Below are 288,358 nucleotides of genomic sequence, written 5' to 3'. Positions count from 1 at the left end.
GGGTCCCATATCACTTTAGCTGCACACGCTCCACACCATTACAGAGCCTCCACCAGCTTGAACAGTTCCCTGCTGACATGCAGGGTCAATGGATTTATGAGGGTGTCTCCATACCCGTGCACGTCCGTCCGCTCGATACAATTTGAAACGAGTCTCTTCCGTGCAGGTAACATGTTTCTAGTCATCAACAGTCCAATGTCGGTGCTGAGGGGCCCAGGCGAGGCGTAAAGCTTTGTGTCGTGCAGTCATCAAGGGTACACGAGTGAGCCTTCGGCTCCGAAATCCCATATCGTGACGTGTCGTTGAATGGCTCGCACGCTGACGCTATCAACGAGATAGCCCAGCACTGAAATCTACTGCAGTTTGTGGAAAGGTTGACCTTCTGTCACGTTGAATGACTTTTTTCGGTCATCGTTGGTCCCGTTTTTGCACGACCATTTCCGGCCTCTGCGATGTCAGAGATTTGATGTTTTAGCGGATTGCTAATATTAACGGTACACTCGTGAAACGGTCGCACAGGAAATTCGCACTTCATCGCTATCTCGGCGATGCTGTGTCCCATCACTCGTGCGCCGACTGTTCAAACTCACTTAAATCTTGATAAGCAGTAACCGATCTAACAACTACCTCAGACGCCTGATGTCGTACGAATATATAGGCGTTGCCTACTGCAGCGCCGTATTCTGCCTGCTTACATATCTCTGTATTTAAATGCGCAAGCCTATACCAGTTCTTTGGCGCTTCAGAGTAGTATACCGCCATAACACGTAAGTTACAATACGGAAACAGCGATATCCGACGAATCATCTCAAAAGTAGTGAGAGAGGGACGTCACGTGACGGATTTCCGATTTCAGCCGAACGCCAGCCGAAAGCGGTTGTGGGTTCCTCATTTTAGTCACTCTTCATTCTGTAGTTGTTTAGAAAACAAGATAGATACGTGTGCGAACTTGTAAGATAAACAATTGCCGAATTTCTTTTTGAAATCATGCCTAACGTTTGTAGGACACGTAACTGCACTGGCAATAACAAAAAAGCTACGGATATATCTTATTTCAAGGGTGTACCTATTATTATTTATTAGTGCTTTTATACATTTGTGTTAGTCACAAGCCCAGAAACAACTTCCATGTAATTAACTTTTTGTGAATACCCTAAGTTTCGTGTTTTCCTTTCACACTATGCCCTATTGTCTTAACTTCCGAAAACATCGTGGAAGGTTGTTCACTTTGCTTCACTCTGGTCGCGGTGTTATCTCTCTATGGTATTCTAACTCTTAGCTCCACTCGCTTACTCGTACGTGTTAATAAAATGAAACGCAACACTATTCTAAACCCGTTTCGTCGATGATCTTGTAGTGAAGTAGATGGAATGGCAGTACGCCATGTATTAATTGCGATATAATAACAAACAGTAATTTACTGCAGTTGTCATCTTTAAGTATTTTACAGTAAAAGCCTTACCTCTAATATCATAAAAAATATAGCACGTCGATTAATGTGCAAATTTAGTTAAAGAGGTTCCAGCTCTGTTGAGAAAGTGATATCGTAGTACGTCGTGCTTCGTAATCTTCCTTGAGCCAAGTTTACTTTTATTGTCATAGAAATTCAGACTTTATAAATGCAATTATCACTCCGGATAGGACGGACATACATTCCGTTCGCATGATGTATGTAGCAAGCAGACTATACTATGACTACAATATCAGTAACAGTTTGAATCAACTGCAGAAATACCTGAGTGTGTCAATTTGTAGGGATGTGAAATGGAATGACCACATAGGCACAGACGCAGGTAAACCAGATGTGGGTCTCCATTTGCGTGGCTGATTGAATCGTGAATTATCCAGATTTGAGCGGCATTCGGATGTGACAGTGACCGGTGTTGAACTACAAGGGAATGTGATAACAGGCCAACTCGTCGTCTAGGTTCCAATGACCACGTCTGATCACCGCAAGGCAGAATCGCTTATTGTGAATCAAGTACATCTTAACCTCTTCACATCTACCCATGCCTTTCGAGAATAAGAAATGAGCTCCCTGTAACAATGTGTGGCGGGTCATCCCGCATCAGTGGTCAGAGACTACGTTCAGCCAGACTAGGAAATTATGCAGACTGACAAAAACAAAAACAAAAGGAGCAACCAAATGGAAAAGAGGAAACGAATCGAAACTTCACCGGTTGAGAGCGCATGTAATGTTATCTCAGCCACATTTACAAATTGAGCCACATTTACAAAGAACTTAGAAGTATGAGACCACTTTTCAGTATAACGTTGCGGCTCCTCTAACATAGAAGCATCCACTGGTTCGATTAGGTAGAGTGTCATCCCCTCCTAAAGCAAGCTAGCACTCCGAAATCTTGTGAACTCGTTTATGCCCCGCCGTGCACTGTTCAGATCTCTTAGCAGCTACTCCTTACCACCTGCTATGGTTTACATCAAATCTCTCACGCTTGCTATAGCCCTTGAACGTAACCATTATCTCTTTGCGTGAGGAAACTATCCCATCACGCTGTAATATCCCGAAATCCAGCCGATGAGCACGTTCCACCAAGTGGAGGCACCCTGTTTCAGAACTGCCGGGGCACTATTGTACCGGATCTTACAAGGGAAGTACCACAGCTTAACAACTGGAACCGAATAAAAATGCATTCAAAATACGAAGATGTGTCTGTTTTATTACCGTCCATCACGGCATTTATCGGTAAAACTTTGCATTTATGTCCAGTCGATGTGTGAAGGTGAAGGAATATAAACGCTACAGGAGCACAAGTCACTGAAGAAACAATACTACGTTCGCAGACCGTAATGGCCAGTAAAGGTATATACACTGAAGGGCCAAAGAAACTGGAATAGGCATGCATATGTAAACAGGCAGAATATGGCGCTGGGGTCGGCAACACCTATATGAGACAACCAGTGTCTGGCGCAGTTGTTAGATTGCTTAATGCTGCTACAATAGCAGCTTATCAAGATTTAAGTGAGTTTGATTTAATAAATTTGTTGTAAGATCTTATGGGACCAAACTGCTGAGGTCATCGGTCCATAAGGTTACACACTACTTAATCTATCTTAAACTAACTTACGCTAAGGACAACACACACACCCATGCCCGAGGGAGGACTCGAACCTCCGACGAAGGCAGCCGCGCGGACCGTGACAAGGCGCCTCAGACCGCTCGGCTAACGCGCGCGGCTAACTGAGTTTGAACGTGGTGATATAGTCGGCGTACGAGCGATGGCATACAGCATCTCCTAGGTAGCAATGAAGTGTGAATTTTCCCGTACGACCATTACACGAGTGTATCGTGAATATCAGGAATCCGGTAAAACATCAAATCTACATCGCCGCGGCCGGAAAAATATCCTGCAAGAACGGGACCAAACGCGACTGAAGAGAATCAATCGCTCAACGTGACAGAAGTACAATCCTTCCGCAAATTGCTGCAGATTTCAATGCTGGGCCATCAACAAGTGTCAGTGTGCGAACTATTCAACGAAACACCATCGACATGGACTTTCGGGGCCGAAAGCCCACTCGTGTACCCTGATCGCACGACACAAAGCTTTACGCCTCGCCTGGGCCTGTCAACACCCACATTGGACTGTTGATGACTGGAAACATGTTGCCTGGTCGGACGAATCTCGTTTCAAACTGTATCGCGTGGATGGACATGTACAGGTATGGAGACAACCTCAGAATCCATGGGCCCTGCATGTCAGCAGGGGACCGTTCAAGCTGGTGGAGGCTCTGTAATGGTGTGGGGCATGTGCAGCTGGAGTGATATAGCACCCCTGATAGACACGACTCTGACAGGCGACACGTACGTAAGCACCCTGTCTGATCACCTGCATCCATTCATGTCCATTGTGCATTCCGACGGACTTGGGCAATTCCAGCAGGGCAATGCGACACCCCACACGTCCAGAATTGTTACAAAGTGACTCAAGGAACGCCAGAGCTGAACATTATGGAGCTCATCTGTGATGCCTTGCAACATGCTGTTCAAAGGAGATCTCCACCCCCTCGTACTCTTATGGATTTATGGACAGTCCTGCAGGATTCATGGTGGCAGTTCCCTCCAGCAATACAGGGTTATTACAAATGACTGAAGCGGTTTCACAGCTCTACAATAACTTTATTACTTGAGATATTTTCACAATGCTTTGCACACACACACAAAAACTCAAAAAGTTTTTTTAGGCATTCACAAATGTTCGATATGTGCCCCTTTAGTGATTCGGCAGACATCAAGCCGATAATCAAGTTCCTCCCACACTCGGCGCAGCATGTCCCCATCAATGAGTTCGAAAGCATCGTTGATGCGAGCTCGCAGTTCTGGCACGTTTCTTGGTAGAGGAGGTTTAAACACTGAATCTTTCACATAACCCCACAGAAAGAAATCGCACGGGGTTAAGTCGGGAGAGCGTGGAGGCCATGACATGAATTGCTGATCATGATCTCCACCACGACCGATCCATCGGTTTTCCAATCTCCTGTTTAAGAAATGCCGAACATCATGATGGAAGTGCGGTGGAGCACCATCCTGTTGAAAGATGAAGTCGGCGCTGTCGGTCTCCAGTTGTGGCATGAGCCAATTTTCCAGCATGTCCAGATACACGTATCCTGTAACGTTTTTTTCGCAGAAGAAAATGGGACCTTAAACTTTAAACCGTGAGATTGCACAAAACACGTTAACTTTTGGTGAATTGCGAATTTGCTGCACGAATGCGCGCGGATTCTCTACCGCCCAGACTCGCACATTGTGTCTGTTCACTTCACCATTAAGAAAAAATGTTGCTTCATCACTGGAAACAAGTTTCGCACTGAACGCATCCTCTTTCATGAGCTGTTGCAACCGCGCCGAAATTTCAAAGCGTTTGACTTTGTCATCGGGTGTCAGGGCTTGTAGCAATTGTAAACGGTAAGGCTTCTGCATTAGCCTTTTCCGTAAGATTTTCCAAACCGTCGGCTGTGGTACGTTTAGCTCCCTGCTTGCTTTATTCGTCGACTTCCGCGGGCTACGCGTGAAACTTGCCCGCACGCGTTCAACCGTTTCTTCGCTCACTGCAGGCCGACCCGTTGATTTCCCCTTACAGAGGCATCCAGAAGCTTTAAACTGCGCATACCATCGCCGAATGGAGTTAGCAGTTGGTGGATCTTTGTTGAACTTCGTCCTGAAGTGTCGTTGCACTGTTATGACTGACTGATGTGAGTGCATTTCAAGCACGACATACGCTTTCTCGGCTCCTATCGCCACTTTGTCTCACGGCGCTCTCGAGCGCTCTGGCGGCAGAAACCTGAAGTGCGGCTTCAGCCGAACAAAACTTTATGAGTTTTTCTACGTATCTGTAGTGTGTCGTGGCCATATGTCAATGAATGGAGCTACAGTGAATTTATGAAATCGCTTCAATCATTTGTAATAGCCCTGTACTTCAGACACTAGTCGAGTCGATGCCACGTCTTGTGGCACTTCTGCGTGATCGCTCGGGCCCTACTCGATATTAGACGGGTGTACCAATTTTACCGGATCTTTAGTGCATATACGGCGCTGATATGGCAACAACAACGACAGTTGCACCAAGTGACTCTACCAACAGTCTAAAAAGCCACTGCTGCTTTTTAAATGGGCATGATCAGTAATTGTTGACAACAATGTGCTGCAGCGATATCCACATTGTAAAAGAAGTTGCAAATGTCATCACAACACAATTCCTAAGACAGCTCTGTTTTTGAGGTATGGCCACTTCATTAATTTGCCCTATGGAAAAGCTCTTTCGTGACAGCAAATACTGTTCTGTAACCGAGAGAAAAGTCAAGGGCGGACGAATATTGAAATCATGTACTACTAGATAGTAGTGGTAGGTGTAGTCTGCCACGTAGTTGTGCTCTGCGCTACGGAATGTCTAACATCCGTTAAATAGGAAGAACAGAGATGACACCCAAGAAATAACTACAAGAAACATGATTTCAATGCAGAAACGTATGTTTTGTAGAGACAGAAACTGTTAGACCTAGGCCCATCCCGCTGGAGGTTCGAGTCCTCCCTTGGGCATGGGTGTGTGTGTTGTTCTTAGCGTACGTTAGTGTAAGTTAATTTAAGTAGTGTGTATGTCTGGGGACCGATGACCTCAGCGGTTTGGTCCCTTAGGAATTCACACACATTTCATTTGGTAGACTTCACTGTTTCACTGTTGTTGTTGTGATCTTCAAAATGGCTCTGAGCACTATGGGACTTAACATCTATGGTCATCAGTCCCTTAGAACTTAGAACTACTTAAACCTAACTAACCTAAGGACAGCACACAACACCCAGTCATCACGAGGCAGAGAAAATCACTGACCCCGCCGGGAATCGAACCCGGGAACCCGGGCGTGGGAAGTGAGAACGCTAACGCACGACCACGAGATGCGGGCTGTTGTGATCTTCAGACTGAAGACTGGTCTGATGCAGATCTCCAAGTTAATCTATCCTGTGCAGGTCTTTTCATCTCTTCGTAACTGCTGCAATTGACACCCATTCGAACCTGCTTGCAGTAACTGGGCGAGTTCTTAGTGCCTCGGTATGTGACCTATCAACCGACCACTTCTTATAGTCAAGTTGTGCCATAAACTTTTCTTTTCTGCGTAATTCGATTCAGAAAATTCAAAGCCTCAAAGACTGAAGAAAGAATTAGAAACAACTCCGAAATCTAGTCAACATAGAAACAAAGAAGGCCAAGGAAGTATACATAATGAGACAATGAAAGGAAACTGAGGAAAATACGGAGAAAGAAAACAGAAAAACAGCTCACGAATTGATTACGAAGCGATTCAAGAGACACAACCGGAAACTGGTATTTGATGGCAAAGAAATGTGAGAAAAATGGAAATGATGTATAGAAATTATACGAAGATCCAGCAGAGACGAAGAGTCATGAAAATGAAAATAGGGTAGCAAATGATCAGCTGGGATCCTCTTTAAACGAGGAGGGGAATGGAGGAGAAGAAATGCTGCCAGCCAAACTTCGGATTGAGATTTTACCACTGGTCCATAGTACCACACATCAAAAGCTTCTGTCCTCCTCATTGACATTTACATGGATACTCCGCGAGCCACCGTACGATGCGTGGCGGAGGTTTCCTGCACCCTATTAGTTCAAAAATGGCTCTGAGCACTATGGGACTTAACATCTGTGGTCATCTGTCCCCTAGAACTTAGAACTACTTAAACCTAACTAACCTAAGGACATCACACACATCAATGCCCAAGGTAGGATTCGAACCTGCGACCGTAGCAGGCACCCTATTAGTCATTTCCTTTCCTGTACCGCTCGGAAATAGTGTGACGGAAAAACGACAGTCTATATGACTCCGTATGAGCCCTAATTTCTCGTGTCTTCGTGGTCCTTACGCGAAATGTATGTTGGCGGTAGAAGGACCATTTCGCAGTCAGCTTCAAATGCTGGTTCTCTTAATTTTCTCCATAGTGTTCCTCGAAAAGAACGTCACCTTCTCTCCAGGGTTCCCTGCTTGAATTCCTGAAGCATTTCCGTGATACCTGCGTGTTGTTCGGACCTACCGGTAATGAATCTTGCTTCGATGTCTTCCTTTAATCCGACCTGCTGCAGATCCCAAACACTTGAGCAGCATTCAAGAATGGGTCGCACTAGCGTCTTATATGTGGTCTCCTTTACAGGTGAACCACACTTCCCTAAAATTCTCCCAATAAATCGAAATCAACAGTTCGCCTTCCCTATCACAATCCTCACATGCATGTTCTATTTCACATCGCTTTGCAACGTTATGCCCAGATACACTCCTGGAAATTGAAATAAGAACACCGTGAATTCATTGTCCCAGGAAGGGGAAACTTTATTCACACATTCCTGGGGTCAGATATATCACATGATCACACTGACAGAACCACAGGCACATAGACACAGGCAACAGAGCATGCACAATGTCGGCACTAGTACAGTGTATATCCACCTTTCGCAGCAATGCAGGCTGCTATTCTCCCATGGAGACGATCGTAGAGATGCTGGATGTAGTCCTGTGGAACGGCTTACCATGCCATTTCCACCTGGCGCCTCAGTTGGACCAGCGTTCGTGCTGGACGTGCAGACCGCGTGAGACGACGCTTCATCCAGTCCCAAACATGCTCAATGGGGGACAGATCCGGAGATCTTGCTGGCCAGGGTAGTTGACTTACACCTTCTAGAGCACGTTGGGTGGCACGGGATACATGCGGACGTGCATTGTCCTGTTGGAACAGCAAGTTCCCTTGCCGGTCTAGGAATGGTAGAACGATGGGTTCGATGACGGTTTGGATGTACCGTGCACTATTCAGTGTCCCCTCGACGATCACCAGTGGTGTACGGCCAGTGTAGGAGATCGCTCCCCACACCACGATGCCGGGTGTTGGCCCTGTGTGCCTCGGTCGTATGCAGTCCTGATTGTGGCGCTCACCTGCACGGCGCCAAACACGCATACGACCATCATTGGCACCAAGGCAGAAGCGACTCTCATCGCTGAAGACGACACGTCTCCATTCGTCCCTCCATTCACGCCTGTCGCGACACCACTGGAGGCGGGCTGCACAATGTTGGGGCGTGAGCGGAAGACGGCCTAACGGTGTGCGGGACCGTAGCCCAGCTTCATGGAGACGGTTGCGAATGGTCCTCGCCGATACCCCAGGAGCAACAGTGTCCCTAATTTGCTGGGAAGTGGCGGTGCGGTCCCCTACGACACTGCGTAGGATCCTACGGTCTTGGCGTGCATCCGTGCGTCGCTGCGGTCCGGTCCCAGGTCGACGGGCACGTGCACCTTCCGCCGACCACTGGCGACAACATCGATGTACTGTGGAGACCTCACGCCCCACGTGTTGAGCAGTTCGGCGGTACGTCCACCCGGCCTCCCGCATGCCCACTATACGCCCTCGCTCAAAGTCCGTCAACTGCACATACGGTTCACGTCCACGCTGTCGCGGCATGCTACCAGTGTTAAAGACTGCGATGGAGCTCCGTATGCCACGGCAAACTGGCTGACACTGACGGCGGCGGTGCACAAATGCTGCGCAGCTAGCGCCATTCGACGGCCAACACCGCGGTTCCTGGTGTGTCCGCTGTGCCGTGCGTGTGATCATTGCTTGTACAGCCCTCTCGCAGTGTCCGGAGCAAGTATGGTGGGTCTGACACACCGGTGTCAATGTGTTCTTTTTTCCATTTCCAGGAGTGTATTTCACATCGCTTTGCAACGTTACGCCCAGATATTAAACAACGTGATTGTGTCAAGCAGGACATTACTAATGTTGTATCCGAACATTTTGGATTTGTTTTCCGACTCATCCGCATTAAATTACATTTTTCTATATTTAGAGTTAGCTACCGTTCATCACATCAATTAGAATTATGCGTAGGTCATCTCGTATCCCCCTGCAGCCACTCCACTTCGACAGCTTCCCGTGCGTCACAGCATCATCAGCGAACAATCTCAGATTGCTGCCCATCCTGTATGCCAGATCATTTACGTATACAGAAAATAACAGCGGTCTTATCACATTTCCCTGGTGCAATCCTGACGTTATCCTTGCCTCTGACGATCACTCGCCGTCGAGGACAACATACTGGGTTTTTTACTTAAGTCTTCGAGTCACATATCTGGGAAACTATTCCATATGTTCGTAGCTTCGTTAATAGTCTACAGCAGGGCACCGTGTCAAATGCTTTTCGGAAATCTATAAATATGGAATCTTCCTCTTGCACTTTATTATACGAGTATGGTAACTTGAACCTTCAATAAATATGTGCTATTTTCTGCCGGCCGGGTGGCCGAGCGGTTCTAGGCGCTACAGTCTGGAACCGCGCGACCGCAACGGTCGCAGGTTCGAATCCTGTCTCGGGCATCGATGTGTGTGTGATGTCCTTAGGTTAGTTAGGTTTAAGTAGTTCTAAGTTCTAGGGGACTGATGATAGTTCTAAGTTCTAGGGGACTGATGACCTCAGATGTTAAGTCCCGTAGTGCTCAGAGCCATTTGAAGCATTTTTTGATATTTTCTAATGACCACTTTAAATGTTCTACATTATAGAAGAAATATGTGAAAATACAAAATACATTTATGCCGCCATCTGAATGGGGGCGTAGAAAAGGAACTAATTATGGAAATGATTTCTACTTACCGGAGAATAACTTGAACAGGCATTATAACGAACTACAAATTCATAGAATGCACGATTTTCTTTCCTGCGACAAAATTCATGCTCGAATTCTTCTTCGGATGACGGAGCTTCCCTAGCTCTCGTTTCTTCTGCACCATATTACTGATCAGACTGATATCGCGGTATCTACAGGGTGTTTCAAAAATGACCGGTATATTTGAAACGGCAATAAAAACTAAACGAGCAGCGATAGAAATACACCGTTTGTTGCAATATGCTTGGGACAACAGTTCATTTTCAGGCGGACAAACTTTCGAAATTACAGTAGTTACAATTTTCAACAACAGATGGCGCTGCAAGTGATGTGAAAGATATAGAAGACAACGTAGTCTGTGGGTGCGCCATTCTGTACGTCGTCTTTCTGCTGTAAGCGTGTGCTGTTCACAACGTGCAAGTGTGCTGTAGACAACATGGTTTATTCCTTAGAACAGAGTATTTTTCTGGTGTTGGAATTCCACCGCCTAGAACACAGTGTTGTTGCAACAAGACGAAGTTTTCAACGGAGGTTTAATGTAACCAAAGGACCGAAAAGCGATACAATAAAGGATCTGTTTGAAAAATTTCAACGGACTGGGAACGTGACGGGTGAACGTGCTGGAAAGGTAGGGCGACCGCGTACGGCAACCACAGAGGGCAACGCGCAGCTAGTGCAGCAGGTGATTCAACAGCGGCCTCGGGTTTCCGTTCGCCGTGTTGCAGCTGCAGTCCAAATGACGCCAACGTCCACGTATTGTCTCATGCACCAGAGTTTACACCTCTATCCATACAAAATTCAAACGCGGCAACCCCTCAGCGCCGCTACCGTTGCTGCACGAGAGACATTCGCTAATGATATAGTGCACAGGATTGATGACGGCGATATGCATGTGGGCAGCATTTGGTTTACTGACGAAGCTTATTTTTACCTGGACGGCTTCGTCAATAAACAGACCTGGCGCATATGGGGAACCGAAAAGCTCCATGTTGCAGTCCCATCGTCCCTGCATCCTCAAAAAGTACTGGTCTGGGCCGCCATTTCTTCCAAAGGAATCATTGGCCCATTTTTCAGATCCGAAACGATTACTGCATCACGCTATCTGGACATTCTTCGCGAATTTGTGGCGGTACAAACTGCCTTAGACGACACTGCGAACACCTCGTGGTTTGTGCAAGATGGTGCCCGGCCACATCGCACGGCCGACGTCTTTAATTTCCTGAATGAATATTTCGATGATCGTGTGATTGCTTTGGGCTATTCGAAACATACAGGAGGCGGCGTGGATTGGCCTCCATATTCGCCAGACATGAACCCCTGTGACTACTTTCTGTGGGGACACTTGAAAGACCAGGTGTACCGCCAGAATCCAGAAACAATTGAACAGCTGAAGCAGTACATCTCATCTGCATGTGAAGCCATTCCGCCAGACACGTTGTCAAAGGTTTCGGGTAATTTCATTCAGAGACTACGCCATATTATTGCTACGCATGGTGGATATGTGGAAAATATCGTACTGTAGAGTTTCCCAGACCGCAGCGCCATCTGTTGTTGAAAATTGTAACTACTGTAATTTCGAAAGTTTGTCTGCCTGAAAATGTACTGTTGTCCCAAGCATATTGCAACAAACGGTGTATTTCTATCGCTGCTCGTTTAGTTTTTATTGCCGTTTCAAATATACCGGTCATTTTTGAAACACCCTGTATGTGGATAGTCACTGGGACCATTCGGCCAACTCCTGTCATTTTGGTTCTCATGCTTTCAAATATATGCCCAGCAATCCGCCGAAGTAAGGCAGGAAGGGTTAAGGCTCACGGTTAGTCGACGACGCGGTTATTGGGAACAGATCACAAACTCTAACTGAAGAGGTTTGGGAAGGAACCATTTCGTTATCGTCCATAAGTGACTTAGAATGACTGCTCGAGAATCTGAACTGCCGTCCTCCCGAACGCGAATTCTGTGACTCTATTACTTCATACAGGTTTGAGCAGAAGAAGGACTTGGCGAGAGAACTGCTAAACCTGAAGTTTCAAAACGCAACGACTGGGGACGCAAATGACCAGTTACAGAGAGAGTTGTGGGTTCAGTTGAACTGTTTCAGCAAAGGAACTAACCACGTCAAGCGTACGTAGAGATGCAGAGTCTGTAGCTCTGTGCAGGCATCAGGCCACATCAGTATGGCAGCCAGGAAAGAAGGCCAATGGGCAGATTGCAAACAGTCAACGCAGCTGAGGATCATGCATTTCACAGGATCAACTCCCACATCTCCCTCTAACAACGGAGGATGTTGACTGTGATGTATACAGTTTATCTGTGTGTAGGTTTGTCATTTCCTCAATTGACATTCGAATATTTTATGCGTAAAATAACAATAATAATAATAATCCTTCCATTTCTATAACATTAAATTTTTGTATCCAACACTGATTCAGCCAAAACATCAAGAAAAATTTACGAATTGCGTATAATCTATGCTGAAAGTCTCACAATGAAAATGTTCATCGGCAAGACAATACATTGCCAGCAGCCACACGTAACGGAGCAGATGTGTCCGTAAGTATGGCGCCCACACATTACAGGGAAGCCGGAAAGCCGGCCCGTACGGCGGGGAAGCCCCAACATGCGTCAACAGCGGCGGAAGCCCCATCGACCAATCGGAGGACGCCAATTTTCTGGTAGAGCAGCGGTGAGGCTTCTCGCGGCCAGCGGCGTAACAAACATGCCGCGCCTCTTCCCGGTCGTTGTGAGGCTTCGTCTGCGCCTTGTGTTGTGCAACGCAGACACTGTCCTATCCGCCTGCTGCTAGGTTGTCAAGACGTGGTGTTTAGTACGTATACACAGATCACTCAGTAATAAATTGCACCAACCTCATTACTTGCATAGCTCATGTGGGTTCCTCATCAGTCTTTTGACCTTAGGAGATATCTACTTACAGCCACCAATGCAATGGAGCTTAAAATAAATTTGCATTCTCATTGTCAGTTCAATAGTACTGTAGATAACCCTGTGTCTCCAGTTGTGAGGTCGTGAACAGGACAATGCAGCACGACGCTGTTCAGTCAATCGGCATGGCTATGGTAATTTCGAGCTTAGACCATACGTACATTTCTTATTTTTAACAATGTCTGAAGAAACAGACGTTGGCTGTGATCTTTCAGTTGCAGTAAATTTATGAAATTTATTCGCAGTTGCAAAATCTGATCCAAACTTCCATGTGTCAATTTCCACAACCCCATCATTCACAACTTTACTTGGAGTCCCACTACAGGGTTTCTAGGACACAAATGCATTCGATGCTACTACGGGGTGTTCAAAAAGTCTCTCCGTAGTATGATTGTTAGCCGCTCGTGCCGCATGCCGCAGTGAATACACCGAAATGGAACTCAGTGTAATACAAGTTATTAATTTATTGAATATTCATTTTTACTTACAAATTGTCACATTAAATGTTGAAAGTGTCCCCCTTTTGTTGAATACACAATTTAATTCGTCTAATCATGTTTCCAAGCACAAACTGTAACATTTCTCCTGTAACAGAAGCAGTGAAAGTGAATATTGCAGTTTTCAATTCAAGGATGGATTTTGGACGGTTTTTATAGACAATTGCTTTCGCTGCACCCCAGAAGAAAAAGTCAGGTGGTGTTAGGTCAGGCGATCGTGGAGGCCAAAGTCCCTGTGAAATTATGCGATCACCAAAAACATCAGCAAGCAGTGACACAAATGCGAGCTGCATGCGCGATTGCATCAACTTGTTGAAAACAACCGTTCAGTATTTCACTTAACACAAGTTCTCCTATGAATGGGTACAGAATATCACTGCAGTATCGTTGTGCGTTTATTGTTTCGTTGAAAAATATGGGATCCACAATCCGACGTCTAGAAATTGCACTCCAAACTCCTGCTTTCACAGAATGAAGTGGTTCCTCCTGAATACACAATGGATTTGCAGTACTCCACATACTAGAATTTTGCGAGTTCATGTACCTGGATAAATGAAACCACGCCTCATCAGTGAAAAATGGTTCATTAAGAATATCCCTTGAATTTTCTTGAACGAAATTTTTGAACCATTGACAATAATGCAGTCTCTTGCCATGATCAGCATTTTTCAGTTCTTGCACGACTGTCACTTTGTATGGGAAAAGTTCTAATTTTTTCCTTACAGCTGTGTGGGCGGTTCCGACACTAACATCGATTTCCTGGGCGAGTTTTCTTACTGACTTGTTCGGACTCACGGACATTTTATAGGAAATATGGAGTAGTTTATCCTCAGACGAAACGCTACGACGACCACTTCTTGGTGCATCTGTCACTGAACCCGTACTTCGAAATTTGTTAATCAAATCTCACAGAGTATCGCGATGTGGGAGTGTTGTCTCCGGGAAAACTGAATTATATGTTTGACGAACTGAAACTGTGTATTTGCCGCTATTTACCGCCAGCTTTGAACACTTGTTCGACTAAAAACACACGTTCTTCAATCGTTAACTTTTTAACAGTGACAAAAACGAAACCAACGAACAAAGGAACTAAACTTAAACGTCCACGCCAACACGTAACGACGCACACCAACGATACTATTGACGCTGGTTGAGATAAATGGCCGGCCGGAGTGGTCGAGCGGTTAAAGGCGCTACAGTCTGGAACCGCACGACCGCTACGTCGCAGGTTCGAATCCTGCCTCGGGCATGGATGTGTGTGATGTCCTTAGGTTAGTTAGGTTTAAGTAGTTCTATGTTCTAGGGGACTTATGACCACAGCAGTTGAGTCCCATAGTGCTCAGAGCCATTTGAACCATTTTTTTGAGATAAATGAAACAGTGGAATGTTGAGAGTCCACTTGAAGGGAAGTGACCCAGTCAGGCGAACAATCATACGGCACGCGCTGCTAACAATCATGCGGCAATGTGGAGAGACTTTTTGAACACCCCGTATTACGATCGTCATTTTGCCCGTCGATGGTTGTAATACTTATTTTTAACAATGAAGATTTTTGGGTTCGTCGTGGAAGCATGCTGAAAAAATGGCTCTGAGCACTATGGGACTTAACTTCTGAGGTCATCAGTCCCCTAGAACTTAGAACTACTTAAACCTAACTAACCTAAGGACAGCACACACATCCATGCCCGAGGCAGGCTTTGAACCTGCGACCGTAGGAGCATGCTGAGATAGCCAAAGTAGTTAAGGCGACCGCTCCCGACAAGCCCTCAATCTAGATTCAAGTCCCAGTCAAGCACAAATATTCATATGTCACCATTACGTATTATCTTCAGACTCAATGCTACTGATGCCAGAAATATTCCGCAATCTCAAATAAATTTCACAAAATTAGTACAGCTGCAAGATCGTCACCAATCTCTGCCTCTTCAGACGTTGTTAAAAATAAGTACTACAAGTATCGACAGGCAAAATGACTATCGTAACACTAGTGTTGAATACGTCTGTCTCCTTGAAGCGTTGTTGTGGGACTGCAAGCAAAGTTGCGAGCAGTGAAGTCGTAGGCAGTATAACATACGGAAGTTTGGTTCAGTCCTGAAAGTGTGCTCGGATAGGCGAAGTGGTTAAGCCGACTGCTTGTGACAAGCGGGAAACCCGGATTCGAGTCTCGCTCCGGAAAATTTTCATATGTCACCAATAGGTAGTATCTTCATACTCAATGCTGCTAATGTCAGAAGTGCTAATAAATTTCGTATGTGCCTTGCCACTTCACAGTAAGAAGGTTTGCCAGCAATGGTAGTTGCCAGCCGAATTTCTGAACAACACAGCGACGTCATTCGAACATTCTGCGTCTATCGTGAGATACATAAGACTACTTAAGAACTCTACAACATATCATTGGATGCAATTATGTTTTTCATTTCTTCAAAAATAAGAGAACACGGATTAGTTCCAGCTTCTGATAACTGTCTTGTATCAGCCTCAGTAGAGCTAGGACGCGAGCGCCACTGCTCTGCTATTATTCGGGTTATTTCTCTCGTACAGCAGTACATAGTAACAATTTGACTTGTATAACGCGCTCAGCGGCGTTGCGACTGATGTATTTTGACGTTACGAAGAAACTTTCATTTAATATATACACTCCTGGAAATTGAAATAAGAACACCGTGAATTCATTGTCCCAGGAAGGGGAAACTTTATTGACACATTCCTGGGGTCAGATACATCACATGATCACACTGACAGAACCACAGGCACATAGACACAGGCAACAGAGCATGCACAATGTCGCCACTAGTACAGTGTATATCCACCTTTCGCAGCAATGCAGGCTGCTATTCTCCCATGGAGACGATCGTACAGATGCTGGATGTAGTCCTGTGGAACGGCTTGCCATGCCATTTCCACCTGGCGCCTCAGGTGGACCAGCGTTCGTGCTGGACGTGCAGACCGCGTGAGACGACGCTTCATCCAGTCCCAAACATGCTCAATGGGAGACAGATCCGGAGATCTTGCTGGCCAGGGTAGTTGACTTACACCTTCTAGAGCACGTTGGGTGGCACGGGATACATGCGGACGTGCATTGTCCTGTTGGAACAGCAAGTTCCCTTGCCGGTCTAGGAATGGTAGAACGATGGGTTCGATGACGGTTTGGATGTACCGTGCACTATTCAGTGTCCCCTCGACGATCACCAGTGGTGTACGGCCAGTGTAGGAGATCGCTCCCCACACCATGATGCCGGGTGTTGGCCCTGTGTGCCTCGGTCGTATGCAGTCCTGATTGTGGCGCTCACCTGCACGGCGCCAAACACGCATACGACCATCATTGGCACCAAGGCAGAAGCGACTCTCATCGCTGAAGACGACACGTCTCCATTCGTCCCTCCATTCACGCCTGTCGCGACACCACTGGAGGCGGGCTGCACGATGTTGGGGCGTGAGCGGAAGACGGCCTAACGGTGTGCGGGACCGTAGCCCAGCTTCATGGAGACGGTTGCGAATGGTCCTCGCCGATACCCCAGGAGCAACAGTGTCCCTAATTTGCTGGGAAGTGGCGGTGCGGTCCCCTACGGCACTGCGTAGGATCCTACGGTCTTGGCGCGCATCCGTGCGTCGCTGCGGTCCGGTCCCAGGTCGACGGGCACGTGCACCTTCCGCCGACCACTGGCGACAACATCGATGTACTGTGGAGACCTCACGCCCCACGTGTTGAGCAATTCGGCGGTACGTCCACCCGGCCTCCCGCATGCCCACTATACGCCCTCGCTCAAAGTCCATCAACTGCACATACGGTTCACGTCCACGCTGTCGCGGCATGCTACCAGTGTTAAAGACTGCGATGGAGCTCCGTATGCCACGGCAAACTGGCTGACACTGACGGCGGCGGTGCACAAATGCTGCGCAGCTAGCGCCATTCGACGGCCAACACCGCGGTTCCTGGTGTGTCCGCTGTGCCGTGCGTGTGATCATTGCTTGTACAGCCCTCTCGCAGTGTCCGGAGCAAGTATGGTGGGTCTGACACACTGGTGTCAATGTGTTCTTTTTTCCATTTCCAGGAGTGTATTTGCAGTCACTTAAGCATCATTCTTAGGATTCCAGTGATTAAGAAAGACTTGTCGTATTACGATTATTATTGTCATTCTTAACTGTTAATTCTCTGTTGAATTTTATTCAACATACAGTGTGTATGATAAAGAATTATCCAATTTTTAAAAAAAATCATAACTATTATGTTATTTGAGATATGTGCTTGAACAGCGTACTACTAGAAAGAGCGAACTCCAGAGTTTTACATGGTTCCGGCTAGGTAGCAGCAGTGTGCGCTCACTTCAGTTCTAATAAAAATGGTGTCGCGAGAACAGAAAGCGTTTTGTGTTCTACGAGCCGCGCGGGATTTGCCGAGCGGTCTAGGACGCTGCAGTCATGGACTGTGAGGCTGGTCCCGGCGGAGGCTGGAGTCCTCCCTCGGGCATGAGTGTGTGTGTTTGTCCTTAGTAAAATTTAGGTTAAGTAGTGTGTAAGCTTAGGGACTGATGACCTTAGCAGTTAAGTCCCATAAGATTTCACACACATTTGAACATTTTTTGTGTTCTACGTTTTGCGCGGAGCGGGTCAGTAAAAGCTGCTCAGTATGATTTTCGTACTTGATAAGGTGTGGATCCTCCTGCAGCACGGAGCATTAGACGATGGCATCAACAACTCTGAGAAACAGGTTGTCTGCGTAAGGGCAAATCGCCGGGCCGTCCCCCGGTGTCTGATGTAGACGCCGAACGCATCCGCCATAGTTACTCAGGAGTCCGCATAAATCCGTTCCCCGTACAGTTCGGCAGCTCACCATGCCCTCGATGTCGTGTGTTGCGTCGACATTTAAACGTGAAACCACACGTAATTTTTAAATCAAAGGCTTACTGAACGATGTATCGGTCGCACTGGTTGGGTTGGGTTGGGTTGTTTGGGGGAAGAGACCAAACTGCGAAGTCATCGGTCTCATCGCATTGGGGGAGGGTGTCAGCCGTGCCCTTTCAAAGGAACCATCCCGGCATTTGCCTGGAGAGATTTAGGGAAATCACGGAAAATCTAAATCATGATGGCCGGACGCGGGATTGAACCGTCGTCCTCCCGAATGGGTCGCACTGTGAAACGTCCCCTTAGAAAAATTATACATGACTGTGCTTAAACTGACACACAATATTTTTTTAGCGCAACGCAATCTGACTTTCAGAAATCCCTACAAAGGATTGGCCCAGACTAACATTAACCTGTACCTTTCACAAATCACTTACCTCACAAAAATCCTCGTTACTCAAGCTACTGCAATACAGCGAGCGCCACTACTGCCAGCTAAATAAAAGATTCAAACTACGGAAGGCACTAACTACTAGTAGGCATAGTTAGCAAATGAAAGATTTTAATAGAGAACAAACAATGTATTTACCTTAATAATCATAATATATATATAGCAGTTCATGCCATACAGTCTTACAAATTTCAAATCTCCGCCATTTCTCTCCCCATATCCACCACTGCTGGTGGCTCACCTCCAACTGCGCAACGCTACGCGCTGTTCACGTCCAGCTGCCCAACACTACAATGGCAGACAACAATGCAAACTAGCCACAGACTGCACACAGCACAGCCAGTGATTTTCATACAGAGCGCTACGTGGCGTTACCAATAAGAAAACCTAAACAGCCTACTTACAACTGGACCAAATGATTCAGCCTTACATTAGTGGCCTCCAAGGTCACCGGAGATGACTGTATGTGATTATTTCTTGTGGCGGTTTATAAAAGACTCTGTTTATGTGCCTCCGTTACCAACAACAATGAATTAACTGAGACATCGCATAACAGAGCAGCTGCGGAAGCTGTAACTCAAGACGTGCTAGCTGCAGTGTGGGAAGAATCTGAATACCGCACTGACATATGGTATGCATCTCAAGGGGAGCTTATTGAACACCTATTAAAAGGTATGAAAAAGCTTTTTCAGTTTCCTATTCATCAAAAAACAAAATTCATTGTATATGTTTATTAGTTTCAGAAATATAGACGTGCCAAATCGGATGATTCTTATTGATACACCATGATTATTTACACTCATGCTCATAAATTAAGGATAATTCTGATACATGGTGAAACAATGCTGTGGTGGGCGGTTTGCGGGTTTAAATCACCTCGGGGTATGACCATGCGGTGCATTTCACCAGCGGTCGTCGCACGGTGGCGCTGGCAGCAGTCCACTTACGCAGAGGTGTGTTGGTTCATGTCAGAGTGAGGTGCAACGAGTAAATGTGCAGACGTTTTCAGACGTGCTAATGGTGACTTTGTGTTGAAAATGGCTCAAAGAACACATATTGATGACGTTACGAGCGGTAGAATGCTAGGGCGACTGGAGGCTGGTCAAACACAGCAGGTCGTAGCACGGGCCCTCCGTGTGCAACAAAGTGTGATCTCAAGATAGTGGCAACGATTCCAGCAGACAGGAAACTCGTCCAGGCTCTACAGTGTGGGACGTCCACAGTGTACAGCACCACAAGAAGACCATATCTCACCATCAGTGCCCGCAGATGGCCACGGAGTACTGCAGGTTGCATTGCTCGGGACCTTACCGCAGTTAAATCCAGCCACACAGACTCCAGACGACTCAACAGGCATGGTTTATCCACCCGGAGACCTGCAAGGTGCATTCCACTGACCGCTGGTCACAGGAGAGCCCGTAAAGCCTGGTGTCAAGAACACAGTACATGGTCACAGGAACAGTGGTCCCAGGTTATGTTCATGGACGAGACTAGGTATAGTCTGAACAGTGATTCTCGCCGGATTTTCAGTTGGCGTGAACAAAGAACCAGATACCGATCCCTTAATCTCCTATAAAGGTACCTGTATGGAGGTCGTGGTTTGATGGTGTGGGGTCGGATTAGGATTGCTGCACGTACACCTCTGCATGTCTTTGACAGAGGAACTGTAACAGGTCAGGTGTATCGGGACGTCATTTTGCACCAGTATGTCCGCATTTTCAGGGGTGCAGTGGGTCCCACCTTCCTCCTGATAGATAATAACGCACTCCCCACCGAGCTGCCATCGTGGAGCAGTACCTTGAAACAGAAGATATAGGCGAATGGAGTGGCCTGCCTGTTCTCCAGACCTAAACCCCATCGAGCACGTCTGGGATGCTCTCGGTCGACCTATCGCTGCACGTCTTCAAACCCCTAGGACACTACAGGAGCTCCGACAGGCACTGGAGCAAGAATGGGAGGCTATACCCCAGCAGCTGCTCGACCATCTGATCCAAAGTATGCCAATCCGTTGTGCGGCCTGTGTACGTGTGCATGGTGATCATTTCCCACATAGATGTCGGTGTACATGCGCAGGTAACAGTGGCGTTTTGTAGCACATATGTTTCGCGACGGTTTTCTCAACTTATCACCAATACCCTGGACTTACAGATCTGTGTCGTGTGTGTTCCCTATGTGCCTATGCTATTGGCGCCAGTTTTGTGTAGTGCTACATTGTGTGGCACCACATTCTGCAATTATCTTTAATTTATGAGCATGAGTGTATTTATTGCAAGCTACAACAACATCGAAGACGCAGGGTACTTGAAGAGGGAACTGCTCAACTGCGATCCGCTGTCAGAGACACTTGCTGTCACAATTAAATAATACCTGAAACATGGCACCACAAAATAAAACGAAAATAGAGAGAAGGGGTCATTTTTTCGACTTAATTTTAATTACTAGACGTACGCCTACAACCTAGAAAATCTGAATGCATGTTGTAAATTTTTGCATAACGGATACAATAGTTACATAGTAGTAGAGATTTTTGCGTTGATAACTATTTATTAATTCTAATATCTCGACTACTTAGCCTCGGTAGCTACCTGTTTCGGTGTATTTTCCACTACGAAACATTTAGTCTAAACTCTTCATTTATATACGTTATTACAGGAGAATTTTAACCAAAAACTAAAAAAGAAAGTAACATGTCATCCTAAGTAATTATGATAATAAATATTAGCACATGTGGTACATGACAGTCTCGAAATTACCTAGATTCTTTCCTATACCATAAATGCAACTTGTGTAACTGTCTATAATGATGCTACCATACGAGTCTTCGTTGTGTGATTTGTAAGTACAATTCCAGACGAAAATATTGTAATTAATCATGGAACTTCATAGTATATCAGTTACTGCAACGTAAGTAAGTAAACTATTTGAAAAATACATGGTTGATCTAAAATGATAATCATCTCCTCCTAGCTCTTCTAGGCACCAGTAGTAGATCGGTGGGTACATCACGTTAGGAACTCGGCAGATCTCTTACGTCGACTAGAGGAATTCTGTTTAAATGACTCTGATATTTTAGTAAGTTGTGATGTGGTCTCTTTCTTCACTCACATTCCTCTGATTTGTTACGATTAACCGACTATAAGTTTGATGAAGCTTCCTGGCAGATTAAAACTGTGTGCCCGACCGAGACTCGAACTCGGGACCTTTGCCTTTCACGGGCAAGTGCTCTACCGTCTCTCTCTCTCTCTCTCTCTCTCTCTCTCTCTCTCTCTCTCTCTCTTTTTTTTTTTTTTTTTTTTTTAAATCTAATGAACCGCTGCAGGAGCAGGACGACGGGTAGGGCAGGGGTCGACACCCGAAGCCTGGCCATCCCGCCGCCACGCCCAAGCAACGTGTTCGAGTTCGAGGATCGAAGGATCAGGAAGAGGATGTAGTGGGTTTGTCGATGTTGTTTTATTTATTTATTTATTTATTCTTTTTTTTTAATTTTTATAACATTTTTTTTATAGATTTAGTTTTGTTTCATTACAAAGAAAGATCCTACAACTGCCGTAGCCGTGCGTCCGAGTCGTCTTCTCGTCTGTTGGGAGGGGTTCCCCCTATTCCGTCCGTAGAGGATCAATATGCTCCAGGATTCTTCTTCATTTTCAGCGTCTCATACCCGGAACGCCCCAGTGAGCAGGAGGATCCGCAAATAATGAACCTAAATAATTTGCGAAACGAGTTCTGTACTTCGGGTGGCGGCTGAAAGCTGCATGTGTCGTCATCAATAGGGACCAAAAGTCGAGTGTGCCTTTGGGAGCATCGCAAAATATGTAGTAAACGGCCATGCCTTTTAGCCAGTTAACGGCGTTCGTTCTGGTTGATAGAAAGTATACGCCGTCGGGGCGCAATACTTCATCAGGGGAGATAGACTCCGGCAATCGCCGCAAGAGTAACGCCAGCATGCGCTGCGTCAGTAGCCAGCACTCGCTGGTCGCGGCACACGTCAGACGGTGTGCGTCCGAGTCAGCGACTGAGCATGTCGGACACAAGGGGTCGTCCGTCAGATGTATGGAATGTAGCCTCTGACGAGTAGCGAACTTCCCATTCACAACTACGTACCACAATGAACGCACCGTCGTAGGTAGAAAAGGCGTGTGTACCGCGCGCCACACCGTGTTCCAGGCAACTTCAGGATGTCTCTGGGTGACCGTATTTACAGGTTGCTGCTGTTGATAGATGCGATAATAGTCTTTTGTGCTTGGCTTCCGTGTCGTCGGAAGTTCTGACCGTAAGTAGCTGAAGTCAATCAAGAACTCTCTGATGTGGGTGAGTGCCGGTGAAATGTGTCCTACAGAAGCCGGGGGATGCAGAGAGTGTGGTGCCACTTCCGCTATCAGGGTGCCCGTCAGAGTGGCGTGGGCAGAGGTCCACCTGCGACGCATAGTGTTGAGATAAAGCGATCGCGCACGGTTATACACATGAATTAAACCGATACCGCCCGCCCGCTGCGGCAGCGTCAGGGTGGCGTATCGGACTTTAAAAACCAGACCGGTGCTTACGAAATGTCCATATGCTGCTTGAAATCTGTCGGCCATCGTAGCCGTCAAGGGAAGGATATGCACAAAATAGTTCAGTTGTGAGACAAGATAGTTGTTGACATAACGTGTTCTGAGAAGCATATCCAAGCGACGCAGTTTGTTGTCCTGCAGCAGAGCACGTGTCTGGTGTAGGAGCCGGCGGTACGTAGCCGCCGCCGTGCGGCGGACATTGCTATAGAATTGCACTCCTAAACACTTGAGTACGGGCACCTTGTCAAAGGGCACCGCCGTTGTGTGGGAAAGCCCCCCTCCGACATCCATGTATTTTGTCTTCTTCACGTTGATGACGCTCCCAGCGACCGCCCCGTACTGGCGTAGCCACTGTAGCGCCATATGCATTTCATCCTCTGATCTGGCCAGGAACACCACGTCATCGGCGAATGCACCACAACGAAAGGTCTCGTCCCGCAAGGAGATACCAGTTAATCGCTGTCGTAGACCATGTAAAGCTGGTTCAAGCGCTGCAGCAAATAATATACCCGACAGGGGGCATCCTTGTCGCACTGACCGTCCAACAACAATGTGACCAGACTGATAACCGTTGACCATCATGCGGGAGCGCGCTCCGTGGACCAGTCGAAGGACCACCTGTGCAGACTCCGGAGAGAGGCCCATGCGTTGCAAAACTGCGCGTAAGAAGCCGTGGTCGACGCGGTCGAATGCGTGGTCAAAATCTACGGCGACAAGGGCGCCTCGTATTTTGCAGGCCGCCGTCAAAGCAATTACGTCGCGGTATGCTCCTAACGCCGTATGAATGTTGCTGACACCACCTAAACATGTTTGATCGGTGTGGATGGCTTTCCCGATAGCGGTGTGGAGACGCGCGCGGAGGATACGGGCGAAGATCTTGTAGTCGTTGTTGAGGAGTGTGAGTGGGCGAAAGTCCTGCCACCTACAACCACCATTCGGTTTCGGTACTGGGATCAAGATGCCTTCTATGAATTCTGTGGGGACAGTGAAATCAGGACGGATCAGGTCTTGAAACATTTGGAGCCACTTGTCACCCATAAGGTGGTAAAAAGTGCGGTAGAATTCCAGGGGTAAACCGTCCGGTCCAGGCGACTTGTTCGGTGCTCCACGTGCCAAGGCCGATGTCAGCTCGTCGGGTGTAATGGGCAACAGCAGACTATCATCGGGTGCCACGTCCCGAGGGGCGGGAAAATCGTGCAACAGCTCGTCATAATCACGTACATTTCGCGGATCTTCCATGTACAAGGTCCCATAGTGTCTGGCGAACGTGTGCGCGATGTCCGTTTGTGTCACTGCGTGGCCGCCCTCCTCCGTGTTTACCGCCGTAATGAGCTGACGTTTGTGGTGGCGCCTCTCGCGCACAATGTGATACACTGACGCTGTTTCGTTGGGGATACAGTCTTGCACTCGCGCACGGATGCGGACACTTTCGAGCTGCTCGGTCCTGATGCGAAGTAGACGAGCTTTGATGCGTTGTACTGACATCTGACGTTCGGGAGACGGCGGTTGCGTCACCAGCTCACGTAACGCTGTATAGTAAAATTCCGATGTTGCCCTTTGCCAGTTCGATCTGTCACGCCCGTAGGCCATCAAGATCTTTCGGAGTGCTGGTTTGACACATCCCAGCCACCACAGCAACGTGGAAGCATACATGGGCAGGCGCCTGATACATCGACGCCACGTGTCAGTGACTGCTCGCCGACACGCTTCCTCGCGAAGGAGGGAGATGTTCAGCGTCCACGGGCCCCTGCTGCGTCTTGTGAGTTGTCGGGGTAAGGTGACAGTGCAGATGTACGCGAGATGGTCCGTGAAGGCCGTCGGCCAGAGTTCTGCATCACGGGTTGCTGTGCGGAGGGCACGCGAGACGTATATCCGGTCCAGACGACTGGCAGAATGGCTGGTAAAGTGCGTATATCCACTCTGGGTCCCGTGATGTAAGAGCCATGTGTCGTGGAGCGCGAGGTCACGTATCAATGCTTGTAGAGCCGGGCATGGGACGTAATGCGGTATCTGGTCCTCGGGCCGCAGAACACTGTTAAAATCGCCGCCCACTATGTAATGGTCCATATTTCCTTGCAAAAGTGGGGCTATCTCCTCCGAATAGAAGACATGCCTGTCACCACGGTGCGAATTACCGGAGGGAGCGTAGACGTTAATGAGGCGGACTGCGCCAAGTGTGAGTGCGAGGCCTCGCCCGTTCGGCAAGTACGTCGCGTCTGTCGCGTCTATGCCATCTCGGAGAAGGATGGCCGTTCCTCCTGCACCATCACCTAAGGGTAGGCTGTAGGTGGTGTAGCCATATAGGTCTAAACGCAGCTCGGGACGGACCTCCTGGAGAAGGGCAATGTCCAAGTCTGCCGCTCTGATCATGTCGTGTAACATGCGGGTCTTGACAGTGGAGTGGACACCATTTACATTGACTGTTCCCACACGGTATGACTGAGACATATCAAGTGGCGGAGGCAGTGTGCCGGTGCAAGCCCACAGTGATCTCACACACCACACAGCCATCCATCTGCATGCTGTGCATTACTGTGCCGTATGAGTCCCTGACTGGCAGAGCCCTCCGGGCTCAATGTCAGCCATGGGCTCTGGCGGAGATATCAATGTTTGCTGTGCATCATCTGCCTCCATATCGTCTGCCCAATCACCAAGAGACGATTGTGATGTCATTGGGGGCTGGTCGGTTTCACAGGAGTCGACGCAATGCGCCTCGTTTTCTGGGCCACCAGATTTAGGAGAGTGTTCCTTGTCTTCAGGCACCTTCTGGTGAATGATGCCACTGGAGGCCGTTGCAATTGTGGACGAGTCAACGAAGTCGATGTCTTCCGCCGGCTTCACATCCCTGTCCTGTTCTTCAGCTGACAATCGCCTCTTCTTGTGTCGCTTGGGTGATCTTTGCTTTCGGGTCCGAGATTCGACATCCACTAAAGGGCGGGGCTCGACACAGTCTCGGTCGCTAGGAACCCCTGTGTCAGATTCCGACAGTGACGGTGGCTGGGTGCCCACGACGCTGCGGTGGGCAGAGGCTGTAGGAACCTCTGCACCGTTGGGCTGCGGCGTCGTCGACGGCGCTGACTCTCCAACGGAGCTGGCAGCGGCTTGAGGAGGTAGCAGGTTTTGATCATCCATCACATCATGGCGTGCCGCCTCCACGTATGTTAGCGGGAGAGAGGTCATAGTGGATCGTTGGGGAAGTTCATTGCGGGGCACCTGAACGAGGCGGCGCTGCAGACACTCAGTTCTAACATGGCCTTCCTGGCCGCAGCCCGAGCAGGTCCTCGGTTGTCCATCATATATAACAATTGCGCAGCAGCCACCAACGAAAACATACGATGGAACGTGCTTCTTAAGTTCTATGCGCACTTGTCGTACCCCGTTAAGGACAGGGTACGTTTCGAATGTGTTCCATTTCTCCTCTGTGTGGCTCAGAACTGTGCCGTATGGCCGCAGCGCATCAACGACTAGGTTGGCAGGAACTTCGAACGGTAGTTCAAAGATGCGCACGGTACGCACCCCCAGACCAGCATGGTCAACTCCTACCACGCTCACGTTACCGTCTGCGTGACAGAAGCGAAAGCCGTTTGCAGATCGTTGGAGTAATCTGTCGCACGCCGCTTCGTCAATCAGTTTGAGGTACACTGTGCTGGTTACAATAGACAGATGAATTCCTATCAGTTCTTGTGGTTCTATGTGCATGATGTCTCGTAGAAACCGTTCAATTTCATGGGCCTTCGGTCTCGTGTACGATGCGTTGAACGTTAGTTTGATTGTAGCTTTTCGATATGAGAACGCCATGTCGGGTCGGTACAGGTACTATACGGCAATACAACGACGCGACCGCGCGCTAGCGGGTAAACAACACCTCCGGAGCACTGCCCGGCGCGCCGAGCCCGTCCGCACGGTATCACGGCTGAAAGGCGACTGCCGTCTGAGCTACCGAAGCACGACTCACGGCCGGTACTCACAGCTTTACTTCTGCCAGTACCTCGTCTCCTACCTTAGCCTCGGTAGCTACCTGTTTCGGTGTATTTTCCACTACGAAACATTTAGTCTAAACTCTTCATTTATATACGTTATTACAGGAGAATTTTAACCAAAAACTAAAAAAGAAAGTAACATATCATCCTAAGTAATTATGATAATAAATATTAGCACATGTGGTACATGACCGTCTCGGAATTACCTAGAGTCTTTCCTATACCATAAATGCAACTTGTGTAACTGTCTATAATGATGCTACCATACGAGTCTTCGTTGCGTGATTTGTAAGTACAATTCCAGACGAAAATATTGTAATTAATCATGGAACTTCGTAGTATATCAGTTACTGCAACGTAAGTAAGTAAACTCATTCCGGAAACATCCCCCAGGCTGTGGCTAAGCCATGTCTCCGCAATATCCTTTCTTTCAGGAGTGCTAGTTCTGCATGGTTCGCAGGAGAGCTTCTGTAAAGTTTGGAAGGTAGGAGACGAGGTACTGGCAGAAGTACAGCTGTGAGTAGCGGGCGTGAGTCGTGCTTCGGTAGCTCAGATGGTAGAGCACTTGCCCGCGAAAGGCAAAGGTCCCGAGTTCGAGTCTCGGTCGGGCATACAGTTTTAATCTGCCAGGAAGTTTCATATCAGCGCACACTCCGCTGCAGAGTGAAAATCTCATTCTATAAGTTTGATGCTGAATTACCTAACCTGTTTCGACATCTATTGACTTCCACTTATATTTCAGCCAGTGAACAGTTCTATGAGCAGATACATGAAATTGTGATGGGAACCCTCTTTCACCTGTTATTGTTTGTTTACGGATGAATTTGAGGAACGTGCCCTGGCGTCATCCAATAAAATGCTTTTTAGAAGTCTTGGTTTGTAAAGTTTTCTTCAGTTATCAGAAATTTTACCTAGTTTTCTTTTTTTCTGATAGGTCTCTGCAGGATGGTGTAGAAATAACACCAGGCACAGTGTTGTAATATGCTTTTGCATTGCAGCAGCACTATCCTTGAAACGAAAGTGACAAAGTCAGATGCGCTGTGGGATAACTCCGCCCGCGGATTGTTTGTACGATGAAGTAAAAAAAATTTATTATGTACGTGGCAGCCAACATTCTAGGGTAAGTAAACACGACCACAACATTTAGGGCACAGAGCGTAAACCCCACTAACACACCACAGCAGATGTAATGCGTATACTGACGTGGTCAGTGCGATACTGATGGACACCTTTTGTTGTAAAAATTTTAAAGTGTAAGATCCAATGATGACAGTACAGCTCTGTTGAAACCTATTATACGGCAAAATGCTTTCTTAGCGATCTTGGCTTGTGGAGTTTTCTTCAGTTATCATGCACGCAGATCGTCCCCGGACTGATCATGTCAGGAACATCCAAAAATTTTTTTGTTATTTTGACAACTTCCATAATTTTATATAACATTGCCGGAGAACAGCTACTGTGTAGCGGCACTACCGTCTGGGATAGGAAAAGTCAGTTTTGGTACAATATTTCAGAGTGCGCAAGTTACAGCCAGGCACGGGCCTGTTGACAGTAAGTTACGCTACCAGCAGTTGCGAAGTAGAATGGAGGCCACAGGGCCTAGACCTGCTGAAAAGAGTAAAATCAGCGGTTTGCAAGGCGCAAGCTACAGGCAGAAGGGGCCCACTGGCCTACCTAGGTGTAATGAGTATCCGCATATACACTCCTGGAAATGGAAAAAAGAACACATTGACACCGGTGTGTCAGACCCACCATACTTGCTCCGGACACTGCGAGAGGGCTGTACAAGCAATGATCACACGCACGGCACAGCGGACACACCAGGAACCGCGGTGTTGGCCGTCGAATGGCGCTAGCTGCGCAGCATTTGTGCACCGCCGCCGTCAGTGTCAGCCAGTTTGCCGTGGCATACGGAGCTCCATCGCAGTCTTTAACACTGGTAGCATGCCGCGACAGCGTGGACGTGAACCGCATGTGCAGTTGACGGACTTTGAGCGAGGGCGTGTAGTGGGCATGCGGGAGGCCGGGTGGACGTACCGCCGAATTGCTCAACACGTGGGGCGTGAGGTCTCCACAGTACATCGATGTTGTCGCCAGTGGTCGGCGGAAGGTGCACGTGCCCGTCGACCTGGGACCGGACCGCAGCGACGCACGGATGCACGCCAAGACCGTAGGATCCTACGCAGTGCCGTAGGGGACCGCATCGCCACTTCCCAGCAAATTAGGGACACTGTTGCTCCTGGGGTATCGGCGAGGACCATTCGCAACCGTCTCCATGAAGCTGGGCTACGGTCCCACACACCGTTAGGCCGTCTTCCGCTCACGCCCCAACATCGTGCAGCCCGCCTCCAGTGGTGTCGCGACAGGCGTGAATGGAGGGACGAATGGAGACGTGTCGTCTTCAGCGATGAGAGTCGCTTCTGCCTTGGTGCCAATGATGGTCGTATGCGTGTTTGGCGCCGTGCAGGTGAGCGCCACAAACAGGACTGCATACGACCGAGGCACACAGGGCCAACACCCGGCATCATGGTGTGGGGAGCGATCTCCTACACTGGCCGTACACCACTGGTGATCGTCGAGGGGACACTGAATAGTGCACGGTACATCCAAACCGTCATCGAACCCATCGTTCTACCATTCCTAGACCGGCAAGGGAGCTTGCTGTTCCAACAGGACAATGCAAGACCGCATGTATCCCGTGCCACCCAACGTGCTCTAGAAGGTGTAAGTCAACTACCCTGGCCAGCAAGATCTCCGGATCTGTCCCCCATTGAGCATGTTTGGGACTGGATGAAGCGTCGTCTCACGCGGTCTGCACGTCCAGCACGAACGCTGGTCCAACTGAGGCGCCAGGTGGAAATGGCATGGCAAGCCGTTCCACAGGACTACATCCAGCATCTCTACGATCGTCTCCATGGGAGAATAGCAGCCTGCATTGCTGCGAAAGGTGGATATACACTGTACTAGTGCCGACATTGTGCATGCTCTGTTGCCTGTGTCTATGTGCCTGTGGTTCTGTCAGTGTGATCATGTGATGTATCTGACCCCAGGAATGTGTCAATAAAGTTTCCCCTTCCTGGGACAATGAACTCACGGTGTTCTTATTTCAATTTCCAGGAGTGTAAATAGGTGCCAGTTTTCTCACAAGGCATTCAAGTGTGACAGCTCTCCTGCACAGCGGGGCGTGTCACACCACCGGCTACTCGCAGCAGCAGATGGGGCGCCAGTGTTCCAGTCCCTAGCCGGTCGCTGGTTCGACCCTCTGAGGCCGACACTGGGTCCGTAGCCAGCCAGCGACAGGCCACTCCACGGCTCGCTACCGCGGGGAGTCATCTCGGCTCCCAACACACACCAGAGACATCCAGGGCGAGGGGCGCAGATTCAGCTGCCGGATCGTGGGCGCTCGTTGTCGCCGCATTCTTAGCCATGCCGTTGAGGGAGCGTGTTGCGGGTCGCCTTGCAGCGGGCGACGCTGAGGCGATAGAGGTGAAGGCCGCTGAGTCGCCGGCTGGCGCATCCTGATGACGCCGCAACTCCGCTGCCGTACAAGGCTGACACACAGCAGTGCTCGCATGTGTCGCTGAGACAGCAATTCCGCACTAAGCCATTACGGAGACAGCGAAGTGGCGTCCTCAGCATTGCAGAACGGTGATGCAGACCGAGAGGAACGAGGGCACTGTAGTTGGAAACAATAAATCACTTGGAAAGTTCAGACGAGTCTTAATATGCTGCCTTCTACCTCTTGCCACAACATTTGGTGTTGCTGTTACATTCGGTGACGGGAGTTGCCACTGCATTTTGTCTCAGAATAGCGGACGTCATCTGCACAGTATCTACATCTACATCTACATCCATACTCCGCAAGCCACCTGACGGTGTGTGGCGGAGGGTACCTTCAGTAGCTCGCATGTGTCGCTGAGACAGCAATTCCGCACTAAGCCATTACGGAGACAGCGAAGTGGCGTCCTCAGCATTGCAGAACGGTGATGCAGACCGAGAGGAACGAGGGCACTGTAGTTGGAAACAATAAATCACTTGGAAAGTTCAGACGAGTCTTAATATGCTGCCTTCTACCTCTTGCCACAACATTTGGTGTTGCTGTTACATTCGGTGACGGGAGTTGCCACTGCATTTTGTCTCAGAATAGCGGACGTCATCTGCACAGTATCTACATCTACATCTACATCCATACTCCGCAAGCCACCTGACGGTGTGTGGCGGAGGGTACCTTCAGTACCTCTATCGGTTCTCCCTTCTATTCCAGTCTCGTATTGTTCGTGGAAAGAAGGATTGTCGGTATGCCTCTGTGTGGGCTCTAATCTCTCTGATTTTATCCTCATGGTCTCTTCGCGAGATATACGTAGGAGGGAGCAATATACTGCTTGACTCTTCGGTGAAGGTATGTTCTCGAAACTTTGACAAAAGCCCGTACCGAGCTACTGAGCGTCTCTCCTGCAGAGTCTTCCACTGGAGTTTATCTATCATCTCCGTAACGCTTTCGCGATTACTAAATGATCTTGTAACGAAGCGCGCTGCTCTCCGTTGGATCTTCTCTATATCTTCTATCAACCCTATCTGGTACGGATCCCACACTGCTGAGCAGTATTCAAGCAGTGGGCGAACAAGCGTACTGTAACCTACTTCCTTTGTTTTCGGATTGCATTTCCTTAGGATTCTTCCAATGAATCTCAGTCTGGCATCTGCTTTACCGACGATCAACATTATATGATCATTCCATTTTAAATCACTCCTAATGCGTACTCCCAGATAATTTATGGTATTAACTGCTTCCAGTTGCTGACCTGCTATTTTGTAGCTAAATGATAAAGGATCTATCTTTCTGTGTATTCGCAGCACGTTACACTTGTCTACATTGAGATTCAATTGCCATTCCCTGCACCATGCGTCAATTCGCTGCAGATCCTCCTGCATTTCAGTACAATTTTCCATTGTTACAACCTCTCGATACACCACAGCATCATCTGCAAAAAGCCTCAGTGAACTTCCGATGTCATCCACCAGGTCATTTATGTATATTGTGAATAGCAACGGTTCTATGACACTCCCCTGCGGCACACCTGAAATCACTCTTACTTTGGAGGACTTCTCTCCATTGAGAATGACATGCTGCGTCCTGTTATCTAGGAACTCCTCAATCCAATCACACAATTGGTCTGATAGTCCATATGCTCTTACTTTGTTCATTAAACGACTGTGGGGAACTGTATGGAACGCCTTGCGGAAGTCAAGAAACACTGCATCTACCTGTGTACCCGTGTCTATGGCCCTCTGAGTCTCGTGGACGAATAGCGCGAGCTGGGTTTCACATGACCGTCTTTTTCGAAACCCATGCTGATTCCTACAGAGTAGATTTCTAGTCTCCAGAAAAGTCATTATACTCGAAATGATGTTCGAGCCCACCACCTGCATTCCAGTCACAAAATATGGTGAGTGTTGATCAGTTTTTCTTGAGTGTTGGACGTTTTCATTCTTCTTTTGTGTTTTTGAGTATGGCTCATGGCAGGCCATTGTAGATGTTTTGCGTGGGCAATTTTTTTGTTTCGTCAGAATAAGTGTTAGTGTGTTTGAGGCAGTAAGATGTTGTTTTTCGTGGCATTTGATTTCTTTTGTATTGGTTTATGATGATAATGAGTGTGATGATACGGAGCTGTAGGAAGTCAGGTTGTTCTTGTACCTAAATGTTTTGTTTAGGGACTAACTGAGAACGAAAGCAACACAATGGCAGAGACACGAACGTGAGGTGTGTCAGAACCAGAAGCGGTACGGATTTTGTTGGAAAAGGTACCACAGTTGACAGCAGACAATATGCAGTTGAGGAAAGAATTAACATCTAGAAGTGAGTGGGAAACCGCATAGGATCAGTCGTTGTTGCCTAGGATGCCGCAGCAGGAGATTGATCCAGCTGCCGCTAGTTTGATTATTCTGTTTTCTGGAAAGGCATCTGAGAATGTGCGTTCGTTTGTGGAGGACTTGGAAATTTCAGCTGTGATGAACAGTTGTTCTGCTGAAGTTGTCACATGTAGCCAAGATTAGATTAACGGCTGAAGCGAAGACATATGCACGGTGTTCTGAGGCCTTAAGGAAGGCAGGACAGTTTAAGCAGTTGAAGGAAGGGCTTTTACAAAGGTACGAGAAACAGAATAGCGCTCGATATTTTAGGGAGAGGTTGAGTACAATGACGAAGACAGACACACACACCCATGCCCGAGGGAGGACTCGAACCTCTGCCGTGACCAGCCACACAGTCCATGACTGCAGCGCCTTAGACCGCTCAGCTAATCCCGTGCGGCTGAGATGGTAGAAAAATTTGCGGACAGTGTAAGAGAAATTAACGAGTACACTTACGAGTTGGGTCAGAGCCCGCATCTCGTGGTCGTGCGGTAGCGTTCTCGCTTCCCACGCCCGGGTTCCCGGGTTCGATTCCCGGCGGGGACAGGGATTTTCTCTGCCTCGTGATGGCTGGGTGTTGTGTGCTGTCCTTAGGTTAGTTAGGTTTAAGTAGTTCTAAGTTCTAGGGGACTGATGACCGTAGCTGTTAAGTCCCATAGTGCTCAGAGCCATTTGAACCATTTTTTGAGTTGGGTCAGAGTGATGAAGCGAATGGTGTTCTGTTACAGGAGGCCGAGCAAAGGGCACTTGATGTATTTTTTAGGAGATTACCGAGACATATATCGCAGAAAATGCGTGAAGGGACTCCGAAAGATTTGTATTCTGCCATTCAGCTGGCAATCCAATGTGAGGAAATAGACGTGGCAACGGGGTATGTGATAGACAAGCAGTGTTTTGCAGTGGGTACAAAACGTTATAAGTGTGGTCATATGGGACATGTGCAGAGGCAATGTGCCCAGTCACCGAGGAATAGAGGAAGGGGTGGAAATCAGCAGTGTGGAGGATGGAGAAGTGGAGTTAGTAGAGATGGACGATTGTTTAACAGCAGAGGAGGCCCAAGACCCACCTAAGGGACCTCCTGTTCAATTTCACTGCTACGAATACATATGCAGAGATGAATGTTCAATGGTAGGATCCATAGAAACTAAAACGTTTAAGATTTTCTTGGACACAGGGGTGCAAGTGTCAGTAGCTACTAAGAGGTTAATGGGATGAAGGAAGTTAGACCCCCCACGTTATAGGTTCCGTGGAATGGTGGATAAGGAGGTCACACCTTTGGGGTCAGTGACAGCTGACTTTCGCATAGGGAAAGTCTGATCTGATGCATGCATGGAGGTAATACCACGGGTATGCGAGGGCTACAACATGATCCTAGGAGTAGATTTCTTGCATCAACATCATGCCAAAACTGACCTTGCACAACAAACTGTGGAACTTGGTGGAATGTTATTTCAGCTAGGAGAAACTGTTGTCGACGCAGAGCTGTCACGAGGGGCGTTCAATGTAATGAACAAACCAATTGAAACGTACATTAGCATTAAGGCTTAATTCGCATAGTGTGTGTCTGGTGGCACCAGGAAGTCGCTTTCGGTAAGTGTGGAGCCGAATCTACCTATGGGTACAGTATGTGTTAATGAACCATTGCAGGATAATGAAGTTTAGGCTCCATTGGGTTATTCTGTGAAACGTAGTGTTGTACGCATACAGGAGGGGAACGACGGGCGAGCAGTTCCCGTGAATATGGATAATTTTAGCGGTGTAGACGCGAATTTGAGAAAAGGAGTTTTAGAAGCAAATTTGGATGTGCCAGATGATGAAGACTGGTGTTCAAGAGGTAGGCGAAGCGATCAACCACTAACTGCCAATAGACCTGCATTGTGCGACAAAATTAAGCATTTGAAAGGAGGAGAAAGAGAGCATATGGAAGAATTATTGTGGGAATTTAAGGATTTGTTTTTTCCGCAGGGGCCTTTGCCAGCAACTCCATTAGTTCAACATAGGATACCAACAATGAATGAAGCACCAGTTTACCGTAAACTATACAGAATACCAAGGTATTTGCAGCCGATTGTGGAGTATTTGATTGATCATCAGCTTGTGGACTGTATTATAGAGCATAGTAATTGTTGGTGGGGAGAGGGAATTGTCGTTGTGCCTAAAAAATCTATGGATGGAACTAAGAAATACAGGTTCTGTAGTGATTACCGATACCTCAATAATAAGACAATAATGGACGCTGGACAATAAATAGTTTAGACAAGAAGAGAATAGAAGCTTTCGAAATGTGGTGCTACAGAAGAATGTTGAAGATTAGGTGGGTAGATCACGTAACTAACGAGGAGGTATTGAATACGATTGGGGAGAAGAGAAGTGGCACAACTTGACTAGAAGAAGGGATCGGTTGGTAGGACATATTCTGAGGCATCAGGTTTTTACAAATTTAGCATTGGAGGGCAGCGCTGAGGGTAAAAATCGTAGAGGGAGACCAAGAGATGAATACACTAAGCAGATTCAGAAGGATGTGGGTTGCAGTAGTTACTGGGAGATGAAGGAGCTTGCACAGAATAGATTAGCATGGAGAGCTGCATCAAACCAGTCTCAGGACTGAAGACCACAACAACAATGGACGCATACCCTATTGCAAACATATCGGAGACCTTGGATCACTTAGGACTGTGCCAGTACTTTTCTACGATGGATTTGACAAGTGGTTATCATCAGTTAGAGGTGGCTGCAGAGTATCGTCCAAAAACTGCTTTCTCTACTCCTGGAGGCCATTACCAATACATCAGAATGCCATTCGGTTTGAGAAACGCTCCGGCAACGTTTCAGAGGTTGCTAGGCAGTGTCTTGAGAGGTTCGAAACCACGGCAGTGTCTTGTCTATTTGGATGATATAGTGTTTTCAAGTAGTATGGAGCAACATAGACAGCGGCTAAGGGAAGTCTTTATGAGGTTAAGAGCAGCTCTTTTGACGTTGAGCCTGGAGAAGCGTCGTTTTTCATTAGAAGAAGTAAAATATTTGGGTCATATTATCAGTAAGGACGGAGCGCGAACAGATCCGAGGTTAGTACAGGCTGTAAGGGATTTTCGGGAACCGAAAACAGTTAAGGAACTGCAGTCAGTCATCGGAATTTGCAATTCCTATTGACGCGGACAACAATTGTAAATTGTATCGGACACAGCCACAATTTAATATGTACGACGGTCTTCTGTGCAGGGAAACGAAGTTAGGACCAAGGGTAGTAGTGCCTGTGAAGCTGAGAGATGAGGTTTTAAAGGAAGCGCATGATCACATGTTATCTGGTCAAGGCAGGTGTAGAGCGATGAATAGGAGAGCGGCGAGAGGTATTGGTGGAGAGGTAGGAAAGGATATGTGGATCAGTATGTCAAAAATTGTATACCATGTGTGCAGAGAACAGATCTGAGTCGGATCAGATACAGCTACAACGATTACAGTAACGTGTCCATTTTCTTCGTTGGTTAGTGATGTCTTAGGACCTTTCAGGCGAATACCATCGGGGAACAGATTCGTTCTGACAATAATAGACCATTTTTCCAGGTATGTGGAGATGGTGGCTATGTCAAATCAACATACAGAAATGGTCGCGCAAGCGTTAATAAACAACAAGATTTTGAAGTATGGTGTACCGGAGACAATAATTACTGACCAAGGGACCAACTTCAAGTCGGATTTAATGAAGGAACTGTGTAGCCGGCTGGAGTGGCCGAGCGGTTAAAGGCGCTACAGCCTGGAACCGCACGACCGCTACGGTCGCAGGTTCGAATCCTGCCTCGGGCATGGATGTGTGTGATGTCCTTAGGTTAGTTAGGTTTAAGTAGTTCTAAGTTCTAGGGGACTTATGACCACAGCAGTTGAGTCCCATAGTGCTTAGAGCCATTTGAACCATTTTTTGAACTGTGTAAATTGTTGAACGTAAAGAAGATGAGGACGAGCGTGATGCATCCACAGGCCAACGGAAGGACAGAACGAGTACACAGAACAATCGGGAAGATGCTGAGTTTTTATGTGGATTCTCATCACCATCAGTGGCACGAGTATTTGAAGCATATTGTATGCACATATAATGAAAAAATACATACAAATACCGGTTTGACTCCATATGAGGTAGTGTACAAGCGAAAAATGCCGTCACCGTTTGATTTAGTGAAGCTACAGAAAGGAAGGACCGGTGAATCGGTACGTCAATTCGTGAGAACAATTCTGGATGTTTCGAAACGGTACAAAAGGTGACTATAAAGGCTTTGGAAAGGCAGGAAGACGCAGTGAAGCAGAAAGGAAGTTTACCGCAGTATAAAGTGGGGCAATGGGTAATGCTGTCCAGCCCCTATACGCAAAAAGGGAAAACGAAGAAGTTCCTCATGAGGTATCAAGGGCCATACCAAGTTGTTGAAACCACATTGCCCGTTAATGTTAAGCTTCAGGTGCCAACTATAACAACGATAGTACACAATGGGCGGTTGCGGACATTTAAGGCTTGTCCGGATGTGATTCCAGGTGTGTCACAGGAAGGAAAGAGGAAGAAAGAGAGAGTGAAGAGAGGTGTCCAGCGCAGAGAAAACCAGGAAAATAGAGTACAGCATGATGTACTGTATGCTTAGCGATCCAGAAGGTACTAGATGTTTGCAGATTTTTTTTTGTTTGTTTTCTTGTTATGTATCATTGGGTTTGAGTAGATTAATTAGGCATTGTATTTTCGTGTATGTGTTTTCGAGTATTGTGAGCCTGCTGGGGACAGCAGTCTTTTTGAAGAGGAAGGAAGAGTGATGGTGACCACTGTCCTCAGGTCACTGAAAAGGGGAGTGTTGAGCATGTGGTAGAACTAAAAAACTGAGGAGGTATTGCTGATCTCGGTAGTTAACAGCCGGTATGTTGAGATGACAAGAGATGCATTATAGAGCTGCCATAGAGGGAAGGAACGATATGTCCAGCCAGGATGGTAAGCACCAATCCGGATACATGCACGGTGCAGTTATTTTTAGCCAGGAGGAAAGAAATAGGCTGTCCAAGGGACATCGTGGCGCCAAAAATGAGCTTGCAACGGGTTGGGATGCATTGGATCTTCTCCACCTATGAGAATTTGATAGTAGTAGCGAGTTGTTTTGAGTGGGGAGTATTTGCAGAAGCGAAACCTATAGAGTTCGAGGGGAGCGTAATTTTAATCAATGGAATTAAGTGTAACACTTTTTGCCAAGGCAGAATCTGACCTTGTTAAATCAAATTCTGGAGCCAGATCTGTTGAGATCTGTAAACAAGTTCATTTTAGAGCAAAATGGGCGCATATCAGCTGAACAGCTTGTGCAACATGTCGCTCAGTATAGGGAAAGGCAACGGCAAATAACGATCATTTTGAGCACCTGTGCCAAGTGTCTTCGCAGCCTTAACTTTATTATGTGTTGTTTTCATTATGATCAGGCGGAGAGCCAATTCTAAGAGGGAACCAAGGGTAGTCCAAAACCCAGTGGATTGGATACCGAGAGCGTAAGGTGTTGATCAAGCAGTGGTCGTCCAGTAAGGAATTTTTACGTTTTGTTTCATGTCATGTGTTTTAAGGGGCACTAGACCACATTTAAGTTTTCTAGTAGTAAGGAAATGTGTCGCAGGTGCCGACCCAAACAAGTTAAGAGTTAGTTAAAGGTTGACAAGGGGACCGGGTCTTTCTGAAGGGGGGAATAGCGTAGTGGCAGTACTGTTTGGGATGGAAAAAGTCGGTTTTGGTGCAATATTTCAGAGCACACAAGCTACAGCCAGGCACGGGCCTGTTGACAGTAAGTTATGTTACCAGCGGTTGCAAAGTAGAATGGAGGCCATAGTGCTGTAGACCCACTGAAAAGAGTAAATGCAGCGATTTTCATGGTGAAAGTTACAGGCCGAAGGGGCCCACTGGCCTACCTACGTGTTATGAGTATGTGACTCGAAGTGGCTCATTAGCAAAACAGAGGCGCACAGCTGTGTATAAATAGGTGCCAGTTTTCTAACAGGGCATTCAAGTGTGACAGCTCTCCTGTATGGTGGGGCGCTACACATAGCAGCAGATGGGGCGCAAGTGTTCCAGTCCCCAACGGGTCGCTGGTTCGACCCTCTGAGGCCGACGCGGGGTCTGTAGCCAACCAGCGATGGACCACTCCACGGCTCACTTCCGCGGGGAGTCATCTTGGCTCGCAACACATCGGAGACATACAGGGCGAGAGCCACAGATTCAGCTGCCAGATCGTGGGCGCTCATTGTCGCTGCGTTATTAGCTATGCTGGCGAGGGAGCGCACTGCGGGTCGCCTTGAAGCAGGTGGTGTTGAAGTGGCAGAGGTGAAGGCCACTGAGTCGGCTGCTGGCGCATCTTGACGATGACGCAACTCCACTGTCATACAAGGCTGACACACAGCGGTGCGTGCACGGTTCGCTGAGGCAGCCATTCCATGCCAAGCCGGTTCGCAGACAGTGAAGTGGTGTCCTCAGCATTGCAGGACCCAGTAACACAGACTGAGAGCAACAGGGGCACTGTAGTTGGAAACAATAAATCACTCGGAAAGCTCAGATGAGTCTTAATACGGTGCCTTCTACCTCTTCCCTCTACATTTGGTGTTGCCCTTACAATCGGTGACGGATGTGCCACTACAGTTGTCATAAAATTATTTAAAAACACTCTTGATCGCAGTCGATGTTAACCTCTGACCGGTTTCGGCCTTTTAATTAGGAGCCATCAGCAGAGTTTGCACCATCTGGATGACAGCGATGACACTTTCACATCTGCTGCACAGTACATTTGCAGGGTATACACCCCAACTGCACCGACAAATGTTCGATGCCTGAATTCTTGTGTAGTCCCCGAAATGTTATGACCCATGCACCTTGCACCGATTACCATCCCCATCGGTTTATTCACCATGGGCTGCCATCTTCATTGGATATCCGACCGTAACAGATTGCTCGAGAATCGTATCTACAAATGCGCCTTACGTCGCATCTAGCCGTAAGATTCGGACGTCACACACAGCACATCTTCAAATGGGGAACAACCATTCCAGTGACTTGTGGCACTGTTTATTTCAATAGAGCTCCCGTGGATTGTGTGTGATTTTTTCACCGACTTTGGATCATCTGCAAGCATTCACATCGACGCATCTTTATCAGCGGTGCGAGCAATGCCCGATGGGCGCCTCGCAGACCTGCAGTTGTATTCAGCAGTACACCGCAGTTGCTAAAGGCGTGTTTGTACAACGCGGAACTTGTCGCACGAGACAGTTGCACAAGACTGTTTCGGGAAACAGCTGTCTCACCCTTTCATTTACACAGAGCGAAACGTTGTGGCGGAACAGGCACAAAAAGTGTGAGGCTTGGATTTGAATGTGACAACCATGTCGGCGCGCTCTGTAATACATGTGGCTGCCGCAATCGCGTTCTTCCTCATGACGATGATGTTTTTGGAAAAGGAAACGAAGCGAGGTCGCTGCTGGTAGAATAAGCAGTCATTCCATCGGCAATGCCAATATGAGAACCAGCTAATAAGATAAACTGCATTAGACCCCCTAGAAGATACAATCAGGAACTTCATCCATATGACAACAGAAGGTTGCGTTTGCGTTGTCTTTGCCTTTTAAAAGGTCGAAACATTTGTATGTGAACCGCTTCAGTTCATACAAATTCTCGCCACATATAAACAAAGTTTTTTATTAGTAGAACTGTAATAAAAACTAATAAATACTTTTGACAGAAAAGACGTCCAGATCACAACACATTATTTATTTTTATACTGTTAACTGGTTTCGGTCTGTACAGTGCTGTGGAACCATGTTCCAAAACGCATAGTACTGAGCATCGCACATCCCCTCACTGACACCTCCAAGAGAATCTACTATTAAATGGCCTGGACAAAAGTATGAAAACAACAAAAAAAATTCGCTGCCATGGCTAGTACGACGTGGGAAACCCATTGGCATACAAAACAGCTTCCAGTTGTCTCCGAATGGGTAAATACAGGTCCTGTATGTTTTTCAAACGCATCTTCTACCATTCCAAGTACAAAACTGCAGGTATTTCAGGAAACAAATGTGGAGGTGGATAGCGATAGCGCCCCCTTCTCTCCAAAGTAAACCACTAAGGCTCGATAGCATTCAGATCTAGTGGCAGTGGGAGGCTAGATCAGATGCGTCAATTCATCCTCGTGCTCACAAAACCAGTCCAGGACGATGCATGCTCTGCGAATAGCGACACTGTATACTTGGAACACAGCGGCACCATTGGGCGATAAGCATTGAACCATGAGATGGACCTGCAAAATGTTCACATAATGCTTGCCAGTAACACGATCTTGTAGAGTAACCATGAGGCCCACGGAATACCACGATATGGGTACCCTAATCATCACCGAACACCAACCACGTTTCACCTTTGTGACATATACTCGATCAGAAGTTGGAAATAGTGTGAAAAAAGACTCATCCGATCACACAGCTTTCTTTCGTTGTTCCATAGTCCATATTTTATGGCTTCTACGCCACTTTTTCCTGTTACGGACATTTGCTTCATTGATGAGTGGTTTTGGAATTCCAGCTCGCTCTGCTGTTCTTTGTTTGTGGAGTCCTTGTCGCTTGTTTTGGCGTTGACAGGATTCGCGGGTGCGACATTCAGTTCTGCAGTGATTTTTGTAGCTGTCGTCCCCTTATTTTTCATCGCAATCCTCTTCAATGACCGTCTGTCACGATCACTCAACACACACATTCGTCAGCGTTGTGACTCAGCGAATGATGTAGTACCGCTTTCCCTGTATCTGATATTGTTGTGTACATAGTTCCGCGTAGTCAGCGCGTACACAACTTTCCCAATAGAGCACGCCCCGCTAAGCACAACAGCGCAGGCGCAGCGCTCGTCCGTCTCCGCACTACGAGATGGCGCTGCCTTAGAGACGGACCAAATTCTGCTTCCGCCGGTCCGTGTATTAATATGTAACGCAGCCAATGAGATTGCTGCTAACGTAGAACCTTTTCTCCTTGCGGAACACACTCGCGCAGTGATACCTGAACGCGCGAGGTATTATAACGAGTGTACAGACCTCCGATTAGTCAGTCCGCATTAGTCTGCACCAGTCTGTACCAGTCTATAGTCAAGTTTCAGTCTGCGCCTAATAAGGTTACCATATTCCTGTACATAGCCATGAAGAGAGATGTATAGACACTTTGTCAAGTATCAGAGATATGTGAGAATAAGATTAACGTACCAAGACCAAAGGAACTTCAGATTGTCAATTGTAAATAGCATCCAGAATCACGTTAAGTAAGGTTTATGATTATTATTATTTTAATAAATGTGTGTGAAAATTAATCAAGTTCTGTTTAAAGTTGGTCACCGTCAATCTGCTACTCTAAGCGTGCAAGTGGCATTTCTATCGTCTGACCTAATGGCAGAAGCTAAACACGCCTCGATAAGACCGCGAGACATATTGCTGACACTCGCCTACTTCGTTAGAGTGACAAGTCAACTAATCTGATAGTGTGTGTACGGAAGGTCTTACAGTACGCACACCACAGGTATAAACCGTCGATATGGTGTCTCTTGAAACCAAAAACATCTCCCTTGGTTACGGAAGCACCAGCCATACGAACATCAACAATTTTGCCGCATTAGAATTCACTTAGCTCCGACATAATACACTCACAACTACACAGATCGCCATCCTGGCCATAACTAACAACTGCAACGTGTTGACGACAGTGCACTGTTGCCAGTCGTGGTCAAATACAACAGCGAAAACTGCAGGCTTAGCTGGCATCTGCATTTATATTCAATCATGGATTTCTCATCGTGTTTCCATGTTTTTGTCCAACCGCTTTATGAAAACTACACTATCTTAACTTGCGCCCCCTGTGCCGACCATTTGGGACGTACAGTATATATGTGTTGATCAACACAATGGGGCTTCCGTGTCAGCTACCACGGTAGCCTATGCAGAACCTGATAGTTGGTTTTACTATGTGACAAACGGAAACATTTTGTTACTGCTGTTATTTAATTACATACGGTGTCCCAGGAGGAATGTTCAGTGTTAAAGGATTTGACGGGAATGTTTATTCGGAGCAAAAATTTGTAATAAACATGGGCTCTAAAATGCGTACCTTAAGAGCTCTGAGCACTTCTTAATCTTCGGTACTGTGAAACAAATCTCTTCTATTACTAGCTGTTTGCTTTCCATATTCTGAGAAGATATATTATAGACCCAAAAATAAAAAATTGTCTAGCAAACATGGCCTCTAAAACGCATGCCGTAAGAGCTATTTGCACTGTCTCAGTACTAGAGATGTCTTTCACAGTAGCGAAGATGACCAAGTACTCATAGCTCTTAATGTATGCATTTTAAAGCTCATTGCTTATTGCTCCGAAAAACTGTCCCCGTCATATCTTTGAATACGATATTTCAGTGCCTGTGGCATTAATAAGAACGATGCAATGTTCGTTCAGACATGCATGCACACTAGGCAACGACATTCGATTAAAATGTCCTCCCCTGTACGAGAAGAACGTACATAAAGTGTGTACGAGTACAGGTTGTGATGCAGGAACGTCGTGCAAGAATAGTCAAAGTGGTTAAGGCGACCGCTAGCGTTAACCGGGAAATTCGCGTTCGAGTTCCGGTCTGGTGCAAATTTTCATCGTCGTCATTTCCTTATAAAGCTTATGGGGATTACAGAAGTTCCGATTTCACCCGCCTGCTTTGATCCGTGACGTCATCAATATGGGGGAAATGGCTATTCTAAGCGTCTCCAATATGGCTCCTATGTTGTCCCTACAAACTCAAGGCAACAAACACGAAAATACGTGTAAATAAGACAATGCGTCTCCCTTCAAAAATACAATCAAACTAACGGGACAACCGCGGGAAATGGAGGTTTTAGGGTGGGGATAAGCTAAATATAACAGAAAAAACACACCACGATCCCGAAACACACAAAACGACGAACAAAAAAGAAAAACTACGAAATATACATGACTCGGACACTTCCCTTGACTTATATAGTTCAACCACAGCTGGCGATGCCAAAACGCCAAAATTGGAATCGGACATTTCCCTTGAACTATATAGGTCAACCATGACTATTGGTATCAAAAAAACCAACAGCTATAACTACGAAAAACAAACCCGAAACCATAACACCTCAAAAATTCAAAACTCAAACATCCCTACGTAAATTAAAACACATTCAATACACCATAAATACACAAAACATTACAACTCGGGTAAAATAGCACCCCAAAAAACAATTACGTACCACCAACAAATTCCGGCGCTGCAAACTAGGTCGGCCATCCCAAAGACACACACACACACACACACACACACACACACACACACACACACACAGGCGCGCGCCTACAGCGCAACAAGTACCCGAGACGACGAAACTCTTGGTCAACCTCATGCTCTCGTGACAAATACTACACTTCACAATCTCAGCGATCAGTCTGGAGGAATTTAATAACGGACAACAAGTCGTCCCCTCTATCCGACCGCAATATAGCATCGTTGTTTCATCGTTATATTCATACCTAACAACAGTAGCCACACAATAAAATAAACGTCTTACCGCGGCACAAACAGTAAATCAATAAAACCTAACGAAAATGCCAAACACATAAGCAAAAAAATTAATTGATATCCACTGAAAAAAATTCCAATCCTTACGTCCCGAACTACAGACACAGCCAACGACTTCACTCACTCAACTCCAAGGCTCAAATGAAACCAATCCAAACACATTACATTCAGCACATACTCACACACCAGCAGAGGTCGCCATCAAACACAACAAGACGACATTTACAAACACAACCAACTCATAAATTCAGCGCCGTAATGACGTCACACACCACAACACCGTTACTTCGTGGGTCAAAGCAGACGGGTGGAATCGGACACTTCCATTGACCCAACTGATGGTTGTCCGTATTTGCAACTCCGAATACATCCCATATATCTCTGAATACTGACTTATCCTCCTGGGACACCCTCTACTCAGTCTACTGTGATATGTTTTTCAACTGTTCATGGTAATTTTAATAAGTAGATGGTGTATGTATACAAGTGTACAGTTGTGACTAAACGCTGCATAACGCTGTTGTTGCTAAACTGGCGCACCAGCAGGATAAGTAATGACTGGAATAGCTTGTGTCTCCGTAGCGACCGGTGCCAGCTGGTACAGTGTGATCTTTGCTTGACTGAGTGAATCATTTGTGCTGCACACATTGACGACGTATACACAGCTACATAATTCAGTCAAATGTCCAACATAGGGCAGTGTTAATATTCCGGTTGCCCGCTATCGGCCTTTTAAACTCTTTTCAAACTACGTTAAATGTATCTGAGGATTTTAGGCAATTTTGTATTACACATGCTTGTACTGTGTGATGTGTGTTGTTTATGCACACGCTATTTGTGAATATTAATCGCTTTTATTATGGATCACGTGCGGAGTTGTGGGTGGATTGCTAGCTAGTTACTAGCTGTTGACAGGAGTCACGGCAGTTCCGTGTATCGACATCATAGGTCATGTGGCAACATATCACTTTACACTCCTGGAAATGGAAAAAAGAACACATTGACACCGGTGTGTCAGACCCACCATACTTGCTCCGGACACTGCGAGAGGGCTGTACAAGCAATGATCACACGCACGGCACAGCGGACACACCAGGAACCGCGGTGTTGGCCGTCGAATGGCGCTAGCTGCGCAGCATTTGTGCACCGCCGCCGTCAGTGTCAGCCAGTTTGCCGTGGCATACGGAGCTCCATCGCAGTCTTTAACACTGGTAGCATGCCGCGACAGCGTGGACGTGAACCGTATGTGCAGTTGACGGACTTTGAGCGAGGGCGTATAGTGGGCATGCGGGAGGCCGGGTGGACGTACCGCCGAATTGCTCAACACGTGGGGCGTGAGGTCTCCACAGTACATCGATGTTGTCGCCAGTGGTCGGCGGAAGGTGCACGTGCCCGTCGACCTGGGAGCGGACCGCAGCGACGCACGTATGCACGCCAAGACCGTAGGATCCTACGCAGTGCCGTAGGGGACCGCACCGCCACTTCCCAGCAAATTAGGGACACTGTTGCTCCTGGGGTATCGGCGAGGACCATTCGCAACCGTCTCCATGAAGCTGGGCTACGGTCCCGCACGCCGTTAGGCCGTCTTCCGCTCACGCCCCAACATCGTGCAGCCCGCCTCCGGTGGTGTCGCGACAGGCGTGAATGGAGGGACGAATGGAGACGTGTCGTCTTCAGCGATGAGAGTCGCTTCTGCCTTGGTGCCAATGATGGTCGTATGCGTGTTTGGCGCCGTGCAGGTGAGCGCCACAATCAGGACTGCATACGACCGAGGCACACAGGGCCAACACCCGGCATCATGGTGTGGGGAGCGATCTCCTACACTGGCCGTACACCACTGGTGATCGTCGAGGGGACACTGAATAGTGCACGGTACATCCAAACCGTCATCGAACCCATCGTTCTACCATTCCTAGACCGGCAAGGGAACTTGCTGTTCCAACAGGACAATGCACGTCCGCATGTATCCCGTGCCACCCAACGTGCTCTAGAAGGTGTAAGTCAACTACCCTGGCCAGCAAGATCTCCGGATCTGTCCCCCATTGAGCATGTTTGGGACTGGATGAAGCGTCGTCTCACGCGGTCTGCACGTCCAGCACGAACGCTGGTCCAACTGAGGCGCCAGGTGGAAATGGCATGGCAAGCCGTTCCACAGGACTACATCCAGCATCTCTACGATCGTCTCCATGGGAGAATAGCAGCCTGCATTGCTGCGAAAGGTGGATATACACTGTACTAGTGCCGACATTGTGCATGCTCTGTTGCCTGTGTCTATGTGCCTGTGGTTCTGTCAGTGTGATCATGTGATGTATCTGACCCCAGGAATGTGTCAATAAAGTTTCCCCTTCCTGGGACAATGAATTCACGGTGTTCTTATTTCCATTTCCAGGAGTGTAGTTTATAACTATGTTGATTTTATGGCAGTTTTTAAGGAAGGTGAGTAAGTTTTGTCATACTTGGCTCATTATGTTACACATTTCAGAGTCTCTGGTTTGAAGCCGGTCACATAGAGCGAAACCGGTTACTGCGATAAAAATAAACAATTTATTGCGATCCGTTGTTTATATGATAGTTTTTAAGTTGAATAAGTTTTGTCATACATGACCCATTATGTTACACATTTCAGCGTCTCTGGTGTGAAGACTCAAATAGACCGAAACCGGTTACTGGGATAAAAATAAATTATTGCGATCCGAGCTATGCTTTTCTTAAAACTAAAGGTTCCTAAATCCCTCAAAAATTATCAGTAAATAAGTATTCTGTAAAATATTGTAAAATAATAAACGTACAAGCGGCTTTCAGTAAGTAATGCAGCTAGTTTTTGTAACGCAGCACATTTTCTTTCAGTCAGTTTCGGTTGAACAAATTCGGAATTTGATGTGGCACACCTTGGAATTTTCCCACTTGAGCCCCTGTAGTTTCATGAAGTTCCCATAGGTGACGGCGCAATACGTAGCCTTCAAAATTGCGTCTGTAACGGAAGTGCATTCCAAGCATACAGCTGTTCCTGAGTTTTCTTTGGCGGAAAACCAGAGCATCGCAGTACTCATAGGTGCTTGCAGCATCGCAGATACCCATAGGTGCTTGCAGAATCTCTACAGAGACCTAGCAGTGAGCAAAAGCACTGTGAGTCGTTTGGTGATGCGTCTGTTATCATAGCAAGAAGGTCGCGCGAAACTGTCCGATCTCCCGCGTGCTGACCGGCCACACTCAGCTGTGACTCCTGCAGTGTTGGAACGTGTGGACACTCTCATTCGAGGTGATCGACGGACCACAGTCAAACATCTCAATGCTCAACTTGACGTCTCTGTTGGAAGTGCTGATAGACTCGTCCATCACCCCCTGGGTGCTCCACCGCCTAACAGAAGAGTTCAAAGAGTAACGAAGGACTGTTTGTGCGGAATTGTTTACGCGTTACGAGGCTGATCGTGAAAATTTTATGTCGGACATCGTCAGAGGCGATGAAACATGGGTCATCACTTCGAACCGGAAACAAAACAGCAATCAATGGAGTGGTGCCATACCACCTCTCCTCTAAAGAAAAAATTCAAAGCCGCACCCGCGGCCGGTAAAGTAATGACGGCGGTTTTCTGGGACTCATGAAGGGGGTTGTTCTACTTGTTGTGCTCACTCATGGCACGACGATCAACTCTGAAGTGTACTGTGCTATCACCAGGAACTTGAAAAAATGACTGCAGCTCGTTCGTCACCACAAAAATGCAAACGAACTTCTCCTTCTCCTTGACAATGCGAGGCCACACCCAAGTCTACACACTTGTGAGGACTTCACAAAACTTCATTGCATTGTTATTGCTCATCCGCCCTACAGCCTGGATCTCGCACCATCCGATTTCCATCTGTTTGTTCCAATGGCGGGTGCACTGCCCAGGAAGCCGTATGTGGATTATGGGAAATTTATTGAGGGAGCGAAACGTTGGCTGCGACAACGATTAGCAGAGTGGTAACACGCGGACAAACAGCACCTCCCAGGAGGTGGCTTGAGGCTGTCGCACTGAACGGAGGTGAACTGCAAACTAGGATTTTGTAACCAAAAGAGTTGGGTATAGTACGGAGTATTGAGATCCTGAATAAAACCAATCTGCTTTCAGAAAAAAATATGTTGCATTTTTGTACTCCCGTTGTTGCTGTGATCTTCAGTCCAGAGACTGGTTTGATGCAGCTCTCCAAGCTACTCTACCCTGTGCAAGCTTCTTCATCTCCCAGTACCTATTGCAACCTACATGCTTCTTAATCTGCTTAGTGTATTCATCTCTTGGTACCCCTGTACGATTTTTATCCTCAATGCTGCCCTCCAATACTAAATTGGTGATCCCTCGATGCCTCAGAACATGTCCTACCAACTGATCCCTTCTTCTAGTCAAGTTGTGCCACGAACTCCTCCCCACTTCTATTCAATACCTCCTTATTAGTTATGTGATCTACCCATTTAATCTTCAGCTTTCGTCTGTAGCACCACATTTCGAAAGCTTCTATTCTCTTCTTGTCCCCACTATTTATCGTACACGTTTCACTTCCATACATGGCTACACTCCATACAAACACTTTCAGAAACGACTTCCTGACACTTAAATCTATACTCGACGTTAACAAATTTCTCTTCCTCAGAAACGCTTTCCTTGCCATTGCCAATCTACATTTTATATCCTCTCTACTTCGACCATCATCAGTTATTTTGCTCCCCAAGTAGCAACACTCATTTACTACTTTAAGCGTCTCATTTCCTAATCTAATACCCTCAGCAACACCCGATTTAATTCGACTACATTCCATTATCCTCGTTTTGCTTTTGTTGATGTTCATCTTATATCTTCCTTTAAAGACACTGTCCATTCCATGCACCTGCTCTTCCAAGTCCTTTGCTGTCTCTGACAGCCCATAGCAGAAAAAAAAATTGTAGACGTGACCCAGTGGTTTGCTTTTATTTTCCCAAGACCTATCACTTCTGTGTGACCCCAACAGTGTTTTCAGTCTTGATTTCAAAGGTGAGACTGGCCGTTAAAGGATCACGCTAGTTTGCTTTCACGAATCCTCTCTTTTTCTGCTATTGTGAGAGCCTTTTTCTTTGTGATCCCACAAAAGCGAATAGTTTTCGTATAATTCGTTCAGGTGGATGCTTTCATCCTCGTTCGGTTTCTGGCGGGCAGTAAGGAACGACATTTACATCACGTGAAACAAGAGAAGCGGGACACTATGTTTCACGCCCAAAAACCGCCAGGGGTTCGGCTGACAGCAAAACAGCCTCGCACAGAATGTTTTGCAGCTGGGACCAATGACGAGTGTTCACTACGCGAGACTTGTCTCGCGAAACTGTTGCGCGAGGCTGACGCGCATCGTGTAAATGCCACTGAAGACAAATTAATCTCGCGCCCGCTTCATTGCAGGCCCACTCACCGCAGTCCCGCCAAAAGCGAGACCACCCGTCCGGAACACGTGAATGCGGTCGGCGTACTTTCTAGCGTCGCCCCCCCGTTGCAGGAAGAACACCCATTACGCCTAAGCCACAACAGAAAATATTTGTTTTCCGTTATTATGCTCGACACAAACGTGTATTCGTGGTGGAGACGGTATACACAAGACGGGCGGCGGCGTCGAGTGTACAGAAGAAAAACAAACGTGGCGGTAAACACGCGGAGGAGGGTGGCCGCGGCGCGCCCGGTGAAAAGTTGGGCCTCCTTCTTCATTAAACTTTGAGGGACAGTCGCGGCTAAGTGATGATCGTCAAGAGAAATAAACGCCGCGGCTCCCGGCAAGGGCAGAAACAAAGCCAGATCAAAGATTCAAACAACAACAAAGCGTGACGCCGCGCCGCTCCCTTATTAACAAGTATTTTTCAAACAAGCGCTGGCGGCGGCGCGCTCTGTTTGGGCGGCGGTTCTGGCGCCGCGCAGTCGTGGCGTCGGCGGCGGGGGCGGCGTCGGAGGCAGCGTCGGCGCCAGTGAGCTAGCGGCAGCGTCTGCCGTCCGCCATCAAACCCCACAAGGAAGCAGATAACGGCGCCCAAGCTGATGCTAAGTGCCTCGATTTCCGGAAGGCGTTAAAACCAGTTCTCCACGGTAGCCTAGTGCAGCGTTGCTCAACCGCCGTGTCGCAACACAGTGGTGTGTCGCGACTACAAATAAGGTTCAAAATGTTCAAATGTGTGTGAAATCTTATGGGACTTAACTGCTGAGGTCATCAGTCCCTAAGCTTACACACTACTTAACCTAAATTACCCTAAGGACAAACACACACACCCATGCCCGAGGAAGGACTCGAACCTCCGCCAGGACCAGCCACACAGTCCATGACTGCAGCGCCTAAGACCGTTCGGCTAAAACCGCGCGACCAAATAAGGTTGTAAGGTGCCTTAATTATTCGTGTAGCGCCACCCTACATACTTTTATTCATATTTTAATGCTCTCATAGTATTCCCCACGTCCTTTAACATAATGAATGAGTAGCTGAGATGTTCTTTTCGTAATTATTACTTGAAAAATGCTTGTCAGGCTAGGAACTGCATTAGCTGTTTACTTCTGTTTGTGAGAAGCTGTATTTTTCTGTTTATTCGGCACGTCCACAAGGCTTTTGACATTGTACCTCACAAGCGGCTGGTAATCAAATTGCGTCTTTATGGAATATCCTCCCAGTTATGTGACTGGATTCGTGATTTCCTGTCAGAGAGGTGACGGAAAGTCATCGGGTAAAACAGAAGTGATTTCTGGTGTTCCCCAAGGAGGTGTTACAAGCCATCTTCTATTCCTTATCTACACTCCTGGAAATGGAAAAAAGAACACATTGACACCGGTGTGTCAGACCCACCATACTTGCTCCGGACACTGCGAGAGGGCTGTACAAGCAATGATCACACGCACGGCACAGCGGACACACCAGGAACCGCGGTGTTGGCCGTCGAATGGCGCTAGCTGCGCAGCATTTGTGCACCGCCGCCGTCAGTGTCAGCCAGTTGCCGTGGCATACGGAGCTCCATCGCAGTCTTTAACACTGGTAGCATGCCGCGACAGCGTGGACGTGAACCGTATGTGCAGTTGACGGACTTTGAGCGAGGGCGTATAGTGGGCATGCGGGAGGCCGGGTGGACGTACCGCCGAATTGCTCAACACGTTGGGCGTGAGGTCTCCACAGTACATCGATTTTGTCGCCAGTGGTCGGCGGAAGGTGCACGTGCCCGTCGACCTGGGACCGGACCGCAGCGACGCACGGATGCACGCCAAGACCGTAGGATCCTACGCAGTGCCGTAGGGGACCGCACCGCCACTTCCCAGCAAATTAGGGACACTGTTGCTCCTGGGGTATCGGCGAGGACCATTCGCAACCGTCTCCATGAAGCTGGGCTACGGTCCCGCACACCGTTAGGCCGTCTTCCGCTCACGCCCCAACATCGTGCAGCCCGCCTCCAGTGGTGTCGCGACAGGCGTGAATGGAGGGACGAATGGAGACGTGTCGTCTTCAGCGATGAGAGTCGCTTCTGCCTTGGTGCCAATGATGGTCGTATGCGTGTTTGGCGCCGTGCAGGTGAGCGCCACAATCAGGACTGCATACGACCGAGGCACACAGGGCCAACACCCGGCATCATGGTGTGGGGAGCGATCTCCTACACTGGCCGTACACCACTGGTGATCGTCGAGGGGACACTGAATAGTGCACGGTACATCCAAACCGTCATCGAACCCATCGTTCTACCATTCCTAGACCGGCAAGGGAACTTGCTGTTCCAACAGGACAATGCACGTCCGCATGTATCCCGTGCCACCCAACGTGTTCTAGAAGGTGTAAGTCAACTACCCTGGCCAGCAAGATCTCCGGATCTGTCCCCCATTGAGCATGTTTGGGACTGGATGAAGCGTCGTCTCACGCGGTCTGCACGCCCAGCACGAACGCTGGTCCAACTGAGGCGCCAGGTGGAAATGGCATGGCAAGCCGTTCCACAGGACTACATCCAGCATCTCTACGATCGTCTCCATGGGAGAATAGCAGCCTGCATTGCTGCGAAAGGTGGATATACACTGTACTAGTGCCGACATTGTGCATGCTCTGTTGCCAGCGTCTATGTGCCTGTGGTTCTGTCAGTGTGATCATGTGATGTATCTGACCCCAGGAATGTGTCATAAAGTTTCCCCTTCCTGGGACAATGAATTCACGGTGTTCTTATTTCAATTTCCAGGAGTGTATATGAACGATTTAGGAGACAATGTGAGCAGCCGTCTTTGGTTGTTTGCAGATGGTGCTGTCGTTTATCGTCTAGTAAAGTCATCAGAAGATCAAAACAAATTGGAAAACGATTTAGAAAAGGTACCTGTATGGAGCGAAAATTTGGAGTTGACCCTAAATAATGAACAGTGTGAGGCCATCCACATGAGTGCTAAAAGCAAACCGTTATACTTCGGCTACACGATAAATCAATCAAATCTAAAGGCCCTAAATACCACTAAATACAGTTACGAGCAACCTGAATTGGAAAGAACACATAGACAATGTTGTGGAGACTGTGAACTAAAGACTGTGTTATACAGGCAGAACACTTAAAAGATGCAACAGATGTACTAAAGAGACTCCCTACACTACGCTTGTCTGTCCTCTTTTGGAGTACTGCTGCGCGGATAGAATTAACGCAGTACATCGAGAAAGTTCGGAGAAGAGCAGCACGTTTTGTACTATCAAGAAATAGGGGAGAGACTGTCACGGACGTGGTACAGGATTTGGGGTGGATATCACTAAAACACAGGCGTCTCTCGCTTCGGTGAGATCTTCTCACGAAATGCAGAAAATATTTTGTTGGCGCCGACTTAGATATGGAGAAACGATCATTATAATAAAATAAGGGAAATCAGAGCCCACAAGGAGAGATACAGGTGTTCGTTTTTTTCGTGCACTGTTCGAGAGTGGAATAATAGAGAATTATTGTGCAGGCGGTCCGCTGAACCCACTGCCAGGCACTTCAATGTGATTTGCGGAGAATCCATGTAGATGAAGGTGAGAGTAACAGAGAGGCGGCAGAGGTGAGCAAGCAACCGAACTTCGGGTCGTCCATCATAAATGTGTTGCTTAAGGTATGTTTCAGGGCCGAAACTGCCTCCACTCTCGCTATTTCCGCCGCCTCGTAACTGCCCATTTAACGAGACAGGAGCTGCGCGTCAGGCAGCTAGCAAGCACTCCTGCAAAGACGCTATGGCCATTTTTTTTTTAAAAAAAAAGCAGCGGCTGGAATCTTCTGTGGGAATTGACAAGGCGTATCAACGGCTGCTTTGGAACGTAAATAGAAAGACGGTTAGCTTCTCACCTTGTCTCCATCTAAAAAAATAAAACCAAAAGTTTTCCTATTGCAGACACTCGGGCGAATTCCTGAAATTTCATTGAGCGGTGGTCGCAATCGTTGGTGGATGACTTGGTACTTTTTCAAAACTTGAGACACAAGTTGGAATTTTAGCAAAGAGACACTCTGCCTTCTGTCTCCAGAAACGACAGTCGTGCTGCAACCTCTATGGCCGCCCACGAAAAATGGGTCCCGAATGCTGTCAAGTGCCGCACGCTGCCGGCGAGCATAGCCACGAGTACAGGAAGCAGTGCTTTTTTTTACGTGGTATAACTCAGGAGCCCAGTATTTGCTATCTTTGTAGAGTTGATCGTTTCGGTAACTGACGACCGCAGTTAGTTGCTTGATTTGCAGGATGCACTTTGAATCCTTGAGTGGTGTTTGCTTTTCCGATTTCGCTTATCATTAGCACTTTCTGAAATGTTTTTCGCTTGACTATTGGCAGTATTCGTTATGCGAGCACAGAACTGATACCAAGATAGTAATTAAACAGTCCTGTTTCTTTAAACTTCTCATTAATTGTCATCTTGTTGAAGGTTTTCTCACTTGAATGCACATTAAGGGAAATGAATAGCATCTTTTATAAGTATACATTTTCATTCAATAGTTAGATGTTTTCCTTAACTAGTTATGACATGTGGTTGACTTGTGTATTTCATGCATAACTATTAAATTTGGACCGAGCGAGGTGGCGCAGTAGTTCGACACTGGACTCGCATTCGGGAGGACGACGGTTCAATCCCGCGTCCGGCCATCCTGATTTAGGTTTTCCGTGATTTCCCTAAATCGCTCCAGGTAAATGCCGGGATGGTTCCTTTCAAAGGGCACGGCCGACTTCCCTACCTGTCCTTCCCTAATCCGATGAGACCGATGACCTCGCTGTCTGGTCTTCCCCAAAACAACCAACCAACCAACCTATTAAATTTGGGCCTATACATGTCCCTGTTAAACTCGGATTCAATAAGACATTTTCCATTGCGCCACTTGTTTCATTACCCTCTCAAAGAAAATTTCCGTGATTGCGTACGGAGTTTCACTCAGTTTTCCCACCAAGGGAAACTTAATTTTTGCACCGCAGGGGCCGGCCGGGGTGGTCGAGCGGTTCTAGGCGCTACAGTCTGGAACCGCGCGACCGCTACGGTCGCAGGTTCGAATCCTGCCTTGGGCATGGATGTGTGTGATGTCCTTAGGTTAGTCAGGTTTAAGTAGTTCTAAGTTCTAGGGGACTGATGACCTCAGAAGTTAAGTCCCATAGTGCTCAGAGCCAATTTGAACCATTTGCACCGCAGGGTATGCACTACTTTAACTACAACCACCCCACCTCATAGGTGGTGTCGCGAGATTTTTGATGTCTTCTAATACTCCGCACATAAAAAAATCTAAAACACAAAAAAATTTATCACCATATCGTGTCTTGGAGTACAATTTGCAAGAAATCGTCCATCATTATACGTGCTTGTACGCACAACAATGTAGACCCTGCTCTATGTACTTCATGTATTTGCATTCTTGCATCTAGAAAAAAAATGCATGCAGGGGTGTCGGGAAAGTTTGAAACGTACTTTAGTGTTCCCCAAAGGAAAAAAGGTTGAGAAACGCGACTCCAGTGAACAAAATACAAGCTTAAGGAATATGAGACCTGTTACGGATCTGGACTCAGAACTTCTTAGTAGACAGAACTCAATACGTCATTCTTACCTTAGCGAAATCGTGGACCCTCAGAAGTTTCGGTCTCACTTTAAATTAGTAAACAGATCAAAGTCATCTGTCCAGACATTCCAGACACTTTTACGGTCATAATGGCATCCAAACGGACGATGACAAAGAGAAAGCCGATATACTGAACGTCGTTTTCGAAAACAGTTTTACTGAGGAAGATCACAATGCAGACCCTCTTTTAAATCGTCGTGTCAGCGTGAAAATGACTTGTACCAAAATAAATGACCATGAAACAGAAAAGCAACCGAAATTGAACGGCAGAGGGAATACCACAGGACCTGCTGGGTTACCAATACGATTCTACATAGAGTACGTGAAGAAACTAGCTCCTTTTCTAGCCGCAGTATGCCGTGGGTGTCTGGAGGAGCGAAACGTTGGGATTCCGTAAGATACTAATTTATGCAGGTTATCAATGCAAGATCGGTACCCATGCGGCCGAAGGTGCTGCCCCACGGTATCAGTGAAGACTCTTGAGCAAAAACGTTTGACGACCACTGGTCGATAGGCACATGACAGGTGCAATAGTATACTTCTCTGTGCTCGCCGAAGATACTGTGTTATCTTCATCTTTGTGGCTCTGAGCCCATGCGCTCGCCCAATGGTCCGCAAAAGCGATTAAGATTGCATTGTGGTACGTTATTACTGCACTCAGAGGCAGCTGAAAGCTTTTTTGTCCAATTGTTGCTCTTTCATTCGGGATCTTTATACCACTCTGACAGAGGATTTCTAAGTGTGCAAGAAACTTCTGATTTTCGTCAGTGTTTATAACGAAATACCGACATACTTGTATTCTCCTTACAGGTTGTTCTTTTATTCAGATTTTGGGGTTCCTCTATCTTCATAATTTTCCTTTTAGTAAGATATAAACAGTTTTGTGTGCTACTATCGCCAGTTTATTTTCTACGCACCAATTACTAAGGCAGTAAGGCAATCAGGTCATGACTGGTATGTAACCTGTAGTCCCTGTGTGAGTATATACAAATGTTAACGACAAATGCTTTCGTACTGACCACTAAGTTAGCAATATAATTGGAATTGGTCAACTCATACAAATAGCTGGTTGCAACAATTTCTGGGGATATGGAATGGAAACATCCTGCGAACCGTCCTAGAGTATTGTCCTAGTGTGTGGGTCCCCTAACATACAGGACTAACAGAGGATACTAATCGTAACAAAGAAGGATGACACGATTGGTCACACAACTGTCTGTGACTGAAAAGCGTCACTGAATTTCTGAAACACTTGAATCAATGGTGGATGAAGCTGTAATGGTCGCTAACGACAATGGTACCATCTCATACAAATATGTGGTAATAATAGTTCGTAGGGATATGAAATGGAATAGTCACGTAGCATCAGTTGTATGAAAGGTAGATGCCACACTTCCGTTCATTGATAGGATACTGGCAAAATGCAGTCAACGGTGGACACTGCTTACTGAATACGCGTGCGACCAATCACAGAAGTGCCTAATCAAGTATATGAGGCCTGTACGAAATACGACTAACAGAGGATACTGAACGCTTACAAAGAAAGGAAGTACGACAGGTGATAGGTTTGTCTCATCGACGCAAGAGCATCATGGAAATGCTGGAAAACCTGAACAGGTAGACACATGAAAATAGAAGTCAGCTACTCCGTGCAAGTCTACTTGCAAAGGTTAAAGAATGAGAAACCTAGGAACATACTACATTGCCGTTTGTATCGTTCCCGTATTCAATCGCGAGAACAAGATTAGACTAATTGCAATTCGCACAGCGGCGTTTAAGAAATCATTCTTTCGCGTTCCATATTCGAATATTCTTAGTCCCAATACGTGGTACAGAGGAAAGTACCCTTCGCCACGCACTTCATAATTATTTGCGAAGTATTAATGTAGATCTACACTGGTGTGCGAAACTTAAGGACTAGAGAAACTTTCACATGATATTTCACTGGCGAGTAAAATACACTGCTCAATAAATTATGCGACACCGCTCATCAGCAGTCCATGGTTCCAGGTCACGATACCACATCGGACACAGCTGTTTGTGTTGTGGTTTTAACAGCGGCTTAGGCACGGGACAGTAAATCCCTTGTCAGGCTGTTGTAGTGTCCTACTAATGGTGCAAGAAGACACAGACTGTGCCAGGGAGTCCATTACTTGTTCCCGGGTGGCAGACACAGATGTGAAGGCGTTGTGACGTGCTTGGGGCAGAATACGGCGGTCCTCCCTTTTCGTGTCCAGAACTGATCTACCGCAACATTTACGATGAGTATGCCTCCCCCTATCGTTCCCATGATGGTCAACATCGGCCCACTGTCACATCCGAATGTCCCACAAGTTTGGATATTGCACGATTCAACCAGCCGGTCAAGTGGAGATCCACAATGAAATCTCTTTCAAATTCTGTCAGATTCTGATAACGCGGTCTCACCCGAGTTTGTGGCATCTCTTTGGTCTTCACAGTGATTACTCAACATACGACGCTGGTCGCGTGCGACAGCCGATCAGTTCCAGTCATTGCACCAGAAAGGACGTATAGGGCTCGTGTTGTCTGTAGTTCAAGCATGCCTAGACGGTCAATACCGCGGTTCGATCGCGTCCGCATTGTTACTTTGTGCCAGGAAGGGATCTCAACAAGGGAAGTGTCCAGACGTCTCGGAGTGAACCAAAGCGATGTTGTTGGGACAGGGAGGAGATACAGAGAGACAGGAAATGTGGATGACATGCCTCGCTCAGGCCGCCCAAGGGCTGCTAATGCAGTGGATGACCTCTGCCTACGGATTATGGCTCAGAGGGACCCTGACAGCAACGCCACCATGCTGAATAACACTTTTAGTGCAGTTGCAGGACTCCGCATTACAAACTGTGCACAATAGGCTGCATGATGTGCAACTTCACTGCCGACGTCCATGGCGAGGTCCATCTTTGCAACCATTACACCATGCATCGCGATACAGATGGGCCCAGCCACATGCCGAATGGACTGCTCAGGATTGGCATCTCGTTCTCCTCACCGATGAGTGTCGCATATGCTTTAACCAGACAATCGTCGGAGACGTGTTTGGAGACAACCCGGTCAGGCTGAACGCCTGAGGCACACTGTCCAGCGAGTGCAGCAAGGTAGAGGTTCCCTGCTGTTTTGGAGTGGCACTATGTGGGGCCGACGTACGCCTCTGATGGTCATGGAAGGCGCAGTAGCGGCTGTACGATACGTGACTGCCATCCGATACTGCAAACATATCGGCAGAATATTGGCGAGGCATTCGTCTTCATGGGCTACAGATCGTGCACATCTTGTGAATGACTTCCTCACATCGACATCCCTCAATTAGTGTGGCGAGCATGTTCTCCAGACATGAACCCTATGGAACATGCCTGGGATAGAATGAAAAGGGCTGGACGACGTGACCCACCAACTACTCTGAGGGATCTACGCCGAATCGCCGTTGAGCAATGAGACAATCTGGACCAACATTGCCTTGATGGACTTGTGGATAGTATGGCACGACGAATACAGGCATGCATCAATGCAAGAGGACGTGCTGCTGGGTATTAGAGGTACCGGTGTGTACAGAAATCTGGACCACCACCTGTGAAGGTCTCTTTGTATGGTGGTACAGAATTCAACGTGTGGTTTTCATGAGCAACAAAAAGGGCGGAAATGATGTTTGTGTTGATCTCTATTCCAACTCTCTGTACAGGTTCCGAAACTCTCGGAACCGAGGTGATGCAAAACCTTTTCTGATGTGTGTACTAAAAAAGTGAAGGTTAGTGAAAAAATACATTTGCATGAGATGGGACGCAAACTATGACCCCCTCTCATGTCTTGTTATAAGTCCATCACGCTACATACTGCGCTATACGACCACAAATGTTTAACGACTGTATCTACCATGTTACCATGTAATGAAAGCTTTAATCGTAACTATGTTACTAACTGAAATACATTTATAACAAACTGCACCTAGAACAATGCGCTTCTGATAGATCTTCAATGTGCCGTTGCCTTCAAACGGCATACTCTCATAATATGCAAGTTACAAAAGTCATTTAAGTGTGAATATAACGTTTCTCGTAATTTTATTACAACGAATCATATAATTAACGATGGGTGTTCGAGAGACGCTCGATTTGCTGCTGCTCAGAAAAGGCATATACGCTGAACCGCCAAAGAGAGTGGCATAGGCATGCGTATTCAAATACAAAGGTATGTAAACAGGAAGAAGACGGCGCTGCGGCCGGCATCGCCTGTATAAGCCAAGTGTCTGGCGCAGTTGTTAGATCGTTTACTGCTGCTGCAGTGGCAGATTATCAATAATGGTTCAAATGGCTCTGAGCACTATGCGACTTAACTTCTGTGGTCATCAGTCCCCTAGAACTTAGAACTACTTAAACCTAACTAACCTAAGGACATCACACACATCCACGCCCGAGGCAGGATTCGAACCTGCGACCGTAGCAGTCGCGCGGTTCAGGACTGAGCGCCTAGAACCGGCAGATTATCAATATTTAAGTGAGTTTGAACGTGGTGTTATAGTTGGCGCACACAGCATCGCCGACATTAAGCTTTGTGGCGTGCGGTCATCAAGGGCTCCGAAAGCCCATGTCGAGATGTTTCGTTGAATGGTTCGCAAGCTGACTCTTGTTGATTTCCGGCATTGAAATCTACAGCAATTTGCGGAAGGGTTGCACTTCTGTCACGTTGCACAATTCTCTTCAGTCGTCGTTGGTCCCGTTCTTGCAGGATCTTTTTCTGGTCGCAGCGATGTCGGAGATTCGATGTTTTACAGGATTCCTGATATTCACTGTACACTCGTGAAATGGTCGCTCGGAAAAATCCCCACTTCACCGCTATGTCGGCGATGCTGCGTGCGCCAACTATAACACCACGTTCAAACTCACTTAAATATTGATAATCTGCCGGTTCTAGGCGCTCAGTCCTGAACCGCGCGACTGCTATGGTCGCAGGTTCGAATCCTGCCTCGGGCGTGGATGTGTGTGATGTCCTTAGGTTAGTTAGGTTTAAGTAGTTCTAAGTTCTAGGGGACTGATGACCACAGATGTTAAGTCCCATAGTGCTCAGAGCCATTTGAACCATTATTGATAATCTGCCACTGCAGCAGCAGTAAACGATCTAAAAACTGCGCCAGACACTTGTCTTATACAGGCGTTGCCGGCCGCAGCGCCGTCTTCTCCCTGTTTACATACCTCTGTATTTGAATACGCATGCCTATGCCACTTTCTTTGGCGGTTCAGCGTATATGCCTTTTCTGAGCACCAGCAAATTGAGGATCTCTCGAACACCCATCGTTAATTGTATGATTCGTTGTAATAAAATTACGAGAAACGTTATATTCACACTTAAATGATTTTTGTAACTTGCATATTATGAGAGTATGCCGTTTGAAGGCAACGGCACATTGAAGATCTATCAAAAACGCATTGTTCTAGGTGCAGTTTGTTATAAATGTATTTCAGTTAGTAACATAGTTACGATTAAAGCTTTCATTACATGGTAATATGGTAGATACAGTCGTTAAACATTTGTGGTCGTATAGCGCAGTATGTAGCGTGATGGACTTATAACAAGACATGAGAGGGGGTCATAGTTTGCGTCCCATCTCATGCAAATGTATTTTTTCACTAACCTTCACTTTTTTAGTACACACATCAGAAAAGGTTTTGCATCACCTCGGTTCAGAGAGTTTCGGAACCTGTACAGAGAATTGGAATAGAGGTCAACACAAACATCATTTCCGCCCTTTTTGTTGCTCATGAAAACCACACGTTGAATTTTGTACCACCATACAAAGAGACCTTCACAGGTGGTGGTCCAGATTTCTGTACACACCGGTACCTCTAATACCCAGCAGCACGTCCTCTTGCATTGATGCATGTCTGTATTCGTCGTACCATACTATCCACAAGTCCATCAAGCAGTGTTGGTCCAGATTGTCTCATTGCTCAACGGCGATTCGGCGTAGATCCCTCAGAGTAGTTGGTGGGTCACGTCGTCCAGCCCTTTTCAATCTATCCCAGGCATGTTCCATAGGGTTCATGCCTGGAGAACATGCTCGCCACACTAATCGAGGGATGTCGATGTGAGGAAGTCATTCACAAGATGTGCACGATCTGTAGTCCATGAAGACGAATGCCTCGCCAATATTCTGCCGATATGGTTGCACTATCGGATGGCAGTCACGTATCGTACAGCCGCTACTGCGCCTTCCATGACCATCAGAGGCGTACGTCGGCCCCACATAGTGCCACTCCAAAACAGCAGGGAACCTCTACCTTGCTGCACTCGCTGGACAGTGTGTCTCAGGCGTTCAGCCTGACCGGGTTGTCTCCAAACACGTCTCCGACGATTGTCTGGTTAAAGCATATGCGACACTCATCGGTGAGGAGAACGAGATGCAAATCCTGAGTAGTCCATTCGGCATGTGGCTGGGCCCATCTGTACCGCGATGCATGGTGTAATGGTTGCAAAGATGGACCTCGCCATGGACGTCGGCAGTGAAGTTGCGCATCATGCAGCCTATTGTGCACAGTTTGTAATGCGAAGTCCTGCAACTGCACTAATAGTGTTATTCAGCATGGTGGCGTTGCTGTCAGGGTTCCTCTGAGCCATAATCCGTAGGCAGAGGTCATCCACTGCATTAGCAGCCCTTGGGCGGCCTGAGCGAGGCATGTCATCCACATTTCCTGTCTCTCTGTATCTCCTCCCTGTCCCAACAACATCGCTTTGGTTCACTCCGAGACGTCTAGACACTTCCCTTGTTGAGAGCCCTTCCTAGCACAAAGTAACAATGCGGACGCGATCGAACCGCGGTATTGACCGTCTAGGCATGCTTGAACTACAGACAACACGAGCCCTATACCTCCTTTCTGGTGCAATGACTGGAACTGATCGGCTGTCGGACGCGACCAGCGTCGTATGTTGAGTAATCACTGTGAAGGCCAAAGAGATGCCACAAACTCGCGTGAGACAGCGTTATCAGAATCTGACAGAGTTTGAAAGAGATTTCATTGTGGATCTCCACTTGACCGGCTGGTCTAATCGTGCAATATCCAAACTTGTGGGACATTCGGATGTGACAGTGGGCCGATGTTGACCATCATGGGAACGATAGGGCAGGCATACTCATCGTAAATGTTGCGGTAGATCAGTTCTGGACACGAAAAGGGAGGATCGCCGTATTCTGCCCCAAGCACGTCACAACCCCTTCACATCTGTGTCTACCACCCGGGAACAAGTAATGGACTCCCTGGCACAGTCTGTGTCTTCTTGCACCATTAGTAGGACACTACAACAGCCTGACTAGGGATTTACTGTCCCGTACCTAAGCCGCTGTTAAAACCACAACACAAACAGCTGTGTCCGATGTGGTATCGTGACCTGGAACCATGGACTGCTGATGAGCGGCGTCGCATAGTGTTCAGCCATGAATCTCGGTCCTGCGGTACCCAGGATGACGATCCTCGGCGAGTATGACGCCGACCTCGAAAGAGGCCCCACTCTTCCAACGTGTATACTTCGGTCATGACTGGTACTAACTGAGAGGGCTCTACTGGCACACCGGTACGTCACAGCATGCTGTGTCCTCGTGTGCTGTCTGTCATGCGACAGTACCGTGAGGCCATTTTTCATGGCACATACGTCTTTGAACTATCTGTGTAATGTTGAAGTACTTCCATGGTTAGAAAGATTTCCAGATCTGTCCCCTATTGAACATATGTGGTATGAGCTCGGACGTTAGCTGCATCTCAGTACCAGTACTCAGGATATCAAGGAAAAATTACAACACGCTGAATAATTAGGACCGCTGCGACTGTTAAAAATCCTTATTCAGAACTTGACCGGTTTCTCAAACTATGTTTGCATCTTCAAGTTCAAAATGGTTCAAATGGTTCTGAGCACTATGGGACTTAACATCTATGGTCATCAGTCCCCTAGAACTTAGAACTACTTAAACCTAACTAACCTAAGGACATCACACAACACCCAGCCATCACGAGGCAGAGAAAATCCTTGACCCCGCCTGGTCGAATGTAAAGTACACCAGAGGCAAGACACAATCAATACCTTCACTACACGATAGCAATGGTAATATTACCGATAGCAGCACCACTAAGACGGAATTACTGAACACAGTTTCAGAAATTCCTTCACCAAAGAAGACGAAGTAATTACTCCCGAAACCGAATCGAGAACAACTACCAACATGAATAACTTAGAAGTAGGTACTGTACCTTCGGTGTAGCGAAGCAACTTAAAGCACTCGATAAAGGCAAGTCTTCTGGTCCAGATAGCATACCTTTCAGAGTATGTTGATGCAATAGTCCCATACTTAGCAATCTTACACAACCGCTCGCACAAATCTCGCCAGTACTCAAGAAAGGAAGTAGAAGTAATTCGCTGAATTTCAGACCCATACCAGTAACGTCGATTTACAGAAGGATTCTGGAACATATACTGTATTCGAACATTATGAATTACCTCAAAGGAAACAAATGTTCTATTGAAACACAGTCAGCACGGGTTCATGAAATATCATTCCTGTAAAACACAACGAGTACTTTATTCGGGTGAACTAATGAGTGCTATCGACAGGGATTGACAAATCGATTCCATATTTCTAGATCTCCAGAAGGCTTTCGACACCGTTTCTCACAAGATACCTAATCAAATTGCGTACCTATGGAGTATCGCTCAGTTGTGTGACTGGATCCGTGATTTCTCCTCAGAAAGGTTACAGTACGTAGTAGTCGACGGAAAATCATCGAGTAATTCGCAGGTGATTTCCGGCGTTCCCCACAGAAGTATTATAGGCCCTCTCACGTTAGTTATCTACATAAACGATATAGGAGGTAATCTCAGTAGCCCCCTAAAATTGTTAGCAGATGATGCTGTCATTTAGCCTCTAGTGATGTCATGAGAAAAATGGTTCAAATGGCTCTGAGCACTATGGGACTTAACTTCTGAGGTCATCAGTCCCCTAGAACTTAGAACTACTTAAACATAACTAACCTAAGGACATAACACACATCCAAGCCCGATGCAGGATTCGAACCTGCGACCGTAGCGGTCGCGCGGTTCCAGACTGTAGCGCCTAGAACCGCTCGGCCACACTGGCCGGCGATGTCATGAGAAGATCAAAACCAATCGCAAAATTAGGTAGACACGGTATCTGAATGCTGTCTCTCAATGAGGAAAAGTGTTAGGTCATCCACGCGAGTCAAAAATAAATCTCTTAAATTTAAGTTAAACTATGACTTACACAAATACAAAGGCTGTCAATTCAACCAAATACCTAATAATTACAATTAGGAAAAAATTAAGTTGGAACGCTCATGTTGATAATGTTGTGGGGAATGCAAACCAAAGACTGCGTTTTATTGGCGGAACACGTAGAAGATGCAATAGGTCTACCAAAGAGACGGCCCAGAGTGCACTTGTTTGTTCTCTGCTATGCTGTATGGCATCCTAGAAAGGTAGGATTGCCGGAGGACATCTAAAAAGTTCAAAGAAAGGCACCTCGCTTTGTTTTTTGGCGAAATAGTGGAGAGAGTGTCAGCAATATGATAACCATGTTGGGATGGCAATCATTAAAACAAAGGCGCTTTTCGTTGCGGAGAGATCTACTCACGAAATTTCAATCACAAACTTTCTCCTCTGAATGTGATAATATTTCACTGTCGCTAGCCTACATAGTGAGAAATGATTATCATAATGAAATAAGAGATATCAGAGCTCATACAGAAATATTTAATTGCTCATTTTTTCCAGGAGCTTTTAGACAGTGAAACAGTAGAGAAATAGACTGAAGTGGCTCGAAGAATCCTCTGCCAGGCACTTAAGTGTGAATTACTTGAGATACAGGCGGTGGCGGAGGTGGTCTCTAACGGCTAGAGTAAAAACGGCAAATGTACCCATGGGCCTTGATGTATAAAGTGCTCTGAAGATGATGATCTTGGCGTCGAATTTTTGTGATTCAAACTAACCAGTTAATGCTACTAATAACCAGCCAATAATCTACCACATCCGAGGCATTATTACTCACTCTTCTTCAACTTACGATATGTGAACGGTTTGCAGGCTAGCCGCCAGCTGACTGTGCCACAAAGACCCCTAGAGGTTTTACAGACAAATCCAGCTTTTCTAAACCCACCGTGCGGGTTTCGTAGCAGTGAGACTTCCCTCCAGCTTTTACATAGTTACAAACCTACTTTCCCTACGGTTGAACCAGTTCTACAAGTACTGTTTTAACAAATCAGCATTTAAACAGAACATATATTTGACAATTACATGCACATATTAATTAAAGTGAGATGAACTGACAGGAAATATTAATGAACATTTAGATAGATGCTTAACTAAAGACCATGGTGACACATGTCACATGAAGCACAAGAAGATAATACTGTACAAAACTGTTAAAACAACATTCGGAAAATCACTGTCAGTATCTGTGGAGCCCAACCTCAATTGATCAGAACCTCCGCCTTGGCACGCCGTTTCCTTGCAGGGGAGTACACGTCGCGCATATGGTACAGTTCTTCCCTGACAAAACAAGTATTCGTCGGACTGAATGAAAACGCATGACTGATAACTGCATACCTGAAAGCGGTACCTATAGACAAGGTTAAATGCTTGGCAGGTATTGCACCACCTGATATGCACAGGAAAGTAGCTGCAGACGTTGGAAGTACGAAAGTTGAATTTAATCCTTTACACCCCCTCCATGGCCATCAACCACTATCATCTACATTGAAAACCAGAAGTTGTTTCCTTTGTTCAGTGCCAGCACTATCTATGTCTCCACGTGGTGCTAGAGAACAATTATGGGCAGCTAGATGTGACCAATTGCAGACACAGATAAACGTGCTGAGTGCGTACCGCATGGAGGTGCTTTTGATTAGCTCACCTGGAGATGTCTGAACAGGAAAGATCAGGCGTTGGTGAATCCAGGGACAACCTTGACCAATGGAGACTTTTAGAAGGATGGACACAATGTGAATGCGCAGGAGAACCGACAAGAGATCACCCGATGCCTTAGGAACTGTTTCACCTCTCACAAATATTAAAAAGTACATGATATTGTTGATGCCTCTTGTACAAATGATTGTTAAAAAAAGGAAGAATTGGTACAATTTTAGATAGCATAAGGAGATTAAAATACAGTCTACAGGATAGTGCCTATAAGTTACGTAGGACTTTCTGGGGATTAAAATCACCAAGATTGCAGACCAGGCCGGCCGGTGTGGCCGTGCGGTTAAAGGCGCTTCAGTCTGGAACCGCGTGACCACTACGGTCGCAGGTTCGAATCCTGCCTCGGGCATGGATGTGTGTGATGTCCTTAGGTTAGTTAGGTTTAAGTAGTTCTAAGTTCTAGGGGACTTATGACCACAGCAGTTGAGTCCCATAGTGCTCAGAGCCATTTGAATCATTTGCAGTCCAGATATCGAACATAGAATAAGTGGGTGAGCCAGAGTGTATTTCCTCGATTCATCTTTCACGAATGATTGTGTAGTATCGACATATGCACGTGACATTGTAATGGACAATGGGTGAAAAAATGACGTCAGAGCACATTTCCACGGAAACCACGCTTAGCATTGTCGTACTTCTATATAAGGAAAGACGCAGGGAAGTTTAGGCAGAGTTTCAGAGACAAGAGCACTGCGAGCAGACAGCATGCTACAGATGCGAATGTATATGGGCGACGACGCCGTCGTGTACAAATCGCTGGAAGCGCAAAAGCTGAGGAAGTGGCAGCGTCGATGCTGTTTGCGAACTATACGAAAGTATGCCGTGGTGTGTGAGCACGTAAACAAGCTTCACAACCCCCAGTAAGCTTTTGCTCACGTAATTCTCTCTAATTTTTCAGAGCCTTGGATTTATTTGAATACGTCGACGACAACGCCGCTGCCGTGCACAAGTCGCTGGAAGCACAAAAGCTGAGGAAGTGGCGGCGTCGATGCCATGTGCAACGACACGAAGGTATGCCGTGGTGTCTTGAGTACGTACGAGCTCCCACGACCCGCAGTAAACTTCTACTCATTTACTCCTTTTTTCAGAGCCTTCGATTTATTTGAGTAAGACGACGACGACGCTGTGAACAAGTTGCTGGAGCACAAAAGCTGTGAGAGGGGGTGGTGGCATTGAAGCCGTTAGCGAACTGTACGAAGGTATGCCATGGTGTCTGAGCACATACGGGCAGGAAACTCTTCCTCATGTACTTTCGCTTATTTTTCAGAGCCTTGGATTTGTGTACGAAGACGATGCTGCCACCACGGTGTTAAAGACGCTGGAAGCGCAAAATCTGAGGAAGTGCCCGTCTCGAAGCTGTTTGCAAACAACACGAAAGAGCACCATGGTGCCTGACAGCTTAGGCCACTACAAAACTGAAGACACGTGGGGACGGCGGAGGAGCAATCTAACCGAGCTGTACCTGACGAGAATAGAAGACGGAGCGTGCGCACTGAGTTTCTGGAATCATGCACTTGCACGCACTGAATTTCTGGACTCATGCACTTACAAATAAAATAAAGTGAAAGTGAAATGAGTAAACTGATTTTTTATCTCACTCCTATATCGGTAGCCATGTATAAGACACACTGGTTTAACGCTCATAATTTTCACCAGAACGCAGAATCATTTCGTCTCTAGCTTATAAATACATTGAGCTCGCATAAAAATTGTTTTAAATTGAAATTTGAAAACTACGTTTGTTCTATATGTAATAGCGATAGACGAGCGGGAAACTGAGGCTTATCATTTTTACTAGAGAAGCAAAAATAACTCCAAGTTCATAAACTACAGGCCGTAAAGAGGAATGGATTTTATATCTGTTGATTACGTTTGCCACTAATAAATGGATGCCATGAACGTTCTCTTAAGAGTATACAAAGCCACGTGTTGCACAGAAGCATGTGTTGCATATAAACCAGCGCCTACAACTCTTGCATAATACACTCCTGGACATGGAAAAAAGAACACATTGACACCGGTGTGTCAGACCCACCATACTTGCTCCGGACACTGCGAGAGGGCTGTACAAGCAATGATCACACGCACGGCACAGCGGACACACCAGGAACCGCGGTGTTGGCCGTCGAATGGCGCTAGCTGCGCAGCATTTGTGCACCGCCGCCGTCAGTGTCAGCCAGTTTGCCGTGGCATACGAAGCTCCATCGCAGCCTTTAACACTGGTAGCATGCCGCGACAGCGTGGACGTGAACCGTATGTGCAGTTGACGGACTTTGAGCGAGGGCGTATAGTGGGCATGCGGGAGGCCGGGTGGACGTACCGCCGAATTGCTCAACACGTGGGGCGTGAGGTCTCCACAGTACATCGATGTTGTCGCCAGTGGTCGGCGGAAGGTGCACGTGCCCGTCGACCTGGTACCGGACCGCAGCGACGCACGGATGCACGCCAAGACCGTAGGATCCTACGCAGTGCCGTAGGGGACCGCACCGCCACTTCCCAGCAAATTAGGGACACTGTTGCTCCTGGGGTATCGGCGAGGACCATTCGCAACCGTCTCCATGAAGCTGGGCTACGGTCCCGCACACCGTTAGGCCGTCTTCCGCTCACGCCCCAACATCGTGCAGCCCGCCTCCAGTGGTGTCGCGACAGGCGTGAATGGAGGGACGAATGGAGACGTGTCGTCTTCAGCGATGAGAGTCGCTTCTGCCTTGGTGCCAATGATGGTCGTATGCGTGTTTGGCGCCGTGCAGGTGAGCGCCACAATCAGGACTGCATACGACCGAGGCACACAGGGCCAACACCCGGCATCATGGTGTGGGGAGCGATCTCCTACACTGGCCGTACACCACTGGTGATCGTCGAGGGGACACTGAATAGTGCACGGTACATCCAAACCGTCATCGATCCCATCGTTCTACCATTCCTAGACCGGCAAGGGAACTTGCTGTTCCAACAGGACAATGCACGTCCGCATGTATCCCGTGCCACCCAACGTGCTCTAGAAGGTGTAAGTCAACTACCCTGGCCAGCAAGATCTCCGGATCTGTCCCCCATTGAGCATGTTTGGGACTGGATGAAGCGTCGTCTCACGCGGTCTGCACGTCCAGCACGAACGCTGGTCCAACTGAGGCGCCAGGTGGAAATGGCATGGCAAGCCGTTCCACAGGACTACATCCAGCATCTCTACGATCGTCTCCATGGGAGAATAGCAGCCTGCATTGCTGCGAAAGGTGGATATACACTGTACTAGTGCCGACATTGTGCATGCTCTGTTGCCTGTGTCTATGTGCCTGTGGTTCTGTCAGTGTAATCATGTGATGTATCTGACCCCAGGAATGTGTCAATAAAGTTTCCCCTTCCTGGGACAATGAATTCACGGTGTTCTTATTTCAATTTCCAGGAGAGTATATTTGCCACACGAGCATACGGCCTGTGCCTTCCCTTGAAACTTCTGTACCCGCTGGTGCCACATTAGCCTATTGTCCAAAGTGACACCGAGGTAATACACAGATCTGCTTCATCGCAACGGACGCTCCCTGACACACTATACTTGGAATTTAGTATGAATATTGAACTGTTGTACCGTGCACGTGTATGGGAACAGGCATTCCACCTCGTAGCCTATGAGTCACGTAATTCAGATGGCGTCGACAGCGCATGCGGCGATGAAAAGACACATCGCTCCATGGGAACAAGCTCCGGGGCATTAAATCTCTCCCAGGGGCTTGGACGACCTCCTCTTGGCCCTCTCACCGCAAGGTTGCTTACTGGGCACTGTCTTTTCAGCCATCGTCATTTGTTAAATCGTGATCCCTCACCACTTTGTGCTCATTGCCCTCAACCTATGACGGTTCGCCATTTCCTGACGGAATGCCCTTTTTTTTACCGCGTTTTACTTTTTATCCGTCGTAGCAATATGGCGAAGGACATTTAATCTTTAGTTCAGGACCCCTGTTGTTTCTATGGCGTATTTTATGGACCTTTCTTCCGTGCCTGTTTTTAGCTGTCTTTCCCTCCGTCAGCCGGCCGCGGTGGTCGTGCGGTTCTAGGCGCTCCAGTCCGGAGCCGCGCTGCTGCTACGGTCGCAGGTTCGAATCCTGCCTCGGGTAGTGGGCCATTACAGTATCAGAGGTAAGGACTATTCACCATGGCACAAAAACGTATGACCATCTTGCGTAAACAGATCTAGGTGTGATGGTAAATGATACTCATATGGTACCTACTATAACAATTTGGAGGAGAGATTGTGCAGATATACTGCAGAACCTACTATAACAACATGGGAGAAGATATTGTGCAGATATAATCCAGAACATCCCTGCACAGCAATGGTACACCTTTGGGATGCATCACAGAAAATTCCTCGTCGTTCTTTTTCGTCCTTGTTTTAATCATGGGAGATTCATGCAGCACTTCTGTCGTCTGCAATGGACTGAGACACACTAGGTGGCTGTGCTGCAGGGAGAGATCGCCGAACACATCATTTTCGCCCGCCCTTGCGGAATCATGCGCCATTGAATTTATTGCACGTGCGTCTCTCTCTCTCTCTCTCTCTCTCTCTCTCTCTCTCTCTCTCTCTCTCTCTGTGTGTGTGTGTGTGTGTGTGTGTGTGTGTGTGTGTGTGTGTGTGCGCGCGTGCGTGCGTGCGTGCGTGCGTGTAGCTTGAGTTAAAACCCAGTTCAGAAGAAAGCGTTGCCCATATTCAGGCACTCACGAGTAGTGGAATGATGTCTGTTCTGAAAATTAATTAAAAAGATCAATTAAATTGTGATGGCTGATTGATTTATGAACTTACCCTTTTGTTCTGTTAAGTGGTATGGGCCCATGAAGATTGGTTTATGACGTCTGTCCAAAAAGTATTCGACCTTTGGTCAGAAAAAATATTTCGAATACCTGATGGGGTTGGGACCCTGGGACCCTAATCCCCTTCAAAGTAGGCCCCTTGTACTTGCACACACTTAGCCCAACGATCCTTCCACTTCCAGAAACACCTCTGGAAGTCTTCTTTTAGAATGGTGTTCAGCTACTCTCAAAACGGGATCCTTTCAGTGGCGTCTTCAATTTTGGAAACAACCAGAAGTCTCAAGGAGTCATGTCTGGGGAGTAAGGAGGTTGGACAAGAAATTTTGAATCAAATGAGATGAATGTGCAGGGGTGTTGTCGTGATTCAGTTGCCAGTTTTTCGCTGTACACATGTCTGGTTGGTTGGTTTTATTTTTAAAGGGACCAGACTACGTGGTCATCGGTCCCTTGTTCCATTGAACTAAGTCCATGGGATAGAACGGAAAACAAACAGGACACACCACAGGAGTTGTAGATGGATAAAAAAAAAAAGAAAGCTGAACACACTAGGGGCAACAGAAAATAAGAAAACCACAGACATACAAGAAACGAGCAGAAGAGCTTAAAACAGTAGAGCAGATGTCCTGGTCTGTCTGATCACGAGTATAAAAAAGGATGAGCTAGCTACTCTGCAACACATTAAAATCTCTAACCTAAAAGTACTAGGATAGAAAGCACAGGGAGACAAAGGTCAGGAACTAAAACTTAAACCAAAGAATAAAAACTAGCATCACGTAGAAAATGTAAAACCAAGTTAGCCGTGGAGGCATCGTCTCCTAAAAATCGAAGGAAGGGAGTCAGGCAGATTAAAATTCCGTTTTAGAGCGGCGAGATATGGACAGTCCACCAAAAGGTGGACCACTGTCAAGCGTGAGCCGCAGCGGCAACATGGTGGGGCCTCACGCCGGAGAAGATAGCCATGCGTCAGCCAAGTGTGGCCGATGCGAAGGCGGCAGAGGACCACAGAGTCCCTGCGAGAAGCCTGCAGAGAATACTTCAACTCAGTTGTGCTCTCCTTGATGGCGCGGAATTTATTGGGCGTAACTAAGCTACACCATTCAGCATCCCAAACCCCGAGAACTTTGCGGCGTAACACCGATCGCAGGTCAGGTTCGGGTATTCCAATCTCCAGAAGCGGCTTACGAGTGGCCTGTTTGGCTAGCCTGTCAACGAGCTCATTTCCCGGAATTCCAACATGTCCCGGGGTCCATACAATGACTAGTGATCGTTCGAGGGCATAAACCGACTCCTGGATAGTTGCTACCAGAGCATGGCGTGGGTAGCACTGATCTGTGGCCTGTAAACCAGTCAGCGAATCACTGCAGACCAGGTAGGACACACCGGGGCAGGAACGAATATGCTCAGGGGCACGAGAGATGGCCACCAGCTCGGCAGTGAAGACACTGCAGCCATCAGGCAAGGAGCGCTGTTCGATATGGGCCGAGTGAGCTTAGGCAAAGCCTACGCTACCATCAACCAGCGAGCCGTCGGTATAGATGACTTCAGAACCCTGAGATTCGTCAAGTATCGATAAAAAGTGACTGCGGAGTGCCTCAGGAGGAACGGAGTCCTTATGGAATTGTGAAAGGTCCAGCTGTAGTTTCTGCCGAGGCATACACCACGGAGGCGTATGTGTATGGACTCGCACGAAACGCTGCAAAGGAAATGACTCGAGTTCAGACAACGGGGAACGGGCACCTACAGCGATCTTTATCCCTGACTAAGGCCGCCGTCCCAGGAGATGAACCTCTGTGTTCGGAAACAAACGGCGGTAATTCGGATGCTAAGGTGAGCTATGGATGTGCGCTGCATAATGGGTGAGCAATTGGCGGCGCCGGATGTGCAATGGAGGGATCCAGCCTCCACTAGTAGACTGGCCACTGGACTCGTTCGAAAAGCGCCCGTCGCTAGACGGACCCCACAGTGGTGCACAGCATCAAGCAACTTTAATGCTGAGGGTTCGTCAGCACCCTCAGCTGACGAACCATATACTACACTCCCATAGTCAAGTCGTGACTGAACTAGGGCTTTGTAGAGCCGCAGCAATGTAGAGCGAGCTGCCCCCCAAGTGGCGTTGCTCAGGCAGATTAAGCTGACGAATGTGGGGGAGCCATGTTAGCCGGGCGTCGAAAACCAGTCCTAAAAAGCGACACGCTTCGACTACCCATAATGGACGGCTATCAAGAAAAAGTGCAGGGTCAGGATGGACCGTTCGTCGCTGACAGAAGTGCAAAACGCAAGTCTTGTCGGCAGAGAAGTGAAGCCCGAGGATGCGAGACCATGACTTTGCATTCCGAATGGCTCCCTGTCGTCGGCGTTCAGCAACACCAATGGTGGAGGAACTGAAGTAAAGGCAGAAATCGTCAGCATATAAGGAGGCGATAATGTCGGCCCTACAGCTGCTGCTAGGCCAGGTCTTTTGTGCCAAACTGCGTCACGGAGTCGCCGGAGAACATTTTGATAGTACTCCTTTGTCACTGTTTGTCCTTCCGGTGTGTATTCGTGATGCACAATTACACGGACATCAAAGAAGACAGCATCACCTTGTCTTTGCTTCGCACCTGCCGCACTTTCTTCTGCCTTGGAGACTCGGGATGCTTCCATTGCGACGACTTTTTTGTTTCTGGGTCATGCCCGTACGCCCATGACTCATCTCCCGTTATCATGGTGTTCAGAAACCCAGGATCAGTGTTGGCGGCGTCGACAAGGTCCTGTGCAACGTCAAAACGGAGGTCTTTTTGTTCTGGCGACAACAACTTGGGCACGAATTTCACAGCCACTCAGTGCACGTTCAAATCATCATGCAAAATTGCATGTGCAGAATCTTTACTCACTCCAGCCTCTTGGGCAATCTCCTGCATGGTCAATCGACGATCTTCCATCACAAATTTTGCACGCTGTCAACAACAGCTGCACTCGGAGCAGTTTGGCGCCTGCCAGAACGCTGGCCACTCTCCGCTGATGTGCGTCCATTTTTGAATCGGTTGAACCACTCACACCTTCTCCAAACACCTGCTGAATCTTACGAATTGTTTCGCTTTGAGAATCATCAAGCTTTTGACAAAATTTGAAGCAGTATCTTTTCTCAACACGTTAGTCATCTTGAGAGAATCGGTAATCCGACAAACACCTTGTGTAACACCTTACTCAGCGACCGACAGGCAGCGACTGACGCACTGGAAGGCGGGGACAAAATTCACGCATGCGCATAAATGTCTCTTCTTTTACTGTGTACAGCGGTACCGTGCTATCGTCTCTGTTTTGTTCGGGAAAATCAAAGGTCGGGTACTTTTTAGACAGACCTCGTATGACCCCCTGGGGATAATCCATCCTTCTGAGAAACCACCCACTCCCACCCCAACCCCACCTGCACCCCTACCCCCTCCCCCACTCCCTTCCCATATAGCTTTCTGTGATAGCCAATGGATCAAAATGTGTTAATGATGTCTTATCACCTGCCACAGAAATCGAAGCCATGGTAGAAAAAAAAAGGTATGGCCCTGTACGAAGTTGATGTCATACACTGCTTGGTTTTGCTACAGCGAAAAAACAGTGTATAAAAGTGTTTACAAAGCTATAACATAAGAAACTTCTATTATGAATGATAGTCTGTGGGATATGGGCTTCTTCGAGTACAGGTGATGAAACTTTACACAGGTCTGTGGGAGCGACTTCGATCACTCGTCACCTGCTCCAGTTGAGCAATATGTGTATATTTAATGGGGTCACCGCCTGTGCTAGATGCCTACATGCAGACAGTATTTGTATTTGATATTTCAGAAGAGAGAGAGACAGTAAAACCCCATCAGTTTCTCTACCAGGAGACATTAGTGGAGCACTATTACAGTGCATGGTATGGAGCTTAAAAGTTTGGTTTCATATAGTTTGTAGTTTTACTCTGTTGGATGGTACAAAATAATGACGTTTGGGTGACAGACATGAATGCACACTGAGGAATGCAGATCTCCTTCGAACTGCGTTACCTGTGTGTACTTTGGAAATGCACTGCAATGCATATGATTTGAAGTCTAGCTAATTTTCCAGATAAGAAACAGCACCGTAACTGCACTGACTTTTTGTACTACAGGAGAAAGCTCTGTTTGGAATTGGCCTAACGCATTGTACATGGTTGGTGGAGCTACAACATGTTACCATTTCCACCAAGTGGTCAAGATATGGTCTTGTTGCATAAACTCAGCTCACCCTGCAGGATGCAGAAGATGGTAGGATATAACACTCTCCGACCTCTGCTCAGTTTGACTTGAACTGGAATGATCACATGGACAAAGGCGCATGGATGGGAAGGCAGAGACTAGGGAACAGTTAAAATATGCAGAGTGACCATCCAAAACCCAAATGGAGTTTTGTTGTATGGTGTTCTTAGCAGATAGGTTCGAAAAATATGACTCAAGATACGAGAGTGTCACGAATATGATTTACCAGCGGCTGTAATCATTACAAGACATAAGATCTAAGACAAATGTTTGGTTGAATGGAGAGGCTTGATTCCAAATCGCAGACAGCGTTTCTACCAGAAAGCGTAACACTATAGATCTGAAAAGCCAGTGTATTGGTCACAGGATTTTGTACATTTCTTATTACTTCAAACAAGCGTTGCATTTTTAAGTGATTCCTCACATAACACGCCATATATAGCCCATCATAAGAGAACACCTCACGTAAAAATTATACTATATATTCTTCCGCATTTGCTGGAACGTCATTGGATCTCGTTTCACGTGGAGCAAAGCCACTCTGTCTTGATTACAGTCAAATGCGATAATCAGGATATGCGTTACGCGTACACCGACTCAGTGATATTAAGGGACAACAGCCTTACCGGCGCATTTAACTTAGAAAGCACTGGCCAGCCACCTGGTCCAACTAACCCGCAGTGATGTCAGCAGTTGTCGTAAAGACGTAAAAAGAGACGTGCAGGGAACAATATAGCCTTGAATGTCATTTAATTTTTGAACAGAAGCAAGTAATGGTAAAACTCAGGCAATACGCTTCTTAGGTGATCTGAAGGAAACATGCTCTTGATCTCGTACTTAACATAGTACTCTACTTACAAAATTAGAGTGATGAAAATTCCTGACTTTACCAAGGATAATTTTTCTGCATGAGCTGTGTACGGTGTAAAATCTGAACTTCTTCCATATCGGACTCCCAGGAAAGTGGTACATTTCAGTACAGCTACGCTGGTAACGAGGCGATCGACAACAGAGGCCCAAGGCACCAAAAAGTCCAAATTTACTCCGCCTCCTCTTTCAGGAAGTCCTGTTCTGCATTTCGACATCGTTCGGTAGTGACGTATCACAAAGCTTCATGCATTAGTTCCAGTAAGTTTGGCGGCTTAAATGTCTTGTTATTTCTCGCGACAAATCCCTTACCTTGGCTCCAGATCAATTCCATTTGGTTCAGATAGCAGTGGCACGGTGACAACTGTAAAAATGCAGCATTTGTACAGTGTGCTCGGACCCGTGAAAATTGTTTTCCATGTTTCTACGATGCTTATCACTGTGGCTCATGTGAGACCACATCTGTCCTATAATGGGCATATTCAAACAAAGAGTATTTGATTTTTCATTTTCCTTCCAAAAATTTAATTGTGTAATGTTTTCTTAACTTCAAAATCTGTAACAATGTTTTATAATATAGCTATTGGTAAGAATGTGTATTTGCAATGATAACCAGAATTCTGCTTGTGGTATGTAACTAGACATCAGAAGACGTGCGTTTTTCTTGAAAAAATGGTGGTTAAGTATGAGTTAATTACCACATATTGATAAATTTCATATTTCAATTGTTGATCACAATGGATTTCGAACCACCGTCCACCAGCCTGCTTAATTATTTCCATCAACGACGCTACCGATTACGCCAAGCCTACATGTGACACTGTGGTGCTTAATCTACTACATCATGTTTCTCAACAAAGGTCAAAGCATATTTTTCTCTGTAATATTGTGAAAAACATTAAGAATAACTTGTTTCTATCCATTAACTGTGTTCCGCACGCTTGTTTCACTATGAAGCAGGAAGCAGTGTCACCCATTTCGCCGTACACGTGAACAGTGAGACAATCAGAGCACAAGCAGCGCTTACAGAGACTGTGACTGTACACTGCAGGGTGGTCCAAACGTCCAGAAACACCCTGATAAAATTCAAATGGAGTAGCAAACAAGGAAACAGAGCCCCTACACGCGAGGAACGGGAAGGGCGAAACTTTATAGGCTATGCCACCAACATGGAGGCCATCTTGAAAGCCGCCATCTTGGATTCAACTCCAAAATTCCAAATGGGAATGTGGTCATGTGTCATATCAAACAGATAGAGAATTTCACCAGAAAAGCAATGCTGTTGTTATTTTAAACTTAGCTTTATTCATTCTCGGGTAATAGCCAGTTACATGTGGCAGCGGTGGGACGCTCGGCAGCATGTGTGTTATGTGCCGAAGAGACATTACGCCGATGTTACACAGTCCCGATAGACCACCAACAGTCATAGGAATGGCTCGATATGTTGTCCATTACGTTGGATTGTTGGTTGGTTGGTTGGTTTGGGGGAAGAGACCAAACAGCGAGGTCATCGGTCTCATCGGATTAGGGAAGGATGGAGAAGGAAGTCGGCCGTGCCCTTTCAAAGGAACCATCCCGGAATTTGCCTGGAGTGATTTAGGGAAATCACGGAAAACCTAAATCAGGATGGCCGGACGCGGGATTGAACCGTCGTCCTCCCGAATGCGAGTCCAGTGTGCTAGCCACTGCGCCACGTTGGATTGTTAATGCTATCCTCCGAACCCAGTCCTGATGAACTTTGACCAACACTTCTGGCTGAATTTGACCACACGCATCAACAATGCGGTGCTTTAGATGATGCAAATCCCGTATTTTCACAGAATAAACGAGTGCTTTGACATGACCCCAAAGATATAAATCCAAAGGAGTCAAATCTGGTGAACGTAGTGGCCACTCCACAGCACCCCTACGACCAACCCACTTTTGAGGGAATTGCACGTCCAGGTATGCTCGCACATTGTGCTCATAATGTGGTGGGGCTCCATCATGCTGGAAGAATTCCGGAAATTTCCCGTCCTCCGTTAACAACGAGGGAAACACATCCAATAACCTCAGATAACCGTTGGCTGTTAACGTACCATCAATAAAAAAGGTCCAACGACTTTGGTACCCCACACACCACACCAGACCATCACTTTTTGTGAGTCGACCGTTTTGGAAGCATCAATCCAGTGCGGATTTGTGTATCTGTGATTTTGTTTGTTCACTTCACCATTGATAAACAAATTGGCTTCATCACTGAACAGCACCTGATAGGGGAAACGTGGGTTTATCTGCAGCAGCTGTGTCAGCAATTCTGCGAACTGTACCCGACGGTCTGGGTCATCCTCGTTCAGGTGTTGAAGCAGCTGAATTTTGTACGGGTGCCATTTGCGCTACGATAAAATTCGCAGTATGGACGTACGGCTAACCCCACATTCTTGTGACAGGCGACGAGTACTCCGTTGCGGACTCTTGCTAAATGATGCCAACACACTCACTTTTGTTGCTTCATCGGTGGCGGATTTTGGTCTTCCAGCCTTAGGTTTATCTGCTGTTGCTCGAAATTTGTCCAAAAGCTTGGCAACTGCGCTGTGAGTGATGGGATCTCTGCTTGGGTGACGACTGTTGAAATCCTCAGCAATGGCCCGTGTGCTTCTTTCTCCTATTATCAAGATGATTTCAATGCGTTCTTCATGTGTTATGGACATTTTGTAACCTGTAAATAAGGAAACAATGATTAAAACGTTAGCATGAGTAAATGGTACCTAACAGTTAAACACATGTAACATATCAGGCATGGGATAGTCACTTTGCAACGTTTCAGACTCCGTTTTATGACTTCTCAGTACGTAAGACTCACGCTGCCGAGCCGAGCGTCCCACTGCTGCCGCAAGCAATTGGCTATACCCCGAGAATGAATAAAGCTAGGTTTAAAATAACAACGGCATTGTTTTTTTGGTGAAATTCTCTATCTGTTTGATATGTCACATGACCACATCATCATCATTTAAGACTGATTATGCCTTTCAGCGTTCAGTCTGGAGCATAGACCCCCTTACACAGTTCCTCCATGATCCCCTATTCAGTGCTAACATTGGTGCCTCTTCTGATGTTAAACCTATTACTTCAAAATCATTCTTAACCGAATCCAGGTACCTTCTCCTCGGTCTGCCCCGACTCCTCCTACCCTCTACTGCTGAATCCATGAGTCTCTTGGGTAACCTTGCTTCTCCCATGCGTGTAACATAACCCCACCATCTAAGCCTGTTCGCCCTGACTGCTACATCTATAGAGTTCATTCCCAGTTTTTCTTTGATTTCCTCATTGTGTACACCCTCCTGCCATTGTTCCCATCTACTAGTACCTGCAATCATCCTAGCTACTTTCATATCCGTAACCTCAACCTTGTTGATAAGGTAACCTGAATCCACCCAGCTTTCGCTCCCATACAACAAAGTTGGTCGAAAGATTGAACGGTGCACAGATAACTTAGTCTTGGTACTGACTTCCTTCTTGCAGAAGAGAGTAGATCGTAGCTGAGCGCTCACTGCATTAGCTTTGCTACACCTCGCTTCCAGTTCTTTCACTATGTTGCCATCCTGTGAGAATATGCATCCTAAGTACTTGAAACCGTCCACCTGTTCTAACTTTGTTCCTCCTATTTGGCACTCAATCCGTTTATATTTCTTTCCCACTGACATTACTTTCGTTTTGGAGATGCTAATCTTCATACCATAGTCCTTACATTTCTGATCTAGCTCTGAAATATTACTTTGCAAACTTTCAATCGAATCTGCCATCACAACTAAGTCATCCGCATATGCAAGACTGCTTATTTTGTGTTCACATATCTTAATCTCACCCAGCCAGTCTATTGTTTTCAACATATGATCCATAAATAATATGAACAACAGTGGAGACAGGTTGCAGCCTTGTCTTACCCCTGAAACTACTCTGAACCATGAACTCAATTTACCGTCAACTCTAACTGCTGCCTGACTATCCATGTAAAGACCTTTAATTGCTTGCAAAAGTTTGCCTCCTATTCCATAATCTTGTAGAACAGACAATAACTTCCTCCTAGGAACCCGGTCATATGCCTTTTCTAGATCTATAAAGCATAGATACAATTCCCTGTTGCACTCATAACACTTCTCCAATATTTGCCGTAAGCTAAAGATCTGGTCCTGACAACCTCTAAGAGGCCTAAATCCACACTGATTTTCATCCAATTGGTCCTCAACTAATACTCGCACTTTCCTTTCAACAATACCTGCGAAGATTTTACCCACAACGCTGATTAAAGAGATACCTCTGTAGTTGTTACAATCTTTTCTGTTTCCGTGTTTAAAGATTGGTGTGATTACTGCTTTTGTCCAGTCTGACGGAACCAGTCCCGACTCCCAGGCCATTTCAATTATCCTGTGTAGCCATTTAAGACCTGACATTCCACTGTATTTGATGAGTTCCGACTTAATTTCATCCACCCCAGCCGCTTTATTGCACTGCAATCTATTGACCATTTTTTCCACTTCCTCAAATGTGATCCTATTTCCATCATCATTCCTATCCCATTCTACCTCGAAATCTGAAACATTACTGATCGCATTTTCACCTACATTGAGCAACTCTTCAAAATATTCCCTCCATCTGCCCAAGGCATCCACAGGATTCACCAGCAGTTTTCGTGACCTGTCCAAAATACTTGTCATTTCCTTCTTACCTCCCTTTTCCCATTTGAAATTTTGGAGTTGAATCCAATATGGCGGCTTTCAAGATGGCCGCCATGTTGGTGGCATAGCCTATAAAGTTTCCCCCTTCCCGTCTCTCGTGTGTAGGGACTCTGTTTCCTTGTTTGCTACTCCATTTGGATTTTATCATGGTGTTTCCGGACTTTTGGGACCACCCTGGATTTTTGAAGTATGATTAAGACAAACTTTGATGGCTTAATACATCAGAATGTCTTAAATTTTCATTTACAGTGACGCAGTAATAAAATATCCAGTACATGTGTTGGACCTACTTACAAGAGCGGAACAACTCCAGAGTACGAGCTACAGCTGCTGACCAGTCATCGCGTTTGTGTTCGTTTGCATCAGGTTTATTCTTATGATGAATTGACTACACTATATGTGCTCGTTTTCAATCAACCATCGTCCTCCCTTGTCTTTAACCACTTGGCTATATCTCTGAACGTGCCAACGTGTCATTTGGAATAGCAGTTCTAGGCTTATGTTCTTTCTTACATTTGTTCTTATACCTTTATAGTTTATCCATACAGTATTTCTATATCATTTACCATCACGCAGTTTCCTGTATGTGATGTTTTCAAAGGGCCCATCTGCAGTAAATCAATTTCTTTGTGCTGTTTAATCACATGACTGTTATTTTTATGTCTACCTCTAGATCGACATCTGTACTTTGCAGAACACGGTGAAATGTGAGCACAGAACATCCAGTCACTACAGTTATTAGAGATTCTTTTCTTTCCATTCGCGTTTAGGGGACAGCAAAAACATCTCTGTGTACGCTGTAAATACACTCATGCTCATAAATTAATGATAATTGCAGAATGTGGTGCCACACAACGTGGCACTACACAAAACTGGCGCTAATAGTATAGGTACCTAGGGATATCACACGACACAAATCTGTAAGTCCACGGTATTGGTGATAAGTTGAGAAAACTGTCCTGAAACACATGTGCTACAAAACACCACTGTTTCCTGTGCATGTACCCCGACATCAATATGGGATGTGATCACCATGCACACGTACACATGCCACACAATGGGTTGGCATACTCTGGATCAGGTGGTCGAGCAGCTGCTGAGGTATAGCCTCCCATTTTTGCACCAGTGCCTGTCTGAGCTCCTGAAGTGTCATAGGGGTTCCACGATGGCAGCTCGGTGGGGCCGTGCGTTATCATCCATCAGGAGGAAGGTGGGACCCACTGCACCCCTGAAAAGGCCGACAAACTGCTGCAAAATGACGTCCCGATACACCTGACCTGTTACAGTTCCTCTGTCAAAGACATGTAGGGGTGTACGTGCACCAATCACAATCCCACCCCACACCATCAAACCACGACCTCCGTACAGGCGCCTTTCAAGGACATTAAGGGGTTGATATCTGGTTCCTGGCTCACGCCTTGAAAATCCAGCGAGAATCATTGTTCAGACTATACATGGACTCGTCCGTGAACATAGCCAGGCACCACTGTTCCAATGACCATGTAGCTTGTTGTTGAAACCACGCTTCACGGGCTCATCTGTGACCAGAGGTCAGTGGAATGCACCTTGCAGGTCTCCAGGCGAATAAACTATGTCTGTTCAGTCGTCTGTAGACTGTGTGTCTGGAGACAACCGTTCCAGTGGTTGCGGTAAGGTCCCGAGCCAGCCTACCTGCAGCACTCCGTGGCCGTCTGTGGGCACTGATGGTGAGATATCGGTCTTCTTGTGGTGTTGTACATTGTGGACGTCCCGTACTGTAGCACCTGGATACGTTTCCTATCTGCTGGAATCATTGCCATAATCTTGAAATCACACTTTGTGGCACACGGAGGGCCCGTGATACTACCTGCTGTGTTTGACTAGCCTCCAGTCACCCTTGTATTTTACCCCTCATAACGTCATCAATATGTGTTCTTTGAGCCATTTTCAACACACAGTCACCATTAGCTCGTCTGAAAACGTCTGGACACTTACTCGCTGCTCCGTACTCTAACATGCACCACATACTCTGTGTATGTGGACTGCTGCCAGCGCCACCGTGCGACGACCGCAGGTCAAATGCACCGCATGGTCATACTCCGAGGTGATTTAAACTCGCAAACAGCCCACCAGAGCGTTGTTTCATTATCTATCAGCATTATCCTTAATTTATGAGCATGAGTGTAGTTTAATCTTGTCTTCGTGATCCCTGTGGGAGCAGTACTTAGTGGGTTGTAGTCAGGGACAGTTTAAGGCCAAAGCGGCACAAGCTGCTGCTTGCGATGCCAGGCTGAGAGAGGCGCTAGAGGCGACTTAAGTATGAGATTACTGTACAGGATGTACCACAACATCATCAGTGGCCACTTGGGGCAACATATTGAGTTTGGCGTTGGAGCCGACTCAACTGTGAGATGTATGTACAGGATGTGCCACTAAATCACTATCGGCTGCTTGTGACACTAAGCTGAGAGGCGCGCCAGAGGCGCCGAAGTGCAAGATTTGTATACAGCGCCTACCACAGAGTGGCCGTCTCGAAATTAGACACCTCAAGGTCACACCCGCCTCCTGAAGTCCATCGACGCTAAGCGCTGTGATTCGCCAGTGTCATAGCTTTATTCCCGTATGTCCACTGTTGGCAGCGCCCTAGGTATGCGCCACCTGAATGTTCTGTGTTTCTGTACGATATCGTGTCCTCACATGTGGTTTCAGTCTTCGATGGCATGGTGCAGGGTAGTGTGTGAAATGCAGGAGCAAGGGCCTAAGTGTAGTGCTAATCCAGTCGCTGCACGGAAAGGGTGAAAACGCATTCGAAAACGATCTATAATTATCGTGTCGAAGGTATCAAAGATTTTTTACTAATCTGGGCAACAGTAAATGAGATAGGAATAATAGAAATGTTGCACACGATCACAAGATGACAAAAAAAAGCTTCTGGTGTTTCCGAATCGACTGTATTCTGTATCAACAGTCCAGTAGCCGGCCGCTGCGGCCGAGCGGTTCTAGGCGCTGCTACGGTCGCAGGTTCGAATCCTGCCTCGGGCATGGATGTGTGTGATGTCCTTAGGTGAGTTAAGTGTAAGTAGTTCTAAGTCTAGGGGACTGCTGACCTCAAATGGTAATTCCCATAAACCATAGTGCTTGGAGCCATTTGAATTTGAACAGTGCAGTAACATCGGCAGAACTCTAGATGGGAACACGTGTTTTGGTTCTCCAAGAAAGGGATACGAATAGAAACGGAATTTACGCAATTTGATGATTTTGACAAAAAATTAGTACATAAAACTCTACCTTGACACTACTGCAGAAGGGAGTATCCGACTGCTAGAAAAATACAGAGTGGCGTCCGTGAAAAAAGTAATTATTCTGACTTAGAGACACAGTTCGTTGTCTTCTCCAGTCGCTTGGTTTTTGATTCAGAAAGTATAATCATGGTCAAAAATTTTATGTTTTGTGTAAAATGCACTTACTGCGTGCTGAGGACAACAGTCTTGCAGAATACTTGTATAAAAACTTGGGTCTCATAAAAAAAACACACAAAAATATATTTTGCCCGACTTTAGCCAGAAATATGGGCTTGAAAGTACCTACAGTTGCGTTTCTATAGTGCGTGTCGGCTATTTGGGTGATGGATGCAGAGACGACTGGTCAGTAGGAGCTCCGAATAAAAAATTTTCGTGAGGTCGGAAATATTCTCGATCGGATTACGGAGAGCCGTCGGCACTAAAATCCTGGCTACAACATACAAATACTCGAGCATTGTCGCACTTTAAGTCTCTCGTAAATAAAATACTTTCATATCTGACATGATACAGTAACGTCACACACGTTACCAAAATTAATTCCATAGTTTTCTCGCTGGAAGTTCCTGCGAGGTCCAATGGTACGCAAATTAATTACTGACGACGTGTTTCGTTACGCCAGTCGAATTGTTTCATGTCTCTTACGGTGTTCTGTTTTTTTTATATCTGAATGCTTTTAAATTTTCACGTTGAAGTATGTATCAAATACTTCTGTAAACTTTGAGAATGTTCATGTATTATTTTCAGTCCAAATATGTCAGTGTTTCTTTTTTTTCCACTGACTGAACTAAAAAATATTTTTCTTCATACTTTCGTGTAAGGTTAGCTTTTTTTTTTTTCTAGCAGCAGCTGGCAAGAATTTTCTTTTGGAAAGTAATCCACCATAGTCTACACTAAAAATATAGAAGTCTAATATTTTTCCGAAATTTTTACCAACATTTTAAATTATCTCTTACTGGCAAAGCTGTAGGACGACGAGATGAGCTTAAGGTGTAAATATTCTCGTGACGGCCGCTATAGTAGCGGAACTGACACGGCAGCAGCAAGAGTACAAGAGAACTAGGTGTGGCGGGGTGAGGTGGAGGGGTGGGAGGGAGGCGATCGCTAAAAAATGTCGCTTTGTGGAGAGACGATGTGAAATCGGCCCTGGTCATAGTGGTTTCTTGGGTTGCTTATTGAAAACTTGTCCATGAGATTTTGTTGCAACTCTCAAACCCGCCAGACATATTTATTACAAAACTTCAGATTTTTCCACTGAGGCGGCACAGAGATCGTCAGGATATGTTGCCTCAGCGTTTGGCCACGATAACAGCCAGGGACGACCTCGCAGCGCCATGTGACGAACAGAGTTCTACTCTGGGCTGCAGGAGCCTCACACTCGGGCAACAACGGAAAGTCGCCAGACTTGGCCTAATGTAATGAAAGCTTACTGTGTACGTGGCTAGCCACACAGAGTGTTCTGGAAGCAAGTCTACGGGCCGTACTAGTATACATGGAGGTACGTCAGCAGAGTAGGGAGCAGCAGTTTCCAGTCGACACCATGTCTGCATCCCATGTCGCCAGACTTTGGACCAAGGTCGTGTTGCTAGCCTCGGCACGCGCCGTCGCTACAGAGGTAAACTCTTAGCAGCAGATGGGCTACGGATGGGAAATTAGGTGAAGCCTTAGTGCCAGAGGAGCCGTCCGTGTAATTTAGTAAATGAAGAAACTTAAGATTTTCTACCCCACTGCCACTATTAACCTCGTCGAGTTCCGTACTGTGCGCCACTTACAGCTCGTATCCAGTAGCTGTCGGAGTTCTGCAAGCAACACATGCATACTTCCACTCGCTGAGTAAGTCGACTGGTTGAGGTGAGACCCCTGTCATTTAGCAATGTGTCCCACAAACCTCCGCTCGAGACATGACAATTTTGAAAGTAGGTTTTCTCGGGATAGTTTATGTCTATCTTCAAGCGTCTGCGAGTTCAAGTTCTTCAGACTCTCCAGGACACTCTCCTAAGGATCAAATAAACCTGTGACGATTTGTGTTTGCCTTCTTTGTCTACGTTCAATATCCTTGCTGGTCCTATTTGGAACAGATCTCAGACACTAAAGGAATGTTCTAGGACGGCTGCCACGAATGATTTGCAAGCAATCTCCTTTGCAGACTGATTGCATTTTCCTAGTATGCTACGAATAAACGATCTGCTTTACCTACACGTGAGCCTGTTTGTAATTCCATTCCATATCCCTACAAATTGTTATACCCAAGTATTTCTATGAGTCGACTGATCCTAGTTGTGCATCTTTGATATTGGCGTGAAAGGATACCCTTTTTTTGTATTTGTCAAGTACACAGTTTTAATTTTTTGAACATCTAGAGCAAGTCGTTAACTTGCACCACTGTGAAATCTTATCAAGAGCTGACTCAGTGTCTGAACAGCTCTTTTGAAGCTATATAGGGTGATTCGTATTAAGTTCAAACATCTCAGAAGCGCCATAGACGACGTTGAGGCAGTAATTTAATATAAAACACATGAGGCCGCAAATATTGGGAAATACTCGAAAAGTGGGTGACAAATGTTGAACATGTGATATCACATCCAACATACGGACGGTATTCTCGAGGGCTTGTGTGAAGGGACGATTGAGCGATGCAGTACTTGCATTCGAGCAAACTGTGCAAATTTCGAATACCTTCTGTAAATGTGATCTACTGTAAATATAGAAGTCACAAAATTATTGTCCTCGCTGTAACTAAGCAAAAGCTGTTCTTATTTTGTGTCTCTTTCCCTTTCTCTCTTCTTTTTTTCGTTACAGATATGCATTAAACAAAACATAGGTCATTTACTGGTTCAAATGACTCTGAGCACTATGGGACTTAACAGCTATGGTCATCAGTCCCCTAGAACTTAGAACTACTTAAACCTAACTAACCTATGGACATCACACAACACTCAGTCATCACGACGCAGAGAAAATCCCTGACGCCGCTGGGAATCGAACCCGGGAACCCGGGCGCGGGAAGCGAGAACGCTACCGCACGACCACGAGCTGCGGACTCATTTACTGGTAATGACTCTATTTCGAAGCTTATAGGCATTTACTTGTGACGCAATACGGTAGGTTTTGTTGTACTGTACTTGGCAATAAACCAGCGGAGACCTCGAGACCAGTAAAGAAATTAATAGCTCAATGTAAACACATAATTCGTTGTTTCCTGCCCACTCGTGTCTTATAGTGTGCCTAAGAAGCTGTTCTTGCCGGCGCATGTCGTTACGCAGGAACATAATTATATCAAGCAATGAAAAATGTATTGCCTGCTAAGCGCATGACTCGAACCCTTAGCCTCAAGTGCTGACGTCGCGCACGTTGGAGCGGAGTCACACCGACCTGAATACATGACTTAAGTTGGGATGATCAGGCGCGACAAAGCGGTAGGCTCAACCGCTGCACTTTCGGGGAGGTACGTTGTCTGGTGACGTCACGTGTTCAACATTTGTCATCCACTTTTGGAGTATTTCCCAACAATTGTGGCATCATGTGTCTTATATGAAATTACTTCTCTCATCGTCGTATACGTCGCTTCGGAGATTTTTAAATGGTAATAAGAATCACGCTATAGATAACTTCATCATCTGCCAAAGATCTGAGGTATACGAGTATTAATACTGCCTGCCAGGTGAAAGCACGAGTACAGCATGAACAACAAGGCTCTCAAGACACTTCAGTGTTTGTAGTGATGTACAGGTGGAGACCAAAAATAAGGAAACACCAAAACACAACACATAACCACGCGTTAATACGGTGTAAGAAAACCGTTGCCTTTCAGTACAGCTTATAGTCATCTCAGATCGGTAAACACAGATCCTGTATGGTTTTCAAGGGCATCTTATGCCATTCTTCTGGAAAAATATGGCAAATTGAGTTAATGATGATTGAGTTGGTTAGCGATCACACACCCATCCCTCCGAAGCAGACCACAGAGACCGAAGCAAGTATGGCATTCTTGATCTTTCTTTTATGTTGAGAGGGAACAAGTAGGCTCTCTTCACAGTTTTTGCTCCGTATCAGACTTCTTGCTATTCTCTATCAATAAATGCCTATATTTCTTCTTCGATGCGGCTCTTCTGCCCTGTATCCTTTCATCTACATCTACATACATACTCCGCAACCCACCATACGGTGCGTGGCGGAGGGTACCTCGTACCACAACTAGAATTTTCTCTCCCTTTTCCACTCCCAAACAGAACGAGGGAAAAATGACTGCCTATATGCCTCTGTACGAGCCCTAATCAAAATGGCTCTGAGCACTATGGGACTCAACATCTTAGGTCATAAGTCCCCTAGAACTTAGAACTATTTAAACCTAACTAACCTAAGGACATTACACACACCCATGCCCGAGGCAGGATTCGAACCTGCGACCGTAGCAGTCCCGCGGTTCCGGACTGCAGCGCCAGAACCGCTAGACCACCGCGGCCGGCGAGCCCTAATCTCTCTTATCTTTGTGGTCTTTCCACGAAATGTAAGTTGGCGGCAGTAAAATTGTCCCGCAGTCAGCCTCAAATGCTGGTTCTCTAAACTTCCTCAGTAGCGATTCACGAAAAGAACGCCTTCTTTCCTCTAGAGACCCCCATCCGAGTTCCTGAAGCATTTCCGTAACACTCGCGTGATGATCAAACCTACCAGTTACAAACGTAGCAGCCCGCCTCTGAATTGCTTCTATGTCCTCCCTCAATCCGACCTGATAGGGATCCCAAACGCTCGAGCAGTACTAAAGAATAGATCGTTTTATAAGCGGTCTCCTTTACAGATGAACCACATCTTCCCAAAATTCTACCAATGAACCGAAGACGACTATCCGCTTTCCCCACAACTGCCATTGCATGCTTGGCTCACTTCATATCGCTCTGCAATGTTACTCCCAAATATTTAATCGACGTGACTGTGTCGAGCGCTACACTACTAATGGAGTATTCAAACATTACAGGATTCTTTTTCCTATTCATCTGCATTAATTTACATTTATCTATATTTAGAGTTAGCTGCCATTATCATACTTACTTATCATAATTACTTTTTTGAATCAACATTGTGCACCAGGTCTACTGCTTACTGATGTCGAATAGTTTTTTAGTATCACCAGGGGCTCATGAACCGGCTTGGGCCTATTGCACTAGTCGCCAAACTGCGGCAGGCGGGCCGCATGTGGCCAGAATGAACTATTCGAGCGGCCCGCGGTTCTTAGACGGATTTTACACGCATCAAAAAGAGTTTTGCATCACCTCGGTTCCGAGAGTTCCGGAACCTCTACAGAAAATTGGAATAGAGATTAACATAAACATCATTTCCGCCCTTTATATTGCTCATACAAACCACACATTGCATGTTGTACCACCACACAGCGAAACCTTCACAGGTGGTGCTCCAGATTGCTGTACACACCGATACCTCTAATACTCAGTAGCACGTCCTCTTGCACTGATGCATGCCTGTATAAGTCGTGGCAAACTATCCACAAATCCATCAAGGCACTGTTGGTCCAGATTGTCCCACTCCTCAACGGTGATTCGACGTAGACCCCTCAAAGTGGTTGGTGGGTCACGTCGAGACCTTTTCAATCCATCCCAGGCATGTTCGATAGGGTTCATGTCTGGAGAACATGCTGGCCACTCTAGTCGAGCGATGTCGTTATCCGAAGGAAGTCATTTACAAGAAGTGCACGATGGGGGCGCGAATTGTAGTCCATGAAGACGAATGCCTCTCCAATGTGCTGCCGATATGGTTGCACTATCGGCCGGAAGATGGCATTAACGTATAGTACATCTGATACAGCGCCTTTCATGACCACCAGCGGCGTACGTCGGCCCCACATAATTCCACCTCAAAACAGCAGGGAACCTTTACCTTGCTGCACTCGTTGTACAGTGTGTCTAAGGCGTGCAGGCTGACCGGGTTGCCTACAAACACGTCTTCGACGATTATCTGGTTGAAGGCATATGCGACATTCATCGGTGAAGAGAACGTGATGCCAATCCTGAGCGGTCCATTCGGCATGTTGTTGGGCTTATCTGTACCGCGCTGCATGGGTGTCGTGGTTGCAAAGATGGACCTCACCATGGACGTCAGGAGTGAAGTTGCCCATCATGCAGCCTATTGGGTACATTTTGAGTCGTAACACGACGTCGTGTGGCTGCACGAAAAGCTTTATTCGACATGGTGGCGCTGCTGTCAGGAGTCCTTCGAGCCGTAATCCGTAGGTAGCGGTCGCCCACTGCAGTAGTAGCCCTTGGGCGGCCTGAGCGAGGCATGTCATCGACAGTTCCTGTCTCTCTGTATCTCCTCCATGTCCCAACAACATCGCCTTGGTTCATTCCGAGACGTCTGGACACTTCCCTTGTTGAGAGCCCTTCCTCGCACAAAGTAACTATGCGGACGCGATCGAACTGCTGTATTGACCGTCTAGGAATGGTTGAACTACAGACGACACGAGCCATGTACCTCCTTCCTGGTAGAATGACTGAAACTGATCGGCTCTCGGACCCCCACTGTCTAATAGGCGCTGCTCCTACAGGGTTGTTTACATCTTTGGGAGGGTTTAGTGACATCTCTGAACAGTTTAAGGGACTTTGTCTATGATACAATATCCACCGTCAACGTCTGTCTTCAAGAGTTCTGGGAACTGGGGTGATACAAAACTTTTTTTTTTTATGTATGGGTGGGTATAATAAGAAGCATCTAGCAACAAAATGCCGAGACCAGAAACATTGGCTAACGTTGAGAACTTAAGAGTGTAGTTTTCATGCTCAGCAACAAACAAAAATACAGAAATAGTAATATTTCAGTATGTTCTTAACTTTAACTGATGTTGGTTCATTCGGCCTTGAAGATAGAAAAGTTGGTCGCTTACCTCAGGGTAGAGGGATAAGTAGCATAGCTCCTGCGGGGTGAGAGGGTGTAAGAGAGGGAATGTTTTGTTGTTTCTCTTCCAGTACTGACAATTAAGGACATGCATGAATGTACCAAGCAGCTGTTGTGATATAAAGTTTGACATGGAAGTAAGATGGATTCGTGAATGCGCATAGTAGAGACAATCATTTTCAAATGATTTTCATGTTTGTAGAAAGAACTATGGAATTGTATTGAGGCTGCTGTAATACCATGCAATGAGTTGAAGAAGAAAAAATCATTCAAAATATTTACTAAACATTTGTGACTGTGTCTCATACTGCGTTGTTGTTTCTCTTCCAGTACTGACAATCAAGGATTGTCTTCATTCCAAAGACTTGTATGATGCAGCTGTTCATGCTACTCTATCGTGTGCAAGCCTCCTCATCTCCGAAAAACTATTGCAACCTACATCACTCTGAATCTGTTTACCGTATTCATCTCTTGGTCTCCTTCTACAGTTTTTGTCCCCCATGCTTCACTCCAGTACTAAATTGGTGAGCCCTTAATGCCTCAGAACGTGTCCTACTAACTGGTCTCTTCTTTTAGTCAGGCTGTACTACAAGTTTCTCTTCTCCCCAATTCTATTCCGTACCTCCTCATTAGTTACGTTATCCTCCCATCTAATCTCCAGCATTCTTCTATAGCACCACATTTCAAAAGCTTCTATTCTCTTCTTGTCTAAACTGTTTATTGTCTATGTTACACTTCCATACGTGGCTACATTCCCTACGAATACTTTAAGAAAAGACTTCCTGACACTTAGCTCTATACCCGATGATAACAAATTTATTCAGAAACGCTTTTCTTGCCATTGCCATTGTATATTTTATATCCTCTATACTTCGACAATCAATGGTTACTATGCTTCCTAAATAGCAAAACTCATTTACTACTTTAAGTGTCTCATTTCCTAATCAGCATCATCTGATTTAATTCTATTCCACATTCCATTATCCTCGTTTTGCTTCTGTTCATGTTCATCTTACATCTTCCTTTCAAGATACTGTCCATTCTGTTCAACTGCTCTTCCAAGTCCTTTGCTGTCTCTTACTGAATTACAGGATCATCTTCTTGAATTCTGAGGTTTATTTCACCTGTTTTATACATCTTGCTCACCAGATGGAAGAGTTTTGTCATGGCTGACCCTCCCAAGGCTTTAAGCAGTTCTAAAGGAATGTTGTCTACTCCCGGGGCCTTGTTTCGACTTAAGTCTTTCAGTGTTGTGTCAAATTCTTCACGCAGTATCATATCTCCCTTCTCATCTTCCTCTACGTCCTCTTCCATTTCCATAATATTGCCTCAAGTACATCTCCCTTATATAGACCCTCTATACACTCCTCCCACCTTTTCTGCTTTCCCTTCTTTCTTTAATACTGGTTTTCCATCTGAGCTCTTGATACTCATACAGGTCGTTCTCTTTTCTCCTAAGGTCTCTTTTAATTTTCCTGTTGGCAGTATCTATCTTCTCCCTAGTGATATATGCTTCTACATCCTTACATTTGTCCTCTAGCCGTTGCTGCTTAGCTATTTTGCACTTCTTGTCAATCTCATTTTTTTAGACATTTGTATTCCCTTTCGCCTGTTTCATTTATTGAATTTTTATATTTTATTCTTTCATCGACTAAATTCAATATTTCTTCTGTTACCCAAGGGTTTCTACTAGCCCTCATCTTTTTACCTACTTCATCCTCTGCTGCCTTCACTATTTCATCTCTCAAAGTTACCTATTCTTCTTCTATTGTATTCCTTTCCCCTAATCTCGCCAATCGTTCCCTAATGCTCCCTCTGAAATACTCAACAGTCTCTGGTTCTTTCAGTTTATCCAGACCTCATCTCCCTAAATTCCTGCCTTTTTGCATTTTCTTTAGTTTTAATCTGCAGTTCATAACCAATAAATTGTGTTCTGAGTTTACATCTGTCTCTGGAAATGTCTTACAATTTAAAATATGATTCCTAAATCTCTGTCTAACCATTATATAACCACTCCGAAAGCTTCCGGTATCCCCAGGTCTCTTCCACGTATACAGCCTTCTCTCATGATTCTTAAACCACATGTTAGCTATGATTAAATTATGGTCTGTGCAAAATTCCACCAGGCGGCTTCCTCTTTCATTCCTTTCCCTCAGTCCATATTCACCTTCTACTTTTCCTACTATCGAATTCCAGTCCCTCATGACTATTAAATTTTCTTCTCCCTTAGCTATCTGAATAATTTCTTTTATCACATCATACATATCTTTAATCTGTTCATCATCTGCGGAGCTAGTTGGCACATAAACTTGCACTACTGTGGTAGGAGTGGGCTTTGTATCTATCTTGACTACAATAATGCGTTCGCTATGCTGTTTGTAGTAGCTTACTCGCGCCCACATTTTTTATTCAGAATTAGTCCTACTCCTGCATTACCCCTATTCGATTTTGTATTTATAACCCGGTATTCACCTGACCAGAAGTATTGTTCCTCCTGCCACCGAACTTCACTAATTCCCACTATATCTAACTTTAACCTATCTATTTCCTTTTTTAAATTTTGTAACCTACCTGCCCGATTAAGGGATCTGACATTCCACTCTCCAATCCGTATAACGCCAGTTTTGTTTCTCCTGATAATGACGTCCTCCTGAGTAGTCCCCACCCCGAGATCCGAATGGGGGCTATTTTACCTCCGGAATATTTTACCTAAGAGGATGCCATCATCATTTAAACATACAGTACAGCTGCATGCCCTCAGGAAAAATTACGGCTGTAGTTTCCCCTTGCTTTCAGCCGTTCACAGTATCAGCAAGGCAAGGCTGGTTTGCTTAGTGTTAGGCCAGATCAGTCAATCATCCAGATTGTTGCTCCAGCAGCTACTGAAAAGGCTGCTGCCTTGTTCAGGAACCACGTGTTTGTCTGGCCTCCCAACATACATCCCTCCGATTTGGTTGCACCTACGGTACGGCTATGTGTATCGCTGAGGCACCCAAGCCTCCTCAGCAACGGCAAGGTCCATGGTTCATGGGAGGCTCATACTGCGTAAGGCATTTAAATATAGTACAGTTTCTGTCATTAAGCAATTAATCGTCCGCTCATACAGACAGCACAACAACAAATCGCCAGGGTCACAACTTCGGGATCGCTGAGGGTGGTAGTAATATGAAACAGAGAACAGTCAACACGAAGCGTTCCGAATGGTGCCGAATTTAGCGATCACTGCTAAGGGGTCGCTGGTCAGCTTATCGAGCCCTTACTGCAGCTGGGATATCATAGGATACTAATATGACAAGATCGGTACATAAGCGGCCCATGGTGTTGGCCTACAATGTCGTTACTAGTTCTTGAGCAAAACATTTGACGGCGAATGATGCAGAGGCTTTTTGCAGTCGCCACTTGGCTATATTTGCACACAAAATGAGTATGCCTGGTCGTCTCATCTGGGGACTATCGTTGACGTGTTATTTCAGCCTTCGTACATTTCCTCCTGATGTGGCAGGCCTAAAAAATTCATAGAATCACAGAACCACAGGCACACATTACCACTGTCTCCTAGCCCTTGCCCCTTAGAAATCATTTGCGAGAAACGAGGCCTTTGTGTATTAGTACACACTGCTACGTTGTGAAAACCGATGTGGCAAATGTGGGTGTTGTGCGCCCAGGTTGGTGCCACCACAGAAGGCATAGAATAATTCTACGTCAGGCATATAGAGACTGTAGAGGGACACAGTTGGGTGAGACTTACATCCGCTCGCTGCCCTAAACGAAGGGACAGGTAGGCGCACACAAACACAGTTGCAATGTTTCCGGTGGACAGCAGATTATACTGGACAGGAGAACCTGTCCAGTCGCAAAGACTGCGCCAGGCACCACTACAAATGGCAAAAGTAAGTTAAAGAACTCCGTGTGTGAGTCTGTGTATTTGTGTGTGTGTATGTGCGTGTGCGTGAGAGAGAGAGATTCAAAATGGTTCAAATGGCTCTGAGCACTATGGGACTTAACTTCTGAGGTCATCAGTCCCCTAGAACTTAGAACTACTTAAACCTAACTAACCTAAGGACAACACACAACACCCAGTCATCACGAGGCAGAGAAAATCCCTGACCCCGCCGGGAATCGAACCCGGGAACCCGGGCGCGGGAAGCGAGAACGCTACCGCACGACCACGAACTGCGGACCATGAGAGAGAGAGACAGAGAGAGAGAGAGAGAGAGAGAGAGAGATATCATGAATTTTATGAAAATTTATGTCTTTATTTTACCAAAAACTGTTAACATTTCAACATTTTAACCACACTCGTTATTCACTACTTTAGTATAGGCTCTCATTTTATGTGGGGTGTTCTACGTTTATAGTAGTCTATCTCCACGTGTGTGTTCCCTGAAAATTAATTTACGTAAAAATGACATTGTAACACGGGAAGATGACGTGTAATTTACTTCTAATTGTACGACCGGTTTCGGCCAGAAATCATTTTCCAGTACAGCTTTTGTGAATAACAGGTGACACCATATATCTCATAAAACAATTATCAGAATATAATATTTGCAAGTAATATTGTTTTACCCAAAGGTAGATGCGTAATTTGTCAGTTGATACACCATGTATGTGCCTTTACATAACAAAATATTATTTACGAATATTATATTTTGACAATTGTTTTATGAGGTATATGTGACATCTGTTAGCGACGAGAACTGTATTGGAAAATGGTATATGTCCAATTAAAAATGAATTATACAGCTGCTTTATACGTTACAATATATCCTTTCCGCAATTTATCGAAGCTGTGGAACACAATCAACAAAAAATATTTAACGAAAGACAAGGTTTTCGTTAAATGGCCTCTTTGGATGTATATAATTCCATGTCGTTCACTAGTAAATATTAGTGCTTACTGTGTTGATCTTGTCTGTACGGAGTAGAGAACTGAGAGTATTCAGAACAGCGCAGAGCCACACGGATTGAACGAGCATTTTCTCAGAATTTCAGCAACAATAACAATTAACGGGTCAATGTCACTCTGAATTAGACAAGAACACCACATCGAATGAAGACATTCAGAGCAGAGAAACATCCAGAAAAACAATGAAGCAAAGACAGGGCAATCTTCATTGAGGAACACAGATCACTTGTTCGATCGGTTCTCGAGTATTGCACTACAGGGGCCCTGATCAAGTTGGATTAATAGAAGAAATAGAGACGATCCAACGAATAGCGGCGCGTTTATTTGACGGGATCGTTTAATTAGTGCGAGAGAGTTTCGGAAATGCTCAATAAACCACAGTGGCAGACGCTACAAGACAGGCGTTGTGAATCACGGATAGATTTACTGTTGCAATTCTGAGAGCGTAAGTTCCAAGAGCCAGGCAACATATTTCTTTCTCCCACGTGCGTCTCGAGAAATTACATAGACGAGATCAGAGCTCTTTCCTCGGTTTGCCGACACTTGTTCATCCCACGTACCATTCACGAATGGAGCAAGGTAGGAAGGGTGGGGAATGATAATGGTACCAGAAGAACACCTCTGCCACGCACCATAAGATACCCTGCGGAGTACAACTGTGCAGAATTATTCCGTAGTGGTGTTGCAAACTTTCAGGGATGATGGAGAAGGGTAAACGTATCAATCTGAGATAAGAGACCCTGGTCTGCAAAAAAATATGTCGAAAGTCATAGGCGAAAATAGTACTGATTCCTCTAGCAGCGGAATACATGTACCGCTGCTGTTTTACGGTAGGCAACTATCAGAGTGGCAGTATGGACCAAAACAAGAGAAAAATGTCTAATAAACATGGGATCTAAGCTGCATACCGTAGCTCAGGAGCTATGAACACTTCTTGTTCATTACCATACTGCGAAAACCACATCTCTTCTGCTGCAAACTCTTTGGTTTTCACATTTTTGATGGAGATAGTATGCACCAAAACAAGAAGAAAACGTCCGGTAAATACAGGCTCTAAAATGCATGCCTCAAGTCCATGTTTTCATTCAAATGAGCAAAACGTAGGCGAAGTTCGGAAATTTTTTGAGACAATGAAAATGCATACAAAGGATATGTTTGGGGATTATGACCGATCACTCTATGAACTTTATATTAGATCTTCAGTACAAAAAGAAAAAAAACATAATGGCGCCCCTAATTATGATTTGATCAAAAGTCCTCGAGTTTGAAGTACGCAGACTGCGTGCGGTGTAGCCTCTCAGGAGTTATATGATATCAGAAAATGGATAACATCAGTCGATACTACATTAAATTTGTGGGAGCTTATACCTAACACAATGAAATAACCATAAATTTAACAATATGGTGCTAACTCGAACTTTGAGTTCGTTTCCTAAGGGTTTGTTTCACTCTTGATGGGTTTACAAAAAATTGGTAATATTAATAAATTTCATATATTATAGGTATAAGCTATCAAGAGAAGTGTTTACTTTTCGGGTCAAAGGTAGAAGTTAATAGGTTGAACTTTTTCATTTTATGCTTCACCCAGTTTTGAAAAATGGTTTCTCGAGAAAAGTCTGTTTAAAGTTTAGGGATAACTTTTATACGTATTATTAGTTCAATTCGCATAAAGTGTATGTTGTTATATATTTTTGATGTGGCTGAACAAGAATCTGAAGTTACATTTTCAAAATTCAAAATGGTTAATCCAATATGGCGGACCAAAAATTATGTTTTGACCAATTTTGACACAAAAACAGAGTTTTCGTTACGTATGTTTAGCCTGCAATTCCAGGACCGTATATGAACCCTTCCTCTAACTCGAATTGTTCCTGGAGAGCAATTCCGTCGTTCTTCTTGGCGAGAGAACCTGATCTGGCTGATCTCGATCTGCCTGCGCACGTCGTTCGTCAGTTATTTCGGCGAATATGTCTGCGTGCCTACTGCAATATAAATCATTTTGTGAACGTGCGTCACGGCACGAGTTTTCTACCTGAACCATACGTCTCCGGCTGAGAGCGTCCCTGGGCGGCTGTGCCACTACTCCGAACAATGGGCTGTAGAAACTTTTGTAACGCACGGATTAAAAAACCTTTTCGTCCCAACATTCTACACACATACACCTTTCAAAAAATACAGTTACAAAAAAAATCGAATTTTCCACTATTTTGAATGAGGAGCTGGCCTTAAGAGCTATGGGCACTCGTTCAGTAGAAGACATGTTGCACAACAGGGAAGAGGACCAAGTGGTCATAGCTCTTAAGGTATGCATTTTAGATCCCATGTTTAGTGCACCTTTTTTTTTGTTTTGGTCAGTAGAAGAGATGTTTCTCAGTAGTGAAGATGAACAAGTGCACATAGGTCTTACTTTACGCATTTTAGAGCTCATATTTTCTGGAATTTTTCTTGTTTTGGTCCATTCGTTTCTGGACCAAGGTCCCGTGTCTCCACAGCAGCCTTGCCCACCACCTCTGAAAGTTTGTAACATCATCACGGAATCACCCTGTAGAAGTAGAGGAAAAGAAAAATAACAAAGCTGAAGAACAAAAAGAATTACACTGGGGTGACAAAAGTCATGGGACAGCGATATGTACACATACAGATGGCAGTAGTATCGCATACACAAGATACACTCCTGGAAATTGAAATAAGAACACCGTGAATTCATTGTCCCAGGAAGGGGAAACTTTATTGACACATTCCTGGGGTCAGATACATCACATGATCACACTGACAGGACCACAGGCACATAGACACAGGCAACAGAGCATGCACAATGTCGGCACTAGTACAGTGTATATCCACCTTTCGCAGCAATGCAGGCTGCTATTCTCCCATGGAGACGATCGTAGAGATGCTGGATGTAGTCCTGTGGAACGGCTTGCCATGCCATTTCCACCTGGCGCCTCAGTTGGACCAGCGTTCGTGCTGGACGTGCAGACCGCGTGAGACGACGCTTCATCCAGTCCCAAACATGCTCAATGGGGGACAGATCCGGAGATCTTGCTGGCCAGGGTAGTTGACTTACACCTTCTAGAGCACGTTGGGTGGCACGGGATACATGCGGACGTGCATTGTCCTGTTGGAACAGCAAGTTCCCTTGCCGGTCTAGGAATGGAAGAACGATGGGTTCGATGACGGTTTGGATGTACCGTGCACTATTCAGTGTCCCCTCGACGATCACCAGTGGTGTACGGCCAGTGTAGGAGATCGCTCCCCACACCATGATGCCGGGTGTTGGCCCTGTGTGCCTCGGTCGTATGCAGTCGTGATTGTGGCGCTCACCTGCACGGCGCCAAACACGCATACGACCATCATTGGCACCAAGGCAGAAGCGACTCTCATCGCTGAAGACGACACGTCTCCATTCGTCCCTCCATTCACGCCTGTCGCGACACCACTGGAGGCGGGCTGCACGATGTTGGGGCGTGAGCGGAAGACGGCCTAACGGTGTGCGGGACCGTAGCCCAGCTTCATGGAGACGGTTGCGAATGGTCCTCGCCGATACCCCAGGAGCAACAGTGTCCCTAATTTGCTGGGAAGTGGCGGTGCCGTCCCCTACGGCACTGCGTAGGATCCTACGGTCTTGGCGTGCATCCGTGCGTCGCTGCGGTCCGGTCCCAGGTCGACGGGCACGTGCACCTTCCGCCGACCACTGGCGACAACATCGATGTACTGTGGAGACCTCACGCCCCACGTGTTGAGCAATTCGGCGGTACGTCCACCCGGCCTCCCGCATGCCCACTATACGCCCTCGCTCAAAGTCCGTCAACTGCACATACGGGTCACGTCCACGCTGTCGCGGCATGCTACCAGTGGAGCTCCGTATGCCACGGCAAACTGGCTGACACTGACGGCGGCGGTGCACAAATACTGCGCAGCTAGCGCCATTCGACGGCCAACACCGCGGTTCCTGGTGTGTCCGCTGTGCCGTGCGTGTGATCATTGCTTGTACAGCCCTCTCGCAGTGTCCGGAGCAAGTATGGTGGGTCTGACACACCGGTGTCAATGTGTTCTTTTTTCCATTTCCAGGAGTGTATAAAAGGGCAGTACATTGGTGGAGCTGTCTTTTGTACTCAGGCGATTCATGTGAAAAGGTTTCCGAAGTGATTATGGTGCATGACGGGAACTAACAGACTTTGAACAAGGAATAAGTAGTTGGAGCTAGACGCAACGGACATCCCGTTTCGGCAGTCGTTAGGGACTTCAGTATTCCGAGATCCACAGGCACCACGGACAACGCAGTGGCCGACGGTCTTCACTTAGCGACCGAGAGCAGAGGCGTTTGCGAAAGATTGTAGAGTGCTAACAGACAAGCAACACTACGTGAAATAAGCACAGAAATCAATGTGCGACGTACGACGAACGTATCCGTTAGGGCAGTGCGGCGAAATGTGGCGTTAATAAGCTGGCAGCAGACGACCGACTCGAGTGCATTTGGTAACAGTACGAAATCGCCTGCAGTGCCATTCTTGGGCTCGTGATCATATCGGTTGGACCCCAAACGACCGAAAAACCGTGGTCTGGTCAGATAAGTCACGATTTCAGTTGGTAAGAGTCGATGGTAGGGCTCGAGTGTGTCGTAGGTCCCATGAGGCCATTGGCCCAAGTCGTCAACAAGGTACTGTGCGAGGTCGTGGTGGCTTCATAATGGTGTGGGCTGTGTTTACATAGATAATTGACTGGAAATGGTAATGTTCTGCTACTTGAAGACCATTTGCAGCCATTCATGGACAAGTTCCCAAACAACAATGAATTTTTTATGGCTGACAATTCGCCATGTCATCGGGCCACAAGTGTTCACAATTGATTCGAAGAACTGTGGACAAATCGAGCGAATGATTTTGCCCACCATATCGCCTGACGTGAGTCACATCGACCATTTGTGAGGCATAATCGAGAGGTCAGTTCGTGTACAAAACCCTGCACCGGGAACACCGTCGCAGTTACGGACGGCAATAGGGGCAGCGTGGCTCAACAGTTTTGCAGAGGATTTCCAACGACTTGTGGAGTCCACGCCACGTCGAGCTGCACTACGCTGGGCAGGAGGAGATCCGTCTCGTTATTAGGAGGTGTTCCATGACTTTTGTCATCTCAGTGTATTTCACACAGAAAAAATAAATCATGAATATTTGTGGATGTATATTCCGTCTGAACTGAAGGCAGTTTGTTTATTACCATGCATGTTTAGCTTCTTTTATTTGTGAAGCATCTTCAGTGGAGATTTCCGGCGTTGTTAGCCTATTTGTGTAGTCCTGGAGATGTGTTCATTAGTCTCTATGCTCCAGTTGGCCGATTTCCGGCGTTCTTACACCCACATTTGATTCAACACATCGCATACATGGGCTAAAAGCGCTGGCAATCGCCAATAAAGATGTATCACAAGTGAAAGAAGCGAAACGCATCTGGCAACAAACAAACTGCTTACAATTAGTTACATAGACGAAATATACCTCCACGAATTCTAAAGCGACCGAGGAAAGACGGAAAACAGAAAAAAATGACATAAATATTTGTTTCGCGTGGCCATAAATTGGTTGGATCCGAATCAAGAAGAAACGTGTGTCGTATATTAATTTTCCGTTTTCTTTGTTTTTACATACGCATTGCACGGCTAATACATCAGCCCCCTGACCGAACCAGTTCTTAATCCATCAAGGATACTAATCATTCTCAGATCCAGTGAGGACACGTTGTATGTTCGGTAAGAAAAGAAGGAAGTAGAGCGCATCGTAGGAACGAGGCGAAAGGAGGAAGTCTAATCAGGCTCAGCCCAAAAAGCAGTGATCCTAATGCGCTCTCATTGCCAGCCGAGGCGACTAATACCTTCTTTCATGCGGACACGGAGAGTCCCAAGCCACCGGCGTCTTATCTCGGCACAGACTCGGGCGGCGAGGGATGACCGGGAGCAGACATCTTTTGTAGCCGGAGGCCGCCACAGCTTCAAAGAAGGCGGCAGCCGGCTTTTTTGGACGGGCTCACAGCAAAGCTTCCACGTCACACTACCTCTCCTTTGTCAGCCCCGCCCTCGGTAAACACGTTCATTGCATCCAGGGCGAAAGAGTTTGTTAACCGCGACCTCAGATGTAATCTTCACTTACGCTCGCTCATCAGATAGCGCGAGCGCCTCCTGAAACCCCTGTAAAGTGAATTGAGAAAAGTTAAACCCCTGTGGCAAAATTCCTCTCCATATCTCTTAACAATAAAGGGGGTAGATACTGGGCTTGATATGGGATCAGTTCGCCTTGAATTAATGCTCTCGCTTTTACGTGAAATACGAGCCTTCCCACTACAAGTTTACGTGAGATATCCGATCTTCTTGTAAAGCAGCTTGTAGGTGAATCTTCACAAGAGAAGTAAACGAACGATGCCAACCCATTCATTACAAAAGCAGCTTACTACAATTACTGTCCACATCTACAGGATAGATAAAAAAAATACATACACACTTTGATAAAGATAAGCCTGACCGACACGGCGTGTAGATCGACAGCCTTTTATGTTGCTTGGTTCATATTTTTCTTAGAGTGGATATTGTTCCCTTGGCTGTTTTTAGACGCCAATTTCTGAAGACGTACTGCTGTTCCTATCCTCGTCCTCGGCCGATATTTTCCATGGTTGTGCCGTTGATCGGACGGAAGGGAATTGGTTAAATTGTTGGTCGGTCCTTGGGCCATCCGATTATTTAACTTCATCTTTTGAATGCCTGTCTAACCTCACCTTACGTTTGAGCTACCTTCTCAGGCCGACCCTTGGAACACTTCTGAACAACACTTGTTGTTTGTTTTAGATTGTGATTTTCATTTTAGTTTGAAGTATTGTGCGAGGCCTTCGGCCGTGTATTAATTCAGTTCTTTTTAAATTTTGTATAAAGGCCTTCAGCCGCGTTAACTTAAAATTTTGAGGATTAATTTTATTTTAAAAAAATATTTTTTCCTTAAAATTTGTTCTATCTGAAATTGTTCGTAATCCAGGCCCTAAGCCTTAGTTGTTCGATGTGTTATAACTCCTTTTAAGAAGGCTTTCAGCCGTGTGTATTCTTTAAAGGAAAATTTTTTATAAGAAGGAAGGGGTTTCTTTTAAATTGTTTGTCTGACTCGTTGTTCAGGCCTTCAGCCGTTGTTTCAAATTTGTTTGTGGCCTTCAGCCGTGCAATAAGTTAATATTTCTTTAATTAGGCTTTCGGCCGTTCAGTTGTAAGTTTAAAAAGAAATTTCTTGGTTAGAAAAAATTGTTTATTAATGTGTTTTAATTATAATTGTCCTTCAGACGTATAGTTTAGGCCTTCAGCCGCTAATTGTTTTCAATTGCAAGTTTTTTTTAAATTTTACCTCCTATTTTTTTATTGCTTTTGATTTCTAAGCCAGGCCTTCAGCCCTCCTTGTTTTTGGTGTGGTTTTGGGCCTTCAGCCCAGAAAGCATCTCAAGTTCTTTAACTAGGCCGCAGCCGTATTGTTTACTTGTGATCTTTTAAAGCAATGTGTAAATGAGTGGTTCTTAGAAAAATAAAGTTGTGTGTTTGATTGTGCAATAACTGTTTACGGCCCCATCCACAATCATAACCTTATCCTGTGCGATCTCCGAGGGCCTACCAACCTGGTTTCAACTACATACACACTTTGATAAAGATAAGACGCTATATTATCGTCAATAGTCCAATGACTGAAAGTGAAACAATTACATTATTCAATCTGCAAACCACCAGCCTTCTGAGCATGATATTGTAAACTCAGGGTCACATCTTCCCGAGTAGCTACGGATTGCTTGACAAACCGTCTTTATTTCATAGTGCAGTTCTGCTAGTGTGCGTGGCTTCCTGCTGTAAACTACTTTCTTGAGAGTGCTCCCAAGTAAAAATCAGGTGGTTTCAATTAGGAGAGCGTGCAGTGTACTCGATGGGACACTTTCTTCTACTCCAACGACCCGGTGCAGTGTTATCCAAATAGGCGCACACATTACTATGATAGTGGGGTGGAGTTCCATATTGTTTGAAGAAAAAAGTTTCATCACCAACCTTTGTTCATCATAAAACAAATCGCAAATGATGGAAAATTACTGAGTCCAGCATCTCCAGGTAAGACCTGTCAGTTATCATACTTTGGAAAAAGGAAGGGTCAGTCCGTCCCCTGATAGAAAACCGTACCAGACGTTAGGCCACAGACACTGATCGCTTGCTCGACATAAACATGTGGATTTCAGGGGGCCTATTTACCGTGCCATTTACTTTAAACTGTGTCTCATCAGACCACACCAGTTTTGAAACAAAATTAGCATCATGTTCAGCCTGCGCAAGGATCCGTTCAGTAAACGGACTTCTGTCTTGCTACTCCTCATTCGATGCGTGTAGGAATTTCGGAATGTAAACTTTCCATTTTACTCTGTGCAAAATACGACTTACGCTACCCACCGGGGTACACATTGTTGTGTTGATTTCTGTGATGAGCATGCGAATGCATCAAACACCTTAGCAGAAGACTCTTCACCTGTTGCTGTGCGTGGGCGGCCTGATATACCTTTGTGCATGTCGATAAAGGTTCCAGCATTTTCAAAATTATCCCGAGAGCGAGTGATCCTTACGCGTCTTCATGACTCAGTTCCATATTCCTGCCTCTAATGTCATTGCACTTTACTGATGTTCTCGAACTTCCAATATCGTTTCAGAATGCTTTTTCGCTGCTCGAATGTTAGTCGTGTTGTCACCATGGCCTCATTTCGTACACCGACATTGGCGCGTCACAATATCTCTGCCACCTGTTGCTCAACCACTGTACTACACCCACACCCATTCTGATTTCAAGACGTATGGTTTGTACAGCCAGTTTTAAAGTATGTATACGTTTTTTTTATCTACCCTGTATATCCATACTCTGCAAATCACAGTGGAGTGCATGGCAGAGGATACTTCCTGCTGCGGCACAACATGAATAGAACAGGAAGAAACCTCAATATGTGGAATAATGGGAAATAAATCATCATCTACTTCCCGTTATACTATATATTTTTATTCCCGTCACATACGTGTATGGATCTCACGATAGCAACTCCAGTATCTTTTATCCCATTGCTGGCGTCCCCCAGGGCTCCGTCCTCTCCCCTCTCCTCTCCTCTGTCTTCTGTACACCGCAGATATGCCCCAGCCACCCCCACCTGTACACCTCCTCCAATATGCTGATGAGACCGCCTTCCTGGCTCTCTGTCCTACCGTTCCACGGTCCCAACGCATTCTCCAAACCGACCTTGACCAGTTCACCACTCGGTGCAACCAGTGGTGGTTCCTTCCTATCAACTCCTCCAAAGCCCAGGCAATTATCAAAGGCCGCACCATCCGCTCCTTCAGTTTCCATTATTTCTACCTAACCATTTATGGTCGTCGCACCCAGCTCGCCCCAACCCTGAGATACCTTGGCCTCACCCTCGAACGTCACCTCACCTGGACCCCTCATCTCCTGACCATCCAGCAGAAAGCCCATTCCCACCTCTGCCTCCTGAAACTCCTGTCTGGCCGGACATGGGGATTGCATCCGTCCACCATCCTCTACACCTACAAATCTCTCATCTGTCCTATCCTCTGTTATACTGGCGTTGCCTGGATCTCCGCCCCTCCATGCTTTTATAAGACCCTCCAAATCCTAGAACGCCACGTGCTCCACCTTTCCTTCTGTATCTGCCTTCCTTCCCCCACATGACTCCTGTATGACCTCATCCCCTTCCGCCACCTCCTTCTTTTCCTCCAGCATATCTGCATCCTTTACACTGTCTGCAGGCTTGATCCCTCCCACCCCCTGGTGTCCTCCTTCGTCTCCACCCCCCACCCATTGCCGCTCCTCTATAGCTGTATCTCTCCCTCTCTCCACCTCCACACCCTCCATCTCGTTCACCAGAGCAATTTCCATCACCTACCCCTCCCTGATTTTGAACTTCGCCGTGATGTCTACCCTTCCCACCAACTGTAGCACAGCCTTGTTCCCCCCCCCCACCCCTTTCCCCAGGGCCCCCCTTTTTCCTTCCCCTCCACCAGAGAAGGTTTTCCTCCTTCCCCACCGAGCGAGGTAACGCAGTGACTAGCACACTGGACTCGCATTCGGGACGACGACGGTTCAATCCCGCGTCCAGCCATCCTGATTTAGGTTTTCCGTGATTTCCCTAAATCGCTCCAGGCAAATTCCGGGATGGTCCCTTTGAAAGGGCATGGCCGACTTCCTTCCCCATCCTTCCCTAACCAGATGAGACCGATGACCTCTCTGTCTGGTCTCCTCCCTCAAACAATTTGACACCCTTCCTTGCCCCCCCCCCCCCGCCCTCCTTGGCTGTTTCCCTCTGCCATCCTTCCCTCCCCAGCCCATTGCAGTGTGCCCCCTGCCCGTCTCCCCCTCTCTCCCTCCCTCTAGCACCGTCCCTCTCCCCTTTCTTCTCTTCTCCCTCATCTCCGTACCCCTGGCAGATCCTCTCAGTTTGCTCATCGTCGTCTGTGTGCTACTTCAGTGTTGTGTTTGGTACTGTTCTCCCATGACGTCAAGAGCTGGGATTTTAATCATGTGCTGGACTTGTACATAGTGTTCCTGTCAGTGATTATTATGTGCTACACTGCCCAACCCAACTTTCATGCTCCAGCCGTACTTTTCCTTGTGTTTCCTTTAATCGTCCAGTGTGTGATTTTTTGTGTCCAGTTTTTACATTTTTATCACCTTATAACAGTCACCCCCTTTTTACGCTATCTTTCATTATGTTTCCCCTCTTACATGTCTCCTTCGCCGTATTTCCTCCTTTACGCTGGTTTAAATGTCTCTTTTTTATGTACTGCCTCTTGGCTGAAGAGCGGCGCCTATGCTGCTACCAGCCCACCCCATATGGGGCATTGAAATACAATCAAGAAAAAAAACAGTGTATGGATCTCGGAAGAAAAATGACTGCTGTGCAGAATATCTGGTTCTTAACGCCTTAACTGAATAGCGTTCTAGGCTCCAACTAAACGCTAGTAAATATACAACGGTGGAACACTCGTACACAACTAATAAGGCCCCAACGAAATTAATCAAACAGGCTACATAATGTGATACACCTAATGTTCATTGTTTATTGCAAGTTTTTCACGCTCCCATGAATATAAATACGTAAATGGTCAAATCCACGGCTTTCGTCGATACTATGCTTAATCTTTAAATTTTTTGTTTCGTTATATCTTCTAAGTGTGCAGGTTCACGTCTCCCTTCGTTGATATTGTTAGCATGTCCAAAGAGTAAATAAATGATAATCCTTGTGTAATATACTTGTTTCATTACGTTTTCTAAACAAATATGCACACAATAAAAATGCTCCTATCATAGCACAAAAAAGGAGAAGTATATGCTGGGCAGAGTGAGGGATGTGAAAGATGGCAACTAGTTTTTCAACTTACCTGCCAGCTTCAAAGACATTTAAATCAAAACATCTTGGCATATTCGCGCTTTTTTACTTGTTAATATTAGTTGTTAATATTAGTACCTATCTCATGTAATACACTGAAGAACCAAAAAAAAAAAAAGTACACTTGCGAGGGCCCAAAAGTGACGCAATACGACGTGGCAAGGATTCGACTAACGACTTAAGTAGTGCTGGAGGGAACTAACGAATTGACACCATGCTGTCCATAAATCCGTAAGAGTACGAGAGGGTGGAGATCTCTTCTGAACAGCACATTGCAAGGCATCCCAGATATGCTCAATAATGTTCATGTCTGGGGAGTTTGGTGGCCAGAGGAATTGTTTAAACTCAGAAGAGTGTTCCTGGATACACACTGTAGCAATTCTGGACGTGTGGGGTGTCGCATTTTCGTGCTGGAGTTCCCAAGTCCATCGGAATGCACAGTGGACATGAATGGATGCAGGTGGTCAGACAGGATACTAACGTACGTTTCACCTGTCATAGTCGTATTTAGAAGTATCAGGGGTCCCATATGAATCCAGCTGCACACGCCTCACACCATTCATAGCCTCCACCAGCTTGAACTGTCCCCTGCTACCATACAGGGTCCATGGACTCAGGAGGTTGTCTCCATACACATACACTCGCCCATCCATTCAATACAGTTTGAAACGAGTCTCGTCCGACCAGGCAACATGTTTCCAGTCATCAACAGTCCAATGTCGGTGTTGATTGGCCCAGGCGAGGTGTAAAGCTTTGTGTCGCGCAGTCATCAAGGGCACACGAGTGTGCCTTCGGATCCAAAAAACCCATATTGATGACATTTTGTTGAATGGCTCTCACGCTGACACTTCTTGATGGCCCAGCATTGAAATCTGAAGCAAAAAATGGTTCAAATGGCTCTAAGCACTATGGGACTTAACATCTGAGGTCATCAGTCCCCGAGACTTAGAACTATTTAAACCTAAATAACCTAAGGACATCACACACAGCCATGCCGGAGGTAGGATTCGAACCTGCGACCATAGCAGCAGCGCGGTTCCGGACTGAAGCGCCTAGAACCGCTCGGGCACAGCGGCCGGATAAATATGCAGCAGGGAAGGGTTGCACTTCTGTCACGCTGAACGATTCTCGTCAGCCGGCGTTGGTCCAGTTCTTGCAAGATCTTTTTCCGGACGCAGCGATGTAGGAGCTGATGTTTTACCGGATACCTGATATTCACGGTACACTCGTGAAATGGTCGTACGGGAAAAACCTCACTTCATCGCTACCTCGGAGATGCTGTGTCCCATCGCTCGTGCGCCGACTATCAGTGCATAACGCATCATACCAAGTAATGTAACATGACACATGCCATCATGTTATTCAACGTGGCCTTTGCCATATCGTGCAGTGCGACACAACATGTCATCGAAGCTTAGTATGCATGCATCCCCACCTCTGGCATACTTCTTGTTACAGATGTGTCACCACTTGTAAGGCGTCAGGCAAATCTAACACCTTCCATGAAAACCATGACATGATAAGCAAATCCAGCAGTATGTCACATAGCTCCGAATAAATCGTGACATTAAATTAACCAAAGTAATACGATTAACGAGTGAGCAAATGGAATACCACAGACTAACACAAGAATGCCTAAATGCATGTCATACCTTCCCAGCGTGAAACAGACGCAGTTCGGAGGGGAGTAACGAGAACAGAAGCCGAGAGCAGAACCGTGTTAAGCTAGAAGGCCCTACGATAAGGGACGGACACTCACGTCGCCAGCCAACCGCCAGGACCACCCCCCAGCCCATGTTAAAAGATAGAGCTCTCCAGAAGAACAGTAGAGATCTTACGATAACACTAAAAGGGCCACACCAGCTGCAAGTTTTAGCGTGTGACTTTTTCACGTCTCTGTTGCGTAGCAAACGTTAAAAACATTGCCTCACCACGAAAAGTATAACGTTTCTCACTGGATAGACAGAATTTTTGTAGGCGGAGCTTAAGGTTAACATTGAGACCCTGATTGGTCAGATGAAAACACAGCCAGATAGTTTTTGTTTAACCAACTTCGGTAAATTGTAGTAAGGAGAAGTTAGGAGGGAGTTGCTTCCGAGACGGCGAGCTGTATGGAGCTGCACCGCCCGCCGCCCCCTGACGCTGCCTAACCAACGACAAGGTAATGAACGCACATAAAGCATAAAGCTTCACTCAGAACTGCAGAAGTCTCATCTGTTACATCCCCTTTTTACGTAATACTAGTGTCGATCGTCAATTAAATCTCATGGTATTCACATTTGCTACTTGAAGTAAAAATTTGAAACGCGATGATTTTTCTGTTATATAATTATTGAGAAGCCACATCAGCCACTGTAATTTACGACAAGTTAGATAAGTAATTAAAGATAATTGAGGGTCACTGTAGACCATTTTGATAGTTTTCTCTTTTATGAAACTTAATTTAAACCTAGATTATAGATGTGATATGGCATAGGTCATCCTTCGATCCATTGTAGAACTTGGAAACCCATTCAGGGAATATTCGTTCACATTTTTTGTTGAACGCAGTTGGTTTTTATCATCCTGTATTAAAACATTTCCTTTTATCAATAGTGCAATTTAAAAACAATGTTTTGTGAGTAGAATAAAATTTCCAATGGTAAACTTAACTGCTTTTTTGACGTTATTTTACCAGCTAACTAAAAATAGGAAAGCCTTGAACACCTTCCACTAAATTTAGTTAGTATTAAGATTCTTTTACATGGAGTGCAGTGGAGCTGACGCTGAAATTATTAAGTATTTGATTATATCATCGCTAGTCTCACTGAACTCTTCTGAACTCTACATGTCATGTGTGGTCTGGCGTCTCCTTACCAGCAACAGGTCCCAGGTTCAAACTAGTCAATTCCCTAAAAAACACGCTCAGAGCGTCTTTGCGTGAAAGTGGTAGGGAGACACGACTTAGAACAAACAGACACCACGCAGAATGTTAGACACTTTCGGATACTTTCTATTGTAGATGCATCCTACTCTCTAGAAGCACATAAATTTGTGTTTATTTGTTGTTACACCCCTCACCACACACGTAACAGAGGGAGGGTCTAAGAGAGCTCACTGCTGTGGAGAAGTAGGGTTACTCGTAAAAAAATGCGAATATGTCAAGATGTTTTGGTTTAATCATGAATCAAAACAAAGACAGATAACTGGAAAAGATAGTTCCAGTCTCTTACATCCATAACCCAGCCCAGAACGCATTCCCCATTCTTGTTCTAATAGGGCCGGCCGGGGTGGCTACCGTCGCTGGTTCGAATCCTGCCTCGGGCATGGATGTGTGTGATGTCCTTAGGTTAGTTAGGTTTAAGTAGTTCTAAGTTCTAGGGGACTGATGACGTCAGAAGTTAAGTCCCATAGTGCTCAGAGCCATTTTAACCATTTTTTTGTTCTAATAGGAGCATTATTCATTTTGGTTTCCAACTTCTACTCTACCATAATTTTGACATTAGACAGCTATAACTTGGCATACGATGTAGGCCGCGCGGAGTGGCCGCGTGGTCTCGGGCGCCCTGTCACGGATTGCGCCCCCCCCCCCCGCCGGAGTCTCGAGTCGTCCCTCAGGTATGGGTGTGTGTGTGTGTGTGTGTGTGTGTGTGTGTGTGTGTGTGTGTGTGTGTGTGTGTGTGCTGTTCTTAGTATAAATTAGTTTAAGTAGCATGTAAGTCTAGGGACCGATGACCTCAACGGCTTGATCCCTTAGGAATTCACACCCATTTGAACATTTGAACGAACGATGCAGATTTTTGTTGCGTCCGGCGACGATTAAACCTGTATAGATTTTTTGTTGTCTTTAGAACCGTCTTGCTTATATCGTGACAACAGGAGGACCATCGATTACATATATTTGTCTACCTTCTTTCATACGATTAATTTGACCCGCTTCGCACAAGATTAAAACCTAGAAATGGCTCCCGTAAAAAACTCGTAAAAATGAGGTTTTTTGCGAGTAAATTCCAAATGAAGCTAGATTTTTGAAAGTGAGTTTGCAATTTTGTGCCAAGGATGCATTTTTATTCATTTTATTCACTTTAAAATGTTTCCGCGCATTCAATTCCCGTAAGAACGAATTTTACGTGCTACATTTAGCTCGGCTTTAAACCATCGTATCTCGACAACGGACGGAGATTATTGGATAAAAAATTTCGTTTTACCTTTATCCATTTATCTAGCTTGTGTAAAGTGTGAACCGATTCGCACAAGTTTAAAGTATAGAAGTGGCGTCCTTCGAAAACCTCCTACAGAAATGTGTTTCTTGCACATAAAATCCAAACGAAGTAATATTTTTATCGGAGGCTTAAAACTTCTCTTACATCAAAGTCCAGTACACCAGTGGATCAAATTTGAACCATGAGCCTCACTGCAGTCCGAAGTTGTTTAAGGGTGACTAACTTTGCAGGTGAAGTCCGAACTAGGATGGCTGCTTCTGCTCATAAAATCCGAATAGTACCTACGCAAATGGTGCCTTTAGCTGAACATTAATTTCAGTTCAATTAAAATCTTTTGCAAACAATATTAATCGAATCTCTCAATTTGCCTGGGCGCCAGCTTCGCTTCGTCGTTCAAACATTGCTTAATATAGTGTAACACAGCTACAGTATCACAGATATGGAATGACTATATCAACGGCTGTTGGTCCGGGCTTAACTAAAACCTTTGGCCCCCACGTTCCTAGCTCAAATAGGAAACGAACACCAAGACCCCCCCTTCCCCTCCCCCAAACCTCGAGTCTGCGCGTGGCCTTTCCAACATATTTGTAACGGTGCCCCCGCGGTCTAACAATACTAACACTGACGTTGGCTGGAAATTTAACATGATTGGAATCAGTAATGACAACAATCGTCACACGAGTACACTGACAACTGAACAAGTAAACGCTCACTACCACCCTTCTGCTCCTTTTAACCAGGACAATTGACGTCACTGTTAGAGTGACAAGCGACCTACACTACATAATGACATTACTTGTTAATCATTTTACTCATTACATATTGTTAATCTGAAAGCTCTCTGCATAATTCACTGATTCATGACATAAAAGAATTCTGGCTCATATTGCATGCAACTTTTAATTTTATAAAATATAGATTGAACCAGTTCTACACTGGGTAGAACAAATTTTACCACAATGTTATCGAAATAAAAACTGAATTGAATGTTTTAATCTTCCTTATCAAGCGACGGCGTTTGATCGAAGGACTATGAATCTAGAACTATATTTTATCGAGGCAACACTTCTGAGAAGTAATCCATGTATTACGTTGATGTCTTAATTTATTAAAACGTTGTCTTGTATGGGAAATTATGTGTGTTAATATAGATATTTCAAATTGCTGCTTTCATTGAAGTAGTTCAGTTACTTCAATAAGCTATGTCTAAAAGCTGTCTGAAACCAAGTGATGCAGGCTGGACTTAGCTCACTGGCCTGTCCTCAAAAAAATGGCTCTGAGCACTATGGGACTCAACTGCTGTGGTCATAAGTCCCCTAGAACTTAGAACTACTTAAACCTAACTAACCTAAGGACATCACACACATCCATGCCCGAGGCAGGATTCGAACCTGCGATCGTAGTGGTCACGCGGTTCCAGACTGAAGCGCCTTTAACCGCACGGCCACACCGGCCGGCCACTGGCCTGTCCTCCACTAAAGCTATTGCCTGACTACAAACAAAGGATGGTTGTGAGCGTCAGTATCATCCTGATTATTGAAACAATTTAACTAACACTGCACAAAGAATTGGTTTTTCATGTATTTCAGTTCTGGCCAAAAATAGAAAATCAGAAATTCTAGAAGTTTCACAGATTTGTCACAATGTAGTAATACCAATGGCGGGAGAAACTTAACCGACCGTGGCCAACCCTAAAAATACGACCAACAATTAAAAGAAATGTTTCACAAAGACCCACCAGCACTAGCACTGCTCTGTGGGGCTGCTGGAACCAACTGTGAATGTGCGAATACTGAAAGGGTGTACTGGATCAGCATGTCGAAGCGCTTCGATACTCAAGTGGTGTCTCTGTGAAGAGAAGTGGCTACATACTATTGCACACCAGACATGCACTACTTATGCGTACAGCCTCAGCCGATTTTTGAGGCTACCTAAAGTTCTGACTTTGCTGCTGTGACGTAGTTCTCTCTAACCCATCGCTCTCAGCATTCAGATATCGATAACCTGAATTAAACAACGCCAGTTTCAATGTTACTATAAATACTGTTTATTTTTAAATAACATACAAGAAAATAACTTCGTACAACAAAAACGTTTCATAGGTTATGCGGATCTTTTTATATTCTGTCAGTTTCTTGAGGATTCACCAGATCCAATTTCTAGGGGAATCTAGTAAGACACTGAGTGCTTATGCAAACAAAGAGATCGAAATGAAGTAATTCATGATAGGTATGCAGAACACCTACCGTACAAGTAACGCGGTTACAATCTTAACTGACGAAGACCATTAGCAAAACTACCGTCGTCTATGATTACTTACGATAGCTGCGGTAACCTGTGGTGGTTTTACAGCTCTAGCCGCAGTTGAAAAGGTGTCACATATACCCACAAACAAGGCAACACAGCTAGCGCGTAGTAGTCGAAATAGAACTGCGATTGGCTGGCGGCTGGCCACAGCCATTCGACTCGTCGAAGCATCAATCACAAAGCTATTTTAATTGAAGTATAGTAATCGTGGTATTATTGTGACGTACGGGAGCTTGTGGTAAGTGCTCGTACTCCCTATGTCTTTAACATTCTATGATAAATGTCATCTTCAGCAAACACGGACAGGCATATAGCAACGTGAATTTCCTTCAAGCAGTCATGTTCTCTTTACGTTTCGGGTATCCTCGTATGAGAGACCTCCACGAACCATTCATCTTCACGCAATCGTGTGTCTAATTTGCCTCAACGATGCAGACAGTTCAATCGAAGGTGCACTGAAGTATCTATGGAGAGACCAGACTCATGGACAGTTCCTGAAGAAGGATAGTAGTTTTAGTTTTCAGTAGCTTTAGATGAACAGTCAGGATGATGGACTGATCTGGCCACGCAACATAGCCAACATAGCCTTGCTCTCTCGGTACTGCAGCACAACAGAAAGCTAGGAGAAACTGAAGCAATTATATTTTGTCGAGGACATACAGCTTTATTGTTTGGTTAAATGATGACAGCATCCTGCCGGACAAAATATACAGGGAGTAAAATGGTCCCCCATTGGAATCTCAGGGCATGGGATCTACATATATTTATTTGTACTCCGTAACCCACCGTATGATGTACTGGGGAGGTTACCATGTGCCACTACCAGCCATTTCCTTTCATATTCCACTCGTAAATGGAGCAAGGAAAAAAATCACTGTATATACACTCCTGGAAATTGAAATAAGAACACCGTGAATTCATTGTCCCAGGAAGGGGAAACTTTATTGACACATTCCTGGGGTCACATACATCACATGATCACACTGACAGAACCACAGGCACATAGACACAGGCAACAGAGCATGCACAATGTCGGCACTAGTACAGTGTATATCCACCTTTCGCAGCAATGCAGGCTGCTATTCTCCCATGGAGACGATCGTAGAGATGCTGGATGTAGTCCTGTGGAACGGCTTGCCATGCCATTTCCACCTGGCGCCTCAGTTGGACCAGCGTTCGTGCTGGACGTGCAGACCGCGTGAGACGACGCTTCATCCAGTCCCAAACATGCTCAATGGGGGACAGATCCGGAGATCTTGCTGGCCAGGGTAGTTGACTTACACCTTCTAGAGCACGTTGGGTGGCACGGGATACATGCGGACGTGCATTGTCCTGTTGGAACAGCAAGTTCCCTTGCCGGTCTAGGAATGGTAGAACGATGGGTTCGATGACGGTTTGGATGTACCGTGCACTATTCAGTGTCCCCTCGACGATCACCAGTGGTGTACGGCCAGTGTAGGAGATCGCTCCCCACACCATGATGCCGGGTGTTACCCTGTGCGCCTCGGTCGTATGCAGTCCTGATTGTGGCGCTCACCTGCACGGCGCCAAACACGCATACGACCATCATTGGCACCAAGGCAGAAGCGACTCTCATCGCTGAAGACGACACGTCTCCATTCGTCCCTCCATTCACGCCTGTCGCGACACCACTGGAGGCGGGATGCACGATGTTGGGGCGTGAGCGGAAGACGGCCTAACGGTGTGCGGGACCGTAGCCCAGCTTCATGGAGACGGTTGCGAATGGTCCTCGCCGATATCCCAGGAGCAACAGTGTCCCTAATTTGCTGGGAAGTGGCGGTGCGGTCCCCTACGGCACTGCGTAGGATCCTACGGTCGTGGCGTGCATCCGTGCGTCGCTGCGGTCCGGTCCCAGGTCGACGGGCACGTGCACCTTCCGCCGACCACTGGCGACAACATCGATGTACTGTGGAGACCTCACGCCCCACGTGTTGAGCAATTCGGCGGTACGTCCACCCGGCCTCCCGCATGCCCACTATACGCCCTCGCTCAAAGTCCGTCAACTGCACATACGGTTCACGTCCACGCTGTCGCGGCATGCTACCAGTGTTAAAGACTGCGATGGAGCTCCGTATGCCACGGCAAACTGGCTGACACTGACGGCGGCGGTGCACAAATGCTGCGCAGCTAGCGCCATTCGACGGCCAACACCGCGGTTCCTGGTGTGTCCGCTGTGCCGTGCGTGTGATCATTGCTTGTACAGCCCTCTCGCAGTGTCCGGAGCAAGTATGGTGGGTCTGACACACCGGTGTCAATGTGTTCTTTTTTCCATTTCCAGGAGTATATTTCTCCGTAAGAGCGCGTCTTTACTTGACCTTCACGAGAAATGTACATTGGCTGCCGCAGGACTGCTCTGCAGTCCGCTGTAAATGTCCGTTCTCCAGATTTTCTCAACAGTGTCTCGCGAAAACAACGCCTTCTTCCCTCCAGGCTTTGCATTTGGGTTCAAGAAGCATCTCCGTAACACTCGCATGTTGATCGGATGTACCGATAACAAAATATGTAGTAGCACGCTTCCGAATTGTTTCGATACCATCCTTTAATCCTAACTGGTGGGGATCCCGAACACTCGAGCAATACTCAAGAACGGGTCGCATGAGCGCTCTGTACGCAATTTCCTTTGTAGATGAGCTATACTTTCCTAAAACTCTTCCAATAAGCCTAAGTCGACAATTCGCTTTCCCTACTACCGTCCTTATGGGCACGTTTCATTTCATGTCGCTTTGGAACGTTACGGCTAGATATTTTAATCGACATGACTGCCAAGCAGCTCGCTGCCAATGCTCTGTTCGAACATTATGGGATTGTTTTTCTACTCATCAATTAATTTACATTTTTCTACAAGGTGTACAACTTTGTTTCTGCCGTTTTTTACGTTTGACGCTTTGATGAAAGAAATTTGTTACACATTTATCATTCAAAGTATTTTCTATCGCTGGCCACCACTTTCTCCCATCTTTCGGGCAGTGTACGAATCCCGCGTCGAAAAAGTTGTTCATCTTTTGAAGCGATCCACGAATCGATTCAATTTGTGACTTCTACATGACATCGGAAGTGTTGGTCAGCCAGGCCATGCGCCGTTGATCTAAACAGGTAATAGTCAGAGGAAGTATTGTCTGGAGAATAAGGCGGCTGGGGTAGGACTTCCCATTTCAACGTTTCCAAGTACGTTGTGACCTCTTTTGCTACGTGGGGTCGAACGTTGTCGTGCTGCAAAATCACTTTATCGTGTCTCTCGCTGTATGGCGGCCGTTCGTCTTTTAATGCTCTGCTCATACGCATTAATTGCGTTCGATAACGAGCACCTATGATTGTTTCACTTGCTTTTAACACCTCATAGTACACGACGCCGAGCTGGTCCCACCAAATGCTGAGCATGATGTTGGAGCCGTGACTATTCGGTTTGGCCGTCGACGTGGAAGCATGGCCGGGATATCCCCATGATTTTTTCCGTTTAGGGTTATTGTAATTAACCCGTTTTTCGTCCCCGGTCACAATGCGATGCAGAAATCCCTTCTGTTTTTGCCTCTGAAGCAACTGTACGCACACACACAAACGCCGTGTAACGTCTCTTGGTTTCAGCTCACACGAGACCCAAGTTCCTTCTTTCTGAATTATGTCCATAGCCTTGAGACGTTTTGAAATGGCTTGCTGTATCGCTCGCACTAATCGTCCCAATTCTTCTTGAGTTTGACGCGAGTCAGCAATGTCTCCAATTCTGTATCTTCAAAAACATTCTCTCTTCCACCACTATCCCGGTCTACGACGTTACAATCAGCGTTCTTGAAGCGTTGAAACCACTCACGACACGTTCTTTCACTAATAGCGTCCTTACCATACGTACTTGAGAGCATTCGATGCGACTCAGCCGCTGTTTTCTTCAAATTGAAACAAAACAGCAACACTTCCCGCAAATAACGAGAATTGCGCTCGTAAACAGACATTTTCAATCAAGAACAAATTTATGATGCAGACACAAATCGACTAATGTTTGGATGAGATTATGTTGACCGTGGTCCAAGCTAACTACCTGACGTCTGTGATCTGTTTCTTTCAATCGCTACTTACCGTTGTCGCCACCTATCGGCAAACGGCCGAAGCAAAGTTTTACACCTTGTACGTTTAGAGCTAGATGCCATTCATCACAACAAATAAAAATTCTGTCTAAGTAATCCTGTATCCGTCTACAGTTACTCGACGACGATACTTTCCCGTATACCAGGGTGTCACCAGCAAACAGTCGCAAATTGCTGCTCGTCCTACTCTCAAGAAGATATTACCATCACGAAAACTAGCAATCTAAGTGTGGAATAATAGATCCTTTATTCGCATAGTTGATTAGAGAACATAAAAAGAGAAATGGTTAGAGTTAAGTTAGATATAGTGGGAACTGATGAAGTGTAGTGGCTAGAAGAACAAGATTTATTGCCAGGTGAAAGCGGGGTTATGCATATAAAATCAGATACGAGTAAAGCAGAAGTAGGTGAATAAACGAATATGTGAACAACAAAACCGATTATCACACCCAAGATACCCAAAAAATTACGATTCACTATAGCAGCAAAAGTATTCATACTTACTAAACACGGAGATGAGGGGAACATTAAAAAATAAAGTAGATTAAGAGTGACGAAAATTAAATTGTGATGCTGGACTAGAATACGATAGCGAAGAAAGAAACAAAAGGAAAAATATTTGTAAAACATGGACTGGGGAAAGAAACTAAAGGGCAAACCGCCTGGCGGTATCCACAAAGGTCATGTAATAGTAAAGAGAGAGATATAGAAACAGGTTTTTTCCTACTACCCATTTCCAGAAGCACTTATTGGTTATGGAATGGGGAATAAATGTGAATAAAATTGAGAAACAGGCATAACATTAAGGAAATGGGACATGTGAGACCTGCTAGTCAAGGGAAGGCAGGATTCGGTTACGATTGTGGGCGGGCCGTAATCCGTTACTATTGGTTGCCTTTTACAGTTACACACAATTTATTTTAAACTAATAATTCCCGAGTCAACAATAAATAAAATACCACACGTTATTACTGAAGGAATAAACAACTGTGCAATAATAGTGTTTTCTGTGAGCTACAATTTAGCAAATCACCATTAAATACAGATACAACAGATAATGTTTTGAGAACAAATGACTGTGATCTGGGCAAAAGGCCTTACACGCCAGGAATGGCAATAAATTAGGAATTGTTTAAAACTCATTGCAACTTACAAATTACAGGTATTGAAATATTGAAGGCAAATCGCCAAAAACACAGCAGAAGGCATCAGACGCTAGGAATGGCAGTAAATAAGATTTTAAAGGCTTACTGCTAAAATACAAATACCAAATTAGAATTTTAAGCAAATGACCACAATCACGGCTGAAGGCCTTACACGCCAGGAACGGCAGTAATATAAAAAAATTTAGAAACCTGCTGTAAAACAGCAAATACAATAGCAAAGCTTAATTTAATAAACAAGCAACTGATCACCAAACGGGTGAAATAAGATGATGGTAAACTTTGTAACACAAGGGGCCACAGACCGTGCTCCAGGAATCGACCTCTGAGAAGGTCTGGCAACAAACACTTTCGCGAGCGATGAGATAGGCAGCCAAGACTTGCATTCACTTCACAAGATGGTAACTCAGACTAGTGGCAGTTTAACGAATGACTAATGACAATCTTGCTGAAGCTACCTGACGTCCGATAAACCCAAATGCAACGATGGAACAATACGCCAAAGCGGGAACCGGCGGTCTGCACTACGTTCCCAGAATACTGCGTTTAGAGCGCCCAGGACGAGAAAGGAATCTTCCCCTCGGCGACACTACGAGCAGCAACACGAACCCAAGTCACTGGAGAATCGCGAGATATCACAATGGTGGAGGTTTCTCTCCTTGGTTTGAAATATACTCATCTTAAAGCTGGCTGGATCCGGTTTACGACGAGGTCGTGCACCCTCGTGACCACAGCGCTTGCATCCAGCAGTCCATGCGTGCCGGCAGCGGTCCCGGCGTGTTCTCGCACTGCGCGTACCTGGCTCCTCGTGAGTCCCCAACCGAACTGGCCCACTCACACCCGGAAAAACAACGACGTCTCCCCAAAGACCGGACAACAGTTACTACATACCGATAACCGCCGCTGCTGCCACTAGCCGACAGGCAACGCTTGCGAAATCGAGTGGCGCCAGTCGACACGAGAAGAAGACAAACAACCGCAACCATTCCAACTAATCGATACCGTCTGGCCACCAACAGAGGGCGGAAATCTACAAACAGCACCAACTCGAGCCGCAGCACGGCTTAACGTGGATAAGTTGAAACAATGAGGGATTGTTGAGAGATTGAAAGAGACAACTTGGCAATGACTAACAAATACAGGGAAAAGGAATATAATGGAAAAGAAATATGTAGTTCTGAGAGAAGACGTAAAGAAGACAACAGTGGAAAAACTGGGCAGAAAGTTGAGACTCAGCGAAAAACTTTGTTTAACAGAAGATTTATTAGATTTTTATGCATGAAAAAATATAAAAATACGGCAAATGAAACAAACATAATGGAATGTAGACGCCTAAAACTGAGACTGAGAAGGAGAGGAAAGTAGCACAGCAGAAATCACTGAAAGAGAATTGCAAACCAGTAGAAGCATGTTGATTATAGAGAAGCAAGCGCTACTTGTAGGAAAATTAAATACATCTCTGAAGAAAAGGGAATTAGCTTTATGAACATCAAGAGCTCATATGGTCAGCTAGTACTAACAAGGGAACCTCCCCATCGCACCCCCCTCAGATTTAGTTATAAGTTGGCACAGTGGATAGGCCTTGAAAAACTGAACACAGATCAATCGAGAAAACAGGAAGAAGTTGTATGGAACTATGAAAAAAATCAAAATATACAAACTGAGTAGTCCATGCGCAAGATAGGCAACAACAATGATAACGTGAGCTCAGGAGCGCCGTGGTCCCGTGGTTAGCGTGAGCAGCTGCGGAAAGAGAGGTCCTCGGTTCAAGTCTTCCCTCGAGTGAAAAGTTTACCTTCTTTATTTTCGCAAAGTTATGGTCTGTCCGTTCGTTCATTGACGTCTCTGTTCACTGTAATAAGTTTAGTGTCTGTGTTTTGCGACCGCACCGCAAAACCGTGCGATTAGTAGACGAAAGGACGTGCCTCTCCAATGGGAACCGAAAACATTTGATCGCAAGGTCATAGGTCAACCGATTCCTCCACAGGAAAACACGTCTGGTGTGTTCTATACGACACGGGTGACGGCATGTGCGTCACATGACAGGAATATGTTGTCGGCCCACCTAACTTGTACACTTGGCGAATGGGTAAAAAGATTCTTCTACCTTGCCCGATTTAGGTTTTCTTGTGGATGTGATAATCACTCCGAAAAAAGTGATGAAAACATAAGAGTTTGTCACATAAACTGCAACAAATGAATGCGACTGTTTCACATTCGCACAGTTTTCCCTGTGCTCTGTCAAAACATATGTTTTTAACGTTTTCAAATTTTTCCGTGTGTAGACCGTCAAATCTTGCATATGTCCAAGCAAGTCTGAACATGTCCTGGAATCTTGGAGAGCGAAGCTGATTATGTGTGAGTGCCTGAACTTTGATATGTGTGTGAACAAATATAATGGACAAATTGTATATAAAAAAATTTAACTTTTCGTTCGAGGGAAGACTTGAACCGAGGACTTCTAGCTTCGCAGCTGCTCATGCTAACCACAGGACCACTGCGCTCCTGAGCTCAGGCTATCGATGTTGCCTATCTTGCGCATGGACTACTCAGTTTGTATATTTTGCCTATTTTTTCCATAGTTCCATACAACTTCTTCCTGTTTTCTCGATTGATCTGTGTTCAGTTTTTCAAGGCCTATCCACTGTGCCAACTTATAACTAAATCCGAGGGGGGTGCGATGGGGAGGTTCCCTTGTAAGCTGTAAGAGGAATGTACAAAGGAAAAAAAGAGAAGAGGAAACGGACGAAGATGACATGGGTGATATGATGCTACCAGAAGAATCTGAGAAAGTACTGAAAACCTGGAGTAGGCGACAATCCCCCTTCAGAATTATTAACTTCCTTTGGCGAGCTGTAGTGAGAAAACTGTACCACCTGGTATATAGGTACGTTAGATAGTTGAAACACCTTCTGCAATCAAGAAACGAGTCATAATAACTGTGTAAAAGAAATTAAGTGCTAACAGGTACGGGTATTTCGGAATCGTCAGTTTAACGGCGGTAAAAGTCAAACAAAAGTTTTCAGAGTCCAAAAGCGTGTAATACGTATTATTTGTGGAGTAAATTCACGGATGTCCTGTAGAAACCTCTTCAAAGAACTGGGTATACTAACTACTGCCTCTCAGTATATTTACTCCTTAATGAAATTTGTCCTAAATAATATATCTCTTTTTTCAGCAAACAGCTCAGTTCGTACATACAATACCAGGAACAAAAATGATCTGCACAATTACTTAAAAGCACTTACTTTAGTTCAAAAATGGTCCTCTACTCAGGAACACTCATCTTCAATAATTTGCCAGCAAACATAAAAAATTTAGTTACAAATAAAGAACAGTTTAAATGGAGCCTGAAAGACTTACTAGTGGCCAACTCCTTCTACTCCATTGACGAATTTTTTGATAGAAACAAATGATGTATTGTATATATTCATACTATTAGTATTGTTATTTCAGCTTTTAAAAAAAATTGACATATTCCACATCCACGAGGATCTCCTCAGCAAGGATCTATGGAACGAAAAACTAATCTAATCTAATCTAAAAAGAAAATAAAATGATCGTGTGGCATTATTGCCCGGAAAGAGGCATCTGGGTTTGTCTAACGGCCTGGTGCTAGTCTTTATACACACTGCCGGAAAAAATTAGTGCACCCTTTTAGAGGTTTCCAGTTCACTCAAGACTTATTGTTCCAACAATGCATATGGTGTACATGAAATGATTACTCTTACAAATCAATAGCACAAGCGGTTCTGTGGTACCAGGTATTGACCCATGCTGAAAGACCCATATTAGTACGTGGTGTAGCCTCCAAGGGCTGCAATGCGGGCGCTGACTCCGCCATGCAGTCGATCGTGCAGATGGCGAATACTCTCCTGGGATACGTTACGCCACGCCTGCTAGACATATCTACATAGTTCTGTAAGAACTGTTGGCTGACTAGTTGCACGAATCACTTCTCGTCCTATTGTATCCCACACGCGTTCAATTCGAGACACGTCCAGAGGTCGTTCTGGCGAGGGAAGTTGTTGCATGCCACGTTGACACGTCTGAGCTCACAAGCCCTCTTAAGTGAGCTGTGGTAGTTGCACGATCTGCCATTGCTCCCCTTATACAGTACGACGATCCCGACGGGCGTCTGTGCTGCGTAGACGACCAGAATGTTCACGTGACCACCGATACCAGCATCGTTGCACAACTCATGCAGCACGTCCAATTTGTGTGGCAATTCTCCGAAAGGCCCATTCTACCGCTCGGGAGGTCACAATTTTACCCCTTTCTAACTCACTCAGTTGGCTGTAGGAAGCACAAGTGGTCTCAGTGCCTGCTTGTTTCACACATTTGCGCTACAGGCATTCCCTATTAAAGGGTAGACACAGAGGGCTCCCCGGTAGCTATGCCATTACGCTATCTGTTGGCGAACGACGTTGAAACCAATACATCTACTATCCTCCAGGTGGCATTTTCCGTCAGCCAATTAGAACCAGCATCTGAATCAGTAAGGGAGGCATACGAACAACTACAGAAAAGTCAGGATATGAGACAACTGATTCGGATAGGCAAATCAAGAGATAAAGCTTTATTATATCTCTTAAAAAAGGTAATGAATGCTATTTATTTAGAGGAAACACTCTCCTAGTAAATTTGTTTATTCTTTGATTTATCGTGATCTGTTACTGATTTTTAGCGGAGTTAGTTTTTACTTTTAGCTTTCAAAATAATACAAAGGAGATATAATAAGCAAAATAATGAATTTTGTAGGTTGCCAATTACGTATTCTGGTTTTATCGAGCGCCAGGCTCCCTACAAATTACTGTAAATGCAATAGCGTAGTATTACTCAGCTCCAGTTCACTATCACAGAAAAAAGACAAGTTTTAATAAAATTATTTCACTGGATTACTTCAACTAATCTCACTGAATATTTTTACATAGTTTCTTCCGCTCCGGCTATCAGACATTGTGCTGTGAAAAAATATTTTTAAATGTACCGCGTAATGGCGGCTAATTGTTAACAATCAGAGATCACTGTTACTCGCTCCGCAGCAGCTGGAAACATGCTAAATAATTTTCACTAAATATTCTTCTCATAAGATAAATGTGGCTTAGGTTCTTGAAATAACACACGGAGATCACTTTATACTAATATATTCTTACTAGGACACAGTTTACACCATTAAATATTTGCAGTTACGTTACGACAGAAACAAATGCTAGCGCAGCACAATAGCTTGCGTACCTTATTCCAGCTAACACCAGAACGAACAGAACAAAACAGACTAGACAGAAGAATGAACATTGCATTGTGTTTTATACTCTTACAGAGATGATAATACTTCTTTTAATTACTTACACATTATAATCTCATACAGTAAAAATAATGTCTTTTCTGCATCTATCGATCTATATTGTATATTTTTATAATTAGTGTTATTACCTTTCGCAGATAAATTGATGTTTGCAGTTCATTTTGGGTCACATACAGTCATTTTTATTTCTGTTTCACCTCGATAAGGGTGAATATTGCAAAAGGGACACTACAGCTTCTAAGGATCTAACAGCAATAAAACAAATGGAAGATGAAACAGGAATAATTATGCATGACCATGGAAAAATAATCCAAAGCTGGTTGAATTATTTTGAGAAATTGCTGAATGAGGAAAACTGAGGAAGGAGGGGCAGACAAAGGATTAACGATGGACATAAGTAGAGATGAAGTCGAACGGGCAGTTGAAAAGATGAAAAATGGGAAGGCAGTTGGCCCAGACCAGATCCCCGTTGAAGTATGGAAGTGTCTCGGTAAAAAGGGAATTGAGCTCCTTTGGGATTTAATGAAGAAGATTTGGTGACAGGAGGAGATGCCAGACGAGTGGAGTTGTCTTGTGACAGCCAGAGCGAGAGCACCAGCAGCAGCGAGTACTGTTTGTATAAAGCGTTTATTTTGCATTTTGTTTACGACCTTCCACTAAGGAAGGGATTCTATTTGTGTTTATCTGCTCTGCATAGTAACTAACAGTTCTTGATAAAACTTTACGTAGTTTTCGTGTTAGATTTCTTAGTGTTTTCTTGATCGTTTAGAACAGAAAGCGCCCTAAAACCGTCTTTGTTTGTTTCGCGCCCGTTAGCCACTAGTCACTTGAATCAGCAGTTGTCTTGTGACAGCCAGAGCGAGAGCACCAGCAGCAGCGAGTACTGTTTGTATAAAGCGTTTTTGTACTTATTTGCTGCGCTTAGCTTTTAAATAGTTTTTCTGGGAAAACCTAGCGTAGTTTTCGCGTCTCGTATTTCAGTGAGTGTTTCTTGATTATCAGAGTAGCTCATCAGAAGATTATCTTGGGAATTTGTCACCGTATAGGGTAGGGTAAACATAGTCATGTGTAGGGACTGTGGTTGTTGTGAGCGGACGCAAGGAGAATTGGCCACTCTTCGGGGGCAGGTGGAGGCTTTGTCTGTTAGGCTCATCGAGCTCGAGGCGCAGGCGTCGGCTCGTAGTGGCGTTGGGGCAACTGTGGTGAGACCTATGCCTACTTCGGTGGCCTTGGAATCACATGGAACCCCTGATGTCGCTGCGTCTTCCGGCAGTGAGCATCTTACCGGTCAGCCATCACTCCAGGGTGAATGGCGGACAGTGGTGGGCTCGCGCGTGCCTGGCCGAAAGGCGAAGGTGGGATCTGGCCGCGTGGCAGCTGCCTTACCCCTTTCCAACGGGTACGGGGTGCTTCCTAGTGGTGATGACATCGTTTCCGAGCCACCACAGGATGCCTCGCCTGTTGGGCCAGTGGCCGATTCTCCGGCAAGGTCCCGACAGTCACAGAGGGCGGGCCTATTAGTTATAGGGAGCTCCAACGTTAGGCGGGTTATGGAGCCCCTCAGGAAAATAGCGGGTAGGTCGGGGAAGAATGCCAGTGTGCACTCGGTGTGCCTGCCGGGGGGTCTCGTCCGTAATGTGGAGGAGGCCCTTCCGACAGCTATTGAACGCACTGGGTGTGACCGGCTGCAGATAGTAGCACATGTCGGAACGAATGACGCCTGCCGCTTGGGTTCTGAGGCCATCCTTGGTTCCTTCCGGCGGCTGGCTGATTTGGTGAAGACAACCAGCATCGCACGCGGAGTGCAAGCTGAGCTTAATATCTGCAGCATAGTGCCCAGAGTCGATCGCGGTCCTCTGGTTTGGAGCCGTGTGGAGGGTCTAAACCAGAGGCTCAGACGACTCTGCGACTATAATGGTTGCAAATTCATCGACCTCCGTTATTGGGTGGAGAACTGTAGGGCCCCCCTAGACAGGTCAGGCGTGCACTACACACCGGAAGCAGCTACTAGGGTAGCAGAGTACGTGTGGCGTGCACACGGGGGTTTTTTAGGTTAGAGGGACCCCCCCTTGGGCGAAACGATAAAATACCTGACGGCTTACCAGAGAGGACATTATCATCGTTGATAAAGAACGTCCGTCCTCAGAGACCAAAAACAGGAAAAGTTAACGTAATATTGGTAAACTGCAGGAGTATCCAGGGCAAGGTTCCTGAATTAGTATCTCTTATTGAAGGAAATAGTGCGCATATAGTATTAGGAACGGAAAGTTGGTTAAAACCGGAAGTGAACAGTAACGAAATCCTAGACACAGAATGGAATATATACCGCAAGGATAGGATAAACGCCAATGGTGGAGGAGTATTTATAGCATTAAAGAATTCAATAATATCCAGTGAAGTTATTAGCGAATGCGAATGTGAAATAATCTGGGTTAAGCTAAGTATCAAAGGTGGGTCAGATATGATAGTCGGATGCTTCTATAGACCACCTGCATCAGCAACCGTAGTAGTTGAGCGCCTCAGAGAGAACCTGCAGAACGTCGTGAAGAAGTTTCGTGATCATACTATTGTAATAGGGGGAGACTTCAATCTACCAGGTATAGAATGGGACAGTCACACAATCAGAACTGGAGCCAGGGACAGAGACTCTTGTGACATTATCCTGACTGCCTTGTCCGAGAATTACTTCGAGCAGATAGTTAGAGAACCAACTCGTGAAGCTAACGTTTTAGACCTCATAGCAACAAATAGACCGGAACTTTTCGACTCCGTGAATGTAGAAGAGGGTATCAGTGATCATAAGTCAGTGGTTGCATCAATGACTACAAGTGTAATAAGAAATGCCAAGAAAGGAAGGAAAATATATTTGCTTAACAAGAGTGATAGGGCACAAATCGCAGAATATCTGAGTGACCACCATCAAACGTTCATTTCTGAGGAAGAGGATGTGGAACAAAAATGGAAAAAATTCAGAAACATCGTCCAGTACGCCTTAGATAAGTTCGTACCGACTAAGGTCCAAAGCGAGGGGAAAGATCCACCGTGGTATAACAATCATGTACGAAAGGTACTACGGAAACAAAGAAAGCTTCATCATAGGTTTAAGAGTAGTCGAATCATAGCTGATAAGGAAAAGCTGAACGAAGCGAAAAAGAGCGTAAAGAGAGCAATGAGAGAAGCATTCAACGAATTCGAACATAAAACATTGGCAAACAATCTAAACAAGAACCCTAAAAAGTTTTGGTCATATGTAAAATCGGTAAGCGGATCTAAATCCCCTATTCAGTCACTCGTTGACCACGATGGCACCGAAACAGAGGACGACCGAAGAAAGGCAGAAATACTGAATTCAGTGTTCCGAAACTGTTTCACTGCGGAAAATCGTAACACGGTCCCTGACTTCAGCCGTCGCACGAACGCCAAAATGGAAAATATTGAAATAAACGATATCGGAATTGAAAAACAACTGCTATCACTTAGTAGCGGAAAAGCATCCGGACCAGACGAGATACCCTTAAGATTCTACAGTGATTATGCTAAAGAACTTGCCCCCTTTCTATCAGCAATTTATCGTAGATCGCTGGAAGAACGTAAAGTACCTAGCGACTGGAAGAAAGCGCAGGTCGTTCCCATTTTCAAGAAGGGTCGTAAATCAGATGCGAATAATTATAGGCCTATTTCGCTTACGTCAATCTGTTGTAGAATAATGGAACATGTTTTGTGTTCTCGTATTATGACGTTCTTAGATAATACAAATCTCCTTCATCATAACCAACATGGATTCCGCAAACAGAGATCATGTGAAACTCAGCTCGCCCTATTTGCCCAAGAAATTCACAGTGCCGTAGACACTGGCGAGCAGATTGATGCCGTATTCCTGGACTTCAGGAAGGCATTTGATACGGTTCCGCACTTACGTTTAGTGAAAAAAATACGAGCTTACGGAATATCGGACCAGGTTTGTGATTGGATTCAGGATTTCCTAGAAGAAAGAACACAACATGTCATTCTTAACGGTTCAAAATCTGCAAATGTAGAGGTAATATCGGGAGTACCGCAAGGAAGCGTGATAGGACCTTTATTGTTTACAATATACATAAATGACTTAGTTGACAACATCGGTAGCTCCGTGAGGCTATTTGCAGATGACACGGTTGTCTACAAGAAAGTAGCAACATCAGAAGACTCGTACGTACTCCAGGAAGACCTGCAGAGGATTAATGCATGGTGCGAGAGCTGGCAGCTTTCCCTAAACGTAGATAAATGTAATATAATGCGCATACATAGGGGCAGAAATCCATTCCAGTACGATTATGCCATAGGTGGTAAATCATTGGAAGCGGTAACGACCGTAAAATACTTAGGAGTTACTATCCGGAGCGATCTGAAGTGGAATGATCACATAAAACAAATAGTGGGAAAAGCAGGCGCCAGGTTGAGATTCATAGGAAGAATTCTAAGAAAATGTGACTCATCGACGAAAGAAGTAGCTTACAAAACGCTTGTTCGTCCGATTCTTGAGTATTGCTCATCAGTATGGGACCCTTACCAGGTTGGATTAATAGAAGAGATAGACATGATCCAGCGAAAAGCAGCGCGATTCGTCATGGGGACATTTAGTCAGCGCGAGAGCGTTACGGAGATGCTGAACAAGCTCCAGTGGCGGACACTTCAAGAAAGGCGTTACGCAATACGGAGAGGTTTATTATCGAAATTACGAGAGAGCACATTCCGGGAAGAGATGGGCAACATATTACTACCGCCCACATATATCTCGCGTAATGATCACAACGAAAAGATCCGAGAAATTAGAGCAAATACGGAGACTTACAAGCAGTCGTTCTTCCCACGCACAATTCGTGAATGGAACAGGGAAGGGGGGATCAGATAGTGGTACAATAAGTACCCTCCGCCACACACCGTAAGGTGGCTCGCGGAGTATAGATGTAGATGTAGGTGTTTTAGCTGCTGTCGCAGCTAATTCGCACATCAGTAGCAGAACTAGTGTGCTGCTCCCAGTATTTAAGGGGAAAGGTGATGTGCAGGACTGCAGTAACTATAGAGGTATTAAACTGATGGCACACACAATGAACATTTGGGAAAGAGTTATAGAAGCAAGATTACGCAAGGAGATTGTGGTGTGTTGAGAACAGTTTCGGTTCATGCCTGGAAGAGGAACGACTGATGCAATACATGCTTTAAGGCGGGTATTGGAGAGACACGGGGAGCTACAAGCCGATCTACATATGGCTTTCATTGATTTGGAGAAAGCATATGACAGAGTCCAAAGGGACGAAATATGGAGAAGCATGAGAGAGCAGTGTGTGCCAGAGAAGTATGTGAGGTTAGTGAAGGAAATGTACAGAGGAGCAATGACACAGTTGAGAAGTAGTGTGGGCATGGCAAAGGAGTTTCCAGTAACAGTAGGGTTACATCAAGGGTCTGCGCTTAGTCCCTACCTCTTTGACCTGATTATGGATGTGCTGGTGAACGATGTGAAGAAGGAAGCGCCGTGGAATATGATGTTTGCGGATGATTGTGAGCAGAGCATCGACAGACTTGAGGAAAAGGTGGAGGATTGGATGAAGGCACTACAAGAAAGAGGGATGAAAATTTGCAGGACAAACTCAGAATATTTAGTACTGAAGGATGTGCAGATGAGGTCTTGCAAGATACAGGACGATGAGCTGAAATCGGTCTGCAAATTTAAATACCTGGAGTCGTACATACAGAGGGACGGAGGATTGGAAAGCGAGATACAACACCGAATAAATTGCGGTTGGAACAACTGGAGGAAAATGAGTGGAGTGCTGTGCGACAAGAAGGTTAGCATTGGGTTGAAAGGGAAAGTGTACAAGTCGGTGGTAAGGCTTGCTATGATATATGGGGCAGAGACATGGCCAATCACAGTAGCCCAGGAAAGGAAGATGGAAGTGGCGGAAATGAGGATGCTGAGGTGGATGTGTGGGGTAACAAGAAAGGACAGGATTAGAAATGAATTTGTTAGAGGAGCTGTGAAAGAGGGACCCATGGGGAAAAAGATACAAGAGAGCAGACTAAGGTGGTACCGACACTTAGAGAGAAAAGGGGAAGAGTATATCGGAAACAGAGTTGAAGATATAAAGATTGAAGGAGCGAGAAGGAGAAGAAGACCGAAGATGAGGTGGAAGGATAAGATACCCGGGGACCTAAGGGAGAAAGGATGGAAGGAGGAAGAGGCAATGGATAGAGTACCATGGAGGAGAAGGATCCAGAAGAGCAACACAGACCCTACGTGACGTGGGACAAAGTGACGATAAAGAAGAAGAAGAAAGAATTAGAATCAGCTTCGTTTTTCCAGGTGTTGTTTCTTTTTCCAGCAATGTATTTGATGCCACTTCACTGACTTGCGCGTCTTTGTGATGAAGATAAGAGTAATGAATTGAGAAAGGATTAATTCAAGGTTGTAGCCTATCTCCCATGTTGTTTCACCTGCGTATTTATCAAGCAGTAATGGGGAAATAAAGAAATGGAATAATTTAGAAACTGAAGAATGATTCAGGAAGAAAAAAATCAGTATCTTTAAGGTGCGCCGATGAGTGTAGTTCAATCACAGACGGCAAAGGACCCGCAAGAGCAACTGACTGGATGCATAGAGTCTTGAAAAGAGGCTACAAAATGAACATAAATTAAAATAAAACGAAGATAGCTTCCCTCGTTTTCGGGAGTACTGACGGATCTGATCGTTGTAAGTCCCATATACGAGGCGTGTTTTTTAAGTAAGTACCGTTTTGAAATTTAAAAAAAGACGTCCTAAGATATCTCAACAATTTTATTTTTACGTGGAAGCCTGTGCCTTAATCTACTTTTCTACATAATTTCCATCAATGTTGAGGCACTTGTCATAATGTTGTACCAGTTTTTGAATACCCTCCTCAGAGAAGTCTGCCGCCTGGCTTGTTAATCACTGCATCACCACTGTTTTGACTTCGTCATCGTCTTGAAGACGCTGACCGCCCAGGCGTTTCTTCAAGATGAAACATGGGTGGCCTATGTCATACCAGAATCAAAGCAACAGTCCACGGAATGGCGGCATTCAGATTTACCCCCTACCCCTACCCCTTTCTATCAGCAATTTATCGTAGATCGCTGGAAGAACGTAAAGTACCTAGCGACTGGAAGAAAGCGCAGGTCGTTCCCATTTTCAAGAAGGGTCGTAAATCAGATGCGAATAATTATAGGCCTATTTCGCTTACGTCAATCTGTTGTAGAATAATGGAACATGTTTTGTGTTCTCGTATTATGACGTTCTTAGATAATACAAATCTCCTTCATCATAACCAACATGGATTCCGCAAACAGAGATCATGTGAAACTCAGCTCGCCCTATTTGCCCAAGAAATTCACAGTGCCGTAGACACTGGCGAGCAGATTGATGCCGTATTCCTGGACTTCAGGAAGGCATTTGATACGGTTCCGCACTTACGTTTAGTGAAAAAAATACGAGCTTACGGAATATCGGACCAGGTTTGTGATTGGATTCAGGATTTCCTAGAAGAAAGAACACAACATGTCATTCTTAACGGTTCAAAATCTGCAGATGTAGAGGTAATTTCGGGAGTACCGCAAGGAAGCGTGATAGGACCTTTATTGTTTACAATATACATAAATGACTTAGTTGACAACATCGGTAGCTCCGTGAGGCTATTTGCAGATGACACGGTTGTCTACAAGAAAGTAGCAACATCAGAAGACTCGTACGTACTCCAGGAAGACCTGCAGAGGATTAATGCATGGTGCGAGAGCTGGCAGCTTTCCCTAAACGTAGATAAATGTAATATAATGCGCATACATAGGGGCAGAAATCCATTCCAGTACGATTATGCCATAGGTGGTAAATCATTGGAAGCGGTAACGACCGTAAAATACTTAGGAGTTACTATCCGGAGCGATCTGAAGTGGAATGATCACATAAAACAAATAGTGGGAAAAGCAGGCGCCAGGTTGAGATTCATAGGAAGAATTCTAAGAAAATGTGACTCATCGACGAAAGAAGTAGCTTACAAAACGCTTGTTCGTCCGATTCTTGAGTATTGCTCATCAGTATGGGACCCTTACCAGGTTGGATTAATAGAAGAGATAGACATGATCCAGCGAAAAGCAGCGCGATTCGTCATGGGGACATTTAGTCAGCGCGAGAGCGTTACGGAGATGCTGAACAAGCTCCAGTGGCGGACACTTCAAGAAAGACGTTACGCAATACGGAGAGGTTTATTATCGAAATTACGAGAGAGCACATTCCGGGAAGAGATGGGCAACATATTACTACCGCCCACATATATCTCGCGTAATGATCACAACGAAAAGATCCGAGAAATTAGAGCAAATACGGAGACTTACAAGCAGTCGTTCTTCCCACGCACAATTCGTGAATGGAACAGGGAAGGGGGGGATCAGATAGTGGTACAATAAGTACCCTCCGCCACACACCGTAAGGTGGCTCGCGGAGTATAGATGTAGATGTAGATGTACCCAGAAAAGTGAAGTTTAAGCAAACAATTTCTGACCTGAAGATCATGTGCACAGTTTTTTGGGACAGAAAAGGAGTATTACTTGTGGAATTTCTGCCTCGTAATGAGACAATCAATGCAGCAGCTTACTGTAAGACATTGCACAACCTGCGCCGTTCAATTCAGAACAAAAGACGTGGCAAGTTGAGTAAGGGGCATCGTTTTGCTGCAAGGCAACACCCGTCCGCATGTGGCGAATCAGACCAAAGATCTCATCACATCTTCTCGATGGGAAACTCTAGATCATCCTCCGTACAGCCCCGATCTTGCGCCCAGTGACTACCATCTGTTCCTGCGCTTGAAGAAACACCTGGGCGGTCAGCGTCTTCAAGATGATAACGAAGTCAAAACAGTGGTGATGCAGTGGTTAATAAGTCAGGCGGCAGACTTCTCTGAGGAGGGTATTCAAAAACTGGTACAACTTTATGACAAGTGCCTCAATATTGATGGAAATTATGTAGTAAAGTAGATTAAGGTACAGGCTTTCATGTAAAAATAAAATTATTGAGATATCTTAACACGTCTTTTTTAAATTTCAAAACGGTACTTAATTAAAAAACACGCCTCGTATTACGACAGACAGCCGATACGCCATCATCAGATAATGATGATGGATGAAGTGTTTGCTTTTTTTGTTTTCTATTTTGTTATTTCTTTTCATTCGCTTCCTCTGAGGGAGGAGGACGACCTGTTTAGAGCGTCTTGGTTGCTCTTTCAGCCTTTTAGGTTAAAAAATATTTTCATTTTTTTTTGTTAATGCTGACCATATTACTGCATCTCATAAAATCATATGATCTGATGCAGACGGTGTTTTTTCCAACTAGGGTGCAGGGAAACAGAAGCACATAATTTTTATTCATTCTTCATTACTAGATGGGCCTTCTGTCAGTAAAAGGGTGAATGGCCTTTCAGACCATGAGGCACAAATTTTAACACTAAAAAGCTTTAGTACTCAAACAAATGCCATATTTAATTACAAACTGTATAGTAAAGTTAATCCAACAGCAATAGAGTGTTCAGTGCTGATAACATAGGTGATATATATATGTAATGCTATATATATATATATAATGCTTTCCTTAACACATTTCTCATGCTCTTTGAGAGTTGCTTTCCATTCGAACGTTCTAAATGGGGTACTAGCAGTAATAGGCAGCGGGTGGCTGACTAGTGGGATAAGGATATCTTGTAGAACAATGAGGGAATTATATCAAAATGTTAGAAGTAGTCACAATCAAGCTACAGTAGCCCATCGCAAACAGTATTGCAAGGCGCTTAAAAATGTTATTAGGAAGGCAAAGAGTATGTGGTATGCAAATAGAATAGCTAATTCACAGGATAAAATTAAAACCATGTGGTCAGCTGTGAAGGAAGGGTCTGGTCAGTAGCACGAGGTCAACGATATAAAGTCTGTTCGCAGTAAAAATATTTCTGTTACTGATAAATCAGATATATGTACAGTATTTAACAATCATTTTCTGAGCATTGCTGGTGAATTAAATAAAAATTTTGTTTCTATGGGGAATCATATAACTTTCTTGGCAAATGCCTTCCCGAGATTGATATCTGAAATACTCCTCTGTGATGCAGACAACAGGAAGATTGAGTCAATAATAAAATCACTGAAGACTGAGGAATCTCATGGTTGTGATGGAATGTCTAGCAGACTATTAAAGTACTATGCTGCGCATGTTAGCCCTGTATTTAGCCATATTTGTAATTTTTCCTGTGGGAATGGTCGGTTTCCTGAACGATTAAAATACTCAGTAGTAAAGTCGCGTTATAAAAAGGGAGAAAGGGATAATGTAGATAATTTTAGATCTATTTCTGTGCCATCAGTGTTTGAAAAAGTATTGAAAAGGCTGCGTATATAAGGGTAATTGATCATTTTGTATCACATGATCTACTATCAAATGTACAGTTTGGCTTTAGAAGTCGTTTAACAACTGAAAATCCTATATTCTCTTTTCTCTGTGAGGTACTGGGCCGGCCGGGGTAGCCGTGCGGTTCTAGGCGCTACAGTCCGGAACCGCGTGACCGCTACGGTCGCAGGTTCGAATCCTGCCTCAGGCATGGATGTGTGTGATGTCCTTAGGTTAGTTAGGATTAAGTAATTCTAAGTTCTAGGGGACTGATGACCACAGCAGTTAAGTCCCATAGTGGTCAGAGCCATTTTGTGAGGTACTGGATGGTTTAAACAAAAGGTTTCGAACACTTGGCATATTTTTGATTTAACTAAGGCATTTGATTGTGTTGATCACAAAATATTGCTCCAGATGTTGGACCATTATGGAATACCGGGAGTAGCTCACAGTTGGTTCAGCTCTTACTTTAGCAACAGACAGCAAAAGGTCATTATTCACAATGTTGATAATGTCTGTGATGTGGGGTCTGAGTGGGGTATGGTCAAGTGGCGGGGCGGGGGGGTGCCTATTCTGTCGAGGAGTTCCTTGAAAAATTAAGCTGATTCTTGTTGTATTGTTGATTGTGTTTACTCGAACTTATGGACTGGCTTTTTCAGGTTCATAAACATTTATTTTTATCTGTTATTACTTTTATGTTGTAATTTCATGTACTGACCCATTCCATGACCTTCGAGATTTGCTCCTCTATTTGGTCCTACGGAACTTGATGTGTAAATAAAATAAATAAATATACTAGGAGTTTATAATTAAAGTGCAGCTACTCACAAAGGTCCAGTGTGGACTGTATTTATCATACAGCAGTGAAACTTGGAAGATATTCTAATGCATGAATGTGGAACTGAAGTAGGCTGGAAAAAATTAATTCAAATTTTGGCCACCAGGTGCAAATCTGGCGCTGTAACGCAAGTAAAACATATGAAATATTTGCATATTAAATGTTTCAGGAACGGGATGTGAGCATAGAAGGTCAAACAAGCGAGAAATACATAATATTAATTTTATTACTAACTGCTACATACACAATTTGTTCAATATAAGCACCTAAGATGTCGACAAGATGCTGTACAGCACCTGATTTGCACCTGGTGGCCAAAATGAGAACAAATTTTTTATGTTGTAAATCGCTTCTGCATTAACTTATCAACATATCTTTCAAGCTTCACTGCCATACGGTAATTGCAACATTTATAATTTTTCACTGTTGTTTTTTTACCTTCTTATTTAGGTTATTCTGAACATTATAGTTCTTACAATTAACTTGAAATTAATATTGAGACATTTAAGATTTTTCTTACAATTATCTTATACACTCCTGGAAATGGAAAAAAGAACACATTGACACCGGTGTGTCAGACCCACCATACTTGCTCCGGACACTGCGAGAGGGCTGTACAAGCAATGATCACACGCACGGCACAGCGGACACACCAGGAACCGCGGTGTTGGCCGTCGAATGGCGCTAGATGCGCAGCATTTGTGCACCGCCGCCGTCAGTGTCAGCCAGTTTGCCGTGGCATACGGAGCTCCATCGCAGTCTTTAACACTGGTAGCATGCCGCGACAGCGTGGACGTGAACCGTATGTGCAGTTGACGGACTTTGAGCGAGGGCGTATAGTGGGCATGCGGGAGGCCGGGTGGACGTACCGCCGAATTGCTCAACACGTGGGGCGTGAGGTCTCCACAGTACATCGATGTTGTTGCCAGTGGTCGGCGGAAGGTGCACGTGCCCGTCGACCTGGGACCGGACCGCAGCGACGCACGGATGCACGCCAAGACCGTAGGATCCTACGCAGTGCCGTAGGGGACCGCACCGCCACTTCCCAGCAAATTAGGGACACTGTTGCTCCTGGGGTATCGGCGAGGACCATTCGCAACTGTCTCCATGAAGCTGGGCTACGGTCCCGCACATCGTTAGGCCGTCTTCCGCTCACGCCCCAACATCGTGCAGCCCGCCTCCAGTGGTGTCGCGACAGGCGTGAATGGAGGGACGAATGGAGACGTGTCGTCTTCAGCGATGAGAGTCGCTTCTGCCTTGGTGCCAATGATGGTCGTATGCGTGTTTGGCGCCGTGCAGGTGAGCGCCACAATCAGGACTGCATACGACCGAGGCACACAGGGCCAACACCCGGCATCATGGTGTGGGGAGCGATCTCCTACACTGGCCGTACACCACTGGTGATCGTCGAGGGGACACTGAATAGTGCACGGTACATCCAAACCGTCATCGAACCCATCGTTCTACCATTCCTAGACCGGCAAGGGAACTTGCTGTTCCAACAGGACAATGCACGTCCGCATGTATCCCGTGCCACCCAACGTGCTCTAGAAGGTGTAAGTCAACTACCCTGGCCAGCAAGATCTCCGGATCTGTCCCCCATTGAGCATGTTTGGGACTGGATAAAGCGTCGTCTCACGCGGTCTGCACGTCCAGCACGAACGCTGGTCCAACTGAGGCGCCAGGTGGAAATGGCATGGCAAGCCGTTCCACAGGACTACATCCAGCATCTCTACGATCGTCTCCATGGGAGAATAGCAGCCTGCATTGCTGCGAAAGGTGGATATACACTGTACTAGTGCCGACATTGTGCATGCTCTGTTGCCTGTGTCTATGTGCCTGTGGTTCTGTCAGTGTGATCATGTGATGTATCTGACCCCAGGAATGTGTCCCCTTCCTGGGACAATGAATTCACGGTGTTCTTATTTCAATTTCCAGGAGTGTATTTATTTGTATTTGTTGCTTTGTAGCTTTGTATGTTGGCCTGTTGTTTTAATTCTTGTGTTACTTTATTTTTATTGTTTTGTTCTGGATTGCACACTGGTCAGTTGAATTTACACCAATCTTATTTTTGAGATTTTGAGAAGATATTATTGTCCTACTTTGAGGTGGTTCAGGGTGTGGTGAGGGTTCTGGTGGCAGGCATTTATCCAGGTGTTCTGGGGTTTGTTCTTGCTCTGTTAGTGGCAGCATTGTGAGTGCTGATTCTGGTAATAATTGGTTGTACTTTGTGCAAGTGTCCTGGCTGTCTTGATGTACTTTGCATTTGGTTTCCTGGTTGTTGGTCGTTTTTTGTTGCTATGAATTCCATGTCTGGAAGGTCTTTCAATAGGCCTCTTTTGTAGGTTTGCGAGTCTTGTTTGGAGAGGCATTGTTTTTGTTACTCTAAATGTGTCTTTGCTGCTGGCCCAGTATGACAGTTTTGCAAAACTTCGTATTAGTTTATTCTCGACAGTTTAGTTTATATCTCCCAGTACTGGAGCTCCGTATTCTAAGATCTGTCTTCTGTTTGTTTTGTATACGTGGAGAGTGGTGTTGATACTACATCCATGGAATTTCCTCTACACTTGCCTGACAAACCCTTGTCTCTTCCTGGATCTGTTTAATAGGTATTATAGGTGGATTTTTTCCAGTTTAAGTTTTGGTCCAGGTGCAGTCCAACTTATGTAACTGTTGCTTAGTTTTATGGTGTATCCCATAACGTAATTTGGATATCCCTATTATCGTACTGCTTCTTTTTCATTAGGTGCCTGTGGTGGAAGAGTATTACTTGTCATTTTCTTTTTTTGGCTTCATTCACCAATTCTCCATCCATCTATACTTCTAATTTTTTTAGGTACGCTTTTGCTTTGCTTGTGATTGTTGTCATTCTGCATATAAGACCAGGATTCCTTCTGCATTGTTGGGTAGAGGTACGTCTGTTGTGTAGAGTGCATATAAGACTGGTGGTAATATAGCCCCTTGTGGTAACCCTGTCTGTGGTGACATCGAGCCTCCAATGTTTACTTTGCACTGTTTCCCTTTTATTTGATGTTCTATGAAACTTATCATTTTGGTGGGGATGTGGAGGTCTGCCAGTTTGCGAAGTAGCCCTTTGTGTCATAATTGGTCAAAGGCTATCTTTATGTCGAGACAGATGGCTGAAGTGCAACGGCTTCCATTCATTGCACCTGTAATGTCTGTTGTTAGTTTTACGAACAGGTCACTTGTCGAACGTTCTTTCCTGAATGCGCCGGCTGGAGTGGCCGAGCGGTTCTAGTCGTTACAGTCTAGAACCGCGCGACCCCTATGGTCCTAGATTCGAATCCTGCCTCGGGCATGGGTGTGTGTGATGTCCTTGGGTTAGTTAGGTTTAAGTAGTTCTAAGTTCTAGGGGACTGATGACCTCAGAAGTTAAGTCCCATAGTGCTCAGAGCCATTTGAACCATTTTTCCTGAATGCCGCTCGGCACATAGGTATTATCCGTTTTCGTTTCACGTATTTTCTTAGGTGATCTGTTATTTTTCTGTTGTATCTTTCGGCTATTGTGTTTGAGATTGGTCTGTTCGATTTTGCATCTGTCTGCAGTTTGTTTGCCTTGGGTACCATTATGATATTGGAGACTCTCCATGTTGCGAGTACAATTTCTTCTTTCATGCAGTAGCTGAATATGTTGAGTAATGCCAGGACTAGGATTGCGTAGGAAGTTTTCTTTGATGAAATCTTTTAACGCAGTTTTCACCAGGTGCAGAATTTTTCCCTGTCAGTAGGGCCGGTATTACACTATCAGATTTTCCTTGACAAAGAAATGTGATAAAATATTCATCATATTTCCTTTGGCAAATACATTGTGCGTTCCATAAGTGATGTGACCAAATTCATAAAAAATCATTTATTGAATATATTCGTACAAATAATCAAAAATTTTCAAAATAGCACCCTTTTGTGTCGATACACTTCTGGAGGCGGTGTTTCCATGCCTCGAAGGCATCCTGGAATGCCTTTTCCAGGATGTCCTTTAGAGCTGATGTAACATGCGCCTGGATGCTTTCAATTGTGCCCCAATGTTTTCCTTTCATGACTCCTTTTAACTGAGGAAACAAAAAAAAGTCAGCGGGAAGCATTTCAGGACTGTAGGGAGGCTGGGGAACCAATGGGGTCTTGGTCCTGGCCAGGAAGTCGTTGAAAATGAAGGCGCTGTGACTCAGCGCGTTATCATGGTGCACTTTCCACGTGTCCTTGATGTCACTTCGTCAGCGTGAGACCCTCCTTTTCAGTCTTTTGAGCACTTCCAAGTAGAAAGCTGAGTTCACTGTAGTCCCGGTAGGTATGAATTCGTAATGCACAATGCCTCTGACGTCAAACAAGGCAATGAGCATGGTTTTGATCCTGGACTTGCTTGTGTGTGCCTTCTTGGGACGGAGCGACGATGGAGTGTGCCAGTCTGAACTCTGCCTTTTTGTCTCAGGGTCGTACTCAAAAGTCTACGACTCATCACCAGTGATCACTGAGTTTAAAAAATGAGGATCTTTTTCACACATTTCTAACATTTCTCGTCACCGAAGCACTCGCATGTGCTTGTGTTCGTCGGTTAATACTTTTGGGACGAGTTCGGCAAACATCTTTCTCATGCACAAATCTTCGGTCACAATGCGGAAAACGGTTGTTTTTGACATGTTTAGAGTTTGTGCTATCAATTGAAGGCTCAGCAGTCTGTCAGAGTTCAAACAATCGCGCACATGCGTCTCATTTTCGTCGACTCGTGCGGTTGATTGCCGTCCATTGCGAGGTTCGTCGGTGATCTCCTCTCAGCCCTCCATGAACGACTTGTGCCACTGGAAAACTTGTGATTTGGCATGCTGAAGTAATGGAAACGTTTCGGTGGCGGACTTCCCAAGTTTAACACAAAATCTGATAGCATACCGTTGCTCTACAGAATGATCCATTGTACCGTGTTACATAAACTCAATACGGGGTTGATGGAAACGCACATCCTGACTCTCAGGCAGCTCGCAGCCGAATGAGACAAAGAGCATTTTGAAACTAACACCCCCCTCCACTTAGCCCGGCCGGGTACAACACGCTGTGGTGCACCATTGCATAAAAAAATTGGTCGTATTACTTATGGAACACACTCTGTATATTGGCCTCTTTGGGGTTATTACTCTGCCATCAGATTTTATTTGACAAAGATATTTGACGTTATAGTTTTACGAAGTAGACGCATCAGAAATGGTGCATCTGCAAAAGGCAGACTTGCCGTACCATAACACTGTTATTTCCTGCAATAGGAGAAAGCAACTATAGTTTTACAGTATAGCGCTCGAATACCGCAGTGAACATTGGCGAAAATAATATCATAAATCACATCACGTTTCTCCACGCAGTAAACTGGAGATGAACGCTTTCTTTGGTCAAGTCTAAGGTGAGGCGGTAGATTCGATCAAAGAAAATTTGACCAAGACCTAACTTTGACGAAGTTCCTTATTACACTACCAAATTTTATTTGACAAAGAAACTGTGTCAAAGAAAATCTGATAGTGTAATACCAGCCTAATGTACGAGGCGTGTTTTTTTAAGTAAGGTTCGTTTGAACATAAGTACACAACGAAAGGTTATTTCAAAAAAATAAATGTATTTTCATAAAGTACATACTTCGCTCTATTTTTCCACGTAGTTGCCAAGTCTGTTGAAACACGTATCATACCTCTCAACCAATTTTAAAATACCCTCTTCAAAAAACTTGCCGCCTGTTCCGATAAAGAAGAGTTCAAGGCCGTTTTCACGTCGTCGTCATCATTGTAATGGTTGCCACTGAGGTGTTGTTTAAGGTGGAGGAACAAATGGTACTCGCTCGGCGCAAGATCAGGTCTGTGGGGTGGGTGGTCTAAAACATCCCAGCCAAAACCTTCCAATAAATCGCTGGTCTGACCAGCAATGTGAGGTCTTGCATTGTCATGGAGAAGGACAATTCCCTTCGTCAGCATGCTGCGTCTTTTGTTTTGAATCGCTCTGCGTGGCTTTCTCAGGGTGTGCTTTTCCAAAAAAATGTTCAAATGGCTCTGAGCACTATGGGACTTAACATCTATGGTCATCAGTCCCCTAGAACTTAGAACTACTTAAACCTAACTAACCTAAGGACATCACACAACACCCAGTCATCACGAGGCAGAGAAAATCCCTGACCCCGCCGGGAATCGAACCCGGGAATCCGGGCGCGGGAAGCGAGAATGCTATCGCACGACCACGAGCTGCGGACTTGCTTTTCCATTGATAGTGGCTCCTCGTTGCATGAAGTCGACCATCAAAACACCATGCCTATTCCAAAACACCGACGCCATGATTTTGCGCTGGGACATAGTCTGTTCGGCCTTCACCTTTACAGATGAGTGTGTGTGTCTCCATTCCATGCTCTGTTGCTTCGATTCAGGCATGATATGCGAAACCCGTGTTTCGTCTCCAGTTACGATCTGACTCAAGAAGCCATCACCTTCTTCATGATAATGAGTCAAGAACTTTATCGCACACTCAAATCTTTGGATTTTGTGGTCCTCTGTTACGAGTTTCGGGACCCAACGGGAGCACAGTTTCCTAAACTTCAGGTGTTCAGAAACAATGTCGTAAGGCACTGATCTCGACACGTCAGGAAATTCGTTAGAGAGACCTGTAATTGTGAAATTCCTGTTCTCATGAATCCTCACTTCAACTGAATCCACCATATCGTCTGTAATCAAAGAAGGACGACCGGAGCGGTCCTCATCATGGACGTTGGCCCGGCCATCTTTGAATTGTCGTACCCACCTACGCACTTTGCTTTCACTCATAACAGTATCACCATACACTTCGCAAATTTGTCGATGAATTTCTGCAGCGCTGACTGAACCGAAGCGCGCGCAGCCTCTTATCTTTCTCAAACGATTTTACAGAAACTATTCTCTGAAAATATATGATTTTTTGCCTTACTTGTAGCGTTATATGTCAGCTTCGTGACGAAGTGCCCATCACCTCGCTACTAACCATTCTTATTGTGATGTGCACATTTTAGTAATACACTACGCAAAACTCAAAAAGTTTGCAACGAAAATTACGGGTCGCTATGATTTTGCGTTTGGTGCGTATTGCACCATATGTTGCTGCGTATGAAATTTAGCTAGCATGCTGAATTATTGTTTGGACTTGGGAGGAGATCTCTATCTGCCTCCGATCTCGAGAAAATGGATCCCATGTAGCGCACTCACTTCCAATCTCACGCCCGCGAGAATGAAATACTCGCAACATCTCTCGTATCTCATAAACCGCTCGAGACATCGAAACGAAAGTTTGGCGAATGATAGCACACAAGGAGGAGAGTGTTTTGCCAATTATTAAACACACGGAACTTTCTTATCTATGGCGACATATCACTACTTCTTTTTTTATTTATTTCACTCCAGTGACTAATTTTTTAAGAGTTAGCGACAGCTAGTGAAACAAGAGCTTCCTAGTATGAAAATAAACATGAAATTTCTTCTTTTATGTTACTGCAAACTGATACTATGAGGTTTTTCGTAAGCTATTGAGCTCTGTGATTGCCAATTACTTGTTTAATGAGGCCCTCCGTTTCGGAATTCTGTCTCAATAGCTGCTGTGAGATGAGTTTGGCAAATTACATTGTGACAAAGGAAGTACAATTAAACCAGTCACCAAGAGAAATGTGGCCTTTACTCATAAATGGTGACGCTTCTTCGAATGAGAAAAGGTTAACAACTAACACAAAAACAGATTGGCAATTCTGTTGGAATTTTGGTGGAATCCCCGTAACCCATCGTATTTTTAACACCGAGCGACTGGAATGGAAACTTACCAAAGGATTTTATTCCTTCTCTTGATCTGAGCAGTATTAAAATAATGACGAGCGTTCCTTCAGGCGGAACGACAGGCACATTCCAGATACTGTGTACTCACCTAGGGCTTGCCAAACTGACAATGCGTGATAACGAAGAAAATAGTTGTTATTGAGAAAAATAAACAATTGATCTGTCGCACAACACAATGGTCAGTGTATTTTCAGCAGCGAAGGATAATGCGCGCGACAGGAATGCACAAGCTAGCCATGTGTGCCTTGTGAGATGGAGTTTGAAAAACATTGTCATGAAAGTAGATCTGCCTTTGTCAGTAGCACATTTCAACAAATTAAATATATCTAATTATAACACTCTTTTAGGATATTCCTACTTTCGTAATAATACCGACCACTTTCTTCATTTGTGTACCCTGTTGTTGTATAATTAGTTTATTAATGCTGATAATGTCCATGCAACAACTGAAATGCTTTTTCTCATCACGGCGAACCAATTAAAACATTACTATTTGTGACCGCTTTTCGACTGTTTCTAGCTTGCAGTGGAAATATGTTGTTCACATGCATGTAGTACAGTGTGTCGTATTACATTATTACATACATATCAGAGTAATCACAGTGAAACTTCTATAGTTCAGATCTTGGACGATTTTTACCACAAGCACAAAGGGATCACACCTGTGGAGATTATCCCTTTCTAAATTTTTGTAACAGATCGTACAGATACGCTAGCTTACTAGGCAGCGAGAATATAACCTTGCTTTACTTTCCTGCCTTGATTCTTAATCACATGATTTTATAATATTCCTTGCTTCCTTATTCACTACCCTCTGTCCCTTCTTGCGATATGAAAACATCGCGGGCGCATATGGTGCAATTCCAGCGGCCAATGGCTCATCAGTTACTGAAGTATACATTTTTCTTGACAGAAGAAAAACAAAACAAAACTATGCAGATATAAATAACAGAAAAGTATAATGTGCTAACGAAGAAAGCTGGACCGTTTAAATGGCGAAAAACGAAACACTACCCAAACGCGATAAAATTCAGTACACAGTAAGGCAAAATTTATCGTATTGGCAATACTACCACTGCTGATATGCGCCGTTCCGATGTGAGCATATGGCCGGGCTACTTTTCCGCTCCCCGCCTCAAATTTCCCACGGTGCTAGCGAGGCAAGCGCGACGCGAGAAACTGTGCCTCAACCACAACGCCGCGCGACCTGGCGCAGGCGCGTGTCGCGTCCCAGTCGCGTCGCGTCGCAATTTGCGCGGTCCCATTTGAACCTGTGATGTTACAAAAACGCGCGCTGCGCTGCGTCGCGCCACACGCGCTATACGCGTCTCAATTTGCGCCTAGCCTTAAACATTTTGAAAGTATAGAACAGAACCGTACAGGTTAGCTACAGAGCCAAAACTGAGCACAGTTGTCCTCGAGGTATGCCGGTACACGAAGCACCCGCTCATTGCGGTATGCGCGCGAACTACTAGTTTCTACAACAAAACGGACCTTACTTAAAAAAAAAAAACAGGCCTCGTAGTTGCTGCGGCTCGTGTTGCTTATTGCTGCCAGTCCAGAGTTCAGGGCTCTCCAGCAACTGCCTGGTTGTAGGGGTGCCTGCGACTGTGACGATGGAGGGAAGGGTCTCAGTTGTCTTCCAACTGGCGTCCCTGTCGCATCAGTGTCTGCGTGTCACGTTTTGCTTTGATGGATCTTAGTACTGGCTCCCATTCCTTGCTCACAGGAAGCCAGTGTACCTGTTGATTAAATTATCAGTTGCACAAATTTCAACTGATCTTTTGAAAATGCAGTCCCAGAATTTGTCGATGGCAGGCAGGACTTTCGCTTGCTGGTAATTCGTTTTACGTCCATGTTCAGTGCAGTGTTCTGTTATTACAGACTTGTTGCAGGAAGTGAGTGTGGCGCTTACGTTCTATGCATCAATCTCCAATTTTTGCGGATCATTTGTCCAATACAAGTTTTTCGGTATTCACACGGCATTTGGTCTACCCCTGCTTTTTTAAGACACCAGTCGTTTTTCACCAACCCTGATAAAGCTCGGGTTCCTGCTTGTGGGCGAAAAACAAGCGTTATGTGGTGTTTTGACGATACATTGCCGCAAACGGGTTGAAAGCGACTTCTTATTTTCTTCTTCCGGTTTTTCGTCTTCCATGGCGTTCTTCCGGCTCTTGCATCGCAGAGCCGTCTGAATCTCTCGTTTGCTGTATACATTATCGTGGAAGACGGATTACAGGTGCCGCAGCTCTGCTGTCAGACTTTGTAGTCTGAGATAGAGTATGCCCCGTGTACCAGAATGCTGAGCATGCTCTTCTTCTGCGAGGGATGGTGGCAGCTGGAGACTTGGAATCTACACTGATAAGTGTAGCAACAATAACAATAACAATACCAATAATAATAATACAGAATAAACTTTTCACTCTGTAGCAGAGTGGACTTGAAACTGTGTGCCAATTAAAGCTGTTTGTTAGACCGAGATTCAAAGTCAGGACCTTTGCCTTTCATTAGCAAGTGCCCTACCAACTGAGCTACCCCAGAATGACTCACAATCCATCGTCACAATTTCACTTCCACTAGTACGTCATCTTCTACCTTCCAAACTTCAAGAAATTGTCCTGCAAAACTCTCAGGACTAGCAGTCCTGGGAGGAAGGATAATGTGGAGACATGGCTTAGCCACAGCCAATGCAATTTTCACTCTGCAGCACAGTGGGCGCCAGTATGAAACTTCCTAGCAGATTATCTTGCTTGAATAACTCAGTCAGTAGAGCAATTGCCTGCAAGTTCTAGTCTCAGTCCAGCACACACTTTTTTCTGCCACAAAACCATGTGTCGGCACCTATTCCATTGTAAAGTGAACATTTTATTTTGGAAACATCCCCCGGTCTGTGGCTATGCCATGTCTCAGTAATGTCCTTTTTTCAGGATTGGTAGTCCTGAACATTTTGCAGGAGAACTTGTGAGTAGTTTGGAAGGTGGGAGATGTGGTACTGGTGGAAGTAAAGCTGTGAGGAAGGGTCAAGAGTCGTGCTTGGATAGTTCAGTCAGTAGAGTACTTTTCCATGAAAGGCAAACGTCTCAGTACGCACACAGTTTTAATCTGCCAGAACGTTTCAATAATAATATTTGGTAGGAGCTTCTGCTGATGAGGATCACTCCCTATAGCATGAGCACATGATCCATATCATAGCGTGCGAAACCCGCATAAAAATTAATTGATCCCCTAGCTCTCTAGCAGCTAGCTCTCTCCGGCAACAGATGTAGGAGCACTCATGTCCCACTCCCCCCCCCCCCCCACCCACCCACCTAACACCATTGGCAGCTAAACTGACAGAAAAAAAATCACCATACCAAAAAATAATTAATGTAGAGTAATGGAATTTTAGGAATACATATACAGGTAACCATATTTAAGTGATTAACATTGCAATATCACAGGTTAATCTAAGTGTTGTGGTGGGCAGGAGAGCAAACACCGTGTTACTAGAGGAGGCCGAAATTCACGCGTTTTAGCTCACGCAGGCTGGCGTAAGATCTGGAACAGGACAAGGAAATTAGAATTTAGAAAAACGGACGTAGCTGGTGGAATACTTAACTTTAATCCATTAATGATGAACGTCGGTTTTGACAGTACATGTTTCACAATATCAATAGCAACTGATAATGGCGCCTTGCTAGGTCGTAGCAAATGACGTAGCTGAAGGCTGTGCTAAACTATCGTCTCGGCAAATGAGAACGTAAGTAGGCAGTGAACCATCGCTAGCAAAGTCGGCTGCACAACTGGGGCGACGCTAGGAAGTCTCTCTAGACCTGCCGTGTGGCGGCGCTCGGTCTGCAATCACTGATAGTGGCGACACGCGGGTCCGACGTATACTACCGGACCGCGGCCGATTTAAAGAGTACCACCTAACAAGTGTGGTGTCTGGCGGTGACACCACATTCCTCCCCCGCAAATCGGCGTACGGTTGTGGTATAAGGCTTCCGCCCGCCGTGGGGAGGAGCCCATGTTGACGTATGCGACGAGGTGGGGAGCCTAACAACAGGCGAGGCTGTGCCACCCGCACCCTGCCATTCGGACCGCAGGGAGCTAGGAAACGCCTGAAAACCTGCTCCAGGGTGCACGCCAACATGCGGTGTATGCGCCTGCAGAGAGACAGGAGAGGCCGAAGGTCGACCTCCATCGGGCCGGGGCATCCGACGGGCGAAGACGACATATGGTCCGGAGCGGGCAAGAGTTCCATGTCGGAGGACAACTGGTCACGGGAAGCGATCGGCGGCGCGTGACCCAGGGAGGCGCCCGGCGGTTGCAGCGACGCGTCCACTGCGGGCGTCGCCGGCGGGAGAACAGGCGGCGGCGGCGCGCCGCCATGGGGCAAAATGGAAGGCAGCGTCGGTAACACCTGGGGCTGAGGCGAGCCAGATCCATGGGTCCCCGGGGCGCTGACCGGACGGCACCGTCGCTGAAAGCAGACGGCGAGCGGCAGATCCCGTGCGACGACAGAGGCGCAGCTGATTGAGATGCCGGCGCACCTCACCAGAGGCCCCCAAAACCAGATACATAGCGCGTCCGAGGCAACGAAGAATGCGCCCTTCGAGCCAACGCCGTGAACCTCGGTAGTGGCGGCAGTAGATAACGTCGCCTGGGGCAAAAGCAGGTGTCTGCCGCTGCACAGGAAACTGATGCGGCGGATGTAGCAAAGACATCAAGGTTCGATGATGACGACCGTGGAGCAACTCAGCCGGCGAGCGACCATCTCGGGGCTGAGAGCGATACGAGGACAAAAAGAGCAATAACGCGTCCTCCCGAGAATGCGACTCTTTCAACTTCAACATCTGTGACTTGAAAGTCCTGACCAATCGTTCAGCGGCACCGTTTGACTGTGGCGAAAACGGCACGGACGTCAGATGTTGAATACCATTGACCTTGCAGAATGACTGAAATTCTGCGGACATGAATTGTGGGCCATTGTCGGAAACAATAGTCTGTGGAAGACCTTCAATGCAAAAGATAGCAGATAACGCTTGGATGGTGGCAGATGACGTCGTGGAAGACATCCGGACAACAAAAGGAAAATAACTGAATGAATCTACCACAACCAACCATCGAGCATTCCAGAATGGACCAGCAAAATCGATGTGTAAGCGTTGCCAAGGGGAAGTGACTTTTGGCCATGCAAAGAATTTCCGCGGTGGTGCTGATTGTTGTTCGGCACACATCATGCAAGAAGAGCACATATTCGTAATCGCGGCATCGATTCCGAACCAAGTACAGTGCTGACGAGCAAGTTGTTTCGTTCTCACTATACCCCAATGTCCTTGGTGGAGAAGCTTTAAGACAGAGGACTGTAACGAACGTGGGACCACGACCCTGGACTGATCATTATCAGAACGCAACAGCAAAACACCACGTCGAACAAAAAGTCTCTCCTTGTGAGCAAAAAATCGGCGAACCAACGGGTCCCCGATCCGTGACTTTGACAAGGGCCATTGCGTAGCAACAAAACGCAGAATGGTAGCAAGGACAGGGTCGGCAGCTGTGGCTGTAGCTACACGACGAAAATCAATCGGAAACGATTCGACCACGTCATCGGTTTCCACATCAATGAACATGCAAGCAAGTTCGGAGGAATCGAATGCCCTATCCTCAGCAACAGGCAAGCGGGACAACGCATCGGCGTTTCCGTGCTTAGCAGTGGACCAATACAAGATATCGTAGCGGTACTGAGAGAGGAAAATAGACCAGCGAATGAATTTCTGTGATGTACGTGGAGGTACAGGCCTGTTCGGATGAAAAAGCGATGTCAAAGGTTTGTGGTCTGTGATGATGGTAAAATGACGACCATACAAGATATCATGAAACTTTGTTAACACCAAATACGAAAGCCAATGCTTCTTTCTCGATCTGTGAATAATTTCTTTGCCCAGACGAGAGCAATTTGGACGCAAAGGCAATAGGGCGATCGTACGACCCATCTTTGTGCGCAAGCACAGCACCGAACCCGGAATCCGATGCAACCACCATCAACAAAAGGGGCTTCTGGGGATCGAATGGCGTAAGGCAAGTATTGGAAAGCAACGCCGATTTCAACTGGCGAAAGGTGCGTTCGCATTCCGTCGTCCAGACAAACGGAACACCTTTACGGCGTAAGCGATGAAGCGGAGCTGAAATGGAAGAGGCATGTGGCACATATCTGTTACAGTAATTTATTTTTCCCCGCACACACTGTAGCTGCTTCAAATTCTGCGGCGAAGGCAAGTCTTGTATGGCACGAACGTGCGTGGGACTGGGATGTATGCCTTGGGCATTGAGTACATGTCCCAGGTATGGCAAATCACGAGCAAAAAACACATATTTGTCCTTCCGCAAGCGAAGACCATTTTGTCGCAAGACCTGAAATAATGTTCTGAGATTGGCCAAATGTTCTTCTTCCGTCTTTCCGGAGATCACAATATCGTCCAGATAATTTGCTGCAGTAGGGACCGATGCACAAACAGTTTGTAGTCGTTTGAATTGATACAACCCAAGATGTGTGTTAACCACCAAAACGCGCTGGGATTCTTCGTCCACCGGTATTTGCAAGTAGCATCTGCTAGGTCCAACTTCGAAAAATATTTACCCGGGCAAAGTTTATCAAAAAGATCTTCCGGGCGAGGTAAAGGAAAAGTTGCAATCACTAGTTGTGGATTCACTGTTGTCTTGAAGTCCACACAAAGTCGCAATTTTCCCGAAGGTTTTGGCAAAATTACTAAGGGTGATGCCCAGAGAGAAGCCTGCACACGTTCAATTACACCTTGTGATTCCAAATCGTGCAATGTTTTTGCGACCTCATCACGCAATGCGTAGGGAACATTGCGCGCTCTGAAAAATTTCGATTGCACGTTTACTTTCAGTTCCAAATGTGCTTTATAGTTCTTAGCGCAACCAAGGCCCGATGCAAAAATGTCTGCAAATTCTTCACATAGACGAGAAACACTGTCAGAAGGCACAGTCTGGGTCACTGGTAGGACCTGATTTACTATAGACAAGTTAAACAACTGAAATAAATCGAAACCAAACAAGTTCACTGCAGAAGAAGAACAAAGGACGTAAAATGACACAAGTTTTGTTTGTCCTTTGTATGTTGCAAGAAGGCTGTACTGTCCTAACACAGGGATATCTTGACCTGAATAACTAGTTAACTTAACATTTGCGGCACGCAACAGAGGTGTGCCCAGCTGTTTGTACGTGTCTTGATTGATCAGTGAAACTGCAGCTCCGGTATCGAGCTGGAATGGTATCACTTTGCCGTTAATGTCCAAGTCTACAAAAAGTTTATTGTCCTGTTGACGACAAGAGCGACTGTCTCATGCAACGTGAACTGACACTGGTACATAATCACTTGCGACTTGACGGCATTTCCGGCGATGTCGACGCACACTGTTTGTGGGATGAACACAGTCACTGTTAGAGAGAGTGGCACTGAGCGGAGTGGAATGAACTACATGAATTTCCCTGGGCGAAGTTTCGCGAGCCTGAGTATCCTTGGTTCGATTCTGATTCCGGCGCGAAGCAAAGTGCCTGGAATGTTTTTGAGCTTCCAATCTGAGCTTTTTCTGGGAAAAACTCTGAACATGTCCTTTTTTATTACAATAAAAGCAAATAGCTTGGCGTGACGGGCAATTCTCACGTGAATGTCTAGTAGCGCACCGCGGGCAGGATTTGAGCACTGCATTTGCTTGCCGGCGCGGCACACGTGGCTGAGAGCCTGGCGGCAGCGGCGCAAGGGCGTGAGGACTGTTTACTGTTCCGTGCAGCTCGCCCGGCGGGCCGGTTAACCTGACAGATGGGTGGCGAAGTTTCAAATGATTCCTGAACAAAGTCAAGTGTGTCCTGCCAATCCAATATGTCCATCACTTGTTGAAGGGAGGGATTGACTAGTTTCAAAATCTGTTCCCTTATACGAACATCAGAAACGTTCTGTGCAATTGCATCACGTACCATAGTATCTAAATAAGGGAGTCCACATTGACATTCAAAAGCACAATCCCTAGTAAGGCCTTGCAAGGTTGCAACCCACTCCCGATTAGTCTGACCTGCCGTACGTTTCGTATGAAAGAAGGTATACCGTTTCGCAACTACATTGACTGATTCTTTGAAATATGCATCTAATGCAGACAAAATTTTTTTGTAGGACAGAGATGCTACGTCGCGTCGGGGAAATAATTTGACTATCACACGGTACGTTTGTACGCCGACCGATGATAAGAGATAAGGCTGCCGCTCGTTACTTGAATTCTGTAGGCGGCGAGATGGAATCCAAATTGGCGTGACCACTCCGTCCAGCTTTCCAGAGCAGCATCAAAAGGTCGAAAAGTTGGTGCAACTGCGTGTTGTGGCTGCGTTAGCGGTGGAGCAGCGGCTGCCGCATCGTTTTGCATTGCACGTTGACCATGGACAAGCTGTCCAAGGGCATCCAGTAATGCCTGCGTCTGCTGATTCTGTAAGCGATAAAATTCAGACAGTACATCTGGAGATTGTGGCGAAGCCATTACACAAGTAAATCAGGGCAGTTTAGAGAAGAACGCGGTTTTGCCTCGTCGCCAATGTTGTGGTTGGCAGGAGAGCCAACACCGTGTTACTAGAGGAGGCAGAAATGCACGCGTTTTAGCCTCTGGAATGCTGTTAATACGAGGGCAGTTCAATAAGTAATGCAACACATTTTTTTTCTGAAACAGGGGTTGTTTTATTCAGCATTGAAATACACCAGGTTATTCCCCAATCTTTTAGCTACACAACACTATTTTTCAACGTAATCTCCATTCAATGCTACGGCCTTACGCCACCTTGAAATGAGGGTCTGTATGCCTGCACGGTACCATTCCACTGGTCAATGTCGGAGCCAACGTCGTACTGCATCAATAACTTCTTCATCATCCGCGTAGTGCCTCCCACGGATTGCGTCCTTCATTGGGCCAAACATATGGAAATCCGACGGTGCGAGATCGGGGCTGTAGGGTGCATGAGGAAGAACAGTCCACTGAAGTTTTGTGAGCTCCTCTCGGGTGCGAAGACTTGTGTGAGGTCTTGCATTGTCATGAAGAAGGAGAAGTTCGTTCAGATTTTTGTGCCTACGAACACGCTGAAGTCGTTTCTTCAATTTCTGAAGAGTAGCACAATACACTTCAGAGTTGATTGTTTGACCATGGGGAAGGACATCGAACAGAATAACCCCTTCAGCGTCCCAGAAGACTGTAACCATGACTTTACCACCTGAGGGTATGACTTTAAACTTTTTCTTGGTAGGGGAGTGGGTGTGGCGCCACTCCATTGATTGCCGTTTTGTTTCAGGTTCGAAGTGATGAACCCATGTTTCATCACCTGTAACAATCTTTGACAAGAAATTGTACCCTCAGCCACATGACGAGCAAGCAATTCCGCACAGATGGTTCTCCTTTGCTCTTTATGGTGTTCGGTGAGACAACGAGGGACCCAGCGGGAACAAACCGTTGAATATCCCAACTGGTGAACAATTGTGACAGCACTACCAACAGAGATGTCGAGTTGAGCACTGAGTTGTTTGATGGTGATCCGTCGATCATCTCGAACGAGTGTGTTCGCACGCTCCGCCATTGCAGGAGTCACAGCTGTGCACGGCCGGCCCGCACGCGGGAGATCAGACAGTCTTGCTTGACCTTGCGGTGATGATGACACACGCTTTGCCCAACGACTCACCGTGCTTTTGTCCACTGCCAGATCACCGTAGACATTCTGCAAGCGCCTATGAATATCTGAGATGCCCTGGTTTTCAGCCAAAAGAAACTCGATCACTGCCCGTTGTTTGCAACGCACATCCGTTACAGACGCCATTTTAACAGCTCTGTACAGCGCTGCCACCTGTCGGAAGTCAATGAAACTATACGAGACGAAGCGGGAATGTTTGAAAATATTCCACAAGAAATTTCCGGTTTTTTCAACCAAAATTGGCCGAGAAAAGAAATGTGTTGCATTACTTATTGAACTGCCCTCGTAAATGTCATCACAACAGGTCAAATCACCAGACTGATGTACAGATTTGCAGTCAGGATGATTGAGATAGCCACAAGAGTACTCTAATAAGTTCCGTACCCAGACTGAGACATTTCTGGCAGTTTCTATAACGCAGTGTAAACGGTTTCTCTCTTAAGAGTAGTCAGACATATTTTCTCTGCTGTTTCAGCAGATATTTGTACAAATAGAGCACATCATGTCCTTCATGCAAAGCCCAATGTTGATAGAAAGCATTGGTTTGTGTCCCGCTACATACATGATTTTTAAAAAATGGAATTTTCCAGATTAGTCTAGTGCAAAGTTTGTTTTGTTTTGTCGTTATGTTCTGACAGGGATCACTGTTTATTCCTCTGGGAGCTGGGAGTGCTCTTTAGATTGGTACATAAGATTTCAGTTTAAAAATTAATGGGAAACAAACCAATGCCTTTAAATGGCACTAGGTGTCACATAAAAGATGTGATGAGCAACAATTGTTTAAGCTGATTCCAGCTACACAACGCGAAAAGGAAGTTGGAAATATCTGTTGAAATACAAGAGAATATGTGCCTTACAACTCTTATACCTTTTCTACTGCCCACTATTGGCACCAGCTTGTGGAGCAAACCATTTTGGCAAAAATTGGCAGTCTGGAAATAGTGGCAAATCACTGTGCACTTCATGCAGAATATTAGAATATATTATAGCATAATCTGCTGCCACAGATAAGAAATTACCTAATCCAATGACTTTTCACCATAAGACAGCTTTTGAAATCTGCCAATAGGTAGATATTGTTGTCAATCATATCCGTTTTGATTTTTTTATACCCAAGTACAGCATGTAACGTGAACTATGGATGTTTTGTTGAACTTTTAAACTGTTCAGAAGTTATTTGCTTGGTGTGCCTATGGACACATCAGCAAAGTCCTCAATGAATCATGTGCTCAAAAAACGGCAACAGAGTTCAGTGATGACTTCTGCACCTTTGAGCATGGTGTCCCATGAAAGCCCTCGCACGATGTAGTAGAATGCAGGATCCATTCCAGCAGGATTGTTATTTACCCCCTTCAGAGATTAATAACAAATCAGCTTGTTTCTGACACTGATCTGCAAGAGAAGTGAAGGGGTCCAACTACTTTATTCTCACTAGGATTGCTTTCCTTCTGGTCATAAACATGAGTATATACACAGTGTGTCCCAAAATAACATATACACTCTTTGAAACTGAATAATCTCTAATTAAAGGAGATAGAAATGGAGCGCAATGTTTGTGGCACACCTTAAGGTCCAGCTAAACGTGGTTCTGAATCATTATCTGCAAAAATTTTATTTCTGTGTCTTTTAATTGAAGATATATTCAGTTACAATGAGTGTATACATTATTTTGGGACACCCCATATATAGGGATTCAGCCGCTCAGATTTAGCAACAAGCTTGAATTTCATGGGGAATCCAATACTAACATGACCGTAATACACATGAAGATTTTCCTTTTCATGCCCTCCTGTAAGTTTCCCCTGATCTGGGATACTGGGAGACATTTCCAAACTCTTCCATTTCCCAAATCTCAACAGTGCTTTTCCTTAAGCCCTCTTCCTTCCTCTTCAACTTCTCTTCCAGAAGAATGAGCCACTGGCTCTGAAAGCTTGCAGATTTCAGTACTTTTATGTTTGTGTTCTCCTGCAGCCACTTGGTGAGTCGATTTATTTTATCTAGGCAATTACATTACATTTTCAAAAAATGATTAATTTTGTTGAAACACCTACATTAGAAGAAAAAATGATCTCCGTTACTCACAAGTGAACTTTCAGTGGTCAATAATGATGTTACATACGTAGACACAAACAACTACAAGCACTTAACTTAAAACTACACTCCTGGAAATGGAAAAAAGAACACATTGACACCGGTGTGTCAGACCCACCATACTTGCTCCGGACACTGCGAGAGGGCTGTACAAGCAATGATCACACGCACGGCACAGCGGACACACCAGGAACCGCGGTGTTGGCCGTCGAATGGCGCTAGCTGCGCAGCATTTGTGCACCGCCGCCGTCAGTGTCAGCCAGTTTGCCATGGCATACGGAGCTCCATCGCAGTCTTTAACACTGGTAGCATGCCGCGACAGAGTGGACGTGAACCGTATGTGCAGTTGACGGACTTTGAGCGAGGGCGTATAGTGGGCATGCGGGAGGCCGGGTGGACGTACCGCCGAATTGCTCAACACGTGGGGCGTGAGGTCTCCACAGTACATCGATGTTGTCGCCAGTGGTCGGCGGAAGGTGCACGTGCCCGTCGACCTGGGACCAGACCGCAGCGACGCACGGATGCACGCCAAGACCGTAGGATCCTACGCAGTGCCGTAGGGGACCGCACCGCCACTTCCCAGCAAATTAGGGACACTGTTGCTCCTGGGGTATCGGCGAGGACCATTCGCAACCGTCTCCATGAAGCTGGGCTACGGTCCCGCACACCGTTAGGCCGTCTTCCGCTCACACCCCAACATCGTGCAGCCCGCCTCCAGTGGTGTCGCGACAGGCGTGAATGGAGGGACGAATGGAGACGTGTCGTCTTCAGCGATGAGAGTCGCTTCTGCCTTGGTGCCAATGATGGTCGTATGCGTGTTTGGCGCCGTGCAGGTGAGCGCCACAATCAGGACTGCATATGACCGAGGCACACAGAGCCAACACCTGGCATCATGGTGTGGGGAGCGATCTCCTACACTGGCCGTACACCACTGGTGATCGTCGAGGGGACACTGAATAGTGCACGGTACATCCAAACCGTCATCGAACCCATCGTTCTACCATTCCTAGACCGGCAAGGGAACTTGCTGTTCCAACAGGACAATGCACGTCCGCATGTATCCCGTGCCACCCAACGTGCTCTAGAAGGTGTAAGTCTACTACCCTGGCCAGCAAGATCTCCGAATCTGTCCCCCATTGAGCATGTTTGGGACTGGATGAAGCGTCGTCTCACGCGGTCTGCACGTCCAGCACGAACGCTGGTCCAACTGAGGCGCCAGGTGGAAATGGCATGGCAAGCCGTTCCACAGGACTACATCCAGCATCTCTACGATTGTCTCCATGGGAGAATAGCAGCCTGCATTGCTGCGAAAGGTGGATATACACTGTACTAGTGCCGACATTGTGCATGCTCTGTTGCCTGTGTCTATGTGCCTGTGGTTCTGTCAGTGTGATCATGTGATGTATCTGACCCCAGGAATGTGTCAATAAAGTTTCCCCTTCCTGGGACAATGAATTCACGGTGTTCTTATTTCAATTTCCAGGAGTGTAGTAACATATGTAGTACAGAAGGTAAAGACTTCTACATTTATTATAAAAATTGAGTAAGTTTCATCAACAGATGTGCAACACCACTTTTAATTAAATTTATGCCTTTTGTTATTTATTAATCTGTAACATGCCAGTATATAGCCATATAAACAAGCAAATCATGTATAAACAGCCTCTACGCTATGTCATTCTACATTATTTTGTTAGAAATTCTGTTAATGATCTTCAGAGCACAGAACAAACTAATGGTCTAATTAAACATGAAATGAGGTATGACAAGACTAATGTTGTAGTTCAAGCTCAATGGTTATGGTATAACATAACTAAGATGGTGTCAGAAAACCTAATAAACCAAGCTGAAATATCAGTGTATGTAAAGCTTCAGATATGTAATTAAATATTTATGTCTGGTACTATACTTACTAAGATTATAGTGGTTACCTGACCTGTCAGTCAGAAAATGTTATACAGTGATGCTTCTGAAAGCAGCTAGATCTGTGTCTGTAGATGTGTGTGTGTGTTTTGTGATGGTTAGCTCCAAAAAAAAAAAGACACTGTCTGAAATCTCTAGAGCGCTCAAACCCTCCACTACAAAGTGTATATAGTGAGTGGATGACTTCACTTCTTCCATCACCTGTATTCCACCCAGTACTTCCCGAAATAATTTTGTAACAGCCTGGAGTGCAATGACTGCTATGGAAGTGTGGAAGAGGTTGTCAGGATGACTTTAGATTCTTCCTCCTGTGCATTGCAGGTTAGATGGATTGGCAAGGGCTACGGGAGTCTGTTGCGGAAGTAAGGTGGCTGCAGCATGACAGACAGTGTGCATATAACTCTCTTATTGTCGCAACAAGCTTAAGAGCCACAGGTACATGCTTTTATACTGTAATGCATTCTGGCATTTGACCATGGTGTCCATGTTTCGTGGTCTCATTGCACTCCAAATGCAGAGTGACCTTGCACAGTACAGCTTCCCAAGCAGCATTGTGTCAGGTGATTATGTGACTAACTGGCTAGCAGCAGTTGGCACACAATGGCTCTGAGGCTAGGTTTGGCCATGGAGAAGGCTTGCTGGTGTTCAGCCCATTATGGGGCGATGGAGGCATATAAGTACGAACCCCAGAGCTGTGCCTGGATGGCACAGCTCGGCATGAGACAATGGAATGGTATTATGGCAGAAGATGGCACAACAGTGGTTAACAACTTACCAAAATACCTATCTGACCAATGAACCAAAGACCTGCCTAGCTGGATGGCCATATTGGTTCACGCCATAGTGGGTCTATTGTTGCACTGTGATCACTACAGCCATGTTTGCTGCACAACAAAGTTCTTCTGGTTATGGAAAGCACCAGGACACTTACCTGAGGTGTACAATGATGCCATGTCACAGCAATGGGTCAGTGAATTATAGCAAATTCCCACTTTATGGCAACAAGCCCATCTATGCTATTACGCTCTTCCCCCATTTGATGAATCCGACCCACCAAATTCTCCCTCTTACTGCACCTCAAACTAGTCAGTTCTTTACAGTTATTATAGACACATTATCTAGTCTTTGACTCACTACATCTATAAGAGTCAATCTGTACCATTTCTACAGCTAAAACACATATCCAGACACATTTGAAACTTGGGAGTCAATGAATATCCTCAAAAACTAGCATTAGACATGCTAACATGTACCACAAATGTGTATCACACTTACACTTGATGTGATTAAGTTCCTCTTCGTGATTCACTTGCTGTTTCCTGCAACAGTCTTCAAGATGTCTCATTCAGGAGTCCGAAACTCTCTTGGAGTCTGTCTCTTTTGACTCATCCATTCTGGCAGCAGGGTCACATCATCGCATAGGAGGAAAGGTATGGGGATTTATGAGGCTTCCTTGAACCATACTCCTGCCAAATTATAAACTTATGTACCCATCCTATTCCATATGTTTTCCTCAACTCTTTAATTAACCTTAACAACTTACCACTCATCTTCTTCTACCTAGTTATCCCACATTTCACATGACATTCTATCCTAATGGCCCATTACACCATATCACTATGTTGTAATAATTAAGCAACAAGTTCAGAAAGATAAATCCACTGTCAAGTCACTGCAACTGCATTTATGACCATAATGACTAGAGAATTATCGCTTAATCCCTAAACTTCACCTGTCATACCCAAGTGAGGTGTCTAGGGTATTCCACTGATGTACTTACGTAGCCATAGGTGCTTTACCAGTTACAACCTGGGTTCCTCAGTACAACTTTATAATACTCCACAATTCTCTCTTCATCATAATCCCCTGATACCTGACCCATTCTCCCATTATTCCATATACTGCTTTGTTAAGTGGATTTTCTGATATCATGCCCACTGTACCTCAAGGGACCTGGAGCAATATAACAACAATGTTACGGCCAATGTCCCATCTTGCACCCATGGCATTTCAGCACCTTCCTACACTGCTTTGAGCCAAAGTTGCAGGATGTAAAGATAAAAAATCCAAACCACAAGATATTGCTGCGACAGCAATCTATGTTTTACTTTTTCAGCGCTGCACCATGGTTTACAACTATGTCACCAGAAAATGGAACAATCAGAAGTACAGCACAGAAATGGAAAGGGAGAGAAGAGTTACGGACACAGATCAGGCACTCTGCAGACATCGAGCCATATCTACTAATGCAGACCGTTGGAAAACTGATAATTTATAGCTTACATGACTCATCTACTATCTACACTGACTTCAACTTACTTTGTACCCACAGCCTTGCTCGTCTTAACCAAGTACTTTCCTTGCCATGCCTGGCTTAGTGCCCTTTCTTCCAGCATATCACAGTGTGTGGTTCTGTGCACAGGACAATATGATCCATTAGGTTTTATCGTGTATGTACAACTGGTATCATTGGTCCAGCTCTTGGGTCCTTCCCAGGCACTGCAACCAAATCTGTAGGTCGCATAATGAAAAACAGGATGGCGGAAAGAAAATGAATCCAAGGAACAACATATACAAAGACCCCATGAGTGGTCATAAAATGCACATGCAGCTAGTTACTTGTGTTGCCGATAATTGTAGTAACTTGGCCAATACCACTTCTGACTCCAGAATGTGGCCAAGTGCACAATATCTGCTACAGAGGGGTGGAAGACTCGTTCTTTGGATTGTCAGGATGGCATTTGACTCTGTTTTTGGGTTTGATGAATTGGCAAGGACTACAGGTGTCTACCAAGGAAAAAAGGTGGCTGCAGCATGACAAATGGTGTGCATGGAAACTCTTTATTGTTCCTGCTATCTTGAACAGCTATAGGTACACATCCGGTAGTGCATTCTGGCATCAAACTATGGCATCCATGTTCCGTGGGCACAGTCAGGTGTCAATCTCCTGATCACAGTAGCAGACATTGTCACAAAGACAGCAGTAGCTGCTTGGGTCAACGCAGCCCATGAATGGAACAACCTTGCAGCATAAAGCAATCCTCAAGTGCCACTGTGACAGATGCTGATGTGCCTGACTGGTGTTGTTACGCTGCTAGCAAGGCATCCAAGTCCGAGATATGCTGGTCAGCGGTGGACAATGCTAGCATGCACCCAGTGGCTTGGAGGCTAAGCTCGGCAACAGGCAAGGCTTACTAATGGACGGCCCATTGTGAGGCGACAAAGGCACCCGGGTACAAAATGTCATGCCACTAAGATGTAATCCAGCTAAGTTTACCTTTAGTTACAACAGGTGCTCAAATTGGAGTCACTACATGCAAGAACTGTTTGATATACTATTATGCACTTTTCAAATTCAAACTGCCAAATACTTGAACTCACAATGCAATACTGTCTTCTAAATTTTCGTATGTACGCATTTACACCACTGTGAATGGAAATTTCCACAACAACAAATGTATGCATAAAACACTCTCGGTTTACTTACTGCATCAAATTTGGATAAAATTCCAAGACTTTCAATGAATGCCTCCATCATGACTGCCAGGGGCTAAAACTGAATGTTGTGAACTGGCGAGGCTCCCAGTTTTATACCCACAGGACAACACCCGATTGGCTGTATTACATCATGGTATCAAAGCAGAACTGGTGTGTATTGAGGAGGTACCCTCTAAGTCCATATATTTTGTTTGTGCTCTCTATCCAGCGTTGCTTGCAGCACATCTCTCATATCACGCAGTCTACCTCTCTGCTTTTTCTTTATGAAGTGCTTGCTAAGTTCATAGGCGGTGTCCCTATTGAAGTAGTTCTCACAAAGTGTAATTTCAAATGCTTCTCTTATCACAGAGTCCCAATTAAGTCAACACATGAGCCAGTATTCTTATTCGTTCAGACAAAATCTTGTGCTTATTTAACAGGCTGTGCTCTGCCAGAGATGATTTATCCACATACCTGTATTTATAATGACACTGATGCTCTTTGCAGCAACTGGCAACAGTCTTTATAGACTGGCCCACATAACTTCTGACACACTTGCAAGGGATGATATAAATTCCCAGACGAGATTACCCTCGACTGGTCACAAAGTTTCTTTAATTTTTTTGGGTGTTCCAAAGACTGGTCTGATGCCATGCCTGTTTAGTATTCTGCCTTTTTAGGCAAGGACTCCATTGTAAAAATCTTCGTACACTTGATTGTACAGTAAACAATAGACTCGCACATACTTTACCAATATGCCATCTGCCACACTGACTGAACACTGGGACAAGTGTCATGAGATGATCTACTACCTACAGGGATATAGGTTCCCATACAATGCCAGAGACAGAGCTGGTGTACATGAAACAACCTGTATTACGGTAATGGCTCAAAGTAATATTGGGGTTGTGCTGCTGATGAGGTATATTAGAGGAGGTAGAGGTAAAACCAGATGCTTAAACACAGCCTTCTCTTCGCAAAAAGCTGCAAGAACAATGGTTGTCTTAAAACCCAAATGATGTCCAGGTGTCTTGTGTGCTTGCTTTATAATATACTGCATAACTGTTGTGATGTAGTGAATGATATTGTGTTATATCTTGAAATGATACTACAAACTTATTGACTAAACTATGTTATTTCGAGAAAATAGGTTCAAATTAATTACTTCTTTGTTCAGGGCCACTATGTCATCACTTAGAAAAATCAACAACATTTGTTATAGGCTAATGGTAATTGAAGGAACAAAAATATACATTTTTAGAAGTAAAGTAAATATTTATGTACTGTACACAGATTCATACACTCATTGTGCACAAAAAACATTAGATACATCACACTCTCTTATTTACAAATATACTTCTAAATACATACAGATACACAGAACAATGGTTCAAAAATTCAGTCATCACTTATCTAAGTACAGTTGGACATAAAAAATAACAAGAAGACAATATCATAGTAGGCCTAAATATCTCACACTGTAGTCCAGCACTCTGTTGCTGACAACTACAAGCAATATATAAGTGAATTATTTTGTTTTTCTTTGACACTTTTGGAGCATGACGTGGACTAATCCAGAAGCTCTAAAGAAAATGCATAGTTCATTTGTTCATCTTAGTACCACTATTACTCAGACCATTTCCTTCTGTACGTTTCATTCGCTTTTTATATAAGCAGAATCTCACCTCCCTTTTTGCCAACTGCAGCTCACCTTTGAAGTATTGGTTATTGTACTGCTACTGACAATTCTTGGGTTCTAATGAAAGGTAAGCAAATTATTTTACGTTAACAGACAAGACCGAAACATAAATTAATGAATAAATTCTCCAAATGAATTCTTGCACAAAAGAAGTAGAAAAACATGCCATGAAATATACAATCATGGCACCAAGAACACACACACACACACACACACACACACACACACACACACACAGAGAGAGAGAGAGAGAGAGAGAGAGAGAGAGAGAGAGAGAGATGAATGGATAAATGACAGAGGTAACTTTGCTGAGAACATAGCATTTCTTGCTGTTGTTACTATGATCAGTATCTAAATCTTGTGAGACATGTGAAACACTCATAATTATTTTCTGTTTGCAGCCAACTGACATGTATGCTGAGACAATGTCACTGCAACAAGATAAAAGCATTAATTACAGCCTGCAATAGGCACTATCATATTATGACATTTGTGACTTGCTACAGCAATTGGTCTAATAAATTTTAATTTTGATCAAAAAATTGAAATGAATTTTGTTTAGCACAGCAACCAAGGACCACAAAAGCAGATGAGCAAATAAAAACCAACTGACACTGAGTACATGATCTCAGCCACAATTATAATTATTTATGTACCAGACATGACACGATGAAAGCTAAATAAGGGATACAAACAGACACCAAAATCTCAAGAAATGTGTGAGATCAGAGCATACTTTCATTTGTACATTGGAAGAATACAAAATAAAGAGGACTACAAGCAAGATATACAATGTGACATAAAACTGTCTTACAACTCAATATTTGCACCATCATATTTTATGTATAGTAATTCTCTCACAGTAATGCTACAAATTAATATCAAACTGTCTATTGTACTTTCCATGATATGCGCAAATTGCAAATATGTAAGATTCTACATTACATGCAATATAAATGAAAATTTGTATAACTGTGTCTTTTTTGAATGGTGATAAATGATGGATTTATCATTTTACTAAATTGCATCCTCTGAGATAAAACAGTTCTCCAATTTTTTTGATGAACTAGGCCTAGTTTTCCAAAAACAAGTCTGGACATAAAATAAAAGTGTAAACGTCCTTATTCACTCACACACTTTGATACCATGTGCACAGTATGTGATTTATCTCTCTCAAATCATGCAAAAGTTTACATACTTTCTATAATATTGAACTTTCACTTCACGTACAGGTAAAAAACAGCAAACAATGCAAACTGATGGTTTATCATGTTAAACAAAATTCTTTTGCAATTAATAGTTTTATAAATAATGCACGGTTCTAGATTACACCAAATTTGCATTGTATGTCAGACATTTACCACCTCTCTACAATTAGACCACCTTAAATAGCACAAATAGCAATAAGTGATCAATAACAACAGTTTAAGCTATGTGAATAATACATAATGAACAGTACAGTCTAAATTCTCATTTTTCTTTTTTTTTTCATCCAACCCAGCTTATTTTTACTATACATATTTCATGCTGCACGTCATTTAAACTCAGTTTCTCTCTATGTTAAAATGTTGCATATCTGTGCCACAATTTTTGTTGGCATATCACTCAAACAGTCAATTCAAATGCAATTGTACTTTTCATTCTTATAAATTATCCACAAATGTAAGATAAATGCACATCTTATCTATAGCTTTTACAGAATAAAATGAAAACAATTTCATATGTTCAGTACATAATTTAACGAAGGAAAATTCATTCGAGTAAATACAATGTTACTGTTTACAACTTAAATGCCTAAATATCTTTCGTATATACAAAAGAACAATCACATTGCATGAAACATAAAACTTTTTTGTGTGAACTGTGTCACCTCACAAAATAGGTATATCACTGAACACCAACTGCATTCAATGCCCATTATTTGGGTTATACTACAGTGAGCCAACTTACCAAGTCATTTACACCCTAAGCAATATAAAAAAATATTTAGCTGTTCAAAACAAATACCACAGTGCAGTACAAAAATCTGCTTCTGCCCCCTTTCATTTGTCATATCCAGAAGCAATACTGATCATCAGTATCTGGTTGTGATGACAAAATGTGTTACCATAAACGTCTCCATCTTGTAGCTCTTGTGCAGTGAGACTATTGGTCAGCATAATTTCACAATTTCTTGTAAATTATTGGATGATAGCCCCCAGCTCAGGTGATATGGTTCTTTATTTTTAAACTGCAAATCGTCTATATCAGTCTTATCTTCACCTGTGTCCTGTTAAGTGAGGGTCTGAATACTGTAAGCAGCCAGAAACATGAAAGAAAGAAATGGTTCCAATCACTTAAGATCTTTTAAATATTGCTTGTAATGACTTCCAAGAGCAATGATTGGAAATAACAGTGGTTTAGTCAACCAAATTTTAAGCAATGCTTTCATTCTTGACTCCGATAACAAGAGCAAAACATACCAATATTTCTATGATAATTATAGTCTGATGTGTCTACCAACCTAAAACAACTAACAGAACTGTGCTATGTCAACAATGTCTTCAAAAGAGAAGACAGGCAGTAGACTGTATTAACAGCAAACACAAAATGAAAGATGAGATAGAAAGAATAATAATGTAAAAGAACAAAACAAACTGAAGCCAAAGGATGTATTTATATTGTGAAAGAAGTCACAAAATTGTTGAAATGTTATTGTGCTAATGAGCAGATACAGATTAGTTACAGAAAATGTAGCCACTCAATTGATACACACTGTGACATAAGGTAACTAAGCAAAGGATATTTGACTAACAAAAGACATCAGCTATGCAATCATAGATGGCGACACACAATACTGTCAAAAATGTAATATGTCTACACAGAACACAAAATATGAGCCCCTCAGCTTCAAAGCAATGGCATAATGACACCACAAACATCAGCTGAAAAGTTTTTTTCTGCTCATTTGTCCCCTCTGTTTCTGACGCATAGTGCTAATCATGTTTAATTCTTACAACTTCAGTGTTAATTTATCACAATTTCATACTGCACCTAATTTCTCAGTAACATCACAAATAGTAAGCATTCTGTATACCTTGAATTGCATTGCTGTTACCAATACTCAATCAATCAACACAAACCTTAAATGTTTGAGTGCACAAAAATAGGAGAGCAAAACTAACCTCTTGTTCTCTATTGAAAAAGTTCTTCATCATTTTACACTCTACACATCAGAATCCAAATTGTGATAAATTGCAAGACAAGACTACTACACTGATTACTCTTTACTTAACAACCATAAGAAATTCACTCTTACAAAGTCATTTTTTGCCAAAATATGCAAATGAACACTGAATAAATATGTGTATATCTGAAAAGGAACTCATAAACTCCAAAAATGTCAATAATAGTTTTGACAAGGAGACAGCACTAGTAGAAACATCTTATACAATTCCCAAAAACTGCACAGAGTATGGAATGTCTTGTGTACAATAACTTAGTGATACCTTGCATTTCTGACGCCGATTAAAATCAATTGAAATCTCTCATTTTACACACTCTTAAGGTCTTCTATTTTTCCAAAAGAAGACTGAGTTAAAAATTAATCCATAAAAAGTCATTTCAAGAAGAGTCCTTTCTTTTGTTTCACTGAACCCTCACAGATCGAAAGCTGAACATCAAAAGAAGTACAAATGTTTGTGTTCAGCAGGATCAGGATGCATAACAGAAATGTCAGTAAAACACATCGGTAGGACCTAGGAACTTGTAAGACTGGCCATGAGGAGCTCCATTTTGTTAAGGAAGTTCTTTCCTTCCATCTTGTCCCATCTTACTTCTTTGAAGCTACCTCCCAAGTTCTCCCACTTCCGCTCTTTCACCAACTGGCCAGGGAAGAAGTCTTTTCTTGGTGATTGTGCAATAGAAACCTGAACTCCTGTCTGTGGTTCACATCTTACAGCAATCATCCTGCCAAAATACAAGACATCTTATTTCTTCAAACTATGAAGCATACAATCAAGGTTCAATTAAAAAATTCATTCAAAAGTAAAGTAAAAAAATTATTGTTAACAACATCCCATGCAAAAAAGAAGTATCTACTTAACATGAGAATAGCCGAAGTAGAGTCACTTGATACATAAATTTAAAAGCATGGTTCAATCTCTCACTTACCAAATTTTCAAAAATTTCTTCACGGAGAAGGGGAAAGATGCAAAATCAGGAAATGTGAAGGGGAACGTGTACACAGGTACCTGAGGAAGGTAATGGTTATAGCTTGATACAAACAAAGTTGCAGCAACGGCTGGAATCCTAATTTCAGTATACTGTTCATCCTGAGCTGATAGTAGTTGACGCAAATGAATGGTATACTCAGATCACAGACAGGAAATGAAAAAAAAACCTAAAGGTGGAAATAAGATGAGAAAAACAAAGAGAGAAAGAGAGGGAGGGCAAAAGAACAACTTGGAAAGGAACATACTGACAGAAAGGGATCGGTGGCTGCAGAAGGTAATGAAGGAAAGAATAGAGTCTGTAACGAGCAGGTGGACTGTAAGCACTATAAACCTGTTGAAGAGCCATTCACTATTTCATGAGTTAAGAAACATTGCTTTTGGGAAGGGGGAGTTTGTACAACCCATACGTAAAACAAAAATCAAGATCCTTGTAGATGCTATTGGCAGGTGGGGTTTTATCATTCATGGTCCACTTCTCAATAGGAGATGGAAAGTGAAATTAAAAAGGCTGGCAGAAGAATCTTTAGGAAGAAGGGGAGAAGGTAGGAGATACTATCTCTCACAGGAGTAACCCTGTAGTCAGTGGTGTGAAGACAGCACAACTTGTGGGTGAACTCAGATTTTAAGCTATTGTTATTGAAAGAAATATTACTCAAAAATTTGAGCCTGATGCATTTGAAAACAGCAGTGAGGTTAAAGTATACTTATTGTGCCTAAATATTAGCAAAAGAAAAAACAAAATAAATGAACTTATGATTCATTCAGATTAACTGTAATGTATCAATCACGTGCATGTAATATGTGTTTCTGAACATCTTGGACCCAGTGAGATAGCAACCACAAATCACTCAGTTTCTGCACATCAGAGAGAGAGAGAGAGAGAGAGAGAGAGAGAGAGAGAACGTATGTTGGGGGAGCAGTCACATACAAAAAACGTACTTTAATTGATTACATGTATGTGGAAATGCTAGAAACTCACATCATCTGCCGGCAATCTTACATCAGTAACGGCAAATCTAAGATAAATCTAACTACATCAATGAACAAATGAAAGCCAAAGATGTTGTCACTAATGATCTTCCATTAGAGAAAAACTAATGCCACACAAATGAAACAAAAAAAAATAATTAACCAGAAACCAAGAGGCTGATCAGTATATATTTTGAAGCTCAAATAAAAACACAACTATATGAGAAATACTGTAAACGTTTTTTTGTTCACTACAGTTTGTTTATCAAACATGTGAAAACAGCAATAGGATAGGCGCATTTTCAAAGCACAATTGCTTCATCACACAAAAATACATCAAATTATACACTCACCATTACTTAATAAAACAAAAAAACAATGTTAACTGGAATATTCTCTTTCAAATTCTGAAGGTGGCAGGGGTAAAATACAGGGAGCGAAAGGCTATCTACAATTTGCACAGAAACCAGATGGCAGTTATAAGAGTTGAGGGACATGAAAGGGGAGAGAGACAGGGTTGTAGCCTCTCCCTGAGGTTACCAAATGTGTATATTGAGCAAGCAGTAAAGGAAACAAAAGAAAAATTCAGAGGAGGAATTATAATCCATGGAGAAGAAATAAAAACTTTGAGATTTGCCGATGACATTTTAATTGTCATAGACAGCAAAGGACCTGGAAGAGCAGTTGAATGGAATGGGCAGTGTCTTGAAAGGAGGATATAAGATGAACATCAACAAAAACAAAATGAGGATAATGGAATGTAGTCAAATTAAATCGGGTGATGCTGATGGAATTAGATTAGGAAATGAAACACTTAAAGTAGTAGATGAGTTTTGATATTTGGGGAGCAAAATAACTGATAATGGTCGAAGTAGAGAGGATATAAAATGTAAACTGGCAATGGCAAGGAAAGCGTTTCTGAAGAAAAGAAATTTGTTAACATCGAGTATGGATTTAAGTGTCAGGAAGTCGTTTCTGAAAGTATTTGTATTGAGTATAGCCATGTATGGAAGTGAAACATGGATGATAAATAGTTTAGACAAGAAGAGAATAGAAGCTTTCGAAATGTGGTGCTACAGAAGAATGCTGAAGATTAGATGGGTAGATCACATAACTAATGAGGAGGTACTGAATAGAATTTGGGGGAAGAGGAATTTGTGGCACAACTTGACTAGAAGAAGGGATCGGTTGGTAGGACATGTTCTGAGGCATCAAGGGATCACCAGTTTAGTATTGGAGGGCAGCATGGAGGGTAAAAATCATAGAGACAGAAGACATGAATAAACTACACAGATTCAGAAGGATGCCTAGGTAAATGTTATATAAATAAATACTGTAAGAGAAGTTCTTTATGTAAACAAATAATTGCTCTATATTAATTAATTAATTTACTATGACAGCAGAGGGAAGAATTTGATAACTTGAAACACACCTACATAAGCAACACAGAAGAACAGAAATTGATACACAATTTATGACTACTACTACTACTATTATTATTATTATTATTATTATTATTATTACTGGTGTGAATAACAGTGAGATGAATAACGATGAGTTTTTTATATGAACACAGAATAGTGAGATGTGAAATTCCATCGACACATGGTATTTCCAAGAAGAAAAAGTCTTCCTTGACATATCCAAACATACCATCAGCCATGTGACCAGTGCCTCACTGAGATGAACTGCCTGTTCCTGTTTCATTTCAGTGTTATAGTGATGAGGGAGGTAGTGAAGCTACTGCTGCAGCATCACCTTCAATGTCCACTTCTTCAAAAGATCCTGATTTTGTATGTAACAATGAGTGTAAAGAGATTCACAATATAACAGTGTGCAATTAATGACCTCGTGAGAGATCTGGAAATGCCAAAAGGTAAAGCTGAACTGTTGGTGTCAAGACTACAACAGTGAAATTGTCTTGACAAGATGGTAAATGTGACTGCATTCCATAACTGCCAATACCATTAATTCCATTTTTCGAAAGTGAGAACAGCCTGGTATTTTGTAGTGATGTACAGGGACTAATGGCAGCTATAGGCATTGACTATAAAAGTGATCATTGGTGGTTGTTCATCGACTTCTTCAATGTAAGTCTCAAGCTTGTGCTACTGTATAATGGCAAAGTGTTACCATCGATTCTGATTGGCATGCACGTTACATGAAAGAAACGTATGATGACATGAAACACTTGTTATTGCAATTGAATTATGACAAGTTTAAATGGCAGATTTCTAGGGAACTGAAAGCCATAGGCATATTACTTGGGCTACAATACAGTTACACCAAATTCTGTTGCTTTCTGTACCTCTGAGACAGACATGCCAAAGCACTTTATTATAAAAAGAAAGATTGGCCTAAGTTTCAATCACATGAACCAAGATCTCACAATGTTATGCATGAAGCACTTGTCGAATCCAAGAACATAATTCTCCCTGTTCTTCATATAAAATTGGGCCTAATGAAAAACTTCATTAAGGCTGGACAATATTGGGGAAGCATTTCTCTATCTAAGTGAGAAATTTCCATGTCTTAGTGAGGCGAAAATCAAAGAGTGGATTTTTGTGGGTTTCCAGACATAAAAACTGTACAAAGATGAGCATTTCAACATAATCCTGAAAAATGATGAAAAGTTAGCTTTGGATGTCTTTTTTCAAGTATCAACAAACTTTATAGGAAATAAGAAGTCTGAAAACTATACGGATCTTGTGGCAAATCTTCTGCATTGCTACAACAGATTGGGGTGCAACATGTCCTTAAAGTTACATTTCCTAGATTCCCACTTGGACTTCTTTCCTGGCAACTGCAGTGCTGTAACCGATGAGCATAGAGAACACTCCACTCCCACCAGCAAACTTTAGACACGTAAAGGGAAAGGGAACAGGGAAAGTGGATTGCATCTATGTTAGTGCTGGACACTGATCAGGGAATCACCAGCACAAAACAACAAAAGACAGGCACAGTGACCTTTCTCTAAGGGATAACACCAAGGTAAATACATGCACAAGCTTATATAGCCAATACCATTAAGTTATCATAACTTCAAAATGAGTGCTAATCTTGCACTTTCATTAACATTTTCAGTATCAGCACACCCAAAAACTTAAAGATTAGCTGTTTTCATGCCAGTTACAGAAAAAAAAGTAAAATTTTGTTGGCTAGTGTAATGAGAGCACTTAGTGGCTTCCAGCAAACTTTAAACATAATTTCATAACTTATTAAAACTTTTTCTACTTACATGCTTAACGTTAAATATTTGATATATTAACTCATTTGTAAAGTAATCAAAATACTGAAGTTGTTTTACACATGTGAGTTCAATTCTTTAAGAACTGTGGGTTTAATGGTTTATACTAATCAGGACAATCACTCATACTGAAGTGAGTGATGCCCCATAACCACACATTTGACATTACTTCACAAATGGGTTGTTTGCAAACCCACGTCTACTGGAACGTTTCTGTTTCTAATATCGTATATTTTCAAGCCTGTCTGTTTTCACTACTATGGTACACCCTACGCACAAATTTGGCACTTGAGCACCTCTCTTGCCCCTCTTAGTTTGGCACCCCAAGTGGCTGCTTGTGCCACAAGATAGTCAAGCCAGCCCTAGACACTTGAAAGACAGATCATTAGATAAATAATGGATGCAATACAAATTACAGATGGTTGAAAAATGAGTTGCAGTGAGGAGACTTGCCAATGTATACAAAAAGTCCAGAAGTAATGGCAACAGAAAGGTTAATCTACTTTGGACACCTCAATCAAATGAATAAGGACAGACTAATGAAACACATATTCATGTACAGCAGGAAAAAAAAGTCAAAAATCTCGTGGATTACAAGAATATAAAATATCTAAAAAAACACAGCACCAACTAATCACAAACAACAGAAAGAATCCTTTCAGGAAAGGAATAAACAAGCAATCAGGAATAAAAAGGATACAAGAGAGAGGATAAAACAACACAGGGAGAAGATGGAATAGTGGAAAAATAGGGAATGACAAAGAAAGAAGAGGAAAATAAACTGTTACCTGATCCTAGACAGTTAATACAAACATCAAAAAATACAAAAACAGCAAGAATTATCAAAATATTAACGAATAATTCATTCAATAAAAATAATCACTCACAATATAGTTGAAGCATTGAAGGCACCAAACATCAACTCAAATATGATAGCTCAGCAAATGAACTTTCATTCTCCTTCAAAGCACACATACTCATACATACAGCTACGAAGTCCCAGTATAGCCACCCAATCAAAGTAATAGCTTGTGGTTCACTGGAGAAGGTAAGATGAACAAAAAAGGGGAAGGGAGAGGGAAATGAACAGAGGAGGAATTCATAGAAGAAGGATGGATGGCAAGTGAAGTGCTTAAGAATTTGGCAACAGAGAGAGAGAGAGAGAGAGAGAGAGAGAGAGAGAGAGAGAGTGCTGCACACAATGAAAGAGGAAATGGAGATATGGGCAAGGACAGCAGGAGAGAACAGGGGAGGGTGGGAGGTGGTGATCTACCTATCTATTAACAGTCAATGAAAGTAAAGCTAGTGTCCCAGTGTAGACAGCAAGGAGCTTTTTTTGTTGAGTGCAGGGGGTGGAGAGTGGGGAGGGGAGGATATCACAGGACAGGGACTAACAGGGAGGGGGGGGGGGGGAGGGGAGCAGAGGGAGGGTTTCACAGCACAGGGACCAAAACTAAGGGGTTTGCAGAACCAAAATATTGGCAACTTGCTCTGTCACTGAGTCATCAATCTTCTTCTTGGCCTTAGTTGATGGTGATCATTTATCTGGGTGGACAGTTAATTGCTGATCACACCAAAAGTGGCAGCAAACTTGGTATATGGTATGGCACTGTCACATGTGATCCCTCACTCTCATGAAACAATACAAGTATATGACAGTGGCAGGGCTGGAACAAGAAATATGGATGAGTGTTTGTAACACATTTTCTACATGGATCATTCACTACAATATGTTGCATATGGCAAGTAGCTGAAAGAATGAATGTCATAAGGACAGATCAACATAGTTTGTAGGTTGAGTCAGCTGTTGAATGCCATTCTAGAAGCAGTAGGAAGCATTTTGGAAAGAACATTTCTTATTTCAGGGCAAAATGAAAAGTACTGAAATCAAAACTGTGGAGAGGCAAGTGGTTCAGGTGATTCAGCCAGGCACTACTGTACTGAGGGGCGGGATTGCTCCTTTGCTGCTCATTAGAGGGAATGTTCATTTATGGGAAGATGCAGTGTGGGAGGTCTGTTTGTCAGCTAGGATAGAAGAGTAGGCATATTACCTGTCCATGATGGCCTTGGCAAAGCCTTTAGTGTACTGTATGAGGAACTACTCACGACCACAGATGTGCTGACCATGAATGGCAAAGCTACAAGGGAGAGAATTCTTTATGAGGAAGTAATGCAAACTATCAATGTTTAGATATTGTTGGTGGGAGGCCAGCTTGATGTGGACAGAAGTCTTTATGGAGCCATCAAAAAGGTGGTACTTAATATCCAGGAAGATGCAAGGTTAATTTGAATGAATATGAGATGAAACTAGCACAAAAAAGGCATTTAGGTAGAGGAGAAATTAGGATAGTCTCCTGGACAGGGGACAAGATTGTGAAGAATCACCCATGAACCTTGAACAGACCAGGAGTTAAGGATGGTTACCTGCAGTCACCCTTTTCCTAACATACCCAATTCAACAGTGACTCAATAATGGCAGTACCAAAATGGAAGATAATTTAATCAAGTTTGAGAGATATCACGTTGTGTCACAATGTGCTTCACACAAGCCTCTTTGCTTCCTAATGTCAGCCTGCAGGTATATTAATTTACACTGTACCTTGGTACCTAGTAGAATCCCTTGTTTCAGTAGCAGGAGAAAGGAAGTCCACATTATTATCTCTGCTCAATGTGAGTGTTGGAACTTTAATAGTGGCAACAATTTATTTACAACTTATATAGAATAGATTCATGTTTCAAGTTTTACTGTTCTTCGAAGTAGTCACCAGCATTGCGTATAAAGCATTGCAGCAATGTGTAAATTATAGGATACCCTTAGCTGCACCAGTTGTATTGATAGCTCAGTTGGAGCGGTCTATTACCCGACGAATCTCTGTAACAGCTCTGAAGCGAATGCTGTGAAGTACTTGTTTCATCTTAGGGCTCAAGCTGAAGTCACAAGTGCTTAAGTTCAAGGACTGTTGAAGTCCCATTGATCGAATGAATCAGGCACAACTTGCACCATATGTGCCCGCGCACCGTCCTGCAAAATTATGGGCAGGTCCTGTAGAAAGTGTCGCTGCTTCTTTCTCTAAGCTCTTCATTTTTGGAACATAGCCTGCAACAAACTTAGAGAAAGAAGCGGCAACATTTTATGCAGAACCCACCCTTCATTTTGGAGGACAAAGCTCACGCACATATGGTGCAAGCTGTGATTGATTTATTTGGTTGATAGGGCTGGGAAGTGCTGTACCACCCACAACACTCACCAGGCATCAGCACTTGTAAATTCAATTTGATTTATAAAGTAAAGAAAACACTTCATGACATTCACTTCAGAACTATTACAGAGATCCTTGGACAACAGATCGATACATTCCAACTATCAACACACCAGTGCCACTAAGGGTATCCTATGACTTCTATACAACTGACAATTTGTTATACACAATGCTGGTCACTACTCTGAAGGATATATACACTTTGAAACATGTTTCTGTCTCACGTAATCAAACAGTTGCCACTATTAAAGTTCCAACCCTTACACATTACAAGGAAAACAATGAAGGAATCAAGATGCCAAAAATGTGGTTCTGTTGACTGCCTATTCTGTGCACTACCTTCATATTTGTTTTGAATTCTGTAATGCATACATTTGGAGGGAAAACCTGAAGACTTGGTCAGAATAACTGAAGAGCAGACAAAATTCCCTGCTTAGACTTGCCTGATACACGATATTAAAATTGTGGTGATTATCTAAACTGTTATAAAATGATGCTATGAAAATTAAATTAGTCAAATCAAAATAAATCAGGGCTTAATAAGAATCCATGCTAGGGTTTGGTTCAGCCCTGCATACAGTATTAATATTTGCCATACACATAAGTAAATTGAAGTTCTTTTCAGAAATTTAAAATGCCCAGTTTATCTGTAAATGATGCTTCTCCATAAGAGCAAGGCAATGGACTGGTGTGTAGATTTTTGAGAAATGGAATACATCACTTGAAGTACAGCAGTACCTTATGAGCATCAGCACAGAAGTTGGACTCAAGCCAGCTTAATTCCTTCTTGGTGGGCTGCAACTAATATTTTTCATAACTGTGGTCTAGTAGAGGTGGGTAATATTTTATGGGGAGAAGGGGGCTATCTGTCTGTTGGCTAACTTATTACTATTTTGCTGCAGCCCACCATGACTGCTGTGGCAATCTCTTCATACTGGAATGGCACTTACACATAACATCCTCAATCAGCAGTGCCATACATTTTGCTTCATGACGGTAAGTACTGGCCAGTAATTCTGTATCATAATTTAATAATACACCAAACTCAGTTTTTCCCCGCAGTTTTTGTCATCTAAGGCGCCCTCTAGGTTCATGGAAGTTATTCCCAACTGTCTTAACATACGTTCCGTCATCCAGCCCTTCTTTTAGTCAGTGCTTTCCAGGTATTCCTTTCTTCACTGATTCTGCAGATGGTTGGTTGGTTGGTTGAAGCTGAAGGGATCAAACAGTACGGTCATCAGTCCCTTGTTTCAAATGTGGTCCATTCAGATAGTGTGACATCTCAGAAAAAGTCAGAATGATAAAAGGGAAAAGGCAAGAAAATTTAAAAGTACAGTCATGTTGTCAATGGTAAAAACAAAATGAGATAAGTCAGCAAGAGAGTGACTCCAACACTATGCTAGAGGCAGGAAATATCCCACCTCTGAAGCAGCAGAGGCAAGACCACCTGCGACTTAAAAGCGTGCAACCGCTAGAATGTAGAAGTGCGTATAGGAAAAGGAGACTAACCAATCCTAAAAAGTGATAAAAACAGAGTAAAAGGGAAGAAAAGAGGATCGCAGCCAGGGAGGGGAGTCGGGAATCGCCAAACACAGCTTACAATGGGAGATAACCCAATGCTCAACACCCTATCCCAACACCAGAGTGAAATTAAAAACATTAAAACTGAGAATAAAAACCACTTTCCCTGAGGAAACCGAGAACCAGTTCAACCATCCAGGAATCGTCAGCCAACATCAAAGGTAAAGTGCGGGGGAGTCTGTACTTAGCACGCAGAGCCAAAAGAAGGAGGCATTCAACCAAAATGTGGGCTACTGACTGGAAGGCTCCACAACCACAAAGTGAGGGTGGCTCATCACACAATTTCAGACTCTGAAATTATTGGTATATCTGAACACTTCTTAAATAAGGAGATAATTCAGAGGCTTCCTTTACCAGGATACAGGTTGGCTGGCAGCTTTTCGAGGAGCTCTTTGCGGTGTGGGGGAGTAGCCATGTATGTGAAAAACGGCATCCCATTTGAGTCAATTGATGTTTCAAAGTACTGCACTGAAAAGGTGTTTGAATGTTGTGCAGGTGTGGTTAAATTTAACGGAGCTAAACTTCTAACTGTTGTTATTTATAGATCCCCAGACTAAGATTTCACAACATTTTTGCTAAAGCCAGAGGAGGTTCTTGGTTCACTTTATAGGAAATACAAAAAGTTAGTTATATTTGGTGACTTCAATATTAATTTATAAGTGATTGTGCAAGGAAGAGGATGCCGGTAGACCTCCTTAATTCATATAATCTTATGCAAACCGTATTCTTTCCAACGAGAGTGCAAGGGAACAATAGAACAACCATAGACAACATTTTTGTTCATTCCTCATTACTAGAAGGGCATTCTGTACGGAAAAAGGTGAATGGCCTTTCAGATCATGATGCACAAATTTTAACTCTAAAAGATTTTTGTGCTGCAACACATGTTAAATATAGTCATCAGCTATTTAGGAAAGCTGATCCAGTTGCTGTAGAGACCTTTGTAAACCTTATCAAGGAACAAGAGTGGCAAGATGTGTATAGTGCTGATACAGTAGATGATAAATATAATGCTTTTCTCAAGACTTTTCTCATGCTCTTTGAAAGTTGCTTTCCATTAGAATGTTCAAAACAGGGTACTAGCACAAACAGGCAGCCTGGGTGGCTGACTAGAGGGATAAGAATATCTTGTAGAATAAAGTGGCAATTATATCAAAACGTTAGAAACAGTCAAAATCTAAATGCAGCAGCCCATTACAAACAGTATTGTAAGGTGCTTAAAAATGTTATTAGGAAGGCAAAAAGTATGTGGTATGCAGATAGAATAGCTAAGTCTCAGGATAAAATTAAAACGATATGGTCAGTCGTAAAGGAAGTGGTTGGTCTGCAGAGACAGGTCGAGGATATAGAATCAGTGTGTAGTGGGAATGTCCGTGTTACTGATAAGTCGCATATATGTACAGTATTTAATAATCACTTTCTGAATATAGCAGGTGAACTAAATATAAACCTAGTCCCAGCAGGGAATCATATAGCACTCTTAGAAAAAAAGTGTTCCGAGACTGTTACCTGAAATGCTCCTCCATGATACTGACAAGAGGGAGATTAAGTTAATAATTAAATCACTAAAGACCAAGAACTCTCATGGATATGACGGGGTTTCTAGCAGAATACTGAAGTATTGTTCTATGTATGTTAGCCCAGTACTTAGCCATATCTGTAACTTTTCCTTTAGGACTGGTCGGTTTCCTGACCGATTAAAGTACTCGGTAGTGAAGCCACTTTATAAAAAGGGAGGCATTGATAATGTTGACAATTTTAGACCTATTTCTATGCCATCGGTGTTTGTTAAAGTTATCGAGAAGGTTGTATATACAAGGTTAATGGAGCATTTAAATTCACATAATTTGCTGTCAAATGTTCAGTTTGGTTTTAGAAATGGTTTAACAACTGAAAATGCTATATTCTCTTTTCTCTGTGAGGTTTTGGACGGATTAAATAAAAGGTTGCAAACGCTAGGTGTTTTCTTTGATTTAACGAAGGCTTTTGACTGTGTTGACCACAAAATATTACTGCAGAAGTTGGACCATTATGGAGTAAGGGGAGTAGCTTACAATTGGTTCGCCTCTTACTTAAAGAACAGAAAGCAGAAGGTAATTCTCCGCAATATTGAGAGTGGTAGTGATGTTCAGTCCCAATGGGGCACCGTTAAGTGGGGCGTTCCCCAAGGGTTGGTGCTGGGGCCACTGCTGTTTCTTATATATATATAAGTGATATGCCTTCTAGTATTACAGGTGATTCAAAAATATTTCTGTTTGCTGATGTCACCAGCTCGATAGTGAAGGATCTTGTGTGTAATACTGAAATAGTATCAAATTATGTAGTTCATGAAATAAATTCGTGGCTTGTGGAAAATAATTTGATGCTAAATCACAGTACGACTCAGTTTTTACAGTTTCTAACTCACAATTCAACAAGAACCGATATTTTGATCAGACAGAATGAGCATATTATAAACGAGACGGAACAGTTCAACTTCCTAGGCGTTCGGATAGATAGTAAGCTGTTGTGGAAAGCCCATGTCCAGGATCTTGTTCAGAAACTAAATGCTGCTTTATTTACCATTAGAACAGTATCTGAAATAAGTGACACTTCAACACGAAAAGTAGTCTACTTCGCATATTTTCATACACTTATGTCGTATGGTATTATTTTTTGGGGTAATTCTTCTGATTCAAAAAGGGTATTTTTGGCTCAAAAATGAGCTGTTCAAGCTATATGTGGTGTAAGTTCGAGAATCTCTTGTCGACCCCTATTCAATAGTCTGGGAATTCTGACATTGCCCTTACAGTATATATTTTCTTTAAAGTCGTTTATTGTTAGCAATATTAGCCTATTCCCAAGAGTTAGCAGCTTTCACTCAGTTAATACTAGGCTGAAATCCAATCTGCATGTGGAATGCACTTCCTTGACTCTTGTGCAGAAAGGAGTGCAGTATTCTGCTGCATCCATTTTCAATAAGCTACCACAAGAACTCAAAAATCTTAGCAGTAGCCCAAACTCTTTTAAGTCTAAACTGAAGAGTTTCCTCATGGCTCACTCCTTCTATTCTGTCAAAGAGCTCCTGGAAGAGCTAAAAAATTAAGCAAATTCCAGTGTTACATTGTTGATTTTCTTTATTTAAACTTACGAATTGTTGCCAGAATATGTTTCTTATATTTCATTTTATCTGTTTCTAATATTGTGTTATAATTTCATGTATTGACTCGTTCCATGACCATGGAGACTTCTCCTTAATTTGGTCCCACTGAACAATAAATAAATAAATAAAATAAAAATAAATAAAAAGAAAACCATGGGTCAGTCTGGTATGTCCGATGCAGAGACGACACAGTGTGGTCGAGTCCTTTCAGGAGAGGCGAAAGAAAGAACGCCACGGGTCTGGTGTCACCTTAATCGCATGTTTATTAGACAGGGAGGTAGCCTCCCAAGAGTTGGCCCATGATTGTGCGAAGTGGGATCTGATGTGAAGCCGTAAATCCGCTGCAGGAGGGGTTACAGAAAATGGGGGTAAGTGACTGCTCCCCCAGCCAAACGATCAGCAAGGTCATTACCTGGGATACCCACATGGCCAGGGACCCACAGGAAGTCCACGGAACAAGCAGCACGGTGAAGATCAGCGAGATGGTCATGGATGGCAGAGACCAAGGGATGGCGCGAAAAACACCGGTCAATAGCCAGAAGGCCACTCATTGAGTCCATACATAACAAAACGCGGTTGTGTTGGGACTGTTTAATAAAGGTAAGGACTTGGGAAATTGCCATCAATTCCACAGTAAACACCCCACATATAGGTGGCAGTAGATGATTTTCTGTTCCAACAGAGAACATGAAGGCATATCCCACATGATCAGCAGATTTAGAGCCATCGGTGTAAAAAACAACAGCATCCCAAAACTTCCATAAAATTCGGCGGAAAGAAGAACGGAACACCATCACAGGGATGGAATCTTTCGGACCTCGGCGGAGATCCATCCGAATTCGGGGCTGAGGAACTAACCAAGGGGGAGGGGGGGGGGGGGTGGGGGGTGGAGGGCAGGGAGCATGGAAGACAGGACAAAGAAGGAAGCTGAAAATCACGGCGAAGAGATGCAAGGTGGAGCCCAACCGGTAAACCCGCCCGAGGGCGGGAATCAAGTGGGCGACGTCCATGGTCTTGGAACAGGATAGAATAGGAAGGATGAATGGGAGAGGAATGGTCAGCAATTGCATAAGACACCAGAAGCTGGGACCACCGAACAGAAAGGGGGGTGGGGGGAGGATCCCAGCTTCAACCAGGAGACTATCAACAGGGCTAATAGGGAAGGCACCGGTGGCCAAATGGATACCACAATGGTGGACTGGATCCAGCATGTGCAATGTGGAAGGAGCATCTGAACCATAAACTTGAAAACCATAGTCCAGGTGAGACAGAACTAAAGCACGATAAATGCGGAGAAGGAGGGAGCGGTCTACACTCCAGGAGGTGTGGGCAAGGAAGCGAAGAACATTAAGTTTACGGAAACATCCTACCTTCAGAAGTCTGATATGGGGCAGCCAAGTAAGCTTGTTGTCGAAAAGAAGACGCAGGAAATGATACTGTGGGACCACAGGCAATCGTAGTGCATCGAGATAGAGCTCAGGATCAGGGTGGATCGTAGTACGGCGACAGAAGTAGACCACCCGCAATTTTAAAGGAGAGAATTGAAACCCGTGTGAGAGGGTCCATGCAGAGGCACGCCATATAGCTCCCTGGAGCTGCCACTCTGCAGAGGCCTTCGAAGAGGAACTAACCCAAATGCAGAAATCATCCACATACAAAGCAAGGGCGACCAAAGGACTGACAGAGGCCACAAGTCCATCGATAGCAATGAGGAAAAGAAGTACACTCAATACAGAACCCTGTGGGATGCCCATCACCTGGGTCCACAGAGAACTAAAAACAGTACCAACCCGAACCCTGAACGACCAACGGAACAGGAACTGGCGGATAAAAATCGGGAGTGGGCCCCGAAGACCCCACTGATGATGTGTAAGAAAGATGTGATGGCGCCAAGCTGTGTCATAGGCCTTGCGAAGGTCAAAAAATACTGCAACCAAATGGTGGTGCTCGGAAAAAGCCTGCCGAACTGCGGATTCCAAGCAAAGTAAATGATCGATCGGAGACCGTCCCTCTCAGAAGCCGCACTGGTAAGGGGACAATAGATCCTGAGATTCGAGGACCCAATTGAGCCGATGGGCTACCATCCGTTCAAGTAACTTGCAAACAACATTTGTCAGACTAATTGGCTGATAGCTTTCAACATAAATGGTGTTCTTACCAGGCTTAAGGACAGGAACCACAATGCTATCCCTCCACTGAGAAGGGAAGTCACCCTGGAGCCAAATACGGTTAAACACACGGAGAAGATGTTGCCGTTGTGGAGCACTGAGATGTTGAAGCAGTTGGTTATGAATGGAGTCTAGGCCAGGGGTTGTATCATGAGAAGAAGAAAATGCGGAAAGAAAGTCCCATTCAGTAAAAGGTTTGTTGTAAGATTCTGACTGACAAGGGGTAAAACATAAGGCGGAAACTTCAGCCTGCTGTTTCCGGTGAAGGAAAGCAGCCAGATAGGACGCTGATGCTGATGTCATTGCAAAATGGGTTGCAAGATGTTCCACAAGAATCAACAGGTCCGTACAAAGGCCATCTGGGAGGTGAAGGCCTTGGAGGGTGGACTGCCAACAGCAACCTTGGGGAGAGTGAAGTGTAGCCCATAACCGTGACATAGGGACACTTCTCCGGCTGGGGAGGGGGAGCAGTGCCCGGAGGAGAAGGTGTGGGAGTCGCAGGAGAGGGATCCAGGACTGGGGTAAGGAAGGGGGAGGAAGGGGTGAAGATGTAACTAAAGTGTAACTAGACGTCATGGACACAGGGTGAAGACGTGCATACTTCTTACAAGACTCAGTGTAGGCTAAACGATCAAGGGACTTGTACTCCTGTATCTTCTTTTTCTTCTTACATACTGGGCAATCTGGTGAACGTGGAGAATGATTGCCATGACAATTAACACACACAGGAAGGGGAACACAGGAACTCCCCTCATGGAGTGGACGTCCACAGTCACCACAGAGAGGGGGCTGCAAACAGCGGGAAGACATGTGTCCATGTCTTAAAATACCTCATAGGATGTGGGATGTACGGCTTCACATCACATCGATAAACCATAATCTTTACTTTCTCAGGGAGGGTATCCCCTTCAAAGGCCAGGATAAAGGCACCAGTATCAATGCAATTGTCCTTCGGACCCTTCTGAACATGCTGAACAAAGTGAACATCCTGCTGTCCGAGATTGTCCTGAAGTTTCTCATCAGTTTGAAGGATGAGGTCCCTGTGAAAAATCACACCTTGAACCATATTTAGAGACTGGTGGGAGGTAATGGACACAGGAATTGTGGCAAGATGGTTACAGGCATGAAGGGCCGCAGACTGGGCCATTGAAGCAGTTTTGATCAACAACGAACCCGACCGCATCTTGCTCAGGGAGTCCACTTCGCCAAACTTGTCTTCAATGTGTTCCACAAAGAATAAAGGTTTGGTATTGGTGAAAGTATCCCCATCAGCCCTGGTGCAAACCAGATAGCGGGGGAAAGGTTTCGGCCCTAGCCGACGGGCCTGACCCTCCTCCCAGGGGTAGCCATGGAAGGGAAGGCCGAAGGGGCAGGAGAAGCAGCACTAGAATAATCAGTTCCATGCAAAGAGACGGCCACAGAAGAACGGCCAGAGTTCTGGACCCATATGCATTTCATTTGCATAGTGTCCACTCTGATACCACCAACTCCAATGAGGGGTTCTCCTCACGGGCACCACCCAGCCACAGCAAGGGCCATCTGGCACGGCGGCCATTACCAGGAGTTCCTATGCTCCAGGATGACAAGCAACCACTCCTAGGCTTACATGAGGAGGTCGCAGCTCAGGTATCAGAAGTGTGACCACTGTGTGTTCAGGGGGCCCACCACACGGGCTGGCTACCATGCTAGCTATGCACCCTAACATCAGACAATGACGTGAAACAAATGGTGGAATGAGCTAGGAAGGCACACGTCGGAGACACTAGGTAAGGTGTTCTTCCCCAAATGGCTCACATTATGGAAGAGAAATTTAGTAATGGAGGTCAAACCCCAGAGGGGTACCAGGGAGTGCCAAAAGGATGAAGTGATTATGCAACAAAACTAAATTGCAAAACCAACATAACCAGGAGGATAGCGGGGCCAACATAAGCAAGGACACCAAGAGATGGAGAGGAGAGGGCGAAGGGGAAGGAGCAAGGAGAGGAGAGGGCGAAGGGGAAGGAGCAAGGAGAGGACAGGAGGGGAAGGGCAAGGAACTGCAGCCCCGGAAAGAAGGAAGGCTGCAATAGTTAGGGGCCCTGTGCTCACCACGCACGTACTCACGAGAGAACCGTGAGCCCCCTGGGGGGGGGGGGGGGGGGGGGGGGGGGGGGGGATTCTGCAGATGACTTGTTTACTTCTTATCTTTATATTTAAACTTTAGTGTATCTGTATAACACCACATCTTAAATGCTCTGATCCCCATATTTTCCAATTTTTCCACAGTCCATGATTCACTATACATACAATGGTGTGCTCTAGATTTATGTTCTCAGAAATTTCTATCTCAAATTGAGGCATAACTTTTAAATTCTGTTATGTAACTTGTCAACTGTCTGACAAAAGGAGCCACATCATATTCTGTGGCTATTTCAACATCAATTATTTATGGGAGTATGAGCATAAACATCATAAGGAAATTTAACACTTACAGTTTAACCTCAGCAGTAAACTTTCCCACTAGAATTATGCACAACAGTGACACTTTAATAGACAACAATTTTGTATGTGAGGACACAGTCAACAAAGTTAATGTTCATCTAATTTTAAATGGGTTATCAGACACTGATGACCAAGTCACCATAACAGACAACATGACAACTGTAAACCATGAATTAACAAGGAAAACTATTATAATAATTAATGAGCTCACAGCTCACACCTTTAGATAGAAACATGCAAACCATCAGCTGGATGTAAAGTAAACATTTGATGCATCTCTAACTCAGTTTCTCTGCTTTTAGCTGCTGCTTCCCTACAAAAATTGTGAATCATAGCACCAGCATTGTACTGAGAAAAATCTACAATAACCAAAGGCATTCAAGTACCATTTAGCAGGAAGAGAGAACTATGCAAAATGGTCAGGATAACGATAAATGTGCAAATGCTTTTATGTTACTGGAGGTATTGCTTTTTATTAAGAAGAGTTATAAGAAAACCAACAACTGGTATATGATGTCAGAGATACAGCTCTGAATATAGAGTTGAAACAATATGGATAACATTCAGAAGTGAAATTTGCAACTTTAGCTGTTTTACCATTGTACTGATTAACACAAATTGCTGCCCCTCAATTACTCCAGCACGCCATAAGTCCATATTTAGAAGGGAAATGGGGAAATCATTCGAAGAACAAAAAGACGACCAGGTGGCTCATAACACCAAACATATAGCAGGTCTATTTTACAATCACTTTCTAAAAAAATTTGCAGATCTGCCTAAGGCATTTGGCTTTGTAAAACACAGGATTCTTTTTCACAAACTTAAAGCATATGGCTTTTGAAGTACAATGAGTAAGTGGTTTACTTCATATATAACTGACAGCAAGTAAAGGTTCATGTTAAATAGCTCATGCAGCCCTAGGAGAAATCCTCTTCTGAGACAAAACAATTTGCTATTGACATGCCACAGGGTTCAAACTTGGGACCACTCCTCTTCTTGCTATATACACACTATGTGATTAAAAGTATCCAGATCCCCCAAAAACACACTTTTTTATATTAGGTGCATCGTGTTGCCACCTACTGCCAGGTACTCCATATCAGCGACCTCAGTAGTCATTAGACATTGTGAGAGAGCAGAATGGGGTGCTCCACGGAACTCATGGATTTCAAACGTAGTCAGGTGACTGGGTGTCACTTGCGCCATATGTCTGTATGTGTGATTTCCACATTCCTAAACATCCCTACATCCACTGTTTCTGATGTGATGTGATAGTGAAGTGGAAACATTAAGGGACACGTACAGCACAAAAGCGTACAGGCTGATCTCATCTGTTGACTGACAGAGACCGCCGGCAGCTGAAGATGGTCATAATGTGTAATAGACAGACATCTATCCAGAGCATCAAACAGGAATTCCTAACTGCATCAGGATCCACTGCAAGTACTATGACAGATGGAAGGTGAGAAAACATGGATTTCATGGTCGAGTGCCTCCTCATAAGCCACACATCACACCGGTAAATGCCAAACGATGCCTCACTTGGTGTAAGGAGCGTAAACATTGGATGATGAACAGTGGAAAAAAGTTGTATGGAGTAACGAATCACAGTACACAATGTGGTGATCTGATGGCAGGGTGTGGGTATGGCGAATGCCCAATGGACGTCATCTGCCATTGTGTGTAGTGCCAACAGTAAAATTCGGAGGTGGTGGTGTTATGGTGTGGTCGTGTTTTTCATGGAGGGGCTTGCACCCCTTGTTGTTTTGTGTGGATCTATCACAGCGCAGGCCTACATCGACGTTTTAAGCGCCTTCCTGCTTCCCACTGTTGAAGAACAACTCGAGGATGATGACTGCATCTATCAACACGATCGAGCACCTGTTCATAATGCACAGCCTGTGGCGGAGTGGTTGGTTGGTTGGTTGCTTTAGAGGCGGGAGAAGGGACCAAACTATGAGGTCATCGATCCCTTGGTCCTAATAAAACACAATGCCACAAGTGTGAGAATAAAATGGATGAAACATATAATACAAAATGGAAAGAAAGGAAAAGACACAAGCACGAAGGGAAGGCAACAAACACTAAAAGGAACAAAAGAGGACAAGAAAACAACAGAGACATGCTAGAAACATAAGAGAGTAAAACATAAAAGTGGTTGGCCAACCACGAGAATGAAAAGGGAAAGCCAGCCACTCTGCAATACATTAAAACCTCCACCCTAAAAGCACTAAGGTGGAGGACAGAGAGTGACAAAGGACATGTGCTAAAACCTAGATAGAAGTATAAAACCCACTCTCACGGATAAAATGTAAAAATAAAGCTGCTGTGGAGGTATTGTCGCCCAACACCGAAGGCAGGGTGCTGGGAAAGTTAAAAGGCTGCCGCAGAGAGGCTAAAGTGGGCAGTCCAGCAAGAGGTGGACGAATGTCAGTTAGGAGCCACAGCGACACTGAAGTGGGTCCTCGCGACCGAGTAGGTAACTGCGAGAGGCCTGCATGGAAGACTTCCACACATTCATAGTCTCCTTAATGACACGCAGTTTGTTGTGTGTGCTGTTATGCCATTCTGTCTCCCAAGGCCGGAAAACCCTGTGGGGTATGACAGAACACAGGTCAGCTTCGGAGATGCCTATCTCCAGAAGCAGTTTCCGCATCGCCTGTTTGGCCAGCCCGTTGGCAAGTTAGTTGCCAGGGATTCCGACGTGTCCTGAGGCCCACACAAACAACACAGAACAGCGGGACTGTTCCAGGCCATAGATGGACTCCTGAATGGACGCTACCATAGGGTGGTGAGGGTAGCATTGGTCAGTAGCTTGTAGGCTGCTCATTGAGACAGTACACAGGAGAAATGACTTGCCAGGGCATGAGCGGATGTACTCAAGAGCACGAGATATGGCCACCCAGTGAAAACACTGCGGCCAACTGGCAAGGTCTACATGACCATCAGCCATTGAGCAGTCAGTGTAAACCACTTCAGAACCCCGGATCATGTCAAGAATCGAGAGGAAGTGACAGCGGAGAGCGGCGGGGTTAATGGAGTCCTTAGGGCCATGTAAAAGGTCCAGACGAAGCTGTGGCTGAGGCATATGTGAACGAACAGCAAGTAGAGGTGGTAAAGGGAAGGACTCCAGTTCAAACCACAATTGTTAGCCCCAATCTGGCCGCCGATGCGGGAGATGGCCTGCCACGGGCGGGAAAAGGAGACGGTAATTCGGATGCTTAGGGGAACAATGAATGTGTGCTGCATAACTGGCGAGCAGTTGCATACATCTGATCTTCAGTGGAGGGACATCAGCCTCCACCAGTACATTGGTTACTGGACTTGTTCTAAAAGCTCCTGTTGCTAATCGAACCCCACAGGGGTGAACAGGGTCGAGTAAATGCAATGCTGGAGGTGCTGCCGAACCATAAACCACACTCCCATAGTCAATCCAGTATTGGACAAGGGCTCTGTAGAACTGCAGCAGCTTAGAGCAATCCGCACCCCAATTGGTGTTGCTCAGGCAATGGGGGGCATTGAGGTGCTGCCAGCACTTCTGCTTAAGCTGACAAAGATGAGGGAGCCAAGTCAATCGAGCACCGAAAACCAGTCCTAGGAACTGATACATCTCCACTACAGTGAGTGGATCATCATTAAGGTAAAGTGCGGGTTCTGGATGAATGGTACGACACCGACAGAACTGCACAACATATGACGTTGCGGCTGAAAACTGGAAGCCGTGGGCTAGAGCCCATGACTGCTCCTTGTGGATGGCTCCCTGGAGGCGCCGCTCAGCAACAACATTACTGGAGCAGCAGTACGAAATACAGAAGTCGTCTGCATCCAGAGAAGGTGAGGCGGAGGGCCCGACAGCTGCTGCTAGACCAGTAATGGCCACTAAAAATAGAGAGACACTCAATACAGAGCCCTGCGAGACTCCATTCTCCTGGATATGGATGAAACTATGGGAGTCACGAACCTGGACACAGAAAGTATGGAGCAACAGGAAGTTTTGGATAAAAATCAAGATTGGTCCCTGGAGACCCCACTGATACAATGTGGCAAGGATATGATGTCGCCAAGTCGTGTCGTATGCTTTACGTAAGTCAAAAAAGATGGTAATCAGGTGTTGCCATCTGGAAAAGGCTGTTCGGATGGCAGACTCAATGGACATAAGGTTATCAGTGGTAGAGCGACCCTGGCGGAACCCACTCTGACATGGAGCCAGCAAGCCATGTGACTCCAGGACCCAACCCAATCGCTGACATACCGTACGTTCCAGCAGCTTACAAAGAACGTTGGTGAGGCTGATGGGCAGATGGCTATCCACATCAAGCAGGTTTTTACCAGGTTTGAGCACCGGAATGATGGTGCTCTCCCGCCATTGCGATGGAAAGATGCCATCACACCAGATCCGGTTGAAGATGATGAGAAGATGTCACTTATAGTCAGATGAGAGATTTTTAAGCATCTGGTTGTGGATGCAATCAGGCCCAGGAGCTGTGTCAGGGCAATGTGCAAGGGCACTGAGGAGCTCCCACTCTGTAAATGGGGTGTTATACGATTCACTGCAGCATGTAGTGAATGACAGGATGTTCCCTTCCAGCCGCTGTTTGAGTGTGCGAAAGGCTGAAAAGACATTTGATCTTTGCCCAGACTTGGGAAGGTGCCATGTGGCTCCCAATGGTGGAGATGTATCTCTCCCAACACTCCTTCTTCCGTTGTTTGATAAGGTAGCGAACATGGGCACAGAGCCATTTAAAGGCTATGAGGTGCTCCAGGGAATGGTTCCGCTTATGCCGCTGTGGAGCTCACCGACACTCTTTAACTGCTTTAGCGACTTCTGGTGACCACCAAGGGACTGCCTTACGCCTCAGGCACCCTAAGGAGTGAGGGATCAAGTTTTCTGCCGCAGAAACAATTGTGCTAGTCACCTGCTCAACCATCACATCGATGTTACCATGTGGAGGAGCTTCAGTGGTGACAGCAGAGGTGAAAGTTCCCCAGTCCGCCTTGTTCAAAGACCATCTGGGCGGGCGTCCATGTGCCTGATGCTGGGGCAGTGACAGGAAGATGGGGAAGTAGTCACTACCATGCAGGTCGTCATGTGCTCTCCAGTGGATAGATGGGAGAAGCCCTAGGCTGCAAATTGATAAAGCAATGGTCGAGTAACTACCATGAGCCACACTGAAATGTGTGGCGGCCCCAGTATTTAAGAGGCAGAGGTCGAATTGCGACAGTAAAGTTTCGACATCTCCGCCTCGGCCAGTAACAATGGTACCACCCCACAAGGGGTTATAGGCATTAAAATCTCCCAGAAGTAGGAAAGGTTTAGGGAGTTGATCAATCAGTGCAGCTAATACATTCAGGGGTACTGCACTATCTGGAGGAAGATAGACAATGCAAACAGTTATTTCCTGTGTCATCCTTATTCTGACAGCCACAGCTTCATGAGGGGTTTGAAGGGGCACGTTCACTACAGACGAAGTTTAGTACATAAACGCAAACTCCACCTGACACTCAATTATAGTCGCTATGGTTCCTGTAATATCCCTTGTAGTAGCAGAGGGCAGGGGTTCGCATTGCTGGGAACCAGGTTTCCTGGAGGGCAATGCAGATAGCAGGTGTAAGCTAAACAGTTGCCACAGCTCAGCCAGGAGGGGGAAAAAGCCACCACAATTCCACTGGAGGATGACATTGTGAGACTGGGAAGGCATGGAACATTCAATGAGGTTGTTTATGCCTCAGAGTCACCTCCTGCCACTGATTTATTACCTGAGCAGTCTATATGCATTGTGTCTGAGGGTCTGGCGAGATCTAGGTCCTCAGTGGACGCCAAAATCTCCACCCCATCCTCAGCCGCAGAGCTTGTAGGTAGCAGTGGTGTGGGTACCACCGCAATTTCCTTGGTCTTAGGGGTTTTCTTTTTGGATTTCTCTCGCTGCTCCTTGGGTTTCCCTGGCTGGGAGGACTTCACTGGCTCAGTCTCCGGGACTGAGGATGAGCGTGAAGCCCTACGACCAGCTGCTTTTGGGCTCTTCAGCCACTGGCTGGTGTCGTCTTTCCCACTAGAAGAAACCTGGGAAGGGAGTGACCCAAGGGACCCCTTCCTAGCGAGAGAAGCCGAAGAAGACTTACGCTTCTCCAGCTTAGAAGTTTAGAAGTGTGGACGGATGTCCCCTATGGTTGGGGGGGGGGGGGGGGTGTTCTCCCGAGGTAGGTGGTGCAGGAGCAACAGGGAAGGAAATGGGCATCAAGTGGGCAGGTGTAGTCTTCCGGCTCTGATAGGTAATCTGGGTTGGTGGAGCTGATGGTGCCAGAAGTGTTGTAGCGGCAGCGTAAGACGATGTCATACGCACAGGATGCAGGTGTTCAAATTTTCTCTTAGCCACAGTGTAGGTCAGTCTGTCCAGGGTCTTGTACTCCATAATTTTCCTTTCTCTCTGGAGAATCCTGTAGTCAGGCGAGCAAGACGAATGGTACACTCTGCAGTTGACACAGATGGCATACGGGGCACATGGTATATTGGGATGTGATGGGCATCCGCAATCTCAGCATGTGATGCTGGAAGTACAGCGGGAAGATATATGGCCGAGCTTCCAGCACTTAAAGCACCGCATCGGGGGAGGGATATAGGGCTTTACATCACACCGGTAAACCATCACCTTGACCTTCTCGGGCAATGTATCACCCTCAAAGGCCAAGATGAAGGCACTGGTGGCAACCTGATTATCCTTCGGACCACGGTGGACATGTTGGATGAAATGTACACCTCGCCGCTCTAAATTGGTGTGCAGCTCATCGTTAGACTGCAAAAGAAGGTCTCTGTGAAATATGATACCCTGGACCATATTTAAGCTCTTATGGGGCATGATGGTTACAGAAACATCCCCCAGCTTGTCACAAGCGAATAACTCCCATTAGTGAGCAGTTCAAATGAACTGTGGATGAAGCCCGACCCACAGGCATTACATGCATTGATAAAAAATAATAGGGCATTGAGAATGGCTAGTTTCTAGCTGAAATCTAGATCTGCCAATAACAAATTTAAAAAGGATGACTGACTGATAGCTCCTCCCATGAACCATGGACCTTGCCGCTGGTGGGGAGGCTTGCGTGCCTCAGCGATACAGATGGCCGTACCGTAGGTGCAACCACAACGGAGGGGTATCTGTTGAGAGGCCAGACAAACATGTGGTTCCTGAAGAGGGGCAGCAGCCTTTTCAGTAGTTGCAGGGGCAACAGTCTGGATGATTGACTGATCTGGCCTTGTAACATTAACCAAAACGGCCTTGCTGTGCTGGTACTGCGAACGGCTGAAAGCAAGGGGAAACTACAGCCGTAATTTTTCCCGAGGACATGCAGCTCTACTGTATGATTAAATGATGATGGCGTCCTCTTGGGTAAAATATTCCGGAGGTAAAATAGTCCCCCATTCGGATCTCCGGGCGGGGACTACTCAGGAGGACGTCGTTATCAGGAGAAAGAAAACTGGCGTTCTACGGATCGGAGCGTGGAATGTCAGATCCATTAATCGGGCAGGTAGGTTAGAAAATTTAAAAAGGGAAATGGATAGGTTAAAGTTAGATATAGTGGGAATTAGTGAAGTTCGGTGGCAGGAGGAACAAGACTTTTGGTCAGGTGATTACAGGGTTATAAATACAAAATCAAATAGGGGTAATGCAGGAGTAGGTTTAATAATGAATAAAAAAATAGGAGTGCGGGTTAGCTACTACAAACAGCATAGTGAACGCATTATTGTGGCCAAGATAGACACAAAGCCCATGCCTACTACAGTAGTACAAGTTTATATGCCAACTACCTCTGCAGATGATGAAGAAATAGATGAAATGTATGACGAGATAAAAGAAATTATTCAGGTAGTGAAAGGAGACGAAAATTTAATAGTCATGGGTGACTGGAATTCGTCAGTAGGAAAAGGGAGAGAAGGAAACATAGTAGGTGAATATGGATTGGGGGGAAGGAATGAAAGAGGAAGCCGCCTTGTAGAATTTTGCACAGAGCATAACTTAATCATAGCCAACACTTGGTTCAAGAATCATAAAAGAAGGTTGTATACCTGGAAGAATCCTGGAGATACTAGTAGGTATCAGATAGACTATATAATGGTAAGACAGAGATTTAGGAACCAGGTTTTAAATTGTAAGACATTTGCTGGGGCAGATGTGGATTCTGACCACAATCTATTGGTTATGAACTGCAGATTGAAACTGAAGAAACTGCAAAAAGGTGGGAATTTAAGGAGATGGGACCTGGATAAACTGAAAGAACCAGAGGTTGTAGAGAGTTTCAGGGAGAGCATAAGGGAACAATTGACAGGAATGGGGGAAATAAATACAGTAGAAGAAGAATGGGTAGCTCTGAGGGATGAAGTAGTGAAGGCAGCAGAGGATCAAGTAGGTAAAAAGACGAGGGCTAATAGAAATCCTTGGGTAACAGAAGAAATATTGAATTTAATTGATGAAAGGAGAAAATACAAAAATGCAGTAAATGAAGCAGGCAAAAAGGAATACAGACGTCTCAAAAATGATATCGACAGGAAGTGCAAAATGGCTAAGCAGGGGTGGCTAGAGGACAAATGTAAGGATGTAGAGGCTTTTCTCACTAGGGGTAAGATAGATACTGCCTACAGGAAAATTAAAGAGACCTTTGGAGAGAAGAGAACCACTTGTATGAATATCAAGAGCTCAGATGGCAACCCAGTTCTAAGCAAAGAAGGGAAAGCAGAAAGGTGGAAGGAGTATATAGAGGGTTTATACAAGGGCGATGTACTTGAGGACAATATTATGGAAATGGAAGAGGATGTAGATGAAGACGAAATGGGAGATAAGATACTGCGTGAAGAGTTTGACAGAGCACTGAAAGACCTGAGTCGAAACAAGGCCCCGGGAGTAGACAACATTCCATTTGAACTACTGATGGCCTCGGGAGAGCCAGTCATGACAAAACTCTACCATCTGGTGAGCACGATGTATGAGACAGGCGAAATACCCTCAGACTTCAAGAAGAATATAATAATTCCAATCCCAAAGAAAGCAGGTGTTGACAGATGTGAAAATTACCGAACTATCAGTTTAATAAGTCACAGCTGCAAAATACTAACGCGAATTCTTTACAGACGAATGGAAAAACTGGTAGAAGCCGACCTCGGGGAAGATCAGTTTGGATTCCGTAGAAATGTTGGAACACGTGAGGCAATACTGACCTTACGACTTATCTTAGAAGAAAGATTCAGAAAAGGCAAACCTACGTTTCTAGCATTTGTAGACTTAGAGAAAGCTTTTGACAATGTTAACTGGAATACTCTCTTTCAAATTCTGAAGGTGGCAGGGATAAAATACAGGGAGCGAAAGGCTACTTACAGTTTGTACAGAAACCAGATGGCAGTTATAAGAGTCGAGGGGCATGAAAGGGAAGCAGTGGTTGGGAAAGGAGTAAGACAGGGTTGTAGCCTCTCCCCGATGTTATTCAATCTGTATATTGAGCAAGCAGTAAAGGAAACAAAAGAAAAATTCGGAGTAGGTATTAAAATTCATGGAGAAGAAGTAAAAACTTTGAGGTTCGCCGATGACATTGTAATTCTGTCAGAGACAGCAAAGGACTTGGAAGAGCAGTTGAACGGAATGGACAGTGTCTTGAAAGGAGGATATAAGGTGAACATCAACAAAAGCGAAATGAGGATAATGGAATGTAGTCAAATTAAGTCGGGTGATGCTGAGGGAATTAGATTAGGAAATGAGACACTTAAAGTAGTAAAGGAGTTTTGCTATTTAGGGAGTAAAATAACCGATGATGGTCAAAGTAGAGAGGATATAAAATGTAGACTGGCAATGGCAAGGAAAGCGTTTCTCAAGAAGAGGAATTTGTTAACATCGAGTATAGATTTAAGTGTGAGGAAGTCGTTTCTGAAAGTATTTGTATGGAGTGTAGCCATGTATGGAAGTGAAACATGGACGATAACTAGTTTGGACAAGAAGAGAATAGAAGCTTTCGAAATGTGGTGCTACAGAAGAATGCTGAAGATAAGGTGGGTAGATCACGTAACTAATGAGGAGGTATTGAATAGGATTGGGGAGAAGAGAAGTTTGTGGCACAACTTGACTAGAAGAAGGGATCGGTTGGTAGGACATGTTTTGAGGCATCAAGGGATCACAAATTTAGCATTGGAGGGCAGTGTGGAGGGTAAAAATCGTAGAGGGAGACCAAGAGATGAATACACTAAGCAGATTCAGAAGGATGTAGGTTGCAGTAGATACTGGGAGATGAAGAAGCTTGCACAGGATAGAGTAGCATGGAGAGCTGCATCAAACCAGTCTCAGGACTGAAGACCACAACAACAACAACGACTGATAGCTGAAATCTATTATTTACAAGTTATACAGATATGTCATTTCATGCTGCATCAACTCTATGCCAGAGTTCATCAATCATGATGGCTGGTGAGTGGTGGCATGTCAGCCTCTTGCTATCCATGACCAAATGTGATCAATGGGCAACAGGTCTGGAGAACGTTCTACCAAGGAACATACGGTACAGTCATCAGCCTTAACACACCAGAAATGTAATGACTGCTGTCCAAATTAAATGGACGAAACACAATTACACAGACAAACCAGTAGAAAATAAATAGTATACAGCGAACATATGAAAAGGTCCAGTAACAATTGTATTGCAAAATTTTTCCCTTAGATATGAATTAAAACACAAGGGGAATGTCCACAAGGACAATTCAGGAGTATATATATATATACTACATTGTCAAAATTGTCAGAGCATGTACATTAAGCAAACCAAAATACTATTTAAAGTAAGTTGTAATTTAAATTAAAATCTTACAGCATAGTGTGAGCACTTCAAGACAACCAAGCATACTTTAGATAAGATTCAAGATAGCATGAAAACTATCCACACCGCACATAAGGGCCCTATGCTAAACATCTTGGAAGAATTAGAAATTTTCATAGAAAAGAAAAACCCACAAAATTAATTAAATGAACAAAACAGGTTTAATTTACATGGATTCTTCCAGTTATTCAACAAAGTACCATAGATAAGCACACAAGGCATAATCTCAACTACATTCTATTTTATCCTTACAGAAATATTTTCAAAGGTGAATTTTATAAATGTGTACTTTTAACAATACATTTCTAATGATATTTTTACAGATATGAATATAATAGAGGGAAACATTCCACGCGGGAAAAATATATCTAAAAAGAAAGATGGTGAGACTTACCAAACAAAAGCGCTGGCAGGTCGATAGACACACAAACAAACACAAACATACACACAAAATTCTAGCTTTCGCAACCAACGGTTGCCTCGTCAGGAAAGAGGGAAGGAGAGGGAAAGACAAAAGGATTTGGGTTTTAAGGGAGAGGGTAAGGAGTCATTCCAATCCCGGGAGTGGAAAGACTTACCTTAGGGGGAAAAAAGGACAGGTATACACTCGCGCACACACACACACACACACACATATCCATCCGCATACACACAGACACAAGCAGACATTTTTGCTTGTGTCTGTGTATATGCGGATGGATGTGTGTGTGTGTGTGTGTGTGTGTGTGTGTGTGTGTGTGTGTGTGTGTGTGTGAGTGTATACCTGTCCTTTTTTCCCCCTAAGGTAAGTCTTTCCGCTCCCGGGATTGGAATGACTCCTTACCCTCTCCCTTAAAACCCAAATCCTTTTGTCTTTCCCTCTCCTTCCCTCTTTCCTGACGAGGCAACCATTGGTTGCGAAAGCTAGAATTTTGTGTGTATGTTTGTGTTTGTTTGTGTGTCTATCGACCTGCCAGCGCTTTTGTTTGGTAAGTCTCACCATCTTTCTTTTTAGATATTTTTACAGATGTACAGATACTACAGCACAATGAATTTTGTCTAATGCGAGAGTGACATGTCTGTATACACGCGCATAATAACAATGATTCAAATGTAAATTTCTATTTCGCGCGCACACGCTTTTCAGTTACTCTGAGCTAATTTATCATACTGAAAACTGATTACATTCTTTTAAAGTTCCATACGCAACACTTTGTTTATCCCACAGTGGAAATTCCACAGTTTTTGATGATGCTCTTATTAATTTGAGTGAAATCAATCGATAAAAAGTATTGAATGCAACAAGAAGAACTTAGTTTCAACAGTTGCTGTTTCCCCTGTAGGGAATGCCTGCTCTCGCTAAAAGTGACATGTTGTCTACTCAATGCCACCCCATACCATCCTGTCAGATACTAGGCTTGTATGGTGACAACGAAAACAATCTGGCAACCATCATTTTCCTTGGACATTCCGCACATGGACACATCCATCATTATGCGGTATGCAAAACTGGGACTTGTCTGAAAAGATGATGTGGTGCCATTTCATGTCCAGTGCTGTTTCTGGGCGTACCACTGACCATGCACCAGACATCATCACATGGTCTATGTGGATACTAGTCCTGCTGTGAACAAGCCTACTGCCTAACTCAAGGTACGCGGTGAGTAAGAAAAGTAATGAGGCTTAATGAGACTGACAACACTGCAAGTGTTGTAAGAAAATGAAATGCCTACAGCTGTCCATATGATCTTAGATATTGTGTAGCTGCCAGTTCTGGCATTTCAATGTGCCCTCTTCACGCCATAGTAGATGTTGATGGGGTTACACGATCCATACATACCCGCATCAGTGACCAACATACCTTGTTTACACAGACTATCTGTAAACTTCGGTGTCAGCACTCCAACCATCAACTGCAGTCTGTGTAAATCAGTTATGTTGGCCAATGATGTGGGTATATATGGATCATTTTAACCCCTTCAGCATCAACTATGCCTGAAGATGGCACACTGAAGTGACAAAACTGGTATCTACACAATAAAAGAGATCGTAAGTACGGCTGTAGGCGTTTCACTTTATTACAATAGTGAATGGCCTTGGTGCCCAAGACCTCCAGCCAAAAGGATGGACATACAAAAGCACTACAAGTGAGCTGACAATGCTGTGTTGTTCTACTTGTGTAGACCAATGTTCCTCCAATGCTCAGTCCAGGTTTCAGCTCCATACAGCCATCATGTGATTTCTGAGACTGCCATCAGTGTAGTTGTGTTGTTGTTGGGTGTTACAAAAATGGAAGAACACTATTTAGAGCAATGTTATGCCATCAAGTTTTGTGTCAAACTTCGAGAACCTGCAAATGTGACCTCTGAGAAGTTGAACAGACATATGGTGAATATTCCTTGTCGGGAGCTGAACTTTTTCACCGGCACAAATAATTTTTGAAAGGCCGAGAACATGTTGAAGATGAACCTCGCTTCAACTTCACAAACTGACAAAAATGTCAAACATGTGCATGCTCTAGGAGATCAGACTGACATTTAACAATGAGGATAATTTTGACCAAAGTTTTGCACATGCAAAAGGTATATGCCAAAATGGTGCCAAAAAATTTTACAACTATGCAGAAAGATAACTGCAAAAATCATTTTAATTGAAGCTTTGTTTCACAAATTTTATTATTGTTACTACACAACCTAGGTTTCGGGTTGTAACCCCATTGTCAAGTACATTACTAATTCCAAAGATAATAATGCAAAGATAAACACGATAATAAGGCAAAAATAGTCATTTCAACTTCTTAATGTATCAATCCCTGAGTAATGTAAAATTAGTTCAATGACACTTTTGGCAAATTACATATGGAATTAACAATTCAACAGTTACACTAACATGACTAAACTTACCTAGGAATAAAGTTATGCATCAGCCAAGAACTTTTTATCTACTGTTGGATAATGTCCTATTACGTGATCTTGGACAATGCCTATTCCTACATTGACAGAGAATCATTGCTGGTAGCCACCAATATGACTGTTGTGGCTATCGAAAATACCATGACAGGTGAATGACACCTCATCCATGAACAACATAAACTGGTCAATGGTGTACACTGTTTATCACCTGCTACCTGTTCGAGTGTACAACAGAAACCAGGGATCTTTGCAAGAGTGCAGCAGAACTGCATGTGCCATTGGACAATGTGCAGGGAGACTGGCGATCATCATTCTGAACAATTACTATGCACTACATTATTGTTATGCAGTGTATGTTGTGTGTAACCATAACACAATAAATACTCATTTTCAATCATGTGTTCCCTATCTCAATATAATCGGCTGCGGATCAACAATCTACTACTTCAATCTGACACAGAAGCTTTGAGACACCGTGTATAGATTAACGTCCTCAGACTCGACAAATTTGGGAATGTCACAGACCATCCCAGAATCCACTAGTATGGAAGCTGAAGTTTCCAATTTTGGATTTTTTGCATCAGCAAAGTCCTTCATGTCAATCACTAGCACTTTCTTGAGGAGCTATATGTACCTGAACCTCATCTTTTCTTTTTTTGAAATGTAAAGCTCCCAAACGGTTGTGCTATCAAACCATCACAGCACAAATATTCATCCACAGTTTTCATATACTCTTTTCACAGATTTGTTGGATCATGCTTCTCTGTTTTCCTACTTCGAGACTTATTTTATTCTTCTCAGTAAAATGATCAGAGACTTTTCATCTAATATTTGAAACTGAGGATAACACATCTCACATTTTTATTCAAATTATCTTCAGAAATGGTGTTCCATATCATTTACCTTTATCTGTAATCATCTATAAATTTCAACATGCTTTCTCTGGAGTAACACACATTATTGCACATAAATCACCTTAGAGCACACAACAAAATATACATGGTCCTCAGTTGCCTGTCATCTGCTAAACACCACATGAGATTCCCATCTAATGGAGGAAATTACATGCACAAAAGCACATGTGTAGCTGCACTGTTAGAAATGTGAGTGCATGCACAAAGTTGAACAGAAAAAAGGCATTGCGTACATGCATATTTACAGAGACATTCAAGAAATCATCCTTCATTCACTTCACACACAAATGGAATGGGATGAAACCCCAATATGTTGTACAATGGCAAGTACCTTTTGCCTTGCATTTCAAAGTGGTTTTCAGAATATGGACATAGTTCAGATGCAGACATTTGCATGGTACAGTTTCCCTTACTGGGAACCCATTTGAAAGCTTCCTTTCAAATTCGCTCCATCCAGAAAGTGTACAAAGACTGAAAAGCGTTCGCTTTAGTGAAGATCATCAACCAGTTTTCACTATGTTGTATTTATGAGGATAAGAGAGCACAGCAGACAGAGAACAAGCTTATAAATACACTAGTACCTGTCTCCAATTGGGGAGGCGAGAATGCAGCTACTAGCATTTCCTAGAGGCTCCACAGCACCAAGTCCGAGGTGTGAGCTATTAGATAAGAACTGCCAGCCCATGCGCTTCGCCAGGCTCTGCACTGCAGCTATCTGATGCTGATAAATCTGTAAAACAGATCAGCATGTATTATTTATTTTTTCTGTAGAACAAATGTAAAACCACTATGCAGTCAATGATTGTGCCACTTATGCGAATAATAATCAAATACAACTTGCCACATTAACATTATTATTATTATTATTATTATTATTATTATTATTATTATTATTACAATAACATCAGACAACTCAAGATAGTGCAAATGCTCACATTCAAAGAGATTTAACTTAAGCCAGAAATAGTCTGACTTTCGCATTCCGTTTTGACCTGATATCCCCATTTCTTACAAGTGTACTGAAAGCAGACTATGATTCCTAGGAAAGCAGAAGAAAATTACACAATGGTATGAACTTAAAAGTTTAAATAATGCATAACATTTAAGTACAGCTGTACAAACTTGAGTGTAAAAGTAACAGAAATAGTAAATACACAAGAAAAATCAAGGGGTTTTAGATGCAATCATAGTAACGGTCATTGTTGTGCTCCTGGCCACATATAAGATTATACGCATATTTGTTGCACCAGTTCACCCACTCCAGATTCAGCATCATGCTCATACCATCTTGCTTTGTGAGAAACTTTCATGTTTCATAATATTTACAATGAATTTTACTTACAAGGTGTGTTACTTAAAGAGACTTTTATATCCCCCGAATATTTTGTCTTTTAGTATCACTCATTAATGGACTTGTTTTCTTCTATCATTGTGAATTAACATTTTTTTTCATAATTTCAGTTAGGAGAAAAATTTACATTTTTTTCATAATTTCAGTTACGAGAAAAATGACAAAATCTACAGCTAAATGATGAATTAATGGAAAATTTACAAAGGAAAGAAGAGATTAAACATTAGGCAAATTCATAATATATAGTGATGGGACAACTAACTAGTTTTAACAACTGATTGGCCAGGCAACTATTTTCTTTTTGTTCAGTCAGGTCCCCCCCCCCCCCCCCCCCCAGCCGAAAGAAACAACTGAATGAAAACCAGTCTCTCCAGTCACATCAGTTACATCAATGTTTTTCACTCACTTTCTGCGTTTGACTGATTTCACTTAATGTGAGACAACCGACTGACATAAGTCTCCAACAGTTATGTCTGTTATATGAATGTTTTCATTCAGTCTTTGGGTTTAAGTGATTTCATTTAGATATGTTTTCCCTCTCTTTTTCCATCCAGGGAAACGTCCTTGGGGCTGGGCTCATTGTGCTATTGCTGTCAGTCTCCTGCTGCCACCAAGAGAAAAGCTGGGATGTGGAGGCGGCCCAGCCACCAGCACAATGCTGGAACCCGCCCCCACACTAGCGGGCCACATTCTCGTCCCAGCTGCACTGCTGGCAGCAGCAGAAGACTGACATGGAGCACACAGAAAGCACACACAGTCAAATGGTAATCATCCCACTTTTTCAGTAAAACAGAACGCAAACAGTCACTAAAATCTGGCAATGTTCCTTACTTCTTCACACACACATAAGGGAGCTTTTGCACTCATTTTTATACTGCCAACAACACATCAGCTTCATTAGTTATGTGTTAACTGCCTCTGGAACAACTTAATCTACAGCAAAATATTAATCAGTTTTAACTCTGACCAACCCCTCCCGTCCCATCCCATCCCTGATGGTAGGGCTACCCTCCATGGAGAGGGGTGGAGGCATTGTGTACCCTGGTTGTATACCATTGCTATAGTTCAACAAATTTCTCTGCATCATACCCTGCAGAACAGTGGCTCGACTGATTAAAAGCATGCTAAGCGATCGGAAGTTCCAGGTAATCACTGGAAGAAACATAAGTAAGGAGAGGAAGCTGAACAACGGATTGCCTCAAGGATCAGTTCTCTCAGCATTACTGTTCAACCTATATCTATCTGATCTACCTGACACTTCATCCAGAAAATACTGCTATGCCGATGACCTGGCTCTAGCCGTAAAACACCAAGAAATGAAGCCAACAGAAGAGATTCTAACCAATGACCTGTCTGCATTAGATAATTACTTCAAAATCTGGAGACTCCAACCCAGTGTGAGTAAAACAGAAGTGCATTGCTTCCATTTAAATAATCGGTTGGTGAATGTAAAACTGAAAGTAAGTTTCAGAGACAGAATTCTTTGTCATAATTGGAACCCAAAATATCTTGGTGTCATCCTGGACTGTACACCATGCTTCAAACAATACCTTCTTAACTTAGCTCAAAAGTTGAGGACTCAAAACAACATCCTCCATAAGCTATGCGAAACTACCTAGGGATCGTCAGCAACCACCCTGTGATCTTCAGTTCTGTACTCAAGTGCTGAGTATTGTGTGCACCTGTTTGAATGAACAGTCATCATACAAGGCTTGTTGACACCCAGCTAAATACACTCCTGGAAATTGAAATAAGAACACCGTGAATTCATTGGCCCAGGAAGGGGAAACTTTATTGACACATTCCTGGGGTCAGATACATCACATGATCACACTTACAGAACCACAGGCACATAGACACAGGCAACAGAGCATGCACAATGTCGGCACTAGTACAGTGTATATCCACCTTTCGCAGCAATGCAGGCTGCTATTCTCCCATGGAGACGATCGTAGAGATGCTGGATGTAGTCCTGTGGAACGGCTTGCCATGCCATTTCCTCCTGGCGCCTCAGTTGGACCAGCGTTCGTGCTGGACATGTAGACCGCGTGAGACGACGCTTCATCCAGTCCCAAACATGCTCAATGGGGGACAGATCCGGAGATCTTGCTGGCCAGGGTAGTTGACTTACACCTTCTAGAGCACGTTGGGTGGCACGGGATACATGCGGACGTGCATTGTCCTGTTGGAACAGCAAGTTCCCTTGCCGGTCTAGGGATGGTAGAACGATGGGTTCGATGACGGTTTGGATGTACCGTGCACTATTCAGTGTCCCCTCGACGATCACCAGTGGTGTACGGCCAGTGTAGGAGATCGCTCCCCACACCATGATGCTGGGTGTTGGCCCTGTGTGTCTCGGTCGTATGCAGTCCTGATTGTGGCGCTCACCTGCACGGCGCCAAACACGCATACGACCATCATTGGCACCAAGGCAGAAGCGACTCTCATCGCTGAAGGCGACACGTCTCCATTCGTCCCTCCATTCACGCCTGTCGCGACACCACTGGAGGCGGGCTGCACGATGTTGGGGCGTGAGCGGAAGACGGCCTAACGGTGTGCGGGACCGTAGCCCAGCTTCATGGAGACGGTTGCGAATGGTCCTCGCCGATACCCCAGGAGCAACAGTGTCCCTAATTTGCTGGGAAGTGGCGGTGCGGTCCCCTACGGCACTGCGTAGGATCCTACGGTCTTGGCGTGCATCCGTGCGTCGCTGCGGTCCGGTCCCAGGTCGACGGGCACGTGCACCTTCCGCCGACCACTGGCGACAACATCGATGTACTGTGGAGACCTCACGCCCCACGTGTTGAGCAATTCGGCGGTACGTCCACCCGGCCACCCGCATGCCCACTATACGCCCTCGCTCAAACTCCGTCAACTGCACATACGGTTCACGTCCACGCTGTTGTGGCATGCTACCAGTGTTAAAGACTGCGATGGAGCTCCGTATGCCACGGCAAACTGGCTGACACTGATGGCGGCGGTGCACAAATGCTGCGCAGCTAGCGCCATTCGACGGCCAACACCGCGGTTCCTGGTGTGTCCGCTGTGCCGTGCGTGTGATCATTGCTTGTACAGCCCTCTCGCAGTGTCCGGAGCAAGTATGGTGGGTCTGACACACCGGTGTCAATGTGTTCTTTTTTCCATTTCCAGGAGTGTATGACAATGCACATAATATCTGGTGCAATCAGATCTACTCCAGTTTATTCGCTTCCACTGTTAACCAGTATAATGCCTCCTGATCTACGCAGATGTACTGCCCTTACGAGAGAATACCACAAGATATCCAGGAATTCTAACCTACCCATGCACAGCGACCTGCCACTTTTGAATTGTAAGAGACTGAAATCATGCCCTCCAACTCTGTGCAATGCTGCTGATACGGTTGCTAAGGATTTCAAAGGTCAGTGGGAAGCAGTGACTGATGGTCGCCTGCATAACACCTTCTCAGGTGCTAAACTTCACTGTGGATTTGACCTACTGCGCAAGACCTGGACTACTCTCAACAGAATCCGTACCGGCCATGGCCGATGCAGGGATGCTCTCTTTAAGTGGAAGAAGCTGCCTAATCCAGCCTGTGACTGCGGGGCTCCATACCACACTCTTCACCACATTGTCAGTGAATGCAGGATTCGAGCCTATCACAGTGCTGAAGAGGACTTCCTACTAGCAACTCCAGATGCTGTGTGCTGGACTGAAGGACTAGATATTCAGTTGTAAAGAAAAACTTAAGTTTCTTGTGTGTCAATATGTTCATATGTATATGTAATGTAATTTGATGATATGTCTGTATTAGCCATACACAAAATAAATAAAGTTCAACTAATGAAAATATTAAAGACTGGTTTCACTCAGAAAAATCAATGGATAGGTCACTCAACTGAAACACTACAGAGGGATTTCAGGTGATGGTTGGTTGGTTGGTTTGGGGAAGGAGACCAGACAGCGTGGTCATCGGTCTCATCGGATTAGGGAAGGATTGGGAAGGAAGTCGGCCGTGCCCTTTCAGAGGAACCATCCCGGCATTTGCCTGGAGTGATTTAGGGAAATCACGGAAAACCTAAATCAGGATGGCCGGACGCGGGATCGAACCGTCGTCCTCCCGAATGCGAGTCCAGTGTCTAACCACTGCGCCACCCCGCTCGGTAATTTCAGGTGAAAGAAAAAAATACATCTTTCAACCAAAAAACTACAGACTGGTTTCTCTTGAAAAGAACAAACAATTAATTCAGTCAATAAAATGGACCATGTCAATTGTTTTTATTCAGTTGCTACCACAGACTCACTTCACTTGAAAAAGATGAATGAATAATAATCTAATCTGTGTTATCACATACTGATGCACTACCGGCAGACATTTGTAAAGGCTGTAAAGGCTGCTTGTGTCTATGTATGAGCGGATGGATATGTGTGTGTGTGCGCGCGCGAGTGTATACCCGTCATTTTTTCCCCCTAAGGTAAGTCTTTCCGCGCCCGGGATTGGAATGACTCCTTACCCTCTCCCTTAAAACCCAAATCCTTTCGTCTTTCCTCTCCTTCCCTCTTTCCTGATGAAGCAACCATTGGTTGCGAAAGCTAGAATTTTGTGTGTATGTTTGTGTTTGTTTGTGTGTGTATCGACCTGCCAGCGCTTTTGTTTGGTAAGTCTCATCATCTTTATATATATAGAGGGAAACATTCCACGTGGGAAAAATATATCTAAAAAGAAAGATGATGAGACTTACCAAACAAGGAGAGGAAAGACTTGCCTTAGGGGGAAAAAAGGACAGGTATACACTCGCACACACACACATATCCATCCACACATATACAGGCACAAGCAGACATTTGTAAAGGCAAAGGCAAAGGCAAATATATATATATATATTTAAAAAGAAAGATGATGAGACTTACCAAACAAAAGCGCTGGCAGGTCGATAGACAATCCTTTTGTCTTTCCTTCTCCTTCCCTCTTTCCTGACGAGGCAACCGTTGGTTGCGAAAGCTAGATTTTGTGTGTATGTTTGTGTTTGTCTGTGTGTCTATCGACCTGCCAGCGCTTTTGTTTGGTAAGTCTCATCATCTTTCTTTTTAAATATATTTTTCCCTCGTGGAACGTTTCCCTCTATTATATATATATATATATATATATATATATATATATATATATATATATATATATATATATATATATATATATATATATATATATATACTGAACTTGAGTACTTAGGACATATCATTAACAGCCAGGGAGTTCACTCACTGTAATCACATTTGCATCCTATCCATGACCTTCCACATCCATTAATGTGCAGGAAGTGCAGCCAGTATTAGGAAAGCTCACGCATTACATCTAATTTACTCTTAATGTTGCTCAAATTGTGGCTCCATGGCACTGTCTGCACAGGAAGAATGTTCGTTTTGGTCGCAAGAGTGTCAGCCTACTTTCCAGAAGTTCAAAGATGCCTTAGCTTTGTGATTCATGCCTTAACTGTTGTCTTGGTTGTAGATACTTCCTTCTGCGGCATCGGTGGAAGTTTTGTCATGCAAATTTGGTGATGTTGACAGGCCAAATGCAAGTTGTTGAACAAAGCTCAATTTAATATTTGTAAATTGAAAAGGAGGCTCTTGCCATTGTCTATTGTGTCACTAAATTTCACCAGTATCTACATCGAGTATAGATTTAAGTGTCAGGAAGTCGTTTCTGAAAGTATTTGTATGGAGTGTAGCCATGTATGTAAGTGAAACACGGACGATAAATAGTTTGGACAGGAAGAGAATAGAGGCTTTCGAAATGCGGTGCTACAGAAGAATGCTGAAGATTAGATGGGTAGTCACATAACTAATGAGGAGGTATTGAATAGAATTGGGGAGAAGAGGAGTTTGTGGCACAACTTGACGAGAAGAAGAGACCGGTTGGTAGGACATGTTCTGAGGCATCAAGGGATCACCAATTTAGTATTGGAGGGCAGCGTGGAGGGTAAAAATCGTAGAGGGAGACTAAGAGATGAATACACTAAGCAGATTCAGAAGGATGTAGGTTGCAGTAGGTACTGGGAGATGAAGAAACTTGCACAGGATAGGGTAGCATGGAGAGTTGCATCAAACCAGTCTCAGGACTGAAGACCACAACAACAACAACAAGATCTTTCTAGCAGAATATTTTACATGGTAAATGACAATTAACCTCTAGAATATCTGCTTAGCCCTTCTCAGTCAGTCAGTCCCAACTCACACAGCACAGGTGCTGCAATGGTGGGCTCTTTTTTTGTCAAGTTATAAATATGGGATTATGTATCTGCCACTTCTAAGTATGCCAATGCAGGTGCTCTTCCTCGCCTTCCGGTTGGCCCAGATTCCACATTCAACAAGTCCTCTGCTCCTTGTTGCTACACTGACGCACAGGACACAGACGCTTTGCGCAGCTTCCTGTTTAACTACTGGAAAATTGTCCAGGCCACAGCAGAGGGTCCTGATTAGCAGATTCTGTTGCGCTACATCCACAATGGTTGACCACGTTTAGGCAGACAGATTTGTAGCTCTGTGGTTTGTCAATATTTTGCCCACACCCCTTTGCAGTTCACCAATGTAACATTTTGCTTGAGACTGATAATGACCAGTCACATGCTTCATTTGCTACACCAAAGTCACCGTAGTGTCATTCACACCACGCAGCTTGTGTGACATCATTACACTTGGAAGAGTCTGGATGCACAAGCTTAACATTTGACTTCTCAGTGCCAAGCCTGTGCTGAACATCAGGCGTCTCAATCTCAGCAGTTCTGCAAATGGCCCAAACCTGAACGACCTTGGCAACATTTGCAATTGGATGTTGCGGGTTCTTACTGGAATAAAAGGCAGCTCAATGTTGTTGACATTGTCGAATGGCTCATTCCACAATCCAGGCCTAGTCATCAATCCTCTGCCTCGAGGGATTGGCTGAAGTGATTGTAACTGACAATGGACCTCAATTTGTTGCCACCCAGTTTGAACAGTTTTGCACCACTTCTGGTATCCACCACATCACGTGTGCACCACTTCACCTACAATCCAGCAGTGAAGGTGACTGCTTTGTAAGAACATTTAAGCAACAGATAGACGATCTTCATGCCTCCCACACATGGGATCAAGCTCTGTTACAGCTCTCCTACAGCTCCCAGCCATGCAATAGTCCATCATCAATAGAGTTCTTACATGCACGGTGGCACTGCACCTAGCTTCAATTTCTATACCCATCACAGTGGACGATGCCCACTCTGCCCAGACAGGTAAAGTAGCAAACTAACAGTTCAGTCTTTTTCAGATTGTATGCTGGGTGGAGATTCTGGGAGCAAGGCACCATTGTACGCCTCCTTGGACGTTCTCTCTTTTTCCAGCAGGAATTGACAGGAGTGCTGACACAACCAGAATAAAATTTGTTCACGGAAATTGCATGATACTGCTACATACTTTGTGCTTCCAGATTTCACGTCTGCCCCGATGCAGCAGTCCCCCACTGTCAGCACCAGTTCCAGAGCTGGTGGAAGATGATAGCCTTTCACGGCCATTGCTGTCTTGACAGCCACCATTGCCTGAGGATGGCCTCTCTTCCCAGCAGCTGTCACACGTGCTGTCTCAGGTCCCTCTGCAGTCATTGAGATACCTCCATCTCCGTTTGCTGCTCTGCCTCTGGATGTGGGTGTGCACCCTCGCCCAGTTTTTTTACTGATGTTCCCAGTAGCGCTTCGGGCATATGCTGTGGTGCAGGTGGGAGCTCGGCAGCAGCCTTAGCTTCAGCTCCTGTCTCCTCACTGCCACCTGCATCCAGCCTTCCCCTCCATCATTGTTTGCTCATCTAAGCTATATGATGACAGTGACGAGGTTGGAGGGGGGGTGGAGGGGAAGGGATGTGGTTTCACATATCAATACCACCCTAACAGCATCCTTAAGTTGGCAATGGGATTGCAAGTATCCATCATCAACCACACCGATAGCAGTCACACAGGATCGGGCGGACCCAGCGATGTGCGCCCACTGAACCATGCCTCCAGTAGCACTGGGCTATGAGTGCCCTCTGCTGCTGCAACATAGCATGACCAACAGCAGCCATTCACCCCTTGGCATTTGGAACCTCTTCGCTACATGATGCTATGCAGATGCCACCTAGTCATGGCTCCACTTTAATACAGATAGCTTCATCCTTGTTGATACTGTAACATCTGGACTCTAGTTCTTGCTGCATTGTTTGTTATGAGTCTTTGTATGCTTAGAGAAATGATAATTAAGTAAATCTTCTGTTTAATGTGTTAACTTGTTTGCTAATCATTTCTGCTCCTCTCCAGCTTTCCTACGACAACAGTTCCAAACCACTCTGTAGCCCACCTCTCCTTACCATTGTGTATGAAGTTGTACACAACACAATCAATACGTAAAGCCACACAACTGAATGAATCAGGTTTTTCGTTTCGTTGCTCCCATATATTAGTTTCACTCAAAAGAATGAAAGAATAATTTAACCAATACATACAATTACAACTGAATGAGATGACTTTTTCACCACAACCAGCTAAATTGATTGTTTCATTTGCTTCTTCCCATCACTGATCATAGACAACAACATTATATTTTGCCAGTGCTAGTCAATGTGCTTTTTGTGTTTTGGGAAAACTTCCTCCGTTCTTCATTTCCTAGGAATCATCTTACTTTACTGAATGTCTGAGAATATGCGCTAAATTGCTGCTGTTGTGGAGAAACACCAGTTTTCTTTTCTTTTTTTTTTATCTCGCATTGTGATTTCGCTATCTGTACAATCTTTTTCTGGAGAAACCAAAATCTAAAAATTCAGGAAAGAATATATATCTCTTTGCTGATCCACCTATGGAAACATTACCTGCATACATCTTCTAAGAAGTGAAATGTGAGATTAGCTGTGCCAGATGTCTTGAATAAAAGGCAGTAACTGAACTTGAAACACACATGTTACTTATTAATGTTTTATGTCACCTTTCCATTATTTTTTGTTTTCTATCAGCTGGTTTGGAGACAATGTAATTTTTCACTTAGTGACATTGCTTACCTGACAGAAAATAAGGTCACGTAACTCCTGGGGCTCATACGACATGTGCATTACTCGGCCATCACGACAGACACATTTGAGAGACTTCTCTCCCACATGCACAATGAGAGAAGTCCGGCAAACTGCGTCATACCCATGAGTCATAATGTTTATTTTTACACATGACTGAGTCGGAGAATTTAAAGCATTCCAGTGTGATATAATGAGTGGATCCTTCACTTCTTTTGCAATAGTGTCCAATACATATTCTGTCCGCAGACGCATGAAGAAGTGTTGAGCTTGCTGAATTATTTGCTCCAAAAGAGTCTGCCTGCAACATACACGAAGAAAATAGGACACCCAGAGAATGAAATAGCATTTCATTAAACTTTTTAAAAACTTTTGTACATGTTAAAGCTGCACTTTTTCTAGATAACAATTTGTCAAATGCATACAAGATCATGTAGAACAGGTCTAGCAGCAAAATGGCGTATTATAATTGAGAGAAATGGGTAAATTGTAAATAACTGAGTACAAGACTAAGTGAAATGTTATTTCTACATGTTTCTTATAGTTTTGCCTTGTTTCCAATCTTCCTCTTTCTCTTATTACAGGCTGCACTCACCAATGACTTCTGATTATAATTGCGATCAGGTCAATCAAACCCTGTAAGGTGACTAATAACTGTGTCACCCTCTTATTGAGGTGCCACTGGATATCAGTATGGAGGGGCATGCTGTCAGCAAACTACTCTCCTATCTGTCAGTGTCAGCTTTCAGCATGGAAGTTCTCCAAAACATAACTCCCTATTTGTCCATATGAGGCTGAATGCTCTCCATTTTAACCCCACCCAATGAGGAACAATACTTAGAAGCACCAGGAACTGAATCCAGGTGTTCCATATAGCAGTCAGCCACAATGAGTCATCAACTATGAAAGCTGGATTTCTTAAAAATTTCTTACTCCTTTCATCTTATAGTCTCGATATTGCTAAATCTTTCCAAGAGATTCTAACAATTCTGTGACATTGTTCTGAATACCAAACATCTATGTGAATCCTTGAAACACACTTATAAGTTAGTTAGTTAGTTAGTTAGTTATGTGTTCCATTGATCAATAGCACAGAAAACTGTTATGATGTGGAACATGTCAAATGCACAAGAAATGGGCACAGGAAACAAGTCTTTTTTTTCTTTTTTGTTTACATTATAGTGTTATACCTAAATATTTCTATTATCTATCCCATTCCCTTTAACGGCACAAAATGCACATATTATATTTCCAGATTTATTTACTCATACTCAGGAATTCATCTATGGTATAGAAGGAGTTGTCAAGGAGGTATGATTTCAATTTGTTTTTTAAACTATTACTGCTGTCTGTCAGACATTTTATTTCATCTGGTAATTTATCAAAGACTTTTATAGCAGCTTATTTTACCCCTTTCTGTGCCAAAGACAGGTTAAGTAAAGGATAGTGTAGGTCTCTCTTTGTTCTGGTATTGTAATCATGAATGGCGCTGTTGATTTAAACTGGTTCATGTTGTTGAGAAAAAAATTCATTACTGAGTAAATGTACTGTGAAGCAGTTGTAAGAATTCCTAACCTTTTAAACAGATGCCTACAAGATGTGCGACTATGAACCCCACACATTATTATAACTAGTTTCTTTCGAGCTGTGAATACCTTCTGCCTAAGTGTTGAGTTGCACCAGAATATCATTCCTTATGACATTGGAGAGTGGAAGTATGCAAAGTATGTTAGCTTACTAATTTCTACATCCTCAAAATTGGCAATTATTCCTATTGCAAAAGTTGCTGAACCTAGTCGCTTTAGGAGATCCAAAATATGAATTTTCCAATTAAGATTCTCAGCTATATGTACACCCAAAAACTTAGTACGCTCTACCCTGGCTACTGACTTCTTTTGATGTGTTATGTTTATTGAAGAAATTATACTTTTTGCAGCAGAAAATTGGATGTACTGAGTTTTTTCAAAGTTCAGAGCAAGCCCTTTCGCAGAAAGCCAATAAATAACTTTTCCAAATACCTTATTTGTATCATTTTCTATCGAACTTTCTTTTACTGGATTAATAATTATGCTTGTATCATCAACAAACAGCGTCAGTTCAGCATCTTGTTTCACATAAGAAGGAATATCATTCACATATATCAAGAACAGGAGGGGCCCATGATCGAACCTTGTGGAACACCTAATGTAATTTCACCCCAGTTAGATGAAGTGGCAAACTCCTTTGAATCACCTGAAGCATATAAAGAGACTTTTTGCTTCCTGTTCTGTAAAATAACTTAAACCACTCATATGCTGTTCTATTTATACCATAGAATTGTAATTTCTCTAACATAATGTCATGGTTCACACAATCAAATGCTTTGGATAAGTCACAGAATATTCCTACTGGTGACATTTTACTATTTAAAGACTCTATTATGTGGACAGTGAAATTTTATATTGCTGTCTCAGTGGAACAGCATTTCTGAAATCTGAATTGTGATTTACTAAGTATCCCATTACTGTTGAGATGGCTAGCATAGGGAATCACAGATAACATTCTAAAATGCATGAGTGAATTCATCCTTCCAAAGTGTCTGTAATTTAATTCTGGTAAAGTATCATAACAAATCTTGATCTACACATACTTCATTAAGCATAAATTTGAAAAATCTTTGTCACAGAATTTCTCATGAATATGGAAAACGATGTTCCTAAAGTCTGTAGCTTGGCAATAAATGTAGGAAATTCTGACGATATGTTCACAGGGATTTTAAACTCATTCAGTTTTTATAATGTAGGACCATTTAACAATAACAATAACAATAACAATAACACACACACACACACTTATTTTAGCCAGTTGAATGCCACGAATTCAGTTTGGCAGGTATGATGGGGTGAAAGGTTGTGTCCACTGGACTGGGCGAGGGGAGAAAATAGCTGGTGAGTGAGATGGTGTGTTGGAGAATGATGATTAATAGATCAGAGGAAGGCAGCAGGCATACAAGATAGGAATGTGGGTGGGAGAAGCAGCAGATGCCTGGAATAGAAAAGCAACACATGGACACCAGAACTGTTGAGTTCATGCAGCGCACAATGGTGATGGCATGGGGGAGTAGACTGTGAGTGGGTGATAAAACAGAGGTAGGGAAGAGTGTGTGGAAGCAGGCAGTTAGTGAAGGTTATGGGAACAAAGGATCCGTTGCAAGGAAATTTCCCATCTATGTAGTACAGAAAAATTGGTGCTGGGGGGAGGGAGGGGGGGGGGGGGGGGGGGAATCAGATGGCATGTGTTGTAAAGCAACCACTGAAATCAAACATGGTGTGCTCAGCAGCATTTTCCACAACTTGGTGGTCAACTCGATTCTTGGCCCCAGTTTGACAGTGGCCATTCGTTCGGGTGGACAGTTAGTTGGTAGTCATGGTCATATAAAATGCAATGCAGCAACTGTAGTAGAGCTGATATATGACAAGGTTGCTTTCACATGTGACCCCGGGATAAGATAAGCCTGTAATGGGACTGGAGTAGGATCTGCAGGGTTGGTGAATTGGATGGTCTTGCACTTGGGTCTTCCAGAGAAATTTGATGCATGTGTCAAGGGGTTGGGAGTGCATGCGGCATAGGAATGAACCAGGATATTGTGTACATTGTCTGCTGGCAGAATACCACTTTAGAATGGATGGGAAGGATTGTGTGTAGGACTTCCCTGATTTCAAGGCACAATAACAGATAGCAAAGTACTGCCGAAGGATATGGTTCAGTTGTTCCAGTCCGAGATGACATTGGGAAACGAAGGTTGCACCTGGTTTTCAGGGGTGGTAGGGGGAGTTCTCTGGTGACTATGTGTTGCATTTCTATTCTGTTCACCTACTGCTTCTCCCTGCTACATTCCTATCTCGTACACCTGACACCATCCCCTGAGGCGTCAACCACCCCTCCCACTTCCTGCCTCTTTTCTTCCGTTACCCATTCCAACCAGCACAATCCCTCACCCAACCTACTTGAAAACTGCATCCAGTACAATGTAGCTACACACAGGTTTTGTGTGTGTGTGTGTGTGTGGGGGGGGGGGGGGGGGGGTGTTCCTCTAGCTCATAGAGTAAGACCCACATGACATTGGTAAATGAATAATTTTAACATATACAACCTGCAATTATCTCCCAAAAATTTCTTTACATGCAAAGAGCTTTCACTGTCCCTTGCACGGAAGGCCTTAAGAATTATGATTAGCATATCTCATTCTCTTTTTTGAAGGTTGTAATCACAGTGAAGTGACCACTTCAAGCAGTAAGAATGTGAAACACATCATTATCAAAGGTCTTTTGGACATAAAAATACTAAGGGTGGACAGATTTGGTTTCCATTATCTCAGCTGTCGTGCTTTTGAATGCGAACATTTTAGGTTTATTTATCTCCACAGTATGTCTCAAAGGTTTAAACCTCCATCATCAGATGGATTCACAAAATATGGCAGTATACATGAGATGTATTATGATATGAAAGGAACCTGTGACCAGTTCCTCCAAAAAATCATAACACAACACACACACACACACACACACACACACACACACACACACACACACACACATCATACTAACAAATGTAAATCCATCTTATGACGGAGGTTTAAACCTTTGAAAGACATCCTGGAGATAGATAAACAACGACTGGTAACAGTAAGCTTGTTGTTCATTTGACATCTTACTTTTAACTCATATTAGATCAATGATGATGTGACACTGCATCAGAACTGTCACTGACAGATATTTGCTTTTATACTCAAAAGAAATGGGTGGATAATATAAAGAAGTCTTGTGCCCAGAAGGCATCAAGAGAGCACTATGAAGGCAAGGCGACCAGTAACTCATGTACTTTTCAATTATCATCACAGTTGAAATATTAGAAATGGATGTAACAAAATGTGCACTGGACTACCGTGAAGGTTCCAATCCACTTCTTCAATAACAAACAATTCAGCATATGAAGAAGCAGCTGAATTTCAAGAGAGAATCCTTAAGACCATGTTTTGGGAGGGGCATATATAAACAACAGCATTCCGTTTCTACAAAGCTCATAGACATCACTGTTGACTTCAGCATACCCTGGTGTATGTAGCATTGCTCTTCAGTGTTCATCATACCATTTACTGACATTGTTTCTGTTAAGACAAAACAGAAACACCTATGTTGAACATTTCAGACATATTCAAAGTTCGAATATACAGCACCTTCTGGCAGGCTCATCAACCACCAGATCACAGGACACCGTTGGCCTGACCCTGTTGCATAAGATTTTGAAATTAAGTTATCAGAGCAAGCTCGTCACCAAAATTTTTCATGACTACCTGTCAGCCACATTTCCAGAGGAGTTTTAAAGCCAAAGTGAGTGTGGTTACTCAAACTTCAAAAAAAAATTTAAAAAAAAAAAAATAATTTGCTGCGGCTTCCAGGCATTGGGAGGAAGATGATGTCATAAGAAGCTCATGAGCAATTTTAGCAATGCGTGGCTAGGGAGTTGGGTGGGGAAGGGGGGGGGATGGGGAGGTTAAAGATTAATTATTGAGCACCTCACAATAACAACTTTTCTTTCCTCTCTCCTCTCAGCTGTACAGTAAATGCAGTTTTTAAACATTGATAACTTACGCAGAATAATATAAACATAAGTGCTAACGGCCTTGCCGCAGTGGTAACATCGGTACCCGTTAGATCACCGATGTTAAGTGCTGTTGGGCTAGGCTAGCACTTGGATGGGTGACAATCTGGCCTGCCAAGCGCTGTTGGCAAGCGGGGTGCACTCAGCCCTTGTGAGGCAAACTGAGGAGCTACTTGATTGAGAAGTAGCAGCTCTGGTCTTGGAAAATGACATATGATCAGGAGAGAAGTGTGCTGACCACATGCGCCTCCATATCCGCATCCAGTGATGCCTGTGGGCTGAGGATGACACAGCGGCCGGTTGGTACAGTTGGGCCTTTATGGCCGGTTCAGGAGGAGTTTCGTTTTTTACTTTCAATATTAACAAAAGTAACACTCTCTGAAATATACTCATGTTCAGAAAAAACAGAACACCTTGAATGACTAGAGATAGGACTTCCATATTCACAGGACATGTACATCAGTTCCACAGAAATTATTAGCATTTCATGGATCTCAGTTCATCATGTGTCCTGTTGCCTAGTTGGCACAGGGTCCACCAGGGGATCTGATAACTTGTTCCATGTACGATGGCATTGCTGCGTATAAGGTGCAAATGGCATCCTGAGGTATAGCCATCCATACCGCATTCGGATGGTTCCAAAGTTCATTTGTGATGGTTGCCACTGGGTTGCAGCACTGCACCTGTTGTTTCACGATGTCCCACACATTTTCGACTGGCAACAAGTCAGGTGATCTGGCAGGCCAGGGCAAAAGGCAGACATCCTGTGACACCATGAAGGCATGTGTTCATGCAGCAACAGCAACATGTGGTCATGCATTGTCTTGCTGAAAAATTGCATCTGGGGTGTTGCGCAGAAAGGGTATGGCTAGGCTACGGGGTTGCAGGAAGTCATTCACGTAGGTCGCACTGATCACAGTGCCCTGGACATACACCAACTGTGATTTGAGGTTGTACCCAATACAACCCCACACCATAAGGCCTTGAGTTGGCACGATATCTCTTGTGTGAATGCAGTCACAGTGATGCCACTCCCACTGCCTGCATCAAACGAAAATGCAGCCATCATTTTCAAACAAACATAACCTGGATTCATCCAAAAACACTATCTGATGCCATTTCTGTCCCCAGCGATGTTCCACACACCATTGCCATCTAGCATATTTCTACACATTCATCAATAGTAGATGGGAAAGCGGATGAATTGCACATAACCCTGCCATAATAAACGGCAATGGACTGTCACCTCGATAGTGTACAATGTGTTACATTGCTCCACTGTTGCACAAGAGCCAAGGATGGTGCAGATTTGTCCTGCAATGCCATTCAGATGAGGTGTCAGTCTTGTCATGGGGAGGAGGGGGAAGGGGAGGGGGGGGGGAGAGGGGTGGTATGGGTCGTGCAACCTAACCCATCTCATTTTGTCTTACAGCCTTCTATGAACCATTCTGCACACACCCTTTGCACTGCCGAACACGTAGTCCCACACAAGAGGCCATTTTCCGGATGCATTCATCACATTCTCTCACACACTCTCTTTCTAACTCACTGATTTGATGGTACGGTTCACACATACATTTGTGAGGCATCCTGCATGTCTGCTCAAGTCAAACTGATCCATTACCTTTGGTTTATAGTGCCAACGAAAGCGGCAAGCACATTTTAGCAGCAGGTGGTGTTGACCTTAAACCCATGGGCCGATGTGGTTCAAATGCTAATCATTTGTGCAGAACATACTACAGTACATGTCTTGTGAATATGAATGTCCTATCTCCAGTTGTTCAAAGCAATCTATTTTTTTTTTTTTTTTAGTATTTTAAAATTCGTGATTTACAAAGCTCAATAAAATGAAGTTCCAGTGCTAAGAATTCCCTGAAATTTCCCTGATTTTTCTGGGTAATATGTAATTCCCTGAGAAGTCCACATTTTCCAGAAGAATCAGCACCATGTAGAGCTGAAATCAGTGGTAATCCTGAAATCAGAGTCAGCTTTGAAATCTTGTTAATCACACTCAAATGTGCAGCAGAATCAAGATTAGTTAGTAATGTTTTTCACACGAAGATTTTCCTCCTCCTCTATAGAATTATTAAGTACTACTACTTTCAAAGATAATGAGTTACCAAGACAGCACTGAGTGGTATGTCTGCGATAGAAAAATATCAGTTATGAGAAGATAGTATTTTCCTCTACTTCCACTTCAAAACCGCAGTACACAAACAATGACAGTTTGAAATGTAAATACAGATAGTTCACAGCAGAGCATAGGCAGTAATACACGGCAGAGCATAGGCAGTAATAGAAAGTTATCCAGTAACATAAACTGTTGGCAGGGTCTTCACAGACACAATGACAATCATTAAAGAAAAGAAAGAAAAAAATTAAAAAAAAACTTGAGATTGCTATCTTTGTGTGTTATAAAATAGAAAGAGACATTATATAAAGTGTAAGTACAGATCTGTAGGAATGGTAAGGGGGAACATCATGATGACAGTGCATATCAGTCAAATCTCATGCAGTGTTTACAAAGGGCCACTTCATCCAAGCATTGCAGATTTTCCAAAATTAAGGCATGGAAAACATAAACTCAATGCAACATTGAAAGTAAAGCAATTTCAGATCACAGAGGGGATTCAGAATACATTGACTCCTCTCACCACTAATGTATTTTCTGTCTAGCTACTTCTTCTCACTTTCAAATCTTGAATCATACTTACGATTTTGCCATCTCCTGCAGCTCATGACGATCTGCAGCAGTAGGACCAGCAAGAGCTCTCCTTTTGCTGGGTCCGAGAGGGCCAGATGCTGGATGTGGAAATGGATGGTGGGTGTTACGATGGTGAACTTCACGTAACAACTGATGTAAGGAATGCTCCAACACATGATCATGTTCTGACTTTTGTGGTGGAGCAGCAGCAGGTTTTTTGTCTGTTCCTGTGTTATGGCACAGGCCAATAATCAGTTGAATGCCTGGCAGCACCTGAAATGATTTAAGTCTCATTTCCACATTCAAACAGAAGTTCAATGACTAATTACTTACACTGTCCATAACTGCTGTTAGTTGGCATGTGTTCATAGATACTGACCACACACACACACACACACACACACACACACACACACACACACACACACACACACACACACTTTTGTACAAACTGCAACATTCAGAAAGAACTGATCAAATGAATCGAAATTACCAATATATGTACATCAGGGTACAAGAAATATTTGATTAAGACTGCACATGGATAGCAAAATAGCATAGAGGCATATTCAGAAAGCAAGTGTACTAGATTTTTATTCTTTTTTTTTTTAAGTGTCTTTGAAAAAGAATTCAGGGTGCAGACGTGGACAACGAAAAAAAATTCCCAGGTTTTTCCAGGTTAAAAATACACTTTCTCCCAGAGGAAAATACATTTTTCCCGTGTTAAGTAACAGTATACTTTTCCTCAAAGCTGTAAAACTTATCAATCCTTTAAATGGTTGTTGTTTTATACGCCTGTGTAGAATTTCCCGGCACTTTAGAAAATGAAACTCAGGAGAAAAAACAGGTTTTTGAAAGATGTCTGATGTGCAGCAACATGTTCACAGCATATTTTCGTATTATGAAAGTATAAATTCGAATTCCACCAAACACCGCATGTTACTTTCCGAAGGATTGAAATCGAGATTGCGATGCACTTTTGTAAGCCAGTTGTAGCTCATGTCAAGCGACCTCGCCAGCCGATGACAGCGGATATTCAGATCATAGGACACGTGATGTAGTCAGCCGATAGCAAGATCACTCTTAAGCAGCACGAACACACAAATAGGAAAAGGTAATGGTTTAAATTAATATACATATATACATATAATAGAGAGAAACATTCCACGTAGGAAAAATATATCTAAAAACAAAGATGATGAGACTTACCAAACAAAAGCGCTGACAGGCCAATAGACACACAAACAAACACAAACATACACACAAAATTCAAGCTTTCGCAACAAACGGTTGCTTCATCAGGAAACAGGGAAGGAGAGGGAAAGACGAAAGGATGTGGGTTTTAATGGAGAGGGTAAGGAGTCATTCCAATCCCGGGAGCGGAAAGACTTACCTTAGGGGGAAAAAAGGACAGGTATACACTCGCACACACACACACACACACACACACACACACACACATATCCATCTGCACATACACAGACACAAGCAGACATTTGTAAAGGCAAAGAGTTTGGGCAGAGATGTCAGTCGAGGCGGAACTAAAGAGGCAAAGATGTTGTTGAAAGACAGGTGAGCTATGAGTGGCGGCAACTCCTCCCCACTCCACCAAGAGTGTCTTTCCGCCATCCACCTAACCTTCGTAACCTCTTAGTTCATCCCTATGAAACCCCAAACCACCTTCCCTACCCTCTGGCTCCTACCCTTGTAACCGCCCCCGGTGTAAAACCTGTCCCATGCAACCTCCCACCACCACCTACTCCAGTCCTGTAACCCGGAAGGTGTACACGATCAAAGGCAGAGCCACGTGTGAAAGCACCCACGTGATTTACCAACTAACCTGCCTACACTGTGAAGCTTCCTATGTGGGAATGACCAGCAACAAACTGTCCATTCGCATGAATGGACACAGGCAGATAGTGTTTGTTGGTAATGAGGATCACCCTGTGGCTAAACATGCCTTGGTGCACGGCCAGCACATCTTGGCACAGTGTTACACCGTCCGGGTTATCTTGATACTTCCCACTAACACCAACCTGTCAGAACTCCGGAGATGGGAACTTGCCCTTCAGTATATCCACTCTTCTCGTTATCCACCAGGCCTCAACCTCCGCTAATTTCAAGTTGCCGCCACTCATAGCTCACCTGTCTTTCAACAACATCTTTGCCTCTTTACTTCCGCCTCGACTGACATCTCTGCCCAAACTCTTTGCCTTTACAAATGTCTGCTTGTGTCTGTGTATGTGCGGATGGATGTGTGTGTGTGTGTGTGCGCGCGAGTGTATACCTGTCCTTTTTCCCCCCTAAGGTAAGTCTTTCCGCTCCCGGGATGGGAATGACTCCTTACCCTCTCCGTTAAAACCCACATCCTTTCGTCTTTCCCTCTCCTTCCCTCTTTCCTGATGAAGCAACCGTTTGTTGCGAAAGCTTGAATTTTGTGTGTATGTTTGTGTTTGTTTGTGTGTCTATCGACCTGCCAGTGCTTTTGTTTGGCAAGTCTCATCATCTTTGTTTTTATATTTAAAAAGAAAGATGATGAGACTTACCCAACAAAAGCGCTGGCAGGTCGATAGACACACAAACAAACACAAACATACACACAAAACTCTAGCTTTCGCAACCAACGGTTGCCTCGTCAGGAAAGAGGGAAGGAGAAGGAAAGACAAAAGGATTGGGTTTTAAGGGAGAGGGTAAGGAGTCATTCCAATCCCGGGAGCGGAAAGACTTACCTTAGGGGGAAAAAAGGACAGGTTTACACTCGCACACACACACATATCCATCCACACATACACAGACACAAGCAGACATTTGTAAAGGCAAAGAGTTTGGGCAGAGATGTCAGTCGGGACGGAAGTACAGAGGCAAAGATGATGTTGAAAGACAGGTGAGGTATGAGCGGCGGCAGATTGAAATTAGCGGAGATTGAGGCCTGGCGGATAGCGAGAAGAGAGGATATGCTGAAGGGCAAGTTCCCATCTCCGGAGTTCTGACAGGTTGGTGTTAGTGGGAAGTATCCAGATAACCCGGACGGTGTAACACTGTGCCAAGATGTGCTGGCCGTGCACCAAGGCATGTTTAGCCACAGGGTGATCCTCATTACCAACAAACACTGTCTGCCTGTGTCCATTCATGCGAATGGACAGTTTGCTGCTGGTCATTCCCACATAGAACGCATCACAGTGTAGGCAGGTCAGTTGGTAAATCACGTGGGTGCTTTCACACGTGGCTCTGCCTTTGATCGTGTACACCTTCCGGGTTACAGGACTGGAATAGGTGGTGGTGGGAGGGTGCATGGGACAGGTTTTACACCGGGGGCGGTTACAGGGGTAGGAGCCAGAGGGTAGGGATGGTGGTTTGGGGATTTCATAGGGATGAACTAAGAGGTTACGAAGGTTAGGTGGACGGCGGAAAGACACTCTTGGTGGAGTGGGGAGGATTTCATGAAGGATGGATCTCATTTCAGGGCAGGATTTGAGGAAGTCGTATCCCTGCTGGAGAGCCACATTCAGAATCTGATCCAGTCCCGGAAAGTATCCTGTCACAAGTGGGGCACTTTTGGGGTTCTTCTGTGGAAGGTTCCGGGTTTGAGGAGATGAGGAAGTGGCTCTGGTTATTTGCTTCTGTACCAGGTCGGGAGGGTAGTTACGGGATGCAAAAGCTGTTTTCAGGTTGTTGGTGTAATGGTTCAAGGATTCCGGACTGGAGCAGATTCGTTTGCCACGAAGACCTAGGCTGTAGGGAAGGGACCGTTTGATGTGGAATGGGTGGCAGCTGTCATAATGGAGGTACTGTTGCTTGTTGGTGGGTTTGATGTGGACGGACGTGTGAAGCTGGCCATTGGACAGGTGGAGGTCAACGTCAAGGAAAGTGGCATGGGATTTAGAGTAGAACCAGGTGAATCTGATGGAACCAAAGGAGTTGAGGTTGGAGAGGAAATTCTGGAGTTCTTCTTCACTGTGAGTCCAGATCATGAAAATGTCATCAATAAATCTGTACCAAACTTTGGGTTGGCAGGCCTGGGTAACCAAGAAGGCTTCCTCTAAGCGACCCATGAATAGGTTGGCGTACGAGGGGGCCATCCTGGTACCCATGGCTGTTCCCTTTAATTGTTGGTATGTCTGGCCTTCAAAAGTGAAGAAGTTGTGGGTCAGGATGAAGCTGGCTAAGGTAATGAGGAAAGAGGTTTTAGGTAGGGCGGCAGGTGATCGGCGTGAAAGGAAGTGCTCCATCGCAGCGAGGCCCTGGACATGCGGAATATTTGTGTATAAGGAAGTGGCATCAATGGTTACAAGGATGGTTTCCGGGGGTAACAGACTGGGTAGGGATTCCAGGCGTTCGAGAAAGTGGTTGGTGTCTTTGATGAAGGATGGGAGACTGCATGTAATGGGTTGAAGGTGTTGATCTACGTAGGCAGAGATGCGTTCTGTGGGGGCTTGGTAACCAGCTACAATGGGACGGCCGGGATGATTGAGTTTGTGAATTTTGGGAAGAAGGTAGAAGGTAGGGGTGCGGGGTGTTGGTGGGGTCAGGAGGTTGATGGAGTCAGGTGAAAGGTTTTGTAGGGGGCCTAAGGTTCTGAGGATTCCTTGAAGCTCCGCCTGGACATCAGGAATGGGATTACCATGGCAAACTTTGTAAGTAGTGTTGTCTGAAAGCTGACGCAGTCCCTCAGCCACATACTCCCGATGATCAAGTACCACAGTCGTGGAACCCTTGTCCGCCGGAAGAATGACGATGGATTGGTCAGCCTTCAGATCACGGATAGCCTGGGCTTCAGCAGTGGTGATGTTGGGAGTAGGATTAAGGTTTTTTAAGAAGGATTGAGAGGCAAGGCTGGAAGTCAGAAATTCCTGGAAGGTTAGGAGAGGGTGATTTTGAGGAAGAGGAGGTGGGTCCCACTGTGACGGAGGACGGAACTGTTCCAGGCATGGTTCAATTTGGATAGTATCTTGGGGAGTTGGATCATTAGGAGTAGGATTAGGATCATTTTTCTTCATGGCAAAGTGATATTTCCAGCAGAGAGTACAGCTGTAGGACAGTAAATCTTTGACAAGGGCTGTTTGGTTAAATCTGGGAGTGGGGCTGAAGGTGAGGCCTTTGGATAGGACAGAGGTTTCGGATTGGGAGAGAGGTTCGGAGGAGAGGTTAACTACTGAATTGGGGTGTTGTGGTTCCAGATTGTGTTGATTGGAGTTTTGAGGTTTTGGAGGGAGTGGAGCTGGAAGTGGGAGATTGAGTAGATGGGAGAGACTGGGTTTGTGTGCAATGAGAGGAGGTTGAGGTTTGCTGGAAAGGTTGTGAAGGGTGAGTGAGTTGCCTTTCCGGAGGTGGGAAACCAGGAGATTGGATAGTTTTTTAAGGTGGAGGGTGGCATGCTGTTCTAATTTGCGGTTGGCCTGTAGGAGGATGCTCTGAACAACTGGTGTGGATGTGGGAGAGGAAAGATTGAGGACTTTTATTAGGGACAGGAGTTGATGGGTGTGTTGATTGGCTGAGTGGATGTGTAGGTGAAGGATTAGGTGGGTGAGGGCAATGGATTGTTCGGGATACTTCCCACTAACACCAACCTGTCAGAACTCCGGAGATGGGAACTTGCCCTTCAGCATATCCTCTCTTCTCGCTATCCACCAGGCCTCAATCTCCGCTAATTTCAATCTGCCGCCGCTCATACCTCACCTGTCTTTCAACATCATCTTCGCCTCTGTACTTCCGTCCCGACTGACATCTCTGCCCAAACTCTTTGCCTTTACAAATGTCTGCTTGTGTCTGTGTATGTGTGGATGGATATGTGTGTGTGTGCGAGTGTAAACCTGTCCTTTTTTCCCCCTAAGGTAAGTCTTTCCGCTCCCGGGATTGGAATGACTCATTACCCTCTCCCTTAAAACCCAATCCTTTTGTCTTTCCTTCTCCTTCCCTCTTTCCTGACGAGGCAACCGTTGGTTGCGAAAGCTAGAGTTTTGTGTGTATGTTTGTGTTTGTTTGTGTGTCTATCGACCTGCCAGCGCTTTTGTTGGGTAAGTCTCATCATCTTTCTTTTTAAATATATTTTTCCCACGTGGAATGTTTCCCTCTATTATATTCATATCATCTTTGTTTTTAGATATACATATATGCATAGTGTTGCTACAAGAAAAGAAATGATTTTACATTTAATATTGGTCACTAAGATTAATAAGCTGCAAAAGAAGCTAAGCTTTAACACATAATGGTCATTTTTGCGCGTGTTACACTTTAAGGATACATCACAAAACTGTGCCAGTAAATTTTTTCACAACAACATAAATGTCTGATCTTCTGGGCTTGAAAATATTCTAAATGGTTGCCCTCAAAGACTTGATTTTTGAATGAGATACAAATGCTCTGTGATTTAAGAAATTCATCGGACATTCGCGCGCACAGAGTTCATCTTGTGTAAAAGGAAATTTACTTTTAAAGTAACGCTTTCCAAACAACCACTCGCAATATTTTCCCGCGACCTGTTAGAAATAGAATCATTTCAGCTGTTGCCAGAGCGCGCCAAATAGCAGGCATCGCAGTACTTGCGCAGCTACGATGACGCTGAAAGCCCGTACGTTCATGCATGTAAAATATTAAAAGATCTTACATTATGTCATAAAAGAAACAAGACATTAGAGGACACTCCAAGAGAATGGGAATTTTGTGAACTATACTAAAATGCAACATTCGGTTTAAAGTGCACATTCGTATGTCCAGATTCAGATGTAGAAGTACTAAATTTTTAAATAAATTTCGAATCATCATATTCTCCCGTAATTTGTGTGAGTCCCCGTTTCTTCTCCTTCCTCATTCTAACAAACAATCTTATCAATAATTCTGTAACTATTCCTGCCAGTGTCGAAACTTATTCTCTGGTTAATTTCATCACCGGTTTAGTTATCCGGTTGGGCATTATTACGTGTTCGTACTACGCATTTTCCACGCTACTCCCAGAAAAGAACTTTAGCGACTGCTAGCCGGGGACTGTATAACTGGCCCTTAGCAGTGTAGTGGTCTGGCCAAAAATTTTCTATCAAAATTTCATTTTCTTGGACACACAGAGGAAACAATACGCAATCTTTGTTGCCTGTTATTCCTGTTAGTCGTTTTTTTCCACTCTGGTAGTCTGAATCTATGGAATTCGCTAATAGTTATAACAACGCTGATCATTTGCAAACCACATAAACAGTGACTGGCATTCATCCGTTCGGCTTTATTCCGCTCAGCTCGTATAGACCCGTCCCCATTTGTCTGCAGGAAAGTTTATTTCTAGATGTGACGGGGATTCCCCTGGCAGAGACATCACGTACACTATGCACTCATCTGCTGAAAATTTAATTCCACTCACATGTGCCTTCAGGGAGATAAGAAGGTCAGGGGAATGAGGTGGCAGTGGTTGATGGGTTTCAAAACATCCCAACCAAATGAGTCCAAGAGCACCTTAGTGGCTAAGACTGTGAGGATGGACATTGTGCAACAAGCACACTATCGTCAGCATTCTCTTTTAATGCTCCTTTTGAGATTTTGTAGGCTCCCACAATATCTTTGTACATTGGTGCTCTCCTTCTGAGGCAGAAATTCGACCAAAATGATGCCTTTTCAGAGCCAGAATGCTGAGGCCATGGTATTTTTTTCCCAAAATTGTTGTTTTTAATTTGGAGAATTGCTATGACGCCAATGTGACACCTATGTTTTTGTCTCAGGTATATAATGAGTCACCCACATTTCATCTCCAGTCAAATTGAGCTCAGAAAATCCTCACCTTCCATTTCAAGTTGTTCAAGAGACTTGCGGGTGCTACTGACCCCGAGTTTTCTTGTGCTGCTGCTGTCAGCTGTTTTGAGACCCATCTTGTGCACAGTTTCTGGTATCCCAGCATTTCTGTGATTGTCTCATTTAAATGAGTTCTGAAGAGTTGTGGAAACATCACAGAATTTTCATTCTCTGTCAATCGGTGGTCTTCATGAACAGTCAAAATGGAAGGTCTTCCACTTCTCTGTTTGTCATGAATATTTGTTTTGCCTCCACTAAACTCCCTACATCACTTAAACACACATGTTCTGTTCAAAACACCTTTGCCATAAACTGTTTTGATTTGCAAAAAAATTTAGACAGATCTTATTCCTTCCAAGAATAGGAAGCAAATCACAGCACACGGCTCAGACTTGGTGGGATTTCTTACCAACATCTTTCACAAAACTGGTCACAACAACATGAGTTTACATACTAATGTGTTCCTGCAATGCTCGCTGTGGTCGGGGGATACCCCTATACTGCTTAGTGTTGCCAACCCTCAATAAACAGAAACACAGCCTATTATAGTCACAGTACACTAACTTTCTGAACATGACTCATACATATAAGCCCAGTACTTCTTTTTGTGCACCTGGAAAGATCAATGTTCCATTAAGTTCTCAGTGATTGCACAGAATTGGAGTAGTCAACATCAGATATTCAGCTCTGGGGTCAAAAATTCGAAGGATGAATGGATGAAATTCAATGGCACTGCAAAACACACTTTAGGCAGCGATGGGAAAGATCCATCCATGGTTCAATAGTAGTGTCAGAAAGTTGCAGTAAAAACAAAGAGAGCTTCATCACAGATTTAAATGAAGTAAAAACCTTCTTGACAAACAAGTTGAATTATGTAAAAATGAGCACAAAAAGGCCAATACAATTAATGTTCAACAATTTCATAAGTAAAACATTTAAAACTCTGCTTAATGAACATACTTATATGCAACAAGCACATATCTTTTAGCACATGACCATAAAACCATGGACACAGTAATGCCGAGATTCTGCATAGAGCCAACAAGGGACAGTATCTGGATGTGCTAAATGAATTTAAAAAATATATATATGCTACCAAAAGAAGGGAACCTTACAAGATTCCTATCACAATGAATGTAATGTAATTACCATGAAAATATTTATCATGTAGAATAACCATTGATAGATTGTGGTCCGTGCAGACAGTTGACACATGCTTCAATCCTGTAATCCGCCTGGCCTCAATCTCTGCTGGCAATTTTTTGTCAATTCTTCAATAATTAGTCACCTTATAGATTTGCAACAGCTAACAAAAATTAAATTTTGGAACTAAATATGGATTTCTTGTCATCATATTTCAAATTACTAACTACTACTACCACCAACAATGTCTTTTCTACTCTCTGCATCCCATGTAATACATTCAGACTATACAATGTTACTTTCTAATGAAAGAAAATGCTAGAATAATTAATAGTTTTAAAACATCCTACTTTTGGTAAATTTGTTGGACAGCTGCAAGGAGGATGGGATCATGTTAGTTTTTAGAGCAAAATATTGAAGATACAAAATGAAAATAAAAAAAAACAATACAAATACAGTTATTTGGACAAGCAGATACCCCTATCAACAAAAGGGAAGATGACACTGATCAGCCACGCACCGTTAGGAATATGTGAGTTCAGACACTCTATCTTCTCTGGTCCTTACTTTCTTTACAGTTTTTTTTTTTTTTTTTTTTTTTGCAGCCATGATAATGACATATGTATATACAGTGGCCACTGCTGTGTAAGAGCACAAAAGCACATGAACAAACTAACATTTGACACCTTGCTGATTTATTCATTATTTTTCTTTGAATCCTGTTAAACATAATGGATGCTGCAATCTGAAAGATACGGCACTTAAATCTACTGCGCTACTGCTCCCCTAGACTCTGTAAAACTTGGCATCAGTGCCGCGAGCACACCTTCAGCTGTACACGCTTTAAGGAGCTTTTGTGCATCCGCAACTTGTGACATAATTCCCTTATGGGCCAAATACATACGGATTTGATAAAGAATGTGCATGGTTCACAATGTGCACAGCTAGCCCTTGAAGTTTACGTCAGTGCCACCAGGTGGTATGACACTGTGGCAGACTTTTATCCCCATTCACTCAGCGTAAATCCTGCTAGGTGATAGCACATTCCTCAGAAATACTAATTCACTCACTATATACTACAGTAAAATTAGATCAGACATCAGTATATGTTAAAGTTGTACTGACAGTAAGCCTATTTTCTGGGTTTCTGAATGAGTTATAGTGTATAAGTTATGAATTTTATCATACAGCAATCCATTTGAGGCACTGAGAAACATAAGGGCCTAAAGCACATAACTGTTGATTGTGAGATGGTAGCATTTATTCATGCTTCTGAAATCTATTGATCTTATGGTGAGTCAGGTTTATCTCTACTGTAGGCCCACATTGTGTATATGAAAATTCACGAAAAGCTGTATCAATGGTTTCTCTGATATTCACCTACATCTGGGATCAATGGAGGTGTGCTTCAGGCCCTTATGGATCTCAGTGCCTCATTTGTATTCTAGTCAAGTGACCATGTTGGTAAACATTACTGCTTGAGTTTAATCATTTCCACAAACGGCACCTTGTGTTTGGAGTTGGTTGTTTATTGTGCAGGAATCAGCTTTCGAGTGCAGCGTAAACATGAACTATGTTGAATCTATTATAAATGCTAACAAAAATGTAAAGCCGTGAGGATGGGTTGTGTGTGGATTGTGCTTGGATATCTCAGTTGGTACAGCACTTGTCCGTGAAAGGCAGAGGTCCCGAGTTCAAGTCTTGGTCCGGCATGCAGCTTTAATCTGCCAGGAAGATTCAGATCAGCACACACCCCACTGCAGAGTGAAAATCTCATTCCGGGAACAGAAAAATAAATTACCAGGAAAAGTTAGCCATATAGGAACTACGGCCTTCAACAACAGATCCTTTGATTGGGAGAGTGACGAAATCAAACAAGCGATTCTACAGACAAACATTTAAGAAGGAAGTGTACATTTCACAGAAGTTGTTTTGTGAGAGCAGCATAATATTATCCAAGTTTCATCCCAGGAGTAAATTCGTGAACTAATACATCTGTTAGAGATCTTATACATTTGTACAAAAAGATGAAAAAGCATGAAAACTTCCACTTACACAAAAATGCAAAATGGTGAGTTGCTAAATGGAGGGAGAGTTGCGAAAGCTTACTCATTATTTCATTATTGCCCTAAACTGAACTTAATCTTGTACAAAACAACAAAATGCCATAAATGTTTCTTTCTTTTGTCAGGAAAGTTATGCATCTTATTATTACTATTATTATTATTGTAGACAGTGGCTCTAGTTGTATAAAGTTGTTGATAAGCATAACTATAATACAGTAGACACTATTAATTTCACACTCTGACATGTATCTGAATCTAAATATTTGTGAAGACCCACAATGTATTCTCACAAGCCACCACAGTGTATATAGGTACGTAAAGTATCTTGTTTATAAAGATGAATATCACTGATTTAACACAAAACAGAAAATTACATAACCCAAATTTACTATTTAGAAAAAAAATAGAAAAAGCTATCATGCTGTAAAAGTGTTGTATTCAGCAGGGCACTTACGTTAGCCATAATTTGGTTTCCAACAACCATATGTGGAATAGGTGCTTGAAGCTGCACAGCTTCCTTAGCTAGCTGATTAAAGAGCTCTTTGCAAAACAAGACATTCTGTGCTGCTTCTAGCTTTTGTTGCCAGTGGACATCAGCATTTGTACTTGTAGGTCCTGACCCAAGTAGGTTAATTGTAGCACTGCACAAATCTTCTTGATCTGAAAGCCATGCAACAATGCAAAGAGCATAACAGAGAGAAAAGCCATTGCAATGTGGAAAAAAGGACATTTTTTTGAAGTGTGACACAACAGAATGGTTTAAATTTACGAAACATTATACTATTACATTTTATTACATTATAACAGTACTAACATAAACTTTGCTACAACTTAAGACATTCAATAAGTTTAACAGAGTAGATGGTACTAGATAGAACAACATTTCTTAATTCAGTCTATGATTCCAATATATTACTTACAAGACACTTAATATACTCAGATGGGTTGTAGAATACATGAGTGCCAATGTGTATGACTCATTTCTGTACTAATGTTAAATCTTTGTATGGGTTGGTTTTAGTCCTATTTTATAATCACGCTATATTTTATTTATTGAGAAAAAAGGTGGCACCAACATTTTGAAGCTGAACTACTTCTCTCACATAAGCTGCATATACAGGATTACCTGCGCAGGTGGCATACAACGGGGCCTAAAAGAATGTACACAACTGTTTACTTGCAGGCAATTGTATAGAAGAACCTACTTTTATGCCTTATCCCTCCTGTGATATAATAGGAAGTTTCTCACTAAATGGTGCACTCATTTTTTATCTGAGAGAAGAGTCATACAATGGGAAGATCATCATTAACAGTGCCACAACTCTCTACCCATGAAGCACTGTCGAGAGATTTGGAATTTATACAAGGAAAATGGCGATCAGCAACTTTATGTCACCAACATGGCCTTTCTGATGGCCTAACACTGGCGAGGAAAATTTCTTCCTTCCTTAGGTTTTAAAGTAGCCTGTGGCTAATGACAGGACATTAGCATGTAACGGCTACATCTGCTAAAGTGGTGACTAAATTCTTCTTCTTCTTCTGTAGTGGTCAATCCAAGGATTGGTTTGCAACAGCTACAATGGCAGCTTGTCTCCATTCTGTGCGTCTTTCAGCTTTTCTCTTCATTTCTTTATAGGTGTCACATCCCACATCTTTCACGATTTGATCCATGTACCTCAGTCGTGGTCTTCCTCTTGGTCTTTTTCCCTCGACATATCCCTCTATGATTGTGTTCAGGAGTCCTTTATGTCGTAATAGATGGCCTGTAAATTGCACTCTTCTTTTAACAATGAAACTCCGGAAGCTTCTCTTCTCACCTGCTCTTTCCAGAACCACTTCGTTGGTGACCTTGTCAATCCATTTTATTTTGAGCATGCGTCTATAGCACCACATTTCAAAAGAATTTAGCTTCTGCTGTTCCTCTGTCCCGAGAGTCCATGTTTCACACCCATAGCATGCCACACTCCACACATATGATTTCAAAAATCTTTTCCTGGTTTCAAGGCTGATGCTCTTAGACGTTAATATGTTTTTCTTCTTGTTAAAAGCAGCCTTTGCTTGAGCTATTCTACTTCTCACTTCTGCCTTGCTCCTTCCATCCCTGGTAATATTACTGCCCAAATAAGTAAATTTATCAACTTGTTCAAGCAGTTCATTGCCTACATGAACTTGGACTTTCACTTGATCTTCTTTGTCGCATGCCATTACTTTTGTTTTTGCTTTATTAATTCTCATATTATATTCTTCACCCATAACTTTATCCATTCTATTCAGTAGGACTACAAGATCTTCTTCACTTTCAGCCAGGACAGCTATATCATCGGCATATCTTATCATATCTATTCGTTGGCCATGAATTACTACACCTGTCTGTGAATTTTCCCTTACTTTTTTCAGCGCCTCTTCAATGTATACGTTAAAGATAACAGGGGATAGTGCGCAACCTTGTCGGACACCTTTCCTTATCTGCACCTCTTCTTGTTTTGTCCGTCCACGGATAACTGCTGTCTCGTTTTTGTACAGGTTCCATATCATTTTTCTATCTTTATGGTCTAGTCCTACTTTTTTGAGTACCTCAAACATCTTATCCCACTTAACATTATCAAAGGCTTTCTCTACATCTACGAAAGCTATGTATGTTTTCAGGTTCTTATCTAGTCGTTTCTCTATTATTAGTTTTAGAGCAAATATTGCTTCTCTTTATGTCACCAACATGGCCTTTCTGATGGCCTAACACTGGCGAGGAAAATTTCTTCCTTCCTTAGGTTTTAAAGTAGCCTGTGGCTAATGACATGACATTAGCATTTAACGGCTACATCTGCTAAAGTGGTGACTAAATTGTGAGTGATAAAATATGAAATATAGAACAACATCTGAAAACCACCAAAATATAAAAGGCTGCATGGATATCAGAGAGACAAGAAATAAATTACCTTTCTGACACAGTACTTCAATATATGCGACGCCTTGAAGCTCACTAGGCACTGTGACACGCAGTGCTGAACTTGGCTTTGGTAAGGGTCCTGTTCCTGGGGATGATGGAGGACTTGTTCCTTGCTGTGGTTCTTCTTCTGCTTTTGTTACTTCAAACATCCCCGTTTGTGCATATTTGGAACCAGCTTAAAATTTTTGGACATAAATATCTACATTATTACAGTTATACAATATTCGTAATATAAGTTATACGGTAAAGCTCATCACATTCAAAATTAAAAGGAGATGTATTAGCTGCAAAGATGCAGATCGTTTCTTACTGATCTGAGGACTAACTTTGGAAGCATTACACATCTAATAGAAATAGAAACAAAAACATAGCTGCACAAAGTGATTCACAATAAGTCTTATTTCTACAATAAAAATAGTATCAACATCAATGAGCTACATAGAAGCACCAAAATATAAAATCATAATATTGTGGCAGCGAAGTACCTCTGTGAAATTATAATGTAAGGAACACAGTTTAAAGAGTAATGAACTAGAAAATATCACTGATTCATGTACTTGAAAATCAAGAAGCAAAAGTACACAAAACATTGTTCATTTTTATGTGTTACTTCACAAAAGTATACTTGTCTCCCACTATGAATATCTCACATGAAAGGAGTCATGAGAATACATACAAAAAACACTACCATTTAATTTTCTTACACTGAGGTGCATTAGAGATGCTCATCTGGAAACTGGACAACTATATCAATTCATTAGGATCTGAATGTAAACTTCCTACATATTTAGAAGACTTTATTTCATTCTTCTTTCTTTTTATTACATGGATCTGATAGCAAAATGCTGTTTCATTATACTTTCCATTGTGATAATTATTTTCTATTGTGATAAATTAATTATTTTCTATTGTGATAAATTAATGAATTAACTATCTGCATAGATGAATTAGAGTCTTCAAACCCAGCTGACATAATCTGCCTCTCTGAACATCATGTGACCACTGGTATAGAACTTTTAAGTGTTACAGGGTTTAGGTTAGCATCTCACTTTTGAAGATCAGAAATGGAGAGAGGAGGAGTTGCCACATTCATCAGGAACTGTCATAAATTTAAGAACATAGACATTCATAAATTTTGCCTAGAACAGCATATGGAAGCATGTGCAACAGAATTAGAATTTCACAAAAAATCCTTCATAATATTAAGTGTATATCGAACACCTGCAGGTAACTTTAATCTGTCTGTAAACCACCTTGAAGCTGTACTGGCCCATTTAACAACCAAAACCAAAGAAATAGTGGTTGCTGGTGATTTCAATGTAGATTTCCTTAAAGACTCTCCCAATAAGAACTTATTTGAGTTAGTAACACTATCATTCAACTTAATTCCCACTGTAGAGTTCCCCACTAGGGTAGCCACTTGCTCACAAACAGCCATTGATAATATCTTTATAGACAAGTCCAATGAACAAAATTATATGTAGCCACTTGCTCACAAACAGCCATTGATAATATCTTTATAGACAAGTCCAATGAACAAAATTATATTACAAAACCAATAGTCAATGGCCTCTCAGACCATGACATGCAGTTCCTTCTGTTAAATGTTAATACTGAACAGGATATAAAATCTGTTAAATCTGAGCGCATGCTCATGGCATGAATGAAAAATATAACACTTTTGCTATTAAAGTGCTTACCTTATTCAAACACTGTTTTCCCCAAAAACTTACCAAGGTTAGAGTACAGTCTACAAAGAAGCCATGGATTACTCGAGGAATAGGGGTATCTTGTAAAACAAAAAGAAAACTGTATCTGTCAATCCGAAACAGTTCCAATGTTGATGCTATAGCACATTACAAGAAATACTGCAAAATATTAAAGACTGTAATACGGATGTCAAAGCAAATATATTACAAGAAAAAGATAGTCGTATCAGATAACAAAATAAAGACAATATGGGATATAGTGAAGGAGGAGACATGAAGAGGAACAAATAGCATTAAGAGTAAATGATACATTGGTGACAGATGTGAATAGTGTTGCAGAACTTTTTATCAAACATTTTATAACTGTTACTGAAAAGAGTTCGGGTAACCTACTACAAACAACATAGTGAACGCATTATTGTGGCCAAGATAGACACGAAGCCCACGCCTACAACAGTAGTATAAGTTTATATGCCAACTAGCTCTGCAGATGACGAAGAAATTGATGAAATGTATGAGATAAAAGAAATTATTCAGGTAGTGAAGGGAGATGAAAATTTAATAGTCATGGGTGATTGGAATTCGAGAGTAGGAAAAGGGAGAGAAGGAAACATAGTAGGTGAATATGGATTGGGGCTAAGAAATAAAAGAGGAAGCCGCCTAGTAGAATTTTGTGCAGAGCATAACTTAATCATAGCTAACACTTGGTTCAAGAATCACGAAAGAAGGTTGTATACATGGAAGAACCCTGGAGATACTAGAAGATATCAGATAGATTATATAATGGTAAGACAGAGATTTAGGAACCAGGTTTTAAATTGTAAGACATTTCCAGGGGCAGATGTTGACTCTGACCACAATCTATTGGTTATGAACTGTAGATTAAAACTGAAGAAACTGCAAAAAGGTGGGAATTTGAGGAGATGGGACCTGGATAAACTGAAGGAACCAGAGGTTGTAGAGTGTTTCAGGAAGAGCATAAAGGAACAATTGACAAGAATGGGGGAAAGAAATACAGTAGAAGAAGAATGGATAGCTTTGAGGGATGAAGTGGTGAAGGCAGCAGAGGATCAAGTAGGTAAAAAGACGAGGGCTAGTAGAAATCCTTGGGTGACAGAAGAAATACTGAATTTAATTGATGAAAGGAGAAAATATAAAAATGCAGTAAATGAAGCAGGCAAAAAGGAATACAAACGTCTCAAAAATAAGATTGACAGGAAGTGCAAAATGGCTAAGCAGGTATGGCTAGAGGACAAATGTAAGGATGTAGAGGCTTACCTCACTAGGGGTAAGATAGATACTGCCTACAGAAAAATTAAAGAGACCTTTGGAGAAAAGAGAAACACTTGTATGAATATCAAGGGTTCAGATGGAAACCCAGTTCTAAGCAAAGAAGGGAAAGCAGAAAGGTGGAAGGAGTATATAGAGGGACTATACAAGGGCGATGCTCTTGAGGACAATATTATGGAAATGGAAGAGGATGTAGATGAAGATGAAATGGGAGATATGATACTGCGTGAAGAATTTGATAGAGCACTGAAAGACCTAAGTCGAAACAAGGCCCTGGGAGTAGACAACATTCCATTAGAAATACTGACAGCCTTGGGAGAGTAAGTCCTGACAAAACTCTACCATCTGGTGAGCAAAATGTATGAGACAGGCGAAATAGCCTCAGACTTCAAGAAGAATATAATAATTCCAATCCCAAAGAAAGCAGGCGTTGACAGATGTGAAAATTACCGAACTGTCAGTTTAATAAGTCACGGCTGCAAAATACTAACGCGAATTCTGTACAGACGAATGGAAAAACTGGTAGAAGCCGACCTCGGGGAAGATCAGTTTGGATTCCGCAGAAATATGGGAACACATGAGGCAATACTGACCCTACGACTTATCTTAGAAGCTAGATTAAGAAAAGGCAAACCTACGTTTCTAGCATTTGTAGACTTGGAGAAAGCTGTTGACAATGTTGACTGGAATAATCTCTTTCAAATTCTGAAGGTGGCAGGGGTAAAATACAGGGAGCGAAAGACTATTTACAATTTGTACAGAAACCAGATGGCAGTTATAAGAGTCGAGGGACATGAAAGGGAATCAGTGGTTGGGAAGGGAGTGAGACAGGGTTGTAGCCTCTCCCCGAAGTTATTCAATCTGTATATTGAGCAAGCAGTAAAGGAAACAAAAGAAAAATTCGGAGTAGGTATTAAAATCCATGGAAAAGAAATAAAAACTTTAAGGTTCGCCAATGACATTGTAATTCTGTCAGAGACGGCAAAGGATTTGGAAGAGCAGTTGAACAGAATAGACAGCAACATAATAGAGAGCAAATGAACGGAATGGACAGTGTCTTGAAAGGAAGATGTAAGATGAACATCAACAAAAGCAAACGAGAATAATGGAATGTAGTCGAATTAAGTCGGGCGATGCTGAGGGAATTAGATTAGGAAATGAGACACTTAAAGTAGTAAAGGAGTTTTGCTATTTAGGGAGTAAAATAACCGATGATGGTCGAAGTAGAGAGGATATAAAATGTAGACTGGCAATGGCAAGGAAAGCATTTCTGAAGAAGAGAAATTTGTTAACATCGAGTATAGATTTAAATGTCAGGAAGTCGTTTCTGAAAGTATTTGTATGGAGTGTAGCCATGTATGGAAGTGAAACAATGACGATAAATAGTTTGGACAAGAAGAGAATAGAAGCTTTTGAAATGTGGTGCTACAGAATAATGCTGAAGATTAGATGGGTAGATCACGTAACTAATGAGAAAGTATTGAATAGGATTGGGGAGAAGAGGAGTTTGTGGCTCAAACTGACAAGAAGAAGGGATCGGTTGGTAGGACATGCTCTGAGGCATCAAGGGATCACCAATTTAGTATTGGAGGGCAGTGTGGAGGTTAAAAATCATAGAGGGAGACCAAGAGATGAATACACTAAACAGATTCAGAAGGATGTAGGCTGCAGTACATATTGGAAGATGAAGAAGCTTGCACAGGATAGAGTAGCATGGAGAGCTGCATCAAACCAGTCTCAGGACTGAAGACCACAACAACAACAACTACTGAAAAGATGGGGTTTTCAGGTTCGGTAGATGCTGCTATGGAATACCTCTCAGACCAGACATTTCAAGTAACTTCCATAATATGAATTTGACCCTCACTACCCCAATAGAATTAATGTCCATCATAAAATCTTTAAAATCAAAAACATCTAGTGGGTATGATGAAATATCAAGCAAGTTAATTAAAGAATGTGATTCTGAGCTAAGTAACATATTAAGCTATCTGTGTAACCAGTCATTTATCAGTGGAATATTTCCTGAATGGCTGAAATATGCTGAAGTTAAGCCACTTTTTAAGAAGGGGACATAAAGAAATAGCATCAAATTTCCGTCCAAATTCACTGTTGCCAGAATTTCTCAAAAATTTTCGAAAAGTAATGTACAGTGGGCTTTATAACCATCTTATCTCAAATAACATACAGTCAAAGTCACAGTTTGGATTTCTAAAAGGTTCTGATATTGAGAAGGCTATCTACACTTACAGTGAAAATGTGCATAATTCATTAGACAAAAAATTGCAGTTAAATGGTATATTTTGTGATCTGTCAAAGGCATTTGACTGTGTAAATCACAATATCCTTTTAAGTAAATTAGAATATTATAGTGTAACAGGAAATGCTGCAATTTGGTTCAAATCTTATATCTTTGGCAGGAAACAAAGAGTGTTATTAGGAAAGAGACATGTATCAAGCTATCCGGCATCATCCAACTGGGAACTAATTACATGTGGGGTCCCACAAGGTTCCATTTTGGGGCCCTTACTTTTTCTTGTGTATATCAATGACCTTTCATCAGTAATATTACCAGATGCCAGGTTCGTTTTGTTTGCCGATGATAAAAAACATTGCAATAAATAGCAAATCAAGTGCAGTCTTAGAAAGATCAGCTAATAAAATATTTGTGGACATTAATCACTGGTTCCTAGCCAATTCTTTGTCACTAAACTTTGAAAAAACACACTACATGCAGTTCAGAACTTGTAAGGGGTGTCCCACGAGTATATGTCTAACATACGATGACAAGAAGATACAAGAAGTGGACAATGTTAAATTCTTGGGATTACAGCTTGATAATAAATTCAACTGGGAGGAGCACGTCACAGAACTGCTGAAGTGTCTTAACAAATCTCTGTTTGCAATGCAAATTTTGTCAGACATAGGGGATATAAAAATGAAAAAGCTGGCATACTATGCTTACTTTCATTCCATAATGTCATATGGGATTATTTTTTGGGGTAATTCATCAAGCCAAGCTAAAGTTTTCTGGGCACAAAAATGTGCAGTAAGAGTTATATGTGGTGTGAACTCAAGAACATCCTGCAGAAGCCTGTTTAGGGAACTAGGGATACTAACTACTGCTTCCCAATATATTTATTCCTTAATGAAATTTGTCATTAAAAATATATCACTTTTTCAAACCAACAGCTCAATTCATGGAATCAATACAAGAATAATCTTCACAAGGATTTAAAGTCACTTAGTCTTGTACAAAAAGGTGTGCATTATTCAGGAACACACATTTTCAATAACTTGCCAGCAGTCATAAAAAGCTTAACAACCAATGAAATTCAGTTTAAGAGAAGCCTAAAGGATTTATTGGTGGCCAACTCCTTCTACTCCATTGATGAATTTCTCAGTAAAACCAACTGATTTGTGAGTATGTATGTATATATATAACTTCTGTACAATTTCAGTGCAGTAATGTGTTCATTGTAAATGTGTGTGTGTGTGTGTGTGTGTGTGTGTGTGTGTGTGTGTGTGTGTCTGTGTGTGTGTGTGTGTGTGTGTGTGTGTGTGTGTGTGTAAGTACGATCTAACTTCTGCACCATTTCAGTGCAGTAATGTGTTCATTGTAAATAAGTATTATAGTAGTTGTATTACATGTTTATTACCTTATAAATAAATAAAAACTTTTTTATTTTAAATTCAGTGCATTAGTATTTGTAAAATGACTCTTTCATATAGTGTTCATTAAAAAAAATGATGATCATTCCACTTGGGACCTGTGGAATGGTACATTAGCTTATTTGTTTTAGTTGTAAATATTTTTTTTATATCTTCAAATTTAACACATATTTCGGACAACAACACATATAAGTCACTGAGTAAGTTGACCTGTGTACAAGTCAGCATTCGATTAAACACTGAGTCTCAGTCTAGCGGCCGCTGCTCGGCTGGCCGCTTAGGTGGCGCAGCTGCTGCCTGGCTGGCAGACAGCGCCGCACGTAGAGGACGTGCGTAATTGCGCGGCGGCACTTTGAATAATCGGCGAGTCACAACACTTTTCCCCCCTTTGAAATTGTTGCACTGGTCTTGATGGAGGTGTCCTGGAGATGGCTAACGTCCATAGGCGTTGTTTGACTCGCCGTAAAGTCTCGAGGAGGAGGCTTCCCGTACGGACGGAAGTGTCCCCGATGCTAACGGGTTGAGATGACAGGAGACGTAGGGGTTGAATCTGCTGGGGCCCCCTGCACCAATCTGCCCGTTGCGGCAAGTCCAGTTGATATGACAGGAGACATGGACGATGTGTCGGCGTCTGTTGGAGGAGGAGGCGAGTAGATGTACTCTGACAGAGGACGGTCCTCCGGTTCCTGCATGGGCACGTCTCCTGGTGGCGTCCGTTCTGGTGCTGGCATCGCGATGACGGTGAGAGGGCTGCGTTGTGAGTATTGAGAGATGCCAAGATCCCGAGCATCAGGTAGAGCCAAAGGTGGTGTGGCGGCATTCGGAACAGGCGTTGCTGGCACCCGAGGCCGAAGCTGGTCCGAATGACGCACTGCAACGCCCGTGTCCGTCTGGATTTCATACAGGCGTCTGCCACGGTGTCGTAAGATGCGGCCCGGGCTCCATTTTGGCCGCCTGCCATATCCCCGCACCCAGACGAGGTCGTCGGCGGTGAACCGGCCAAGTGAAGGCACCCGCGGCCGTGAGGTGGGAGGCCGCAGAAGATGAAGTAGTGTACGGGGCTGTCGGCCATGTAAGAGCTCAGCCGGGCTGTGATCGCCCATGGGGGTGAAACGGTAAAACGCCAGGAACTGGAGAAGCGCGTCATCAGCAGCAGAAGAAGTCAGAAGTTTCCGCATCTGAGCCTTAAATGTGCGGACCAGTCGTTCAGCCTCACCGTTGGATTGTGGATGGAACGGTGGGGCCGTGACATGCGTAACGCCGTGACGAGCACAAAAATCCGCAAAGTTGGAAGAGGCAAATTGCGGACCATTATCAGTAACAAGAGTAGAGGGGAGGCCTTCCAAAGAAAAAATGCGGGCCAGAGCACTGGTGGTTGCTGCGGTGGTAGGCGACGTGCAACGGACAATGAAAGGAAAGTTAGAATAGGCGTCAATTTTAGAAAAATACTGTCCTCCAGCGAGTTTAGTGAACAGTTCTTCAGGACGGGGCATAGTGTAAGTGTCGATGAGGCATTGAGCATTTACAGTGGCCTTGAAATCGCCACAGAGACGAATATCACCATTGGGCTTAGCAACTACAACGACAGGAGAGGACCACTCACTGGAAGTGACAGGAAGCAAGACCCCTGAAGCAGTGAGACGATCTAACTCCAGTTTTACCCGATCACAAAGGGCCACAGGAATGGGCTGGGCCCGAAAAAACTTAGGCCGAGCAGTGGGTTTGAGCGTGATATGAGCTTCAAAGTCGTTTGCACGGCCTAACCCAGGAGAAAAAAGGGACGAAAATGTCGTCGACAAGGAATCCAGTTGAGCATAAGGAATAGCGTCAGAGACAATATTGACAGTCATCTATGGAGAACCCAAAAACGCGAAAGGCATCGAAACCAAAAAGATTTTCTGCGGTGCTCTGGTCGACCACAAATATGGGAACAGTGCGAACGACGGATTTGTAAGATACCTCAGCATTAAACTGTCCCAAGAGAGAAATCTTCTGTTTATAGTACGTCCGTAATTGCCGAGTGACAGGGGACAGGAGTGGAGAACCCAGCTGAAGATACGTCTGAGAATTAATTATAGTGGCAGCAGAACCGGTATCCACTTGCATGCGAACATCTCGACCAAGGATTTGGACAGTGAGGAATAACTTCCCTGAAAGGGAAGAAGTGCAATTGACAGACAACACAGAATCAGAATCAGCGTCATGTTCATGAACACCATGTATGCGGTCGGATTTACAAACGGAAGACACATGACCTTTCTTTTTGCAATTGTGACACACAGCCCAACGTTGGGGACAATCCTCGCGTGAATGTTTCGTAAAACACTGCGGACATGAAGGAAGTTGCCGGGGATTTTGCTGCAGTTTCTTAGTGGGTTGTTTACGGCTAGGCCGGGGCTGCGCGTGGGAGCGCACTGCGGCCACGTCGGCCGGCGGGGACGCGCCGCACGCGTCGTCAACAGCACACAGAGGTTGTATTTCCCCGACGTCACCCCACGCTACTATTTGCGCCCCAGCGGCGTGAGAAATTTCAAAAGACTGCGCAATGGAGAGAACTTCATCTAGAGTCGGATTCGCCAACTGAAGGGCACGTTGCCGAACTTCTCTGTCGGGCGCCGACCGGATAATAGCATCCCGTACCATGGAATCGGCATAGGATTCTTTGTGAACGTCAGTAACAAATTGACACTTTCGACTGAGGCCGTGAAGTTCAGCAGCCCAAGTGCGATAGGACTGATTTGGTTGTTTTTGACAATGATAAAAGGCAACACGAGAGGCTACCACATGCGTTTGCTTTTGAAAATAGACAGACAGAAGTGAGCACATTTCAGCAAAGGACAAAGACGCAGGATCCTTCAAAGGAGCCAATTGCGACAACAACCGATACATTTGAGGTGAAATCCAGGAAAGGAACAGAGACTTACACGGTTGTTCGTCCGTGACATGAAATGCCAAGAAGTGCTGTCGAAGACGTTTTTCATAATCAGACCAGTCTTCCGCCGTCTCGTCGTAAGGTGGAAAAGGAGGTACAGTCAACGATGAGAAACGCCCCGCATTCGATGCCGCGACGAAAACGCGAATCGCCGCTGTTAGAAGCGTTTGCTGATCGCGAATCGCCGTCGTTAGAAGCGTTTGCTGTTCAAGGAGATTTTGCAAGAGCTGCTCGACAGTAGCCATGGAACCCTGTGAGTCAACGGTGAAAAGGAAAAATCCACTACCTCGTCGCCAATTTTTATATCTTCAAATTTAACACATATTTCGGACAACAACACATATAAGTCACTGAGTAAGTTGACCTGTGTACAAGTCGGCATTCGATTAAACACTGAGTCTCAGTCTAGCGGCCGCTGCTCGGCTGGCCGCTTAGGTGGCGCAGCTGCTGCCTGGCTGGCAGACAGCGCCGCACGTAGAGGACGTGCGTAATTGCGCGGTGGCACTTTGAATAATCAGCGAGTCACAACATATTTGTCATGTATTGTTGTTTTTCTGACTTCTTCCACATCCTGGAGGACCTCCTCACTACGGATCAATTGGAATGAAAGTAAATCTAATCTAATCTAAAAACAGTCTTTTTTCACTAGAGTGAAAACACTTCACAATAAAGACAGTACTATGTTACAATTCAAGGCTATTTTGAGATGATTAATTCTTGGACAACTATTTGCCAAAGATGTTTCACTTTGTTGGACATGAGGACTTTCCAATGGACTACTCAAACTAATAGCAATGTTTGGTTTCTTTTGTAGAACCCATGGAAATCTCCACAGATTTAGGACATTAAAAATTGACTCAGGTAGAGCCCTGAATACCTGAGCATGCAATGTAACTCAGCTACAGCTAGAACCCCATAGGAAAACAATAGTTTTGTCTCGGCAGATATACAATCCTTCAACAAATATCATACATTGAGGTTGACCGTTGCTTTTTCCCCTCAGTGGCTTGTAACATTCTCACAGTCTAAGCAGTTAAGCTGTGATACCTGTTTCTCATGTCTCACAAAATTCCTATATTGGGGTACACTGTGGGTATTAAAGCACATCCAGACTTTATTGGTAAGCAATGGCAGTTGCATTCATCTGCCCCAACTCAGGAACCCCTTTGGGTCATAAAAACTGTATTAACATCTGAGTTGGAAAGTGAATGGAAAACAGACATAATTCCACATAGTTGAATTCATGCACCCCATTGCAAACTGGTTAATTCTGAGGGAGACTGCCTTGTTCCTCAAGAACCTGGTGATTGTTCCACTCCATTTGGATGTAATGTACTGAAGTGTAGTTGCTGGAAGCAACAATGAAATTAATACTCTCCATCAAGGAACCAGTTACCTACCCAGGATACAGAAGTGTCATCAAAAATAGATTAACAATATCACTACAACTTTGTATATCAGAACAACCAGATCAAGTACACAATGAAACATTCTTTCGATCCACTCTTGGAGCTTTTGTGGAAATGCACCATAACCCACACAATCCTAGCATTGTGCAGCATGCGAGTCAAATTACACACAATCCTGCTTGGCACAGTTACTAAAAGACATCTACTGGCAGACCTGGACTAATTCTATGTACTGCTACACTATCAAAACCAATCTTACTAATGGTTTCCAGCCTCAGCCCAGCCTCTGGGATAGTGTTACCATAGTTACCACTAAGAAACGTCCTGTAACAATCGACCTACTTTCAGAAAGATTATGAAATTCTAACACTGAGTGAGGTGGTGCAGTAGCTAGCTCACTGGACTTGCATTCAGGAGGACGACAGTTCAATCCTGCGTCCGGCCATCCTGATTTAGGTTTTCTATGTTGTTGTTGTGGTCTTCACTCCTGAGACTGGTTTGATGCAGCTCTCCAGCTCTCCATGCTACCCTATCCTGTGCAAGTTTCTTCAACTCCCAGTACCTACTGCAACCTACATCCTTCTGAATCTGCTTAGTTTATTCATCTCTTGGTCTCCCTCTACGATTTTTAGCCTCCACGCTGCCCTCCAATGCTAAATTTGTGATCCCTTGATGCCTCAGAACATGTCCTACCAACCGGACCCTTCTTCTTGTCAAGTTGTGCCACAAATTCCTCTTCTCCCCAATTCTATTCAATACCTCCTCATTAGTCATGTGATCTACCCATCTAATCTTCAGCATTCTTCTGTAGGTTTTCCATGATTTCCTTAAATTGCTCCAGGCGAATGCCAAGATGGTTCCCTTGAAAGGGCATGGCCAATTTCCTTCCCCTTCCTTCCCTAATCCAATGAGACTGATGACCTCGCTCTTTGGTCTCCTTCCCCAAACAACCCAACCCCAACTCTAACACTCAACTCAGAAATGAAAATGCTAGCGGGCTTCCAGCTGACCACTAGCACTTCCATGAATAATCTTCACAAAGATAAAACAGGAGTACATTAGAAAGTCAACTGCTCAAAAGGCACATAAAATCACCTCACTTCAAGTTTCCACAGACACGAGTTTTCAACTGAATTAGACCTCACTATGTCTCAATTATTCATAAAATATCACCTCCAGTTATTTACTGTCAGCATGCGGAGCTCAGCAGTCTCTCACTACCAACAGTGAGCACACTCACTAAACTGGAACACTTACTAAGGAAACCAGCAGATTAAGCTAAACTTCACACAGAACACAGTTGTGAACTTTTTCAAAACTGGCAGAAAAACTTTATTAATCGCTGAGGCTCACTCACCCCCCACTTGGTACACTAACACATCACCTCCACCAACAGGTGATGCATGGCCACAACAGCCTAAACATCATCATATGCACCTCAGTGTATTGTAAATTTACATGTTTTGTGAAAAGAAGTTTGTTATTAACTTTTAACTGCAAAAAACATTAAGGATTTTTTGCCTTATTCCACATCCATGAGTACCATTTTACTTGGTATCTGTGCTAACCACAAGAGTTGCCGACACATTCATCAATTTCAAAAGTTCCCAGCTCCTCCACAAAATGGTTTCTACATTCACACTTTTCAGCCAGCCAACCTAAGGAGCAGAATGAAGGTGCTTTCCTTTGCCTTTTCCTGTTCCCACAAAAAGCACTCCTCAACACCAAAGTGCTCTTTCCAGGCAGGACATCTCAAAAGTTAATTTCCAACACATGCTGGCAAACATCTGTTATATGGGAAAGTAACTAGCCATTAAGCCAGCACAGAAGACCATTACCACTTATCATTTAGAAAGATTTTGGAAACACTGGCTAGCACTTCTAGGCTGAACGAACACCCCTTCCCCCAACACCACAAAGTGTCTCTGATAGCCACAACAGCCAAGAGTACAAGCCCCAAGTGCAGTCAGCATTGATGTATTACAGCATGGAATGAAAGACAAAAAAATACAGTCACCCTCCATATGATGTAGAGCAAATATTTTCATTTACTCAAATGACTAATATAATAGTTTAACACTTACTACTTTCGAACATTTCATTGATCTGAAAATGTAATCATCCCATACACTCCATTATCAACTGACTTAGTATGAAATCTAAAGTAAACATACAACCTTGTAAAGGGCTTGTAATTATTCAGCAGAAAGAAAGGAAAGAGATCACAGTTTAATGTCTCATCAAGGCTAAGGTCACTAGGGACAGAGTAGAAGCTCAGATTTGGAAAATAAATCAACTGTGACCTCTACAATGGAATAATCCTGATATTTGCCTTACATGGTTTAGGAAAACCAACATTTTAATTACATTCACAACTAAAATTTCTTTTCATAATTTTGTTTAGTAGAGCTGAGTGGTGCTGTAGACAGAAAACATTTATAGACGGTTTTTCATTACGAGCAATACTTTTTAAAATTGTAATTTCCATTTCTACTATATGTGTGTGTGTGTGTGTGGGGTGGGGGGGGGGGGGGGGGGGAGGGTGCCCACGCGCTCGAGTGTGCTCCCAGATGTCAAAACATCCAGTACAATTTGCAGTTTCATAATGCAGTGACTCACACTTCTTGGATGTTTAGAAATCATTACCAAATTTTACCGAAGTAGCAGCTCAGTTGTGTGTGCTCATCATTTGTTCATCAGATAATTGAGTCACATCGCCATTTCTCTATTCAGGCTGTACGCTACACTCTTATCAAATTTGAGTGGGACGTCACTCAACATCACCATCATGAAGACAATGTAAAGCGTAACAGCCAGTACTGAGGAAGAGCCGAATGTGTCAGTTTCAAGATGATATTAATGGTTGGGGCTATCTGAGACATCAAAATGGTAAACCTTAATTCTTGTTAAAGAATTTGGGCCTGCAACCTTACAAATTTGCACTGACTGTAAAATTAAGGTGAAACAAGCACAAATTGTGTCATGAGTTCACTGATTGGGCCGTAAACAGTTGGAAGCTGATCCTGATTTTACTGGAAAAATCAGTTTCTCAGACAGGTGCATCTTCATCTCATGGCTTCATCAATAAGAAAAACTGTCATTAGTAGAATGAGAAGACTTCACAAGTGACCTATGAGGTGCCACTGCATTCAGAAAAACTCACCGTATGGTGCAGCTTATGCCATGGCAAGTCACAGGATTTCATTTCTTTCGAGATGAGAGAAGAACTGTTACTGTCAATGGCAATCGCTACAGAGCCAAGTTATGTGAATTTCTTTGGCCACAACTTGAGACCATAGATATTGAAAACATGTGGTTCAAGCAGGATGGCCCTATGTGTCACCTGATGGCCCTAATGTGTCACACAGCTGCTGCTGCTGCTGCTGCTATGCTTGATTTGCTGAGGGATAAACTTGGCGACCAGATCATCTCAAGACATGGATATGTGAATTGGTCACCATAGTCACATAATTTAATACTTGTAGATTTTTTTCTTTGGTGCTACATAGAAACCCAGATCTATGCTGACACGGCACAAACTTCGGGACATTTGGAGGCAAGCATTCATTGGGCTATTCCTGACAAAATGGTGCTAATGTTGGACACACTAATTAACAACTGCAGCCGTCAAGTGCATCAGTGTGTTCAAAGCTGTAGTGGACATTTGAATGATATTTTGTTCAGAAAACAATGCAGTACCTAAGCTTCAAAATAAAGCACAATTTACTTTGATACGTCAATTTTCCCCCCTTAAAATTTTAAAAAGAATCACTCTTAATGATAGACTCTTAGTAATAACACTATTAATAACCATAACCACACTCATTTCATTAAACTAGTAGTACCTGTTCTATAGCTCAAGTCTCCAATTATAGAATTTGATACTTTTTTCAGCCGCCAGTTCTGTCTCAGTCTTAGAAGCTCTATGTGAAAATCAGGAACATTTCTATTTCGCACCAGTTCGCTCTGTGAAGTTCTCAGTCTTTCGGCACCAGTTAAAAGAACTGATGCTGCTGCTGCTAAGGCCTTCAACAGATCAAGCCCTTTACCTCAAACAAGATCACAAATCAATTATTATAATCATTAATGCTGATAACATGTATACATATATTTTTTACCTTTTTTCTTGCGTACACTTGCACCATTGCCTTTGTCTCTATGTTTTCTTGTGGAACTGGGTCAAGAACCATATAACGTTTTTCTTTAGCAATGACCAATACATCATGCAAAACACAGACTTCTGTTAAGGCATTCCTGTTGAAATAATAAACAATCTTGAGAATTAAAAATTTATTTCAAAGTTGCTGCAGAGTTAAATTCATCTAGTATCTTCCTTGCTCCATAGACTTTTCACCACAATTGTCATCCTGAGACCATGGTGGTCGTTTAAAAACTCATATCATAGCTCAAAAATTTGTCAGGCGACTGTCAACAGCATCAATATATAGCATGTTCCAAAAGGAATATACCTGTTTCAATACACTGAAGCATTTATTATATTCAACTTACAATTACAAATAGTACATCAAATGAAAGAGTAGCTTAAATATTTTTATTTGTAAACCTGTTACAAGCTCTAAAGCCTACAGACTATGGTCTACTTACCAACTTTGCAAACAAAATGTTGGTGCATGACCATGAAGCTTTTCTGGATTGTGTCGTCTTCAGTGATGACTTGACATTTCATGTAAGTGGAAATGTCAACACACATAATGTGTGTCTGGGGGTCACCAAATCCCCACGAGAAGGCACAGTTGAAATGAGACTTCCCTAAATTAAATGTTCCTTGTGTCATATTCCAGCGGAAAGTTTAAGAGCCTTTCTTTTTCTGTGCAACAACTGTAGCTGGTGCTTCATATCTTGATGTGTTAGAACTGTGGCTCTTTCTTTATACTGGAAGAAGCTGAACCACAGAAATTTATTTAGCGGCAAGATGGTGTGCCATATCTGGTGTGACACACTACATGATTGTTTAAATGATGTTGGTCGCAAGGGGCAAATTACAGAGCTTGTTACACATGGCCTCCACCATCACCTGATCTGATGCCAAGCGATTTTTACCTTTGTGGTTCATAAAGGGTCACATGTATCTACCTGCACTACAAGCTGGAGTAGCTGACTTCAGAAACAGGACTGAAACAGTTGTTGCAACAATGACCTCAGACACATTGATTAAGGTTTGGGAAGATCTTGCCTATCAACTCAATGTGTGCTGTGTGACGAATAATGCTCACACTGAATAGTTGTAAGGAAAACTGTTTGAGTTGTTCTTTCATTTAATGTATTTTTATAATAATGTAAGCTGAATGCAATAAATGCTACAAAGCCTTAAAACCAGTATGCTCATTTTTAAACACCCTGTACTTGGAGAAATGCATGGTAAACAAATTGCTGTCATACAATATATTTATTAAGAACCAGTTTTGATTATTGATAATCTTCACAGTGCTGGCACAAAAATGGAAACAAAGTGAAAACTGTGAACATCAACACAAATTACATTTTCATGAAAGAATTATTAGTCAGAAAAATTAAGTGTACTTATGGAAAATATTGTGACAATTTCACATGACACATATGCTATTTAACCAAAAAAGATGTCATGGCAGACTTCCAAACATCAGAAAAAGGTACTTGCACCATAATACCAGCTTAAGCAAACTGAAAACATTGAAAAATGAAACCATGTGACTGCAATAAGTGCTTAGCAGTTCGTGCCCAATGAAATGGTAGGTGTGCTACCTGATGGCTACATATAACCAAAAAGAAAACTAAGGCGGTAGTGCAGGCAGCAGGTGAACATGCCAAGTAGATACATATTAAACTCAGACAAGAGACTCTTGCAGAGATGGAAAAATTTTGCTGTACTACGAAGTAGAGTAAATAAAGAAGGAATATGAAAAAGACACATTCTATTAGAGATTGTACAAGGCAACAGGGCTTCCTATGTAAAGAAGTAGATGCTAAGATTCAAAAATATAAACTCTTAAGACCAGAAAAGTATCATGAAAAGCTATGTTCAAAAAACTCTTCTATATGGGTGCAAAACATACACAACATGGAAGATAAAAATGAAACTTTTTAAAAGTGGTGTTACAGGAGACTTGTGAAACTCATGTTGATTGATCAAATAAGAAATGAAGATACTGAGGATGAGTCAATGAGAAAAAAATGGCTTGGAAAGAACATAAGGAGACAGAGAGATAGGCTGGATGAGCACATACAAATTGTTGCTGAAAACTATAGTTGAAAGGACGATAGTATGAAACAACTGCAGGGGCAGCCCTAGACACAAGCAAATAGCAGACATTCTTGAGGTTGTAGGACACAAAATAAGCAGCAGAAATTGAGATTTGCATCAAGCCACCTTAGGGTTGATGACAAAAACAGCAAAAATTGTATTTGTTGAAGAACAGCCATCATCTACTTGTAATACCAGAGGTCTTATTACTATGAACATACCTATTTGCAGCAAAAAGGAATCTTCACTCCTAGATAATCAAATTATTTCTAAAAGGAGTGGGTATAATAAATGTTCTCAATTTTGGTAATATTTGCCAAGGTGGCATGAAGCAACAGCAAGTGGTCGGGATATAGTAAGTACAGTTGCTGTACCACTTCACAGCACCTATTCATACAGGATTTAAATGACACTCATTCCTCTTTCTCCTGCCTCATCAAAACTGGCTCCAATTTATCCATATTTCCCCACAAACTACTTCTAAATCTTGCCCCCCCCCCCTTCCCCTCCTCGTAACCGCCAACAACAAGTCAGCTATCCTTACTTACGGGGTGCATATCCACTCACCCAATTTTGGCCTTCAGCACAAACTCCCATGGACCTTCACGGTCGCAGACATTACTGATCCCATTCTGCGCGCCGACTCCCTTGGTCATTACAGTCTACTGACCGATGTAGCGAAGTATCACTTAGTCAACAGTAACCCCAGTAGATCAACCCACTGCAGCTAGCATCCTGACACCTGTTTCACCATGAAACAGCTGGTTATTTCAGGTCTATATGCTCAGCTCCTTGCAGAATTCCCCTGCCTCATCCAGACACCCATTGACCCCTGGAACGTTCAGCATGACACTCTGCATTACATCACTATCATCCCCGCCTCCCTGGTTTTCTGTCCCCTCCCTCCTCACGAGCACAAAATCGTACAAATGGAGTTCAAAGAGCAGCTCGTCGCCAATGTACTTCATCTTTCCAGAAGCCCCTGGCTCTCAGGTCTTCACCCCCCCCCCTTCCTCAAGAAGAACTTCCTGGTGCCCTGGCAGCGATTACCATAAACTCAATGCCCCCACCATCCTTGACCATTATACTGTCCCACTCCTCCACACCTACAACAACGTCATCTCGGGAGCTAGTATCTTCAGTAAAGTACATTGCAATAAAGCCTACACACAAATCCCACTCCCCATCCCCTCCACACCCCAGAGGACATTGAGAAAACAGCTACAATCACACCTTTCAACCTGCTTGAGAGAGTATTCATAACATTCAGCCTCTTTAATACCACAAAAACATGGCAATGATTTTTTGACAACATCATCCAGGGCACACTGCGTTGTTTTGCCTACCTAGATGGGACCCAGGGAGCCTACCGAACACTGCCAACACCTACCCAAAATTTTTTCCCACCTACAGAAAGCTGGAATGATCCCCAACACAGCTAAATGCATTTTCGGGGCAAGCGATGTTAAGGCCTCCAGCATATCGTTGGCATGGTAAATTCTTCAGTCGCCATTTTAAGGATGCTGCTGCCACCCCAGAGCGGTAGAAACAAAGGCAACAAACTGGTCCCTTGGATCCAGGCCAGGATCGAGAGCTTTGAGAAAACAAAATGAGACCTCGCCAATGTGGTCCTTTTAGTAGACCCCTTCCCTAGTGCCCTCTTCACAATAATAGTGGATGTGAGCCAGATGGCTGTTGGAGCCAACCTACAACAATGTGGGAACAACATCTGGCAACTGCTTTCCTTCTTTTCATCCAAGCTCACTGATACACAATGCTACTGGGGCACATGTGACCTTTAGCTGCTGCTCACAGTCCATGAAGCCATCCGCTATTTCCAATCTCTACAGATCACCACCCCTTTGCCTCTAGTTTTTGCAGGAAAGACGTGGACCAGATCTCACTGCGACAGTTTAGGCTGCAGGAGTACATCGCACAATTCTCTACTGATTTCTGGCATGTTGCCGGCATCAGCATCATTGTGGCAAACTTTACACTACAATGCCCTGGCCACTGCTCAGGAGGATGATCTGGACCTAGCCCACATCCTTCAGAATGCTGACTCTGGCCTCAACCTCCAGGTAAGATCCATACCCGCTCTGCCCATAAGATCTGGTGTGATGGCTTTGTGGATCCTCCACAACCTGATGGTTCCAATGATTGCCCACTTCCCTTTCTCCCTCCTACCTTCTGAAAACTGGCATTTGACCATGTCCATGACCTCACACAACACAGGCATCCACACTTCTGCCACCCTCATGAAATAATGCTTTGTCTGGCCGGGCATTCAACGTGACTGCAACAACTGGGTCCGAACCTGTGTTCCATACCAGTGCGCCATGTTTGGACAGCACACTCACTCCCATGCGGCCACCCTTCCCTCCCACACAACACCAGTTCATGCAGGAACATCTCAACATAGTCGGCCCACTACTCTCCTCCAATGGATGTCGATACCTGTTGACAATTACAGCCAGATTTACACACTGGCCAGAGACTGTCCCTATCCCTGACATTTCAGCTGAAACTGTGGCTGTAGCCTTTGTTCAGACCTGGGTGTCCCACATTGGGCGCCCCCCGACATCATTGCAAATCGCAGGTACCAGTGCATCTCGGCCCTCTTCTGATCTCTGACAGCCACCTGTGGCTCCAATTTCCACCATACCTCCAGCTACCATCCTCAGCTAACGGAATGGTGGAGCAGTTCCATGGCACACTTAAAACTGCCCTTACATGTTATTCATCCAAATGTCTGCTGCCCTACCCCTGGTACTTCTAGGCCTGAGGACTGCACATAAAATTCACCTGGGAACTTCTCCTGTGGGGCTGATATACAGACAGCCACTTGCCATTTCCAGCAAGTAATCTCACTGCTTTCCAACAGCGCCATTCCAGTTCTCGTACATCAGCTCCAAGGTCTCATGGCTCAGCTACAACGAACACCTCTGCTATGTCATAGTAAGCACCATACCTTCATCCACTCTGACCTCACAGCATGCACACGTCATGCTTTAGATGGATGCCTACCAGCTTACGTCCTGCCCTCAGTATTTGGGCCTGCACTTAGTGTAGTAATGTAGGGACACGACTTTTCCATTCGTCTGTATGGGGCCACAATAACCATCTCTATAAACAGACACAAGCTGGCTTATGTCCTAGAGACACCTCCAGCCAACGAGCAGAGCACCATTGGGATGGAGTTGCCCCTGCCTTCCACCAGTCCCAGTCACTGCACCACCAACACAGCCTCCAATGCTACGCAGGCCAAAACCATCCCCTATGCTGTTCCCGATGTGCCACCAGTCAACGTCACTCCTGATGCCGTGTCCAACACACTGCCACTGACGCAGCCCCCCAACGCTACCTGTTGCCCACTGCCAATCAACTATATGACTAACACACCATCCTGGGACCCCGATGCCACCCTGACCTCACAGGTGCCTGCCACTCCCGACAGAGTACCATCACCACCGCCACTAACACCTGCACCACTGGAGTAGCAACACTATTTCAGAGGCTCCCAATACCATGAACAGGAGCTGCCCGTGCCCCTCCTCTCACAGGAAACCACACCATGAGCACTAGCACAGCAGTGACAGCCCATACATGTCCCCCACGCCCCAGCAGACATCCTCAGTCATCTCCAAACACCCCTCTGCATGGTTGGCGCCACAGTTTTCCTTTTGTAAGGGTGGAACTGTGTGGCAACTCCTTCCGTTCACCTCCACCTGTAGCAGCAGATGACAGGCTGCACTGACAGAAAGCCAGCGGTCAGTGAAGCGACTACTGGCCAAGGTACCATTGTAATTCCCCCCCCCCCCCCCCCAAGTACCTTCACTGGTCACTTCTGTCAGAGGTATAGCTTAGATTGCCACACTTTCCAGATGCCATGTGCACCAAACCATTGCTAGGGCAGTTTCTTCTTCCACTTCGATGAGGCAACACCACCTGACTGCACTTTCGGCAGCTCATCTCACGCAACACCATGTGGCTCACATCACTGTCTGCACATTTTGCTGGAGTATGCACAGACAGCAGAATTTTGCCTCTACATCCAGTGTCAATGTTTTGTCATAGTTCAGTTAATGAGAAAGTGCTAATGCGTCTTCAGTGCCACCTTCCCCAGCCGCATTGTCTCCAGGTGCTTCCCTTGACAGCAGCTGTACCAAGCCTGATGCAGGACACCTGGTTCATCCCCCACCAGTATCAGCACCTGGAATACTGAGTGCAGTGAGGCGTAAGTAGTGTGATGAAGTGCAGTGTGAGGCCAGGATTACCAAGTGGGTTTTTTACCATCCAATCCCCAGCCATTTGGGCAGCCCTTTACCACCAAGTGCGCCACTGAAGCAAGTTTCCCTACACTGCCAGATGACATCAAACAAAGTACTGTGAACCATTCATTGTCTGCCCTGTCCAAAGACAGGGCAAGGACCCCCCATCCCCCTTGATTAAGAGGCAGTAGCTCCTTAAATTTGATTGTAGTTGTTGTTAGTTTTTAGGAATAATATCTCTGAACCAGCTTATGTGCTTCTTCCAGCACGCCCCTTTATTAATTGTTGTCTTTTTTAATTAGTTTGCCTTTATAGGCATGTAGGCATCTTAGGAGCATAGAAGGGACCCTAACTAGTCCATCACTACCAAACTGACTATCCAGCTTCATGGGAAAAGAGAGAGAGAGAGAGAGAGAGAGAGAGAGAGAAGAAGAAGAAGAAGAAGAAGAAAGGGTCTGTTCCTTGCAGTCGTCTGATTGCTTATATCAAGTTACTGACATGCGATATGATTTATAGAAGCTTTCTCTGAATTCTTAGTGCCCTTAATGGAAATGTGGATGCTGGACAGTTCCTCTGGGCTCCACATAAGCTATGTGCACAGTTTGCTCTGGAAAGGGACTTTCACATTTTGCATTAAGAGTAACCTTGGTACATTCCCTGTTGACAAACCTGATATAAACACCCTGTATTTACTCCAGATATAGACTGAATTGTGTCAAAGTCTCTCATATTTTAAAACTTATGGCTTGGATGACATCACAGACGTACAGTTCGACTTTGCTACTGGCATTTTCCATTATAATGTGAGAAGAGTATCACTTTAACATTTCCCAAATGGTCACAGCAGTAGAAAACAGCCTCAAGCCATGAGCTGCATCTATTTAAAACAGGGTTAAGGGGTGGTAAAGCTTCTTGTAACATTTACTTGGAAAGTTTTAGTCTCAAAGCTTTAACAAACACATTTTCTAATCTGGACAATATAATATTTTCTTCAAGTTGCAGGAGCCTTAACTGTTTGCTACTTTGTACAAAGTGTGTACCAGACTTTGCGTTCAAGCTGTTCACCTGCTTTATTCATATGTGGCAGCATTTGTGACTATAACATAGCACAGGTTTTATTTTATTTTTTCATTTTTTTCATACACCCATGTACTCCACATATTCTGTGCATGTTACTGTCACATATTTGGCTTAGATCTGCAAAACCACAGTGGGAATTTTTATGACTTAAAAAAAAAATCACCATGTACTGAATTGTTCAGTTTCATGCTGGCTATTTTTGTCAACTTGAGAGCCTTGCATAAACTGTTTTACAATATATTGTTTTCTACAGTCCTTCTGGTACTAGCCACATTTTCTGGTGTTGACTGGCAATGAAACTAATTTTCTGCCACCTCTGAAAACTGAAATGAAGCTTGGATGTGTTGTGTAATCTGGAACTGTTTTTTGCAAGCGATCTGCAATTCAGGTGCAAGCATTTATTAATGTAACCTGAAAATGTTGTGTATTTCACTACCAAATGCAAAAAACATCATTACTCTAACAGCTTAATTTTTGTACAAAAATTTATCATATAGCTACTGCACCCATTGTTGAAGCCCCTGTGCACGAAGAAAATATCTTTTAGTTGTCTTTTCCTTAAAAATGATATCACAAAATATAAGCATATGTATAATACAGGGAATTAAATGCTGGCATCACACTGCACAACAAAGGTGACTAGCTTAATGAATAAGTACCACATCACTGCAATAATAATAGTTCTTTACTCTCTCTCAGCATTTCACGAAGTCAAGTAGAAGGAGCCAGTCAAGTGACACATGTTACGCTATGTTGCCTGTTTTGCAGGTATATGAACAGTCTTGTCCAGTGCAACTGGCTGCATGGGGTGCAGCACCCCCCCCCCCCCCTTGCAACCCACATGTACACACTCCATTGCTACTTATCACAAAGTTATTTTATTTAAGCAACAACACAGCAACTTTCATTGTTGTATTCAACATCGGAATAGATTTGTTAGGTAGCACATATAAGGGCTACGAAACTGCAAGACTTCACACAGTTGGTTGGTTGATTTGGGGGGGGGGTGGGGGGGACCAACAAGCAAGGTCATCGATCCCATCAGATTAGGGTAGGAAGTCAGCTGTGACCTTTCGAAGGAACCATCCCTGAAAAATTTAGGGAAATCTTGAAAAACTTAAATCAGAATGGCTGGACACAGGTTTGAGCCATCATACTGCAGAATGTGAGTACAGTGTGCTAACCACTGTGCCATCTCACTTGGTGACTTCACGTGTTTTCAGCATGAATATGTGGGACAACATCAGACACATTGTGTATCTACTTTAGTTTTGTAAATTACTCCTCTATTTTATACACTATGAGAACAAGAAACATTTGTTGAATGATACATCTATAAAAAAACATATGCAATTAAAATACAACGTATGAAATACACCTACAAATGCAAAGACTGTATTGACTGAAGCCTCCAATACTGCTTCCCAATTCTCAATCAACTCTCAACAAACTTTCAACCTAACCTATACTTTGGGAAACACAACAGATCAGTCTGTCACCACAATTTATGTTTCAAAAAATGATAAAGACACACAAAAAGCATTGTCAGTGTTCCATTCGCCTTCTCTTTGTGCATGTGTGATGCCACACACCACAACATCACTATGTCACAGGATGAAGCTACCATCTGATATCAGTAGGATCAGTTGACCCCAAAAATCTGCCCTCAAGTTATCACTTTCCAATGGCTGCCTTCCGGAGGCCACCACTATGTTGCAGCATTGCCCTTGTGGATGGAGAGGCTTGCTTTTACACATGAAGCTGAGGGTCATGCCGGCTGCTGTGCAGCTACTGCAATGGTCTCCCATGTGTTGTGAATGGAGCCTCAAGATACTAGGTGCCCTCCCTGAGTAATTAGCGTTTCACCGCATGGCCGTTATCCAGGAATCCTATTTACATAAATGGGGTGAATCAGGCCTCAGGGAATTAGAGGTAAGTTGATTTATGCTAGAAATCTAAAACAATATAGAATATCTATTTATGCTAAGAATGGACTCTCATTCATGCCAATGGCAACTTTTGCTCCAGAGACTTAATTAATGCCCATCAGGATGAAACAGAGTAAGGAAGGAAGCATGAGGGAAATTTTATTGGCTGAGGTTACCTTCCTTAGGTGGACTGTGCTCCCACTTCCTAGGAAGTCAAGAGATTGGTAGAAAGCTGCTTACAGCTGACAACTGTTGGTTGGTTGCGATGTCAGTGCTCACAACTTGGTGGGGGAAGCAGTGATACCAACTACTGAGGCAATCTGATGATCTTGAGTAGCTGTAGGGAACCTACCTTCAGGAATTGAAGAAGCGAAGTAGTAAATGACATAACTTTTGGGTCCATCTTAACGGTCAGCTTTGTCAAACAATGGCATATGGCATCAGAGCAATTTTATCTGACCAAGTGCATGTTAAGTTTGAGGTTGGAATGGATCTTAAACAGACCATGGCTTACAGGAATCCTAGGAAAACAGACACAGGCTTATGCAGGAGAGAAAGAAAACTCACGCTTATCTGAAGTCAGAACTTCAATACGAAATCCAGTATATCTTGAGGATGGCAGGTAAAGTGAAGTCTGTCCTTATGAACTTGTACTTAAAAACCTGTTCAATCACCAAGTAGTGCACTGACAGGAATGTACTTTGGTAGAGCAATAATCTGGACTTGCAAAGGAAGCAATGAGAAGACTGTTCAATGCTACAAGAGAATATCAGGAGGCCCTTGCCAAATACAACCTTGCAATTAAGCAAGCAAAACTAGCATCCTGAAACATACTCTGTGAGGAGATGGAAGGTACACCTACTTGTGCCAGACTTCATAAAATCCTCACTAGAATACCAACTAATCCAGGAGGCACTCTATGGAAAGAGGATGATGGATGCACAAGTACAGCATGAGAGATGACAGATGATCTTCTCAAGACTCACTTCCCTCAATGCTCTCTGCAGAAAACACAGATCTGGACTCAGTCCCTGAAAGGTACTAGTTTAAAGGTAATTAAAGGAAGAACTGGTGTTGATTTCAGAAAAAATGCAGTGGGTTGTGGGAATGTTTAAACTGTTCAAGTCACCAAGCCCATATGGAATCTTTCTGACTCTACTGGAAACAAACAGGAGGAAGATTAATTAGATTCCTATACAGACTGTTTAAACTAAGTCTAGCAATAGGAGCATTCCTAATGCTTGGAGGACAATGATGGTAGTTTTCATTCTGAAGCCCAGGAAAATTGTTCCTACCAAGGCTAAGGACACGAGACTGATCAGGTATGTCCTCCTTTCTCCTAAAGACATTAGAACAACTGGTTAATGTGCATGTTAGGGAAAGTGTAACGTTCCCTGGCATTCTCACAATTTATTTGTAACATATACGCCGATCTGGGCAAGTCGTATGTACATCGTAATTATTCAACCAAAGATATTACTGAATGTGGTATAAAATATGTTTGTTATTTTCATTATATTTTTATTGTAATATTTCTCTGTATTTAGGATAGGAATTTTTCTGTATTATTTATGTGAATGTAAAACGTGTCAGTATTTGCGGTATCAGCGATATAAAAATTTGCCAGAAATCAATTTACAAAGAAATGTTAATAGTCGCGCCGCTGTTTATCTTTGCGTGTGGAGACTCTCTGTCGCGTGGAGAACAGAGTAGCTTGAGTGAGGAAAGAGGGAGGAAGTGTCAGTTGGCCGCTCTAGCAGACGCGATGTGCAGCTATGCTCGCGCCCATTAGACGCGCCTGATTCGTTAACCCGTATTGTGGGCACTGTAACGTTCTCTGGCATTTTCACAGTTTATTTGTGACATGTGCGCCGATCTGGGCGAGTTGTGTACCCATCGTGGTTGTTCAGCAGAGTTAAGACGTTATCGAGGTAGGACGCTGTGGAGGAGCTTTTAACGAATTTATAGACTTCTCTTGTCTCTGTCTGGACTTAGCCGCCATTAGATGAAGAGTTACGAATTAATGTGAGTTGACTTGTTGTTTGTGCGAAATATATCAGTATTTATCAAAAGTGTGAATTATTATGTAAATTGGCTTGCCCACGTCATCTATAAATCAAATGAGTGGTGAAATAGGTTTGATCAGTGATAAATGTCGGCTTGGCTGTAATTAAAACATTTTCTGCTGATAGAGATAATCTTGTGTTCTATGGCTAGTGCCGGGATAAACTTCAGTAAAAAATATTTAACAAAAAAAAACCCACTGCATCTGGAAAGTGTATGCCAAGGCCGAATGATTTAAAGGACTCAGTTCTCAACAAAATATTACTATCCGGTTAATATGAGTGCACGTAATATTTTTCTTTAAATGTACGTAATCCTTAAGACATTTTGTTTTACCACAATAAATTAAGAGAGTGGTTCTACAACAAAGTTCGCACGACAGTAAATTAAGTTAAAAGCAAAAGATAAAATTTAATATTTCTTTAACGACATTTCATAATCAATAGCATTCCATTATTTGCGGAGAGTCGAATTTGCTACATATGGCGCCCAGCGTGGGGCCCGAATATGCAGTGGCCACTAAATACCCGTGAGATAACTAGGGAATTAATATAGTCGAACTTTGTTGGAGAACATTTAATAATTTTTTCATGTATTGTATGTATTGCGTGTAGTAATACCTGTGTATGATTTTTTTGCATGAGAACACTATGTATCCGGAGCAAGCTGAAGAAGAGAGCTCATTATTTTGAAAAATTAATAACCTTCCACAATATCAGGGGGCAGCTGCACCCAAGATAGATCACCAAAAGGTAAAGCTACAGTGTAGTTGTCCTGTGGGTAGTAAAGTAGCCTCAGTGCAGTGTTCTCGGATCATTAGTGGTGTGCTTGTTGTTAGTATTTTGTTTTAAAATAACAGGACACTTAAGTAGTTAGTCATTGTAGTATATAGTAAGTGTGTATTAGTTAATGTCCATTTCTTGTGTGATTATGTCAGTGAAACCTGAGTGTTAGGATATTTAGTTCAGATTTTATTTCCTTTGCTTACTATGGTTAAATTGCGTAGTCAGAAAGATATCAACATGGATAAAGAGCAACAGTCAGTCAGTAGTGATACCGAGTTGGAAAGTGGGACACAAAGTAATATTAGTGACGTAGTTCAGGAAGTACAATGTGAGAATCTGGGGGCAGAAGGGCAAGAAATGTTGCCACTGCCACCCAGTAATTCAGTTGATAGTGAAAATACTGTGCCCACCGCAAGCACTGGACACGGACCAGAGAGTGGTGTGATGTCAGAAGTGCAATCATTAAGAGTTATGTTCGAGCGCATGCTCAATTTCCAAGCTGAATTTGTACAAATGCAAGCAGAACGGGACCAGAGATTGGTAGCTGAATTCGCCTGTATGCAAGCAGAACGCGATAAAGAACGTGATGCTAAACAAGCAGAGCGTGACCGACGCCTGCGAGAGAGGGACTTGCAGTTGATGCAAACTTTAGAAGTTATGCAAGGTGACATTGTTAGCTTGAAACAAAAATATGAAACCATGCCCCAAACGATGCAAGAATTAAGCGAAAGACTAGATAGTATTCAGGTGGCTAATGCCAATATCGCAGAGGAAGTCAGTGTCCTGACTAATAGGGTCGAACAACTAGAATTTAACACAACTCACGTAATTGAGAACAAAGTGATCGAACATGTGCACAAAGTAGAACGTAACTTCACAAAGGAATTAGATGAGAAAGTGCACGCCGCAATTGAGGCCAGAGAGGTGGACTCAACTACGGATGTGCAAAATCTTAAAAAGATAGTGCAAAAGGACATTCCGCTGTGGCAGCGGAGTGTGGACCGCCGTCTTGCCGAAATGGAGCTAAGCCTGCGGCAAAACGATGCGCAGGCGTATGTCACGCCAGCCAAGTCCAACAATGATAGGCATATAAATACTGCAGTAAAAAATTGCGACTGCGAGACAGAACAGGCAACCAATGTAAGCGGAACAAATAAATGTCATTCTAAAGTTGTAATTGAAGAAAGTCTGATTAGGAATCGACAGTTTCAGATCTTTACAACGGAGAAGAAATCTGTTCACCCTGTAGTGTTTATCAAGGGATTTAGAAACATTTTGCCTAGCGTTTGGAGTCATACCCAGAAAATACAGTTTGTTATGTCTTACATACAAGGAGATGCTGCATTATGGGCAACCGAAGCAGCTGACAGTTGTGATACATATGAGCAATTCGAAAAGGCATTCTTGGCCAAATATTGGTCAACATGTATTCAGGAGAGATTACGGAAGGAAGTATATAATCCAGAGCCGTATTCTCCACGACTAGGCAATTTGCGAAAATATTTTGAGAAGTACATTAATAAGACCCGTTACTGGGACGAACCGATTTCATCTCGGGATTTGATCAGACTTTTGAAATCACACTTGCCGATACATGTAAAGGAAAAGCTTATACACGTGCCCGAAAATGATATGGAACATTTCTTGTCTGTTCTGGACTCAATTGACCTGATTCAGGAGGACGTTAAGGCAGCCTCTGAACAGGCTAGAAGTAACGGAAACGGTTATAGAAATGGTAGAAATAACACGCCTCCAACCAGTAATGGAAACGGCGGAGGTAATAATAGGAGACAAGAGTATGCACAAAACGGAAATAGAGGTAGAGACCGGAACGGCAATAGTCAGCCGGTGAATAATGACCGGAAGAGGAGGTTCGATGACCGGTATGAAACAGGCCCACCAAGCAATCATAGATGGAAAAATGCCAGGGGGCCGTACAACACTAATACTTATAATGATGCAAACCGAACTTGGCCACAGAACCAGAGACCCAGTCCGGACCGGCAAAACAGTGATAACCGACCGCCACCACAAAATGCGCCAATTGCGCAGCCGTGGCGGCCGACGCAACACAACGTGCACATAGTGGAGGTCAGTGACACAGAGCAGCCACGCCCATCCACTAGCAATAATTCAACAAACTAGATGCAGCCGAGATACGCTCTCCATCGTCGGCTGAGGTTTGGAGTGAGAGCAGCCCGACACAAAACAAAACACCGAACAAAATCTATATCCTTAGGTATAATGACGGGGTACAGATGGGAGATGAATTAATAACTGAACCATCCACGTGCATAAAGGAACACAAAGACAAAGTACAGGTGATAATAGAAATTAAAATTAACAATATTGATGTGCAAGCGGTCGTAGATACAGGTGCTACTGTTAGTGTCATGAGTATGGACTTATTCAAGGTACTGGGGAAGGAAAGGCGTATGCTGACTTTTCCCGTGAATAATTGTAGAGTCACTGGAGCCATAAGTGCACAGCGACAAATAATTAAACTCCAAGTGCGGGTAGAGATGTATATAGGGGAAGAAGCCATAGCGAGCTCATTCCTGGTAGTAAAGGGTTTAAAGGTAGCCTGCATTTTGGGGGTAGATTTTTTGAGAGAAAGGGACGCAATAATCGACCTTTCTCGGGGAAAATTAAGTTTGATGAATGCTGGTAGGAGAATAGAATTGTCGATGCTCAGATCAGAAGAGGTACCTGTACCTAATTGTAACGCTATTAATATCAAATGTAGGAATCAGTCGATACTACAATTAGACAATCATTGTCCAGGACAGAATCTCTATTATCCTGACGTACAAGGTGATCAATTAAAAGCGAATATGGACGTATTAGTGAACAAAGTGTCACAGTCCGAAAATTTAAATTCAATGCAACAGCAGGAATTAGTACAGTTATTATCTAATTATGCAGATGTATTTTATGAACGACCAGGAGTTGTTAAGGGATATCAATACAAGATCGAGGTAAAGCCTCACAAAACTTACTGTCGAGCCTCATACTCCATTCCTTGGTCCAAGAAGGAAATAGTAGTTAAAGAAATAAGAAAACTAATCGAGTGGGGAATAATAGAACCGTCTTTGTCCCCTTATAGTAGTCCATTGGTGGCGGTAACAAAAGCTGACGGACAGGTACGGTTAGTACTAGATGCAAGAGACATAAATGAAATTATTGTACCTGTCAGGACTCATCCGGAAAACCTTGATGAGCAAATTCAAAAATTTCATGGAGTGCAATATTTGACATCTATTGATATGAGAAGTTCTTTCTGGCAAATCCTGCTTACACCCGAGTCGAGGAAGTATACTGCATTTATATTTGGGGGAAGAAGCTACCAATTTAGGGTACTACCTTTCGGCCTAAATGTAAGTGCAGGAGTTTTCATAACAGCCCTCGACGCGGTTTTGGGTCCGGATTTGCTGCAAAGGGTAACAGTGTATGTAGACGATCTGGTGATTGCCACTACCACCTGGGAGGAGCACGTAGAACTACTGAGTAAAGTCTTAGAAAGGTTTAAGCAAGCGGGGGTAACAGCGAATCTTGATAAATCCAAATTTGGACGTAATCAGATTAAATTTCTAGGTCACATAATAACCACACAAGGCATCAAACCTGACAGTAAAAAACTTGATGCAATTCGTGGGTTTCCTAGTCCGAGAACTAAGAAACAGCTCAAAGCATTTATAGGTCTAGCATCTTTTTTTAGACGGTTTGTCCCAAACCAATTAATGAATAACGAATCGTTATTGAGCCTGTTGCGTAAAAATGCGCACTGGGTGTGGACAGAAGAATGTCAACGTGCATTTGACGCGATCAAAAACGCCTTGGTGAATGCAAACTTATTGCGACACCCAGACATGACAAAAGGTTTTTGTATAGCGACAGATTCGTGTTCATACAGTCTGGGTGCTTGTTTATTTCAGTGGGACAGGAGCAACGACCCCACAACAATCAATGTAATCGGGTTTGCCAGCCGCACACTAAACAGCTGCGAGAGAGCATATTCTGCTACCGAATTAGAGGCTCTTGCAGTGGTTTGGGCGGTAAAGAAATTTAACTATTACATCTATGGTAAAGAAGTCAAAGTATTCAGTGACCACCAGGCTCTGAGCTATTTAATGACTTGCAAATTATACCATACCCGCTTGCTAAGATGGAGGTTAGCATTACAGGAATATAAAATTAAAATCATGTACCTAAAAGGACAAGATAATGTTGTGGCAGACGCTTTGTCGAGGCTTCCACTAGGGCAATCCTCAATGACAAATATTTTAGAACAATCGGAGGAATATCGAATTCTCTTAGTACAAGATAAGGTACATAGGAGGGATTTTTTACACATGTGTAAGAATATGTCTATATTGCAGGAAACTGATCCGATCTGGGGAGATATCATAGGTAAAATTAAAGAAGGAACAAATCTTAAAAGTGTTCAGAATTTCAAAATAGTAGATAATATTCTGTATCACAAAACAGGTGTGTCAAATGACTATGGAGTCGTGTGTATACCACAACAGGCTATCCCAGCTGTAGTGTGGCACACGCATTTAGCATGGGGTCACGCTGGGATAGGCAAAACAATAAGGATTTTATCCAAATTCTGTTATTTTAAGGGGATAAGCCAGCAGACTCGCACCATTATCAGGACTTGTCCTCTGTGCCAAAAAGCTAAGTTTCAAAATAAGTCCACAAGGTTTGAACTGCATCCTATTGTGCCTCATCGACCACTTCAGTTAGTGTCTATAGACATAGCAGGACCCTACCCCAGAGCCAGGGGTGGATTGAAGTACATTTTAGCGGTATATGACCTTTTCTCAAAATATTTAAAAATATACTGCCTTAAATCAGCCACTGCTCGTGGAATAGTGAAATGGGTAGCCAACGAATATTTTACACAAGTAGGTAAGCCTGAAGCCATAATATCGGATAATGCTTCCTATTTTACAGGCCATACCTGGAAAAACTATTTACATGAACAAGATATAAAGCATATACTAATTTCCCGCTTTCACCCACAAGCAAGTTTAGTAGAGAGAATATTTGGAGAGTTAAATAAATTTTTCAGGTTATACATTGCATATAAACACACAAGGTGGCCAGATCTGATACATAAGTTTGTAGAAATTCACAACGCAACCCCGCATGCTTCTACGGGGTATCCACCAAATGAGATATTAATGAATAATAATAGAGTTCTGAACGAGTGGCTGGCACCTTTACCTAAGGTCCCAGTCATTCCTGAGCCTAAGGAAGAGAAGATAAGAAAAGCAGGGTACAACCTTACCAGGTGCGCCCAGAAAAGGAAAGAAAAATATAATCGACATGTGACGAATAACCTAAAATTTAGTGTTGGGGACTTGGTACTCTTACGCAATCATCCTAAGTCCTCGGCATCCTTGAAACAGAATAGCAAGTGGCAATTGGTGTATAATGGACCTTTTAGAGTAGTAAGTGTGCCACATGAGTGTAGCTATCTCTTAGCAGATCCCCACTCAGGGAGAGTACGGGGACTGTATCCGCGTAGGGATGTAAAAGCATTCCTACAGTAAAAGACTAATAGTCCTATGCGGACACCGTTCTTTTGTAAATAATGAACATTAATAAAGTGTACTAATGTAGAAGTGTGTAGTTATAAGGATATGATTGACTTTCTCATGTGTATGGATATTTGTGTTATGTACTCTTTTAATTTGTGTTATCTAAATCATGCTCTAAATCTAAATCTGATAATCTGATTAGTGCAATTATTTGTAGTGTTAAGCTGTGACAAAAATCAGTCAAGAAGAACATTTAAATAAGGATTAGTTAGTGTACTACATAATTTCCAATATGTGTGTCAAATTTGAAATATTTCATGGCACATTCCTTTCTATTATGTGTATGTATGTATGTATGTGTAGCTGTCAGATTGACAGATCCGAACCCAGAACAATATCAGTAATATAAGGCCCTGAGAACTTTATTATCTCACCAGTATTATAAAAAATATTGCACCCAGTAGTGACCCGAGGGCACCACGGGAGGCAACCTTGTTGTAAAGTTATGTAATGTGAAGTTACTCACAAAAAAAAAGCTTCAATTGGAGCATGTGCAGATTCAGTCAGTAAGAAAGAGCTAGCTAGATACAGTCCAAGTAAATTTTTGCCTACAGAGACTACACTGTAGTTACGTAGGACGTTGATAGTAAAGTGTGACATGTGAACAAAGGAGTTATTGAACAATATGCCTGAATCCGGCTGGAATGCACAAATATAATCTAATCGAACACGAATATAGATGACTTTGGGCAAACTAATACGAATTTTGAATATTTGTTACCATGTACGCAAATCTCACACCCTGGTAAAGAGTTACGAATGTGCTGTTACAAACAAAATTGAGCAGCGGACATTGTAAATAGAAATAAAGGAACTTTAACAAAAGTGCAGTATTGTGCGGCAGAGACAGACAGTGACTGTTAAACCTGCAGCAATACGTCACGGAGTAGTGGTGTATAAGTAATAACTGTATCATTGCCGTGTGTGCAAGTGGATAAGGAACTAGCACAACACGAACAGTGAACCGATAACGGACGGTGGATGAACTTAGTGTCAAATTTTAACTCTTGTGTGTCAAGGGACGCTAGGAAAGCGCATTGACTACAAAAATACATTTTGATTTTGTCCTAAGGTGAAAACTTGTGTGTGACTAATGACAAGTCATGACATGGTGAAGAATATTGTGTGCCCATAAAAGTGTTACTGTGACAACGAAACATTGTGCAAACCAGACTAGTGAAGGCCTACTGAGTAATAACTACCACTAACTGTGTGCGTTCTTTCCCACAGCAGGAAATAAGGATAGTATACTGTTTGTGAACTTGTTGCATGTTTCCTGGAGCACCGCGAGAGGACGTCGCACGGGCGAGCTGATATCCAACGCGCATCCGGCTACATCAGCTATGTAGCGGCCACAGCAGCCCGTAGCAGACCAGACAGCCACGCCCCTCCGCGCCGTAGCTGTCAACGATGGGGGCAGTGGCCTACACGGAGTCAGCGCGCCGCGCCGAGCGCCGCCCAACAATCACTCCGCACCGCTCACCAAATACATTATTGACTTTGTGAAATGTTCACATAAACTGAATAACATGTTAATGACTTCATTTTGATAAACATTGAACATGTGTATGTGACTGTGATATTGTGTAATTGTGTAACCCCGTTTGTGACAAACTGCAAATTTAATTCAAATGAATAACTGGTAAAAGGACAATACTGACTATAAACCAACTGGGATGGCTGGGCTCCGGCACAGTTTTTCCCAGGTTTCCTGATTGCCTACGCCCAAATGGGGGAGCCATGAACTTATATAACCCTGGGACTAAATGAAAGAGCCATTCCATAAAACATACAGAAGTGTAAAGAACGTTACTGGCACCATTGTGTCAAAGTGTAAAACTTCTTTGCCAAATGCTGCCAGGGGGCAATGTAACGTTCCCTGGCATTCTCACAATTTATTTGTAACATATACGCCGATCTGGGCAAGTCGTATGTACATCGTAATTATTCAACCAAAGATATTACTGAATGTGGTATAAAATATGTTTGTTATTTTCATTATATTTTTATTGTAATATTTCTCTGTATTTAGGATAGGAATTTTTCTGTATTATTTATGTGAATGTAAAACGTGTCAGTATTTGCGGTATCAGCGATATAAAAATTTGCCAGAAATCAATTTACAAAGAAATGTTAATAGTCGCGCCGCTGTTTATCTTTGCGTGTGGAGACTCTCTGTCGCGTGGAGAACAGAGTAGCTTGAGTGAGGAAAGAGGGAGGAAGTGTCAGTTGGCCGCTCTAGCAGACGCGATGTGCAGCTATGCTCGCGCCCATTAGACGCGCCTGATTCGTTAACCCGTATTGTGGGCACTGTAACGTTCTCTGGCATTTTCACAGTTTATTTGTGACATGTGCGCCGGTCTGGGCGAGTTGTGTACCCATCGTGGTTGTTCAGCAGAGTTAAGACGTTATCGAGGTAGGACGCTGTGGAGGAGCTTTTAACGAATTTATAGACTTCTCTTGTCTCTGTCTGGACTTAGCCGCCATTAGATGAAGAGTTACGAATTAATGTGAGTTGACTTGTTGTTTGTGCGAAATATATCAGTATTTATCAAAAGTGTGAATTATTATGTAAATTGGCTTGCCCACGTCATCTATAAATCAAATGAGTGGTGAAATAGGTTTGATCAGTGATAAATGTCGGCTTGGCTGTAATTAAAACATTTTCTGCTGATAGAGATAATCTTGTGTTCTATGGCTAGTGCCGGGATAAACTTCAGTAAAAAATATTTAACAAAAAAAAACCCACTGCATCTGGAAAGTGTATGCCAAGGCCGAATGATTTAAAGGACTCAGTTCTCAACAAAATATTACTATCCGGTTAATATGAGTGCACGTAATATTTTTCTTTAAATGTACGTAATCCTTAAGACATTTTGTTTTACCACAATAAATTAAGAGAGTGGTTCTACAACAAAGTTCGCACGACAGTAAATTAAGTTAAAAGCAAAAGATAAAATTTAATATTTCTTTAACGACATTTCATAATCAATAGCATTCCATTATTTGCGGAGAGTCGAATTTGCTACAAAAGGAAGTTAACCAAGGTTCCTCTACATAAAAACCAATATGCACATTAACCAAGCAAATGTTGTGAAACACCACTTCAGCAACTTGCTGGGAACGTGGAAAAAGCTCTACACTTCCAGGTAATCGCTCTCTGCATTTTCCTGGGTACTGACAAGGGAACCTCCCCATTGCACCCCCCTCACATTTAGTTATAAGTTGGCACAGTGGATAGGCCTTGAAAAACTGAACACAGATCAATCGAGAAAACAGGAAGAAGTTGTGTGGAACTATGAAAAAAATAAGCAAAATATACAAAGTGGGTAGTCCACGCGCAACATAGGCAACATCTAGGTTCATGTAAGCTCAGGAGTGCCGTGGTCCCGTGGTTAGTGTGAGCAGCTGCGGAACGAGAGGTACTTGGTTCAAGTCTTCCCTCAAGTGAAAATTTTATGTTCTTTATTTTCGCACATTTATGATCTGTCCGTCCGTTCATTGACGTCTCTGTTCACTGTAATAAGTTTAGTGCCTGTTTTTTGCGACCGCACCGCAAAACCATGCGATTAGTAGACGAAAGGACGTGCCTCTCCAATGGGAACCGAAAACGTTTGATCGCAAGGTCATAGGTCAACTGATTCCTCCACAGGAAAACAGTCTGATATATTCTATACAACACTGGTGACGGCATGTGCGTCACATGACAGGAATATGTTGTCGACCCACCTAACTTGTACACTTGGCGAATGGGTAAAAAGATTATTCTACCTTGCCCGATTTAGGTTTTATTGTGGATATGATAATCAATCCCAAAAAAGTGATGAAAACATAAGAGTTTGTCACATAAACTGCAAAAAATGAATGCAACAGTTTCACAGTAGCACAGTCTTCCCTGTGCTCTATCAAAACATACGTTTTTAACGTTTTCAAATTTTTCCGTGTGTAGACCGTCAAATCCTGCATATGTCCAAGCAAAACTGAACATGTCCTGGAATTTTGGAGAGCAAAGTTGATTATGTGTGAGTGCCTGAACTTTGATAATTGTCTGAAAATAAAAAAATTAAACCTTTCACTTGAGGGAAGACTTGAACCAAGGACCTCTCGTTCCGCAGCTGCTCATGCTAACCATGGGACCACGGCACTCCTGTGTTCATATTATCCTTAATGTTGTCTATCTTGCGCATGGACTACTCACATTGTATATTTTGCTTATTTTTTCATAATTCCACACAACTTCTTCCTGTTTTCTCGATTGATCTGTGTTCAGTTTTTCAAGGCCTATCCACTGTGCCAACTTATAACTAAATGTGAGGGGGGTGCGATGGGGAGGTTCCCTTGTGAGGAGGCTTTTAGCAATATGACTTTCAAATCCATGTTTAGAGCTGCAGAAAACCATGGCATTGAGACCACCATCGCAAATGGATTAAGACTATGCTGAGTACACAAAAAGCAGAAGCCACCACGACGAATGAGAAAATGGTGATCAACACCACCAGATGGAGCTTCAAAAGAGTGGCTGCCCCCCCCCCCCCCCCCCTCCCTCCTCCAGTACCATGGAACCTAGGGATGAATGAGTTCATTGAAAAGTTAAATACTAGAGGTTACTTTTACCAAGGATAGTAATACTTGGCAAATTTGCTAGTACTGTTAGAACAATTGCACAAATAGTGCAGGAAACAGGATCTAAGAGTCAGTCCCAAGAAAACTGTTGTTGTACTGTTCGCAAGGAAGAATATCCAGGCCATGTACCGAAATCTCGAGCATTTTCACAGACCTCTAATAGTAAAGTAGACAGTGTATTTAGGGGCAACCCTGGTGTTACACTATCATGGCCCCCTCACACAAAGATTATGTGGTCCAAAGTGAAAAGTGCTCTTTCTGGGCACTAGAAGGGTCTGTAGTAACAAGCAGGGTCCAACCCCCAGGAGTATGTAATGGTACTGAAATAAGACCTATGATGATTTTTGAAGCTACAATATGGTGAAATAAAGTAGACAGAAGATGGCTGCTAAAGAACTTGGCAATGTGCAAAGTTTTGCCCACTTAGTCATAACAGAGGGAATTAGCAGTACACCAACTGCTGAGATGGACACCACGCTGGTCACCTTTGAATTATAGTGGAGACAGTGACAAGGGGCATCCTGTTTGAAACTGGAAATAAATGGAAACCTTATCTTCAAAATCCCACACCAATTAGTGAATGGGGTGAATATCGGAAAGGTCAGGGAAATGTCAGCTGACTATACAATAACTTCCAGCTGCGTCAATATACCCCTTTCAAGGTAACAACTGGAAGTAGAGAGAAGAGGAATAGTGAACCACAATACCATTCAGGAGACACAATCTAGTTTAATGAGAGGTTGAAGACAGACAAGGGTGCTCGTTAGTTGATTTGAGGGAGGGGGGGGAGGTTGTGTTTTTTTTTTTTTTTTTTTTTTTTTTGGGCGCAAAACTTCTATGGTCATTGTAACTGAACAAACAATGAGGTGATCAGTCCCTCGATCAAAGACTGGTAAATCCTGTTGTAGAGATGTCCACAAAGAACATTTTCTGATCTACTCAGGAGACTCATAGCAGGAAAAGAGAGAAGGCTAAAAATGTAATGGACACCTTTTGTAACATCAGTAACATTAGCAACATGAAGGAGATATGGAAGTCAAAAGGTGGGCATCACCAGGGCTCTGCATGTGAAAGGAAATGCCCCATCCCCAGCTGTCACACTTGATCCATTTACAGTCAAGAGCACCCACTATTCAACAAAGTGTGGCAACCAGAATAGAAAATTAGGTACAGCAGAAAGGAAGCAAACTGAATCTAAAAGTGATTAAAACAGAGTAAAAGAGGGTGAAAGAGTAGCCTGGTCAAAGAAGTAGGGTCAGGGATCCCTCATACCTAGCATACAATGGGAGATGCCCCACCCAAACAACCTGGCCCTGCTCTACAGATAGATTAAAATGTTATACTTGAGAATAAAAGTCACTTTCACTGAGAGAACTATGAACCACTTCAACCAATTGCAAATCACCCACTAATATTAGAGGCAATGTGTCCATACATCCATACTTATCACAGAGGCCAAAAGGAGGAGGCATTCCATCAAGATATGAGCTGCTGTCTGTAAGGCTCCACCACAACGTGGGGGTAGCTCATTACACAAAAGAAAACTATGGGTTAGCCCGGTATGACTGATGGGGAGACTTCATAGGACTGTAGATTCCTTCTGGGGGAAGCAGAAGGAAGAGCACCATGCTGCATTGGTCTCTTTGACTGTACCGAGCAACACAAGCAAGATGATGAAGGCTAACGAGGTCATGAATAGCAGAGACTAAAGCCTGGCAAGAATAGCACTGGCCAATTGCCTTGAGACTGCTCATTGAGTCAGTTCACATAAAACACAGTCCATGGAGGCCTGTTTAACAAAATGGAGAGCTCTGCTAATGGCAAGAAGAGTAAAACCATAACCCGCATAATCCAGAGTTTTGGAGTTGCTGCTGTAAAAGATGGTAGCATCCTGGAACTCTTGAAGAACTTGACATAACAGATACTGAATGGTCATGGGGGAGGCAGCGAGTTTAGGGCCTTGGAAAAGAATGGTCCTAATCCATGGCCTGGGCACATTCAAGGGGAAATGCATGAGATGCAGACCTTGGAAGGGGGAAGTGAGGCACATACCAACTGGTAGTCCCACCCAAGGACAGGTATTCAGAGGACGACACCACTCATACGTAAAGAGAATGGGATATGAAGGATGATCAGGAAACTGCTGAATCACGATTGCATACGAGACCAAGAGCTGGTACTGTCAAATCTGACAAAAGAAGATCCCTGCTTCAGCAACGAGACTGTCAACAGGACTAGCCCGAGAAGCCCTGGTGGCCATATGCATATCATGATGGTAGACTGGGTCTAACAGTTTTAAAGCTTAGGGGCCGCCGAGCCATAAAACTGGCAAACAAAGTCCAGTCAGGACAAAACCACAGCCCAGTAAATAGAGATAAAAGTAGCATGATCTGCACTCCAAGATGTGTGGCCAAGGAAGCACAGAACGTTAAGCTTCCACATGCAGCTAGTCTTCACGTGACAAATATAGGGCAGCCAGGAGGCCCAAGAAAAGGGGCTGTGCTACGATGTCTAGGTAACTAAGTAGAGCTCCAGGACAGGATGAATGTGGAACAACAGGCAGAAATGCATGACCCACATTTTTGTAGGAGAGAAATGGAAACCCCGGGAAGAGCCCATGCAGAGGCCCACTAGATGGTACTTTGGAGCTGACTTTCAGCAGAGGCTAACCTGTAGGAGTTACACCGACAGCAAAAATCATTGACATACAACACAGGGGAGACCAGCAGTCCAACAGAGGTCACTAAACCATTAATGACAATGAGGAAAAGTGTGACTCTCAACAAACATCCCTGTGGGACACCATTCTCTTGCAACTGTGGGGAGCTGAGTGAAGTGTAGAGTCTAACCCGGAACAACCAATGGGATAAAAACTGGTCAATAAAAATCGGTAGGGGACCTTGAAAGCCTCAGTCCTGAAAGGTGATTAAAATGTGATGACATCAAGCAGTGCCATATGCCTTATGCAGGTCAAAAAAGATTGTGAAAGGGTGTTGGGATTAACAAAAAGCCTGTCAGATGGCTGTTTCCAACCTAAACAGATGGTAAGTTGCGGAACGTCCATCCTGGAAACCACACTGATCCCGAGGGATAAAAGGCCCTGAGATTTTAGAACCCAGCATGATCTATGGACAATCATCCTTTCAAGCAACTTACTTTGCTCAGGCTCATCGGCTGGGAACTATCAAGAGATGTATGGTTCTTGCCTGGCTTAAGAACTCAGACAACTATAATAGCTCACAGTTCTGAGGTGAAAGCACCTTGGAGCCAAAGACAGTTGAAGACGCTTAGGACACGTTGCCTTTGGGGAATATTCAGGTTTTTTATCATCTGACAGTGAATTACATCAGGATCTAGGGTTGTGTTTTGGGTTGACACAAAAGCCTGAAGTAGCCCCCACTCACTGAAAGGCCCACTGTAGGATTCAACTAGGTGGAGACAGAAACATACAGGGGTCTCTGCACTAAGTTGGTTCTGCAGTAGAAAGGTAGCCACATCTAGAAGATGTCAATGCTGTCATAAAGTGGGTCGCAAGGTGTTCTGCAAGAACCAATGAATTGGCACAAAGTCCGCACTGTAGGCCAAGACCCGAAATAGCTGTTGAATGTTGGCTGCCTCTGGAATGACATTCCCATCAAAGGCTAAGATTAAAGGCACCTGTATCCACACGATTATCCTAGAGCCTTTTTTGGTACACATCTGAAAGTATATGCCTTGCCACTGGAGATTAATATATAGTTCCTCACCTGTTTGGAGTGGAAGATGATTCCTTGGACCACATTCAAAGTTTTGTATGAGGCCATGGCCATTGGTATGTCACATAGATGATCACATATTGTAGATTGGGCACCAGAGGAAGTTTTAATTAATAAGGAACCATGTTTCATTTTCCCCAGAGACTCAATTTCCCCAAATTTGTCTTCACTGTTTTTGACAACAACAACAAAAAAAAAAAAACCATCAGTCTGAGAACAGACAAAGTATTGGGTAAAGTATGTCATTCCCACTAGTATGGGGCTGTATGTCTCTACATTATACTAATCTTTCCCATCTGAAGAGACTACAGTGCCAGTGGAAGAAAGCTTAATTTGATTCATGTGTGAATCTTCTGCCACAGTACCACCTACTCTGAAAAGAGGCTCTTGCCATGGGTGCCACAGCAATGGTTACATGGCCTGTAAACCATTGCCCAGAGTCCTCATGCCCCAGCTACAACAGGTACATACTCCTTGGCTTGAGTGAGGAGTTTCCAGCTCATGCATCAACAGAGTGATTCCTGTGTGGTTAGGTGGCTACCACTGTGCACGAAATTGTTGACCCTCCCTCCACCCCACAATGGAATGGCTTCCATACTGGGTTTTGGATGTAGTATCTTTGCAAGAAAAGAAGGGTGCAAAGAAAGAAGGTGCAATGGTGGAACATACACTGCACTGAACAACCCTCCCTGCACAATCCGAACTTCTGTAAAATTTCAAAAGTAGCAAGTCAAACTCAACAAAATGACCATGTAGTTACAAAAGAATAGTTGTAGAATGCCAAATGGGAAGAAACCGAAGTGTCCAAAATCACAAACGAGAGCCAAGCATGAACAGTACCAAGGAAAAAATCCCAAGGAAAGGCAGAGGAGTAAAAAAAAAATAAAAATAAAAAAATAAAAAAAGGGATAGGTTTACAGCATGGAGAGGGAAGTAGCACTACAAGGGATAAGGGATGGGGACACATTGTGGCCAAGCACATACTCACAAGAGAGATATGAACCCCCTGTGGAGAAGATGGTGTTAGGGTCAGGGTGTATGGGTACAGCCTAGACTAGAGAGAGCACTCTCTAGGGAGGCTGGCACTTATTCCAGGAGGAAATATCTGCTATAAGAAAGTTCGCAGTGGAGAACTGTCATTAAATGCAACAAGGACCATGGGATCTACATTCATTCAGACATAGGAGCAGCTCTGAAATCACTATCAGCTCTTGCAACAAAATCAAAGATTGTTGCAAAACGCCATGAAGCTTTTGTGAGAAAAGGGGAATGCAACAATGTTAACATGGTGTGGGTTCTTGATCACTCAGGAATTAGCGACAACAAATACACTGATAGGCTGGCAAGGACAAGTGCGACAACTCCACACGTTCAACCGGACCCTGTCCTATCAACAGACCAACGATAAAATCAAAACTATGTAGCTGGATAAGGAGACAGCATGCAGAATATTGGACTAAGATCGAAAAACAAAAACATAACAAGCTAACGATACCCAAGTCATGTTTCAAGAGAAATTCTGCAATCCTGGGCTCAAACAGGAGACAGATTAAACTCATGGTAGGACTAATGATTGGCCCTAGGAACACCTACACACAACTGGTATAGATAAAGAAGCCCCCCAATGAAAACTATGTTGTGAATGAAATGTAATGTGTCACAGTTAATCTGCCTGTATGAAGCATTGGAGATCAAAAAACAAAGAATATTCAGGTCATTAATTCTTGAAAAAATTGTGTCTAATAAATAACTGGTAAAGGAGCTCTTTCTACTCTTTAAGGGTACTGGCTAGCTTTACGAGAATAACAGGAAGAGACAGCGTATAGTAAACCCAGTTTTAGTGCAAGCAATAGAGGGGTTGAAACCAATGTTGTTTTGTCTACCAGCGCGAGTCAATCAATTACTTCCCAATGGTCCATACTACTTCTGCGACTACTTTTATTAGACACTGTAGGATTTACCACAAGCAGCTAGAGACGTATATATCAACTTGACAGAACTCTGGGTAACTGCGGAAGTCTTACACAATTTGGGTGTTGCATTGACCAGAGGATGCCCATTAACAATTGTATCACCTCAACAATCATTCATGATGCCTACATTTAGGACTTGATGTTGAGGTTCTTTGTCATAGAGGTTTAGCCCTTTTTTTTTCAGTCCTGACAGTGAAACTAGAATCCTAGTTTCCTTGGGCATAAAATGTTCCACCATCAAAACACACAGTGGTCACTGCCATAAGCATAGAGGTTATGGTTACAGAAGACTGGCAGTGGTTACCTGTCCCTACCTCAGGAACCTTAGCTCACACAACTTGTATCTGGTAATGTTGACTGTGCTCCTTGATGTGTTCATCATTTAGCATGACCCGGCAGCTACAAGAATATGGATGAAGCTCAAATGGTTCAAATGGCTCTGAGCACTATATGGATGAATCACGACCTCAGCTAGCTGTCCCTTCATCCTGCTCATGGAATGGGTGTTGTGTTGTCCTCATCATCCCTTCATCATCACAGACATGAAAGTCACCAATGTGGCATCAGCTGAAATAAGGCTTAAAACTCGGCAGCTGAACTCCCCCTGATGCGGCCTCCCGGCCGTCAACACCACAAGATCATTTCATTTCATTTTTCCTTTTTAATCTTCCCAAACCTACCCATCCATCCTCCATGAGGAAGTAACTACTAATTCTGAAAGCTATGATGGTGCTATGCACTGTTAGATTAGATTAGATGTTACATGTGTCTATCGACTGTAAAAAGCATTCTGTCTCATAATTTTATACCAACTGCAAATTCTGTATCGAAAACTTCAGCAATAAGTTTTATCTATACATTAGCATCTTTATTAATTCATTTGTAGACAATTTTTGTTGTGTGGATGTATGCGTCGTTTGCCTGATACTAGTTGGCATGGACAGAGGGATAGGAACAGATCATTTCATGCATAACAAAAAAAGGAGCACACACAAAGATTCCACAGAAACGAATTATTCTCATATTCTGTGAGGATATAAAACGGTTGTTTATGCACATACATCCAAACTCCGCAAACAACCAAGAAGTTCGTGGGAAAAGTATACAACCTTAATTTGTTCCTAACAGAGTCCCATGGCCACAAAGAAGACTGGTAGTTGACTGGGTCTTTCGCAGACGACTCTTCGTCGCTTTTGTCCAAGTTTTCTCCATTGTCTTTCTTCAAGTCATCCACAGCAGTTTTACTAAAATCAATTTTCTGAGCCAATTTCGCAAGGTTCTCTGACATAGAGAGGGGGCTGTAACACAAAACATTAAGCGTAATACTGGTGGGTTCTGGTCTGTTTGGGATTTCTGAATACAGGTTCCCTTTAGAACAATTACGAAAGTAATCTGCAACAAAACAAGGCATTTCTCAGAACATTCTTACCTCTGATAGATTTCCTGCCCATCATATGATATTTCCTGTATCTGATTTTCAATAGGAGCCTCAACAGATATGTTAACAGAATAAGCCATGTTTGTTTACGGCAGACGAAAATACTTTGACATGGGCGCAAAGATTAAAACACCAACAACAAACGTTCTCTTGGGAACCGCAGATAATTCACTGCACTATAAGTAATTACGCAATTGAACTGCCCGTCAGTGACGCGTGATTCATTGTAATGTGATTTAGACATAGGTGCATGATTAAATTGTGCAAAAACAAGAGGACCCTATAAAATGGTGAAACATCACAATTTTCGTCAATATATAACCTTTTCGTAAAAGCCGGTTAACATGCTACATATTTTTGCGCCAATGTCTGCGCGTTACATCTGGGCAGACAATTCGTAAGGAACCGACCGGAAATCTGCTCATAATTACGATGTGCATAAGTCGTAAGTTGCAGCTGCAAATTTGAAAAAATTCTGCAATCTTTGGGCACAAGCATGGTTGACTACAGAAATTTCTCTAGAGGAGCAAGATTCAAAACTTCCCAGTTTTTATATAACTGATTCGATGAGCTTGATACATTCATGACACAATAAATAAATTTGTCAAGGGATACATAAAACATAATCCATATAAAAAATTTGATAGTTATATTCTCAGTATTTTTAAAATAGATTGCTTTGGTGTGGTAACTAAATATCAGCATATTTCAATTAGACATGCAAAATACATCTTTTTCGTTAGTAACATGAAAATCATGCCACTTGCTTGATTCAGAGATCTACAATTACATCCTCATGTGATTATATTCAGGAAATCGAAAGAGCTATGGAATGAACCTAGAAAATATTCACAAAAATAAGTTTTTCTTATTCCCATAATGTTAGGTTGAAACTGAAAATTAGAAACCTGGAAAAAAGGAGAAAAAGTCAGAATGACTGAGAACATCCTGCTGAATATTAAAAAAAACGAAACGTGACTATTCCCCAACTTGAGAACTGGAAACAAACTTTAAAAAGACTCTGATGCCATTTATAATACTTTGTTTTCTCATAAAACTTCATATCCGTTCACAGTAAAGGGTTTTATTTAATTACTTTCAAGCTTCGTATTTTTTAGTGTCTAACAAATGTGTTACAACAGCTATATTTTTTTGTGTTGGTTAGGTAAAGTGTAGTCTAGAGTCAGTATACGACTAAATGAATGTCGAAAACATCCCAAAAGCAGTCAAATATTAGCTGGTAGAATCAGACTGGGGCTGCACCAAGATAATATTCATCTCTCCATTTTGTCACATTATTGTGCAGCATGACAACGGAATGTAGAATTCTTACTCTGTGACTGCTTGTGGCACTGTATTGTACCCATCAAGTTCGAGAAGGCCCGAATCCTGGAGAGCACATTTAATGTTGCTGAAATTTCACACTGTTTTCCCTCTCTTCTGGCACAGAATATGTTAGATATTCTCTGTTTTCGACTGATTTATTTGGGATTAAGTACAGAATAAAACACCTACAATGCAGAATACCTGTGTTCTTCCAGTGTACAAATACAACAGTAGCTCTGATAAGGATGCAGCACATTATCCTGATGGACAGTCATCGTCAGATGTAGAAGTAACTTAAGGTATGCTGCAGAGAAGTGTGTTGGGACCTTTGCCATTCACTTTGAATATTAATGACCTTGCAGACAATATAATAATAATCTCAGATTTTTTACAGATGACGCAATTATCTATGATGAAATGCTGAAAGAAGCTAAATAAATATTCAGTCAGATCTTAATAACATTTCAACATGGTGCAAAGATTGGGAACTTGCTTAAAAGTCCAGAACTGTAGAATTGTGGATATCACAACACGAAAAAACCTAGCATCCTTTGACTATAAAATCAATGTGTCATGACGGGAATCGGCCAACTCATAAAAAAATCTGAATGTATCACTTTGTATGGATATAAAACAGAACGACCATATAGGCTCAGTTGTGGGTAAAACTGATAGTAGACTTCAGTTTGTAGGTAGAATACTGGAAAAATGCGATCAGTCCACAAAGGAGATTACTTAAAAATCACCCATGTAACTAGTTCTAAATTATTGCACAAGTGTATTTGACCCAATGGAGTGTAGCGCCTTACAACATGCCTACTAGGATCGTAACAGCAGTGAAAAGACATGCAGTATAAGGCAGGTGCAGAACAGAACAGGAGGTGTAAGATGCACAGATGTATGTAGTTTCTATGCAATCTGATAGAGGTCAATAGCTGACAGACACTTTTTGAGCTGCAATCAAAAGCACTGTCATTTTTATTTGCAGTTCTGTTTGTTTAATTTTCTGATTGTTTATTAATTGCTACTATAATTGTTCTTAGTTATGAGACTGAATGAAGGTGTGAATGTGAAGTAATGTTTTGAGTAAAGTTTTTATACTATATGTTGAAGTAATTGTTCTCATAAGGAATTTTCGAGAATGACGTGTGTGTTAGTCATTTGCACCAGGGACTTTGTTATAAACTATTTCGTCAATTTGTGGTACTGGGGAAACGAGATTATGATTTCAGCAAAATAGTTTTATTAAGGGTGAGTTAATTTTGTACTTGTGGATATTCAAAATTTATGTATGTTACTTTATTATACTGATTCAGTGACAAACGTTGTTTGGTTATATATACCCGAGGGATTGAGCAGGTTTGATGCTGCTTTCCGATTAGCAGTGATGTTTCTCTGCCAATTAGAAATTAGCATATATGCGCATATTTTGGGAACTTTTGTGTAGAGAGATGAATAGAGTCAGGGCTTGGATCTCATAGTGATCAGAGTTATTGATAGGTGCACTGATGAAAATTATTGATATTGTGGTATTTCAGAACCAAAATATTTGAGAAGTGCCATTAAGTGTGGAAGAAAATTCGATTTAATGCATGGTGATAAATTCACAACTTTTGGTGATATTTTCAGTAACTAAATTCCACAAGGTGTGTTGCTTACTTCCAAACTTGAACATTTTGTTACATGAGACTGATTATAGCAACATCTGAGCGAGCTATTCTAAAGAAAACAATGTTTCTAAACTTTCTCTGAATGATAACTAATAATTACCATAAACTGGATGATGTGTGCTTGTCAGCTTTCCAGTTTTTGTACAACATAGAGTAAGGCCTCGTAGTAACTTGTGTATTTAGCCTTACCATAACAGAATTAAACTTTACACACATAAATACTTTCATTTAACTATCATTAACCTTCCAATAACAAAACAAATTTTAGTGTGACTTATGAGGTGTACAGCTGTTTTTCCTATAGATTTTTTCCAGCTGTGAACTGCATTTCAGTAACTTCCAGGAGGTATACAGTCGAGAAGAAATTCACTACAAGATGAATGGCACTTTATACACAGCAGCAACGCAACGCGCCATAGCACCATTCCAAATAGCACTAACAGGGCATTTTAAACACATACAGAGAAGAACAGCATGAAAATGGCCACAGATCTGTTTGATCCATGGGACAGTGTCACAGACATAATGAAGGAACTGAACTGGAAGACTCTTGAAGATGGGTGTAAACTATCCTGTGAAAGTATGTTAACAAAATTTCAAGACCGGCTTGAAATGATGACTGTGGGAATATACTACAACCTCCTACATATCGTCCACATATGGATAGTGAGGATCAGATTAGAATAATTACAGCATGCACAGAGGCATTGAAACAATCGTTCTTCTGGCGCTCCATATGCGAATGGAATAAGAAGAAACCCTTATGACTGGTACAATGGGACATATCCCTTGCCATGCACCCCACGGTGGTTTGCAGAGTATAGATGCATATGTGCATGTGCAAAACTGAATGCAGTATCAGCAAGCCATTATAGATTTTCTTTTTCCATAGATAAATGATAAAGTGTTATTGTGATCCTGTTGCATTTTGATGGGAAAGGGCGTCCTTATGGAAGCTGGGGACAGATGACTGGCACAGAAACTGCTGCTGTATTTACTGTTTTGAGAACTGATGAGGGAATCGGTGCTCCAGAGTGCTGGAGTGGCTCCTTTCTGTGGTTCAGTAAGGCCTAAATGCGAAAGTTACATTAAAGATCGAAGACATTATTTCGACACAGTAATGAAAAAATCATATCCATCTTGACTGCAGAACAGAACTGAATGCATAGCCACACCATGAAATTAGCGTAATTTCCTAGAACAGAGTGACTACAAAGAAAATTAAAATGCATAGTGATTCCTAAAGTCACAGTAATTCTCACCACAGTCTTAAATATGCAGTGTAATGGGTCACAGGCAGTGACTGCTAGGAGTTCAAGGGAATTCTGCAGTGGATAAAAAGCCTATACGCAGATTTCAGGAGGGGATAAGCGCCCACTCTTGCATACACCTATGGGCACAAATGACAAGTAATCACTGCAAAACTACTTCCATTCAGCCTAGTTGGTGAGGTAGTTAGTGGATCATGACTGTGACCTCCAACTGCGATATGGAATGTATCAGTTTTACAATCACAGTACATCTTCTCAGCAGAAAATATGGAAACATGATAATCAATTACATATTTCTAAAGCTCTTCTTTCCTTTTATGTAACAAACAGATTTATACTCAGCTACGTTCAATGTCTCCATCTCTCCTTCTCTTAAAAAAACAAAACGAAAAAACACAAAACACATACATAAAGTGGAGTAGATTTTGAAATTAGATTAATACTTGTTCCCCAGATCATGAATCTGACACTTCGTCATGATGTGAAACGTCACAGTTTAGCAAAAGGCTGCTTTACATGTTAGTACTCAACATTTTTTTGGTTGTAAGATTACTAATTTACATCTAAAAGTTCATTTTTTGCTCAGAAGGAGTTGTCATTTAGAATTATTTTAAATTTGTTTTTAAATGTTGGATGGCTGTCTTTTAGACTTTCGATGCTATTTGATAAGTGACCAAAATTTTTGTGGGAACATAATTCACCCCTTTCTGTGTAAAAGTTATGTTTAACCCAAAGTACTGAATATCAGCCTTTCTCCTAGTGTTGAAGCTAGGCACATTGTTGTTGCTATTGAACTGGATGGGTTATTCATAACAAATTTCATAAGTGAATATATATAATGTGGAGGTACTGAGAATATCCCTAGTTCCTTAAATAAATATCTGCAAGATGATCTTGGCTAGGCTCTAGCTGTTATTCTAATTGCATAGATTTGTGCAATGAATACTTTTTTACCCTAAAATATGGATCCATAGAAAAGCAGTGAATGGAAATAGGCATAGTAAGCTAATTTACTTATACATTTGACACCAAAACTTGCAATAACCTGAACAGCATAGGTAGATGAACTCAAATGTTTCAACAGATCATCAAAATGTTTCTTAAGCCTACACACTACTTAATCTAACTTATAGTAACTTAACACTATGGACAATATACACACCCATGCCCGAGGAAGGACTCGAACCGCCGACGGAGGGAGCCACATGGACAGTGACAAAGCGTCTCAGGCCGTACGGCTACCACATGTAGCTTATAGACTTGTGTTCAAAGTCTATATTTATTAATGTTGTTGCGCCTTTTACTGTACAGAACGATTTTTTATCAAAATTTAATGAGAGTCTATTTGCAGAGAACCAATTAATAATTTTCAACACATTATTTTGAATTTTCTCAGGCAATTCTTGTTTCTTTTGGTGCAGTTACTATACTTGTATCATTAGCAAAAGGAACTAGCTTCACATATTCGCGAATGTGGAGTGGCAAGTCATTAATATACATTAAGAACTATAAAGGATCAAGATTAAACTTCGTGGGACTCAATTCTTGATACCTCCCAAGTTTGAGAAATCTGCTGATTTTTACACATTATTTGTGGACTATTTATTCAACCTTCTGTACTCTTTGTTTACATACAAATTAAATCATTTGTGCACTGTTCCACTGATACCACAATATTAGGCTTATCTAGAAAAAGTATATGATTTAATCAATCAAAAGCCTTTCTGAGATCACACAGAACCCCAGTTGATGGTGTTCGGTTATTCAGAGCATTTAATATTCCAGTGGTGAAAGTGTATTTAGCATTTCCTGTTGAAAAGACTTTCTGAAAATCAAATTGGCATATTTACAAATATGTAAAGCTACTCTTGCATACATTGCTTTTTCAAGAATTTTGGATAAAGCTGTCAGAAGTGAGATTGGGCTGTAGTTGTTGCCATCAGACCTATAACCCCTTTTTATACAATGGTTTAACAATAGCATACTTCAGTCTATCAGGAGAACAGCCGTTTTCAATGAGCTATTACATATGTGGCTGAGAATCCTACTTATCTGTTGGGAACAGGCTTTTAGACCTTTGTTGGAGATGCCACCAATTCCATGTGAGCTTTTACTTTTGAGTAACTTTGAAGTTTCCTAACTTCAGAAGGAGAGTTGGGTAGAGTTTCAGTTTTATCAGACTGCATAGGTCTTGCCTATTTCATTTATAGCTTTGCCTTGTCTAATGAACATCTGAATCCCATTTTCTCCACAATGACTATTAATAATATTGTCTACCTCTGACTTTTTGTTAATAAACATTTCATTCAGTTTAATGGTACTGCAGTCTACCTGTGCTCTTGATTGCCCTGCTTCCATTTAAACAATGTTCAAAACTGTTTTAATTTCATTGTCAGAGTTGCTAATCTCAAACATAAAACACATACTCCTACTTCTTAATAACTTTTCTTAATATAGGACAGTAGTTATTATAATATTTGACTGTTTCTGGGTCATTACTCTCTCTTGCTATTAGATAAATTTCCCTTTTCCAATTACAAGTTATTTTATCCCTTTAGTAAGCCATGGTTTTTACATGGTTTCTTACAATAATATTTCACTGTTTTCTTAGGGAAATTGTTTTCAAAAATATTCATAAAAGAGTCATGAAATAAGTTATACTTTAAATTAGCACCAGGTTCCTGGTACACCTCATCCCAGTCTAACTCCTGAAGCTTTTCCTAAAATTTGCAGTCATTAACTGAATCTACCATTTTGGAGGATTGTTTTGCGCTTGCACACACAAACAAACACACACAGAAAATCATACTGCTACACATCCAGAAATTCTTTGGTGGAGTAAAAAGAGTTGTCACAGAGATATGAGTTCAGTTTGAATTTGAATTTAATCTCATTATAAGCTACATTATCTCTGTCACCGTGTTTTTAAATTTTGTTACAGCTGAATGCTCCAATACTATCTGTGCCACACTAAGGTTGAACGATGGGTAGTGTCAATGACTTCTCCTTCCAGTATTATATTTATGAAAGTTACAGTAGTTTCCAAACTGTGAATGTTTGTTGACAACAAACTTTATAAGGAAGTAAATGTAAGGAAAGGCTGTTGTCAATGTCCTCAACTATTTAAAGAAATGCCTACAAATGTCCTAGACTGAACACCACACTTTGTCCTTACTACACACTTCTGTGCAATGAATACTATTTTCTGCAATGAGAAGTCATCCCTGAATATGATGCCATAAGACATTAGTAAATGAAAATAGCAAAAGAATACCATCTTCTTGACATCTTTACCGTTTCATAACCTGCAGAAGTTGCATAGTTTAAAAATTTAAGAAGATCTGTAACATGGTAACTTCCAGTTCAGGCTCTTACCAACATAAACACTTGGAGAAGCTAGAATATTTCATTTTCACTATTTGATTTACCAACATGCATTATTTCTAAGGGTGTAGTCATGTCTCATGCAGCAGTGGATTTCACGTATTATGTATTATCTAAATCAGTGACAATTCATTTACAGAGAACCAGTTATCAAATTTTAAAAAATATATTATATCCATTTTCATGTTTTGAGGTTACTATATTAGTACTGATTACAATACTTGCATCATCAGCAAAGAGAAATATTTATACTTCTTGGATATAAGAAGGGAGATCATTTATATGCAATAGGAACAAGAGCAGACTCAACATTGATCTGTGCCATACACCTGCAGTGATTACTCCCCATTCGAAAGATGCTGATTCATTGTCTATGCTTCATGAATTTCTTAGTACAAGACTCTGCATTCTTTTAGCTAGGTAGGATGAAAATCAGTTAGCAGCAAGATCTCTGGTATCGTAATATTTTACCTACTCTAGGGCAGTTGTACAGTTTTGGGATAAATCCAGAGCTAGATAAAGGCCTGGCCAGACAGAAAGCTGTCTGGCGGCGTGGTTAACGTCACGACGGTTGGCAGCGTGTTTCAGCGGCGACGGATGCCACACAGGAAGCAGTTCCCTTAGAGCAGCTGATAGTGTACACAATAAAATTAGTTTTCCGAATTTCTTGCTGTAAAAAATACTCTATGCACATGAAGAAAACCTACATCAACTCCTGCCGTTACATTTCCGGTACCGATTCTGTTCTTCTTTTCAAAAAATTAAAAACTACCTTTTTCGGTTTTGTGCATTCTCGTCGCTGTAAAATACTTCTCATTCGATTCTAAAGAAACTAATAGGCACCAAAAGTTGATATTTACATTTGTTAGAGTTTCACTTTATAGCTTGATGATGAAGCGTCTATTCTGTCGATGTTGGTCATAGTCATTGTCCAAGTACTATGCAGCACAAATTTGGAAAATGTGGTCGCTGGCTCCTTTACATTTCGTTTGTTTTAGGTGATATGTTGCTGCCAACTAAATGTAACTAATATATCGAAATTGTTTTTAAAATTTGAATGGAAGCCATATTTTAGTACACTATTCAGAAAAGAGAAGTTAAAATACTTTATTTGCAGGCACTGGCACCGAGCGCGCTGCTTCAGCGCGCCACGGCCGTGTACCATAGCCTGCAGAACAGTCGTGAACATTTTGTGGAAATACATGCGCCTTTTTCAAATTGTGATCCCGAATTATTGTTGTACTTACTACTGGAATAAAATGATGATGAAAACATTTTACTCTGAAAATTGCGTAATGGAAAAATTGAAACATGTCCAATTTTTAAGACAAGGCTTGACAAAAAATTCATTTACAGCACTTATCAGAGGTCATTTAGTAAACGAAGACGAAGTTCTGTGAGGTTTTCAGGTTAAATATTTGATGAGTGGTTTGTAAGCAATGGCCATTGTAGACTCATTGCATTCCTCCAGTATTCTATTAATAAACCTAAGTCTGAAACCTGCCCTGATCTATTTCTGACTGGATATGTGATTGTTTCATTTCATATCCCCGCAAAGCTACAACCAGGTATTTGTAAGACTTGACTGATTACAACTGTGACTCGTTGATATTGCAGTCATAGGATACCTCGTTCTTTCGTTTTCTGAGGTGCACAATTTTACATTTCTAAGTATTTAAAGCAAATTATCAATGTGTGCACCATGTTGAAATTTTAGCAATACCCCAATGAACATGAGGGTTGGAACTTAAATAGTGGCAACTATTTATTCACAATTGGCACAAAAGAGCTACATGTTTGCACCTGTTACTGTCCTTCAAAGTAGTCACCAGAGTTATGTAGAATCTGTTGCCAGCGACGTGGAAGGCGTAGTATACCATTAGCAGCGCCTGTTCTGTTGATAGTGCGAATGGAGCGGTCTACTGCCTGTCGAATCTCTGGAACAGTTCTGAAGCGAATGTCACGAAGTGGTTCCTTCATCTTCGAAATCAACTGAAAGTCACTATGACTTAGGTCTGGGAAGTGTGGTGGACAGTACAGTATTTCCCAGTCCCATCGACCGAACAAAGCAGCCATAGCTTGTGCTGTATGCTCCCGCGTATTGTCGTTCCAAATGATGGGTGGGTTGCACAGAAAGTGTCGCCGCTTCTTTCGCAAAGCTGGTCGCAGATGATGCTCCAAAAACGAACAGTAATACTGTGCACTAACAGTCTGCCGTGGAGGAACGTAATGCGTTAGGATAACACCATCACAGTCGTGCACGAGAATCACCATAACTTTAGACCGCTCCATTCGCACCATCAACAGAACAGGCTCTGCTAACGGTATACTACGCCTTCCACATCGCTGGCAACGGGATCTACACAACGCTGGTGACTACTTTGAAGGACAGTAATAGGTGCAAACATGTAACTCTTTTGCATCAGTTGTGAATAAATAGTTGCCACTATTTAAGCTCCAACCCTCGTATTTAGGCAAATTCAATCAGATAATACTTCATTATTGATAACTGCATTATCTGCAAAGATAAGACTACCATTAATATTGTTCGTAAGGTAATAAATAATAACATGAACAGCAAGGGTCTCAAAATACTTCCTGGGATACATCGGAATTTACGTCAACATCTCTTGATGACTCTCCACCCCAGACAACTTGTTGCATCTTTGCTAACAAAAACTCCTCAGTCCAGTCAAAAATTTCACTTGATACTCCATAAGATCATACTTTTGATAATAATTATAGATGTGGTACTGAGTCAAATGCTTTTCGGAAATCGAGAAATACTACATCTACATGACTCCCTTTATTTTTGGCTTTCAGTATGTCATGTGAGGAAAGTGTGAGTTAGGTTTCACATGATGGATGTTTTCGAAATTCCCTTTGGTTGGCACGGAGGTCATTCTCTTCGAGATACTTCTTTATGTTTGAGCTTAGTACATGTTCCAAGATAAAACAAATTTACCTGAAGGATGTTAGGTGGTAGTTTTGTGAATCACATCTGCTACCCTTCTTGTAGATGGATGTGACCTATGCTTCCTTACAATTACTGGGCACTGACTTTCGTTAGAGGGATCTAAGACAAACTATAAGAACTTTATGCCTGAGGATATTTGGAGGCTGACAGACACTGTATATGAGTTCAAGAGTATAGTAGAAAACACGACAACTGCTGCAGTCTTATTCAATGAATATATTAGTGCAAAACATTTAAGTAAATTGGTAGTGTCCTTATGTTGTAACAATCTATCTTGAAATTAGTTAAACAATCAGGTATTTGTTATTGACCAGTTTGAGAGCTTTCTGGATTTCCGAGTAAAGGACCAGTATGGATAAAACTGTGCAATAGTTTCCATTCACAAACAACTTCACATAGATTGACAGAGCAGCTACAACAGACATACAACTATATTGATTTTAAAGACAGGAAAACGTAAATATTATGCACAGAAAAGGTAGCAGAAGCTACAGATTGGTGGCACCTCATATGTGGAATGTGGTGTCAAGATTGTATTCAATGAAATACACGATTTGATAAAAATGTCAAGAGAAGGACGCCACTGTCAGTTCGATTCATAAGCACAATAGTATTCCATCAGATGTAGCTGTATGCTAGCTGGTGAATTGTAAGTAGGCACATAATACAGAAGCAAATGTGAAATGCAGTCTTCTTTGTGAAATAGTTGGTCTTTTCAGTCTCTCCAGCGAACTGTGACAACACAGACGTCATGGAGATCGATTTCTGAGAGGTGTTATTGGCTAGTTTGCTGTTGTATTTACCTCTTCGAATGATTAATTCACTACAGCATCAATGGGTATTATACACAAAACACTCTTGCTGAATTATTGAACACTATTTGTGCATCCACATTTGAAGTTCTTGGGCATATATAAATTCTGTTTCTATGACGTGGTGATTGATAATTATATTGAGCATATATGAAGAATAAGATGCCAACATTTACAATAAGCAACCATTATTTTTTTATGCTTATGTGGTAGAAATGTACCTAAGGTACATATCAATCTGGAGGCTACTGTTGTATCTCACTCTAAATGTTTGAGGAACAGTATCTATTTCATACATAATTTTGGTTTGTGCATTCATATCTAGCAGCTACATATTATCTGGGAGAGGAAGGGGAAATAACTGGGGGTGTGACACCTTCACTGTGTTCCTCCTTCTTTTCTAGTCATCTCAGTTTAGAACTGTCAGTTTTGTTTTCATAATAAAAATAGCTGCTCTCAAATGTGAAAAAATTAGATTTGCAGATGGTGTTGCTTCAAAAATAGCTTGACAAGAACTGGAGAAGGTGGTAAAACTGT

The 288,358-nt window shown here is 43.7% G+C and overlaps 1 protein-coding gene across 1 annotated transcript; it reads right to left on the bottom strand.

The window, feature by feature from the left end:
- Positions 1–164,699: 164,699 nt before the first annotated feature.
- LOC126092095 (mediator of RNA polymerase II transcription subunit 17) lies at positions 164,700–276,486 on the bottom strand. The gene is made up of 10 exons (XM_049907518.1): positions 276,373–276,486; positions 276,053–276,241; positions 246,733–246,868; positions 246,460–246,640; positions 231,592–231,777; positions 229,113–229,318; positions 217,690–217,952; positions 209,327–209,636; positions 199,523–199,671; positions 164,700–167,174 (listed from the first exon to the last, which is right to left on the bottom strand). The coding sequence occupies exons 1-10, from the start codon at positions 276,459–276,461 to the stop codon at positions 166,964–166,966; spliced, it is 1,920 nt and encodes a 639-aa protein (XP_049763475.1). The 5' UTR covers positions 276,462–276,486; the 3' UTR covers positions 164,700–166,963.
- Positions 276,487–288,358: the final 11,872 nt, after the last annotated feature.

The sequence above is a fragment of the Schistocerca cancellata genome, chromosome 7, assembly GCF_023864275.1.
Source record: "Schistocerca cancellata isolate TAMUIC-IGC-003103 chromosome 7, iqSchCanc2.1, whole genome shotgun sequence".
Classification (NCBI taxonomy): Eukaryota; Metazoa; Arthropoda; class Insecta; order Orthoptera; family Acrididae; genus Schistocerca; species Schistocerca cancellata.
Note: the sequence above shows the minus strand (reverse complement) of the source record. Positions and strands in the feature narration are given on the sequence as shown.

Bases quoted from the DNA above. Each gene is read 5' to 3' on its own strand.
- LOC126092095 (XM_049907518.1), bottom strand. From the start codon at position 276,461: ATGGCTTATTCTGTTAACATATCTGTTGAGGCTCCTATTGAAAATCAG. The intron at 229,319-231,591 runs GTAATTTATTTC...CATGGCTTTCAG, and splicing joins TGAAGTACTGTGTCAGAAAG to ATCAAGAAGATTTGTGCAGT. The intron at 209,637-217,689 runs GTAAGTATGATT...TGTATGTTGCAG, and splicing joins CTGCAGGAGATGGCAAAATC to GCAGACTCTTTTGGAGCAAA.